Source organism: Diospyros lotus, chromosome 14, assembly GCF_014633365.1.
Source record: "Diospyros lotus cultivar Yz01 chromosome 14, ASM1463336v1, whole genome shotgun sequence".
Lineage (NCBI taxonomy): Eukaryota > Viridiplantae > Streptophyta > Magnoliopsida > Ericales > Ebenaceae > Diospyros > Diospyros lotus.
In genome coordinates this window covers 15795272-16083629 of record NC_068351.1, presented here as the reverse complement: position 1 = coordinate 16083629, position 288358 = coordinate 15795272, and the positions used below count along the sequence as shown (strand labels likewise).

General features: G+C 35.6%; 9 protein-coding genes across 22 annotated transcripts; 5 read left to right on the top strand and 4 right to left on the bottom strand.

The window, feature by feature from the left end:
- The first annotated feature begins 20253 nt into the window (after positions 1-20253).
- LOC127790251 (methyl-CpG-binding domain-containing protein 11-like) lies at positions 20254-29473 on the top strand. 3 transcript variants are annotated; one of them, XM_052319599.1, is made up of 3 exons: positions 20254-20365; positions 20555-20654; positions 28112-29473. In XM_052319599.1, the coding sequence occupies exons 2-3, from the start codon at positions 20562-20564 to the stop codon at positions 29159-29161; spliced, it is 1143 nt and encodes a 380-aa protein (XP_052175559.1). In that variant the 5' UTR covers positions 20254-20365; positions 20555-20561; the 3' UTR covers positions 29162-29473. The 3 variants fall into 3 exon arrangements, with proteins under 3 accessions (XP_052175559.1, XP_052175557.1, XP_052175558.1); XM_052319597.1 differs by having other exon boundaries at positions 20271-20436; XM_052319598.1 differs by having other exon boundaries at positions 20294-20463.
- A 13228-nt stretch (positions 29474-42701) lies between these two features.
- LOC127790382 (protein LURP-one-related 5-like) lies at positions 42702-43806 on the bottom strand. The gene is made up of 2 exons (XM_052319879.1): positions 43447-43806; positions 42702-43327 (listed from the first exon to the last, which is right to left on the bottom strand). The coding sequence occupies exons 1-2, from the start codon at positions 43669-43671 to the stop codon at positions 42890-42892; spliced, it is 663 nt and encodes a 220-aa protein (XP_052175839.1). The 5' UTR covers positions 43672-43806; the 3' UTR covers positions 42702-42889.
- A 9587-nt stretch (positions 43807-53393) lies between these two features.
- On the top strand, positions 53394-55467 carry LOC127790918 (uncharacterized). The gene is made up of 3 exons (XM_052320649.1): positions 53394-53904; positions 54852-55001; positions 55103-55467. The coding sequence occupies exons 1-3, from the start codon at positions 53394-53396 to the stop codon at positions 55465-55467; spliced, it is 1026 nt and encodes a 341-aa protein (XP_052176609.1).
- Positions 55468-93033: 37566 nt separating this feature from the next.
- LOC127790817 (pseudo histidine-containing phosphotransfer protein 6) lies at positions 93034-94562 on the top strand. Its single transcript, XM_052320513.1, has 5 exons — positions 93034-93279; positions 93430-93560; positions 93727-93870; positions 93950-94022; positions 94135-94562. Exons 1-5 carry the CDS (start codon positions 93211-93213, stop codon positions 94186-94188), a joined length of 471 nt encoding a protein of 156 aa, XP_052176473.1. The 5' UTR covers positions 93034-93210; the 3' UTR covers positions 94189-94562.
- A 26511-nt stretch (positions 94563-121073) lies between these two features.
- Positions 121074-124283, top strand: LOC127789581 (protein POST-ILLUMINATION CHLOROPHYLL FLUORESCENCE INCREASE, chloroplastic). Its single transcript, XM_052318514.1, has 8 exons — positions 121074-121290; positions 121835-121973; positions 122364-122448; positions 122537-122615; positions 122835-122948; positions 123039-123151; positions 123544-123654; positions 123981-124283. The coding sequence occupies exons 1-8, from the start codon at positions 121188-121190 to the stop codon at positions 124107-124109; spliced, it is 873 nt and encodes a 290-aa protein (XP_052174474.1). The 5' UTR covers positions 121074-121187; the 3' UTR covers positions 124110-124283.
- A 5998-nt stretch (positions 124284-130281) lies between these two features.
- Positions 130282-137995, bottom strand: LOC127791148 (phosphatidylcholine:diacylglycerol cholinephosphotransferase 1-like). The gene is made up of 3 exons (XM_052320958.1): positions 137470-137995; positions 131355-131492; positions 130282-130678 (listed from the first exon to the last, which is right to left on the bottom strand). The coding sequence occupies exons 1-3, from the start codon at positions 137848-137850 to the stop codon at positions 130352-130354; spliced, it is 846 nt and encodes a 281-aa protein (XP_052176918.1). The 5' UTR covers positions 137851-137995; the 3' UTR covers positions 130282-130351.
- A 29154-nt stretch (positions 137996-167149) lies between these two features.
- Positions 167150-225556, bottom strand: LOC127790290 (topless-related protein 4-like). 7 transcript variants are annotated; one of them, XM_052319710.1, is made up of 31 exons: positions 224821-225556; positions 224617-224694; positions 224148-224306; positions 223898-224034; positions 223678-223798; positions 202028-202103; positions 190895-191043; positions 190606-190785; positions 190365-190478; positions 189896-190054; positions 189630-189783; positions 189422-189530; positions 179995-180044; positions 178365-178533; positions 178095-178204; positions 177918-177987; positions 177601-177674; positions 177410-177499; positions 177235-177330; positions 176593-176720; positions 176282-176516; positions 176024-176188; positions 175833-175949; positions 175512-175655; positions 169252-169362; positions 168988-169170; positions 168736-168864; positions 168556-168651; positions 168054-168242; positions 167668-167831; positions 167150-167583 (listed from the first exon to the last, which is right to left on the bottom strand). In XM_052319710.1, the coding sequence occupies exons 7-31, from the start codon at positions 190972-190974 to the stop codon at positions 167385-167387; spliced, it is 3315 nt and encodes a 1104-aa protein (XP_052175670.1). In that variant the 5' UTR covers positions 190975-191043; positions 202028-202103; positions 223678-223798; positions 223898-224034; positions 224148-224306; positions 224617-224694; positions 224821-225556; the 3' UTR covers positions 167150-167384. The 7 variants fall into 7 exon arrangements, with proteins under 7 accessions (XP_052175670.1, XP_052175663.1, XP_052175669.1 ...); XM_052319703.1 differs by having other exon boundaries at positions 167151-167583; positions 189422-189539; XM_052319709.1 differs by having other exon boundaries at positions 167151-167583; positions 189422-189539; positions 202058-202103.
- Positions 225557-232312: 6756 nt separating this feature from the next.
- LOC127790280 (uncharacterized) lies at positions 232313-269289 on the bottom strand. Of its 6 annotated transcripts, none has more exons than XR_008020748.1 (11): positions 269066-269289; positions 268832-268930; positions 268369-268473; positions 245538-245645; positions 245204-245275; positions 245047-245097; positions 235258-235320; positions 234871-234995; positions 233870-233979; positions 232625-232699; positions 232313-232523 (listed from the first exon to the last, which is right to left on the bottom strand). XR_008020748.1 is itself a non-coding variant. In XM_052319684.1 (10 exons), the coding sequence occupies exons 1-9, from the start codon at positions 269234-269236 to the stop codon at positions 232648-232650; spliced, it is 846 nt and encodes a 281-aa protein (XP_052175644.1). In that variant the 5' UTR covers positions 269237-269289; the 3' UTR covers positions 232313-232523; positions 232625-232647. The 6 variants fall into 6 exon arrangements, 2 of the variants coding, with proteins under 2 accessions (XP_052175644.1, XP_052175645.1); XR_008020751.1 differs by having other exon boundaries at positions 235263-235320; XR_008020750.1 differs by lacking the exon at positions 233870-233979 and having other exon boundaries at positions 235263-235320.
- Positions 269290-281415: 12126 nt separating this feature from the next.
- LOC127789579 (mitochondrial import inner membrane translocase subunit TIM23-2-like) lies at positions 281416-282305 on the top strand. The gene has a single exon (XM_052318511.1). The coding sequence runs from the start codon at positions 281524-281526 to the stop codon at positions 282085-282087; it is 564 nt and encodes a 187-aa protein (XP_052174471.1). The 5' UTR covers positions 281416-281523; the 3' UTR covers positions 282088-282305.
- Positions 282306-288358: the final 6053 nt, after the last annotated feature.

Genomic DNA, 288358 nt, shown 5'->3' with positions numbered 1-288358 from the left:
TCAATACATTCAGATGTATGTGGGCCCATAAATGTGATGGCTCAAGATGGTTATGTATACTTCGTAACTTTTACTGATGATTTATCATAGTATGATTACGTGTACTTAATGAAATACAAGTTTGAAGTCTTTGAAAAGTTCAAAGAGTTCAAGGTGGAAGTAGAAAACCAATTAGAAAAGAGTATTAAGATTCTTCGATCAGATCGAGGAGGTGAATACTTGAGTACTGAGTTTGTTGATTACCTTAAATCTTGTGGTATTGTTTCACAGTTGACACCTCATTATACTCCACAATTGAATGGTGTGGTTGAACATAGAAATAGAACTCTATTGGACATGATTCGGTCTATGTTTAGCTATACAAATTTTCCTATCTCATTGTAGGGTTATGCCATTCTTTCTACTATTGATTTATTAAATCGTGCTTCAACTAAATCTGTCTCAACCATGCCATATGAGATATGGGTTGGGAAACCTTCGAGTCTTAAGCATGTTAGGATTTGAGGTTGTCTTGTTCATGTAAAAATGTTGAGGATAGAGAAGTTGGATCCTAAATTTGAGAAGGCTCATTTTGTGGGGTATCCTAAAGATAGTTTAGGGTATTATATCTATTTTCTAGCTTACTCAAGAGTTGTGGTCACTAGACATATCTTCTTGGAAGAAGAATTCACCCAAGAGGGTGGTACGAGAAAAAAGATAGATTTAGCAGAAGAAAAGTCTTTTGTTCCACAAATGCCGACTCAGATTATTGAGTAAGGTGAACTAAGTCACATTGATGATCCATAGGTTCCTTGTAGGTCTCGTAGAGTATCCTATCATCTGGATCGATAGTATGGTTTATTGATGAAGGAGATGCAATAATTGTTCTTGTATGGGGATAGTGACAAATTAGTTGATCTTACCACCTATGAGAAGGCGATATGCGATATCGATGTCTCGAAGTGGCAAGCAGCTATGAATTCAAAAATGGAGTTCATGTACTCCAACCAAGTCTGGGTCTTGGTAAATTTGCCTGAGAGAATTGTTCCTATCGGGTGCAAATAGATCTTCAATTATCCAAGTTTCCACTTATAAAACTCAGTTGATGGATAAGGGGTATCGTCAGCATCAAGGAATTGACTATGATGATATTTTTTCACTTGTCGCGATGTTGAAATCCATTGGAATGATGTGAGCTATTGTCACGTACTATGACTATGAGATCTGACATATGGACGTTAAGGCGACGTTTCTCAACAAGTTTCTTGAGGAAGAAATCTATATGGAATAGCCATGTGATTTTGAGTCTGCTAATCTACGTTAGGTGTGTTTGTTTAAAAGATCAATTTATGGTTTGAAGCAAGTCTTGAGGAGTTGGAATGTCCATTTTGATCATGAGATCAAAGAGTTTGGTTACATGAGAAATCCGGATGAATATGTCTTTATAAGAAGATTGATGGGAGCAATATTGTGTTTCTAGTCCTATATGTGAATGATATTCTTATTGTGAGTAATAATATAGACATGATGATGTCCACTAAAGCTTGGTTGTCTAAAGTATTCTCTATGAAAGATTTATGAGATGCTACCTATATATTGTGAGATGCTACCTATATATTGAGAATAGTCGTGTGATTTTGAGTCTGCTGATCTACGTTAGGTGTGTTTGTTTAAAATATCGATTTATGGTTTAAAGTAAGTCTCGAGGAGTTGGATTGTCCATTTTGATCATGAGATCAAAGAGTTTGGTTACATGAGAAATCCGGATGAACTATGTCTTTATAAGAAGACTAATGGGAACAATATTGTGTTTCTAGTCCTATATGTGGATGATATTCTTATTGTGGGTAATAATATAGACATTATGATGTCCACTAAAGCTTGGTTGTCTAAATTATTCTCTATGAAGGATTTGTAGATACTACCTATATATTGAGGATTAGACTTTATAGAGATAGAGTCAAAAAATTGATAGGTTTCTCCTAAAGCTTGTACATAAAGAAAATGCTAAGGAGATTTAGCATGCTGAATTTCAAGAAAGGATAGTTGTCTATCCAGACTGGAATTCATCTCTCTAAGGATATGTCCCTTAACATTCTTAAATAAAGAGATTGTACAAGTAAGGTATCTTATGCTTCAACTGGTGGGAGCCTTACATATACGATGATATGTACGAGATATGATATTGCATATGCAGTTAGTGTTGTAAGCCAATATTAGTTCGATCTGATGAGTCACGGGATCACAATGAAGCATATTCTAAAATACTTGAGAATGACTAAAGATATGCTCCTAGATTATGGAAATGGTGATATCCATGTGGATGGGTACACAAATTTGGATTTTTAATCGGATAATAATCACAAATCGATGTCTAGTTTTGTATATCTCTTGAATGGTGGTGGTGTTGTTAGATATGAGCCTTGAAGACCAATTATAGTGACACAAAGGGACTCGATCTTGTAATTCTTTAAATATTATTTAAATGACAAGTTTATGTTTTATTTAAATTGCAATATGGTTTAAATTATAAAACATATATCAATTAGTATAATAAGGAGTGGATACCATTCTTAAGAGTTAAGAATACAAGTTACGGATAATTCACAGTTCATTATACTATAAACATGTTCCTTGTTGTAGAATTCCTAATCTGGATAATAGCAACTTGTAAAGGCTAGCACATCGTCTTCTTCCTTATTCAGTATGAGATACTGAAAGATAAGGTTGGTAAGTCTCATGCCATTCTGTATGAAATATAGAAGAAAGATGAGTGGGTGCTTGTTACAGGAACGAGCTCACTGAACGGAATTGTTAACATTAAATCACAAGGGTTATTTCTCACCGGTCAATGATTTAATGTTAGCTGCGATTGTGCAACTAGTCCTTAGACTTGAGTGACATAGATATCTATTTATTGGTGGATTAGAATATCAGTGATATTATATGATTGTTTTAATCAAGAATAATCATACGTATCTATGTGCCTGATTCAGTGATACATGAGGTATGTGTGCATCAGACATGGAATCTATCATCTCAAGATTTATGAGGAAGATATCCTATGCGATCCAGTAATCACATGACGATAAATCCTTGACCGAGGTAATATTTCGATGGAATTTGTTCTGTAAGGGTTGTGTCATAATTAGTCAAGATTGATTTTGCATTTGGTTATATGACGAGATTAAGATATTCGACCTACTAACTATGATCTCATATCTTGTCGGAATATAGGATGATAGAAGGACCGTATTGCATGATAACGTAGTAAAAGGTTCACAATACCCGCTTCATAATAAATTGGGTAATCATAACATATTACTAGATGTCACTCATGATTTACGAGAATTAATCGTTGATTATTCTTATTGCCAATTTATTTATGAACCCAAAAAGTCCCACCCAAAAGAATCACTTTCAAAGAGAAGATAGATAAATTAGTAATTTCGTAATTACTAATTATAGTGCATTTATTTATTAGATAAATAAGAATAATTAAATAATTACATTATGAATATAATTATTTAATCATTAATTAGATTGGGCCTTTTACTAGTACTTTGGGCTTGGTTCAGTGGCACTATTGGATTCAAATTAACTCCATTGGTATGGGCTTAGCCCAATAGCATTAAATGTATTAGGCTTGAGAAGCCCAACCCATTTAATAAGTAGGGTTAATGAAACCCTATATATAAAAGCTCTCCATCTCTTCATTTTAATCATTTGATGAACTCATGAATCATTTCAGAAGTTGAGAGAGTTTTTGAAGAAGTTGTGTGTATCCAAAGAGGTAAGTTAGAAATTTTTGTAAAAAATTTCCCTACTTATCACTCTCTTTGATACTCTTAGATAGAAGTGGTTTCAGGTGGACCGACTCAGCGTCCTACACTTGGAGGATTTTACGGCGAGAAATCTAATGGTGAAATCAGATTTCATTAAAGAGGTAACCTTTCGTTTTTTGCTTTCAGTTTATTAAACCGTAATTTTAAAAAACGAGATACATGTAAACTAAATTTTAATTCCGCTGCCTATATGATAAGATTTATGTAATCCCAACTGCTATAAGTTGGAAAGTTTTAAGCAGGAAGTCACAGTGGATTCAACCATAGAAGCAGAATATGTGGTGGCATGTAATGCTGTTAAGGAAGCTATTTGGATCCAAAAATTTATTTCCGAGATTAGTGTGGTTTTGACCATTCTATCACTAGTACCTTTGTATTGTGACAATAATGGAGCCATTGCACAGACAAAGAAACCCAAATCTCATCAAAAGTCTAAACACATTGAACTTTAGTTTCACCTTATTCGAGAGATTATAGCACGCGTGGACATGCAATTGCGGAGAATTGATTCAATGGATAATATTGTTGACTCCCTCACCAAGGTTAGGACTCAATCACAAGTGGATTAACATATTGAGAAGATGGATATTCGATACCTATCGATGGTGAAGCACTAGTTATAAATTTGTTATAAATTGGCATTAGTGCAAATGAGAGATTGTTAGTAATATATGCCCTAATACTAGATTTGGATGACATTTATCGAGCTTGTAATTAAAACATTTGTTATATCTTTGTACATAGTTAACAAAAGGCAAGTTTATCATCATTCAACTCTCCAGTTGGTATATGAATGAATCCCTAGATCTCCTGTTTGAGAATCTTATTCTTAAGATGTGACATGAGAATCCTTCTAGTGAACCTGTGGGTGGTTGTTAAGGGACGGTGCATTGAATGCGACACTGATGACTAACCATATGGCATTGTGGATAACAGTCATGTCGTCTAGTTGTGATAGTGTAGCTAGTTCTTAGTCTTAAATCGGCACGGTTGTTTTTGTATCAGTGTGCGAGATTTGCTGATGCGTTGAACCATCCAATTGCAAGGTGGAGGGGTTCATCTATGTGGTTCTGTATTACTAGTATATGGAGACAAGTGTTGGGGAGAGGATCTGTCACCCTCGTTATAATTGATGGGATAAACATCTGTATAATCTACTGTAAATGTGACGAGGCAATTCTTGGCCAAGGTAGATTGATTATCAGGAAATGTGTTTTCTTAAGGTGTCATCTAGTCATATTGACAAGGTCAGTCACATAGTTATTGAGTTTGTGACTTTGTCACTCCATGGCTCTCGCTCAGTTGGATGTTAGGTGATGAAAGGATTATAACACATGATAATCGTCAATTGTAATAGGTTCACTTGAAATGAGACTTCATTGTCACCTATATTATCTTAGATTGTTGCTAGGCGCTATCCAAGACCTCTTGAATCATCGCCTGAAATATGAAAAGATTTCTGTGATGGGTTAAGGTGTTGACCAGTGTAATAATGAGTCTTGGTGCTATCTAATTGCTAGTAGACAGTGGAGCTAAAAAGTCACACACCATAAAGTGTTATATATGGTGTCAACATTGTGCATCTAATGTTTCTTGGTTATGTTATTAAGCGTTAATGACATGGTGGGTCAAAAGTTGACTTGTTAAAGCACCAAGAGTCAACTGTCCTAGGTTTGGGAGTCGACTACCTCAGCAGTTGATTGGCCAATGGGTGGTAGTCGACTCCCAGTGATGCCGCAACCTCTCTTGGTGAGTTAACACGTGGTGCAAAATTGAGGAGTTGGGGTGATGAGGCGATAGATGAATTGAGGACATGAAATTGGAGTAAAAAGTAGGGACTTATTGCTTACTCTCTACACTGTAACTTTTGCTTTTGTCTTTTTCTACTTTTGCTTCTTGAAAAATTGTAGGTGTGTGATTGTCACGTGAGAAATTGAGACACGGGTGCTAGTGATACGCGATCCTCAATGTAGCACGGGAAGAAGTGATCGAAACAGTACCAGATAGTATACTAGGTGTGGATAGATTAGGACCACCACAACGTGAGGTGGATCAGTCTCAATATAGAAACAATTTCTCCCAACCTAACGTCTAACTTCAAGTATTCATTTATTGTGTTTCATGTGATGAAATAACGTGTTGCTTAAGTATCTAACTTGTGTATAGTGTGTGTTTATGACTTTTACAGTATATATCTAATGCATGTAAAATTTTTAATTTTACTTGCACTACCATACTTGTAGTCCTTCAGTTATGTAATATATATTTTATATTATATAATTTTTCTTACATTATAAAAAAATATCAATGTCTTTGAGTATCGCAACATTTCTTAAAATTTTAATATTATTTATTTGTTTGATTCTATTTTATTAAATATTTTTTATAAGTAAAATATGGAGAATAGGTAACTAGTCTTCGATCCTATCATCAATTTAGTCACTATAATTTTAGAAAATTAAATAAATTATTATACTTTTAAATTCGAGACTAATTTGGCAATTATACTTTAAAAGTATCAAATAAGCTAATTTACTTTTAGATTCAATGTCACATTAGTTATTATGATAGGTATTTTTTTAACGTTATTCAACAATAATTCAATTTTATTAATAGTGCAAATTTTTTCTTAATTAAAATTGTTATTGAATGAATCCAATGAAGAATTTTATTTGACTGAAAACATCATCCTCAAGCCGCCTAAATCTGCAAGAAAAAAAAAAAACAATTAGAAGGCGTGCATGAGAGGTCTTCGCACAAACACTCCGATACTTAAGTCAGATACTAATGATTATAAAAATTGTATTGAAACTAGTATTAGAGACATATATTTTTAAGAATGAGTGCATATTTATTGATAGAGAGATATAGAGTAATCTTAAGTAATTTGGGATTAAGATTATTGTAGATAACGTTTATCTTAACTTTTTATAATCATGTTAGAATTATGATTTTTACAGATAACGTTTTTTCTTATTTTTTCTAATTCAGTTGGGATTAAGATTGTTATGGATAATGTCGATTTCTAGTAGATAACATATATCTTGTTCTTTTTTTGGGATTGAATTTCTTATGAATAATTGTTTATCTCAATATTCCAGAATTCTCTTAGAATTAGAATTCTGAATAATTACTTATTCTTTTATTAGAATATTCATAAGGATTTTTGAATGTCCAAGTTATTTAATTTGCGTATTTGTGCAGGATCCCTTGCGTATGTGAAATTTATACCTTTTAACCAAAATAATTATTTTAGGTTTTTGAACTTTTAATGAACTTTTGTCTATAACATAACAAAAATAATCTCGTATATTCTTAAATTTAAATTCAAAGAACTTCATGTTCTCATGATTTTTATTTTTTGAATATATAAAGTCAATTTTATCATAACTTTTAAGGTAAAACAGTCACTTTGCTTATGCATCTAAAATACAACTTTTTTGACACTTCACTCTTATTTTTATTCGTTAAGGAGATTAGTTCTTCATAATTTTGCTAGAAGAAAGAATTATGAATAATTTTATATTTAAATTTCGTGTCAATGTGGAGTTTATTATAATTGTCACTTAGAATTTAAATTTGATTATAATTGTGACACATTTACAATTGAAGATTTATTTTCGTGACTCACTAAAATTTATCTTTCTGTCTCATATTCTAATCAAGATATAGATTTATACATGTTAATCCTTTTTTAGATGAGTGTTAGATTTACAAATAGATATCTAATACCTTAGAATTATTACAACAATATCACTATAGTAGTGGTAATATTATTATAATGATATTTTCTTCTTTTTACTTGTGATTTTTCTCAATTTGGGTTTCTTTGTTTATGTGTTTGATAATTTTATTGTATTTTATTTTCAATTTTAAATTCCTACAAGCAAAAGGCATCATTGATCCATATAAAGTAAATAATGCTCTATATAATATAAATGGTATACATCATTCTTTTGCTACACTTTTTTTTTTTTTTGTCATGTAATATATTTTTTATATTATATAGCTTTTTTTTTTTTTTACATTAGAAAAAACATCAATGTCTTTGAGTACCACATCATTTCTTAAAATTTTAATATCATTTATTTATTTTATTATATTGCATTAAATATTTTTTATAAGTAAAGTATCGAGAATAAGTAACTAGTCTTCGATTTTATTATCAATTTAGTCATTATAATTTTAAAAAATTAAATAAATTATTATACTTTTAAACTCGAGACTAATTTAGAAACTATACTTTAAAAATATCAAATAACCTAATTTACTTTTAGATTCAAGGTCAAATTAGTTATTATGATAGCTATTTTTTTAACATTATTCAACAATACTTTAATTTTGTTAATGCTGCAAATTTTGTTCTTAATTAAAATAATCCCATATAGTCTTAAATTTAAATTCAAAGAACTTCATGTTCTCTTGATTTCTTTTTTTTTTTTTAATATATAAAGTCAATTTTATCCTAACTTTTTTTTTGACACTTCACTCTTATTTTTATTTTATCAAATTAGTTCAAATATTTCATATTGTTTCTGTAAAACAATTAGTTTCAAACGTGTTGGAGTTTCTTATATTCTTTTTAATTTTGAAAAACAGACTCCTACGCTTTGTAATTAAATAGGATTGTTAGTACTGAGAATAACAATAGCTTCTTGATTAATTGTCTAAAATTAAAATAAGTATAAAAATTACGATAAAGACATAAAATTTATTAAAATAAAGAGATAATTAAATAAATAAGTTACATATTGCCATCCTTCATCACTGAACCTGCACCATGCACCACAGTGATACTAAATACCCCTTGAAATTAACGTCATTGAGTTACATCCATAAAAAATATATTTGAATTATAAAAATAATCTTTTATAGTGCGATTGATGTTGCAGATTTCTTCTCTTTTACTCACTACAAAGGTGCAAGACACATAAATGGCTCTCAACTTTGGTAGTTTGGCCATGTGACACTTCTAACTTCGACTTGGACTTGTTGTGCCCTCAATTTCTAATTTTATAACAATTGCACATTTTAATAGCTAAGATACAACTTGTGACTTACACACGATCTAACGTGGCCAAAACCCTAGTTAATTAATTGACCAAAACCCATCTCTCAGTTAAAGCAATCAATGAATCAATGAGGAGTCTGTCGGTGAGTTAGTGAAGAATCAATAAGGAGTCTGTCGGTGAGTAAGTGAAGAGTCCGTTGGTGAGGGGAAGAGAAACCCATTGGTGAGGATAAGAGAAACTGGTTAAAAAACCATCAAATCTCGTTAATGAATCTTGATTGATGTGACAAGAATTGCAATCTAATCGAAGAAGAGAAAATCATGTCGGTGACAAAACATTTTTATTCTTCTTTACCGGTGAAGAGAAAACCAGCACCAGTGAAAAGAAAACTAGGTTGCTCTCTCTTTCTCTCTCTCTGTTTCATGATGTGACGCCCCTAGTTTAACCCCCAGGGTCACCGTAACCCAAGGTTACACCAAAAGGTCCTATTCTGGAGGCTAGTTATGCCTTAATTATAAGGGAATAAAATAATGTGGGCGCCTTGGGTGGGGTCCAGGCTTTGCCGTCTCCTACCATCGAGAACTCGAGATATGGGACTCATAAGTAGCGAAAGAACACTCGAGTCTCACATCTAACCTTATAAACAAATTAATAAGTTGCAATTTAAATATATTTCTAGTTCACACACACAAAGTGTTCATTATTATAAAAACAAGCCCAACCGACAAGCATAAGTTACTGGTAATGCTAACATACACAAATAATGTTCGGCACAACTGTTAAATGTAATCATTACAAACCACTTAACCCACACCCCATCATGGTTTGCCATCCTCATCAATTGGCTGGTCGTCGACACACACCGCCTTTCCTTTACGGGACCCCGAGCCATCTGTGTGGTTGGTGGGAATAAATGGGTGAGTCTTGGAACTTAGTAAAGGTAATATGCAATGCAGTAAATTAATAAGAATGATATCATATATAAATATAAAGTGTAGCGTGCATGCAGACCCATCTACCGTACCTATCTCAGGCTCTTGGTAGCCCCTAATGGTTTCTTCTAAGACCCTATCTCAAGACTCTCATGGTCAGAAATCTACTGCCCTATGCCTAGTCACTCCCTCAACATCTTATGCAAGTGATGACAAAAAATAATTTACACGCAAAGCATATTAACCCTTACCAGATTTACATTTACCTCTTGATCTACTAGAATTACTGACGTCGCATCTCAGTTTTCCTCTAATTAAAATTATAAAATGACATAATTAAGGCGCGAATAATTCTAATCAATACTAGCATCAAAATAATCATAACAATTTATTTTACTAAAGTGTTATTTTCCACGCATATAATCCGACAAAGTTTTTGTAAGTTGCTCCTTACTGCGGTAAAAACTTCAACAGGAGATGCCATAAATAAGGGGGGAGAACTAGCCAAAACGTAGAGAGGTAGCTTGGAAGCTTCACCAGGTGCTGCCACGTGGAAGCCAAAAGAGAGGGACGAGTGATCTCTCTACGTATCTTTCTTTCTGTGTATTTATCTCTCTCTTTCTATTTCATGATCTATTTGTGTATCTATGTGTTTTTCAAAGTAAAAACCAAGTTCTTCTTTGTTCAATGTAGTTTCAGGTTTCTTTTGGGGGTTTTGTTATACATTAGTTTTGATGTTGGTTAGGGTTTATTAATGGTTTTGGGTATTAGTTTATTAGATTTTGTTGATTGTGTTGCTGGTCCTTAATTAAATTTATTTTTGTTTATTGTATTCTTTGAACATTTTGAAGGTGATTGCACATGGCTAAAAGAATTGTGAGGTAAGGGTGGAACCATAGGGTTACTTTTGTAATTGATTTTAGGGAGATGAGGTATGTTGGTGCCTTTCAAAATGTAGACACTGTGGATCTAGATAAACTGTCATTTTTCGGACTGCAAACTTGTGTTATAGAGTTGAGATACACCAACCACTTAGGCATTTATTATGGGTGGGTTATAGGTGGCGATTTCCAACATTACACTTTGATTGAGGGAGATTAAGATTTGATAAAATTTTGTGTTGTAACTATAGATGATGAAATTATGGATGTATTTGTTGAGCATATATAAAATGAGGTTAACCCTTTAATAACTGAGGGTAGTAGGGTGCAAGAATATGGGTTTGAGATGTTGAGGGAAAGCATTGAGAAAAGTAGTGTAGACAATAGTAAGGATAATGTTGAGGAGATAATTGACTCATCAGAAGAAGATAATGGTGGACTAGAAGAAGATGATGTCGAGGGATTGTCATGTTACCAGTGAGGTTGATGATGAATTAAGGATAACAAGAAAATGGTGAGAATTGAGAAATTACAAAAGGAGTACCAGATATGCAAAGGAGGGTCATTTGCATGATATACCACTAGAAGAAGTAGGTATTGATGTGGGGTTCCAAGGGGAACTTTTTGTGAACACTTTATATAGAGATGTAATTGGGGTGGTGAGCTTTATGAGAATAGCTCTGATCTTGATAGCAAAGGGGGTACTGAAAGAGACTTTGAAGATGGGGTTGAGTCTAGGAAAGGAAGGGGATGCATAGGTAGAAATGTTCGTTATGATTCAAACACTAAAATTCCTTACTGGGAGTTAGTTATGATTTTTTAGAGTGTGGATGAGTTCAAAAAGGCTGTGTCTAAGTATATTATTGCAAGGGGGGTTGACCTTACGATTAGACCTAATGAGCCTAAAAATGTCAAGGTTAAGTGCAAGAAATGGTGTCCACGGTTGTTGTTTGCTAGTGTAAAAAGAAAATCAAACAATTTCATTATCAAAACTTAAAATCCTATACACAAGTGTTATAAAACCAAAAAAAAATAAGTTATGTAATTCAAAGTTCATTGCTAGGTATTTTAGGGATGGGATTTTATCTCAACTTGGGATTAAGGTAAGAGAAATTCAAAAACTTTGTAAGGAGTCATTGAATATGTTTGTGGGGAAAATGATGTATAGGAGAGTAAAGAATAAGGTACTTGGAAGTATGACAAGTGATTATAGGATTGAATATGGCAGGTTGCATGACTATGCAGATAAAATTAAGAGATCAAATCCTAGATCTACATGTTTTGCTAAAGTGAAAAAGGTAAAGATAGGCTACAACATTTTAGGAGATTTTATATTTGTTTTGTTGCTATCAAGAAGGGGTTTAAGATTGGGTGTACACAAATTTTGGGGTTTGATGGATGCTTTCACAAGGGTCCATGTAAGGGTCCTCTTTTAATTTGTGTATCAAAGGATGATAATAATCAGATATATCTAATAGCTTAGGGATTGTGTTTATAGAGAATAAAAAAAAATGAAAGTTTATTTATCTTTACTATGAAGATAGACCTTGGGATCACTACAAGTGCTAGTTGGACTGTGAGACCCCCACCTAGATCCTCCAGCCAAGCCGAAGAACCTTAGTAGGTGGCTCTGAGAGGAAAAAGAAGAAAACAAAAGAGATGCAGACTCACCATGCATGCACACTGGGATTCACATATACCTGAAGATAAATCTGATAATAGAAGCATAACCATAATCAAGGAATGCATCTCAAAACACAACTAGCCCACAGGGCTACAGGGTTTACATATATACAAGCTAATTCACACACAACTCAAAAGACACAACAACCCTGTCATACAACATTGCCACATGGTAAGGTCCATAGACTACCCTGTACATCGTCTACTCAGGTAGGTCCGGTACCACTAGACTTACCCACAACTTTAGCCTTGCCCTTACCTAAAATGAAGAGAAGCAAGAGTGAGTCATAAGACTCAGCAAGCATATAAGAAGGAAAGGCTGATAAGAATAAAGAGTTAAAAAATACTCGCACCCAAGTGCCAAAAATTCATGCAAAGCATGTCAACCAATTATATAAGAAATAAATGGTACCAATTGGATAATAAATATATGCACATACCAGATCTCGGGGCCCATATAAAATACACTATCACCCAAGTCCATATTGCAGACTTGCTACTGCCCTGAAGGCAAGCTATATCTGTAATTCGAGTCGAAACTCGCTCAGGTGGGAGCGACCAACACCAGCTGGGGCACGCATAAGCGTCCATAATATAAACTCAGTTTGGAAAACCCGACACCGTACAGCTATAAAATGAGAACCGATGCCAAGAACCATGCAAATGCATACAATAAGGTGGTGGCATGGTAGACCAAAACGTGATATAGAGCCCTCATAAGCCAAGTATCAGTCTAAGTCTCAACCACATAGGAGATCACATGCTGAATGTAATGCTTGTGTCTAACAACATAAATATTTAATTCAATGTCAAGGTGTGACCAAGCACACATTCACATGTAAACCCCTAAATGAATAATCTCGAGTCCCTGCATGCATTTGAAATGACATAATAAGAAAATAAAATAAATGCAAAGACTCTTGGCCACACCTCGACACCTACTGAGAACCTACTCATCGGATCCTAGCTTCATTCCATGAAAGAAAGGGAGAGTGAATAAACCCTCCCGAGCCATTTCGAAGACTATTTATCCTCTAGATTGATCTCCACAAGACATAAAAACCTATTTTTACTTTATTTACCTGTTTATACCTAAAATGATTAAATACTTAACATATAAATGTATATATATATATATACATAAGGTCTCGGCCACACATAGGGTCTCCAACATATCTATTAAATTGCTTTCTTTTGCATCACTCACCCTGTTAATAGCCACTTGTATGTATAACCCAACTTTCTGCCACTTAACCTGAAGCACGCGTAGGCTCTCAACCATATCCATATATATATATATATATATACACATACATGCATGCATAATAGAGAACTAGCCCCAAATTGGCATATACATATCCGCGCATGCATAACAGAAGACCAACCCCAAAATTACGTATATAAGTTTATATATATATATACATATTCGCACATGTATGACTGAGTATAGCCCGATCACTAGCAAAGCTAACTTGGTAAGCCTCAAAGAAGTCAAGAGAAGGGAAAAGGGAGGGAGAGCTTGCCTACACTTCCTTTTTTTTCTTCTTCTCTGCACTTCTTTTTCATTGTTCATGCCTGAGCACCTCTCTGCTTCTGTAAGATAATTAATTCATTCTTTTCTCCACACTCACCAATATATATATATATATATATATGAGAGAGAGAGACATATGGAAGTGGGGGATTATACGTGGCAAGAAAGGAGAAATTCCTGACATTCCTCCTGAAAATCTACTGAAAAGCTACGGTCTGAGTTAAGAAAATGGCTTGGGAACTCGCTGAAAGTGGAGGATATCCAAACATGGAAACAATCATCTGGATGCAAGAAATAAGGCTAGGGCAAGCTGATGTGAGTAATATCCGGATGTAGGAAGGGGCCATCCGGATATGAGAGGCATATAATGAAAAATAGAGATTTTTCGACAAATTCGACATCTTTCCGTATTCTAGACGTAACTCTCTCTTCAGACCTCCAATTGAGATGATTAAAGATGTTATGGAAATACAAGAGAAATATATACAACTTTCATGTTTTGAGGTTTTTGAGATTCAGACTGAATTGAGGTCAAAATCGGGCTATAAGGTGGAAACCGTATTGCTAAAACATTGCCATTCGAATGCAAGAGCTCATATCTGAATATTAAGAAATCATATCTAGATGCTACAATCCCATATTCGGATATTACTCACAAAAACTCAAAGAAACATTTGGATATGCCTCCATCCATTTGGATATCACTCACAAAAATTCAAAGAAACCATCCGGATGAGCTACTGTAGAATTCAGATATCACTCCCATACTCTAGGCTCAATTTCATTTTTGATTTCTTGCATCCGGATGTCTCACCCCACATCTGGATGTTATTCACAAAAAATTAAAAAGACATCCGAACACGCCTTAAACCATCTGGATGCCTCCTGCCTATATCTTGATGCCTTACCACTATATTCGGATATTCCAAGCTCCTATTCGAATATAAATTAAATTCATCTGGATACTCCAAACGTATAAACAACACTTAATTAATAATTACCAAAAATAACATATTACACCTCACGACTAATCCACACAACCTCAAGGCATGATACAACATTAAATAATTGGATTCGGGTTATTACATGGACAATGGTCACAAACATACAAAAGGTATATTGTTTAAACTTATAGTTCAATTAATTGTTTTTTATTTACAAAGTATGCTTCATATGATGTCAATACATGAATTAAAAATTTTCTTGACAAGGTTTGGATTTTGTAATTGTTAACAAGTTACTAAAAGTCAAGCATAGGATGTGTGCTGGGTACATATGGTCAAATTGGGCTAAGAAGTAGAGAGGTGATGAGAGAAGAAAGAATGAAATGAATGAAGTGAATTAAGATGAGAAAGAAATTTTGGGAGGTTGTAAGGGCATCTTTTGAGTAGTTGTTAAAGGAAAAATTGAATGAAATGTATAATATTGGAAATGGGATAATTGATGACCTCTTGTATTATAATCATAATACATGGTGTAGGGTATTGTTTAGAATAGATTGTTAATGTGATGTTGTAGAGAATAACATGAGTGAAACTTTGATTGGTTAGATTCTCAATGCCAAACTAAAGTCCATTATCACTATGTTAGAAGAAATTAGAGTGTAGGTGATGGAAATGATTATAGCCCTAAGATAATTTTCAAGTACATGTGTTGTTGCAAAAAATACAAAAATTAGAATTTGTGTGAAGTGAAAAAAATTGCAATGGAAGATTTTCGTACTGCAAGGAGTCGGCCAGCTAGAGATCAACTAAGGGAGAGGGCCTTTTCTGAAAGAATATTGGCTTCCTAAATAAGTCTTTCTGAAAAGATCTAGGCTTCTTGAAGGAGTCTTTCCAAATGGATCTAAGGAAGGATGGGTCTTGTGTTGGTATTTCTCTCGAAAAGGACAACGATGTGGGCTTTCGGAGAGAGTTTAGGACCTTTCTCGGAAAGAACGGTGATGTGGGCTTTCAGAGAGAACTATGAACATCCAACAAAAGGTCAGAAGACTCCCGGGGGATTTCCACTCGCAAAGACCCTCCGATGCTTAAGTTAGCTACTGAGAGAAAAACGTGTTATCGAAAGAAAACTAAAGCTTTGGAAAGAAAAGTTGTAGTGAAAAATGATTACCAAAAGTTATTTTTTGAGTACTGTAGCTTGACTTTTATAGGGCTCGAATCCTGAGAATCATCATGATAACACATGTTAATGGATCTGGGGGGACACGTGTCGATTGGGCATACTTTGCTTTTGAAAAGAAAATGCTCATTCCCGAAAGAAAGTTATTTCTAAAGGGATTCTTTTGGAAAGAATCATGGACTTTTCGAAAGAACTTTCGAGGCTATTATTTCTCTTTCCGATCTTGGGGGTACAACAACATGGACTTTAGATATTTCACCTTATGCCATGGAGAAGTTGGAGGTAAATAAAATCTTAGCAATGAAGTGTCAACTTTGGTAGAATGGGGACACTAGTTTGAAGGCTTTGGAAGAAGAGTATGGGCATAATGTCGACTTAAAAAACATGACATGTACTTGCAGGAGTTGGAACTTGAAAGGGATACCTTGCCAATATGTTGTATGTGCTTTGTTCCATAAAAAAATCAAATCCTGATGAGTACATTGCAGAATGGTATAGGAATGAGACTTATCTAAAGTCATATAATTTCAATTTGCAACTAGTAAGAGGTATGAAATTGTCGTTAGACTTAGAAAATCCAACTATTCAACCACCTGAACTTAAGAAACAAGCAAACAAACCAAATTTCAAGAGAAAAAAGAACGGAGATCAACCAAATAGAAAAATTAGTAAATATTCTAGGAGAGGTTTAACAATTAGTTGCTTTAAATGCAAGAAATTTGGCCATAATAAGAAAGGTTGTAGGGAAAGTTGAATTAATCATGAGGTGAAGTCTTTATTAACATAACTTGTTGACTTTCCATTACATTTTAATGTCATTTAATTCTTTTTTATATTTTTATGTTTCCTACAGTAAAGAAAGATGAGTCAAGCAAATGAATTCAATACAAGTGTATTTGGGATGGGTCATGGAGTTAATATTGGTAACAATTGCTCATTTAATAGTTACAAGTTGTATTTTTCAAGAAAATTGACATGGTTCAATAGAATTTATATTTTTATGTTTTGAACAATATACCTTGCTGTTAACATCAGTTCAATTCATAAACCCAATCAAGTGGCATGGGTAGGGGCAGAGGAAGAGATTCCACTCAAAATATTCTTTACAGTGAAAGAGGTTCAGGAAGGATTACTAGTCCAAATGCTAGTATTAGTGGTGCTAAAAGGTCTTATGTAGCTCCAACAATGGTAGCTTCTTAGTTTAAAAGACAGACTATAATAAGAGGAATGAGAGTCTTGTACAATTAAGTTATTGGGGTCATGACATATGAGATATACTGTTTACATATATCAAATATTATGTGAAAATTTTCTTAATTTCTCCGATTGATTGAATTTAGTATTTGTTGGTATGTAGTCACTAAATTCCATTTCAAGACTTCTATATGTTCCAAGGTAGATAAAGAGCTCAACAATTGTCACAAATGACCCTAACTTTAAACCACTAGGGATGAAATGGAAAGGGAAGAATGCAATAACTAACCAACTTCAATTGCAGAAGGTTAACCAATTGTGAAGATGATAGGAACAAAGTGGAGCCACCTCAACCTAAGGATCAAGACTCTAGACAACCAATGTGCTTTCTCAGCAAAGTGGCACTAGCCAACCAACATTTTAGGGATATCCTTCAAACATAAGTACTGACCAGTATATACAACTAAATAGTGCAATCAATACTTAATGTTTGTTTTTTTCGATTTAAATTATTAGGTGGAGTCTAATGCGGGATACCTTGTGTTGAATATCTGATTATGAAATGAACTTATGCTTGATACCTTCTGTTGAGTTTGATTCTAAAATTGTTTTGAGTTTAAATTATGGGATAGGGAGTGATTTGCTTGACTAAGGTCCATAATACTGAACTACACTATTTAATCAGTTGACTAACTCTTCATTCCAATACAAGGAAACAAAGGAATGAATTTTTCATTCCAAAATTCAATAAGAACAAGTTCAACTTGAATTTTTCATTACAAAACATAACCAACTTTAAGTTCCATAAATATAATTCTAGGGTTGAGCTCATACATTCCAATAAAGTTAGCTAGCATCAAACAGTAAGAAAAAACATAATGCTAATGTTTTCTTCAAGCTCTTCCTCTTTTTCTCAAAATTTTTCACTCTTTTCATTAGCTCATTTATAGCATATTGGACATGATCAGCCATGGGAGGATCATGCCATTGAAATTTTTTTTATGCTTCACCTCTGTATATCTCAAACTCAAGAAACAAACACAAACATCAGACAATAAGGTATTACATTATTTAATATGGAAAAAATAAATTAATTACCCCATATTGACAATAACCACAAAATCATCTAGCGGCATTCGCTTTCGTGTATGAAATTCTTAGAATTGAGAAAATCCCACACCTACGCTCCAGCGGATTGCATCCTTGACCTTCCATGTCTACTTCAGCATTCGCATGCACATGAAAGTAGCATCGGCCAATGAAGTAACATTGATGTGGAAGTAGCATTGGCGATGAAGTAGCGTTGGAGTGGAAACAACATCGATTAGTTAAGAAGGAAGAAGGAAACAGTGTTGATTGAGGGTAAGGAAGGAGGAAGCAAAGTCAATCAATAGTGGGGAAGGTGAGGAAAGGGGGAATAACATCAGTCGGTGACAAAGAAAAAGGGACCAGTATCGATTGGCGACAAGAATGTGAGAAATGAGGGACTAGCGTTGGTTGGTGGCGAAGAAGGCGAGGAAGAAGGGATCAACGTCTGTTGGTGATGAGGAAAGCGAGGAAGCAGAGAGCAACGTCAGTTGTGGCAAGGAAGGCTAGGAAGGAAGAAGTAGCATTGGTTAACGGCAAGGAATGATGAAGTAGAATATGACTTCATAGTTGAAATTTTTAGCTATTAAAGGATTCAATAGCTAAAAATTATTCTTCACACTTTTCAACCACGTATGAGTTCACACTATATGTGGACTACACCAAGATGTGTGTAATTGTTACAAAATTAGAAGTTGAGGTTTGCAATTGTTACAAAATTAAAAGTTGAGGGGCATAATAGGTCCAAATCGAAGTTAAGGGTGCCAAATGGCTAAATTGCCAAAATTGAGGGGCATTTTTATGCCTTATGTTATGCCCACTGCAAATTCCAACATAATGGAAAAACAATGAAAATTATTTAGGCAAATACATATTTTAGTCCCTATACTTGTGCATTTCTTTTGTCTAGATAACTCACACTTTTTGTTATTTCAATTATACTTATGAATTATGCAATTTCGAGTTAATTGTGCACCTTGCCACAGTTAATCTAGCGTATGCAATGTACGTGCGTTAAAATACCCAAATTACCCTTCACGCATGTGTAAACCAACCATCATTTTCACCACAACTTTTTCCTTTAGTGGCTAGTGACGAGGAAGGTGCAAGCTACTAGAAGGCTGCAGGTGAAGATGTTGACGGTTGGTGTCGAGGATATGTGAAAGTGGCAAACGAAGGTCGTTGTCGGTCAAGAAAGACAGAAGGCGAAGAGGCAAAGTCATTGACAAAGTCACCTCTTCGCCTTCTGCCTTTCTCGACCAATGGCAACCTTTGCCTACCATCAGCGCCTTCGCCTGTCGCCTCTTAATGGCTTACATATGCTTTGTCATCGACCATTGAAAGAAGAAGTTGTGGCAGAAATAGTGTTTAGTTTACACGCGAGTGAAGGGTAATTTGAATATTTTAGCACACATGCAATAGATCAATTATGGCTAGGTGTATAATTAACTTAAAATTACATAGTTTAGTAATATATTTGAAACAATAAAAAGTTCGAGTGTGTAAATGAAAACAAAATATATATAAGTACAAGGGATTAAATATAAATTTGGTCAAAATTATTTTCATTCCGAAATTTTAGTTCATGTTTTAAAAAATGGGAGAAATGATGGATGAAAAGTTAAATTTATACATTAATAAATTAATTTTAATAAGATTAAATTGTATATTTTTACGGTAACAAGTATATTTTTATTACATCCCATTCCATCCAATAAGATAAGCTTATATTTTATAATAATAATAATAAGCATTCATATTAGCTGTTTAATATGTTGTATTTTTTACCACTCAGGACTCACCTAAAGGGTTGGACGGGATAGAAATTGAGCATCACGTGAAGAGGAAGCGCGTGGAGAAGTTTTTAAAATTGGAGGAAATCTTGAAGTTCGTGGGGTGAATAGGAGGCATGGATCAGCTTTAACCGACAGATCGCTCTCCCTGAAACGACGACACTTTTCAGTCACTCAAAACGTCTGTGCCTCTCCGCGTCAGGTTATCACCTCCCCAATTGTGTGGGAGTTTTTTTGGTTCAAACCAACGCCAAATCTGAGAGACTCCACCACAGCTCCGTTTCTAACCAACCAAACAGGAAAAGTTAGGTTTCTTTCTTCAATTACAATTTTAGAGAGAGAGAGAGAGAGAGAGAGAGAGAGATTTAAGATTTATGTAAGTTGAGGGCGCTTAGAAGAGGAGGTTTTGATTTAATGCTTGAAACTTTTCCCTTCATTTGCTGCTCTTGTGTGGTTTTTGAAGCCCCTGTTGTTGTTTCTGTTCCAATTTGCAGGTCAAAGATGGCAAGTACTGTGGATAAGGAGGTTCAAGATGGCCACAACAGCGACGTCGTTTCTATCGAGCTAACAGCCCCTCCTGGTTGGAAGAAATTGGTCTCTCTCTCTCTCTGCATTTTGTTCTTTGTTGCAGCCTCTTCTTCTAAATGCTATTACGCTTTGTTCTTTCTAACTGTGTGTATACGTACATTTCCATTTGATTCTGTCCGTAATTTGGCGCTTAACATAATTTCACCTTTTGGGTTAAAACTTATCTTGTTTATAGCTGTTTTCCTGCGGTAGAAATTGGGGTTATCTATTGGTGGTTAGTTCACGTCTAGAGTTCGAGGATTGTTCAGGAATTTGGTCTTAAATTCTTGTTCAAAAGTTCACCTTCTCGTTCCTCATAGCTCGTGCACTTGGGGTTTCTTTCATTATTGTCGTTTCAGTCTTATGGTTAACATCAAACTTATGGTTAACATCAACTCGTTTGCTTCTGCTTTCTATTTTCACTGCTTCAAGTTTGGATACAAATTTCAAGTCCCTATTCTATTGTGTGTTGTATTTCAGAATCAGGGTTTCTTATGCAGTGGTGTCTTTTATGTTATATTCCTCACCTGCTAACTTTATGACCGAACAGAGCAAACATCTTTTGTACTAGTTATTTTTTCTAGCTCTGAATTTTTTTGATATTTTTAATTTTACTTTTTCTTCGATCTGTTATTGCCTTATTAAGATAACCAGAGCTGAAAGGCGTTTATCTATGGTTTGACAGATTGATTAATCACTTATTATTGTAGTTGGAGTTGGATTTGTAGGGGGGGAAAAAGAAAAGGATACTTGAAATTGAGGGCAAGTTCAATTCCAACTTTTTTTCTTTGTTTTCTTTCTATTTTATTTGGTAATCTCATATTCGTTATCGAAGCCTCTTCTTCTAAATGCTTTTACATTTTGTTCTTTCTAACTTGTGTGGATGTGCATTCCAATTGGTTTTGTTTGTAATTCATTGCTTATCATGATTTCATGTTTTGAGGTTGGCTTCCCTCGTTTGTAGCTGTTTTGCTATGGTAGAAAGTGGGTTCTCCTATTGGTGGTTTGTTCACATCTAGAGTTCAACGATTGTGTGGGAATGCGGTATGATGATGGTGTCTTAAATGCCAGGGCTTTGTTGAACTACCTTTTCTTTCGTCATAGCTCAAGCACTAGGGGTTTTTTCATTCTTTTTGTTTCAGTTTTATCTTATAATGAATATCAACTTTTTTGTTTCTACTTCTCTTTTAACTTCTTGAAAACCTGCTGTTTTATTGTGTGTTCTAGTTTTTATTTTTAGCTTTTTCATGGCAACTCTCCCCTCCCCCTTCTCCCCCAAAGACTTTCAGAATCAGGATTTCTTAATGCAAATGTTGTCTTTCATTGATTTTGTATATTCCTCTCCTGTGAACTTTACCTACAGACGTAGAACTAGGTTTTTGATTAAGATAACTGGAGCTGAAAGGTCTTTATTCTATAGTTTGAAATTGAATAATTTTGTCTGGGTCGGGCAGCTTTTTTGGGGGGTGGTTTGTACTTGTTACTGAGGGCAAGTTCAATTCCAACTTTTTTCTTCTTCATCTATTCTTTTTTCTTTTTGGTAATCTTTTTAAGTCATGGTATGAATTCTGGAATTAAATTCTAATAATTTGAAATTTGAAGTTCAGCAAGTGTTTCTTTTTTCTTTTTTTTGCTAGCAGGTGTTTCACGTCATGTGTTCTTTGATGAATGGATATTCTATTTTATTTTTTTCCTTTATGTTTTTATTTTTCAATAAGTTTTTTCCCATTTCCCATGTTTACCAAAGAGATGGTATTATTTACTAATTAATTTGTCAATTCATAATCTATTTTGTATATTATTATCTACAATGATTTTGTGTTACTGTACCAGATCATTTGATTTTTAATGCCAATCAAATGTCATGTGGTTTTCCAAAAGTAACTGGTGAAACCCACATCCATAATGGATATTAGTCTTAAAAAGATTATCAAATTATCTTGGGAAAATATATCTTGGCAACATTAGAAAACTATCCACAATCACGAAAATAGAACCATATTTTTAGGAGTACCTGAATGATCTAAAACAAAGTCTATGCTTGCATTTTTCCAAGGACAATTAAGGACAAGTGGTAGGACAAAAAGGCCAATGTTTTGTTTTCTGTATTTAGCTATTTGACATGTGCCATGTTGACCATCTGTGATCACATCTCTCTTTAAAATTGGTGAATGAAATTGATGTTCAAGTTCAACCACTTCTGTGATCTTTGGTCACCCAAAGTGTCCTAGGAGACCTCCTTCATATATCTCACATGTTAAAAATTCTCTTACTAGTGCTTATTATAAGCAAAGCTAATTATCCATAAAAAGATATCTATCTTGAAGGTAAAAACCAGCACTGGTGTCAAGTTGCCCTGTTTGTGAAGTAAGAAAATTTTCTTTGAACTTTTAAACTCTATAACCTTAATACACATGGTATTTTTGAAGTTATCCAATTTACTTTCCAAGCCTTCTAATTAGTTAGGGCATTTTTGAACATCTTATTCTCATGTCTTGCTGGAGGGTATAAAACATAGTTACTGGATTCTCTCCTACCCCTTGGAATTGCGATGCAGATCATGTTTCTTTTGCGTCTTGGGATCATGAGGGATGCAATCTAAGTCCCCAAGAATGGGGATCCCAAGTAGTGCATAGAATCAATTAAAACAATTTAAAACTAGGGAAGAAACTTAAAGTTGGAATAATTTTCAAATAAAATTAGAGAAAAGAAAGGTCATTTCCCTCATTTTCTTGTATATTCTATTGCATTTTGAATTATCTTCAAACGTGACTTTGTTTGCATGGGATTCTTCAATGCATAAATTGTACAAAAATATAAAAAGGAATTCAAAACAAGGAAAAACAAAAACAAACCAGCTTCTATAATAGCAAAGTATCAATTAACTAATTTCGATCCGCGTACACCTATAAAATGAACCATAATTTGAAATAATGAACCAATTAAGCCTATCTTAATTGTACCTCAAAATTAGCATACTAATGTACCTTGTACTTGTTCCCGTACCATGACTTGAAATGTACAATTCTTGGTAACTATGGTATAAAATGGTTGATGATGGATGTTTGGGATTGATCACCACAGCTTTGCCTCGGTGTGAGCACTTGCAAGAATGGGCGGGGCTTATTGTCTCGGTATAGCTTCTTATGCTCAAGTTAGTATAATAAATGAGCAATAAATGCATGTGAACTCTTGAGTCTTGTGGTTTACTGTGGGGGTTTCTTGCCTTTATATAGCCAAGGTGGGTTGGGATACTTGGAATTATCATCTCTGAGATTCTCGAGCTTGATTATCTTGAGCTGAAGGTGGATCTCTCAAACCTTTTAGAGATAGGCTCGAATTTTTTGCAGATGAAGTGAGTTGACAGATTTTTATTGAACCAGATGTGATCCAAGAACTTTGGAATTTATCTCCAATACTTTTGTGCTTGGCTAATTCTCAACCTGGATAGAGATAAATGGTCAGATGAGGATCCAAGGGTTAGGTGTTGGTGGTTATCCTTCAAAGTTGAGATGGGCAAGGAGATATGGGATATGTGACGTCTCTCTGTAGCTTATTGATAGTTGATAGAGACAGGTGGCTGACTGAGACTGGTTGATCTCTAGGGGCAGCTTAGTGATTTCTCTGTTTTGGGTATTTCCCCATTAGAGGCCATTTTGTCCCTACGGCCATTTTCACCACTTTATCCCTCAGATTCAAATACTGGGTCCTCTGTTTATCTTATTTGACCCCAATACCTTATTTTGGATCTTAAAATTCTTTGAGTGTCACACTTATGGTTATGGAATTTGAATAGTCATTAATCATAATTTTTATACTACCATAAAAGAGGTCTACTAGGGAATACTATAAGGGTAGTGTGAAGAACTAATTTTAATCCATGGTAGGGCATTATAAGAGACTGCATTTGATTGATTACCGCTATCTATAATGACTTTGTAAAGTTTGTCATTGATTTTGAGATGTCTATGAAATATAGGATCATCAGCTTCCTTAATTTGAGTGAGGGTACACAACACCCTTTGAGGGATGTTAGATATAGACTTGGATGTGTGAATTAGAGTGGATGAGTAATGCAATTTAAGACATTGTCATCGCAATTGTCATCCAGATTATTGAACCATCTGTATTGGGTTTATAGATATGTTCTTCTAGGTGTGTCTGATTGATCACTTTCTTCAATAATTAGGATTTTTGTTGGGCAACTAGTATACAAGTGATCAAAACCATTGCATTTGAAATATTGTACTCATGAGCTATTATTTAAGCTTTTCATCATCTGTCCTTTACCCTTGTTTCTCTTATTGGTACTATAATAGGATATGAGGATGTGGCACATATTTACTGTTTGAAGGAGATGTATGGTCCATAGGAGGGCGATTACTTCGTGGATATTTACTGTTTGTTGGTTAAAGCGTATTATCTGGACTAGATGTCAGGTGAAGACCTCCAGTTGGCTGGGTCCTGTAGCACCTATTGGTGTACAACTAAAGCAAAACTAAATATGATTGGGTAACATTATTCTTGCTTGAATGCATGTAACACATTGCAACTCTGGATATCTGTAATACACCAGAATAAATATGAGATCAAGTAACAACTAAAGCAAATGAAAGCGTTACTATTGGAGAAGAAGTGAATTTAGCATATCCAATACCCAAAAAAGGAAAGAAATAGTGCTGATTCTAAAATAACTATGGGTCAAATGCTAATTACTAACTACCCAATAACTGGTTAAGCTTGCAATTTAAAGTGAGCGCAATATATATTGTATATTTAATCTGTAGAGAATAAGGTAATGAGGTATGTAAACAGATTCCAAAGGTTGAGTTAAACTAAGGATATGTGTAAGGCTAATAAATTGGTAGTTGAAGTGCGAGTGGGGATCTTGTTGATAAATAGTGTGCATATGTTTTTATGGGGAAAAGGAACAGGCCTTTATGAGTTGAAAGGGTCTTGGCCCGCAAAGATAAATCAATACTAAAATAGCAATCAAAGATAAAGGAGAAAGAAATGAATCATTAACCTGTTTGCGAGCAAAGAGTAAACAGTTGACCTTTGGTTTTGTTTTGACTGTTTGCTGCTCTGTTTGGCCTGGGGCTGTTTTTTGCTGGGCTGAAGTGAGGGTCTGGGATGGCTGCAAGCTTCTGGTTTAGATTGATGGTTTTAAGAATAGTTTAGGTTGTTGTATGGGCTTAAATAACTAGAGTATTGGTTTCAAAAAGAAAGAAGTGATGGGTTAGGCTTTAAGGTTTTATGGGTTGGGGCTGTGGGTTGGAGAATTGGGTCAAGTTTTAAGAATTTTGCAACAATTTTGGGTACTCAAATCAAGAGGCTTAAGCAGACTTGCCTCAGCTTCTCTGAGCAGAGGAGAAGAGGACCAGTAAACTATGACTTGATTGGCTTGCGTGATGGTAGTGTGGAACCAAGGGGCGAGATAAAATTGACAAGAGACCAAAAAGAAGAGAGATGTGAGAATAAGAAGAAACAAATGAGATAGAGAAGCAGTGGTATTGATAGAGGAGAGAATCCAAACTGTGTATTCAATATCAATCAAGAGATGAGTATTCATATTAGAAACTGAATATATTATAAAAATCCAAGCATACTGGAAATGGAATAAAAAAATATTTTCATCCAATATTTTAATAACTGGAATTCTACTACAATTAATTTATCAAATATGTAAAAACAATAACTAAATATTTAATCCCACTTTATTTAGGATCCTTGCTATTCTTCTTCTTCTTCTCCTCTTATATAATATCTTCATTCTTGATCTATAATAGTTGCTTTTGGGTGGGGGCGGGGGGCTGTATGTTATTCTATTGAGAAAATATTGTAAAAGTATGCTACTTGACAGAAATATCACTCTTCATTGAACTGAAAGGAGAAAATCTAGGAATGATGCCACATCTACTAGACATGCCATATCTTCTTCAAATTTTTCTTCAAGTGCAAATTTTACATCTCTTCATTGGTCTGGGTTGCGTGTCTTGCTAGTGATTGGGATGAGCCACCTTGACAGACCTCCCCGTTATAGTCACCAAACAACAAACCCCAGTGGTCCCATGCATTGAGAAGGGAGTGGCCTGCTTGGCTCCTGCTCAAATCCAGGGAAATGTTTAGTTTGGGCTTGGGCAATCCTGTGAAAGTTGGGTGGTCCACCAAGATGAAATCCCATGATGTGATTGTGTTGAAGGGTAGAGGTGTGGAGCTGACTTGGCAAAGGTTGCATGGTGAGGATATTTTTTGGGTTCAGGTGATGCGGATATTGAGTTGTCTGCATCTACACTGAACAAAAAGTTAGCTTTATGATGAAGGTGGCAACTCCCAGATAGATTTTCTTGTTATCCAAAAGTTTCCCCATAGCATTTAACTTTTCAAAAGGAAGTATACTCATGGTGGAAGAGCAATTAAACTATCTAATGAATCATAGTCCACTCTGATTGTTATGTATATTTATACTATTTCATAAAGCGTCAATGTTGCTTTGATGTTCTTCTCATTTTTGACTTCTCACTTTTGAAGTTGTCACAGTTCTTTGTGACAATTTTAACCTTATATGATTTCTATATACTATTTCAAACATTTTTATTTTGAGTAATTTCTAAATTGATTGTAGCAAAAAATGAAAATTTCGATTATTAGTTTAGCCAATCATTCCCCATCTAAACATTTTTATTTTGAGTAATTTCTAAATTGATTGTAGCAAAAAATGAAAATTTACAATTATTAGTTTAGCCAATCATTCCCCACCTACTCTAGGTTTTTTAGTTTTTCTTGTGGAGTTTTACAAATTGATGGTGAGAGAAAGAAGAATGAGGGGATGAAGGAAGAATAAGACACAGAAGAAATTGGAGTAGGCACTCATTTAGTTTGTATCGTTGCTTCTAGACCATACATGCGCTCACACACACATATATATGTAAATATCTGTTTATACATTACTTTGTTTGGTGACTGCTTTGGTGCTTGTAACTGTTTGTAATAAGGTATATGTGATTAGTGTCTTATCTATGAACTGAAAGGGGCTTTAAAAGAGATCATCTCATCAAAATATCATGAGATTTGGTATGTAAAATAAATATTGCCTGGGAAATATGAAATGAATGTTCTTAGTGAAGCTTTGTGAACTTTTAAGGTAGCAATGTTAAAAATATGTTCAGTGGCAAGAGTTTTTTAGTTTTTTAATTGTGTTGAGTAAAATATTGGATATGTGCTCAATAAATGACTTAAATATAGGTTTTTAAGTCAGAAGAGCACAACTAGGTAGATGATTTTGTCATGGTTTCTTGCATCTGATACTACAATTGGTTGGCAAGCGGTATTCCAATGTTAATTTTTTGTTGGCTGAGTGCATCTTGATTCTGTTTTAGATCTAAGTGTAAACAAGAATCAAGAAGTTATTTCTATTATTACTTATTTTTCTAGTTTTTCTGAAGAAGTTGTTGCAAGTCTCTGATTCTCCTGTTTGTTTATAGTTCACACCCAAAAAAGGAGGCACACCAAGGCAGAAGAACGAGATAGTATTTGTTGCTCCAACGGGGGAGGAAATCAACAACAGAAAACAGTTGGAGCAGTACCTAAAATCACATTCAGGTAATCCTGCCGTGTCTGAGTTTGACTGGGGTACTGGTGAGACGCCAAGAAGATCAGCAAGGATAAGTGGAAAGGCTAAGGCAACGCCTCCTTCTGAAAGTGACCCACCAAGGAAACGAGGCCGCAAGTCATCAGCTTCTAAGGACAACAAGGAGACAGATACAGCCATCGAGGAAACTGATTGTAAGAAAGAGGTTGAAATGCAGGATGTGGTTGTCATGGAGAATATTGCTGGAGGTGAGAAGGGAGAAGGTGGTCCCAAGGAAAGTCAGGTTGAGAGCGGAGATAATCCAGAAGCCAAAATGGATGAAGCTGGTCCTGAGAAATTCTTGGTGAAGGATGTTGAGATTCAAAACAATGTACAAGAGACCAAGAATGTTGAAATAGATGTTGGAACTGAAAAAGGAGAAGATGGTTCCAAGGAAGATCAGGCTGAGATAGGAGATAACCAAGATGCAAAAATGGATGAAGCTGTTCCAGCAAAATCTGTGGGGAAGGAAGTTGAGGTTCAAAATGATGCCAATGAGACCAAGAACGTTGAATTAGATACAGTGGTAGACAAGGAACAAACCGATGAAACTGCAGATACTGAAGTGACAGGAAAAGTGCCTGAGAATGATGTGGACGGTAATCTGCGGATAGAGAAACACAACAATATGGATGCAAAGCTAAAGTTAAATGGTAATGATGCAACTGATGAGGAACAGAACAAGCTTAAAAACATACCTGCAGAGACACAGAATGGAGCAGAGCATGGGAAGCCCGGCGATCTTGAGCCTTCATCAGGACGAGATGTCGAAGAGAAGCTGGGCTTGCAGGAGAACAATGACAAAGCTAATGTGCAGTTGGAGAATGCCATGGTTAGCCAGCAGCCTGGGCAAGCGGATGCCTCAAAGCAGCAGCATCTAACCCCTTCACCAGTAAGCTGCTAAATTAATACGTGCACCATCTCATCTCTTTTACCACTTTTTTTTTTTTTTTTTTGTAACATCACACTTGGTTCCTCATATCCACATTCACCTTGTGGGGATTAAATTAAATGTTTCATTAGGGTAGATATGATGATCAGAACCTTGTGACCTTGGCGCAGTTGGAGACAGCCGTTACTGTAGTTTCTGTGATGTTATGATGTAGGGAAAAGCTTAGACCGTATTGTGTAGGCATGAACTTCTGTTTTGTTGTGTATCATCACTTAATGCACGCCTTGCGGCTTTTGTTCTGGTGGTGGTGGTGGTGGTTGTGGAGTTTGAATTTCTTGGGCCCTTGTTCTTAGTGTTCCTTTCAAGCGTCTACTCGATAAAGTTTATATTAAGATTTTGTTAATGGTCGGATAAGTATAAAGTATAAAAATTAAACTTTCGAATAATTCTATTTTGGGGGAAAATGATATTTTGATAGTGACACAATTTACCCCTTATGATGACACGTTTAGCAACTGCGTTAACCCACGGGTTTAAACAAAGCAAAATAATCAACCCAAATATAAATATCTTTCCCAATACCTGGGTCTATATTTACTCTGTATTTTAATCAAAGAGGTCCCACTCCCATCACATGGTCCATCCGACCTAATTCTTGATGGCTTTAAATAGTATTCTTGTTAAAATAGAAAATTGGGAAGCACTATTCGACAAGATAATATGAGTTCTTGTCCCAGTCTTAACTTATCATTGGCATAATTTGTTTTTTTTTTTTATTTTAGAAAATTTGTTAAACATTTACTTATGAAATTATTTTCACTAAAATGTTACTGTCTTATTAGTTGAACTTTTGATAATGTTGATTATTTTATATGGCCCAGTATCTAACTAAAATCTTACTTTTCCCCAAATTCACTGTGTATTTGTGTGTGATTTCTAGTAGGAGCATGATATTGCAATGAAAATGGTCTATTGAAATCGTGAATGGAATGGGTAAAATGTCTCATCTTACCATTCTCAAAATAAGGGAAATTTCGAAGCAAAAACAAGATGGAGTTGGGCATGAAGGTTGTCTTTTCAATACCCAATTTTGATTTGTTGTCATCGCTAGTTAAAATTATTTGAATCTGTAATTTTATAAAAATGCCTCCAACTTTGGTCTTTTAGCCATTTGGCCCTCTTCCAAACTTTAAATAGCCTTATTGTGCTCTTGAATCACAAATTTTGAAACAATTACACACTTCATCTGACAACATATTAGCGTGAGTTACACGCGGTCTGACGTGGATCCATTCATTGATTAAGCCAATGAGAAAGCATCACGTGACATGGTAGAATGATTATTGCATGATAGAACCAAGTCTAGACGTTGTAAGAGAGGAGATAGGGTTGGTGTTGGAAGATATGGTAAAGATCGAAGTTGGCAACCCCATGGAAAAAGAAGGTGAAAACAAGGTGGAGGGTCAAAGACCTTGGTAGTTTTTGATGCCATCGATTCACAACTTCGTTTGCTAAATGTTATTGTCGATTAACAAACACAAAGTAGGTTGAATTGTTATCGATTCACTAACATGATTTGTTTTAGCCTCAAATCTACTTGTTGCTGTCGTCAATTCACAAACACAACTAGGTTGAGCCACCGTCATGGTTGATTGGCGACGAGAAATGCGATATGTTGGTTGAAAATGGTGAGGAAGACAAGATGTTATCGATGTGAGAAAAGAATAAGAAGAATATGATGGATGCTAATGAAATTTTTAGCCATTGCATGCTCCTCAACCATGTGTGAGTTTATGCACTATGTTGATTAGATCAAAAAGTGTGTGATTGTTACAAAATAAGAAGTTGAGGGGCATAATTATTATGAAATTGAAAGTTGGGAGGGGCATAATGAGTCCAACTTGAAGTTGAGGGGGCCAAATGACCAAACTACCAAAGTTGAAGGATCTTTTGTCTTTTTTATTTAGTGTTTCTGGTTAAATAAAATGTGCAGGAAATACAAATAGCTAAAACAGAGAACCTTAATAGCTAATTTCCCCCCTTTTGTTTTCTTTTCTCAATTACTTTCAAGCTTAATTATAAAAGCCAAGTAATCAGCAGTCACTCTGCAATAAAATTATGGAAAAATCAAAATGAAAACACATTAATCCAAGATTGTTGAGATTTTAAGTGAGTTCAAAAGAAGTTCTATAAAATCGAATCGCATAAAATTATAAGATTTTATAGAAAATTAAAAATAATTTTTAATTTATTTAAATATATATTTATAATAATATAATTTTATAAAAATAAATTAATTTTGTTTAATAACATGATTATTACAATTTTATTCCTTATTATGAATGAAATACATGTTTATATTTCAAAATAACTTTATCTATCAATTTAAAAAATATTAAATAATATGAAAATTTTAAATATTAAGTTTATTTATCATCATTTATCCATCTATAATGAATTGACTAAAAAATTGTAAAAGAAGAAAACAACATACCTGATGTGGTCTTTAAGCTGAATCGATGGCAATAGCCGCAACACCGAGCAATCAGAGTTGTGACCGTGAATACTAAATTGATTCGTGTTATATGGAACCAAACAACAACACTAAGTAGGTGAGCACTGAAATGCTAATTCGATTAATGTTTGTGAATCGACGATGTCACGGACTCACAATGGCTTAGCCAATAGCTTATGTTTGGGAATCGACAATGGCACCAAGCAATTGGAGTTTTGAATCTATGGTGACACCAAGCATCGAGCAATCATGCGACAAGGGGGAACATTGGTGGAAGGTTGTGATTGACAATTGACGAATGTGTTTGAGACTTGAGAGAGATACGGGTTCGCAGAGGTAAAAGGTAGCTTTCAAATCAAAATCAATATAATGCTAGTTAGTGTTGAGACTCGACAGAAAACTTAGGGTTTTGCTTAAGCAATCACAAAATATTTGATGGTCTGAATGGAAACAAACATTCACAGTGCTGGAATCAAAAATATAAACGCAGAGAAACAAAAAATAAGAACAGAGACACAAGAGTTTTTACCGTGGCTCACCTCAAACTGAGGCTACATCCACGTTGAGCTCAAGAGAGAAGAGCTCACTGCACTATGAGATGAAAATCGGATTACACGCTCATAAACCCTCACAAACAAAGCCCTCTAACAATCAATGGTTCGAGAACACAAAACTGCCGATCAATCACTTAATACAGATTAAAGGCAAACCTATCGAACCACAAAAGCTATATAGACATGTACAGAAAAGAATTAGGGAACAAACCAGAGAGAACCCTAGCCAAAGGCGAGATCCTTCAACCCACAAGAACCAAACCCGATAGAAAACCCCTTTCAGATTTTTCTTTCGTCTTTTCTGCCTCTCTATCGGTTCACATCTCGAGGCAACAATTAAAAGCGATCAAGAGCGGCTGGGATTGCACCTCAAAAAAGTGTGGATTAATGGACCAGATCAAATCGTGCAAGCACGATTATAATCCTAACAGAAAACGGCAGAGGAGCAGGATAGTAGGAGATGATCGGGCAAAGGATGAGGGAGCATGATCAGGCGCCAGCTGAGGGTCAGCTGATGGTTGCCACTTGCAGCCATCCAGCGGCTGCCAAATGGCAGCACGCGGTTGCTGCACGTGGCCATCCAGTCAGCAAAGAGAGACGACACCGTTTGGAGCTTCACAATTAACAATCTCCACCTTGAAGCACCAAACAGAAAAAGTGAAATCCAAACATCATAACAAAAATGCAGCATGCTACAATTCTCTCTTTCATGGCTCTGGTTGATAAGATCAACCAACACCCACATGCAACAGGTCCAAGCAATGCTTGAACTTTGTTGCATTTAGTAACTTTGTACCCATATTAGTAGGGTTATTTTCTGTAGGCACTTTAAGTATAGATATAGTGCCATTAGCAACCAAATCTCTAATATAATGATACCTGACATCCACGTGCTTGGTGCATTCATGATAGACTGGATTTTTGGTCAAGTGAATCGCACTTTGACTGTCTGAGTATACCACAGCCTTACCTTGGAGCAGTTGGATTTCCTGGAGGATACCCTGAAGCCACACTGCCTCTTTAACAGCATCAGTTACTGCTACATATTCAGCCTCAGTGGAAGACAGAACAACCAGAGACTGCAGCTGTGATTTCCAGCTGATGCAATTTCCACCTAAGGTGAAATATAAAGCAGTAGTGGACTTACGAGAGTCTCTATCCCCTGCAAAGTCAGAATCTACATACCCAACAAGATCAAGAGAATTAAATCTTTTCTTGTAACTTAATCCAACATTAACTGATCCATGTATATATCTCAATAAATATTTAAGAGCATCCCAGTGAGGTTTACTCGGGTTGGACATGAATCTGTTGAGGGTTGAAATAGCATAGGCTAAATCAGGCCTTGTGCTAATCATAGCATACATGATGGTTCCAATAGCATTAGCATATGGAACACTTTCCATTTTAATGATTTCAGAGTTGGACGTAGGGCATTGAGATTTAGTTAAAACAAAATGTCCAGCTAATGGGACACTCACTGGCTTGCAATTTTGCATGCCAAACCTTTTCACAGATTTCATTAAGTAGTCATTTTGATGAACCTTTAAGATGAAATTTTTTCTATCCCTTTCTATTGTCATTCCTAGAATTTTCTTAGCTGAACCTAAGTCTTTCATGTCAAAACTTGTGTTGAGCATCTGTTTTAATTTATTTATCTTTGACTTAGACTTGTTAATTAACAGAATGTCATCAACATATAACAATAGATAAATGGGATCATTTGAGAGAATAAAATAGAAACAGTTATCATATTTACTCCTTACAAACCCAATTCCTAAAACAAAATTATCAAACTTTTTATACCATTGTCTTGGGGATTGTTTTAAGCCATAAAGGGATTTCTTTAGTAAACAAACATGCTCAGGTTTGTTTGAGTCAATATATCCAGCAGGTTGTATCATGTAAATTTTCTCCTCTAAATCTCCATGTAAAAAAGCTGTTTTTACATCTAAGTGTTCTAATTCAAGATCAAATTGAACAACCACAGACAGCATCATGCGAATGGTTTTGAATTTTACTACAGGGGAGAAAATTTCAGTGTAGTCTATTCCTTCTCTCTGAGTAAACCCCTTTGCCACTAATCTTGCTTTATACCTAATAGGGTCAGTGAGAGTTATGCCTTCCTTTAGCTTATACAACCATTTACACTTGATTAACTTCTGTTTTTGAGGTCTAGGCACTAACTCCCAGGTGCCATTAATTTTAAGTGAGGCCATTTCCTCATCCATGGCCTGCTGCCACTTAACACTTTCCTTAGAGCTGATGGCCTCCTCATATGTAGAAGGCTCACTGCTCCTTAATTCCAGACCTGCCACAAGGGCACAAAACACTAGATCCGAATAGGCATACCTGACAGGGGGTCTTGTAACCCTCCTGCTTCTATCTCGGGCTAGATGATAATCACTGAGATCTTGGATGGGGCTGAAATGCTCCACCTCAATCTCAGATTCTCTTTTTTGTTCCTCTTGATCATCATCATGATCAGAGGTTTGGTTTTCATGAGGGTTTGGAACATCTTCTAGGTTGGATTCTGTTAGAGCAGCTGGAAGAGAACCTTTTGCTTGCTCCACCTCAATTTGAGACCCTCCTAGAATAATGAAATCATCTGGGTTACTATTATTTTTGGTTTCTTCAGGATTTATGATTTTACAAGGAAAAATGGCTTCATTAAATATGACATCTCTACTGATAATAATTTTTATCCCACCAGATTGTCTTTCCCATAATCTAAAGCCTTTGGTCCCCTCTTGGTAACCAACAAACACACACTTAATGGACCTAGCATCTAACTTACCTTCTGATTTGTGAGCATATGCTTCACAGCCAAACACCCTTAGGTAATCTAGATTTATTTTTCTATTGGTCCATTTTTCTTCAGGACATTTTAGATTTAAGGCAGTGGAAGGGCTTCTATTTACCAAATAGGCTGGTGTAGACAAGGTCTCCCCCCCAAAAAGACTTTGGCATATTAGAGGTGAACAAGAGGCATCTAACTTTTTCAAGAAGAGTTCGGTTCATCCTCTCAGCTACCCCATTTTGTTGGGGTGTATACCTCACAGTCCTATGCCTAAGAATACCTTAGGTATTACAGAATTCATCAAACTCTTTGTTACAGAATTCTAGACCATTGTCTGTCCTTAAGGTTTTAATCTTTCTATCTATTTGATTTTCAATTAAGTTCTTCCAAGTCTTAAACTTCTCTAGGGTCTGGTCTTTAGATTTTAAAAGAAAAACCCAAACCTTCTTGGTGAAATCATCAATAATAGAGAGAAAGTATCTGTTACCACCATGAGTAGGGACCTGAGAAGGCCCCCATAAATCAGCATGTATATACTCTAGGCATACCTTCGTCATGTGGGTTCCCTTATGGAAACCCAGCCTGTGTTACTTGCCCAGGACATATGGCTCACAAAAGTCGAGGGACCCCACTGGCACTGAACCAAGGTAGCCTTGGTTAGACAGTGCCTTAAGACCTTTTAGGCTCATATGGCCAAGTCTCAAGTGCCATAATTCTGTTTTATCAGATTTTACTATGCATGCAGAATTAATAATATCAGAAGGGAAATAACAGCCATCCAACACATATAATCCATTTTTCTTAGCTCCAGTTAGTATTAGATCATCTCCCTTAAACACATGCATGGATCCATTTTTTGCCTTATAGGAGAACCCTAGTTCATCTAATGTGCCAAGAGATATTAGATTCCTTTTTAGATCAAGAACATATCTTACCTCAGTTAATGTTCTAATTTTGTTGTCATGCAATCTGAGAGATATGTTTCCTATACCTCTAATCATACAAGATTGGTTATTACCCATAAACACTGTTCCTGATTCTCTTTTATCAAATTTTTGAAACCAATCAATGTTAGGGCACATATGAAAAGAACAACCGGAATCCATGATCCATTCATTATCAATAGAAACATTTGAAACAGTAAGTACCTCAGCTAAGCAATTTGAATTATTTGGATTAGCATTTATGATTCCCCCTTGCTTTTGTTTCTTAATAAAGTCATAACAGTATTTTTTGATGTGTCCTTCTTTCCCACAGTGATAGCATTTCCATTTTTGCTTACCCCTTTTATCTTTCTTCTTACCCTTTTGCCTTGACCCAATGGTTTGATCATTATTATTTGCAAAGTGTTTTTTCTCATTCTTACTCTTTACAAATAGGTTATTTCTAGATTTCTTAGATGTTCCCAATTCTAGTTCTCTAGCCTTAATGCCTGAAATAACAAGGTCTAATGTAGGTACTATGCCAGTATATCTTAATGCATGTTTAAAAACATCATAATCATCAGGCAATGCATTTAATAAAATCATAGCTTCACTCGAATCTCCTAAAGCTTGATCAGTACCCCTAAGTAGCAATGCAAGTTTAGTGAATTCATCTATATTCTCATCCATTGTCTTAGATGTACTCATTTTATAATTAAATAACATGCCTTTCAGATATACTAAGTTAGGTGCAGTAATGACAGAAAATAAAGCATCTAATTTATTCCATAGCTCTAAGGGAGTAGTCATACCATCCACTTTGCGGATCACGCTGTCACCTAGATGGAGGAAGATCAGATTAAAGGCTTCCTCCCTGATTTCCTCTGTTCTTGCAAGCTGGTCTGCTGACCATTTGCGATCGTCTGTCTCAAGTGCTATAAACACTTTATGATGAGAGCAAGGTTGTTAAAATCGGGATTTTAAGTGGGATCGACAAAGGGTCCATAAAATCGGATCGTAAAATCGAATCGTAAAATCGTAAGATTTTAGAGATAATTAAAAATACCCTTTAATTTTTGTAAATATATGTTTATAATAATATAATTTTGTAGAAAATGAATTAATATTATTTAATAACTTGATTATTCCTTATTATAATTCAAAAAATGATACTTCCCAAATATAGTTCAAAAACTAGCAGGTTGGTATAGGCAATTTAGAGGCAAAATATAGGTAATTTAGAGGTAAAATATAGTTTAAAATTCTTTAGAGGATGCTTTCAATGTCTTCCATTAGATTTAGATTGCAATTTTTTCTTGATTTAACATTGATTAAATCAAGTAATATCCCAATTTGAGGTTGGGTGGTCCATTAATTAATTACTTGTTTGTCTTGATTTACTTATGCAATCAATATTAAATCAAGTAAAAATTATAATTTAAATCAAGTAAATTGGAACTTATGCAATTAATGTTAGATGCTATGTGACATTGGAATTTATGTAATCAATGTTAAATCAAGTTCTAATTTAGAGGCAAAATATAACAATTTATTGTATAGGTTCCAATGTCAGATGCTATGTGACATTAAGACGTTGGAAGCATCCTCTAAATTACAACTTAAATCAATAGAGGTCTTTGAATCGTAAAATCGTTTGGGGATCTATGAAGCGTAAAATCGTAAAATCGTACATGTAAAATCGAGATTTTATAGGATTTTATCCCAAATTAGATTTTACATGGGATTTGAATCATTTGGGTGTCTTCGAATCGTAAAATCGTACGCGTAAAATCGGGATTTTAACAACAATGGATGAGAGAGTAATACTCTCATCTTTTTCTTCCAGCTTCCAAAGTCTCCTTTTCCATCAAATATACCGATCTCAAATCGGGTAGAGTTCATCTTCGTATTGCACGAAGGTAACCTAAAAGGGCTCTATTCACTGAAATGAATCAATACAACAAACACCCGCTGACACGGACTCTATCAGAGAACCCTAGATATTGAAGAACGATTGGCCTTACAGAAAACCCTAGAAGCCGAACTTAAAGTGGCTCTGATACCACTGTTGAGACTCGACAGAAAACTTAGGGTTTTGCTTAAGCAATCACAAAATATTTGATGGTCTGAATGGAAACAAACATTCACAGTGCTGGAATCAAAAGTATAAACGCAGAGAAACAAAAAATAAGAATAGAGACACAAGAGTTTTTACCGTGGTTCACCTCAAACTGAGGCTACATCCACGTTGAGCTCGAGAGAGAAGAGCTCACTGCACTATGAGATGAAAATCGGATTACACGCTCATAAACCCTCACAAACAAAGCCCTCTAACAATCAATGGTTCGAGAACACAAAACTGCTGATCAATCACTTAATACAGATTAAAGGCAAACCTATCGAACCACAAAAGCTATACAGACATGTACAGAAAAGAATTAGGGAACAAACCAGAGAGAACCCTAGCCAAAGGCAAGAGCCTTCAACCCGCAAGAACCAAACTCGATAGAAAACCCCTTTCAGATTTTTCTTTCGTCTTTTCTGCCTCTCTATCGGTTCACATCTCGAGGCAGCAATTAAAAGCGATCAAGAGCGGCTGGGATTGCGCCTCAAAAAAGTGTGGATTAATGGACCAGATCAAATCGTGCAAGCACGATTATAATCCTAACAGAAAACAACAGAGGAGTAGGAGAGTAGAAGATGATCGGGCAAAGGATGAGGGAGCATGATCAGGCGCCAGCTGAGGGTCAGCTGATGGTTGCCACGTGCAGCATCCAGCGGCTGCCAAATGGCAGCACGCGGTTGCTGCACGTGGCCATCCAGTCAGCAGAGAGAGACGACACCGTTTGGAGCTTCACAATTAACAGTTAGAGACATAAATCTTTCCTTCTCTATCATTTCAATGAATCAAAACTAAATTTGCTAAAGTAGTTATGAAATGTGCAATTTAAATGATTTTATCGAGTTGAATCACAATTCATTCTAATTTTATCTCAATTCTAATTTTATATGCATATTGAATCCTTTGAAAGTGCATGACATATAAAATCATAAAATTATACATGTTGAATCATGATTTTATGCATCGTTTGAAGGTGCATGATATATAAAATCATAAAATTATATGTGTTGAATCATGATTTTAACAATAATGCATCAATCAAACATTTCAGATGCTACAACCGAAGTACCCAATACACACAAAAGCATCTAGTTCCCCAATTCACAAGATCCACATGGCTAACTCAACATATAAAAAAAAAAAGGGCATGTCGTACCATTAAGTTTAGAATGATATTTAAGAAAATATAAAAAGTGCCTTCAACGTTTAATATAATGTTATAGTTTCTTTCTAATCATTAATTAACCCAATTAAATATAAAAAATTGACCAAAAAATGATCTTATATTTAAATGCTTTTTCCTATTTTTTATTTATATTTCTCCCCTTTTTTTTTTTTTCAAATTCCTCATTTATTTTGTTTTCTCTTCAAATAGTCAGGAATGACGATGGCAATAAGGACAACTTGAAAGGCGCTCTCTCTCTCTCTCCTTCATCTTCTTCATTTTCATTTTTTTCTAAGTTATTCCTTTTATGCCTTTTCTTTTCAATTTTTTTTCATTTTTATTTTCTTAGGATCCGTTGGAACACTTTTTCTTCTTAGGTTCTCTTTCTCTATATTCTAGATTTGATGAAACCTAGATTTGGGTTTAATTAAACCTTTCTTCTTCTTCTCTTTTTTTTTTATATTTTAGATTTGATAAAACTTAGATCAATCCCATATTTTTCTTTTTCTTCTCCTTCTTTTTATTCTCTCTTTGTTTATCACACGTCTGTAATAAACCTAGTGTGCCATGTAAGGTTGCAATCAAATCGAGTCGAGTTAAGTTTCGCTGAGCTCAAGCTCGGCTCGTGAGCAAATTTTTAGGCTTAACCTTGAGCTCAGCTTGAGCCTTAAAGCTCAATTCGAGCTCGACAAGTATATCAAAAATAACAATGGTAGCAAAATGGGAGAGGTTGTGCAGTGTTGGCATAGGAGGAAAGTGTGCAACAACGGGTGGTAGCGGTAGGCAATGGCCCCACAGCGGCCAGCTTCAGAGAGGGAATGGGGTGTATGATAGTAGTGAGCGGTGGCGGAAAGAGAGGAAGATGTGCAGTGGACGAGTGATGGCGACAGGCGACGACCCCACAATGGTCAGCTTCAAAGAAAGAGGTGTGTGATGGCAGCAGACAATAATAATTGTCAAGATGGAGCTTGGAGGTTATAGCGACGACGACGGTGGGTTTGTTGGTCTCTTTTTTCTTCTTTTCTTCTTTGGTTCTTCATTCTTCAATTCACCTAGGGTTTCATTTTAATTTCTAAGTGAAGTATTTATATGGTGTGTTTGGTTAAACCTAACTTGAAAAAAAATTAAGCAAACTTAATCACACCAATTCTATATTGAGAAACTTAATAATTTGATTAACAATTAATATGTTTCAATTGTACATTAATTAATACAAATTGCAATTTATGATATGTAAAATGTAAAAGTTTTTATTCTTTTGCATATTACTCGACAATGTGTAAAAACTTCCACATCCTTTAAATAATTACTATGTTTTCAAGGCACCATTGTATATATATAATGTTATATATATTGATGTAATACTACATAAAAATTAACAGTAGTTTTAATTACTATTATGAATTATTGTTAATTTTTGATAGAATTATTATGAATTATTATTAATTTTAGATAAAATTAATATAAATTTTGTAGAATCGTGTCAGTTTATAAATTTTACTTGTGAATACAATACTTGAAATGTGTATTTAATACTATCTATAACATCTAATTTTTTTAAATTTAATGCAATATTAGTCAAGTAAATTAAGTATTACTCGAGTGAAATATTTAATTACTCAAGTAAGTCTTTTTGATACTCAAGTAAAATATGACTTTACTTGACCATAATTTTAATTTAGTCAATTAATAATTATTAATTGAGTAAGATTTATATTTACTTGACTAAAAAATGAATTACTTGATTAATATTTTTTTAGTCAATTAATGATACAAGTACAAAGACTTGTCATTTGATTCAAATTTATTACCCGATTAAAGGATATAGTTAGTTGACTAATATATCATTTAGTCGAGTAATGCTATTTAATCATATATTCAAATAAAATAAATATATAACTAATTAATCTCTTGAATTTTTAAGTTTTATTTGATTAAAAGAATAAGTTCGAGTATAACATTTGTTGTTCAACTAATTAAATATTTTCTTACTCGATTACATGATAATTACTCTCTATTAAGATCACACATCAGTTAATTAATCTCAATACATTCTAATTGAGAAAGTGTATTAAAATTTTACTTTTATTTCTAATCATTAAACATTCTCAAAATTAAACTTAATAAAATTCAATGATATTAGTATAATAATTTAAAGTTTGATAATTTTATGTTAAATAATATATTTATAAAATTATGAATAAATTTATTAATGTATTTATAAATGAATCTATTCACGAGCTATTTGTGAACTTTCTAGTCAAGCTTACTTGTGACCCTTTAATCAAATTAGCTCATGAGTTAACGAGCCAAGTTTTATTGAACTCAATTTCGACTCATTTACAAATCGAATTTTAAAATTAGACTCAAATTCGATTCACTTACCTTAACTAAAGAATTCGAATGAGCAATCGAGACAAACATCGAACTGTTCGCAAATGACTTTGACTTATTTGCGACCCTTGTGCGATGAACCCAAATGACTTCACCACACGTTAGACAAAATCCACTAGGTTTTACTTGGTTGATTAATTCTTTTAATTTTAATTTTATTTTTTTATTTTTTAATCAAATAATAAAAGAAATAAAATGAAAAGTAAATTAGCGTGTCTAATGTTTTTTAATAATAAACGTGTGTCAAAAATTTCATACAATTTCATCAAAGTTGGTTCTTTAGGAGGAGGATATATTTGAAATTGAATCTTATCCCGTACATTAGTAGGGTAAAATAGTAATTATGAGAAAGTAAAGAAAAAAAAGAAAAGAAAAGAAAAGAAAAGTAAGTATGATGTGTTATAAGTAAAAGTCCATTAAAATGTCAAGTCTAAACTAACTCTTTTAGACTTTTAATGAGTTTTTGACTATAACATAATAGTATAATTTGACAAAAGGATGAATTTATAACCTCTAGTCTACAAATCAAGTGATTGGACCACAATAAATTAAGATTCATAGCAATAGATCATAAATTCAATTTCTTGTCTTGCGCAGTAAAATAAAATTTTCACATGTGATTGATTTCCTTTATCAAAATTGAGGATACGAGCGACGAAAGACCGCGTAATAGCGATAATCCCGAAAGAGTGAATTTATATCATATTTCTTATGATTTTATAAAAATAACTCTAAGAGGTATTTATAATTCATTTTTTTTTATTTAAGTACTTAATTTAAAGATATTTTTAAATTATTGTGGTCTACAAATATTTTTATTTTTTAACAAATTTTAAAAATAGTGTAAAATTTAATTTATGCATTTAACCACTGCACCCTTTAGAAACGAAACAGCGACAATGAATTCTCATCTGTTTATTCTATAATTATATATAAGTAAACACTTCAAAATATTCGAATAACTTTTTAAAATATATTTTACTTTAAATTAAGAATTAAGTAAATAAAATTTGAATTCATAACTCCTAACATCAAAAATAAAATAAATTTAAAATTCATTTTATCATTACACTTAAAACTTATTTTAATTATATATATATATATATATAAAGGTGGAGCATACATCTAACCGAACATGCATTACCATCATCTTCTACAACCCAACACGCAAAAAGAAAAGAAAAATGAAACGAAAACAGTTCGCCTATCAACAAGCTCCACGTGGCCAACTACCCCCCTCAGAAGAAGGAAAAAAAAGAGGAGGAAATTAGGAGGGCATGTTTGAAATAGGATCGCCAGCATGGGGGCCCAACACCTCGGTCCCAGAAGAATCATCGACAACGAGGTCATCATCTTCATAGTCACCGTTGATCTGATCAAGCACCAGCACCAAGCCCATGGCGAAGGCGGCATCGAAGCCCGGTTTTACACACAGCGAGAAGACGTCCTTCCCAAGCACCACATTCGACGACGCATCCACTTTGCGTCTGATCTCCGCCACCTGTTGCTTCGTCGCCACCTCCGTGATCGTGCAGCATCTCTGCCCGAACGACCCTTCGATCTGGTACTCCTCCCCCCCGCCGTACACCTCGACCGTCACGCTCGACCGTCCGATGATCGACGATCTCCTCACGCTGAACATGGGCTTCTGGCCCTCCACTCTCTCCCCTAAAAAACCCTCCCACCGTTGATGCAGACTCGGCCTCTGCAAATGGGAAGTTAAGAACCGACCGCAGCGCTTAGACACTCCAATCCAATCCAATTCGAGAGATCTCCAACCCACCTTACTACTAAAGTAGAAGCTACATAATTAAATTAGTTTACCTTGCGGCGGACGGTGAGGAGGCAGCGGCCGGAGGCGTCCATGAGGACGAGCTCTGACTTGTCGCGGCCGTCGGGGCCGTAGGAGTCGACACGGAAGACGAGCTGGCCTTTGGAGTCGTAGACGGTGAAGCCGTCGCCGGCGAAGAAGAGAGAGGTCTTGAGGGCGGTGAGATGGGTCTCCTCCTGGAAGATGAAGGCATCGTCGACCAACACGGCGGGCTTCATCGCTTGGACTGGACCGGACTGGACTGGATTAATTGAGTGCAAAATTTGGATCAAAGGGGAGAAAATGTGGTGAGAATGGAAGACAGCATTGGCAAGAGAGGACGTGTGGCGCCTATTAATATTCTCGGAATTCGGGTGGGTGAAGTCAGTCAGAAGAAGTGGATGGACAGATCGAGATGGAGCACACAGTGATGTCGAATCGGTAGCGATGTGAATGTAGTGTGGACCCGGGTTCGGGTCCCCATTCAACCGATGTCACTCAAATATCTCAATACCTCCCCTTCCCTCCCTTCATATCAAATTAATATCATAACTTTATACGCAACGTACGGAACCAAAATTACATGAAATTCACCACCTTTCCTAAATATGTCATATATTAATGTTTTCTTGCTTATAAAATTTATAAATTAACTAAAAAATACCCCCCCCCCCCCCAACCCCAAAAGATAGGGTAGGGTAGGTTGAGTTTGTTGAGGGAAAAAGTCTTGGGAGTTCAAGAAGGTTAAAGAGAATCTTACAGAAAGGGGGCGAAAAAATAAAATTGCTCTCTCAAACTTTGCAAATTTACAAAGCATTGTCCCTACCCTTGCTCTGCTCGCTCCCCTCCCATGACTGCGCCTTCGTTGCCTTCTCTTCTCCGTAGCGCCTCATCACCTCACGACCATCCCCTTGCTGCCGTCGCCTCGTTTCCGTCACCTCGTCTCCGTCACCTCGCTGCCATCGCCACTTATCCTCACCTCGCGTCGCCTTGCCGACCGTCGCAGCATCTTCCAGCAACGGTCGGTGAGGCGAGGAGAGGCGGCAATGGCAACAAGGCGACGAGGGGCCGCGAAAAAGAGAAGGCAGAGGAGTCGCGGCCATGGGAGAGGAGCGAGTAGAGAGTAGGGACAATGTTTTCCAAATTTGCAAAGTTTGAGGGGGCAATATTGTCTTTTTGCCCCCTTTCTGTAAGACGCTCGATAAACGTGTTTGGTTCTATAGTAAAACTCTTGATGGGGTTCCAAAACCTCTTTGTCTATCGCCATAACGAGGTAGGAACCCTCTATATATTCTACTATAAGACAATTAGTCAGCAAAGGTGATTTGATTCATCACTAGGAGGGTGGGTTCACCTTCGAACATTAATATTTCTAAGTTCACGGTCAATTGAACCCACCATTTCAATACAATTCATCTTCTAACCATTAATAATTGTGGAGCGAGGATGACAATGAGGGTTGGCTCTAGGCATAGGTTGTTTAGGCAGCTGCCTAAGGCCCATGCCCATTTGGGGGGCCATCCCTATTTTAATTTTTAAATTTTAAATTAATTAAAAATAATAAATTTAAAAATTAAAGAGACTTTAGGGGGCATACCCATTTCAAGTCATTATAAAATTTTAATTAATCTCAATCTCCCACTTTTATTTTATCAATAATTAATCCCATAAGCATTAGTATAATTTTTAATTAATCTCAATCTCTCACATTTCTTTATTAATAATCAATCATCTTCTCATAGACATAGTAGTGGCACTCATTCCCTCACAACTATTCTATATATTTTTAATTAATCTTAATCTCCCCCTTGTATGATTATATCATAACTATTTCTATGCGACTGACAATAGTCGCAACTCCATCGTCTTCCTTTGTTTCTCTCATTCTTAATTTTTTATCCATCTATTATTATTGGCATCTACCATCAATCTGCGCAGGCGTAGGTCTTCAATCCAACTGATTTCACAACTATGCATTCTCTTCAGCGATTTCATTTTCGTCTTTATTATCCCGTTGTGACTTATCAAGTATATTTTTTGATTTTTTTATTAGTCTTTAAATTATCATTTAATTATATATATATTTCAGTATTTGTGATCTCTCTGTTATTAGTGAATCTACACTAATAGATTAACGATGATGTCTATTAAAAAATATATATTGGAACAAATTAATTATAATAGTTTAATTGTTAATTTTTCATCTAAAAATGCTAAAGGAATACATTTAAAGTGAAATATTATGAATTTTATATAATAACAAATTTTTATTCGTATTAATTTTATTTTTAATATAGTCATAGAAGGCCCCATAAAAATTTTTGCTTAGAGTTCCTAAAATTTCAAGGCTGGCCTTAATGGCAACTGCCTATTATTAGTAGCTACTCATTTATAATTTTTTTTTTTTGTTTCTATTATCGTCTCTCTTTCTCTTCCCTTATCTATCCTGGTTAGTGAAAGGGAGAAATAGAGAAAAACAAATTGTTAAAAATTTAAGGATAAAATGATCTTCTTCCCTAATTATTTTTTTTTTTATCAATAATAAGTATTTATCATATGCCTGATAACTCAAAATTTTTTATATATTTTTGGGCAACCCTAAAATATGGTGAGCTAAATTTACTCTGATTAAAAATGATTGGCTTTTCCTAAAGTTTGAATGAACTTAATGAAGTAAAGATTATTATTGGGCTCCTAATATGACAGTGATTATGATTTTGAATTTGATTGTAATTAGAATTTTGTCAAATTTGATTTTAAGTGAAATTTATCTCATTTAGAGAAATATTCTCGTGAATTATTTTTCAATCAAGATAGAATTTTCTATGTACATTTATAGATAATTTTAGGTCTATAAATAAGTGTCAAATGTTCTAAAATTAGCTGCACCAATATCATATTAGTGATATTTTGAATGTGATAATATCACTTTTATGCTAACAATATTTATTACATGATATTTTATTTTTTTTATTTGTGACTTTTTTTTTATTTGTGTATTTTACGTTAAGTTTTGCAGTTTAATTATGATTTGTATTTAATCTTAGGGTGCGTTTGATAGAATTGGAAAATGAGGGTGAAATTCTAATTTCATGAAATTTCAATTCACATCCCAATTCCTAGGAATTCCAATTCTTTGATTTCAAGGAAAATATTCACTTTTTGAAGTAAAATGAAATTTAAATTTCATGAAATTAAAAAACTGTTTGATAGAATTTTTTGAAATTTAGATAAAAATTAAATTTTATCCTCATTTTCTATATCTATCAAACGCATCTTTATTGTCACCCACGAGGCAAACCCCACAACGGCTCCTCCAAGTCCAACATTTGCGTTGCATCGCATGTTGACAAATTTTGTGAGGTTTTGGTTTTGGTCTTGTTTTAAGCAGCTGATGAGTTGTTTTGAAATGAATAATAATAATAATAATAATAATAATAATTATCAGCTGTTTTGAAATGAATAATAATAATAATAATAATAATAATAATAATAATAATAATAATAATAATAATTTTGAGCATGCGGAAGTGGTGGGTACATACGTGTTCAAAATAATATTATTAAGAGTTCCGAATGAAGGTGGTTTTGGAGTCAAAGAAGGCGAAGCCTCCTCATCCATCTGCATGCCATGCTTGCATATATGATGATGCTGAAGAGAAGACTCACGAGCCTCGGCACCAATCTGCCACTGCCCCAAAGCCAAAGAAAGTCTGTCTGTCTGTCTGTCTTTCTGTCTGTCTGTCCGTCCGTCCACGCATTCAAAATATATCTCTCTCTCTCTATCTATATAGGAGGGAGGAATATATGGTTGGTAATCGTCCGTCCATCTCCTTGGTAAAACTAGTAGAAACTATACATCAAATCAAAAGCCAAAAGAATATCATATTTTATATGTTCATGGCTGCAATTAATGCCTATATTCGTGCCTTTGACAATTAACCTCTGCCCGCCCGCCCGTCCTCTCAAATCAAAGTTGAAAAATGGAATCTACGTATAACACGGTGCCCACTACTTCTAGTAGTTTTGATTAATGAATGGGCATAAATAATCAAAGTATTTCTATAATCTTTTGAATTAATATATATATATATATATATAGATTCTGGTGATGCTCTGGAGACCTCAATTAACTTGCCCCTACGTCTATGGAATAAAATCCCCCCTAAAGTTCGAATAAGGGAACTGGAGAAAGAAAAAGTTGAGAGGCAGCCATCGCTTTGCACGCACAGAGGTATATTAATTAGTTCTCAAGAGCAATGTCTGGACATGCGTTTATATATATAATATATATATATATAGAGAGAGAGAGAGAGAGAGAATATTATAATATATAATATTATTAAGGGGTTGCCCAAAAAGGAAGAGCCGCATCTCGACAGTATATATGATATATATATGAACACGTTTTGTATGATCGTAATGCGTATAAGCAGCTTTTTATTATTATTATTATAGTCAATTGTGGTATGAGGAGGGGTGGGGTTGGATGGGGTCATGAAATGAAATCTTTGGTTGAGCGAGGTTGGATTGGACGGTGGATTTTGGGCCTTTTTCTTTGTTGCTGGGCCTCATCCGGGGCCCAACCTGTTTTACTTCAACGTTGTGGGTCTTCTCTTGCTTTTTAATTACCGAAGAAGAATGGTGGACTGGATAGGGTTATCTATCTGAATCATGTTACATGTACATCATTTTTGTACATCTTGAACTACACAAGGTGTATCAATGACAAAAATACCTTGCGCCTCTCCATGCGCCTCACGCGCCTCTATGCGCCTCAGAGGGATATTTTTGTCATTGATACACCTTTGTGTAGCCCAAGATATACACAAAGGTGTACCAATAGCATTTTCCTATCTATATATTCTATGCGGTTAGCTCACTTTAACACTAATCTTTATCTTATTTTTTATTATGTTATAAATAATTTACTTAAAAAAAATTATACTTCCTCCCACAACACTCATTATTTTTCTCTTTATTTGACTTCTTATTTTATTTATTTATTAATAAATTTTAATTTTATTTATTTTACCTTACATATAATTTTAATTACTATAAAAATTTATTATTTATTTTATACACACTTAATACATAAAATAATTAAATACACGCATACTCTAAATGAATAATTAAGTATTTAAAATAATAAGATACACACATATACATAATTAATAATCAAATACAAACATATACAAAATTAATAATTAAATATATAAATCAATAATTAAATATACAAAATAATTAGATACACATATACAAAATTAATAATCAAATATGCACATACACAAACTCAATAATCAAATACACAAATTAATAAACAAAATACATAAATACACAATATCAATAGGTTCACTGCCGGTCATTCTGTTCGTCGTCGCCAACGACGCTTTCACTTGTCGTTGGATTTGGTGGTCGTCGACTCAATTTAGTCTTTCACTACGACTGCAATTCGTCTTTTTTGCTCGTCTTCTTTAGATCTATTTCTTATCGCCTCTTTATTCTCTATTTTTCGGCCAATTTTGTCTTTGTTGTGGTTGGTCGGTCTCTTTCGACATTGATAGCCATTGTGGGAAGATGAGAGAGATGGGGAGAATGGTTGGGGAAATTTCAATCGCCACATGTGATGAGGATTTTCAATTTTGCCAAACTTTTAACGGAGAAAATTGGTTATGGCAAGATTCATTAGAGTTAAAAATCTGAATTTAACTCTTTTTTTTTTTTGGCTTGGTGAGTAGATTTTGCCATCGTTGAACGCGGGGTTGCACCTTTAAATTCAATGCAATCTTCCCTATAGATTGTGTGCAATACACATGAAATGAATATGATGATGCTCACAAATTATCCTAACGGCTCCCACTACACTCCTACCTTTCCAATCACCTACCTACTACTCAAATTACAATGAATTAGCTTCAACATACACACTATCAAAATTAAAATAAAATTAATTTATAACATACATTCACATATCTATCTATAATTAACATTAAAGAATCCACACATTTAAAAGTTAAAACAATGTTTTTAATGTATTTTGACCTTAAAGGGTATACCATCAAGAAATATTACTTTTTTTTTTTTTTGTATTTTTCATTTTAGAACAAATTTTTATTTTTTTCCAAAAGGATAGATAAATTTCATGCCAAAAAAAAAAAAAAAAAAACCATGAATTAATGAATGGGTTTTTCTAACCTATGCCCCTGGGGACAGGTTTATGTATTAGCCTTGATCTCACTTCAACCACCTCCACTAATTATTTCTCTACTTTGTTTTTAACACACTAACTATACAAATAACACAACCATTTATTAGGACAATACTATACTACTTATATATAACTTTTCATACTCAAAACCCACCACCCATGCATGCAACATCTTTAAATTTTCTAACCAATTAAACACTTATTCTCTGTCACCTTACCGTCCCTTTCTTTCCTATCTGTCTCGTTCTTTTGTGCAAGCTCTAGCATTGAATGAAATTTTTATCTTATCGTACGGACTTGGGATGTGCCTTCCTAATAAAGCAAGAAGGTTACAAGACCTGGTTGGTTTTATTCCAACCACTTCACTTTATAAAGGAGAGTCCAATTGGTCAGATTGATGCTTGATTTCATACTAAAAACCTAAAATCTGCCAGGTTTGGTTGGACTTCATTTTTTGGGTCCTACTTGATGCTTAATTTCAAGACAAATGAATTTAAGGCATGTGATTTATTAACCTAAAGCTCACTGAGTCAAACTGGACTTTATCTTTCGGCCTTGCTAGGTGACCAAATCTATATATATTATGCTTTTAAGAGACCATAAAGAAAATCAAATAAAATTCTCATTCTTTGGAAATGTTGTAATATTATGACTGATGCACTTGCATAGCCTACAAGTCTTCATTTGCTTTCCAAATTCCTTGCCACCTTTCTTTCGTCCTTTGTAATCCTACCACACATTGGGATTCTTCACAGCTCCAACACTTTGATAAGTATTTGACAAGAATTTCAAAACAATCTTTGTGGAGAAACACTTTTAATGTGTGACGAAAAAGAATTTCAATAAATTCAAGGTGTTTGCATCTACAATTGGCCTCCTTGTCGTTCCAAATGACTTTGTGCTTTTGACCAGATCACTCCTTATGGTGTTGCACTATGAACCCTACATTACTTTCTTCACGAACCATATATTGGATCGCTCTCCCAAACTCCACCTGAAATTTCTTGAAAGAAAATAGTGTCAACACACTATATGTGCTTGCTCCTCTATATATGGTAACATGGTTCTCAAGGAAAATCCCCTATAAATCTCCAACATAGTGTCACGAAGCTATGATTGCTTAACATCTTCAATAATAAGATCAATCCACCAATTCAGAATTCAAAATTAGAGAAAATAGATTAGTAGTATAAATAAGGAAATAATATATTAAGACAAACCAATGTGTAGTGTATAAATACCACAGTGATGCCTACAAAAAGGTTTCAATCATACTAATTAATAGCACTTAAAAAATTCCAAGGTGCAAATTTTATATGGTTATTGGAGTGTTAATTATATGAACATAAATAAGTTCTCTATTTACAAAGCATTTCAATTTATAGGTGAATTGACTAGGCATGCAATGAGTGGGAAAAACATAACATGTTTTATAAATTGGCATAAACATGCATTAAAAGATATACATCGCTTGACAAAAGCGTTTATACTTTTAGATCTTCTTGTAGTTGCCAGCAAAGAAGTACACAATAAGATAGGACGATACCTAGAATTGCTTGATTTGGTATATACCAATCACATGCTTTTTTTCATGTAAGCAATACTTTGCAATGACAAGATCAGGCCATTGACGCTCAAACTCTTGAGGATCATCTAACTTGTGTAACTTATAAAAATCAAAACACCAACTAGAATAGTGATCTCTAAGAACAGAAGTAAAAATTTTGTAGTGATGTGCCATATGCAAAAGCTATGTTTTGTGCATAGCATTTCTTTGGCAATGGCTTCACTCATTCATGGATTTTGATCAGTTAATATTGTCTTAGGTGGCTTTTTCATCAACTTTACAAAAATTTGCCAATAAGCTAAAAAAAAAAAAAAAAAAAAAAACTTTACCACAATCTACTAAAAAAGAGATCATGATAATTAAGATTTATGACTGCTAAAATTTAAATTTGAAGGGTGAAAATATATTTACCTTTTAACCATTGAAATGCTTTAGTTGTTTCATTGCGAAGAAGAGCACAACCAAACAATGTATTGTCCTCACATAGTTATCCACACCAACAAAGATCCCAAAAGACATGTTATAAGAGTTTACCTTGTAGGTTGTGTCAAATAATAAACATCTCCATATTTTTGGTACCAAGCAAAACAATAAGATGGAGACCAGATATGTGTTCTAGCTTTCTCTCTTCATCAAGCGTATAAGCGTATTGGAACTTAGAATATTTTTCTTTGGGACTCTTACAATGTGGCAAAAGGTCCATCACATCATTCTCATAATGCACCCTTTGGAACTTGCTAAAAACATTATGGAAGTCTTTACGAAGGAAAGGAAGATAACCACGACTTGCATTCTTCTCAAGCTCTCCATAGCACGTATTATTTGTCCTAGAATTAATTGCATGTGGGTATTTTGAGATTTGATCCTAGAATTGCGTCAGAGCCCAAGTCTTGGTCTGTGATTCATTCATTTTCATTTAAGATAAATATTTTTGCACCAACTTTATTTAAGTTTCTTATTTTGTATGAAAGCTCAATTTTTAATACATGGTGACCAATTACATTATTAATTATTTGGTCCGATCCAACGTTGTATGACAAATTAAATCGATTATAGTTATTGGCAAACATTGATGGCCGCACATTTGAAGGCTCCAGGGCTGGCTCAAGGCATAGGCCAGCCCTGGAAGGCTCATATATAATCTTTTTAAAAAACAAGTGATGAAAATAATAGTAACCACAAAGATCAGTAAGTGTTGTCACAGATCCATCAAGGAGTTGATTATTTAGTTTTTGAAAAGTTTCTCAATGTCACAACTTCAAAAGAACCTTAGGATGTTTTGAAGTTGGCGTATAAAGGAGTTGACAAAAGCCGAAAGTCCAAACTATTTACAATCTGTTGAAAGAGAATCCTACCTTTGTGAGATCTCCAAAACGAAGATAATACAACAATATTTTCACAATTGATAGATTTGGTTAACAAGATACGAGTTTATATATGGTGAAAAGATTGAAAACAGCTCTAGAGCATATGTCAAATGACAGCCAAGTGATATACTGGGATTAGTACCGGTAGGTCACGACTTCGATACTCGGTTTAGCTAAGGGCCAAATTAAGGCTCATTTGTGATTTATTTTCTCTACCAAAATTGAGGGCACGAACGGCAGAGAACTGCGTAAGAGCGGTAATCCCAAGAAAAGATTGAAGCAAAGCTATTGTTCACAAAATTCTTCAAACCATGCCATTATGTGGTGACTTCCATCATGGAGACATGAACAAGATGATGACTCCAGAATTGCAAGTTATTATTGAAAATCACGTAGATAGAATTAATGAAAGAATGAAAAGTTAGTTGAGGAATTAAGTTTTGCAGAGTAAAGGACAAGATGATCAAAATAATGGTGATCCCAATTAAAAGAGGCAATTGAATAATCAAGGTTGAGTCTGGCTATAGAAGACGCAAAAGAAACAACAATTCATGTGATAAATCTGGTTAAACAAAAGGAGGAGGTAACTCTTATTATAATTACAAACAAGATAAAATTGATATTTAGTGTTATAAATGTAGAAAATATGAACAATAAAAACATATTGTTGATCCAAGTGGTCAAATTATCAGGGTAATCAAGCTAATGTTGTAAACATAGTTTGAGACTTTGCTATTGACATGCAACGCTGCCTATACAAAGAAGAGCACATGATTCTTAGATACCAGTTGTAGCAATCACATGTGTGGACAAAAAGATATGCTCTGTATAGTGACAGCGAGAAGTGAAGTTGAGTTGAGAAAGAAGACCATGTTCTTGAAGGAGGCGGAAAGGCTTTTCTTACTCCAGCATGCCAAGTGTTCGTATCTCAAGTATAGTGACAGATGCTCCAAGCTTTTTCATGCAATTGTGAGAAGGAACTCGAAGAGGAATCATATATTGACGATGCTTAGAGAGGATGGGTCCATGACCAATTCCCTTGGCCAAGTTGCTGATGAGTTTGTTCGGTATTTCGAGGGCTTGTTAGGCACTGCCAAGGCTTGTGAGCCTTTCGATTCGAGTGTGCTAAGTGCTGGGCCGAGGATTTCGATGGAGCAGGCTGCCAGTCTCTCTTCCTGCATTTCCAGCCAGGAGATTAAATCTGCCCTCTTTAGCATTGGAGAAGATAAGTCTCCGAGGCCTGATGGCTTCTCCTTCTGTTTCTTTAAGAGGTCTTGGCATATTTTGGGCGACCAGTTTACTGAGGCTGTTCACGATTTCTTTACTTCTGGTATGCTTTTTAAGCAGCTCAACCATACATGCATTGTGTTAATTCTGAAATCCAAGCATGCGTCCTCGGTTGGGGAGTCTAGACCGATTGCTTGCTATAATGTCATATATAAAGTGATTTCCAAGGTCTTGGCAGCTAGATTGGCCCCCCTATTAGGGTTAGAGATGGCAAACGGGCCGGGCTGGCCCGCCACCAAGTGGCCCGCGAGCCGGGCCAAATTGGTCCGCTTAAAAATGGGCCAGCATATTGCTGGCCCTATCCCGACCCTACACGGGCCTGCAGGCCAAACGGGCCGGCCCAAATTTTTTGTTTTTTTGTTTGATACCATTTTTTGCCCAGAGGTAGGTGGCGTGAGCGAGAGAGGGCGAGGGGTGAGACTGAGAGCGAGAGGTGCGGGCGAGCGAGGGCGAGGGCGAGACAGAGGGCGAGAGCGAGGGGCGAAGGCGAGGGTGAGGGCGAGGGCGAAACAGAGGGCGAGCGAGGGGCGCGGGCGAGGGCGAGATAGAGGGCGAGCGAGGGGTGCGGGTGAGGGTGAGGGCGAGACAGAGGGCGAGCGAGGGGCGCGGGCGAGGGCGAGGGCGAGACAGAGGGAAAGTGAGGGCGAGAGTGAGGGGCGCGGGCGAGGGAGAGACGAGGGCAAGAGCGAGGGCGAGACGAGGACGAGGGCGAGGGCGAGACAGAGGGCGAGGGTGAGGGCGAGGGCGAGGGCGAGGAAGAGGGCGAGGGCGAGAGGCGAGGCTGAGGGGGGCGGGAGGGGAGGGGTTTGTGGCCGATTAGCCGGCCAAGCGGGACAGCTCGGCCCGCCGAGCCAAGCGGGCCGGGCCAAATCGGCCCGGCCTTAAATGGGCCAGCAAAATGTTGGCCCTAGCTCGGTCCCGGGCCGGGCCCATTTTGCCATCTCTAATTAGGGTCTATTGTGGACCATGCTCAGTCTACGTTTGTTGAAGGTAGGAGTGTGGCGGAGAATGTGCATCTTGCTCAGGAGCTGCTTCAGAAGTATAGTAAGAAGGGAATTTCTCCGCATTGTCTTATCAAAGTCGACCTTCGTAAAGCCTATGATTCCATCAGCTGGAGTTTTCTAAGGCAGATTCTTGAGGGTCTGGGGTTTCCCTTATGTTCTCTAAATGGGTTATGGAGTATGTCAGTTCTCCATCATATTCCTTCTTGATCAATTGCAATTTGTGTGGCTTTTTCAAAGGCAAGAAGGGGCTCAGGCATGGCAACCCACTCTCCCCGTTCTTGTTTGTGCTGTGCATCAAGTATCTGTCGAGATTCCTCAAAGCTGCTATGGTGAACTCGAAATTTAATTTTCACCCTAAATGTGGCGGGCTTAAAGATTTGAGGAGATGGAATTTAGCTTTGCTTGTGAAAGTGCTCTGGAACATTCACGGGAAAAAAGACTCACTATGGGTCTGCTGGACCCATCACCAATATCTTGTTTCCTCTTCGGTTTGGGAGTGGGCGGCTAGGAAAGACGACTCCCCCCTTATCAAGAAGTTGCTAGCCATCAGGGATGCATTGTGCATAGAGGCGGGGTCCAACTGCAAGTGTTGCGGTTGCTAACCTGTTGTCCAAGGTGATTGCATTGATCTCCCCTCAGCGTATGATTTTTTTCGGCCCAAGGGGCATAAGAAGATATGGGCCTTTGTCGTGTGGAACCCTTGTCTGATTCCCAAACACTCATTCATTTTATGGCTGCGTGCGAAGGATAGGATCCACACTAAGGAGAAGCTCCACTTTTTGGACATTGATCGGAATTGCCCGCTATGCGGAGTGGCTGAGGAGTCCTTGTAGCATATGTTTTTCCAATGCCCGATTAGCTCGGATGTTTGGGGCCATATAAAAGCTTGGCTGGGCATCACCCGATTGATGTCCACTATAGCAAGCACGCTCAAATGGTCAAAGGAGGAGGCTCGCAGTTCATCCTGGCAGAGCAAGGCAAAAAGGATAGCCCTGGGCAGCTCCATTTATCAAATTTGGATTGCTAGAAACCGTTTGATTTTTGAGAGCCTTAGGCCCCCAGCCGCGTGTATCATCAACATGATTAAAAACTTTGTATACAAAGTAAGCTTCACCTTGTATCTTCATGTTTTAGTCCAGTATGAGACTCTAGCTATGGAGCTTTAGTCGTGTATCATTCCATATTTCTTTCTGGGTATGCCAAGTAATTTCTTATACATCCTTTTGATCTATATATTTATCATTGGATAAAAAAAAAAAAAAAAGGCTCTATAACATTCCAAAATATTTTTAGAATATTTAGAAGGTTAAAGGAATAAGTTCGGACTTCATTTAAAAAAAAATTAATAGGCTCAGTGAATGGGTCAAATGACATAAAATTATACATACATGATTGTGCATAATATATGTACATTTATATATAGTTTGCAAGGTGGCTAGCGGGCTGGCAAGTCCTTATGAAAGGTACCCCACGCAATGAGCCACTGGTTCTCGCCGCTTGTAGCAACCATCAATGCTTGCTGCGCACCAGGGGGCTACCTTGGATAGCCCCCTCTAAGCACCCCCATTGATTCCTTTGACTCCCTTCCCCTTTCTTTTTTCTTTCATATACATCAAAAGACATTTCACAAGAAAAGAATGTTTCGAAAGACAAATAAATTAAAATTTTCTTGAGTTAATTGAATTCTTTATGAAAAAAATTAAGGGTGTTATAAATGGGAGATTAAGGGGTGGTCTCCCACTTGAGGGAGTTGAAACGAGTGTAAGAGAGGAGGGAAAATAGAGAAAAAAAAGAGAGAAAACTAAAGAAGAAACTTCTATTAAGGTGATCAATGAGAAGAAGTTGGGAAACTAGGAGGAGAAAACAAAATCTTCTCTAAAGGAACCCAGGTAAAGTTCTCCCCCCTACAAACTCTTAGTTTGTGGCTTTTTATGTGTTGTATGATAAATTAATTTTAAAAATTTATTTTGTTTGGTTTTTCATTTGCATCCATGGTCATGTATGATTATATTATTTTGCTCTACACCACTTAGGTCTAAGGTGATATGGTCGAGGACCATCCAGGAGGTGCTTAGGGTGTCAAGTGAGAAAGCTCTTAGAAGCATGTCAATACTGTCACAAGTGACATCGTGAAGTAGAAGCTTGTATTTTTTTTTTTCATATACACATTTTATATAAATATTTTATTTTTGGAGGTTTTTCACTTAAAAAAATTTATTTTCTAACTTGGATTCATCCCTTAAAATATTCAAACATTCCAAATATGGTAAGCGGTTCAAAAATGAAAGGATGTTCTTGAAGCCTAGGTTTTGAAAGCTTCTTCATTTTTATGGCATGTTATGTTTTGTAAATATTATATGTGTTTTTATATGCTACACTAAAAGTATGTATAAGTTTTATTATAAGGGTTTCTAAAGTTTTTTTTGGCAAGGATGCTCGAAAAGTCTTTCTTTTTCCTTTAAACTTGGTATTTTGAAATGATTCAAATATTTGAACTTTTTAATATGAGTTATGAATTAAACTATATTTGATCCATGAAAATAAGCGCACACACAAAGATCTCATTTTGATGAACTAAATTGAATACAAGAACTTAGCTGGAAATACAAGACTACTAGAGGTAAACACATAGGAGAATAATTTCTAGTGAAGTTAGAAAAAATAAATAATAAAAATAGAAAGTCAATCAAATGAAGATTTTGAAAACAAGATGTAAATTGTAAGAGTTGGAAAAAGGCCTCTACGGGACATGTTTTAAAAAGAAATTATATCATGAAAACACACTCAAGGGTGTTTCATGCTTTATTCCTTAGATAAATCTATCTAAAGGTCTAAGAGTGTACACTCAAGAGGGGAAAGTGAATTGGGTATTTTAAAACTTTTCAAATTTGATATAATTTTTATACAAAATCTATTTCTTGCTTTATAATAGCTTTGAAAATAATATTGTGAATGTAAAATGAAAGTACTTAAAATATGAAAATCAAATGACAGAGAATCAAAACATACAACACATAATTTATAATAGTTCGACATAACCTAGCCTACTCCATTACTTTGCTCACTAAGGATTTTCAAGCACTCACTATCTAGCTTATACTAGGCTCAACTAGAACCTTTTACCAAACTTTTCACAGGCTCAGTTGGAACCTTTTATATAACTTTCATAGGCTCAGTTGAAAACTTCATAGTAGCTTTTATAAGGCTTAGCTACAACTTTTACAAGCCTTTTACATGTGATGAAACAATTAGCTTAAGCGAGGGTGAATTAAGATTTTTTACCCTTAAAAAAAACTTTTAAAGAATAGAAATAAAGTAAGAATGCAACAAAAAAGATTTAGAGTGATTCAACTTTAAAGCCTAATCCACACTATCTTGGTTCCTCATCAAAAATTTTTGGCAAACACAATTTTTTACCTTTATAGCTTTTGAGTAGGCTCAACTACTAACTTTTACAAGTTGGCTTTTAACACTTGGCTCAGCCACAACCAATGTCTTTTACAAGTTTAGGCTTAACCTTTATAAGTTTCACAAATAATGAAAAAAGGATTTCTCAAGAAAAAATATAAAGATGTTACAATAAGAATAGAAATTTCTCTTGAAAGAGAGTTATAGATTATAGAATGTAAATCACTCTCTCTTTAAAAAAAAAAAAGTCAGAAAGATTTGATCGAGAATGCTTGTGAGAAGTTGAGCTCATATTGCTTGTGTGTGGTCTGGTAAACTTTTTTTTTAGGCTCCTTCTCCTATTTATAGGATTCTTGTCTTGAATGCAGCCGACTTTGTATTAAACAAATGGAATGTTTGTTTTGAGTTACAACTATCACTTTTTGTCTCTATAAACCTTAAACAACTGTTAACAATTCATAAAGTATGAATAAGTTGTTTGAAGAGCATTTAATGTACTAAACAATAGAAACTGTCTTCATTAAATGTAGTGTAATGATTATATTTTTTGAAATCTGACAGGTATTACTTAAGTATAAACTAGCATTACTCGACTAAGTTTGATCCTTACTCGATTATAAGTATTATGTAATTGATTAAATTTTATGTTTACTCAAGTATTAAGATTCCATTACTCGATTATTTTTAAACCACAGAAAAATGCATTGTCTACTTGATTACAAAGTTAAGTTTACTCAATTAATTATTTTACTTACTTGAGTGTAAAGATTATTACTCGATTAAATGTTAAGTTTAGAGACTTAACTAATTTTCAACGTATGTTTGCTCGATTAAACAAGATATCTACTCGAGTACACAAAGAACATTACTTGATTACAAAAATACTTCACTCGAGCAAGAAGATGCCTAGAAATTTTAATCGATTATTACTCAATTATTAAAAAAACCTTACTCAATTAATTTGAAGATGACAAAAAGTTATATTAAATACTCAAGTACAATGGTTAGTTAGTCAAGTACTTTTCATCGTCACTCAATTATCCTTATATTTGCAATCGATTATTTTTGAAATACGCTAAGCATTACTTGATTACACAAATAGTATACTTGATTATTTTATACTTGAAAACTTTGCTGATTCTTCACATACTCGATCATTTACTTGATAATTTTAAACATATTACTCAATTAAAATTTTGCTAAACTTAAGAATTTTTTCAATTATTTTTGTCATCATCATTAAACCAAATTTACTAAATTCTTTCTCATTAAATCAAAATACAGTTGTTTAGAGACGAATTTTGAGATGGATTTTTGGTTTGAGACGGATTTTGGTCCATCGCAAAAATGCTCCTCACAAAATTTGAAACGGATTTTGAGACTGATTTGAGACGGATTTTTCTGTCTCAAATTTGAGAAGGATTTTGAGACTACCATTTCCATCTCAAATTTGAGATGGATTTAGAGACGAATTTTTTTCGTCTAAAATTTAAGACGAATTTTTTCGTCTCAAAATTCATCTAAAATTTGAGAGGGATATTGAGACGAATTTTTCATCTCAAATTTGACACGGATTTAGAGATGGATTTTTTCGTCACAAATTTGAGACGAATTTTTCCGTCTCAAAATGCGTCTCAAACTTGAAAGAGATTTTGAGATGAATTTTCCATCTCAAATTTGAGATGTATTTTTCCATCTCGAAATCCATCTCAAATTTGAGAGGGATTTTTAGACAGATTTTTCATCTCAAATTTGAGATGGATTTGTTTTGTCTCAAATTTGAGACGAATTTTTTTGTCTCAAAATCCGTCTCAATTTTGAGAGGGGTTGTGAGATGGATTTTTTCGTCTCAAATTTGAGAGAGATTTTTCCGTCTCTAAATCTATCTGGAATTTAGAGACGAAAAAATCCCTCTCAAATTTGAGATGAATTTTTCCATTTTGTCGATTTTTAAGATGGATTTTGAGATTGATTTTTTCGTCTCTAAATCTAGCTCAAATTTAAATATAATTAAAAAATAATAATTTAATTTTCTTTTAAAAATTTTAAAATTCAACGTGATAAACACATATACGAACTAAAAAAAATCATCCATACCATACAATAAATCCATAGAGTAATACACATTATCCATAAATATTAAAAATACATCATAAAATCTATCATCCATACTAATAACACGTCCATAAATAGTAAAAATACATAATAAATTCTATCATCTATACAAATAACGGATCTTTTTAATGATCCGAAGGATTCAGGGGCGGTGATGATGAAGACGGCGGCAGGGGAGGCAACCTACCTTCAAGGGCTGACAGACGATTATGAAAGGGTTCATTAGCTGTCCTAACAGCTTCTTGAATTTGCTCTGCCAATGAGCTCGACGATGGCGGCGGCGGCGGTAGGTAGTAGGAATCAGGGATGGCATACGCTTCTGACCCCATCCCATAGATGCGACCTTTTTTCTTGTCACCCGCAACCTCTAACCATATTGATCTCTCATCAATAACTGGTTGTGAGAGCTGGATAGCGTCATTATCTTCTGGTTGGCCAAATGCCGATGCCTATGATAATGCCTCTTGTTGTCGCGTTTGGAAGTCAACCTGCAAGCATCATAGATATATGAAATAAGTTTTATTATCAAAAGGTCAGTTAACCATAATAGAATAATATAAAAAAACACAAATAATGTATATAAGTATCCTCGGACCTCCTATCAACAAATCCCAAACTGTCTCTCTTTTTATGTGTTGCGAGAAACAACTCAGCTTGTGTGGGTGGGCGACCAAATTGTTTCGACTACAAAGGAAAAAAATGTGTTCATGCAAAAAATGTTGTTTCTTAAAAAATAATTAAGTTAAATAAAAATAATAAAAAATATCAAATATTATCAGTCTTTTCTTATGCTTCGACATAGGAATGGAACCACAAGTATGCATACTGCCCTCGACATCTGAAGCTCGATTTTTCTTTGCCTTTTAAGACTTGTCTTTGAATTCTGTAGAATTCCAATACTCTTTTAGGGCTTCAAATACAGACGGACACATCCAACCTGGTTTTTTAGTCAAATCTTTATGTGTACGAAATAATATGTCCGTCATACGATCAGAAGTAGTCTTTTCAAAATTAATCTTGATTTGATGTTCCAATTCACTATCCCAGGACCAGTTCTTCTGTAATGTTAAGATAAAATAGAAGTTACAAAAAAAAAAAAAAACAAAATTAAAGCAAGAATATGTGCTAAAAAAAATTAATGTTCCAATTCACTCATATAATACACATGCTAAGAAAAATTCTTGAATAGAATATGTTTCTAAGCACTGACACAGTCAGACATAAAAAAATGGATACAAGAATTAGAAAAAACATAGATACAGATAATAAAAAATATTCAAATATTGCATACTACCAACAGTATGAAGATATACTATTAAATCTATACTACTAATGACAAGAGTGTTGTTTTATTGTGAATATGAATAACTTTTTTACAAGCCATAACCATATCATTCACTTGTTTGCAAACCAAATTAAATTTAGACATTAATAAAGCAAACCATCAATCATAGATATACTAAAGCAACACATTACCTTAAATTCGCCAAACCATATTTCTCTGACCTCAGGGTTTGTCTTTTTCCAACTTGGGTACGACCCCTCAAACTTACTTTGGATGATTCGGAAAATATCTCATTTGCACAAATTGTTAGCAAATCTGTTAAAAGACATGTTTGTGAACTCATGTGCTAAAATGAAAATTTCTTTGTTGAAGTAAAAATTTATTAGTAAAATAAGGAATACTTACGAGGAACCCAATGGACGTATCATGTGACGGTTTTGAGGGGTAGCCGTGGGCATGGAAGAAGGCTCGTCATAGCTGGGGTGGGGTGTCTATGGGCTAGGGGAATCAAATTTCATCTCTGTCGACGGAGATGAATGTCCCCCTGTAAAAAAAAAAAAAAAAAAAAGTGATTGTGAAAAGTTCGACATGCAAAGTAATAAATAAGCTAAAGATAGGGTATAGGATGTACCAATGTGGTCCTCCCCATCACTCTATCTAAACTGGCGACGTCACATAGACTGCCCTCTGTGTGTCATATTCTGTCATACAAGGAAAATAATAGTTAGTAGGCATGTGATAACAACTTTTAAATACTTTCAAAATAAAATATGATTTATCTTGTAGAACAATGGTTTATGTTATATCCATGAACTTGTTTTTAAAATTGTGTTTTTGAATTAATAGATTAAATGTAAGGATAAGATTGCAGTTTTTCACAATCACCTATGTAGCTATTCTGTGTCCTCTGATTGCTCATCGTTATACTTATCTTCCTCTTCGTTTTCATCTTCATCCTCAACTTCGTTCTCATCTTCGACTTCTTCATCTTTTAGTTGTTCATCACCCGCAGCAAGGTTCTGATTGAAGGAGTACTCATCCACCCATTCGAATTCACCAACTTCATCTTTAAGGGTGTCGAGTTGTTCGTCTCCAACTACAATCGGCTACACTAGCATTTCCTCATCTGCCTGATATGCATCCCTTGGTCTCTCGATAGTTGGGGCGTGAACTGTGCTCCTAGCCTTAACTCGAATGACCACCTACCAGTCTACCAAATTTCGTTGTCGGGATGGATACGGAGCATAATATATTTGATGCGCTTGAGAGGCAAGTATAAAAAGATCATACCGATTGTACCTCTTGTTAGCTCGAACCTCAATTATTCCATATTGATGATGTATTCGAGTCCCACGTCTAGGGGTCGGGTCAAACCATGTGTAATTAAACAATACCGCTTGTTTGATTGGTAATCCTGGGTATTCCAATTGGATTACCTCTTGAAGTATACCATAATAGTCATCTTCGGGTTGTCCGTATACTAACCCTCTAGTGCAAACTCCGCTGTTTCTTGTTGACTTGCCTTGACTCCATGAATCTGTGTGAAACTTGTACCCATTAATGATGTACATAGGCCATGTGCGTACCATTCTCAAGGGCCCCCATGACATGTCACGTATTTGTTGATCATTAATCTCATTAGTTGGATCATGCACCTGTGCATATGAAATACATGGCATAATTCTTATATTTACAACGACAATACATTTAGTAATTTAAGATAAACTTACGTATTCCTTGAACCATTTCGGGAAATCAATCTCTATCTTTTTATCTACATCAATTTCAGTCATGTGTGGTGCATCTGCTTTAATAAAATCCACAAATAAACTGCGTTTATAGAGGCCATGTTAATCATACATGCAAATGAGGAACCTAAAGTTTGTAATACCAAGGATATGAGTGATTACTTACTTAATGTATGGCTGGACCTCGTCACAGTTTAGAAGAACATACAATGTGGCATGATCTATTTCTCGATCATCCAATAATCGATCTTTATATGCACCTGATGGTTGACCAGAATGATTGAAGATGGAAAAAATTGAATGATCTAGCGATAGGTCAACACCATAATCATTTCGTGGATCTCGTCTTATCCTTGATTGTACATCAGGTCCAAAATAATGCGAACAAAAAGTGGAGGTTTCTTCTATGATGTATGCCTCGCAAATGGAACCCTCTACACGTGCCTTATTTTTAACTTTATGCTTTAATGTGTGTAAAAACCTATTGGGTAAATAAAAATATATTAATTCAAGTTTATAGGTCACATAAAAAGGATATTGTGTAATGTTTTCATTGTAATTACCTCTCAAATGGATAAATCCAACGATAGTGCACTGGACCGCCAACACGTGCCTCATAAGCTAGATGTATAGGTAAGTGCTCCATTGAGTTAAAGAACTCGGGTGGGAAAATTTGCTCTAGTTTGCAAATGGTTATCTTAATGTTTTCCTCTATTATTTCCACCTTATCGACCCTAACACTTGAAGAACATAATTCCCTAAAGAATTGACTCAACTCTGCTAGAGGCTTCCATATAGGGTCTGGGAGTGCTCTTAGTGTAATTGGGATGAGGCGTTCCATGAAAACATGACAATCATGGCTTTTCATGCCATGCAACTTTGCTTCTCGCATGTCTACACAACGAGCCAAATCAGATGCATACCCATCAGGAAGTTTTAATTGATATACCCATTTGCACACCGCTCTCCTTTGTTCCACGTCAAGAGCATATCTAGCCTTTGGCTTTAAGTACTTGCCATTGCCTTGTGCTACTAACTCAAGTTCCCTACATCGACAATACTCTTTTATGTCCATCCTAGTCTTAATGTTGTCCTTTGTCTTGCCCTTGACATCCATCACGGTATTAAAAACATTATCAAATACGTTCTTCTCAATATGCATTACATCCAAATTGTGGCGAATGAGATTTGTTTTCCAATATGACAACTCCCAAAAAATGTTTTTCCTTGTCTAATTGTGGTATGCCCCATAGCCTTGCATGTGAATTGGACCTGTTTCAATTATTTCTGGCAACGCCCAAACTCAACCCCATATGTCATCACCGCTCAAACGTGGTGGAGGCTCACTCTTCTCAACCTTATTCTTAACAAAAGCATCTCGGTTCCTTCGAAACGACTGATTCATGGGAAAAAACATTCGATGACAATCAAAAAATGATGTCTTCTGACCATGCTTTAACGTGAATGATTTTGGATTCTCCATGCAATACGGGCATGTTAACTTACTTGCAATCATCCAACCTGATAACATGCCATAGGCGGGAAAGTCTTTAATAGTCCACATCAGTGCAACCCTCATATGAAAATTTTGTTTTAGTGAAATATCATATGTTGGCATGCCAATATCCCATAACATTTTTAACTCGTCTATGAGAGGTTGTAAGAACACATCTATTTTTTATTTTGGATTGTGAGGACCAGGATGATTATTGTAAGAAAAAAATACTCTTGTCGCATGCACATCCATGGAGGAAGATTATAAGGAGTGACAATCACGAGCCAACATGAATAGGTTTTTCTAGATTGACCAAAAGGTGTAAAGCCATCAGCACACAACCCAAGCCTGACATTGCGTGGTTCACGAGCAAAATTAGGATGCACATTATTGAAGTGTTTCCATGCTTCTCCATCAGATGGGTAGGACAACACTCCTGGCTCTCGTGGGTTTTCATAGTGCCATCTCATCTCCTTAGCTGTTGTCTTCGACGCGTAAAGCCTCTGAAGCCTGGGTGTTATAGGTAAATACCACATCCGTTTAACTGGAATATCCTTTCGCCTTCCAGGTCCTACCTTACGGCTTGTATATCGTGAGGTATGACAAAACTTGCACTCGATTGCATCAGTATCATCCTTGAAATAGAGCATATACACATATTAACACAACAATTGATCTTTTGGAACCCAAGGCCCAACTTAGAAACCATCTTCCTTGTCCTGTAAAAGTCCTTGGGCATTTGGTTGCCTTCGGGCATCAACTCATTTATTAGTTGCACCCAAGCATTATAGCATTGCTCAGGTAAGTTGAAATCAGCCTTAATGTTAAGCATCCTCATCGCTATAGAAAGTTCGATGTGAGTAGTGTAACCATCATATATATGTGTTTTTGCATTATCCAACATTTCATAGAAGTCTTGCGCATCTACATTGGACTCTTCTTCTTCGTTCTCCAAAATATGGGATCTAACAGAAGAACCTGCAGCATCCATCACCATTGTATCATATGCATTTGGATTATCCTCAAAAACCCCTTGTGCTTCATTATATGCAGCAACCTCCGTTCGCACCTGGGATTCCATGGGGGGCTATTCTTCCCCATGGCATGTCCAGTAATGGTAATGGGCCATGAATTCCTTTTGATAAAGATGCAATGTCACATCATCCACACTTAAGAATTTTTTACATCGACACTTAACACATGGACACCTTAAGGTCTCATTATCTTGCGTGAACTGTGGTCGGGCACATATAATGTATGAAACTCTCAACTTCACATATGAATTCATTTGTTAGCCCTCGACGATTAGGTGCCACTCTGTTATACATCCATGCCCGTTGCTCACGTATATCCATGATCTGCAACAGATTCGCATAAATTCTTAGCCCTCATCAAAACTCTCAACCCCTATGGTTAATGTGGCCAACTTATCTTAGAAGCCAAAATAATTACTTGTGTTGATTTAGTTATTAGTTCAACCAACATTTCCCTTTCTTGCTCTCACGAGCACTCCCTATCTATCTCATTAATTAAACACATCTAATTAACTCTCCTCTCTTTATCTCATTAATTAAATACATCAAATTAATTAAATATTTAAATCATAAAACTAAATAATAATATATTTATAATACATGTTCTCTGTTAATTATTGATTTTTCTCCTTTATTGGCTGTAGTCTTGAGAATTACAACACTTTGGGTTTATAATTCAACTAGTAATGAAGTGAAAAAAATGTTAATTAAAACTTAAAATTTGTTTTTTTCAAATATGTAATTTGTCTGTTTTAAAATAATAGAGTAAAACATAGCATCAAATGATGAAGATTGATCGAATAATTTAATTTATTAAGTTACAAAAATTTAATATCACTAACAGAGAACATGTATTATAAATATATTATTATTTAATTTTATGATTTAAATATTTAATTAATTTAACATGTGTTAGTGGATGTTAGTAGATATTCATTTGTTATTTGAGAGCCAGCATGCATTTAGCCCCAATCAAACCTTTAGTTTATTATTTCTTTTAATTTTATATGGTAATGATCACAAGGTCATGATTCTTTTGTATAGTAATGATCACAAGCTCAATTTTGTATGATAATGATCATAACTCTCAGCCATTCCCTCACTTGCCTTTTTCATTATTTTTTCAATTCTTTTAATATTAAATTATCAATTCTTTTAATGTTATCGTTGTTATTAATATTAAAATATATTAATGCCATGGCCCTGGCGAGAAGATTCTCAGCAATGCCTATTTCCAAATCAAAAGTTGGCTTATTTTAATTAGAGTTAATTATATAAATTTAGTAATATGCCAATATATAAAAAATAAAAATATATAAAGAAATAATGTTTTATTTCTTCAAATTAAATGACTAAATAATATCAATTTTATAAATGCACTCTTGGATCTAGCCACCCCCATCATAACGCCCATATCATCTACATTAAAATTTAATATTTTATTCCACTTTTGTACCCAGCTCGCACGGCTAGCAGATAGACAGGGTCGCTTAATTTAAATTTAATGAAATCAAGTCCAAAAAGTCAAGCTCTAAGGAAGTACTTGCACATCCATGGAGAGAGACAATATGTTTGCCACTGTGAAAAGGTAATGTTCTAAATTTTAATCTAATATGGTCTATCCCAAATTCAGGGGCGAATTGAAGACTTGGACAGAAAGCAGGAGTACAAGAATACAAAGTCTTAATGGATAGTTCACCAATTATTTAGCTCAGAGTAATAATATTTATTAGTTAAATATTAAACTTTATCATCATCAAATAATCGCTGCAGAATATGTACATGACTTGACAACATTAAGATTTTTTTCACAAGCATGATCTAACGCAGAATTTAGAAACTAAAATGTAGACTAATGAAATTAAAGTGAAATTATATAAGCCGTGACTTTCTAAAGCATCAAAATAAAAGCAGATAAATGAGCTTCAATGGTTGGCATAATACACAAGAAAAAAATAAAATTCAACTCCGAATTATCAGAGGCTCAGACATCTAATCTCATAATCTGCTTTAGAACTATTATCAAAGCATCAGATATCTAATCTCATGGCTTCCAAACAATATTAAAATACATAAAAGATAGGGATATAGAAGAGTACCTGAAATTGGTTGACAAAGTTGAAGGAAGAGGAACAAAGGCGGAGGTAGATGGATGAGAGTGAGTTCAGAGAGAAGGAGAAAGATAGGGGGGTAGAAGACTCTGAACTAAATATTCTCTCCCGCCACAACTTAGTTAGATTTTGTTTTATTGCAAAAAGGAATGAGTTTGGGTTTGGCAATGATGTCCTTGTTGCAGTGTCTTTGCCTCCTTTTAATAAAGTCTAATTATTATTTTATTATATTATTATTTTTTATGCCTAGTAAGATGTAAAGGTACACTTAATGTTGGAGCATCCAATGCCATGCCCAAAAGGGAATGAGTGGATGAGGCCAAGTGATTGTGCAATCTTCCATAATAAAAAAAAAATAAAAAATAATAATATAAAAAGTAATTTCAAAAAATTCGTCTCTATACATATATATAATATATAATAATATTAATTAGAAATATTGAAAATAAGTGAGGATGATTCTTTTTATTATTTATATATCACTAATTATAATAATTCTTTTTATTATTTTTTTGTCTCACTAAGTGAGGATGATTCTACACACACACACATATATATATATATATATCAAAAGAGGCCTTGACATATATAATTTAAATTATGATATTTATTAAATAATTTAAATAATAACTTATTGTAATAATTTAAAATGTGATAATAGAATAATTTAAATTATTATATTTCAAATTAACGAGGCAAAACTTGTAAACAGCGAAAGTAAATATATTATATTATTTATATATATTCAATTGATAAATTATTATCAATTAAATAAAAATAATATATTTAAATTTTAGATTGATTAATAACATGACCATATTTAATTTGATAAATTTCTTCTACTTTTTCTCTCCTTCATCCTCGTGTCTTCTCTCCTTCAAGATACTTAATATCAACTAGGATAGAAAAATGCCTAATATCAACTATCTCTCAAAATACTTAAATTGCAACACATTCGTAAGATATGTACTCGCTAATCATTCCGACCATAGATCCAATATTACATATCATATGAGAAAGAAATCATAGAATATTCAAGGGGTACAATATCATTATATAATCCTCAAATCTAATTTACCTTCATAATGCTCAATGCTGATGTCTGCCGAACACAACTGGTCCAAGTTCATCAATATCTCCGGCGATGCTCGAATCCAGTTTTGGAATGGGATTGGTTTCTGGGGGAATTTGATTTTGAACATGTTGAAGGTTTGCATAAAAGTCTACAAACTCCTTCAAAAATTTGATAAATTTGCAGATTGATAACCTAAAAAAATAAAAAAAAATCACATATAATTAGCAAATTAAGTCCAAAACTCAAAAAGATTAAGGATTTAGGGTTCATCATACCTGCTGTTGGAGGATAAGAATTTCAGATACACAGTCGTAAGTCAGATCTTGAATCCTAGCTTGAGCCTCATATATCATTGTGGCAACAGCCTTATTACGGTCTTTTTCCGGAAGATGGCTCAGGAGATTGAAGGCATTTTTGGCATCAAAAACTTTGTGGATAACTTCAAAATCAGTATTTCCTACTTCATTGCAAAAATAAGGGGCAAAGATGTATCATTCGATACATCTTCTTCTCAAGTACTTGCAAGCACAGCATAGAAAACCGATTCTTGACATGATCTTCTAGTTATTTCTAAAGAAAACCAAAAGTAGAGCATTTGGTTGTGCGCAGCAATTTCACGATAGCATCTAGACTCACGCAGCAAATTCCGGAAAGCTGTTTGGAGACGTGCTGAGGAAAATCCGAAAAGTTGTTCGGATATTAAAGAAAATAATATATTTAATATATTTTTTAATTTATAAATTTATATATATATTAGTTTACAAGTATATATACTTTATTTTATATTTTATGCACATGAAATATATTAATTTATGTGTTTAGAATTTAATTTCTATATCTATAAATAAAAAATTTACATTTTATAAATTAATATTTTAATATTTCATATTTTATAAATTAATTTTACTTTTTATAAATTTTAGAGAAAAAAAATTTTCTTTCAAATTTGAGACGAATTGTCTGCCGACCCAATGCAATTGAGTATTGCTATTATCTCCACAAATGAGCAACATGAAGTGGAAACCCACTTTCACACTTTTTTAATATTTTTGTTTTGCATTCCCTCTTCTCTCCCTCTCTCTCTCACTGTTCTCTCTCTCAACTCAATGGAAACCAACTTATATTCTTAATGTTATAAGAAGAAAAAATGTGAAGGCAAAAAGAATAAGAAAAATAAAAAATAATGATGACCAAAGAGAGTAATGATGATTTTGGTCCTAATGATGAGCTGCCTCTTTCTTATTTTTATTTAATAATATTATATTTTATGTTATATATTATATAACATTACATAAATTTTTACATTTTATGTTATAAATAATATTTTATGTCATAATTATGTTATAAATTTTTTACATAACATATATTATATTTTACAAAAAATATTTCACAAAAAAGACACTACAAAATTATTTGTCGAAACCGCCACAAAATTTAATAATAAAAAAAATCAAAATTAAAATTAGCAGCGTTTCTGTCAAAATTGTTGCAAAATTCAATAAAAAAATCAAAAATTAAATTTCAAAAGAAATAATAATTTAAAAATTAAATAATTTAATTTAATATTTTTGTAGTGAGATAAGGGAGGCACCTGAATCTATTATTCTAATAAATAATTTTTTTTTTTATTTCCTTCTTTCTTCTCTACCTTCATCTCTCTCTCTCACTCTCAGACTCCACCAGCATCGCTTTCTAGATTGTTATCAGCATCGCCTTCTAGATCCACCGCCTTCCAGATCTGCACCAACACCACCATCCAAATCCACTAGCACCGCCTTCCAAATCGTGCAGCACCGTTTTCCAGATCTGCATTGCCTTCAAGCTTGCTCGAGCTGCAATTATATTGCTGCCTTCAGATCCACCTTCCAGATCCATCACTGCCTTCAGATTTGTCTCTTTGTCGTCACTGCCTTCCAGATTTGCACCCACCACCGTTGTTGGTGCTACCCAGACCCGTGTCTGCGGCCACCCAGATCCGCACCCGCCACCGACTTCCAGATCCATCGGCTCCATCTTTCAGATCACGATGATTTTCTATATTTTCCTGGTTTTGCAATTATTCGTTGGTATCGCCCAGACCCGTGTCGACAACCACCCAGACTCGCATTTGCCATCGCCTTCCAGATCCACCAACTTCTAGATCCGTACCTGCCACCCATATCCACGTCGGCAGCCACCCAAATCCACGCCCGCCACCCAAATCTGCCTAGTACCTAGATCTAGCTAAATCCACCTAGATCTACCCAAAACCCAGTCATTCAAGAAGAAAATGCGTCGTTTCCTTATTTTTAAGAGATTAGTTTGCAACTTTACCCAGTCAAAACTAGAAGCAGTCAGTGGTCATTCTCAAATGATATTGATGAACTTGGATCCGTTGTGTTCGACAACTATTATTAATACTGAGCATCGACGAAATCTAAAGTTATTAACGTGAGTGAATTAAATTATTGTTTTGTAGATTCTATAATGAAGTTGTACCCCTTGAATATTCTATAATTATTTTCTTACATGTTGTGTAACTTTGGATATGTGGTTAGAAAAGTTAGCATGTAATTCTGACAGATGAGCTGCAATAATTGTTTTTTTATCATTCTAGTTAAATTGAAATAAATATATATTTTTAAAATTTTTGAAATAAATTAATTGATTAAAAAATAAAAAGAAGATTTGTATTTATTTAAACAAAAATTAATAATATTCTATATTTAATATTTATTTTAAAATTTTATATTTATTAATTAATATTTAATATTTATTAAATTAATTAAAAAGTAACATGTGATGGCCACCTTCGTAGATTTGTAAACTTAATTAATATAATAATAACTTAAAATTTTAATATATAAATTGGTTTAATATACAAATTTATTTATTTGCTCACCCTAGCTGTATATAGTTCAGTTAGGACCGTAATATTAATATTAATGTTATTTTAATTCTAAATTTTTATAATAAAAATTAAAAATATTATTTTATTAAAATTTTTAAAAATAATATTTATAATTAAAATTTAAAATTACCAAAAAATAAATATTATTTTATTATTTTTCAATATTTCCAATCAGTATTGACACCAAAAATTTGGCATTAATATTTTATGACAAAATATCTTAATATTAAACAAAAGTCAAATTTTCAAAGTTTTATTCATATTTTATTATTGTAATGAGAAAAAATATTACAAAATTCATTAGCCTCATCTTATAGTTAATTATTATATAACATTTGTAGTGGTTGTTTATTACCAATTGTGTGGGTAATTGTTTAAAAAATTAAATTAAAATTTTAATAATAAAATAAAAAATAATGGAATAAATTAATTGATTAAAAAATAAAAAGAAGAGTTAATATATATATTTTTAATTTTTTAATACATTTTCTAAAATTTTGCCATGGCTAAATTTATTTTTTTATTATTGAATGAATAAATGTTTCGGTAATTTATAAATTTTTATATATATTAGTTTACATGTATATATACTTTATTTTATATTTTATGCACATAAAATATATTAATTTATATGTTTAGAATTTAATTTCTATATCTATAAATAAAAATTTTATATTTTATAAATTAATATTTTAATATTTTACATTTTATAAATTAATTTTATATTTTATAAATTTGAGAGGGATTTTGAGACAGAAAAATATCCGTCACAAATTGAGACGGATTAATTTTTGTCTCCAAAATTCCTCTTAAATTGAGACGGAGTTAGAGATGGAAAAAATCCGTTCCTACATCCGTCTCAAATTGAGACAAATTTTGAGATAAAAAAATTCCGTCTCTAATTTGAGACGAAAACATTTTCATCTCAAATTCCCTCTCAAATTGAGATGGATTTAGAGATGGAAATAAATTCGTCTCTAATTTGAAACGGATTAATTTTCATCTCGAAATCCGTCTCAAATTTGATACGGATTTTAGAGATATAAATTTTTCCTTCTCAAATTAGAGACAAAGACCGATTTTTTTCCGTCTCTTAATCCGTCTCAAAAAATCCGTCTCTAAACTGCTGTTTTCTTGTAGTGTTTGATGATGACGAAACATACTCTTTGCACTTGTAGCACAATAATCTTGGAAAGTATTATAGCTTGATGTGAATTCTGTATTTCTTAATGGTTATCTGAGTGAGAAAATTTATGTTGAGCAACCTTAAGGGTTCATTGTGGAAGGCTAAGAGAACAAAGTTTATTTGCTTAAGAAGACTCTTTATGGTCTGAAACAAGCACTAAGAGCCTGGTATAGCAAAATAGATGCGTACTTGAGCAATTTGAAATTTGATAGGAACAAGAGAGACCATACTCTTTATGTGAAATTGAATGGAATAAATGTTTTGATAGTGTCAATTTATGTTGATGACTTGCTAGTAATTAACTAGAAGTAGTGACAATATGATAAAGGAATTCATGACTAAAATGAATAAGGAGTTTGAGATGATTGATTTGGGTGAGGTGTCTTATTTTCTTGGCATGGAGATTTCATAATCAAATTTAGAAATTTTCATTTGCTAAAGAAAATACGAATAAGAGATTTTGAAAAATTTTGAGATGGAGAGCAACAAGTGTGTTAGCACACCTTTAGCTTAAAATGAAAAACTAAGGAAAGATGATGGTGCTCAAATGGCAGATGAAAAAGTTTTCAAATTCTAGTTAGCTATCTGTTGTACTCGATAGCAACAAGACCTGATCTCATGTTTGTAGCAAGTCTTCTTTCAAGATTTATGTTAAGTCTAAGTGAGTTACATTATAAGGATGCTAAAAGAGTGTAGAGATATTTCAAAGTGTCCAAGGATCTGGGAATTTGGTTCAAAAAAGGTTAGAGATCAAGGCTAATTGGTTACATTGATAGTGATTGGGTTGGTTTTGAAAATGACATGAGAAGCACATTAAGCTATCTGTTTGCAATTGGTTCAATTGTGTTTAGATGGAATTCTAAGAAGCAAAACATTGTGGCTCAATCAACTGCAGAAGTTGAATATGTGGTTACATCAATTGTTGTTAATCAAGCCATTTGGTTGAGAAAGATCATGTTTGATCTCTCATAGCTACAGAAAGGTCCAACATAAATCCTATGTGACAACCAATCAAACCTAGTCTTCCATGGAAAAACAAAGCATATGAAAATCAAGTATCACTTTGTAAGAGGTACTAAAAAAAAAAAAAAAAGGAAGTCAAGCTGATTTATTGCAACTCTAAAAATCATCAGTTGGCTGATACCCTAACTAAGGCTTTTCCCAAGGCAAAGTTTGAAACATTAAGGAGTTTACTTGGTGTTTCTAGCAAAAGTCTCAAAGATGAGTGTTGAAGGTTGAAACTTTTGTTTTTGCTATTGATTGTCATATATAATGATTATTTTTGGCTTGAAGTCTAGCTTAATTTGTGGAAAGTTGCTGGACAATTCTAGAATGATGTGCAATTTGTGGAGGAGTAGAAAATTAGGGGGCTAGGATGTAGATTTTAAGGAAGCATGTTTTGTTCTTTATGACCATGCATATATGTAATTGTTCTTGATGAATGAAAAAAAAAAGTTTTTGCCTACTTTCTTCTTCCTTAGAAAAATGTATTCAACCCAATAAGAATAGAGAAGGAAGATTCAGTGTGAGGAAGGGAAATAAAGATTATGCCTTAAAACCCAAGTCGGTTATGGGTAAGGAGAGTTCAATCAGAGGTTGACATTAGCAAGGGAAAATGGGCGAGATGAAAATCAAACAAGTGCAAGTTGATGTGGAAGGAATAGAAGGAGACCAATGGAGAAAACAAGGAAGAGCAAAAAAATGACATTAACAAAGGTCAATTAGAAAACAACAACAAACTTTCGATTCCCAAGGAACTAGTGTATTTATAGTTAAACCATCTTACAATGGGACCTAAAGAGTTACTAGCTCTATATATGGTTATAATGGGAACATAAAATTGATATAGGATATTTGTATAAGAAGTAAGACTAAGATAATGTCATAATATTATTTATATAAGTATACTTGTTATACTAGATATTTATTTAATTTTATAATCAATTAGCATAAATATTTACATTAGGTAAATATTGAAAACAGACAATTTAGTCAATGGTCATAACAAAATAAGGATTCAAAGGGTTATACATCGAAGGATCTGATAACAAAAAATCACATTATAACAAACAATAATGAAATGCTTTACACAAAATAAAGACAAGTAATAATACCTAAAACTAACAAGCATTGTATAGAACAATCCACTAGCTACATAATATATGAAGTGAGCAATCCAAGACAAAAACTAAAATGTTCCAACAAAACCAATTCAACTTATCCGTTCACTAGCCCTAATGGTCGTGAATGAACCAATGTATACAGCAAGATCAAAGTCCTTGAAAGAGAGCTACTCAAAATAGCTTTAAAAACCCACAACATAAGAGGTTGTTGCACTCTCTATGAGAAGATAATTATATGTAGGTATCAGTGAAGGTTCTCTAGGCTTATTTGTAGGAGTAAGGATATATGAAAGAGAAAGATAATACCTATTAGATCAAAATACTTACTAAAGACAATTGATTCACCCATTAAAGCTATGGATTTGTTGCATACATATTTGAAGAAGTTAGTTATATAGTTTAGAATGAAAGCAATGTTAGGAATGTTCAAACACTTAGTGTATCATGCAAGGGAGTCATCGTGGTTTTCAAAACTTTTTAAAAAACACACACACGTAGTGGAAGAGATACAAAAACAACCCTTGCAAGACTAAGAATAGACAGTCATTTGCTGTGAAGCACGGAAACGGCTCGAAGGCGCTATTTCGACATTTCCGAACTGTTTCTCGTTTCAGAAACGTGAAAAATGGCCCGAAATGTTTTTTGGGTCGTTTGTGTAATTTTTAAAAAGTTTTGGGTCATTTCAAAATTTAAAAAACATAACCGAAAACTCGTTTCCAGCTGCCCAACAAGGTTGCACGCACGCAATAGCTTTCTCCTTCATTTTTCCCTCTTTTCTTCTTCTTCTTCTTCTCCTTCTCCGAACAATTTCTCCTTCTCCTGCTTTTTCTTCTTCTCCTTCCCTTAACAGTGTCTACAACATACATTTCTTAACAGTATATATATATATGTATGTATATACATTTCCTAATAGTATAGATTTCCTAACGATGTCTACAATGAAGATATATTTATATATATATATTTCTAATACATTATAAAATTTATGTTTGTTATTTATGTTTGAATATTTTTTTTATATTAAAAATTATATTTATAAAAAAATCCTTATATTTTTAAAATTTACAGTTTACCCCGCGTTTCCGTTTCCTATTTTTTTTTTTTAAAAATGTCATTTCTGCGTTTCCGTTTCCTATCGAAAACGTCTCTCATTTTCGTTTCCGTGCAACTTAGGTCATATGCAAATATATATACACATCAAAACGAAAAACTAAAGTAATGGTTACCTTACTCCGTTGAGATACTATCGGTTGCGCCTTTGATGCACCTGGACTATAACTCCTTCGGTCATTAGTAGTTCCCACAAACAGCTTCTGCCAAGCAAATCTACTTTGGTATCTGTTTCCTTGGCTAACCAAGCCAACCCCCATAGTCGTAGGAGACCAAGTTGGTCCATACCTAGGCGACAATGGAACCCTTTGTCTCACCCATGTGCTAGATAAGCAAGAATGAATTCCAAGCAATGTTGGTTTCTCCTTGGATTTTTTGATTGTCTCACAATCTTTAAGACCAAAAAATATTAGGGAGCATGCAAAGAGGAAAGAGATGGAGCAGATGAGGAAGATGAGCAATAGAACTTAGGTGAGGCTTCTACTGCGCTAGGGAAATGAAGGAATTACTAAGGCGTGTCTCACACGTTGCTTATTTTGTTATATGGTATTGAAAAATAAATAATTTTCTGTGATTTTGAAAGGACCTCGGGTGGTCCGGGAAGTTCAAGGGTCAATTTCGAGAAATTAATTAATAAAATTGTCGAATCGACGACAGAGAGTGCCTCGGGACATGGATGTCCAAGGAAGAGGGCATGGGATTTGTGAGCGTCTCGAGGTGAGATTAATGATGCTGAAGGAAATCAGACCAGGAATAATTTTCAGAATAATTTCTGTATAAGCCCGAATGGGTGCTAGTACCGAATGGTTATAGAAGACCTTCGGGAAGCTGAAAGGGCCCTAAGGGTGGTCCGATTTTACAAGTGAGGCAACCCTGAGTTTTCTTCAGGTGGAATAAAGATCCCGTGCAGGTACAGGGATGAAATTGGCATTTCCGTGTAGATACCGATTATTAATTTTCTAAAAAAAAATCAAGGAATAGTGAAGCTTGATAGTAAATTAAAGCTTAGAGGGTCTAAGTGTAATTATAAAATCCCCAAGTGCAATTATTAATTCGTCAACTGGGATTATGAGAATTTAGAAGCGGTTAATGTATAATTATATATGTATATATATGTACGGGTGCGTGTAAATTGCTTGGAGGCCAAGGTTGAAACAGTGGCCATTTCTATGATATTTTGAACCAGAGAGTGAGGGAGAGAGAGAGAGAGAGCAAAGCTTGGGAGAGAGCATTGCCGAGAGAGAGGGAGTTGGGTTGAGAGATTGTGAGAGAGAGAGAGATTGAGAGAGAAACGGCGGCAGTGGCTAAAGGCCGAGCAGCCTTGGCCGATGCGTGAAGGAGGCAGCAACGGCAACGATGGCTCACGATGAGGTGCTGCGAAGGAGGCCGATGGCCACAGTAGAGGCCGACGACACAGCAACAGCATGGAGCGTTGGTTCTGGTAGCTGGAAGAAGCTCTAGCGGCGACGTTGGATGCTTTAGCGGCTGGCGATGGCCGCTAGTTGCAGTTGTGGTGAGTCACGTGCAAGCTGGAGGGGCGCGCGGGGATGGCGGTTTGCGGTGAAGCTAGGGCGTCCGTCGGTGTCGTGAGCAGCAGCTGGCGGAGCCAGCAGTGGAAGCAGGCAGCACGCGCAGGCGCTGTGTGCGCGCGAGAAGGAGACGGAGGAAGAAAATGGTGAACAGGAAAAAGAAGAATAAAAGAAAAAAAAAGAAAAAAAAAGAAATTTGGAAGAAAAGGAGAAAAATAAGGGAAAATAGCTAGAAAATTTCAAAAAATTGGGGAATTTTTTTTGAAATTAATTTGAGTCATGAGGAGCATTCTAGAGGCTCGAAAATGGCATTCGGGCCCAAGATAGCAGTCTAAGAGGCGATGCCAATGTGGGCATTTGGCCGATTTTTCCTTCAAATTGATTGAGGTAATTTCATATTTTCTTTTCAAATTAAGTTCATTACGTGAGATAATGTAAAGGATGGTTGGTTTGTGCCTGTGGTTGGGATTGTATGGAAGTTGTTGTCGGGTGATTTTGCGATGTAAGCAAAAGCGAAGGCCCGGGTTTAGTGTCTGATATATGTGGGGTTTCTATGTGATTGTGCCTAGGTTCTATCAAGAAGGCGATAACTCTAGAGGAGTTTGGAGTTCAGCCAGGCGTTCTCGCTTGCATTTGTAAGTGCTTCTTTATGAGTTACATGTAGTGGTAAACATTTGCATAAAATGTGTTCTAGTGTACCTATGGCCATATGGAGGACTAGTGATGGGAAGGGTTGGTCGATGCCTTAACCTATGGAGGTTATGAGGGCATGAAAAACTATCCATTTGCATTGCATTTTGTATTATATGCTTTCTCATACTTCATTCACTTATGCATTGCACATTTACTAAGTCTTTATGACTCATGAGGTTTTATCTCATGTTGTAGATGATGCAAGCTAGGATGGTGCCAAGTGGCTGTTGTGGAAACTAGCGGTATTGCCCGAGTTTTATGTTATGCATTTTTCATGTATGTAATCCTATGATTGAATGTAAGCGTTGGTGAGTACTAGATGTATCTAGTGGTTGTATTCAATATAAAGTGAGAGGTGATTAAGAGATTGCTTGTTGTTTATGGCTTTAGTTGGTGGAATCGGGTTCCGATCAGGTAAGGATTGAAAGAGTATGTTCCCATAAATGCCCAGTACTCAGTGGAAGTTTGATGCGCTAGTTTTGTGCCTGGGTTACCTTTGGCTTGCTGCGAGGCGAGCTGAAGAAAGGTGACGCTTAATCGGGTTTCAGGTCCCGTTCCGTTGTGTTTCCTTGTCTGTGTTTGGGATTGATTTCTCGAGTGGAGCGAAGGGAAAGACGAAGCCTAGTTCCCACCTAGGGTGTTTCCTATTGAAACATAGCCCAACCCCTTCAATGTTTGGTTTGTCAAGTGAGTAATCAATAGATTATTCATCGGTGGCGCCCAAAAGTAGGACCGAGGCGTTACAATTTTCCTTTTATTTTCTTCCCTATCTTTCTTATTGAATGTGTCTGAGAGGCAAGTAATGCTTTCAGTATGCTAACTTTACTGACTGAAATGACGAAAGAAAAGCATGCGAGATCTAATCCTGCTTATTGAAATTCTCAACTATTCAAGACAACGATAATTTCAAACAAATTGTCAACCACTTAAGAACATTGTTGACCTTTCAAGCCTTTCTTTCCAAGTTTCACCAAATAGCATCAAGGCCCTCCATTAACTCTTAATGACACTTCCACTAAATTTTAATGGAACTAAGACCCCCATTAACTCTTAATGACATGCCTCATTAACTTTTAATGGTCTCCCTCTATTAACTCTTAATAGTTTGTCGATCCATTTGTTACCTCCTAACAATACATCCATCATCATCATTAACTCTTAATGATGATTGAGAACACATGACAGTAAGGAATCACTAATATAATGCATTACACAATTTGCGTGTGACGTTCTAGATTTACTATCACGTAGCAATCAGGACATGCCAAACTCTTTGAGAAACTATTTATTTCCTCACAGCACCCCAAAAGGTCTTGAGTGACCTCTAGCAGAATATCAAGATGATCTTGATGGCAATGATGTCAATAATTCAAATGAACCTATTTGGACTTCCGATTACCGTGCATTATAATCCTTCCACTAACTAACATTTCAACTGAGTGAGAACCATTGAATGATTAAACTTACAATACTCGATAACTATGCTAAGATCCAATACAATATGATTGAGATGACACATTGGAACTCCTTCCAATATCAAAACTCTTTTTGATCATGTGCACCTTGGCCTGGGGTATTCCAACTACAACCAATTGTGACCACATAAGATGTTCACCCACATGTTGGAGGTTAATGGATTCCATCAGTGAGCATCAGTCTCCATACACCACTGCACAAAGACCACACATATATAGAGTGTTCCCACCTCTTACACTAGTGCACAAGACAACTTTGTCACCTCTGGTCTAAGGACCAGATATACAATCAAAAACCAACAACAAATCATAAATCCTCTTAGCTATGTGATCTGTCACAAGTATCACATTTAGCAGATGTTCAATCAACTTCCACCCACATGTCTACTAGTATCATCTCATACAATATGGCATGTGACTCACTATAATTTATAGAGCCAGTCTTGGCATTTTAAGGTTCCTAAGCGAAATTTGATTTTAGGGGCCTTAAACGAAATTTTATATGAGATCCTCAACATTTAAAAATAAAATTACATGTAACAAATACGAATAATTTTTCTTATTATATAAAAAAATTCAAAATTGTCACAATAATAGTTTAAAATTCTTAATATTTCACTTTAAATTTACTCTTCTAGCATTTTTAGATGAAAAATTAACAATTAAACTATTATAATCAATTTGTTCCAACATATGTTTTTCAATAGACACCATCACCAATCCATTTAACTTTTCTTGTGACATTGTTAACCGAAGGTAAGATTTTATCAATTTCAACTTTGAGAAAGTTTGTTCTACAGAAACAACTGTAATTGGTATGTTAAGAAGTATTCTATACGCGATCCACACATTCGAAAAACAACAATCCACTGTCTTCATGTAGTCTAACACTTCAATTGCCTTCTTGGTCTCTTTTGGCAAACATTTCACAACTTTCAGCTTAGAGAATAACTCTTGTCCATCAATATCTGAATCCGTCTTGTATCTTAAAAATTCTTCTAACTTATCACACGATCTCTTTAAACAATCATCATCTGTAGAATATAATTTTTTCAAATCAAATAGAAATCCAAAAACATTTTCATATTCTTGAAGTTGTTCAAACCTACACTTAAGCGAAAAAAGAGGTTGATCAACTACATATAAGAAATAATCAACTCTAAAAGATTCTTTAGTTGAATGTGTTATCTTATCATTGGCATTTTCATCAAATTGTTTCTTTCTACGAATAATATGTTTTTCTTGAAAAATAGGTTCAATTTCCATTTGAGTAACAATTTCTTTAGCAATAATCATATTAGATTCAAATCCAGTTTCTCTGTATCTTTCAAAAAAAGAAATAAGTGCTTTCAAGTGACTTATAGCAACATCAATAACCATGTCGTTACTTTGTAACATTTTGCTTACTCTATTAATAGCAGATAATATATTATACCAAATAACCATGACAAACAAGAACTCAAAATCCATAATGTCTTGTAATAGACTTTTAGCATCTTGAAATGCCTTAGGGTCATCACATGTTTCCATCAAATGAGTTAAAATATTTTTTATTTGTGGAGCTTGGAATCTTATTGCTTTAATACTTTCAACTCGGCTTTTCCAAAGAGTTTGTGATAGTTGCTTAAGTGTCAGGCCTTCTACATTATCTTGCAAAACTTTCCATCGCTTTGTAGAAGATGAAAACAATATATATATATATATATAAGCATTGCACAATTCCAAAAAAAGATTTAGTCTTTATGCATGAATTTACCATATCACATACTGCAAGATTAAGACTATGACAACTACACAGAGTGTAAAAAGTCTTTGGATTTACTTCTAATACTTTTTTCTGCACACCTTTATGCTTTCTTTTCATATTAGAACTATTATTATAACCTTAACCTCTTAAATCACCAATATCAACTTCAAGTGTTTGTAGAGCATTTATTAATTCCTCAAACAGTCTTTGCCCTGAAGTATTGTCTACCTTAAGGAATCCTAAAAAAACTCTTATACCTTAACTAGACTTGTTGAGACATTTACACATCGTATGATTAGAGACATTTGTTCTTCATGACTTATATCAGGTGTACAGTCAAGTATCAATAAAAAATATTTTGCTTCTTTAATTGTTTTAATTATTGCACTTTTGATCTCACCTGCCAACATGAGTATGAATTCATTTTGAATTTTGTGACTTAGATAATGATAGTGAATTTGCTTTTCTTGAATATGTCGAACGTGTTATTTCATAATTGGATCAAACTCAGCGATCCTTTCAATCAAACCTAGAAAATTTCCATTATCTTTTTCATATAATTTTTCATTACCTCCACGAAATGCCAAATTATTCTTACAAAGAAAGATAACAATTGAAATTATTCTCGCAGAAATTTCTTTCCAATGTTTTATATCTTTGTTGATTTGATCTTGCAAAGCTTTATCAATTGTTAAATTCTTTTGTAATCGTTTTTCTAATTCAATCCATTTTCTCATGTTATCCATATGCCTATTACTTGTTTCATGGCTTTTCAGTTTAGAACTAAGATTTTTCTAATCACTTGTCCCTTCATTTAGTAATTGAATATTGTTTTGTTCTTGTTTAAATAATTTGTAACAAAAGCAAAATACTTTATCTAATGAAATGGAGTAGATCAATCGTTTTCTATCACTCTTCTCACCATTTGATAAATGACGAGTGTAATATATAGAAGAGAAATGCTTATTTTTTGAATTTTTAGAAAATCAACCGCATGACCTCTTATAGGACCTTTTTCTACCAACAAGTCTATATAATTTTGATCAATATTTTTTCAATTGTTTGGATCAGTTATGTCCAAAGGGTAAGTTGAGCATTATGTATCTAAATCTTTATATTCTTGCTTATTTCTATTTTCAGCATCCCCTAATTCATGTTATTTTTGCATGTCGTTTTCAACCTCTTTATCTATCAAATTATCACACTCTTCATTTACTATTATATTACTAATGTTCCTAGTAACAAACTTATCCAACGCTCTTGCTTGAGATAGAATAAACTCCTGAGTTTTTTTTTTTTTCCTTTTTTCATTTCCAGACAAATATTTTTTAGTGGACATAATAAATCAATTTAAATGCGAAAATTAATATAATATCAAATTCAAATGCAACTGAGCAATTTAAATATGAAAATCAATATGATATCAAATTCAAATGTAATTGAACGAGAAACAATAGAACCTGATTAGATTTGATATTCGAATTGAAATATGCAAAACAAATTAATAGAAAAACACAAGAGAAAGAGTTCAAGAAATAATATGTAAATATTCTTTGCATTAATATATATATATATAATCAAATTATTTTCACTCCACTTTCTGCAAAGTAAATGAGGCGCGGGTGCTTGGTACTGGTAGCTGCTGTGTACTACTGACAAAAGAATAAGAAGAGAGCTGAAACTTGAGAAGGACTACGCAGAGAGACAATAAAAGTCATAGAATAAGAAGAAGATGAGAGGAATGCATGCAGACGAGAGGTAGAGCACTGGAGTCTGAAGTCCAGAAGAAAAGTGAAGTTTTGTTGCAATGCTTGCTTTTACTTTAATTATAGAATATTATATATATATATATATGTACATAGGTAAGCAACCCACTCTCAGACAACCAACTGCCAATTCAATTTTAAATTTCTTTCTCGTGCACTTGTAGCACATTGCTCTATGCGCAGTTCACTGCAATGCATTAATTGCCACTATGCGTAGTTCACTCCAATGTATTAATTGCCACTTTCTCACGCCAAAATAATATTTTGCTGCTAATTTTTTATATTAATTGAATTTGACATTGCAACTTTATCACGCCAAAATAATTTTTTACTATTAATTTTTTATATTAATTGAATTTGAGCTTACTTATTAAATCTGAAAAGGCCCTTAACCATTGGATTTGAAGAAAAGGGCCCTAGGCGGCTGCTGCCTAGGCAGCCTATGCCCAGGACCGACACTAATAATTTATCATTAGTATCTCACACTAATTAAAGGTAGTAGCCCATGTGTTAGTCTGTAATTGATTAATCATAGTCCCCATGTGATAAATATAATAACTAAGAATACTTTTAAGAAATCTTGTGATATAGATCCTTGATTTTAAAGACTAGGAATACCTTTAGGAATACATATATTACTATGTAATAAAATATGTTTTCATATTTTAAGGTCATATCTTCATTCATAGCTCTCCAATCATTATATATGAATGAGTCCCTAAATTTTCCGTTGAATGTCTTATTCTTAAGTGTTAGAAATATGTGACAATTGACCTTTGTAATAAGGATATCTTAATGATAATTCCCTTTCCTTAGACTTCTTAGAAGGGGACTATGATTAGTCAATTATGGACTGGCACATAGAATACTACATTTGATTAGTATGAGATGTTAATGATAAAGGATAGTGAGTTGCATGCCATAATCCATGAGATGGATATAGTATACATGTGTGTAGGTGTTAGTGGAATACTTACTAAATGTAACGCACATGATAAATAACATGGCTAAGAGGATTTATAGTCTATCATAGGTTTCGATTGTGTTACTGGTTCTTAGACTAGAGGTAACACAATTGTCTTGTATGTTGGTACCAATGATTTTCCATTGCTAAGAACCATCTGATTATCGGGTGAGAGATGTAGTCTTTGTGTAATGACATATGGAGGCAAGTGATTGTTAATGGGATCTATCGACCTCTGACGTGAGGTGAACATCCTATGTGATCAGTGGTGGTCTTGATTTTAGAAACCCCTGACCAGGGTACACTTGATTGGAAAGTGTTCCAATGTCGGAAAGAGTTTTGATATGTCATCTTAATCTCACCACACTGATTTTGGCATAGTCATTGAGTTAGTGAGTTTAATTAATCCATAACTCTCACTCAATCGAGATGATAACTGATAGAAGAATTATAATACACGGGAATCGAAAGCGTAAATATATTTTATTCTAAAGTAAGACTTCATTATTGGTAGGATCGCCTTGACATAATGCTAGTTGTCACTCAAGGTCTTTTAGGGTACACCGAGGAGATGGATAGATCCTCGTTGTAGGCCAAAAATGTTTGGTCAATGTCAAAGAGTTTGAAATATCCTGATTGTTACTTAGTAGTGAACCTAGAAGGTCATACGCATATCCGGGTGTGATGGTTGATTGAGTGATTAAGGCTAAAACCGTTATTAAGAGTTAATGATGTTATCGTTAAGAGTTAATGGATTGGGTTAAATAATTAATTAATAAGGAATGATCGTCAAGAGTTAATGTGCATGACTTTAAGAGTTAACGGGGGCCTTGGTGTCATTATGAGATAATAGAAGTGCTATTAAGAGTTAATAGTGGGTTTAGATACAATTTTTGAAAGTACGTATAAAAGGGGGCCAAAATTGTCGACAGCCTTGTGAAACTGTCAACGGCTTTGGCGAAACTATCGACAGTTTTTTCCAAACTGTCGATAGTTTCTGTTGATCTCGCTGGTAGATTGCATGACCGTTAGTCATCTTTTGTAACCAAAAGATGAACGTGTGGTAATAGCAGATGATGAGAGGCTCGAGGGAGGATGACGTGAGTCCTTAGTACAATTTCTTCTCTATCCCTTGTCCTCTCTTGATCCCCTTGTCGAATTTCCCTCTTTTGGGTGTGCCTTAGGGTTTCCAATTTGGGAGATATATATGCTTGTGTTTGTGCTGTGAGAGAAGGACATCCAGAGTGAGTGTTGACTCATTTTCTCTCGACCATTCTTGTTGTTCTTTTCCTTATCCAGAAACCCTAACTCCCATTGCTCTTTCTTGCTTCCCTCATAGCTATTGTATAGCTCATTATTCTTGATAGTGAGACTATCAAGCTTGAGATCATTTGAACCCAATTTATTTCTTAGCCTTGATCTCCCTTACTCTCTTTGTCTAGCACAAAAAGAGAGAAGTGGGATCCACCATCTTGTTGGAGCGTGGACTGACTAGGCCTCCCGTGTTTTCAGGAGTTAGTTTGGTCTAACTGAAATCAGTTCGAGAGTTGTTCGGGAGCAAGGAGTCGCTACCATTGGTGGATTACGACCTCTATATCAGCCTTCAATCGTTGAAATGTATACCCACTAAATCCCCCATGGCATGGTTTAGTTTTGGATAGCATATGAACATCGAAATGAGTCTTGCAATAACATTTTTGGTTTATGTTTCCATTGCCATTTTATTAGTTTTTTGAATTTTTTTTGCAAAATCAGTTAAACCCTTACATTAATACTCCAATAGTTGGCATTTTTCATCAAATATATGCTTATCCCAAGATCCCATGACTGAGCAATCAAATATAAGCCAAATCAAGCCAATAGGTGGTTAGGTTACTAAATATGTGGTGCCAAAATAGAGGGCTTCGATGCAGCTTAGAATGGGTTCTGAGGAGCTTTAAGTTGTGCCATATCAGGCTTAAATAGGATTTGACAAAGCAAACAAGAGGTGTTATATCAAGGTCTATTAAGGGCTTTAGGAGAGGTCCAAATGTTGTTTAGAATAGGTTTCTAGCGAGGCTTACAATGTTCTAGATGGAGTGTGATAGAGGTTTGTAAGAGGGGGGTTGAGAAAAGAGGAAGGAATGATAAGGTATGGAAGTAAAAGAGGTTTTAGAAAAAAAAGGAAGGGCAATCAGAGAGGCTATTAGTAGTAAGGTATAGTAAAAGGAGTTCATGACTAGAGATCCAACCATCAATAAGGGTGGATGATGAAGGGAGTGATTGGTAATGGGTAGACAATCATGGTAGTGACCACCATTATAGTGATGATTATGAGGCATCCTATACTAGAAGAAATCCTAGAGCGGAAGAGTGAGAGGCAATGGATTAGGTGATGCATTCCCTCTAGGAGGAAGACGTTGAGCTCCTCTGAAAATACAACAGTTACCTTTTATACATATTTTTCATAAAATATTCTAAGGCCAAAATGTTAATTTGACCCCTATACTATATGTCAATGTCCCATTTAGTACTTGTCATTTTTTGGGGCTCAGTTTAGTACTTAAAATTTTAAATTTATCTCAATTTAGTACCGTCAGTCAATCTTTACTCGTTGTTAATTGCAATTAGTCAAACTAACAGTCAATTGATGAGAAGTAAGAAATTAACCCTTTTTTTAAAAAAAGTTCAAGCATTAAATATACCTAATTTCTTACTTTATATAAAAATTTGGATTATTAGTTTTTATCTAATTATTTTATTTTACTTTTTTCGCAATTCAGTAATGGGAACATATATAGCACATTTAAATTATAGAGGTACAAAACTAAAGCTAAATCTAAGAGAGTGCAATATTTACAAAGGCAATTTACTTACCTTATGCTTGACAATGGACTAAATGTGAACCCAAATCTAATCTATTTAATCAAGTGTGGTTTTGAATATGGATGCAATTATTAAAACTTGAATTTGAATCCGATTATATATATTATGAATGGTCCAAATATATATAGATAATAGATTCAGTTTATATATATTATAAATATATTTCATATTTAATATTATATATTAAATTAAATATAAAATATATTTTTTAATCTTTAATATGTTTACTATATATTTAATATTATATATTAAATATATTTAATACTATCTATTTAATCTATTATTTATATCTGGATCATTTATGATATATGTAATCGAGACTTAGATTGTTGGTTTGTGTAATTAAATCTCTGTTTAATACTGTTAAATGGATTAGATTTGGGTCCAAATTCAGTTTACTGATAAACCTAAGGTACGTAGATAGTCTCTAGAATTACATACAAATATATTTATGTTTAGTTTGACACATCTGTAATTTAAACGTAACTTAATTGTGAAAAAAAAAGTAAAATAAAAAAATTGATAAGAATTTACTGTTAAATAATTCAAGTGTTTGTATAAGTAAAAAAATTGAATCAAATTAATATTTAAACTTTTAAAAAAATGGTCAATTTCAAAAACATCGCCACTCGACTGCTAGTTTGACTAGCAAGAATTAACTATGGCTAATAGTTGACTAACGATTAGTATTAAGTTGGAATAATTTTAAAATTTTAGGTACTATATTAACCCTAAAGAAAATGATAAGTACTAAACTAAATGTTAGCATATAGTGTAGGGATGAAATTGGCGTTTTCGCCTAAAATAAAATATTTATATTATTTTAATTAAGTGTAAGAAAAATTTCATGCACCACCCTTGAGATTTGACTAAATTACACCGATCATAATATATTTTTAAAAGTTGCATACACCTCTCTTGCCATTAACAAAATAAAAAAAAAAAACTATTTTTCTCCTGTATTTAAAGATATATTCTTCGTTTCTCTCTCATCTCTATCCTTTCTTTCTCTGTTCTTTCCTTACCCTCCAATCTCTTATTTCTCCACTATATCTCAAGTTATTGATAGTTAGAGATAAATTGTAAGTCATCAATGATGGGAATAAACTGAATCATGCGATAGGATTCCAGACTAGAACCATATCATATAATAATGGGGGTCTTCCCATTGTCATTGGTTGGTAGTAGTGTTTTTTCCTCGTTGTCAACCTATGATATAGTTGTGCAATCGTTTTGTAGGGGAGACAAGACAAGAGTAATGTACTAATGGTGGTAATGGTGATAAAGGCAATGTTTGACAATAAGTTTCTCTTTGTATCTCCCTATCTCTCTAAACTTTTAAAGATTTTAGGTTTATCCTCCAATTTTATGTTAATTTGGTTGAGTATGTGATTTTGGGGTTTAATTAGTTGTTTTAGTGGAGTGTTGTGTTGATTCAGTTGATTATATATGTGATTAGGAATTCCATCCTGAGTTTTGATTTTCTTCGATTGATGTCTATGTTTTTTATTGCATTCTCTGTTGCTTTTGATCGTTATTGTTCCCTCCTCTTCCCCCTTCCTCTTCCTCTTCCTCTTCCCCTTCCCTCCACTCTCTCTCTTATCATATCCTTCTTTTACAACCTCATCACCTTAGCAACCCATCTATGACCGGTGAAGAGCAAAACATGTAATTGATTAGCCCAAAAACTTGGATTAATTTGAAAATCTTAATTTTGAATGTAGATCTAAGTTTGAAAAACCCTTTTGAAGTAATCATTTCAAACCCAAAATAGGTTTCAATCACAAAATGGGGTTTGTGGGATTAGGCTGGTGGCAACTAGGCTTCACCAAAAATGGTGGAAGCACTGGCTATATAGTTCTGCAACGGCGAATTTGGTCAAAGAGGATTCAAAAGATGCAGTTGGTAAGGTTCTCTCTCTTTCACTCTTGGAACCCACACCAGCAGATTCTTGGGTTCGTCAATCGGAATCCATTAGCATGGGTTTCAACAGTAATATGTGTTAATTTTGTTTTTATTTTGGAAGAGAGAATAGAGTGGGGAGGGTCTTTTAGGAATTTTAATAAAATAACTATTGTTACTTAGGGTATGAAAGTTAAACTCATTTATAAAATATAGAGATGAACAATCCAATTTAGTAAAATCAGGGATGATATTTCAAATTTACCTTCAATTTGTATGAGAATTATATATACCTGCCATTTATATATTATCCATTCAATTGATATAGTTACTAAAATTTGGATCCTGATTAATACTTGGCAGCATCAGATGAGATGACCCATTAATTAAACAACCATCCTAAGCAGATTCCTATGAGGCAAAAATATATAGAGAGAGTTTTGAGAATGAGGCTATCCTCGAGCAATGAGTCCACGACACTTAATAGAGGCACTTACCCACAACACAAAATGTTTTATATTTCTTTCTTTAGTAACATATCCTTGTAATTAATGAAATTAATTAAGCACTACATATTTTATTTTTTTATTATTGTCTTAAGAGATAAAACTAGCCTTATTCTAAGGGTTTTATTATTTTTCGTATCATGATATTACAAAAAAATAATTAACGAAACCCACCCAGCCTTTTAAAAACTAAAATTTTTCTTCTATTTTATAACTCAAGTACTTAACTTTTCTTTTTTTTGTTTTTCCAAAAAAAAAAAAAAAAAGGAAGAACCAAAGGGAATTACCGAACTAACCCTCCATCTCCTTCCAACACTTTGGAATTTCGATGCAATGAATTAAGCAGAATAACATAACGCCTGTTCTAAGTAAGCACGGGAGTGTGTAAAAAGCATAATCATGAAATCTATGTCACATGTTGGAATATTTAATTATTTGGATAATTATATAATAATAGTAAGAATCATCTTCTATAAAGTACTTGCTTTGTATTTAACACACTTGGGTTCGTTTCCCCAGTGTTTGCTTACGTCAGTTCAAAGCATGCTTCTTCATTTAAAAAAAAAAGAAGCCCATTCTAATGGCGTGCACAATCATTTCATGCTATATATAAATTAGCACTAAGTATACCTCATTTATTTAATAATTAAAAGGATAATCTTATCTAAGGTTTGCATAAAAAAAATCAACAAAATAATATATATATATATGAATACTAACAGTATTTTTAATTATATATGAATTAATCATTCATTCATTCCTTCATTCCTTCATTTGATTTTGTGTGGGTTTTTAGGCATTTTTATGGCTATATATTTGATATTTTCATTACACAGTACAAGTCTAATACTTAACATACAGATATCCATTTTAATTCTATATTTTTGCTTCCTTCCTGATTTTTTTATTCTTGATCTTTAAATGGGAGGAATATTTTGATGCGAGTAAAATGCACATTGGACATTGTTCTTGCTGCATGTGCATGTACTCTCTCCTTCAATTAGCCAAAAAATTAACCAATGATTTCTCCTTTCAGCTGCAAATGAAGATGCAAGAACCAATGCTATAACTTGAATCACAACGACATGCATTGCTGTTCTGAAATACACTTGAGTTAATGACAGAAAGTTAGTGCAGTTTACGATGGTACCTTGCATAGTACAGCTTAACTAATGGTGAGCTGAAGTGAGACTTTTGGTAATTAACCGATAAATACCACTCACAGGTAAAAATACAATGGAAATGCTATTTGTATATTTTATATATACACTTAGTTGCAATTTATTACACATTTGCTAAACCAGGACTCTAACAAAGTTTATAATAAAGGAATGTATAATTCAATATTACATTAAAATTAAGTTTACAATATATTATAATAAAAGAATATGCAATATATTAAAATTGAGTTTACAAGTATTATTTTTGAAAATAGAAAAGCTGAGTGTACAAATTTGGTTAAAGGGTAATAAATATATCATATATCAATATATTTAGATAAGATCTACTTATTATATTTTAATTATTTTCAACCTCTAGACACTTTCTCTTGATTAGCGATAAATACATTACATTTTAAAATATCAAATAATAAAATTATTTTGATAAAACAAGGTACAATTGAAAAGAAGGGTAAGATGCCATTAAAAATGGTTTTTGTTAACAAGTGCATTTAGGGCACAAGTTAAGGAGCATTTATTGTATATTATTATTAGATAAATTATATTTATTTTTTAGATTGAAATGTTTTTTAATGGTTGGTTTTAAAATATGTACATTTAGACGTGGAGTTTCCCACTAGCTAGAGTCTCGTGCCAAATTCCATCTGCTTTAGCTCTCCTTTATTCAAGTCGTGTGTGAACTTCTATCACTATTTATTGAGTTTAAAGGGTGAAAGAATTAAATAAATTCATATTAAAATTTGATATAGATTGTTCGATTCTCCAGGTAGAAATCCCTTAATTTTGAAACTTATCCCCCATAATAAAATACATAAATATATTGTAAAATTTATCTTAAATAATAGACCTTTGATATATGAGTTAATTAATTATTATATATATATGTTGTGAAGAAGAATATTCATTAAAATAGTTGATAATCGCAAAAAACATCATTGGCAGTACATTATTTAATGAACACTTTTTATAAATAAATAAAAGATGGTTTAGAAAAGTATAATATTATATTATATTATATTAATTGCATATAAGTATGGGCTTCTCAAGTCCCGTCCCGCATATGTAGTTAACAAGTAGCTTTTGTGATGGCTGGATTCATTAATTATTAATTAATTAGTTAAAAGGCCACAGCTGAATGGCTTTCGATCCCCAAGGCTTCATAGTTCACTTCACCCCCACTGCCCGCTTTTGAAAGGTCTCATCATCCCATGCTGCCGCCTCAATTCCAAACACAAACAAAATTCCTTTTTCAGTAGCACCCCACGCATCGTCCACCCAAACACACAGAAAACCAAAACAAAGCACCCATTTTGCCACGTGTCCATCCTATACATAGAGTTGTTAAAATAACAAAGCTGTCAGGAGGGGAAGGCCTTGTTTAGCGGGCGCTCAAAAACGCCCCTCTCCCCCCCAAACTTCAAGGCCACCAGCAGCAGCAGCATGGGTTCCTCTGCAAAACAAAACACTCCGTGGAGAGAAAAGAACGAAAAGAAAAGAAAGTGAAAGAAAAGTGACAGTGGAGTGTGCGTTTGGCAGTATGTAGAAAAGGAAAGAAAAAGGAAGCTGGATAAGAAAAGACAAGAAGAAGAAGAAGAAGAAGGCTAGAGAGAGAGAGAGAGAGAGAGAGAGAAGAGACTAGTGCAGGGACTTGTCGGGCGGGTGGGCGGAGGCTAACGCCGCGCCTGCAGCAGAAAAGCAGACAGCACGCGGAGGTGACTGATCAGTACGGCCTACAGCAGCTGCGCCACCGCCACCTCTGCGGCTTGGTCCGGCTGATGCCCCGCATTAGCCTCGATCCGACCCAAACTCCACGCCCCGCCCCCTTTCTTTTACCCTTATATATAGATATGAATGAATTATAGATAGGTAGATAGATCACTCCACCAACCAACTTCGACTTTGATCTTCTAGATATATAATTCTATTCTTAAACCCATTCACCGTTACTACTGACGAACGATCGATTACTCGTCAGCAAAGCCAACGCAGTAACTATATATATAAAAGCTTCTTCCCTTGCATGAGATATATATCACTACTCGTCATTCTTTGATCAATTAAGCTGTGTTTGTTGGGAGTACGTACGTAGCGAAACATTCATTCATTAAGAATAGGCAAGACGGGTCTGCCTCTGTGGATGCTGGGGTTGGGTGCGGACCGGTTGCGAGCCGACATGAATCGTTTGCTCGCTTCTCTCTTTCACCAGGTGATCTGTGCATATATATATTGCTCGTTGCAGCTTGTTTTTTTTTTTGTTCTCTATGTGGTCATTACATTAGATCAATTAATACAAGAAAAGTAGTCTAATTACTTACGTGGGTGCATGCATATATGGTGGTTTAACTACATATACTAGGGAGTACTGGATGAGCAGTTCTTGCAGCTGCAGCAGCTTCAAGACCACAGTTCTCCCAACTTCGTCTCCGAGGTTGTCACAATCTACTTCCACGAGTCCGAGAAGCTACTCAGCAATCTCCGACAACTCCTGTACAAATTCACCCTCCCTGCCTCTCTCTCCCTCTCTGTACATGTGTATCATTAATTCATCGTACGCAATTAATGTCATGTTGAATATATATATATATAAATATATATATGTCGAATGAATTAAGAGATTGATTGATTAATTGTAGTATTGTTGATGATGATGCAGTCTGGATAGGGAGTTCTCGGATTACAAGAAGATGGGAATGCACCTGAATCAGTTGATGGGCAGCAGCTCCAGCATTGGTGCCAAAAGGCTCAGAAACATTTGCGTAGCCTTCCGTGCCGCCACCGAACAGAACAACAGAAATGCGTATGCCCGCCCCCGGCCTTTCCATCTTCATACTTAATTTGTATGATGTAAAATATCAATATTTTCATCCTTTTTTCAGATGCCTGCGGGCTCTTGAGCTGCTGGAGCACGAATACTGCTATCTCAAGAACAAACTGCACGAACTATTCCAAGTAAGAACATATATTAATTAATAATTAATTAAATACTTCTTCCTGCAGCCTTGATCAATGATATATATAGATATAGAATGCTAAATTCATTTCCTTTTGGAGCGTGATACAGATAGAGCAACAGCGAGTACTGGCGGCCGGAGTTAGGTACCCAATGCAGAACTAGTGCTTAAACGCAAGCCATGCATGAAATTAAGAGGTTTTGACTCTTGACGTTGCGACCATTGATATCTACTAATTATTAATGACGAGCCATGCAAGAAGAAGAAGAAAAAGAAGAGAAGGAAAAGGGTTGTTGGCACGCAACGCAGCTTGTACGTGCGTATGGGCTGCATGATGAGTGCATATGTTGTCACCTTTCTCTTAATAATATTGTAGAGTGAGTGAGTGAGTGATATTCTTTTTGGAATGTCTTAGGGGCTTGTTTTTGTTGTAATGCATGTGTGTGTATCTAAAAGGCTCATTTTCTGCATTGGGGGAGATTCTGCTTTCAGCTGCTAATTGGTACTTCCTCTTCATGGAACTGTTGCTGTCTCCCTCCTTCATCACCAGCGCACACACATATCTTCCCCCCAGAATCTGAATCTAGTAACAAGAAAAGTTTTTTTCAGGTCAGGCGTTTCCGAACCAAACCAATGTTATGAAATTTATTTATATATTTTAAAAGTTTTATAAATCTTATGTATATATTATTGTTTAAATAATAATAATAATAATAATAATAATAATAATAATTAATCTGATATTGACTAAATCAATAAGATAGTCATTAATTGAGTCAAAAATCTTATTATTTATTTGTTGTAAGCTAGGTCATTATTATTTATTTGTTGTAAGCAAATCATCTTTAAGTTGAAGTTCATTGCTGATAAATTTTATTTTATTTTTGTTTATTCTTATCCCTTCAACGAGGTGGCGATATTGTTGGCAGCATAAATGCAATGCCAACATTCCAATTTTTCACTATAAATATCCCATCATGGCGAGAGTCTGAGATCACCAATCTACCAACAATTCTCTCATCGTTTTTTTTTTGTTTTTTTTTCAATTTTTCTATTTCCTTTATTTTGAGAAATATTGTTGAGTTTAATTTCCTTATTATTTATATTGTCTTGCTACCATTGCTCTGTAACTTATAGTACAAGAAGAGGTTCTTGTATCTTGGAGATAGTTGTCGTTGATATTATTATTGTATGTGACGAAATCTACCTTTAAAACAATAGAAAAAAGTTTAATTGGGAATCTACTCGTTACATTTTATTAAATTTTAGATATTTATCGGACCAATAACAAAACGACACATCATTAAGTTATGAAGCTTGGTGGGTTCGTGTAATGCCATCCCAATCAATATATGTTTCATGTTTGGGTGTGTGAAGATGTCCGTATCTGGATATATGTGGATGTGTTTAATTTATAGCTGCAATAGTAGTGGAGAGTGTTGTGTGTTAACTGCCAAACACAATAATCATCGGATAATGCTAGACCCACAACTTCCTTGACAATTCATGGCGAAATTATAAATTTACCCTCAACATAAATTCAACCCAAAACCCATCCAAAAGTTTTGAATATCCGCCCAAGCCTCTTCTCTCTCTCTCACCCCTATTCGGATGCCCCATTGTCATCAACGTATTCTCTATATCTCTCTCGTTCTCCCCCATGGCCATCCAGACCTCCATTGCGTAGTGTATGACCTGCCGGCAGTGCATGACTGGCAATTGATTGATCTCGCGTCGGCGCACTCTCTCTCTCTCTCTTTCTCTCTCTTGTTCTCGCCTGTGGTGGTCAATTCAGTCCTCCATCACATAATGTGTGACCCGCAGTTGATCTTACCCTCTTGCTCTCGCCGTCGATCTCTCATTCTCACCATCCGTTCAGTCCTCCATCTCGCTGTCGATATGTCCGTCGAGAGCTTGCCTTCATCTCCTTCTCTTATTTTCTCTTTCTTCTTCCTCCCTCTTTCTTTCTTCTCATTCTCGTCGCCGTTTCAGCCGTCGTCGAAACCTCCATCTCCCCCCCCCCCTCTCTCTCTCTGGCCAACAGTTTCTTCTCTCCATTCGTCGTTCCCTATCGTTTCAGTATATTCTACAAAATATAAATATACACAAACTAAGTATATATATTACATAAAAGATTTATATATATAAATATACACAAATATGTTTTTTAAATATAACTATAAACTAAAAACATATTATACAAAATTACATAGACCAAATTATACCCATTTTGTAACTTTAAAAATTTTGGCTTGTAACATGTTGAAACTTCTAAGAGCATAGTTTGGCTTGCTATTTTTAAAAAAATATTTTGCAGTTTTGTTCTATTTTTTAATTTATAAAATGAAAATCAAACTATAAACTATAATTTTATAATATTTATTTTTAATAAAAAGATATAATCATATATATCAATCACAATACAATTATATTTCTTCTCTTTGTCATTCATACAAAGCATAAAATTTTATGTATTTTGTAATTAGCTTATGTATAAATAATTATATATATTTTTATGTTATTATTTATTTATATTGCTAGAATTAAAAGGTAAACAATTGTATGTAAAGTTATACAAAACCATAATATTATATTTCATGTTATGCAAATAATACAAATAAATAATAAAATAAAAATATACTTTTAACCCGAAATATGTTATTTATTTATATCTCTATTTAGTTTATATTTTTATTTAAAAAATATGTATATTTAACCCAAAGTTATATACAAATACATTTTCAGTAAATATATTATATATTTATATATGTGTTAGTTTAATTTTTTTAAAAATTAGAAGCAAAATGATCAATGTTTTTGGTTGCCAAATAGATGAGAACAGTGTTGATGGCGGTGACTTCAACGGTAATAGAGGCGGATATGACGGTGGTGAACGGCGGCGTGAATGATAGAAGAGAGAAAGAGGGGAAGGAGAAAAAGAGAGGGAGAGAGAATGAGAAGGAGGCGAGCTCTCGACGAACAAATCGACAACGAGATGGAAGACTGGATGAAAGGTGAGAGCGAGAGACCGACGGCGAGAGCAAGAGCACGAGATCGATAGCAGCAATGGGTAGAGAAGACGTCGACGATAGCAATGGATGGAGGAGACGTCGACGATAGCAATGGATGGAGGAGACGTCGATGATAGCAAAAAGGGGCCAATACGAGTAGGTGAGAGAGAGAAAGGGAGCGAGAGGCAGGTGGAGGAGAAGTCAGCGACAGCAATGGGTGGAGGAGAAGCCGACGACAAAGACAATGGAGGAGAGAGAGAGAGAGAGTGAGGAAGAAGGCACGAATATTTAAATTATTGAGTTTTTGAGTTCAACTTATCATAATATTTTAATATCAAAATATCGTAATAAAATAAATTGTCAACAACGTTGTCACAATAAAATTGTTCATGTAGCATTATCCATAATCATCAGCAAACATGCATGTATGAGCCCATCTGTCCATCAGTCCATAGCTACCTGTCTACCTACCTCCCACCCTCAATCCTCAAATGTGTCCGGCCACATTTCCTTAGAGTACGTGGTGGAAGAGTAAGATGAAGGGAGGGTACATATATATGATGATTCGTGGCCATCAACTAATGTTAATAGTCATGATAATGTTGATATAAGCGAACCAAAGCAGAGCAGAGGCCAATTAAGGATGAATAACGTAGATTGAATTGCCCTTGGAGAGTCCAGAATTTCAGAGATATAAGTAACAAATATACTGTTGTGTTGGTTTATTATCTGGAGCAGAGCACCATTCAGATCATTAATTAATTTCACTGGGCTTATCCCATACCATCAAAAATATATTTTATCTTCTCATTTATATCGAATAAGTAAAGAACTCAATTATTTATATTACTAGTTTCACATAAACACCACAAGTTTAGACAATTAAAAATATAAATTTTTCTATCTATACTATGCAAGAGCCAGATTTTGTGGGTTTACAAGGGTGGTTATTCTAATAATAACTATACGGCATGAGCATCGAAGATCTACTGTTTTAAAATATCCAAAAATTCATAGTATAAGTCTAATCTTAAAGCTAATAAGATATGAAAAATATTGCTTACGTTGGTGTCAGAGCTTCTTGCTTGCATTTCTCTGTTAGATCATTTTAATGGTTGTCTTTTTATTATTTTTCAACCATATTTTTTTAGATGGGATGTTTTATATGAAGAACTTTTTTTTCTTTTTTTTTTCTTCATAAAATCACGTTAAATAAAAAAAGTAATATGTATATATAAAAATATACATAATACATATATAAATATACATATATTTTCTTCTTGGAACAGTGGGTTTGGCAGTAAGAGTAACCGTGGTGGCTACAAGTTGCAGATCCGTCAACTTTCGACTTCCCCACTGCAAGTAATCAGTGCCGTCTCTAGACATGGGCCTAAAAATGAGGGGCTCAAAATCACTAATTATTTAAAATTTATTTTTTAATTTTTGAGATACAACCAATTGCTTTTGTGCTATATATAGTCAATAAGATAGCTTGTGGGGCTTAACTATCATATTTAGGACTGACAGGGTTTGTTATGTTACATGCCTCATTAACTGTTTTCTTAATGGCTGAGAGTGTGCAACATAGGGGTGTTCACGGTGTGATTTGGCTGGTCTGAACCATTTTCAACAAGTTAAACCGCTAGTGTAGTTTTCTGATAAAATCATACCGCAGTCTGGTTTGGGTGCGGTCAAACCGCACCAAATCGTACCGCATTTGCGGTCTGATTTGGTGTTGTTTACCGCGGTCTGAAAATAATTATTGACAACATAAAATATATTATAAAAATATTAGAAAGAATAATTATATATTATTATAAACTATTATAATCTGTTGACAATTATAATAGTTATATATTATTATAAACTTGTTATATATTATTATAAAAATATAAGGTGATTTTTATAATAATAAGAGTTGTAGGAGTTGTTGGGGTGATTTTTATAATAATATATTTTTTATATTTTCTTGGGCGGTTTGGTTTTAAACCAAACCGCCAATTATACAAACCGCAAATCGTGCGGTTTGTACAACCACCAAACCGTTTTGGACTGCAAAAAAAAAAAAAAAAATCGATTGGTTCGGTTTGGTTTGGTTTGGTTTGGTTTGATCGGTTTTCGCGGTGCACCGATTTTTTTGAACACCCCTAGTGCAACATGCTACAGCCAACTTGACCAAGTTTTTAGGAGTTTGTTATTAGTTGTTTATTTTAGTCTAACAGTTATGAGAACATTGGCAACGTTGCAGTTTGTTTGTTGAGTTTTTTATGTACTTAAAGTGTTTCACAATTAAATTAAATGTATACGTCTTTGCAGCAACTTTGATTTTCTTTGTGGGTTAGATACTTTTATACCAACAAAGTGGTACGTATCAGAGCACTTCTTCTTAAGGGATTGTGAGAATTTGAGGGTGCACCACACACTCAAAACCAAACCAACCCTATTACACCCATTATGGATTCTGATTCACCTTTCACAGTCGCTGCTCCTCCAGTGTTTGAAGGTGTGAATTATCAGGTATGGGCAGTTAGAATGGAAGCATATCTTGAAGCTTGTGATCTTTGGAAAGCTGTAGAAGAGGACTATGCAGTTCCTCCCTTGCTTAACAACCCAACTCTTGCTCAAATCAAGAATCACAAAGAAAAAAAGCAAAGGAAATCAAAAGCAAAGGCTTGTCTGTTTACAGCTGTATCATCAGCAATCTTTACCAGAATTATGACCTTGAAATCAGCAAAGGAGATTTGGGACTTTCTCAAGAAAGAGTATGAAGGAAATGAGAGAGTTAAAGGGATGCAAGTGCTGAATCTGATAAGGGAGTTCGAAATGCAAAGGATGAAGGAGTCAGATACTGTGTAGGAGTATTCGAACAGACTTCTCAGCATTGTGAATAGAGTAAGATTGCTTGGAACTGAATTTCTTGATTCTAGAATAGTTTAGAAAATTTTTGTTACTGTCCTAGTAAGATTTGAATCAACAATTTCCTCTCTGGAAAATACTAAAGACCTGTCAAGCATTACATTGGCAGAATTATTGAATGCTCTACAGGCTCAAGAGCAAAGAAGACTCATGAGACAAGAAGGTTCCATTGAGGGAACTCTGCAGGCCAAGCTTGAAAATGGTCAAAGTAGCAAAGGGAAGAAAAAGACAGTAAAAGGCAACAACTATGCTCAAACAAAAGGTGCAGACAACAGCAATAACAATGGAGGTTATAATAAACAAAGTTACCCTTCTTGTCAACATTGTGGCAGAAGAAATCATTCTCATTATAAGTGTTGGAGGAGGCCGGATGTAAAATGCCATAAATGCAATTAGCTGGGTCATATTGCAAAGTTTTGCAAAAATAAAAACCAACAGCAACAAGTTGAGGCACATATTACAAGTTAAGAGGAGGAGCAATTATTTGCAGCAACTTGTTTTGCTACCAGCAATTCAAATGAGAGCTGGTTAATTGATAGTGGATGCACTAATCATATGACATACAATGAGGAATTATTCAAGGAGCTTGATAGAACTGCTGCCTCCAAAGTTAAAATTGGTAATGGAGAATTTATTGTTGTCAAAGGAAGAGGGACAGTTGCAATGGAAAGCAGTTCAGGTACTAAAATTATAACTGATGTTCTTTATGTACCTGAAATTACTCAAAACTTGTTGAGTGTTGGGCAGTTGCTTGAAAATGGATATAAAGTTCTGTTTGATGACAGATTATGTCTGATCAAAGATACAGCTGGACAGGACTTGTTCAAAGTGAAAATGAGAGGCAAAAGCTTCTCATTAGACTTGATGGAAGCGAAGCGAGCTGTTTTTCTTAGTTCAAACAACAGTGTAGAGCTTTGGCACAAAAGGTTGGGACACTTCAATCCTAATGCGCTGCTACTAATGAGGAAAATGGATCTTGTGTAAGGCCTACCACCGTTGAATGAATTGTTGTCAAGCTGCAAGGTGTGTCATTATGGCAAGCAAACCAGGCTGCCTTTCTCACAGACAGCTTGGAGAGCAACAAAGAAGTTGTAGTTGATCCACACTGATCTCTGTGGACCTCAGTCAGAACCATCATTAAAAAGAAGTAAATATTACATTGTCTTTATTGATGATCTAACCAGAATGTGTTGGATTTATTTTTTAAGATTCAAATCAGAGGTTGCAGAAGTTTTTTAGAGATTCAAAGCTTGGGTTGAAAATCAAAGTGGCTGCAAAATTCAGATTTTGAGATCTGATAATGGGAAGGAGTATACATCAGCTCAGTTTAATCAGTTTTGTGAAAAAGCTGGAATTAAACACCAACTCACTACCCCTTACACTCCACAGCAAAATGGGGTGAGTGAAAGGAAGAACAGAACAATAGTGGAGATGGTTCGATGTTTGCTACATGAGAAAGAACTTCCAAAAAACTTATAGGCAGAAGCTGCTAATACAGCAGTGTTTCTGCTAAATAGGCTTCCTACAAAAGCTACCAATGGGAAAACTCCATTTGAAGCATGGTATGGTTATAAACCTTCACTACAAAATTTAAAAATTTTTGGTTGTATCTGCTTTACTCATATGCCTCAGGTGAAGAGAGATAAACTTGATAGGAGAGCAGAACCTGGCATTTTTATTGGTTATAGCAACATCTCTAAAGCTTGCAGAATTTATCAACCTCAAACTGGTAAGATTCTAGTCAGCAGAGATGTTCATTTTGTGGAAGAGCAACAATGGTGTTGGGAAGGACGAGAAGAAAAGCAAATTTCTGAGCAAATTATTGACTTTCCATTGGAGCAGAGTGAACAAGTTGATAAACCACCTGTTAGAGGAACCAAGCTGCTCGCTGATGTTTACCAGAGATGCAATGTTGCAGTGTTTGAACCAAAGGGATTTTGTGAAGCAAAAGAAGATCCAAAATGGGTAGCTGCAATGCAAGAGGAGCTGAAAATGATTGAAAAAAATCAGACTTGGAAGCTAGTTGAGAGGCCTCAACACAAAAATGTTATTGGAGTCAAATGGGTATTTAGAACCAAATTGAATGCAGATGGTTCTATCAACAAGCACAAGGCCAGACTTGTAGTGAAGGGGTTTGCTCAAGTGTTTGGAGTTGACTTCTTAGAAACATTCGCTCCTGTTGCATGACTTGATACCATCAGATTGCTCTTAGCATTGGCAGCTCTAAAAAGGTGGAAAGTGTTTCAGCTTGATGTAAAATCTGCCTTTCTTAATGGTTATTTACAAGAGGAGATATATATTGAGCAACCTGAAGGATTTGCAATGCAAGGGGAGGAAGACAAGGTTTATTTACTCAAGAAGGCCTTGTATGGATTAAAACAGGCTCCAAGAGCCTGGTATAGCAGGATTGATGAGCATTTGTTGAGTCTTGGTTTTGCAAAAAGTCTGAGTGAGTCAACTCTTTATGTTAAGCACTCTAATGCTGATACTCTTATTGTTTCTTTGTATGTAGACGATCTCTTGGTAACAGGAAACAATGGTCCACTCGTTGAACAATTCAAGCAGGAGATGATGAAGGCTTTTGAAATGACAGATTTGGGTGAAATGGCCTATTTTCTGGGAATGGAAATTAGACAGGATCAACAAGGGATTTTTATTTTTCAGAAGAAATATACTAAAGAGATCTTAAAGAAGTTCCAAATGGAGGGTTGCAAGCCAATGAGCACTCCTATGAATCAAAAGGAGAAGCTTTGCAATGAGGATGGAGCAGATAAGGTTGATGAAGCTGGTTTCAGAAGTCTCATAGCTTGCCTAATGTATCTCACTGCAACTAGACCAGATATATTACAAGATGTGAATGTATTATCTAGATTTCTACACTGTGCAAGTGAAGAGCACTATAAGGCAACAAAAAGATTACTGAGATATGTTAAAAGAACTCAAGATTTTGGAGTGATGTTTAAACATAAGCATGTTTTTTCCTTCCATGATTTTTCAGACAGTGATTGGGGAGGCTCTTTAGATGACATAAAGAGTACTTTTGGTTTTTGCTTCACACTTAGGTCAGGTATGTTCTCATGGAGTTCAAAGAAGCAAGAGATAGTGGCCCAATCAACTGTTGAGGCAGAGTTCATTGCTGCAACTTCAACTGTCAACCAAGCACTGTGGCTAAGGAAAATCCTGGCAGACTTACATATGGAGCAAGAGGAGAGTACCAAAGTGTTTGTGGATAATCAAGCAGCAATTGCAATCTCAAATAATCCAGTTTTCCATGGTAAAACTAAACACTTCAATATCAAGCTATACTTTCTCAGAGAAGTACAACAAAATGGTGAGGTGAGTCTGCAATATTGCAATACAACTGATCAATTAGCGAATATATTCACAAAGGCGCTCTCTAAAAGCATATTTGAATTTCTAAGAGAAAAGTTGGGAGTGTGCAGCTACTAACGCAGGAGGAGAGTTATGTTACATGCCTCAATAACTGCTTTCTTAATGGCTAAGAGTGTGCAACATGCTACAGCCAACTTGACCAAGTTTTTAGGAGTTTGTTATTAGTTGTTTATTTTAGTCTAACAGTTATGAGAACATGGGCAACGTTGCAGTTTGTTTGTTGAGTTTTTTATGTACTTAAAGTGTTTCACAATTAAATTAAAAGTATGCGTCTTTGCAACAACTTTGATTTTCTTTGTGGGTTAGATACTTTTATGCCAATAGGGTTGTTGTCCAACAGAAACAAGCCATAAACCAATCTACCATAGCTAATCATTTTCCTTGTACTCAAGTCCTGGAAGATACAATAAATTGGAAAAAAAGGTGACTTTGAAGTTTAAATCATGTGTGAGAGAGCTAACAAGCAATAGATTATTTGCAAAATTAGGAACATGGAGCACATAAGAAAGTTTAAGTGAAGTGGTGCAGTTTATGAAGCCCTTTCCATAAATGGGGGAGAGGGTTACATCTACTATTCTTACTTTGTCTCTATCAGAACAAGGAGGATACTTTAGGTATGATTTGGAAGAACTTGTCATGTGTGTTGAGGCTTCAGAGTTTATAATCTAAGGACATTGTTCTAAAGAGGTAGAAACATTAAGTGCTGTAATAGGACTATAAATTGTGACAAATTTACTTGTTTGGGCATAATGAGAGGAAGGTATTGTAGGGAAGGATGATGATGATGAGGCAAGTGATTCCATCTTAATCTTGGTCATCAACTATTGCAAAAATGCCAACTCTTCTCTTGAAACATTGGCAGTCCCAACTTTAGCACGTGATTCAATTTTTTCCTGTGCAGTCTTTGATAAGTGTGCTTGAGGAGGACCTTTATTTTTCTTCTCTCTTCCTCTGTTAGGTCTATCATGGAGAGACCAACATGTCTCTTTGGTATGCCTTGGTTTTCCATAGAAGTCACATCGAAGCAGCTCTTACATTGGAAGCATTTATGTCAATTTAGGATTTTACTACCATAGCTGACTTACTATTTTTAGTGGGTAGGAGCCATGACATTTCTTCCTGCTTCCTCTTGTTGAACATATGAATAAGCTTGTTTTATAGTTGGGAATGGATCTCTACCTAGAATTTATATTCTTACCTAATCAAATTCTACATTGAGTCCAGCAAGGAAATCAAAAATTCTCTTATTGTCAATCATCTTCTAAACTTGAGAGGTATCTATAAGACATTAGCCTACAAATTCTAGCAGTAGTCTAGTTATTTCCATAAGCTGCTCAATTCTACATAGTATTGAGCCACAGTCCACTATCATTGTTTAGTCTCATGGACTTTCTTCCTGATTTTATAAATCTATGCATTATTCCCTATTTGTGAGTAGGCCTGAGAAGTTGCATTCCAGATATTCCATGCAATATCCAATAGTAAGAACCTTTTTGCAATGCTTGGTTGCATCGAATTTATCAGCCAAGATATGATAAGGGAATTCTCTATCTCCCATTTTTCAAACACTAATATCATCAAAAGTAGGCATCTTACCTTTCATTGCAGTGATATAATCTTCCAATCCTTGTGCCTTGATGAACAACTTGCAGAAGTAGGACCATGCCAAGTAGTTGCTTCCATCCAACTTCACCAGGCTTATCAAGAGAAACAGATTATCGACGGCCATTTCAACTTTGACTCCTACATAGAATTCTGAGCTGCTTGTTACACTAAAGATCAAACCTCTTCTTGTGACATTCTGCTCAAATTGTGGCTCTGATACCATGTTAGAATATTAGGCAATTAGGCTAGAATGAAATGGTAAGAGAGACTACCTACCTCATGGATCCTACTTTTATTTGTATAAACTAAAAGATAAAGAATAGGAATCCTAAATCATGAAAGTTATATATTTTACAGCATATATACAGAACATAAAAATTGTCTACCGGAAAGTTGTCTTCCCTAATTCTTGCCCAATAAATCTATTGTCGTAATTTCTTGTCATTTTTTCAACCTTCCCATAATTAGTTCTAGTTGTACTCCAGTGATTCCCCAATACTATCAAATGCCATGCTAAATTGGGTCACATTAGGCAAGATCAAATGAAAAGGCTAGCTAGAGAAGATTTATCAAGTCCAATTGGTAAAGTGAAATTTTCCACTTGTGAAACTTGACTAATTGATAAGTAAATAAGGAAACCCTTTGGAATGGCAAAAAGAAAACATCCACACCTTTAAGTCTAATCCATTTTGAAATATGTGAACCTATGAATGTTACAGCACGGAATGGTAGTTCATATTTTATCATTTTTATCGATAATTATACATGCTATGGAATAGTTTACCTGATCTCCCAAAAGTGCGAAACATTGGATTACTTTAGATGATTTTAAATTTGGTTGAGAATTAGTTGAACTTGAGAGTGAAAGCTCTCCAAACTAATTGTGGGTGCGAATACTTATCACATCAGTTCAAAGATCTTTGTGAAGAAAAAGGAATAGTAAGGAAACTAACTATGCTAAAAACTCTGAAACAGAATAGTGTACCGAATATAAGGAATATGACTTTATTTAAAATGGTTAAGTTAATGATGGTAGAAGCAAATCTCCCAATATCTTATTGGGTGATGTGTTGATAATTGTAGGATACATACTTAACTAGTGCCTACAAAATTGGTCACCACCACTCCCTATAAATTTTGGACAAGAAATAAACCTAATTTAGAACATTTGCGCCCTTGGGGTTTTGTAGCATATGTCCATAATTCTTCCCATAAATATGAGAAATTAGGCCCTAGAGTGAATAAATGTATATATCTTTGTTCATTATTCTAAAAGATCAAAGGGCTATATGTTTATTGGTGAACATGTTGATGATGGATAGATTGAGATAGAATCCAAAGATGTGGATTTCATTTAGGATGATTTCCCCAACAAAGGTGAAATTAATAAGGGCTAATTTGAATTCTATGAGATAGATGAATGTCTAATGAGCACACCAAACTCATTGGATAGTGGGAGCAACCTCACTCAAAGTGAGAATGTGTTACAGTCTAAGTGTGTACTAGATAGTGGGAATGCACCAGACTAGGAAAACACATAAAGGGTTCAGATGGTCATATTTTGCATAGAATTGCATGAGGTATAGTACCTCATTGTCATTTTGAGATTAAAGGGGAAATAATAATATACATTCCATTGGATGATGAAGAGCCCAAGAACTACCAAGCTGCTATTTCATTAGACTTTGTCAATGAATAGATGACTTCCATGAAAGATGAAATGGAATCTATGAGTAAAAACTAAGTTTGGAATTTGGTAGACCTCTCACCAAGAAAAAAAAAAAAAAGCATTGGAAACAAATGGGTTCTCAAGATAAAAAAAAAAAAAAAATGGATCCATAGATAAATATAAGACTTGTTTGGTAGTGAAGGGTTATGCTTGAGTTGAAGTATATCTTACGAGAAAACTTTTTCACCTGTTGTTAGATTTGCCTCAATTTTCTTAATATTAGTTATTGTAGCTCAATTGGACTTAGAACTATATCAAATGGATGCCAATACACCATTTCTCAATGGAGAAATAAGCAAAGATATCTATATAAATCAACTTGAAGATTTCATAGTCAAAGACCAAAAGATAGATAAAGTATGCAAGTTCAAAAGGTCTATTTATGGCTTGAAATAGTCATCCAAACAATAGTATCTTCAATTTCATCGAGCCATTTTTTGAATAGATATATTTAAGATGATTAAAGATCATTATGTATATTCCAAGAGGTCTAGTGGGAGTTTTGTCATAATATTACTATACATAAATGACATGTTATAGGCTAGTTATAATTTGTAAATGCTTGTCGTGGTTAAAAAATGAATTTATTCAATGTTTGAAGTGAAAGATATGAGTAAAGCAAATTTTTTGCTTAGTGTCAAGATCCTAAGGGACGGGTTTAGGAAACTCCTTGGTTTATCCCAAGAAACATATATTAAAAAGATTCTTGAACAAATTTAGATGCACAATAGAAAACCCATGGACACATTAGTAGCAAAGGGTTATAACTTGAGCACACCAAAGACTCCAAAAGAACAAGAGGATATGGCTTGAGTACCTAATGCGAGGGCCATTGGTAGTCTGATGTACACTATGTTGTGTACTTGACCATACATTAGTTTTGTAGTTGGGTTGACAGAAATTTTCAAACTGTGGTTTGGAGCATTAGAAGACAGTAAAGAAAATCTTTTACTACTTTATGAGACCGTAGACTGCATACTCACTTTTAAAGGTTTAGACTCGCATTTGACTAGTTATAATGATATAGATTCTGGACGTGACTTGGATCAACAAAAATCTACCTCAAAATATGTTTCTTGCTAAGGTCTAGTTTCATTACATGGAGCAGTGAGAACTATTCTTGTGTCACATTATGCACTATGGAAGCAAAGTTTGTAGGATGCTCTGTAGCTGCTCAAGAGGCTGTTTGGTTGAAGTGATTCTTCAAGTGGTTGGATTTCTCTGCTATTGAGGCACCTATCATAATTTATTGTGATAGCAAGGCTGCCCTAGGATATGTTAAAGATCCTAAGTACCCTAGCAAGAGCAAACATATAGACATTAAACACAATTATATCTAAGTAGTTGCAAATAAAAAAATTGTTCTGACTCATATTCCTATAGAAATCTTGATGACTAATCCATTTACCAAAACTATTATTTTGATGCCTTTCGGTTAGTTTAAAATTGGTTTGGTTCTATCAGGAAGGAAGTTATAAGAAATTACTACGAGTCTAAAGTGATTGGGATGTCGGAGGCAGCCAACTCTACATGTTGCTAGAGATGAGTTGTGACTGCTCGTTGTTGGAGATTAACGGTCATAATCTGATGGTTAAATGATTTAGCTTGCAACTTGGAACATTCAAGAGTTGAATCATCCTGCTAACCATTTGGGAGATACATTTTATTATTCTTCAACATAAGTTATCATTTATTTCTTTGCTTGAAACTCGTGTGCAGGTTCATCGTGCTACGGATATTTCTAAAGACATTATGGCCAAGTGGAGTTGAGAAATGAACTATGATCATAGCATGGGTGGTCGCATTTGGGTTGACTACAACCCTTCCATTTTGTTAGTGGAGGTGATTCAATCTTCAGATCAATTTATTCATCTCAAATGCTTGTGCCAAAATGACCTAATTTGCTTTTATGCCACCTATATTTATGTGCATTATGATGCAACTGATCATATGAGATTATAGTCTAACTTATGTTCTATTGCGAGGTTAGTGGATAGGAATCGATGGGTGCTCCTTGTTGACTTCAATGTTTATCGTCTTGTGCCAAAAATGAGAGGGGGAAATATGTCATTATCTCAAGGTGTGATTCCCTTTGATGCATTTCTAGCTAGAGCATCTCTCTAGGACCTAGCCTTTAGTGGACTAGTTCTTACTTGGAATAATAAGAGACCGGGGGAGGAATGTATTTACAAAAAGTTGGATCGTGTCCTAGTTAATGATAACTGGTTGTCTCGATTTCTTAATAGTCGGGCGAGCTTCCATCAACCAGGCCTTTCTGATCATAGCCCTGCTATAGTCCTCTTAGATAGGGCTATGAGACATTCTAGAGGCTTGTTTAGATTCGATAATCACCTAACTGACCATCCCCTATTTCTATATATCATCAGTTCAAGGTGGATGACGTAGATTATTGTGAGTCCTATGTTTAAATTAGTTCAGAAGCTGAGGGCGGTCATGAAATATTTAAATCGCTCTCTCAAGGTCATGTCACATTGTGTATGCTTCGCTTTAGGGATCAGCTTGTGACTATTCAGAGTTACCTTGTGGATTTCCTTAATACTCATCTTAGGCTTCAAGAGCAAGAAGTGAGTAGGAGTTATGCTGAGGCTCTTTCCCAAGAAGTAGACTTCTATCGAGTAAGGCCTTGCATAAGATGGGCTGTTGAGGGGATAGTTGTACACGTTTCTTCTTCCAGACTATGAAGGCTCATTAAAACCTTTATCACATTCAGAGCCTCAATCATGCAGATGTATCATTCACAAATACCAAGGAAAAGCTATCAGATTTGATTGTCCAATATTTTCACCAGCTTTTAGGGCCCAAGCAACATAATACTCCTTTGATTGCGGAAGAGGTAGAGATGTATGTGGACCGAGCTCTCTCATGATTAGTGGGAGTCTTCTTACTATGGTCACTACGAAGGGGATTAAGAAGGTTTTGTTCGATATGGGGGATGATAAAGACTAGGGATTGATGGATTTACATTTAAATTCAAGCAGTCATGGGATATTGTTGGTTTTGATATTATATCTACAATTCAAAACTTTTTTAAGATTGGTGAGCTTTTAGGAGCGATCAACACCATTATTAGTCTTATCCCTAAGGTGGCCCACTTAAAGGTGATCAACTAATATCGTCCAATCTCATGTTGTAATGTCATTTACAAGGTTATATCTAAGGTCTTGGCCAATAAAATTAAAACCGTTCTCCTAGGCCTAATAGATGCTTCACATACAACTTTTATCCCTAGTCGCTCTATAGGGGATAATATTCTTCAAGCCCAGGAGCTCTTTTATGTCTATCATCTTCACAAAGGCCCTCCTAGATATGCCTTAAAGGCCAACCTGGTAAAGGCCTATGATTTAGTTGATTAGGATTTTCTAATGTTTGTTCCCCGCTATATGAATATCCCTCCTCAATTCTATGAATTGATTAGGGCTTGTATCACCTCTCCAAAATATTTCGTCAAGATTAATGGTGATCTCCATTGTTTCTTTGCCAGTGGTAGGGGCCTTCGTTAGGGAGACCCTTTATGGCCTTATTTGTTTATTTTATTGATGTAGGTGTTGCAAAGGATCGTGAGGTATCATGCTCGGGTAGCTGATTTTTAGTTTCACTAGCATTATGAGAAGACTCAAACCATCATGCTGATGTTTGCTGATGACCTCTTACTCTTTGCTCATGGAGACAAGGCTTCTGTCTGCAACTTGAAATCTTGTTGGGATTAATTCTCGAGTCTTTCTAGCCTTATAACCCACTCAAACAAAAGTGATTGTTTTGTCTCTTTCCCAAACAAGGCCTTGAGGGCAGAGTCATATTTAGAGACTAGTTTTTGTTATGGTTTCCTTCCTATATGATATTTGGGCATTATGCATTTAATGACGAAGTTATCCTACAGGGATTGTCGGTTTATCCTTGACAAAGCCAATAAGCATGTGCGTGAAAAAGTAGGTTGATATCCTTCGATGGGCACCTCCAACTGGTCATGTCTATTCTCTCAACCATTCATGTTTATTAGGTGTCTTTGTTTATTTTACCTAAGTAGGTGAGTAAAGAAATGGAGCAGATGATCTAAGCTTTTCTATAGAGTGGAGCTGAGCTTAATCTGCACAAAGCTAAAGTGGCCTGGAAAGACATCTGTTGCCCAAAGGAGCAAAGGGGTTTGGGTCTCAAGGACATCTACATCTGGAATCAAGCTTTGGTGGCCAAGCTTATTTGGCGAGTGTTAATGTAGGATGCTCAGGAATCCTTCTAGATTTGGTGGGTGCATTATTTTCAGTTGAGGGTGAAGTGTTTTTAGCTTCTCCATACCCCTTACTCGCATCCTTCACTACAAAAAAACAGGCATTTAGCGGCGATTTTTTTTGCATTTAGCGGCGATTTTCAAAACCGCTGCTAAATCAGCCGTCGCGAAGCATTTAGCGACGGTTTTGACCAACCGCTAGAATAACCGCCGCTAATCATATTTTTTTGCGACGGTTTTAAAATCGCCGCAAAATTAGTGATTTAGCGACGGTTTTCCAACCGTTGCAAAAATTTAAAAAAAATTAAAAATTTTAATTTTAGTGGTGGTTTCTAAAATCGCCGCAAAAATAAAAAAAATCAAAAATTTTAATTTTAGCAGTGGTTTTCTAAAACCGCCGCTAAAATTAAAACAAAATTAAAAATTTTAATTTTAGTGGCGGTTTCTAAAACCGCCGCCAAAATTAAAAATTTTAATTTCTTCCACCCGCTCGCCCGTGCCGCCCAACCACATGGCCGCATGTCCGTGCGCCCCCCTTCCCTAGAGTTTCGATCCCGCAACCTCCACTGTGCACGTGTGTGCGCACGACCGTTTGATCTGCCAAGCCCTCTTGTTATATAACCACATATATAAATTATATACCAAAACAACCACTACTTTCCATAATTATATTTTATATTTTTTAATATAAATTAAAAAACATTAATTAATTTATTATTTTTTAAAAGAGTAGAGGAATAAATTAAAAATAAATTAATTGAATTAAATTAACTAAATTAATTGATTAAAAATAAAAAAAATTATATATTTTTAAAATTATTAAAATTTTGTTTAATTTATTTTTATTTTTATTTTTTAAATTAAATTTTTAATTAACTAGTGGTGAACCCATGTGATATATGGGACAGTTTAATTTAAAAAAATAAATAAATTTATTATTTTAAATAATTTTAACAAAATTGATAATTATAATTTTTTTAATCTTTAATCATATTGAAAAAATTTAAATTTACTTAATTATTCACTATTCAATATACTAATGAAAAAAACTTTTAATTTAATATACTGTCATTCAATTAATGTATTAAAGAATAATTAACATATTAAATAAGTCACTTGAGAAAATACTTATAAATTTTTTTTATTATATTATATTTATTTATAAATAAATATTTTCACTTAAAAACGTTCATTATTTTCTATTTATTATATGATGATTATAAATATAAATTAAAACTCTTAAATATGAGTAAGAATAAGTTTTTTCAATAATAACAAAATTTTAAAAAAATTAATTTTTATTTCTTCCATAATCTTAAAAATATGATACTTTAAATATTAATTAGCATTGAAAAACCATAGCATTTGACAACTTTAAATAATTTTTTATGAATTTGTTAAGATATCACATTTTCAAAACTATAATATAATTATTAAAATAATTAATAATTAATTAATCACTACCTTTGATTTAATGCAAGTTTTTGAGGGAAAAAATTCATCATTGATTGACACTTGGCAAAATACTTTATTTGACTATCATATTTTAATATTATATAAATATACATAGAATAAAGATATAAAAATAATATTTTAAATAAATGAATAATTTTCTATGACTTAATTAATAGTTTAAATTGTCTATTAATATTTTCATAAAACTCATGCAAATTTAATACAAAACAATTAGCATTGAAAAACTCGTATATTTAAAATTTATTATTAATTTTACAATAATTAGTACATATAAATGTAAATTATGTAAATTATTAATGTAATAAGTACTAAATGCAAATCATTAATGCAAGTTTTGGAAGAAAATTTTATTACTACTTATTATTTCAAAGCAATTGAAAATTTTAAATTATTAATGCAAATTACAAAATATAAATTATTAATACAATAAGTATTAATTGCAAATCATTGATTAATGCAAGTTTTGAGATGAAATTTCTTTTTTCAAGACTATCATACTTTTATATATATAAAGATACAAATTACAAAATATAAATTATTAATGCAACAAGTACTAAATGCAAATCATTAATACAAGTTTTGGGGAAAAATTTTATTACTACTTATTACTTCAAAGCAATTGAAAATTTTAAATTATTAATGCAAATTATAAAATGTAAATTATTAATACAATTAGTATTAATTGTAAATCATTAATTAATGCAAGTTTTAGGAAGAAATTTCTTTTTTCAAAACTATCCTACTTTTATATATATAAAGATGCAAATTACAAAATATAAATTATTAATGCAATAAGTACTAAATGCAAATCATTAATGCAAGTTTTGGGAGAAAATTTTATTACTGCTTATTACTTCAAAGTAATTGAAAATTTTAAATTATTAATGCAAATTACAAAATGTAAATTATTAATATAATAAGTATTAATTGCAAATCAATAATTAATACAAGTTTTAGGAGGAAATTTCTTTTTTCAAGACTATCCTACTTTTATATATATAAAGATACAAATTACAAAATATAAATTATTAATGCAATAAATACTAAATGCAAATCATTAATGCAAGTTTTGGGAGAAAATTTTATTACTACTTATTACTTCAAAACAATTGAAAATTTTAAATTATTAATGCAAATTACAAAATATAAATTATTAATACAATAAGTATTAATTGCAAATCATTAATTAATGCAAGTTTTAGGAGGAAATTTCTTTTTTCAAGACTATCCTACTTTTATATATATAAAGATTTGTAATTAATTTAAATTAAATTTTTAATTTCTTTTTAAGATTTTATATTTCTTTTTATTAATTTAATTCAATTTAATTTTAATTTTAATTATTTAATTATTTTTAAATTTAGCGACGATTAAAAACCGCCGCTAAATTAAAATTTTTAATAAATTTTGTGTCGATTTTTAAAAACCACCATTAAATTAAATTATTTAATGAATTTATAAGTTAATTTTAATTTTAAATTATTTAATTATTTTTTAATTTAGTGGCAAATATTAATTTAATTTTAATTATAAATTATTTAATTATTTTTAAATTTAGAAAAACCGCCGCTAAATTTAATTTTTTAATGAATTTTGCTGCGATTTCAAAAACCGTCGCAAATATTAATTTAATTTTAATTATAAATTATTTAATTATTTTTGAATTTATCGACGATTTTTCAAAAACCGCCGCTAAATTAAATTTTTTAATGAATTTTGCAGCGGTTTCGAAAACCGCCGCAAATATTAATTTAATTTTAAATTTTAAATTATTTAATTATTTTAATTTAGCGACTGTTTCTCAAAAATCGCTGCTAAATTTAATTTAATTTTTTAATTATTTAATTATTTTCTAAATTTAGCCCCGCAAAATTGAATGTTTTAATGAATTTTGCCACGATTTTTCAAAACTGCTGCAAAATGTTAAAAAAATCGCCGCTAAAATAGTATTTTGCGGTGGTTTACAAACCGCCGCAAAAAAACTGCCGGTAAAAATCAATTTTTTTGTAGTGCTTAGTATTGGAGAAAACGAATTTCGTTGCACAGTTTGATTTAAAGACATTTTAAATGGAAAATAGGCAATGGGCAAAGGGTTTTTATGTAGCATGATTATTGGCATCTAATGGGTATTTTGGTGGAAAATTTTTCTTGTCAACTTCCTCGATAGTGGAAATGTCAATTGAAGGTTGGGTGTCTGTGATTATTAATAACGGGAGTTGGAAATGTCAATTGAAGGTTGGGTGTCTGTGATTATTAATAACGGGAGTTGGAGCTAGTCGTCTATTATCAATGCCTTCTTATATGTTATTCGAGACTCCATGCCTATGCCGCCTTTGGTGGATTGGCTTGATCTTTTCAATGGCTTCCTGCTAAAAATGGTATATTTTTAGTCCTGGAGGCTTTTAAGGCCTTGTCTCCTTAAAAGGACTTGGTGCGCTCTTTTTGGCATAGCTCGGGGATCCTAACTTTTGCCTTTATTATTTGGATAGCAATTTAGGAGTGATTGTCGACTCTTGATTGCCTTAATATGCACTTGCGTTTTCCAAACCGATATTTCTTATGTCACATAGATGCAAAAAGGCATAGTCACCTACTCTTCGAGTGCCCTTATTCAAAGCGAATCATTGTCTTCTTTCAAAGATGGGCTAAATTTGGATGGCCCAAGCACGATGGGATAGAGGGGTGTGTTGGGCCTCTGGAAGATGGAGTGGTAGGCATCCATGGTAGGTGGGAAACCACCTTATTCTTCAAGGGATGGCCTATTATATATGGCATGAGTACAATAACCGTTGTTCCTACAATCAGGAGCATTTGGTGGACTAGTTGGCTCATCAGATCTAGAACGTTGTTTGGATGCACATGTCTACTCTTCATTTTCTCCGGTCTTTATAGGGGTTGGTCTTAGTCCACTTATGCCGCATTCCTCAAGTTGTCTTAGATAGTCTATAGCTTTCTTGGGGCTCAGCCCTTAGAATCTAAGTGTTCTCCATTAATGTTGTTAGTTTTTCCTATGCTTTTGTTCTTGCTCGGGGTATGCCCCAGCAATGCTTGTGTATAGTTTCTCTTTTTTATTTTATGAATTTCTCAGTAATAGGAAAAAAAAAACTTGAACTAATTAATTAATTGTGTTAATAAAAAGAAAAAAAAACTAATAAGAAAAATTAATGCAAAACGAATTCTTTCTTGGAAAAAGTCAATAAATGAATGCAACTAGGATTTAGATGTTATTTAATCAAGGTTATATAAGTACCTAATCAATCCAATTCAAAACCAAATATACCTTAATTAGGTATATTAAAGTTGTATATTAATTTTATTTGCATATGATAGTGGATTTTCCTAAGCTAATTAATAAGCTTTCTCAAGTAATATTAATCCTTTATTAATACAATTCTATTATCAAATTTCTAAGTGGTTATTAAAAGAAAAAATAAGTATTAAGTTCTTTGAAAATTTCTAATCTCGGAAGATGATTTGACTAACTAAGTTTCCTTGATTTCCACACATGAGTTAATTATCTTTCGATATCATAATATAACATGTTATCTATATTACTTACGGATCTGATTTATAACAATATTTTAGTTAGCCATGTATAAATCATCAAATTATTAAAAGATGACCAATTCCTTTAAACATTAAGCATAATAATAAAATTCCTCATGCAAATAATAATAGAGTTTTGAATTAAATTAAACAAATAATGATATAATCCCAAGATTAAAATTCATTTAAACTAAAAGAACTAAGCTAGACATGTTTAAATTCAAACAAGGCATGAGAATTAAGCAAACAAGCCTGCAAGAAAACATCAAAGAAACTTAAAGAAAAGATCAACAAACACAATCTTGAATTTCTTAAAGTCACCATTGCCAGTCTTGAATAATATAATTCTTGCTTCATGCTCCTTTGTTGGAATTTTTCCTCTCAAAAACCCATTAGAACAGTAACTAATATGAAGAAAAGATCAAGGAAAAAAAACAAAACAGGAAAGACGATAGAAGAGAATTCGGCTTGTAAAGACAAGGAAAAAAAATTGTGTATTCACCCCTTGTTCAAAACCCTAGCTACCCTTATAATGTGTTTATATAGGTCCCAAAATTGACCTAAGTATTCCAAAACTTATTAGAGTTGAAACCCTTGGGATTATTTCCCTTGCACGGTCCTCCGCCGCTCGTGCTCTCGATTTTGATAGATGAGATAAGTCACAGGTGGAGGTTTTGCCTCGCTGCGTAGGCTAAAGAATCGAACCCACGACCTACTAGTGCAAATCTCACCTTATCGCGATCCAACCACTTGACCTATGCCCTGGGACAAAGTTGAAATCCTTGTTAGAGTGAGAGACTGCTTTCTGTCAACTATTATACACATGAATTGTGATTGACTTTTGAGCTAGCTATGTTGAGAGAACTAGGCTAAGATGTCTTCATAATATTTGTAGCCTTGTGTCTTGGATTTCCAACGCGTCAAGAATCGTGTCAATTGGTCATCTAGATAAAAAGTTACACCCAAAATACCAAGATATGTGCGATCAGTCTTTGATCGAATTGAATCCTATTTGGATAGGATTTCAAATTTCTCCTTTTTGGACTCATATATCTAGATTCTAATTTTAGCTCTATCTCATAGTTTTAATTTTCCACAAGTATCACGTCGATATCAAAGCAAGTTTTTAAAACACAAGTTTCTCTTTCTATAATACTATCTAATAGTCGAGCTCTGTGAGGTTTACATTGTGGGTGTTAGTGCTTGTTCTAGTAATAACTATACACCAGGAGTATTGAAAATTTGCTATTTTGGAACCCCCACAACTCATAGTACAAGCTTGATTCTATGGTTATTAAGGTATGTAAATAATATATTTTTCCCCTATACATGTCTTAAATTGTTTACAACCATTAATTTCAAAATACAAGTTTTCAATGCCTCCCAACAGAGGAATAAGACAAAGAGACCTGGCCCCTAGCTATATATAACTATCCCTTCTCCTTTCAATTTTCATCCTAGGGATGGAGGTACTATATATATATATATGTGCATAGGCTAACCATAAACAAATATAAAGAATAAAACTTGCTCATGCTTGTTCTCCCATAAACCCTATGATCTCCTGTTCTCTAAAGCTACTCTACAAATGCTCAACTAGCTATATGTGTTATATTTGTGACATTGTCAAGGGGAGATTATAGCTAGCTACTCAGTTTCTTTGCAATCGATCCATTTGCATTGATCTCTCCTTCTAATTGTCAACAGCTCGAGCTCTAAAAACACCCTAGCTTGTTTCATTCAATCCAAATGGTCGTTACTGAAAAGGAGGTTTGAATTATTTTTATGCTTCCAAATCTTATGAACAACTTCTGTATCTATCATCCCTACTTTTTGATTTTTTTTTTTTTTTGTCGTCATTCTCTATTGTTGCTTCAAATATTTTGTCTTTTTTATTGTACGTGTAATCTTGGTTTTATTTCTATGTATATATATGGGTTGTTCTTTGTCTAAACAATAAAAAATTTTCTAATCTTTGAATTTACTCTTAATTTCCTGTTACAAAATTTATATATATTATGCAAATTTATTAATGGTGTTTTATTTTTTCAAAATTAATTCACTTGTGAATGTGCATATTATTTCAATTTTTGAAGATTTAGTAGTAATGTAAGATGTTGAAATAACCATGAAGGAGAAATTAAGAGTACATAATAAGGATTAAATGTACTGTCTAATAGGGGAGAAATATAAGTATTGAAAAAGAGTATATTTGATTGACATATACCCAGTTGATTATTGTACAAGGGCACAAAAATATTTTTATCTCTAAACTTTTAAGTTTTTTGTTTTGTGAAACTTTAAATTTTTCATAGTTCCAAATGTGGGCTTTGAATTGTGCAAAATTCCTCATTTAAACACCTGAGTAGTAAATGATATGCACGCGTGGTGATGTGTTAATTTTTTTACGTCTCCTTAACTCTCTCTTTCTCTTTTCAATATTTCATCTCTCTAGTGTCTCCTCAACTCTTTTCTCCCTCTTCCTCCAACGTCTACTTCTTTTTTCTCTTTGGCTCCTTAACTCACTCTCTCTCCTTCTAGCTGCATCACCTCAGATCCGACAACTTCTCCGATCTCCCTTTATCTATCCAACTGCATTTTCTTAACTCTCTCTCTCTCTCTCTCCGGCTTCTCCTCAACTGCCTCTTTTTCTTCAGCTAAGTCTCCTTCAATGTTTCCTTTGTCTCCAACATCTCTTGCATCTTTTTCGGCTATGTCTCCTCCCATGTCTCCTTTCTCTCTCTCTCTGGTTACGTCACCTCAAATCCAGTACGATTTCTGGTCTCCCTTTCTCTACCTGACTGTGTCTCCTTAGCTCCATCTCTTTCTTTGCTGTCACTTGATTCTGAGGACGAGGAAGAAGATGATTATTTACAATCAAGCATGTGTAGAGTATGAACAACTCTAGTTTTGGGCTTTGTCTTCTTCTTTTTTTCTTTTCAGAGCCTCCATTTTGCTCTTAATTGTTTCAATTGCTTGAATAAGAGTTTTGTAGCTTTATCGAATAGAGAGATGGAGTTGAGAAGACGTTACTGGAAAGAGAGAGTGAGCTGAGGAGACACCACTGGAGAAAGAGGAAAAAAGCTAAGGAGATGTCGAGAAGTGAGACTCCGGAAGAGATGTTACTAAAGAGAGATATAGAGAGTGTTGAGGAGACGTCGAAGAGATAGAAAAAAGAAAAGAATTGAGAAGATGTTAAAAAATTATCACATTAGCGCATATGCATATTACTTGTTAGTTAAATATTAAAATAAATAATTTTACACAGTTCTAAAATATATTTAAAATCACAAAAATTTAAATTTTCACAAGAGGAAACGTAAAAATTCAAGGACAAAAAATAGGCTTTTGGGGATTGCACACATAGTGCTTCGTCAATACATGCACGTACATATACACAACACATTCATTCATTATATTTTATGCAGACCCCTTGATTTTATTCGAAGAAAGCTGATGTGGCGCCATTTGAGCGAGAATATTATATTTCTAAATAATTTAATTTTATTAGCAAAACGGACATTTTCAAATGAAAAATCATCAGTGTCAAATTACGGATGATAGCTGCAGATAAGGTGTTGTGACTTGTGGAAGTTGATGAAACCTTTGGCGGTGGGAATGGGAATACCCAACGAATCCTCCTTTCGTTTCTGCAAGCAATAGATATTTCAGGGGACAGCGCCACTGTCTACGCAAATTTTGTCTCCATCCTAAATATCATCCCTTAAGATTCTTTTAATTGTAAAGATATTTTTAAAATAATAATAATTTCCTCTATAATAAGAAATAGAAATAAATTGACTCTTTTACCGGTTTCCATACCTCTCTTCACTCTCTCATCTTTCCTCTGGATTTCGTGAAAAATAAAACAAAAGAACACCGATGGGGTTGGCCACCATTGTGTCGTCTAGGTCCGATTTCTTCATATATGTACTTAGATTGACGATTAAGGTATATTTGATAGCATAAAAAATATCACATTCAAGTAATTAAATTCTATCTTTGGTGTTTGACATATTATATTTTTCATGAAATTAAATTTTATGATACAATCATTAAAACATGTTTTTGCCTCTTTTTCATAAAAAATTCTATCTAAGCGGGAGATGGTTTTTGTTTTTCATGCAAATTAAAAAATATTTTTTTTTCTAACTAAATGTATCAAATACACCCTTATATGTTTTAAGACAAATTTTTATGGGTTTGTGGAAAAGAAAAAAATGAAAAGGGTCGGAAAAACAATAGAAATTTGAGGTCGGTTTGTCATAGTAGTTTATTTTTAATGCTTTCTTTGGGTTCCTTAGATGGTTCAAATAAGACAGAATTATAGAATCCAAAATCATCAAACCAAGAATGATTGAACCCAAATTTGGCTTCATGGTTCGAAGAAGATAAACTATCAAATCCTAACCTTTCTTGATCTAGCTAGTTTTGATTTATAAATGTTAAAATTGAAACTAGATTTAAAAATCTTCTAGATTAAAATCACTATATATATAGAGTGTTGAAACAGTAAGAGCAGAGAGAAATAGTTGTTTGGAAAGAATTGACATTACTATGAAACAAGACTGTTATAGTTGTCTTCTTTTCTTGGTCGTGCTACAACCCATCGAAAAAGGATAATTGTCAAAAAAATATTTAATTTCAAATAGCTTTCATGAACAAGAAAGGAAAAGGGAAATGAGAAGAGAGATAAAAAAAATAACGAAAAATACAATAGATTTTCTAGTGATGCGTGACAGTCCGATCGTTATTAGACCAACAATATTCTTTATTGAAAATGATCAAAAAAAAAAAAAAGAAGATTTGAGAAAATTAAAGATAGAAGAGATAATTTAAATATATGGACATATTAGTTAGTTCTCGTACCATATTAATGTCAAAGGAGATCGATGTTTTTAAAAATATAAGAATATGTAACGTAATTTAAGTAAATATTAAGAGTGATGTGTAAAAGTTATTTAAAGTTTTACATGCAATTATCATGAATGAAAATTGTAATGAGATTATTTGTATAAAAATCCCGGGAGACGTCATTTTCTAATTTCAAGGTTTGAACTTTCTGAGGATGCGGTATAGCTTCTCACTGCACCCTCCACAATAATATCTTATCTTCATCTGGCTCTGGCTACAGCTCTCTCTCTCTCTCTCTCTCTCTCTCTCTCTCTCTGTTTATATATATGTGTGTGTATATATAGTTAAACTCTAACTCAATCTCTTTGGGCAGAGGAAGGGAAGAGTAAGATGGCGGCTGCTACGAGTAGTGCGTCGGTCATCACTTCTTCATCCCAAACTCTATTTGCCGCTCCTTCTTCTGTTTCTGCCAACAATCTTTCAACTACATACGGTTTGTCTCTTTAATCTCATCGCCTAATCTTCTCCCTTCATTTCGCAAGTTATCCAGTGGTGTTTGTGTCATCGTTCTAGACAATCTTAGGTCGATAAATTGGGACTGTTTATATATTCATTTCTCGGGTGATTTGGAGGGTGAAATTTGGGATTTCATTGGAACAGAATTTTTGGATTTGTGGCTATAACTGCATATAATCTGCAGTTAGCTTTGCTGTGGAATTTTGTTAAATACTCAATAGATTTTAGTTGTACAGATGTGGGAAAAGCCCAAATGTTAGCATATTATCTTCTTGTACAAAATTCTAGGGTTATATTGAATTTGACTTGTACATAATTGTAGGGATCAGACTAGGCTCGCTTGAATTAGTGCACAATTCTAGGGATTAGATTAGCTAATTGTTCTGTTTAAGTTTCTATGTTTAATTCGTGATAGAGATGGTGAATTCTGACCTTTCTTACTCTTTTAACAAGGAGGGGGAAGAGTAGAAGACACTTTTACAATTTCAATTTTGATAGCAAGTTTATGTACACTGATGCAGCTAATAGTTTCACGGGGGCTCGCTTTCCTGGTTATCTTCCAAAGAAGAGGAGATCCATCAAGATTGATGGAAAGATTACTGCTGCTGCCGCTACTAGTACTGTTCCTGTTGCAGCAAATCCTGCCAAGGAATTCAAAGAGTATGCCACTCCACTCACTAATGAACTAGCATCTATGAACTCACTATTCAAATATATATACAAGAAGAAGGTTTACTGGAAATTTTATCCAAGTTTTTGACTCAGATTCCAACCTTAAAACTGGACGAGTTTTTTTTTTTTTTCCTATCTGAGTTCGCTAAGACTGGAGCAAAGGCATCCCGATGCCATTCCTATATATTTTAAATTTCGAGAGTTGAGTACCTCTTTCATTACTTGGTACAATTGATATGGGCAAATTGAGACACCATTATTATATCTATGAGGACTATAAGAATGCTGAAATTTACTTGCAAGTTGAGTATAATTCACCACAAATCTTGTTCCTGTTTCATAAATTCAAACTATAATAAAGTGTTAATCCAAATCTAGGTTTTCACTTCCTACTTGGGCCGAATTTGATCTTGGAAGAGCCCCTGTTTACTGGAAAACTATGAATGGGCTTCCTCCAAGTTCTGTAAGTTTCACTCTGCCAACTACAGCTTGTTAAAACTAAAGCAATTTATTTCTTAATTGATCTTTGCAATTGTCATTCCTTTTGTCAGGGGGAGAGGCTGAGGATTTTCTACAATCCAGCTGCAAGCAAACTTGTTCCAAATGAAGATTTTGGAATTGCTTTTAACGGTATTTTCACCTGCATTTCTAGCTAGTTAATTCCATAGGAACTCTTGAAATCTTTTTTTTTTGGAAAAAGAATCATCCGAAATTTGCAACAAGGTTGAACAAGCACACTCTTTATGTTATTGCATAATAAAATCTGGCCAAACTTGGCCTGGTGTGCCAAATGTCCACCTGTAAAACTAATTTCAGCTGCTGACTTATCTAAGTTTGTACGCCCTGCAGGAGGCTTCAACCAGCCCATAATGTGTGGAGGCGAACCAAGGGCTATGGTCAGGAAAAATAGGGGCAAAGCCGACCCCCCAATATACACAATTCAGATATGCATTCCCAAGCACGGTTGCTACACTTCCCTCAAATTTTAAGTTCATGCTGATCACAAAGCTCTTGCTTATCTTTTCCTAATTAGGCTCCATCATTGTCTTGCAGCTGTAAATCTGATCTTCTCCTTCACGAATGGAGCTGAGTGGGATGGTCCCTACAGGCTACAGGTTCAAGTTCACAAGCCTTGGCTAAATAGGCCAATTGGCTTCTTTAATGAGGTATCGACCACATTGCTTTGATGCGGTACATATAGCTGCAGTTTTAGAGCAGTATATGTGTAGTTAAAAGAAATAAGGGACTCAAAACAATGAACTATGTATTGCTTTGAGTGAATTTTATGACTGTCAGATAAAGCTACTTGTAGAGAGCTATACAGACGATAAACTTACATAATAGATAAAGATAAAGATAAAACCATGGGGTAACAATAAGTCTTATCATATAATCAATAGTTGAACTCAAGATTCTGAAAACCTAATGGTAAATTCAATTCAAAAATGCTTTGATTTTACTCTTACACATATAGTTTCAATTCCCTACCTGATTGATGCTCAATCCATGCAAATTTCTCAAAATTAATTGGTTAGTTCAATTTTTCTTATCAACACAGGGTCTTGCAGAAGAGTTGGGTAAGGAAGGTGCGTGTGACCAGGCAATATTTCCAGACACAAACATTGTCATCACCAGATGTGCTATGATCGGAAATTTGACTGTGGAAGGAGTAAGCGACACTTCTCTTCTATGGTTGCTTCGTCAGTCTTATTAATACAGTTGCTGAAATTTTGTTGGTTTCAAAATTAAACAAGCTGGAGCGTTTGTTCTTATCCTAGTTTCATAACCAATTTTTAGAAAATTTCTTTAGGGTTTAGGGAAAGCTATTTTGTTGTTCTTTGTCCAAAAGAACAATATCATCTTGTGTGGGACGCGACCAACTTTTAATGGCACCATGTCACTTTGCTTGTGATTTTTTTTTTTTTTTTAATTTTTTGTCACGAGGAGAACAGTGAGTTTGAAGCTAATGTGTGGAATTAATATTTGATGATGCAGGGTGATCGCTGCAATCTTGATCTGGTACCAGGATGCACGGATCCGAGCTCTCCATTCTTTGACCCGCTTGCTACTGTAGATGATGGGTCATGCCCAATTGACTCAGATTCAGAGGAATTAGCTTATTAATCCGGGAGAGTTAAGAGTTAGATCATTAAAGATGCAGATATCTCATTCATTGTTGTTACCCTGTCTCCAGTCATATACCGTCTATACATTAGCATGCACATATATATATGTATATACAGGGAGGGTGAAGAATCCCAATTTAATATAATTTAATTATGAAAATTAACTCTTGAATGTTTTGAATTTTTGATGAGGTTGTCCTTCCATTATCCTTTGGATAAATTGCATATATAGGGTTGTTAAGGAAAGTCAACAAAATTTGCATACAGCTCATGGGCTTGGTCTAATTAATGGTCTGCATACCATCTCGGCCGTGGATTCCAAAACTTAGATTTGGACGATGGGTTGTCGTCCAATCTAGGTGTTAGAAAAGGAGAGAGAGTAGGGGGAAGATGAAAAAGAAGATGAAGAAGCGGGAGGAAGAATCAAAGTTTACCTTTTTCCTTCCAGAAATGGGATTCAAAGGGTTGCACTCGCTGTTATTGCTTCTTCTTCCTCATCGTTGTCTTCTTCTTCTTCTTCATTGACGATAAAGATACAGTGGATAGTCAATGATTCTCTTTCTGCCGATTCTTCTTCTTCTTCCCTTCCTCCCAAGCCCAGATTTGAGTCATGGGAATCCATGGTCGGGTGGAACCCATCACCGTCAATGGGTTTTGTTTGTGTTGTTTTAATTCAACTTAATTATTATTTTGTTAAGCTTAATAAAAGATTAAGTAATGAAAGTAGTAATAAAAGGGGTGTCTGGGCAAAATATTAAACCACAGAGACTTTCAGATCCACCTAGGATTTGCGTACAATTTATTCTAATAAATAAATATTAATTAATTATATTATTTTATATAAAAGAATTATATATATTGTATTATTTAAAGATGATATTGTGTACGAAGCTGCTTCTTGTTATTTTTCAAAAATGTTTTTTCTATATTATTTTGCTAAAAAAACATGAACTTATTGTTGGGTTTCTATGAAGAACGTAACATAAATTTTAAATTTTTCTGATCAATCAAACTCTTTAGACAATTATGAAACCCAATATAATTGGATTTAGTTTGCAAATATATAATATTTTTAAAAATAAAGAATAAAAACGAAAAACTATAACATTTTAGTTATTCTGGTGTGCAAAAGGCTATATCTTTATGCCGCGAGATATCACCCACCTTCAGGTGATTCACACCAAAAACAAGCTTAATGAATATCAATGAGCATGCCTCTTTGATTTTCTTGCACCAACACAAGATCCAACCCAATCTTTCATAAAAATTGGATATTTTTCTCTAACTTTTTTCAAAAGTAAATTTTTTACTTAAGAGGCAAAGGCTATAGGAGCCTTTTTATAGGGGAGAGGCCAAACCCTAGTCTAACTAGGGTTATTAAAAGATCCCAGCATGTTCTGGACGTGTTGGGGTCGTGGCTACGCGCTTGGTTGCAAGCAGGCCTGCGCGCGCGACTATTCTGGGTTGCGTGCAAGTAGGCCCCAAGCCATGCCAAATGTAGCCCATTGCCATTTTTCTCTCTATTTCTCGTTTTTGCTCAACTTTTGACATCCCTTTTCGTGAGTGCTAGCTCACCCCAAAAATCCATTAATTTATCTGGGCTCAAAACACTTTTTAGTCTCACTGAATTTGCTATAAAACTTCTTTTTGTTTGTGTATGACCTTATAGGTTTACTATGAAAATGGAAAATGACAATTTAAAGAATCCTACTTCTAATCTAACTCTTTGATTATGATTCGTAATTTATGTCATCACAAAATAGAAATTATCATTTTGCCCTTGGACCAAGATTGACATCAAGCAACGTATCATGGCCCCCATATCATAATGAAATGCAAACGGCACTTGAAATTAACATTTCGTCAACGAGTTCTAGTGTTGTTCGATCCCTCTATTATAATGCCTCGGTGTGGTCTAGAAGTATGGTGAAATGTCAAATCTCTAATAACCAACACTATGCGTACGAATGTTAAGTCCACAATTCCTATAGTTGAAGTAATAACTCTTATTAATTCTCAACTATTCGCGTTGGCCAATGACTTCTTGAGTTGTGACTTCATCATTCACATAAAGCATATACTTTTTAAGATTCTTACTAAGGTCAAAAGATTTCATCTTGCGTACTTACCTACATTCATATGATTCGAATTATATCCAATAACCACCCTATTAGAGACTCATCTTATTAGACCCCATACAGTAGCATCAAAACACGACGCTCTTCATACAAGATGATTGTGATACCTTAAGAATATAGATTACTAGCACCTATCGCCACAGAGAACTCTTAATTGACATTTAGTAAGAGTTACTATTTGAGTGTTATCGGGTTAGGTTATTCAGTATACTCATTTACCAATGAACACACACACTTACATTAGTGTCACCACACAAGTAATCAATGAAATCAACTACCCTTCTTACGAGTATGTATAGTGTGTATCGGTCTTGACGATACTATAAAGACCCCACTCTATAGTCCTACAACTAAGAATAGTTTAAAAATAAAGTATTAGTCATTCAGTCTCATTAGTATAATTTTATCATAACTCGATTGATATCGCTACACTCTTTGAGCTTCATCTAAATAGGAAAACATAAAGATGAACATATTGCTAAGTATTAAAAAGGAAAAATACGAAATTTTTCTCATCTCTAATTTTAGAGATGGAAAATATTTTCATCTCTAATTGTAGAGACAGAAAAAATTCAATCTCTAAAAGAAAATTTTGACCTATTTTTTCACCAATTTTGTCAAAATTTAGAGATTGATTTTTTTTTTTTTTTTAGATAGAATTTTTTTTCTTTAATTAGAGACGGAATAAAAATTTTGTATCTAATTGTTTACCGATAGGACTTTTAGAGACAGACAAAATCCATCTCTAATTGTTTAATGATGGGGCTTTTAGAGATAAAATTGTAAAGAGTTTAGAGATAGATTTTTTTCCTCTCTAAACTTGACTTTTTTTGTAATGAAAATGGAATAAAACTCTACTATTAATTATGGATATGAGGGAGTGTTGAGAACAGTGAAAATAGTCCATCCCATATCATTTATCCATTTGTGAAGATAACGTGACACGATAAAGGTCACTCTAGTCAAAAGAAATCCTCATGAAAGAATGTGAGGATACAGTTATTTTTGTATTTCATTTCTAAAGGTTGTAGATGAAGTTGGAGGTGCAGGATGATCGTGGCGACGTTTGGTCTGGGTTTCAGAGATGGAAGGAACATTTGAAGGATTTTCATTGGGAGCCATGTAGTCACATGATAGAGAAATTTTCAAGCATAAATCGAAGTCTGTGTGAGATTGAAGTGAAAATGTAGAAATCTAATATAGATTGATGATTAGAATGCCTCACTTGAAGATTTCAAGATTAGATCGATTGAGGATTTGGAGGTTTTAGCTTTGAATGGCTGGTTCCCATAAGAAGTTGTCGACTCACTAGAGTATTGTGCAAAAATGAGATTTAGGGTTTCTGAAGCGATTTTATATAGGCAGTCTAATGTTACTCGAGTAATACGTTGTTGTTATTAGAGTAATGAAACCCTTGTGATTAAGAGATTTTTGTAAGAGATTTGCTATACTTGAGTAATTCAAATTGTTACTTGTGTAATATGCACAAAGTGTTTGTTACTTGAGTAATGTACATTCAGCTCCCTTTTTGCTTATAATGTTATTCGAGTACAAAGTTTTGGTATTTGAGTAAGGTAAAACTTCAAAGACTATAGTCATTAAGTCCTAACTTTTCATACCTGACTACTATTGAGTGTTAATCGAGTAATTTTTGATAGCCTGCAATATCTTAATTAGTTACTCGACTAACATGGAGTCATACTCAAGTAATTTTTGATTGCTTGCAATTCCTCATTAGTTACTTAATTTAAGTAAGGCGATACTCGAGTAACGATCACTATTACTTGAGTCATAATTCATGTTACTTGATTAATAGTGCCTCATATGTAAGTATTCGTTTTTTTTCTTCATATATACTTGAGTATTAATACTCAATTAATTCTTACCTAAACATAGCAAGTTAGAGAATTTACTAAATTATTTCACATATAACCCAAGTAATATTCATCAAAGTTCAATTAACCTTAATTCAATTCTTATGTTGAAAAATTGATTTGTTTCTAAGGGTTTAGTGAACATAGTTTCCAATTGTTCCTTAGAATTAACAAATTCAAGTGTTATATCTCCTTTTAACACATGATTCCTAACGAAGTGGTGTCTGGTTGAGTAATTCTCAAGATATTTACTTTCATTCGTGGGCAAATAGCCGACATCAAAAGGACGGTGGAGTAATGGTGCTAGTCATGAATGGAGGAGGAGAAAGTCGAGGCGATAGGGGTGGCACACAGGGAAATAGAGTAGAAAAAAGGCACAGGAAGCAATGCATGGGTGGTTCATGGTGGCTTGCATATCAAAAAGAGAAGAAGAACAAAGGAGATGGTGGTGTTCGATGACAGTTACCCAGATAGGAGGGAGGAGATCGGAGGCAGTGCAACAGAGATTGTGTGTGTGAGTCGCAGTTTTGTGTGTTTTAATTTAGATAGAGGAGATGGTGTTTTTGATGTATTTTGGATTTGGGAATTAGGTTTTCTAACATGTGATCAAATAGTTTCATATCAACATGTAAGATATATGTGTCATTAAAATGTTTTTGAATTTCACTCCCGGTCGGCCCAAGAGTAAAGCCATATATGTGGTGGTATAAGACTCCTCAAATTTAAAAGGTCCCTAATTTTAAAATTTTATATTTTATATTTTTTTATGTTTTTAATAATAAATATTTAATTAAAAAATTAAATATAAAACATTATAAATCTTTTTAATTTCTCTTCTCTATTTTTCAATTTTTTTTTACCGTTGTTGCATGTTGTTTCCAAATCCCATAATTTCAATATCCCATAAAACTCACTTTTCCTTCCCAATTTTTCCCTCTTCCCCCCCGCCCATCTCTCTCTCATGCACGCGCGCACCCACACACACTCACTGCACTGCACACAGCACACAGCACAACTTCGTGGATGGCTTCAATGCCGCTGTCCGCTTAAAGAGCTGCTACAGAAAGATTGAATGGATTAAGTATATTATCTATTAAGCATGATTTATTAGATAAATTTGATTATGAAAATTTAATTAATAATTTTGCATCTCAAAAGGTAAGAAAAACTAATTTTACATAAAGGTGAATATATTTCAACACATATTTGTAGAATGAAAAGTTACTCATTATTAGTGAATTTTATCTTTTTAATGCTATCAGTTTAATGTTTTGTTTTATTTTTTACTATAAAAGAATCAACAATGTATAGTTTTTTACTCACACTGGCATTCTTAGAGTTTAAAGAAAAATTAATTTTATTTTTCTTTGTTTATTGTAGTAAGTTGTTTGACTTTTTTTTGTATCTCTAAAACATTATATTTTAGTTAAAAAATTATTATCGTTAAGAGGTTATTATATTTTGTAATTAATTGAATTTTAATTTTTCTTAATGAAATGATAAAATGTTTATCTAAAAAGATGTATTATTTATTTTTTTATAAAAAAATAATATTATTAAAAAGGTCTCGACAAATCTTTTCACTTGCCACTCCAACATAGTTAGACTGACCTTGATTTCACTTAATCCCATTGGCCTTGCACCACCGTGATAAGCGATCAAATAGATGAGACACCAAAGGTTGGGGTAACACTAACAAATAATAAAATTGAGAAATCAACTAGGTAAGGGTTAAATAGTACAAGGACCCCAAAAGATTTTGACTATAAATCTAGTTAAATGTAGTCTGATAAATTTTTTAAACTATATATAGAGTTAATAATTTATGTAATTTTTGTTGATATATTTAATCCTACTTAATATCTATACTAATAAAATAATATGTATATATAATAATAATAATAAAATGATGTCTTTTCTTTTCCTGTCTGTCACTTCTAATAAGAGTCGTAAATCTTATATATTTTGTGATATTTTCTAGATTTCTATATAGAAGGTTGATATTCATGACTTGTTGTTATGTAACCTTTTAATTATGTTAAATATATTTTTATTCTATTATTTACTACAAAATTTTTACGTAACAGTCCCCCAGACTTTCTGATTGAAACAAAATTAAACTCCATATAATAATTCAATTTTAGCAACTAAGAAATAGTTAATTAAAATAAATTGAAATAAGTCATAATTTACAATTTAGTCAATATATATATGAAATTACAAGAACATCATTTGGCTTTGGCATTAGTAAAAAGCGTCTTGGAAATCTTTTCAGCCCGTCTGATGATCTTGCTTTCTTCATACTTTCCGGCCAAAGAATCGAACAGAACTCCGGCGCCGAGGCCGACGGCCAAGTCGATGGTGTAGTGGCCCCTCGTGCTGAGAAGCCTCACCATTTGCAAGGCATTGAGGGCGTCGAAAGTTCGTGCCATTTCCCACCTCAGCATTCTTCTCATGTCCAGCGACGCGATCACCGATGCGGCGACGTGGCCGGAATAGAACAAGAAAAACGATACATTCCCCACCGGGAAGTCCACGCCGGAGCTCAGGAACCCCTGCAACTCAGCTCAGTAAAGTAAAACATTTGCCCCTTCTTTATATACCGCTAGAGGAAACGTATCCATCAAAAAATAAAAATTTATTACGTGTGCTTCATAGTTCCAGTTCCACCATGCATAATTTTTGTTTTTTTATTTTTAGACAGTAGTTTAAATAAGATGAAATTTAATATAATGATAAATAAAATAATTTCTATTACTATTAAATAAAATTATTATAAATTTATTTATAAATATATCATCTTCCAACACCAAACCATTAAAAGTCGGTGCATTTATGGACCAGAACGAATTCCTTATCCAACACGATGTGAATACGCTTGATGTGGTAGGACACCTGTCACCAGTAAATTAATACAAAATAGTCACGCTCAAGCTTCTTGTCGCTTGTCGGCAGCTTCAGCGTCCAACTCTACACTTTGGGTCACAACTCATAGGCCAACCCCCAATCACAAAATTACCAATACTATAAATATTAAAGTAAAATAAATGTATTAATTATATATTCTTTAATCATAATAATACTGAGTTATGTACAATTGATAACTAGCAAAAATCAAGTAAAAATCAATAAGATAAGTTGACAAAAGATAAGCAAAAGACAAAAAAAAAAGGCAAAAGATTGAGGATAGAGAGTAAGTTGAAAAGCAGGAAAAAGGCTGCAGCATTTTACCTGAGGCAAAGGAAGCTGGGTGGAGTAGCCAAGAATCCCTCTGAAAGTGAACATGAAGAGCGCAGATATCGTCGCCCTCGGCCGCCCCTCCACCAACCACGTCCACAGTATGTAACTCGTTTGCATCCCCACAAATACCTACAATCCATCCTATTATTAGGGTTTGCATTTCAATTAAGAGATTTCTAATTTTAAATTATTGGATTTAGAATAACAAGCATTCCATCCATTAGGTGTTCAAATTGATATGAATATCCAAACATTTTCTACGGAAATGTATTACTCTTAACAATGAATTTGAATTAGGTGCATCCGACACGTACGGTGTTGAGGCCGGCGAGAAGGCTGTTCACGGCGGGCTTGGCGGCGAGGAGACGGTGGAGGGGTCGGGTGGCCACGAAACCCAGATCGAACGGCGGAGAAGACGGCGGGATCATGCGTAGCGTGTACTCCACGCCCATGAAGAACAGCAGCCCGGCCGCGAATACGCACGGTATCGGATGGTGCCGCGCCACACCCAACACGTCCCTAGATCTCCACTTCACGAACGACGCCGTCTCCAGCATCGACCCGTACCCCATCGGCATCGGCTTCCGCCCGCCGTCCGCCTCCTTCCTCGTACGATCTCCGCCGTCGCAACGGCCGTTAGGCTTCCGGAGCGGCCTCTGCTTCAGAGGTTTTGTTGTCAGAGTTTCTTCGTCTATATTAATGGCGACGGAGATCCGCTTGGAATCACGAGATCCGTGCGTCAAATCATTATCGTAATATATATATATATTGTTGGGACCAAACCAAAATGGCGGAGTTTCCAAGGAGGGTTCTTGAAGTCGTCTCTGTAGTTTGTAGATCTGAGCATTACTATATTGTATAATATATATAATAATTTCTATATAATGTTTTTTATATTATATATTAAATCTTTTTATTATATAAAATATAATACGTGCTCACGAACATAGCGAAGTGATAAATTTCTCAAATTGCTTTGAGAGTGACAGAGTTTGACTTTTATTGGAGACAGAAATATTTTATTTGATAAAAATTGATCGCGTGTTTAATTAGGAGTGTATAAATTTGCGACTATATTCGATTTATCCAGAAATCAAACTAGGGAAAGGTCGATCTTCTTCAAAATTAAGTGAGAGAAGCTCAGACATCTGGGTCATCAAAAAAAAATATAAGATGTATTTATTATGTTTTATTTAAATATTTTATTAATTAAATAAATAATTTATATAATTTTAATTTTGTAAACAATCTTGCTAAGTAATATTGATGTGATAATTCAAATATAATGATTATATGAAACTCACTTATTTAATTTTTTTCACACAACAATTTAATAAAATGAGTCCCACATCATTATATTTAAGTTGACATATTAATATTATTTAATATAAACTAAATAACATTATTTAAGAGATTAAAATTAATAATTTATAATATGATATATTTATTATTAATTAATAAAATTTATTTTTGATATTTAAACAAGAAATAATAAATTTATCTTATCTAAAAATAAGGTAAAAATTAGTTTTACTTAATTAAAAAAAATAATAATTAACATTACCCATAAAAAACATGCTAACAGGTAGTAGCGTTACACTTTTTGATTAATAAAATATTTTAAAATATGATATAATTATTATCAATTAATAAATATATTTAAATATAAAAAATAAAATATATTAAATAAACTATAACGAGTGAGTGTATATTAACAAAAATGAAAAGAAATATGAGTGCTCTTAATAAAATAAAATTTTTCTGAACTTTCATTTTCTCTTAGAATTATCGTTCTTGTACGATTTTACGACTTTCGTGCTTTCATAAACTTTTAGTCTCTCAAACCAATATATACTGTTGATAAGAAATATATAAATCTAAGATGAAATTACATTATGCATCTGGTACTTAGTAGATTTCCTTAGATTTCATTTTATCCTACGTTTGAATACCAACACTTATTTGCTATCAATAACCATAAGGGATAGTGTAATATCCCGAGAGCTCAGAAAATTTAGTATATATCGAGAATAGTGTAAGAAAAAAAACAACAACAGCTGGATACCTTTTGGACTGAATGTTGGTAAGGAACTCCCAAGTTAAACGTGCTTAACCTGGGGTAATCTAAGGATGGGTGATCCCCTGAAAAATTCGTGTAGATCCATCAAGATAAGTTGTTCCGATCCTTCCTATCGTTCGATGCAAGATATTACAGTTAGTATTGATTTGCTATCAATGAATTCCCATACCCATTTAAATGGTACTATTATTACTATTTCCTTATATTTCCATGGATTCTGCATACCCACTCTAAATCTTAGTATTTGACTTCCCAAACTTTGCCCTTGTCATATTGAGCTCATAAATATGTCAATTTTAAACATTTTGGTAGTTTTGCTCGATACTGACCAATTGGTACCAAACATCTTCTTGATGTTGGAATGAAAAAGGCATAAACACGTTCAATTTGATAAAACAAGAAGAAAATTACACGTACAAAATACATTTATGTAAGAATGCATATAATAAAATAAAAAATTAAGTAAACTACTAAATTAGCTATTATGCTTTAGAAGGGTCAAATAAACGACCCAGTGCCTAAAATACCTTCTCTCTTTTTTTTTATAAATTTATTTGCATTCTACCACCTTATCTGTCACTCACGCACAAAATTGAACAAGGATTTTTTGTTATCTAATTATAATAATTAAATTTATTTATATTAGAAAACAGCTCAAACAAGGTTCAAGCCAAAACTTAGAGTCCGAGACACCATAAGAGGGTCAATAGGTGTTGGTCTCGATTCACTATCTGACAGAGTTAAGAGGATGAAGAGAGTGTCCAGATGGCTTCTAGGAGTCTCTGGGGTTCTTGCTCCTCGAAAAGGTGGCATCGGAAGGGTATGCAAAATAGAAACAATTAGAAGGCACACGTAAATCTTTTTTATGCAGACCTTCCGATACCTAAGTCAAATAATGATGTCATGAAATAGAAGCATGAATATATGTATGCATGTATGTTATATGTTTCGGATGAGAGTCTCCTAATGGATTGTCTCTCGAAAGGTTCTGTGTAGTTTAGAGTCTAAGTCTTCAGATCATGTATCTATGTAGGAGAGAAAGAGATTCAAAAAAAGAGTCAATTTGTCATGAAATGGGTGAGTATTTATAGATATTTGGTGGTGGAGTCTACGTGACACGTGGTATGCTAATATGAATCTCTTTACTCTTCGAAAAAATGCATCGGATGAGGTCGGAGGGCCTAGAAGTATTTTCCAGATAAAAGTTCCCCGACGAGAATCCTTTGATGGGTCTAAAAACTCTTCGGAGTCATCAGACAGCTTGGGCCCAGGAGACTCTGAATGAGTCTTGGGCCTTGGGGATACTAAGGCCTAGATTATCCTGAAGACTTTTCTGGAGACTTTGGGAGACTTTTGTCCCAAAAGACTCTTTAGAATCATAATCTTTGCTCTACTCGGAATATCTCTATGAATTTTGAGATTTTGGATTTGATTTTTCTAAGGCACCCCATAATAAGATCTAACATACCAACAACACACAAAAAAGTTACTAAGGTAGCATTTGTTAAAATGAGTAAAATAAGTTTGTATCAAAACAAAGTTAAAATATTTTTTGAATTAAAATATAAAATGATCAAGATAAGTTTGAAAAGTATTTTAAGATTTTCTCACCCAAAATCAGGTGGAGATTGGCCCGTGGGCCAAACTATTCTTGGGCCTTTTGAATTGAGTTAGACTTGAGTTGGGCTAGTGCAGTTCAGGTGGGGTAATGCCTAAGCAAAAAATAAAATTGAGATACCCACTGGATAAGAGTTAATAAATGCAAGGACCACAAAGGATAAGAGTTAATAAATACAAGGACCACAAAAGATTTGGCCATAAATCTAGTTACGTGTTCTAGTTTGATAACATTTTTAAACTATATATAGAGTTAATCATTAATGTAATTTTTGTTGATATATTTTATCTTACTTAATATCTATACTAATAAAATAATATGTATTTATAATAATAATAATAATAATAATAATAATAATAATAATAATAAAATGATGTCTTTTTTTCCTATCACTTCTAATAAGCGGCATAAATCTTATATATTTTGTGACATTTTCTAGATTTCTATATAAAAGGTTGATATTCATGTGTTGTTGTTATTATGTAACCTTTTAATTATGTTAAATATATTTTTATTCTATTATTTACTACAAAATATTTATATAACATATATACTACGTGATCCGGAGTCCCCCAGACAGGTTGAAATTAACCAAATTAAACTCCATATAATAATTCAATTTTAGCAACTAAAAATAAATTGAAATAAGTCATAATTTACAATTTAGTCAATATATATATGAAATTACAAGAACATCATTTGGCTTTGGCATTAGTAAAAAGCGTCTTGGAAATCTTTTCAGCCCGTCTGATGATCTTGCTTTCTTCATACTTTCCGGCCAAAGAATCAAACAGAACTCCGGCGCCGAGGCCGACGGCCAAGTCGATGGTGTAGTGGCCCCTCGTGCTGAGAAGCCTCACCATTTGCAAGGCATTGAGGGCGTCGAAAGTTCGTGCCATTTCCCACCTCTGCATTCTTCTCATGTCCAGCGACGCGATCACCGATGCGGCGACGTGGCCGGAATAGAACAAGAAAAACGATACGTTCCCCACCGGGAAGTCCACGCCGGAGCTCAAGAACCCCTGCAACTCAGCTCAGTAAAGTAAAATTTATTCGTACCCCTATTTATTTTTAGACAGTAGTTTAAATAAGATAAAATTTGATATAATGATAAATAAAATAATTATTATTAAATATCATAGGTTATAAAGTATGACAAGGGAGATGTTATTGGTCAGGTACGAACAAATCTAGTCTAATAGATAATTTAGTACAAATTCTTCATTATTGTTTTGTGAATAAGGGTGATGTGGTGGTAGGACACCAGTCCCCAGTAAATTAATATAAAATAGTCATGCTCATGCTTCCTGTCCCTTGTCGGCACCCTCAGTATACAGCTCGACACTTTGGGTCACATCTCATAGGCCAACCCCTAATCACAAAATTACAATCTTGCCAATAATATAAAAATTTTCACTTTCTCAATGATACTAATAAGATGCACCTACACAAAAGAATAATCATAATATATAGGATATATAAATAAGAAGTTCTATAAAATAACAAATTTATATTTTTACGAATAATTGTTTTATATTTATATATATAATATATTTTAACAAATATATATTTATTTTCATATTAATTTTAAATATTTTTATAAAATAAATTTATTAATTATATATATATTCTTTAACCATAATACTGAGTGAGTTATGTACAATTGATAATGGAAAGTAAAAAAAGAAATTAATTAAACTTATTATACAGTTTGATTGAAAAGAATATAAAAATAATAATTCTAACTGAATTTTAGTTTTATATTTAAATTATCAATCATTATAACTTTTATATTATATATAATATTCATAATTAATTTTATATCTTTTTTAACTTTTACTATTTTAACTTATCTCAACTCAAATATTGATCAAATTAATACTAATTTTTAAAACTCATCCCAACTCAACTAATTTATCAAATACTATTTTATGATCAAAGTCACCTCACCCTAACACAATAAACTCAAACTCACCCGCAAAAATTGAGTAAAAATCAATAAGATAAGCAAAAGACAAAAAAAAAAGGCAAAAGATTGAGGATAGAGAGTAAGTTGAAAAGCAGGAAAAAGGCTGCAGCATTTTACCTGAGGCAAAGGAAGCTGGGTGGAGTAGCCAAGAATCCCTCTGAAAGTGAACATGAAGAGCGCAGATATCGTCGCCCTCGGCCGCCCCTCCACCAACCACGTCCACAGTATGTAACTCGTTTGCATCCCCACAAATACCTACAATCCATCCTATTATTAGGGTTTGCATTTCAATTAAGAGATTTCTAATTTTAAATTATTGGATTTAGAATAACAAGCATTCCATCCATTAGGTGTTCAAATTGATATGAATATCCAAACATTTTCTACAGAAATGTATTATTCAAACAATGAATTTGAATTTGGTGCATACGACACGTACAGTGTTGAGGCCGGCGAGAAGGCTGTTCACGGCGGGCTTGGCGGCGAGGAGCCGGTGGAGGGGTCGGGTGGCCACGAAACCCAGATCGAACGGCGGAGAAGACGGCGGGATCATGCGGAGCGTGTACTCCACGCCCATGAAGAACAGCAGCCCGGCCGCGAATACGCACGGTATCGGATGGTGCCGCGCCACACCCAACACGTCCCTAGATCTCCACTTCACGAACGACGCCGTCTCCAGCATCGACCCGTACCCCATCGGCATCGGCTTCCGCCCGCCGTCCGCCTCCTTCCTCGTACGATCTCCGCCGTCGAAAAGACCGTTAGGCTTCCGGAGCCGCCTCTGCTTCAGAGGTTTTGTTGTCAGAGTTTCTTCGTCCATATTAATGGCGACGGAGATCCGCTTGGAATCACGAGATCTGTGCGTCAAATCATCATCGTAATATATATATATATTGTTGGGACCAAACCAAAATGGCGGAGTTTCCAAGGAGGGTTCTTGAAGTCGTCTCTGTAGTTTGTAGATCTGAGCATTACTATATTGTATAATATATATAATTTCCATATGACGCTTTTATATATTATATATTAAATTTTTATATTATATAAAATGTAAGATGTATTTATTATCTTATATTTAAATATTTTAATAATTTAATTAATTAATTAATTAATTTATAAAATTTTAATTTTTCAAAAAACGTTACTTAATTTGTAATAATTTAACAACTCAAATATAATAATTATATAAAATTTACCTATTTAATTTATTCAACACAATAATTTAATAAGGTGACATCTATATCATTATATTTAAATTATCATATCAGCATTATTTATTATAAACTAAACAACGTTATTTAAGAGGTCAAAATTCATAGTTTATAATATAATATATTTATTATTAATTAATAAAATTTATATTTGATATTAAGACAAGAAGTAATAAAATTTTCTTATCTAAAAAAATAAAAATTATTTTTACTTAATTAATAAAATAATAATTAACATTACCCTTAAAAAACATGCTAACAGGTGGTAGCGTTACCCTTAAAAGGTTTTGATTAATAAAATATTCTAAAATATGATATAGTTATTACCAATTAATAAATATATTTAAATATTAAAAATAAAACATATTAAAAATACCAACACTTATTTGCTATCAACAACTATAAGGGTTAGTATTTATTTGCCATCAATGAATTTCCATACCCATTTAAATGGTACTATTTTTACTATTTCCTTAGATTTCAATGGATTCTGCAGACCCACTTTAATCATCCCTTGTCATATTGAGCTCATAAATATGTCAATTTTAATCATTTTGGTCAATATTGATTGTTACCAATTGGTACCAAACATATTCTCGATGTTGGAATGAAAAAGGCATAAACACGTTCAATTTGATTAAACAAGAAGAAAAATTACACGTACAAAATACATTCTTAAAAGAATGCATATAATAAAATAAAAAATTAAGTAAACTACTAAATTAACTATTATGCTTTAGAAGGGTCAAATAAACGACCCAGTGCCTAAAATACCTTTTTTTTTATATAAATTTATTTGCATTCTACCACCTTCTCTGTTATTCATGTGAAAAATTGGATTAAAGATCTGCTATTGTTTAATTATAATAATTAAATTTATTTATATTAAAAAATGACTAAAACTCAATGTTCGAAACACCATAGGAGGGTCAATAGGTGTTGGGCTCTATCCACTATATAGGAGAACTAAGAGGAAGAGGATGCAAAGAGTGTCAGGATAGCTTCTAGGAGTCTTTAAAGGCCTTGCTCTCTGGAGAGTCTTTGAATAACTAGTCTTCCACAAAGTCTCAATGGTCTTTGGAAGGGTGACACCGAAAGGGTCTGCAACACAAAAACAATTAGAAGGCACGCGGGTCCTCTGATTCCTAAGTCAAATAATGATGTCCTAAGGTAAATTATGAATGTATGTGTGCGAGTATGCTATATGTTTTGGATAAGAGTCTCCCAATGAGTTGTCTCCCAAAGGGTTCTGTGTAGTCTAGAGTCTAAGTCTTCGGATCCTGAGTTTGTGTTAATAGTGGGGTTCTTGTGACATGTAGCATGCTAATGTGAGTCTCTCAACTCTTCAAAAAAAATGCATCGAAAGAGGTTGGAAGGCCTAAAGGTATCTTGGGGGTAAAAGTCCCTTGACGTGTATCCTCCGAATGGGCCCAAAGACTTTTCGGAGTCATCAGATGACTTGAGCCCAAGAGACTCTAGATGAGTCTTGGCCCTTGGGGATACTAAGGCCTAGATTGTCCCAGAGAATCTGGGAGACTTTTGTCCTGGACGATTTTTCAAGGTCTTCCACCTACTCGGAATATCTCTATGAATTTTGAGATTTTGGCTTTGATTTTTTTAGGGCACCCCACAACAAGATTTAACGTGCCAACAACACACAATAAAGATACTAAGATAGCATTTGTTAAAATGAACAAGATAAATTTATATTCAAATAAGATTGAATTTTTTTTGTTGAATTAAGATATGGAATGGTCAAAATAAGCTTGAGAAATATTCTAAAATTTTTATCAAAATATTTATTAAATTTTTTGAAATGTATTGGGGAGATATAGGTCATTTTTTATTATCTGTAAGGTACAAAATAAATTTATCTAGAAGGGGAAGGGATAAATTTATCTGAAAAAACTTAGATAAGAAGTCATGTAACTTTTTTTACAATGATTACTAGATAAATTCAATACATACAATAAAAAATATTTTTATCTAAAATAATTTTTATATCTAACTTTTTAACATATATTTTAGTTAACAAACACTGTGTAAATAAATTAGAAGAACTAAAACCACTATTGGCACACATTGGCAGTAGCAGTTTAGTCCAATTTTGTTAATTGCATAAGTGTGCAATCCCATGGGCAATATCAACAAAGATTTTTTTTTATTTGGTCTTAAAAGAGAGACTTTCAAGCATCACAAGAAGACGGTAAAAAGCTAACTAGATTCGGAAACCACCCCCTCCCACCTACCACTACTTACTTCCCCATATTATCATATATAGTGATTAGGACTACCTCTTATGACTTATCACCAAATCCGCGTCCTTAAACCCATTATAACTAACAACCCCTCTTAGAAGATGAAAGTGTTTTGTTAAGCTTCTTTTGTGTCTTTTTTCTCTTTTGTTGACAAATTGAATTGGCTAAAGAGAAAATAAGGAGAACTGCTACTGCTAGTAGCGGTTTTAAAGGATAACTACTACTGCTAGTAGTGGTTTTAATTCACCCTAATTTATGATCTCTTTTCTCGAGTTCTTGTGCGAGAAAAATTGAAAAGTTTTGGAACACATAAAATCGCTACGAACTACTCTTGCTTTTAATGATTTTATTATGTGGTAATATCACGCTAAATATTAGTTAACGTCGTGTGCGAGCGATGAAAAAATGGTAAGATGAGAATAAGGTCAGAAATGTGATAAAATGAGAATAAGTTCGTAAAAAAAAGATGGTATTTTAGGCATTAATTCCGAATAATCCATTATACTTTCATATATAAGGCCACAATACTCATTATGATAGTCATTGTTGGATAACAATCCCAAATTAGCCACTGTATTCTGGTTCAAAAGTCAAATTAATAATTATATTATAAAAAAGATTAAATAAACCAAAATACTTTCAAATTTGAGATCACATTAATTAGCTATTATAATAAATGTTATATATTGACGCCATATTAAACGATAAATCGTATGAGTAACCTAACTTTTAAATTGAGCTAAGCATAGCGTGACTTGATGCCTGAAATTACAATAATTTATTTGGCTATTTTTAGAGTACAATAGCTAATTTGACTCCAGACTTTACCAATTCCTCCAAAAAGTATCTATGTTTTTTATTCATTTTTTTCTAAGTAAAAATGATCCTTTTTTTTTTTTTTTTTAATGCTCTATCCTTTTCTTTTATTTTCTCCAGAAAAAAAGGAAAAAGGACTAATTAGCCTATAAACTTTTAAATTTTAGTCATTATTGTATGATTTTTTTTTTTCAAATTCACTATTAAACTTTTTGAATGATTTAATTCGGTTGTAAATTTGAATAAAAAAAACCTAGAAGTTTAGGGATAAAGTTAATAAAAAAAACTAGTACTTTAGAGGCAATTTAAATTAAATTAAGTAACCAAAACAGAAAAGTTGAGAGGCCAATTTAATTTTATTTTCCAAAAAATAAACAACCCTGAACAACTTTGATGAATCCAAAACAAATTAAAATTTTGAGGGTGAGGCTTCCTCTCAAAATTATAGTAACCTTCAAAACCATTTCTACCATTAAAAAAAACCCAAAAATTGTAGTAACCTTTGTGATTATTCATTCAACATTTGGACGTTCTTTCATGTTCTTTGTGAACATTAGAATTAAGAGATTAAAATTAAAATTAAAAAAATTGTCCTAATCAGAGTAAGTAATATAGTTAATTCCAAGTTAGGAGGGGGCAGTGGTGGTTGCCATTGATGTTGAATCCCTTACATTACGTGTTGACGTGAAAAACTATTTTTATTTTATTTAGAAATTATTTTTATGAAAATTTAAAATCAAATGCCAAAAGACAGGGGTGCAAGTTGAAGTTGGTCTAACCAGATACCAACTGACCATATACCACTTTTAATTAGAGGTGTACAAACTTATTAAACTGATTAAATTAAATTATGGAACAAAATCGAACTGAACCGATTATAATAAAATCAACTTTTATATAAGTTTTGTTTTAAAAATATATAAAATCTAAACTACTACGATCAGTTATTACTAAATAAATTTTTATTTAAAATATTTTATTTTTTACTTATACATATGTATAGCACAGACCACACCTTTACAATAACAAAGTGGAGGTTGCTTATCTAAATATGCAACTGGGTTTTATTTTTTTTCTTTAATAACGTAATTGGTTTTGATTAATCTCTCAGTTCATTAGGGTCTGAATTAATCTTTCTTCTGATCATCTTGTTTTCTTCTTTTCTTAATTCAAATCTAATCTCTAATTACAAGGTTAGAGTGGTTTCTAATAACAGGGCCTTCATCTGTCTTCTGCAATTGGGTTTGATCTTATTATTATTATTATTATTATTATTATTATTATTATAAATACTGCCAATTGGGTTTGATTAATCTCTCAGTGGATTAGTGACTCAATTAATCTTTCTTCTGATCACTTCTGTTTTCTTCCTGTCCTAATTCCCACCTAATCTCTAATCACAAGGTTGGAGGAAACTTTACGGAGACAGGCAATTAGTGCAAGAAATTGGTCAATTCCCCATGTTGGTGGTCACTAGAAGAAGACTACTTAGTGGTGTCACACTTTTATTACTTTTATTATTAATGATCATTCACATGATTTTGACCACTTTGATTGATGATCATACCACCGCAATTTTACAAAGCTTGTACCTCAGATATTGAAAGCTAACTTTCATGAAATTTTAAATTAGTGTTAGAAGACAAACAGGAAAAAAGTTAAAAAGTGTGCATCAAAGACTAATAACAGGAAGAACACTCTTTTTATCTTTTGATAATGACTCCAGACCTCATGGCATTTGGCTTTGTTAGGGTACCCTTCAAATTTCAACGCATTCACATTTAAATTTTTGTCCATAAACAAATACCCCTAATTCTACTATATGGGTCACAAGGGCCATGATGAGAGAGCAAGAGTGTGCTAAAGTGAGCTCTCACCATTGGTGGAGCCATGCAAGGGCCAAGGAGCTAGAGAGAGCAACGGTGGGAGAGTAAACCTTAATTTGGATCGGAATTGGTCATAATTTATATATACATGCAAGACCATACACATTAGTGGGTTATCACATAATCACTAAATCATGAACATCCACATTAAAGACAAAAGACATTAAAATTTTTGCATATTTTATATTTCTTTTATTTTCTGATCCTGAGCGACATAAAACGTTATGTCACCCAACATGGTTGGGAAGAGTACTCTATCTAAAACCCTTTAACTAATTAAATGGTTGAAGAGATTGAGATGTTTTCAATGGCATGCAGAGCTACCAACATCTTTAACAGCCGTGCACATAATTAATAGACCTTCCCAAATTAATTGATCTTCATTCAAAGTATGGGCATGGCAAGGAAGGAACAAGACAGAGAGAGAGAGTCAAAGACCAGATCATGTGCATGCAAAGGTTTTGTCACGAGCTACTAATGCATTGACATCAACAATTCTCCATAACATAAATAAGTACTGGCACATTATTTATTCTACCATTAAGCTATTAACGATACATCACAGGACAGCAGCAAGTATGAGAACCAAAGGAGAAATAAGGAATCCCAAAAATCTTGGAGTGATAAGGTTGTGAGTTCTCAAAATAATTTCAAAATCAGTGGAGAGAGTTTGAGTGGTCAAGAAGATTTGGAGTCAGCAAATTCAAACCAAAAGATAGTTCAACAAGATAAGAAGATACCGCATGGATCAATAACACAATTGGTTGAATCAAATTCAAAATCAGATTGAAGCAGTCCAACAAGATGAGCAGATATTGCACAATTCAAAATCAACTTATAGCAGTTAAATAAGATAGGTTTTATTGACTTATTCAAAACTGTTAATCAAATGAGATAGCTTCTGTTGTTAGCTATCTTCTGCTGGTAGTTGTTATTTGATAAGTTATAGTTGTTTAGTTTGCCAGTCTATAAATTAGTATCAATGTATAGCAAGTGCTCACGGTGATTGAGGTAGTTTTCTGTTACAGAAATACAGAACTCTTTATTTTATTCTTTTACTTGCTCAATTTTTCTCTTGGTATCAGAGACATCTGTGAGCACTCAAATCATTTCAATTTATTCACCATGACATCTCTCTCTCTGAATGTGGGAAATTTCATTACCCTCAAACTCACTCAAATCAACTATCCTTTATGGCGTGAACAAGCTTTGGCTTTAGCAGAAAGTCAAGATCTAGTTGAGCATCTCACCACAGCAGATTCAGCTCCTGCCAAATATACCACTCCAACTTCAAACACAGGTGCAGAAAATTTTGTGCCAACGTTGACAGATTCATTCAAAGCTTGGCGCAAATCTGATCGTCTTCTTCGTGGATGGATCATTGGTACACTCTCAGAAGAAGCTCTTGGACTTGTTGTTGGCTTAGAAACATCATACTCAGTATGGGAAGCTCTAAAAAATTCATATGCACAAGATTCACAAGAGCGAGAATTTACACTGCGACAACAGGTGACATATCTTCGTAAAGATGAAGATAAAACCATTGCTGAACATATTCGCACATTCAAAAGTTTGTGCGACAATCTTGCAGCCATAGGAAAACCTGTTTCTGATAAAGAAAAGGTATTCTACCTTCTTACTAGTCTCGGTCCTCAGTATGAGACTTTTACTGTTGCAATGATGAAGCCTCCTATGCCAACTTACATTGAGTTAGTGTCTCAACTGCAAAGTTTGGACCAACGACAAAGCTGGTTTTCTGGTAACACAGATATCACAACTAGGCATTTCTCTCCTCAACTAGCATTCTATAGCCAACATCAGCGCCATCAACAACAGTCATCCACAGGGTATCGCGGTAACTCACAACAGTTCACATCAACTGGGCGTAGCTTTCAAGCTCAACAACCCAGAAATAAAAACAGAGACTACTCGGATGGTTTAGTATCCAACACAAAGCAACGTCGTCCTCCACCTCCTGGTGAACGTCGTATGACCCCTGCTGAAAGAGATTTGTATCGTGAAGAAAGGTGTCAATATTGTGGTATAATGGGTCATATTGCAAAAATTTGCTGGTGGTTACCCAAGAAGTCTACTCAAAATGAAGAAATCCCTCAAGCTCTTGCAGCTCTTACCCTGGACAATACTATTTCGGATACAGAGTGGACATCTGACACTGGGGCCTCTAATCACATGACAGGTAATCCAGGTATGTTGTTTAATATTCACAAATATTTGGGATCTGATTCAGTACTTATTGGAGATGGATCTTCTTTGCCTATTGCTGGAATTGGTGACACAAATATAAAACAAAATGAAACCAATTTATCTCTTCAAAATGTGATGTTAGTTCCAGCCTTAACTAAGAATTTGTTGTCTGTGAGCCAATTAACTTCTCAATTTCCAGTAAATTGTGAATTTTCTGATGTTGATTTCTGTGTTAAGGAACGGGGAACAGGACAAACAGTGATAAAAGGGAGACGCAAGGGTGATCTCTATGTTCTCTCCAACTCACCGGAATTGCATTTTTCTTATCGCTTCAAATCTGGTTCAGCAGAAGTTTGGCATCAACGTTTAGGACATCCACAATTTTCGGCTTTACAATTATTAAAAAATAAGGGATTAATTGAAGTTGTAGGAGCTACTAAACTTGAGCATGTTTGTGATAGTTGTCAGTTAGGAAAGCTCAGTAGATTACCTTTCTCTTGTTCTGAACATTCAAGTACTGCTATTTTTGACAAAATTCATTGTGATTTGTGGGGTCCTGCTCCAGTTTTATCTATTGGAAAATTCAGATATTATGCTTGTTTAGTAGATGATTTTTCTAAATATACTTGGATTATTCCTCTACAACATAAATCTGACTTTGTTGATGCATATTTGATTTTTGAAAAATACGTGGCAAGGCAGTTCAACAAGCAAATCAAAATTTTTCATTCAGATGGTGGAGGTGAGTTTCTTAACTCTAGATTAACATCTCATTTTTTGAAAAATGGCATAGTTCATCAAATATCATGTCCGCATACTCCTGAGCAGACAGGTATGGTTGAACGACGTCATAGAATTATTAGAGAACTAGGAATAACCATGCTTTTTCATTGTGGTGCTCCCTTGTTTCTATGGGTAGAAGCCTTCACTACAGCAGTATATCTTATCAATCGTCTGCCATCTTCAGCAATTAATTTTGAAACTCCATATTTTTTGTTGCATGGAAGTCATCCTATATATTCTTCACTTAGAGTCTTTGGTTCTAAATGTTTTCCTTACACATGGGACACACGTCGTCATAAATTTGATCCTAAACTGTCTCATGTGTTTTTGTAGGCTACAGTGACAAATATAAAGGTTATAAGTGTTTTCATCCTTCAAGCAAAAAATTTTTTATTTCTCGACATGTGGTTTTTGATGAATTGATTTTTCCATACAAGGAATCCCATTCCAAAACAATTCCTCATGATTCAACCCATGTTATTAGTATTTTTGATACTTGGCTTGAACAAACTAACTTTGATTCTTCTACAGGGACTACTTCATCTACTCCACCATGCTTGAGTCCTTTACCTTCAACTATATTTTTCCCTCTAGATATACAACATGGTGAAAGTTCTGATTTGCCCAATGTCTCATCTTTGGTTCAATCTTCTTTAATACCACCACCTGAAGATATCACCACATCACTACCTTCTACAAATGAGTCTACAATTCAGTCCTTATCTAATGATTTTTCCTTACAAGTCATAGGGTCAATGCAGCATAATGCAGCTGGACAACCTTCTCATTCTATGGTTACCCGGTCTCGACTTGGTGTAGTTAAACCAAATCCGAAATATGCTATGATGACAACGACCTTTGTTGTTCCTCGAGAACCTAGCAATGTCAGGTCAGCATTAGCTCATTCAGGTTGGAGAGCTGCTATGGAAGAGGAACTTGCAGCTTTACATCAAAATCAAACATGGCAACTGGTTCCACGTTCCGAGTCTATGCATGTCATTGGCTCACATTGGGTGTTCAAGACAAAGCTTAAACCTGATGGCTCCCTAGATCGTCTCAAAGCCCGTTTAGTTGCACAAGGGAACCATCAAATTGATGGAGTTGACTACACAGAAACATTTTCTCCAGTCATCAAACCGGGTACCATAAGAATGATCCTGACTATAGCTCTTGTTCAACAATGGCCCATTCGACAGCTTGACGTAAAAAATGCTTTTCTACATGGTTTGATCTCTGAAGATATATACATGCATCAACCGCCAGGAATGTCTGATCCAAAATATCCAACCTATGTTTGTAAACTTCAACGTGCTCTCTATGGCCTAAAACAGGCACCTCGTGCTTGGTTTGATCGATTTAGTGTCTTTCTTCTTAAATATGGTTTTTTTTGCAGTTTAGCTGATCCGTCGTTGTTTGTTTTTCATTCTGATCATGGTTCACTAATTTTGCTTCTCTATGTGGATGATATTCTTCTTACAGGTTCTACTATTGAGCTTGTTAGCTCTTTCATTCAGCTTCTCAGCTGCGAGTTTGCAATGAAAGACTTGGGGACAATTTATCATTTTCTTGGGATCAAAGTTTCTCAAACACCTGCTGGACTTCACCTCTCACAGTCACATTATGCTCTTAGCATACTTGAGAAAACAAACATGGTTGATTGTAAGCCTATGAGTACACCTCTAGAAACAAAAACAAAATATTGTCTTAATGCTAGACCTTTGGAGGATCCAAGTCATTTTAGAGGAATTGTTGGAGCTTTACAATATCTCACTCTTACACGTCCAGACCTTTCCTTTAGTGTTAATTATATATCTCAATTTATGCATGCTCCTACTGAAGTCCATTTAAAAATGGTTAGACGTATTCTTCGATACATTAAGGGAACCATTCATTTGGGCTTAAATTTTACTTCAAATACTACACTTGATCTTTGTGCTTTTTCTGACGCAGATTGGGCAGGTTGTCCTACCACTAGACGCTCCACCACAGGCTATTGTACTTTCCTTGGGAAAAATCTCATCTCGTGGTGTGCAAAGAAACAACATACTATATCTCGTTCAAGTACCGAAGCTGAGTATCGAGCCATGGCAAATACTGCAGCTGAATTGACATGGTTGACCTTTATTTTGAAAGATCTCCGAATTCCAATGTCATCTCCTCCGATTTTATACTGTGACAATCTCAGTGCTTTGCATATGACTGTCAATCCTGTTTTTCATGCTCGTAGTAAGCACATCGAATTGGACTATCATTTTGTGCGAGAACGAGTTGCTCTAGGTCAACTTATCACTCAATATATCTCTACTAGTAATCAAGTTGCTGATCTCTTCACCAAACCCATGTCCAAAGCTTCTCTCACTTATTTTCGGCCCAAACTGTGCCTTCAACCCCAGCCCAGTTTGAGGGGGGATATTAACGATACATCACAGGACAGCAGCAAGTATGAGAACCAAAGGAGAAATAAGGAATCCCAAAAATCTTGGAGTGATAAGGTTGTGAGTTCTCAAAATAATTTCAAAATCAGTGGAGAGAGTTTGAGTGGTCAAGAAGATTTGGAGTCAGCAAATTCAAACCAAAAGATAGTTCAACAAGATAAGAAGATACCGCATGGATCAATAACACAATTGGTTGAATCAAATTCAAAATCAGATTGAAGCAGTCCAACAAGATGAGCAGATATTGCACAATTCAAAATCAACTTATAGCAGTTAAATAAGATAGGTTTTATTGACTTATTCAAAACTGTTAATCAAATGAGATAGCTTCTGTTGTTAGCTATCTTCTGCTGGTAGTTGTTATTTGATAAGTTATAGTTGTTTAGTTTGCCAGTCTATAAATTAGTATCAATGTATAGCAAGTGCTCACGGTGATTGAGGTAGTTTTCTGTTACAGAAATACAGAACTCTTTATTTTATTCTTTTACTTGCTCAATTTTTCTCTTAAGCATCATAACAACTAATTGCAACAGCTGCAACAGGAGTAATGGTAAGCCCCGCACCATTCTCGGGGTTGGAGAAGTACCCCATTTTCCTTCAGTTTCTGTTGGAGTTGGACGCCCAGCCCATTAAACACTAAAATAATAATAAAATAGAGGAGGAAGAAAGGCGGTGCATGAATGCGGTGATCCTTAGGGGAGGGTAAACCGCACACACACTCATATATATATATATGCATGGTTTGCAAAAAACAGTGGCTGAGCAGTGGTGCGGCGCAGTAGGAAAAGCTAAAAAAGAGTAGCTTGTGCACGACGCAAAGCCGGAACACAGCAGCAGCAAATTCAGTTGAAGCAAAAAAATCAAAGTACAAGATTGAAGCTATTTGGAGTGAATTTTTCTCTAGTTTTGGATTACAACTACGGAAAGTTGTAAGGATTTACTGGGGAAGTAGTTTTCTGTATTCTTCATTATTGGTAATCTTGAGTTTGAATATTAAATTTGTGATATGATTTTACTTGATTTTTTGATAATGAATTTGATTCAGAGTTTGGCCCGTAGTTTTTTCCCTTTACACTAGTGGATTTTCCACATAAAATGTTGTGTCCATATTTGTGTTTGTTTATTATTAGTGTTTGGTATTTGTAAGTGATTAATATTTAATTTGCACAATTAATTTTTGTTTGTAGCCCAACAAGTGGTATCAAGTTTGACTTGATTTGGACATAAACTAATTGTGTGATTTGGAAGTTGAAGATAGAAGATCTTCTTTATTGCAGCGATTTATTTGACTCAGTCAAATTTGGTTCTACCAAACTTGCTGGAAAATCAAATGATGATTGAGAAAAAATGCATAGGAAGGTAGTGGGGACTATGAGGCAATGGGTCGAGACCAGTGCTTTCCACTATGTCAATATAGAATTAGATGCTTATTAATTGTGAAAAAAAATTAGAGAAGCTTTGTGAGAGAAAAACATGTCAAAACAAAACTTTTGGAATTAGCAAGTTTGTGAATTTAAAGTACGGGGATGGGCTATCTATTTCAAAACACTTGAGAGTGAGTTTCAAGATTTGGTGAATCAGTTGACCACTATGTAAGTAACGATGGATGATCAAATGCAAACATTGTTTCTTTTAAGCTCATTGATAGTTGGGAAACTTTGGTGACATCTTTTAGTAATTTGGCTTCGAATAGGATACCGACTATATCTATGGTTAAAGATAGTTTGCTCAACGAAAAAATTAGACAAAAGGTTATGGGTACAAATGAGTCACATGCTCTTGTCATAGAACAGAGGTAGAAGCAAAAGCAGATCGAGGTCCTAAGGGGAGTGATAAATCCAGAGAAAAGTCATAGTCAAAAGGAAAGGTCGCTATCACTAGGGGTGTTCGTAGTGCGATTTTGCCGGTCTAAGCCATTTTTAATATGCCAAATCATATGTGCGATTTTTTTTTATTACTCCAAACAACGAGGTCTAATTTGGTCTCCATAAATTGCAGCAGAGCGCAACGCAAAATATAGTGTTGTTCAGTGTAGTTTTCGAGGTATGTCTGAGTGGGCTAGATCAAGAGTTGGAAAGGTCCCAATATGGATCAACACTTACTACTCATTCATTGTCTATCTCGTTTAACTTAGAGGAATAAATATTTGGGAAGAAGGAATGAAAGGTTTAGATCAAGAGAGGAGGATGAGAGGTAGAAAGTGTCGGTGGGAAGGAATGAAATATTTGGGGTTTTAGTGAAAGAGTTAAAAGGCGAGGATGAGAGGTAGAGAGTGTCGGTGGGGGCTAGGGTAGAAAAAATTATTTAGGCTTTAGGGTTTTATTTTTTTAATTTTCATATTTGTTAGACTCTTAATAATCAAGCGGTTCGGTTAAAAACCAAAATTATTTTTATTAAATCGCAAACCACACGGTTTATAGATTTCTCAAACCATCTCAACCCGTTCCCCTAAAAAAATTGTGTGGTGCGGTGCAGTCGGTTTTCATGGTTTAAGGGGTTTTTTGAACACCCCTAGCTATCACTATCAAAAAAGGGTTCATATAAAAAGAAACTACAAGGCTTGGAAAAAGGAACAACAGAATGAGAAAAATAAAAAGAAGTCAAAAAAAGATATTGTTGTTGGTGTGACAGATGTGGAGGAAAAATTGATGGTTACTTCTTGTGAAGAAGAGCACTGCGATAATGTGTCAGATCCTTATGTTGAGTGGGTTCTTAACTCAACAACATCCAACCACTCTACTCCTAGAAAAGACCTTTTTGTTGAGTGCATAGTAGGAAATTTTGGTATTATAAATATGGCTAATTGTGGTACAACTTCTACTATAGAAATTGGTGTTATTCGCTTACAAATTGATGTTGGTTGCACATTAACTTTGAATAATGTGAGTCATGTACCAAATTTACGCCTTAATTTACTTTCTTGTTGATGTCTTGATAACAAAGGTTATCACGATGTTTTTGGTGATGGAAAATGGAATCTCACTAAGGGTTCTATAATGGTTGCTAGAGGTATTATTTCCCATACACTGTACAAAACTCAAATGATAAAGTTACTTGATGGTGAATTAAATGCAGTTGAAGATGGTGTTTCACTAGACATGTGGCATCAATAGCTAGCTCATATTAATAAGAAAAGGTTGCGAATTTTGACAAAGAAGTCTTCCATTCCTTTTGCCAAATGTATTACTTTAAACCCTTGTGATCATTGTTTGTTGGCCAAATAGACTACTATATTCTAAACTTATGGTCAATTTTCAATTTTATCTAGTTTTGACCTTTGTTTCAATTTGGTTATCAAACTTTAACTTTTGTTTTAATTTTATCCTTGATTGAGTAAGCGTGTGTCCCAACTTACATGGTGGCTGATGTGTCCAATAACGGACATGTCAGTAAAAACAACGCCATTTCTAAGTAATGGGTGACAATGAATAGATCTGAAATTGGGCTGACAAATCTAAAGTGGGTCTAGAGCGGGTTAATGGGTTAAACCAAATCTGGGTTGAGATCTAGGTGAGCTAAAATTGAGAAGCTTGGCTGCTTCAATGGCTAACCGTTAATGGAGGCTAGAAGGCTCGCCGACGGTAGCAACGACAGATTGTAAGGAAACTGAGTGCATTGGTGGCAAAAGGAGAAGAAGCCCAGCAAAGGCAGATCGATGGCGAGGCAGACGAAGGCAGTGGTTATCAGCGAAGGCGATCGCTGTAACAGTTTCAATCGAAGAAGAAGACCAAAGCAAGTCGATGGTGGGTGCCACGATCATCACCGCTGCGAGTCACTGTCGGCTAACCCCGATCCATTTTCTACTGTCGTTCATGCTTTCTTCTTCCTATTTGTGGCTGACCCACAGCCGCTGACTATAACCTTGCCATTGTCATCGATTGAGTAGGCTTTCTCGATTTGCCTTCGCCGACAACGACCATGATCATTATTCTTCAACGGATATCACAAACCATTGAGTTGCTCTGGTCGTCTTCTTCGATCAATACTGTTAACAACAAGCTTCAGCCAAGATCCAAGATCTAGGTTGACCCAACTCGCCATATTTTGTGATTTTGGGTTTGTGTATTTGGTTATTAATTTTGGGTTTATGATTTTGGTTATTGATTTGTATATTTGATTATTGATTATATATATGTGTGTATTTAATTATTGATTTTGTGTGTGTATTTGATTATTTTGTGTAATTGATTATTAATTTATGTATTTAGTTTTTAATTTTGTGTATCTGATTATTGATTATTGGGTTTGTGTATTTGATTATTAATTTTAACAAAATGACGTCGTTTTGCTAGTATGTCCATTATTGGACACAACAACACGCTATATTATTGGACACAATAACACGTCATATCAGCCGCCATATAAGCTGGGGCACACGCCTGACCAATTAAGGATAAAATTGAAACAAAAGTTAAAATTCGCTGACCAAATTTAAGTAAATGTCAAAACTGAATAAAATTAAAAATTGACTCAAAGTTCAGGATATATTAGTCTATTTGGCCTTGTTTGTTTGGCAAGAAGCATAGAGTTTCTTTTAGTAGCGCTTCTAAAAGAAAAGAATATACTTGATTTAGTCTACTCTGATGTATTTTGTCCCATTGAGGTGGAAATTATTGGTGGTTGTAAGTTTTTTGTTACTTTTATTGATGATGCTTCACCAAAGGTGTGGGTGTATGCTTTAAAAATAAAAGACCAAGTACTTCAATATTTTAAGAAGTTTCATTCTGTGGTAGAAAGAGAGACAAACAAGTCTTTGAAGTGTCTTCATATTGATAACAGAAGTGAATACACATCAAACTAGTTTGAGAATTACTATTCAAAACACAACATCAGACATGAGAAGACAATTCCTAGTACCCCATAGCATAATGGCATGGTTGAAATAACCAACAAAACTTTCCTGGAGAAAGTTAGATGCATGTGCAGTTTGGTTAATTTGCCTAAACCATTTTGGGGAAAAGTAATCTGCACTCCCTGCTACCTCATTAATCGATCTCCATCAACTCTTTTGGATTTTGATATTCTTGAAAAAGTATGGACTAGGAAAGATGTGTCTTATTCTCATTTGAAAGTCTTTGGGTGCAAATTCTTTATTCATGTGCCTAAGAAACAAAGACAGAAGCTCAATGATAAGGCTACTTCGTGTATATTTCTGGGATATGAAGATGTAGAATTTGGTTATAGGTTATGGAATCTAGTGAAAAAGAAGATTATCACATCAAGAGATGTAGTGTTCCATGAACATGAAACATTGTTAGATTTAAAGACATCAGAGAAAACTAAAACTAATGGTGGTGTTCTTGATCTCACACCAATTCCTCCTCCAATAGAAAATGCCACAAATGGGGGAGAGTTGCATGAAGAACATGAGATTGAAATTGAGGCAGCACAAAATGATGGTTATGATGTAGATATAAAGGGTGTTAAGCAGAGGAGCAGCCCCTTCCATCTCAAATTAAAGAGTTGTAGCTTAAAAGATCTATTAGACAGCATCAACCATCTAAGAGATATCCCAATTCAGAGTATGTTATGCTCACAAAATGAGGAGGAGCCATAAAGCTTCCAAGAAGTTCAAACTCATAAGGCGAAAGTTAAATAGATGCAAGTGATGAAGGAAGAGATGAATTTCTTGAAGAAGAATGATATTTATGAGCTTGTTGAACTTTCAGAAGGTAAAAAGGTCTTAAAGAATAAATGAGTGTTCAAGCTGAAGAATGATTGTGACAAGATGGTAGAGTACAAAGCTCATTTGGTAGTGAAGGGCTTTAATCAAAAGAAAGGTGTAGATTTCAATGAGATTTTTTCTCTTGTTGTAAAGATGAGTTCCATTCGAGTAATACTGGGATTGACAGTAAGCTTGGATCTTAAGTTTGAGCAATTAGATGTGAAAATTGTATTCCTTCATGGTGATTTAGAGAAAGAGATCTACATGGATTAGGCAGAGGGATTTGAAGTGCAAAGGAAAGAGCACATGGTTTTCAAGTTGAAAAAGGCCTTGTATGACTTGAAACAGGCTCCAAGGCAAAGGTACAAGAGATTTGATTCATTCATGGTGGCTCATAGTTATATTAGAATAGATACAGATCATTGTGTGTATTCTAGGTTGCTACTCAGTGGTGAGTTTATTATCCTTCTGTTCTTTGTAGATGATATGTTAATTACAAGGCAAGATTATAGAGTTACTAGTGATTTGAAAAGAGATTTGTTTGAAATTTTTGACATGAAAGATCTAGGGCCAACTAGACAAATTTTTGGTAAGCAAATTTTTCGTGACAAAAAAGCTAAGAAGTTGTGGTTGCTACAAGAAAAATATGTTGAGTGGGTTCTAAAAAGATTTAATATGAAGAGTGCTAAGCCTATTAGCACGCCTCTTGCAAATCACTTCAAACTTAACAGGAAATCTTGTCTTTTTACTCAAAAAGAAAAGATGATATGGCAGTTGTTCCTTACTCCTCTACAATTGGAAGTTTAATGTGTGGTTTGCACATGGCCTAATATTGCTCGTGTAATTGGTCTAGTTAGAAAGTTTCTCTCCAATTTAGGTAGAGGTAATTGGGAAGTTGTGAAATGAATCTTCAGATATTTGAATGGTACCTCTAATATGTGTTTGTGTTTTGAAAGTTCAAAACCAATTCTAGAGGGATATATAGATGCAGATATGACAGGTGATCTTTGTAATACCCGAGAAATTTTTGAGGTTGTAAATGGCATTTTACGAAGGGTATAAGTGAAATTTTTGAAAGAATGAGGCTATAGGGTACATTATCACAGTTTTAGATGACCGAATCGACTGAATGAAATACCCCACACCCTAGATAGTTAAGGAAAATAGAATAGTATTGACGAGTGACTCTAGGCATGATTTTAGGTGTCAAAAGAAATTGAATCGGGAACAATTTTTTGTATAGTTGTGGATCAAGCTAAAAAATTGAATCGACGTAGGAAACTTTCGAAAAGTCAACGAAGTATTTTGAGGACCAATATCTTATATGTAGAACAACCCTTGAGCGATTTCAAGTTGAAATGAAAAGACTTAGGGTCAAATCGATCAACCAAGCCAAAATGTAATTTACTAATTTTGGCTAAGGGAGGTCAAAAGGATAATTTTTCAGAAATTTCAAGCATAAAATGAATAGTACAAAATTTGTGGGCCTTAATGGTATTGTTAGAAAGATCAGGGGCCTCAAGGAAAGGGATAAACTGATGTTGGAAATTAGTTAGGGGGCCATAGTGTAATAAATAAAAAATTAGGTGTGAACACAACAAAGAAATCGGCTTCCGCACTGCCACCGCACGTGGAGCCATTTTTCGGCGATGGGACAGCTAAGAGAGGGTTGGGGAAGGCTGTATATGGCGTTAGAAAGTCTGGGGGCCAAGCCTTGGCTGGTGATTGGCAGATGGATGGCTGATTTTTAGCTATAAAAGGGGGCCAAAAGTTTCAAAATTTTTGCATAAAATTGGTCGAGTTTAAGGGAGAATCGAGGGAAACCAATAGAGGGTTTTTGCTCCTTAGTGTGTGGGCATCGTTTTTGGAGCATTTGGGAGCGTTTGGTGTTCGTTTGAAGGTGTTTTGAGCTTCGTCAGAAAGCACGAGGCGGACTTCAAAGCTGGATATGCAACTGGCCTTAAGGGGGTGTGCTCAGATCTAGCATCAGAGGAGTCGCCAGCAGCCGAAAGGGAGGAAGAAGATCGGTGCGTGGGCTGTACACGCTGGGCGCTTGAGGGCGTGTGGGACAAGGATATTATTTGAATTTTATTTTAATATTTTTCTAAAATTATTTTAGAAATTATCATGTTGAAAACTTTGGAAAAATGTTTGAGGAGATAATTATTTTAGAATTATCAAGGTGAAAATTAGGAGAAAAATAGAGAAAAATATGAAAAAATAAAGAAAAATGGATTTTGATGCTCCTTTAAATAAATATGGTGTTTAGGGAGTGTTGTGACTCGAGGTTGAGTATAAGTACGGGTGTTTGGAGGTGGCATGCAAATCGAGGTCATGCACGAGGATTGAGGGGATCTGTATACTTTCAAGGTGAGTGTTTGCCCCCAAAACTTGTTTTGTTATGAGTAATTCTACCCTAAAAACTTTGTATTTGTGCTACCTAAATGTGTTATGATTTCATGCAAAATGGTTTTGTTATATGCGAACGGTAACCGGTAATGATATGTTTCATGTGGGAGGTTCGTCCCAAAACATTTTATACACGTGCATTGTGTTTTATGCAATAAATGATGTTCACAAAATGTTGTTTATATGATGCATTGAGTTATAATATATGACATTGCCATGTGTTTTGTGTTGTTCATATGGATGTCAACCTGGAATGTTGTCTGGATAGTGTAGTCATAATTTCTCAAGGGTGTAGCCGGAATAATGTATAGGGGTATCTTGTGCTGGTGTGCATGCCGAGATAACCGCCTAAGTTTCCATGCCAGGTCGTATGGCTAGGGAAGTTGCGCTAGGACGACTGGTGGTCCACATGGGATATGAGTTGGGATTGGATAATAGTTTTTGAATGCTTTTAAATCAGAACATAATCCCTGACGTAATTGTGGTGAGCCGAGTTTCTGTGTTGATGTGCCCTCCTAGTATAATATCCAAAATTTTTTAAAGGGATCAAGAGTAATTTTAACTTGGGCTATAAGTGAAATTATTAAAAGATTAGAGGTTTAAGTGTAATTTTTTACAGTTATAAGTACCGAATCGACTGTTGGGAATGTTCTGAAGTGTAAATGTCTAAAGAAAATGATATGATCTCGATGAGCATTCCGAAATAGGATTTATAGTATTAAAAGAAATTGAAATTGAAACAGTTTTCGGTGCAGCTTTGATTTAGGATGAAAAATTGAATCATCGCAGGGGAGTCTGGGGAAATCAACGGGACATTGAGGGGGCTCCGGTTATTCATAAGGATCAACCTTAAAGTGGTTTCTGGATGAAACAAGAGTCTGGTGAGGGCGCAGGGATGAAATTGTCCTTATCGAGTAAGTTATGAATTATTAATTTTGGATTTTCGATATCGTAATGCAAATTAATTTGACGTTTGAGAATGTAAATGCAATTAGAGAATTATCTAAGTAAAATAGAGATGAATCTTGGAATTTAAATGTTTAATTTTTCTATTATTATGGGGGTAATATAAAGTGATATACATAAATATATATATACAACTGTGCGCGCGCGTGTGTGTGAGGCAGCTGAGATTTGCACAATAATTGAAGGAAAGTTGCTACAAGTTGGAAAGCAATTGGCAGGCAAGATTGAGAAAATTCAACAAGAAAATCCGGAGTGATTTGAGGAAGAAAGATTAGTGTATAATATATATATATATATAGAGAGAGAGAGAGGAAATGAAGAAGAAGAGTGAAGAAACAAAGAGCTCTTGAGAGCAGGGAGTTGAGAGATCGAAAAGCAAAGGCCAAGAATGAGAGATTAAGAGAGAGATCGAGAGAATAAGAAGCAAGAGAAAGATTGAGAATGTGAGAGTGGGTAGTGGCCATGGCCGCGAGCAGCAAGTTCGATCAGCCATGGCAGTCGCTTGAAAAGGACGCGATGAAGGTGAAGTAGCCGCGATGAAGCCGGGGCAACTGCGATGGGAGGCGACCGACGATGAGGATGGGGTCATCGGGGGTGAGCTGTTGGCGGGCAGCAGCAAAAGCCAGAGGTAGTGGAGGCTGATCTGCCATGGCCGCGCGCAGTGCTGCTTGTCGAGGCGGTTCGCGGTGTCGGCGGCAGGCCAGTGGCCACGCTGTGCGATCGGTGGTGCTGGCGATGGCAAAGCCGACAGCAGCGGTGGTCGGTAGAGCCAGGTAGCATTGCAAGTCGAGCATGGTGGCTATGCGCAGAAGCAGGGGAGGAAAGAAGAAGAAGGAGAAGAAGAAAGAAAAAGAAGAAAAAAAGAAAAGAAGAAAAGGAAAAATAAAGAAATAAGGAAAAAGAAAAATAGGAAAAATGAAGAAAAATTTTAGGAATTAATTTGGGGCTTGAAGAGTATGCCCAGAGCTAGAAAATTGATCGGATACGCGTTTCGAGGTCAAGACACTCATACTGAAGAAGCCTGAGAGACTAAGTCAAGTTGAGTAAAATTTCTTAGAAAATTTCAAAAATTCAAGAATGTTATTTTATGAATTGTTATAGTAAAATATTTGAGAAATATTTAGTTTGAATTTATTGCGAAAAAATATGAAGAAATAGGGAGAAAAATAAAGAAAATGCAAGAAATTATTAAAAAATAGATTTTAATACTTATTTAAATAAATATGATGATTATGATGCGTTGAGGCTTAAGTTGAAGTGACTTGTGCGAATTTTGAGGTTGTCACGTAAATCGAGAAGATGCACATAGTTCGAGATAAGGCACGAATATCGAGGTAGCCCCATAAACTTGAAAAGGTAAGTAATTCGACCCAAAAACCCTATTGTGTAAATGATTTTTATCATATTGTCATGTCTTGATGTGAATATGTCTATGTAGATTGCATTTACATGCTATAATGAAATGTGCATACATTCACGATGATATTACGGTCATACGTTGCATGGGTTTGGGATTAGGGACTGGCGCATTTGCTTTACCAAAGGTGTACCCATACACCTCGATTTGGTAGGGAGACTGTAAAAACGATGGGTAATAGTAAGGTGCGGTCGACTCAAACATAAGAGTAATGATGTTATGTGCATTGCATTCATACACATGCATTAAATGTTTTGTTTCCTTACTTAGATGATTCATCATCTAACTTGGGATTTGCCTTTGAAATATTTAAACGTTTCAGATTGAGATTGTAGCAGAAACGAGGATGAATGAGGCATGATATAACACTTAGCAAAGTGCATGATGCATTGAAAGTATCTTATGTAGTCTATGTATTTAAGTTCTGCTACTTCAAATTCTGAACATTTTGAGAAATGGTGATGTATAACCTTATTTATGGTTAATGAGGATGTAAGAATTGATTTATGATTAATGTTAAGATGTTAGGTTTGATTCTAGCTTCCGCATTTGATGTTATGATGATTCTCTTTCGAGATAAATGTATGAAAATTTTGGGATAGATATGAGAAATGATATGATTTAGTATTAGGTTGAAAAAAAAAATTATTATCCCAAAATTGTCATAAATTATAACACGCCTGAGAAAGTAGGGTGTCACACCTAAGTCGAGAGTGGTAACGATTATTCTCGAGGTGTTGGGGAGATGCGTTGATCTTGCCCCTTTTAAGCTAGGACCATGTTGTGTCAATGTGGTGATGTTGCCTTTATAGAGATTGCTCTTTCCCCGTAGTTGGGTTAAGCGCTGTGTGGGATTCTCTTAGACTAGGGCTTGTCAGGTTGTGTCGGTTTGTTCATGTCTTGCAAACATTCATGAAAGCGTGTTTTGAACCCTCACTTAGATGATTCATCATCTAATATGGACTTTGTCCCTGGAATATTCAAACGTTCTAGGTGAAAGCAGCTGTGCAAAAGGGAAAGGGATTACCGAGGAGTGACGACGATTAGTAGATAGTTTATAATATGTCGTTTTCAATTATGTTGTTTGTTTTGATGACATCATGTAAAACGATGGTTTGACTTTAAAGTTATGAATAAGATGGTTTCGGTTGTATACCATTTGAGGTTTCGATCTAACTTCCGCATTTGAGATGATTTACCTATCTTAGTCTATTAATGATTCCAAGTTGATATACTGAGAAGGTGTAACGAGATCTTCGGAGAACAATTTATATGTGAAGTTTCTGTTGGAAAAAAAATATATCCCCGAAATCTTACGTTATCTAACACCTTGGGAAAAGTGGGGTGTTACAATCTTGATGGTAGAAAGTTGATTTCATGATACTTATTTATTTTTGTGGGGGGAGCTTTTTCTTAGCAATTAAAACTGCAAAAGCGAGTTGTTTTTATCTATAATTGAAGCTAAGTATATTACAACAACTAAAGCTGGTAAAGAAATACTCTGGATGAAAAGATTTCTTCAAGAGTTGGGTTTGAAATAAGTTGAGAATATTATTTATTGTGATAATCAGAGTACTTTAGATTTAAGAAAGAATGTTACATACCATAGTTGCACCAAGCATATTGATGTGAATTATCATTGAATTCGAGAGACTATGTGTCACGGTGACAATGAGCTAACCAGGGCTCGGTGGTTTAGAAAGGAAATGAAAGTAGGGAGTCGAGTAAGAAGGTAGAAAGAACAGAGGTTTAGAGAGAATTGGAGAACGAGAGAGAGATAGAGAGAAACAAAGTAATTTTGTATTCAATCTTTTCATAGCATCTCCCGTGAAATGGGAGTAATACATATAGGCGCACCGGGTGGGAATAGATGCAGCGGATCCTTCCCTCCCCAGCGGTTGCAACAAAATGTTTTGTCTTTTCCTAGGGCCTTTACATGTGGCCTCCTATAGCTAACAGAATCTGTTAGCTAGAATATGACTATTAACTGGAATATAAATGCAATAAAGGAAATACAGCAAAACAAACAGAAATGAAAATGCAAAATGGACCATAGCCGTGACAATTTTCCCCCCCTTGGAACATTTCTTGTCCTCAAGAAATGCTGAGTAGGCTTGCCAATCTTGGAAAACGCTGGAGCAAGCCTGGTAGATATTCCCATAAGTTGTCTTTGTTACTCCCTTGGTTCCACTTCACCAATACTTCAATTAGAGGGGCCCCTTGGTTGTGGATCACCCTTCTATCTATAATAGCTTCTGGTTCCATAGGACCTTCTTTTTCCCTACACAGTGCTGGTAAGACCGTGTCTGCCAATTCTGCCTCGATTGATCGCTTCAGCAAGAATACATGGAAGACAGGGTGTAAGTGGGAGACTTCGGGTAGTTGGAGTCTGTAAGCCACCTTACCTATTTTCTCTGTTACAGTGAATGGTCCAAAGTACCTAGGGCTCAACTTGGTTACTGCCTCTTGATTGAGGGCCTTTAGGTGAGGGTATTTTAGCTTGAGATACACCCTTTCTCCTACTTTAAATTCCCGGTCACTTCTCCTTTTGTTAGCGTACTGTTTCATCCTATTCCGAGCCGATGCCAATTCTTGCTTTATTTGCTGCAAGACCATCCTTCTTTGTTGTAGGTATTCTTCCACCGATATCTCTGTTGCATGCCCTCCAGTGGCCGGCAATAGCGGCGGTGGACATCCATACAGTGCCTCATAGGGGGACATTTTTAAGGATGTATGGTGGGTGGTATTATACCACCATTGTGCCAATGCTATCCATCTATGCCAGTGTTTGGGTTGTTGTATACATATGCACCTTAGGTAGGTTTTCAGCACTTGGTTGACCCTTTCAGTCTGCCCATCTGATCGGGGATGATATGCTATTGACATATTAAGCCTAATCCCTATAGATCCCATCAATTCTTGCTAGAAGTGACTTGTGAACACCCTGTCGCAGTCTGATATGATGGTGCTTGACACTCCATGCTATGATACTACTCTGTCCATAAACATTCTAGCCACTTCCTTGGCTGTGTAAGTGTGAGCCAACCCTATAAACTGTGCGAACTTCGTGAACCGATCCACTACAACCAAAATACTATCCTTCCCTTCTGATTTAGGTAGCCCCTCGATGAAATCCATGGAGATACTAACCCAAGCTCGACCTGGTACTAGTAGAGGTTGTAAGAGGCCCGGATAGGCCACGTTCTCTAGTTTACATCTCTTGCATATATCGTAGGCCAACACCAAGTTTTTAACGTCCGCCTTCATCTTGGGCCAATAAAACAACTGCCTAACTCGGAGGTAGGTACTTTGGATCCCCGAATGCCCCCTTACGGGTGAGTCATGCAATGACTGTAAAATGTTTTGCTTAAGGTTCCCCTTGCTCCCTATGACCAGCCTACCTTTAAACCTCAACATCCCGTCCTGTAGAGTATAGTTTCCAGCCCCATTAGGTTCCATCGCCAACCTATCCATGAGCTCCCCAATCTGCTCATCGTTGGCATAGCTGTCAACCACCTCCTGAAACCATTCGGGAATTATTGTAGTAATAGTTTCCAAGCTGCCTTCCTCTTGACACCTTAATAGTGCATCTGCAGCTATATTTTCCTTACCTTGCCTGAACTGTATGGAATAGCCGAGCCCCATTAGCTTGGCCATGCCTTTCTTTTGTAGTTGAGCTTGTAACTTCTGCTGTAGTAAAAATTTTAAGCTCTCATGATCTGTTTTGATGATGAATCTACTCCCTTCTAAGTAGTGTCTCCACCTTTCCACTGCCATCAAGACTGCTAGGAATTCCTTCTCATATATGCTCAGTCCCAAGTGCCTGGCGCTCAAAGCCTGACTTAAGAATGCTAGAGGCCTACCCTTTTGCATTAGGACTGCCCCTACACCGGCTCCACAAGCATTTGTCTCCAATACAAAGGGTTCATTTAAATCTGGTAATCTTAAAGCCGACACTGAGCTCACCGCCTCCTTAAGCTTCTCGAAGGCTGCTCCAGCCTCCTCTCCCCATTTGAAATTCCCCTTCTTTAGCAACTTAGTTAGGGGGAGGCTGATGATGCCATACCCTTTAACAAACCGTCTATAATATCCCGTGAGGCCGAGGAACCCTCTTAGAGCCTTCAAGTTCGCGGGTTTGGGCTAGTTGATCATGGCCTCCACCTTCATTGGGTCTGTTCTCACTCCCTCCCCCGATATTATATGGCCCAAGTATTCCACCTGATCTTGGCCGAAGCAACACTTAGTCCTTTTTATGAAAAGTTTGTTGGATTTGAGGACTTCCAGGGTAGTTCTGAGATGGGATAGGTGTTGTTTGAGGTTTGGGCTGTAAACGAGGATGTCATCAAAGAAAACTAATACAAATTTTCTCAAATAAGGTTCAAATATTCAGTTCATGAGGGATTGAAAGGTAGCTGGTGCATTGGTGAGCCCAAAAGGCATCACCCGAAATTCAAAATGTCCATAGTGAGTTCTAAATGCAGTTTTGTGGATATCCTCATCTTTCATTCTGATTTGGTGATAGCCCGATCTAAGGTTGAGCTTGGAGAAAATGGTAGCATTATGCAGTTCATCCATTAGGTCTTCTATCAAGGGTATAGAGAACTTGTCTTTTATGGTGAGGGCATTCAATTGTCGGTAGTCTACACAAAAACGCCAAGTGCCGTCCTTCTTCTTGACTAGAAGGATCGGTGAGGCAAAGGGGCTATGGCTAGGCCTTATAAAGGATTGGTTTAACATTTCTTTTACCATCCTCTCGATCTCTGTTTTCTAAATGGGTGAATACCGGTAAGCCCTGATATTGATTGGTTCGAAGTCTGATTTGAGGTGTATGGAGTGGTCTAGGTCTCAGTTGGGTGGTAAGGAATTAGGCTCAACAAATAAGTCCCCAAATTTTACCAACAGTTCATTAATAAGGTGGCTAGAGTGTACCTGACCAACTCATCCCTACTGGCTGCTGATGGATAAGATGAGCGCCCCAGTCCTCATTGTCTCCTGCCCCTCCTCCATCACTACAATTGAGAACGACTGAATTAGTTTGCCCCAGTTGTGCCGAAGGATTCATTATAGGCTCCTTCCTATCATCATCTTGCAGGCTCCAATTTCGCGCCCTCCCTAGAGTGTCATCTTTTCCCCTTCTTTTTCAAAAGACACTTCCATACTGTTAAAGTCGAAATTGATGGGGCTGACTTCCTTCATCCAGTCAACCCCTAAAACCACATCACAGCCCCCTAGTTGCAACAGCCTAAGGTCAACTTCGAACTCTTCCCCTTGCATTTCCCAAATGAACTTTGGGCAAGCCGAGTTGCTAATCACTCTACCCCCATTAGCCACTGTCACACTAAGGGGCGGAGTATCCGAGAGCGGGCTTCTCAATCTCCTCGCGGTACCCTCATCAAGGAAGCTATGGGTGCTTCCACTATCTATCAAGATCATCAGATTCTTATCCTTCACCTTTCCCTCAACCTTAATTATCTTGTTGTTGGTCACTCCTTTTAACACATGGAGTGATATTTCTCCATTGTCTTCCTCTCCCAACTCTTCACTCTCAGCAACATCTTCTACCTCTTCCATTGTCTTTCCTGGATCTCCTTCCAACAGGAGAATCTGTCTCCTACATTGGTGCCCTGGGAAGTACTTATCCCCATACTTGAAACACAAACCTGGTTGCCTCATTTGTTCATTAAACCTCCTCATGGCTTGGGGTACACCTGACGGTTTAGCTCCCAGATTACTAACTGCCCACTCTTTGTTATATCCTCTGCCTCCCTGATGAGAAGTCCTTGCCGTCATGGCCTTACTCTGCTGCCTCTGCTTCTTCATCAAGGCCTCCACCACCATCTCCTGCAGCCTCGCACACTCCACCGCTTACTCCACTATTCGGGGTCTGATCATTTTGACCATATGCCGGAGGTCCTCACTTAGTCCGCTCAAGAAACTGGACACAAAGTAGGCCTCCAAGAGATGTGGGTCATGACCGCTCATAATAGATCAAAGCTCCCCAAACCTTTTCAAATAAGCGTTCAACTCCCCAACTTGTCTGAGTTTGTTGAATTCTTCAACAATATCAGACAAACTTCTTTCCTCAAATCTCTCACATAATTTCTCAGTTAATTCAGCCCATGTCAGAAGGTGCCTTACACTAATCCACTCCTGATACCATGCATCTACTACATCATTAAAGTAAGCGGCATCTAAGGTCACCCTCCTACCCTCCAGAATGTCATACCATTCGAACATTCTCTCGCATTTTCTCACCCACCAACGCGGGTTATCCCCTTCAAATATGGGTATCTCCATTCGGGGCATGGGAAATCCCGGCTGTGGTCGAGGTGCCTGCTCCATGCGACCCCTGTGCAGCATCGTCGCCCCCTCTTCATCTTGTTCCCTTCCTATATCGGGAGTCTCTAGTCGGTGCGCTGTTCCATCGTTCCTTAAGAGGGGTTCGGTTCTATCTCTAGGAGGGAATTCCAGGGCCATGCTCACTGAATTTTGGCGAGTGAACATCAGCATGAATTGCTGTAGTTGCGTCCCGAGTTCCTCTTGCATCTGTGCCATTTCTTCTCGCATCTAGACTATCATTCCATCCAGCCTTCTCTCCAAGCCGTCTATCGCTCCTTCCAGCTTGCAGTCCATTGCTATGATCGCCTCATGGTTGCGACCATTTCCCAGCTCCAGCTGGTCAATGCGTCTCTTGACCTCGGTCATGGACGAGTTAGCTTGTTGCAACTGTGATTCCATATTCTTCATGCGAGTACCGTCCGCCATAAGCTTCTACAAGTTTCGCCCAAAATCGATACTCTGATACCAAATTGTCACGGTCCTAGGTCACAGTAACAATGAGCTAACTAGGGCTCGATCGTTTAGAAAGGAAATGAAAGTAGGGAGTCGAGTAAGAAGGTAGAAAGAACAGAGGTTTAGAGAGAATTGGAGAACACGAGAGAGATAGAGAGAAACAAAGTAATTTCGTATTCAATCTTTTCATAGCATCTCCCGTGAAATGGGAGTAGTACATATAGGCGTACTGGGTGGGAATAGATGCAGCGGATCCTTCCCTCCCCAGCGGTTGCAACAGAATGTTTTGTCTTTTCCTAGGGCCTTTACACACGGTCTCCTATAGCTAACATAATCTATTAGCTAGAATATGACTATTAATTAGAATATAAATGCAATAAAGGAAATACAGCAAAACAAATAGAAATGAAAATGAAAAATGGACCATAGTCGTGACACTATGAAGAGTCATGAATTATGTTTGAAGAAAATTCATATAAATGACAATCCAATTCACATATTGACAAAAGTGATAACCCATGATAAGGTTCAATTCTCCGCTAAATTGGCGGGATTGAACACCAAGTGAGCAATTGAAATATGTACATTCTCCCAATGGGTTGGAAGGAGAGACTGCAGGAGTTGGACATCCAACCCATTAAACACTAAAATAATAATAATAAAATAAAGGAAGAAGAAAGGTGGTTCATGAAGGTAGTCAGTCCTTGCTCCGTCTAGTTGGTGTAGTGCTGTAAAAATAAAATATACTTTTGCTACAAATTTATTTAATAATATTAATTTTATTTTTATTTTTAATCCAAACAATTTTTTGAATTTTGCTCCAACTATGGCGGCTCCCAATTTTGCTCCAACCGATTTGTTGAATTTTTGCAAGATTCTCGACGCTCGATTTTTCAATTTGATGTCGGGTTTCAACTATATATATAACCACCCTTAATGTGTCTTTTAGGTGTGCTAGTTCTTCTGTTCTTGTCCGAACGACCAAAAAGTAAAAATAATATATCCACGTTTGAATTCTGACAGATCCAACTGTTCGTGGTTGTAGTTCAATTAGAGCAATTATTATATCCTATTAAGACAGTTGTTGCAATTTGCTCGTAACTTGTGTAAGGGCAAAATCTGTCTTCAACACAACACTCTGACATGCCTCAATCGTTGCTTCGTCACTCTTGCTATTCATCTTCATTGCTTACTACCAACATCTTGGTTTGCTATTGTTTATTGCAGTATTAGATTATTTCTATTGTATTGTATTTCCTGCAGTATTGGTTTAGTCTTGCTATATATTTCAATATTCCTTCCATATATATATATATAGATCTCCGACAGCATTCACATGAACATTTCACATGAATAAGTGCCACATTAATTGTGCAACCGGAAAGCAAAGGACCATAACAAGTACTAGACGCGACAGCTCGCATCAGCTTCCAAGTTCATAGACAATTCCATCCATATACCTCCATCTCCTCTTCCAAAAGAAATTATTGAATGGTACCAGGCAACTGAAGTTACTTGGATGGCTGGTCTGAAGCAGCTGCAACAGGAGCAGTGGAAGGCCCTGCACCATTCTCAGGGGGTGGAGAAGTACCCCATTTCCCAACAGTTTTCAGGGGCTCAAGAACATGAACTCCACCATCAGTAAGTCCCAAGGCAAATTGATTAGGTAAAGAGGGGTGAGCCGCAATAACAAGGGGGTATGCCCTCGGGCTGTTACACAAAATCAACAGGCAAAATTAGAGAGGGAAAAAGAACAACAAATTTTAATTGCTTGCCAGGTTCAATAATACATACCAGGGACTTGAAGGTAAGTAAGCATTCGGGTCAATTCGACACTTCAGCTTGAGTGTTGCAGTTAGGACATTTATGCTTCCATCTTCAAAGCCTACATATACTGATCGACTATCACATGAATATGCAGCATCTGTGATTGAACCACTCCGCTCACCGGGTACCCACTGCCATAAACCACGAGTTTGATAATTCATCCCAGAAAACTAAAAAGCCAATCTAGATATTGGAACTCAATCCTAATCAACAAAAAAACAGGACATTAATTTAGAAAAACTATGGTTCCTCCCAAACAAAATGAAGGGAATTTATGTGCATAATAACATTGTAAGCCCATCAACTATAAAAGAGGAGATATTGTCACATTGTTTAGAAGAAATGTCACGAACCTTCTTAAGACATTCGAGCTTTACTGCCTCGTATATTGCTAAATGAGTTTTATGGGCAACCAAAACGTGAACCTGATTTTGATGAAATTGGACACGAGTCTGTGCAACAGGAGCTGGCATCCTTTCAGACGGTATTTGCAAGAATTTACAAGCCTGTTTCTTCCATCCATCCAAGTTCCAAACACATAGCTGTAAGCAAAAGCTCAAGAGTCAGAAAATCGTGAAATTTGGGAGACACCTACCATATATTACTAGAATCACGTCAAAAAATATGCAGTGCTTTCAGTTAGTATCAGTTTCCCCTTGCATACATAAAATCATTATCTTTGCCCCTTGTGACTGACCCCTCCATGTCGCATTAAATAAGAGAGGTCGTAACATGAACATAACACCATGCCCACGTGTGTCCATGCGCAAGCTTAGAGAGAGAGAGAGAGAGAGAGAGAGAGGGTCCTGCATTTTGTAGTATCTATCCAATTCTCAAAATTTATGCAGAACACACCTGAGCATCTGCGCCAGATGATACAAGAATGTTTAGAACCGTTGAGAAGGCCAGACCAGTTACCATCCTGTGATGTCCTCTGAGCTTTCTTTTAACCTGTAGCACACTATCAGTGACAGAAAACCAGAAGTCTTACCTACATGACTAGCAAAAGTAGTTAGGCTTTAGTTTTGGCCAAACCTCATAAGTCCGAATATTGTAGATTTGTATAGAGGAGTCCTCCATGCCAATCACAATAATGTTATTGTCCTGTGGATGGAAGGCGATGAATGTTGCAGCAGGTGGAGGTGGCAAGAATGATGTCACCACCTACATAATAGTAAAAAAAAATAATAAATAAAAAAAACTTATATACACAAAAGAAATAACACCAGCAACCAGAGCATATGACCAACAGAAAAGCTTCTATAAGCATGTATAAATGTCATTTACCTCAAACAACATCACAACATTAAACAGGGAAATTTTCCCTCCTGATGTAGATACAACGTAAGAATCATTCTTCGAAAGTGCAAAGCATGGAACGGCATCTTCAAGGTTGGTATCACTTATATCATTTGTCATTGATATTGTACTAGAAGGTTGCCATAAATGTGGTAGCACACTGGTAGTTGCCTAGATGAGGTAACGCACATGTAAAGAAACCTCATTGAGGAAAACAAAGTCGTAAAATTGATGACAACGGACAATCAATACCTTCCGTGTCGGGGTCTGTCCATTCTTCGTCCATTTCCAGAATTTGTGGACAGCATTGTAACATAATGCCAATATGGCTTGTCCTGAATTTGTATAGATCAGCCTAGCAACCTGATTGAGAATTCAAAAAGATTACAACTTATACAACATATCAAAAACCTTAATCCCACTACGTGAGATCGGCTACACGAATTCTAGCTCACCAATCATAAAAAACTAGAATTTATAGGTTCAATAAAATAACATAATGGCAATACGGCTCGTCCTGAATTTGTGCATAGATCAGCCTAGCAACCTGATTGAGAATACAAAAAGATTAAAACTTATACAACATATCAAAAGCCTTAATCCCACTATGTGAGATCGGATACACATTCTAGCTCTCCAATCATAAAAAACTAGAATTTATAGGTTCAATAAAATACTTTCAATTTAATTTGCAAAAAACTTATACCAAATAAGCTTCAAGGATGGTTTTTGACGAGGTTCGTGTGTCTAATGCGGAGGAACAAGCACTTGCATACTTGGAACGTTACGACAATCGGTGTTCGAAGAAATGGGCGTAGCTTTCGCATACGGTGTCTGTTTTGGACCCATGACCCCATTCTGGAAAGTTCGCGACGAGACGCATCTAACTCACACTTCGCCGTGATGTATGATGGATTTTGGCCATTTAAGATCGTTTGCAGTGTCAAAACTGCAGTTTTGTGTTTTTAGTTCATTATTTTAAACGTTTCTTTATTCTATTTTGTAAGCCTAGCCTGTTAAGGGGACTGCTGGCCTAGTAGGTTTTCTATTTTCTCCTATTTAAGACATTTATTCGCATTGTAGGATTCTTGGTTACTTATGAAATAAGAAAGATGTTCGTTTTCTTAGTGCAATCCGTATTCGAGTGTGTATGTTTACTGTGAGTTGTAGGTGAGCCTACATCATTTGGTATTAGAGCATGGTTTGCGGAAGAGGACGTGCTGGTCATGGTGGTCGTGGCAGCCGAGATGACGAAGTTGCATATTTGCAGAATCATATCGAGGCGTTGACAACTCGGTTTGATTAGTTTATGATGTGGGCGACGGAGGTTGTGCAAAACGGAGCCCTTCCCGTTCCACTACACCGTGGCCCGCGGTCAATGGGGATAACACGAGTGGTTATGGTTCAGAGGAGCAGTCGAACAAGGAGACCTTGTCAGAGTTACGGGGCGGTCATGTGTCACAGCCTCGGGAACAAGTAGGCAGACAACAATCGACGGTGCAGTAGGACACTTTTCAGCGTTGAGAGGTCAGAATTAAGGTGGATATCCTCGAGTTTCATGATAGGATTGAGGTTGACGAATTTCTTGATTGGCTATCGGCAATAGAGGAGATTTTGGATTACAAGGAGGTGCCCGATGACAAAAGAGTACCCTTGGTGGCTATGAGGGTGTGTGGTCAGCCATTCACTTGGTGGCAGCAAGTTAAGAAAAACCGGAGCTGTCAGGGCAAGGCGAAAATTCAGTCATGGGAGAGGATGAAGAAACAGTTGAAGGTAGCGTTTCTTCCCTTCAATTTCATGAGGACCTTGTACCAGCGTTTGCAGAATTTAAGGCAAGGAAATCGTTCTGTAGATGCTTATTTCACAGAATTCTACCAATTAATAGCACGTAACGATTTGGGGGAATCAAAGGATCAATTGGTGGCGTGCTACATTGGCAGACTGAGGATGAATTTGCAGGATATTCTCAATATGTTTTCGCCAGTGTCCATGTCTGAGGCTCATCAACGTGCACTCTAGGCTAAAAGCCAACAGTTGCGGCAATCAGGAGTCAATAGTTCTGGTGGTCCATCCAGAGGTGGGGGTCGACAAGTTGCCTCGAATCCCACATCTAGTCTGTCCCAACCTCCATAGGGTGTTGATCGGAACACTCGCCCTATAGCTCCTACAGTCGTGACTCCAGGTGGTTGGGCTCCTCTTGGTGGGTGGGGGCGTGGTGGTCTGTGTTTCAGTTGTGGTGGTTTTGGTCATTTGAGGAGGGACTATCCATCCCAAGGGTAGTCACATCCAGGTTTGTTGGTAGGAGAGGCGAGCCAAACCAATGTCGTCAATATTGCCCATGATGGAGGAGAAGCAGAAGAAGCTGAGGAGGTGCTTACAGGTGACATAGGGCCTCTCTTGGTAGTGCGGCGAGCGCGCCTTAAGCCTAAGGGGCCGTCTGAGAATTTGCAGCAAAACCATATTTTCCCGTCCACGTGCACCATTGAGGGGAAGGTGTGCAGGTTTATCATCGACTTGAGCAGCCGTGAAAACGTGATGTCAGAGGCCGTTGTTCAAAAGTTGAGTTTAGCTACAGAACCCCTTCCTGCTCCTTACAGTTTGGCATGGCTAAAGCGAGGTAATGAAATTTCCATCACCAAACGTGTATTGGTGTCTTTCTCTAATGGAAATGTGTATCATGATAGTGTGTGGTGCGATGTGGTGCCTATGGACGCGTGTCATCTGTTGTTGGGTCGTCCATGGTAGTTTGATCGGGGTGTGTCATGACGGACGGTGTAACGCATATAGTTTCACCTTTTCGGGAAAAAAGATTGTACTACTACCTTCCAAGGACACTCATTGTGTCTCTTTGGCAGGGGATAGTAGTAATCTACTTTCCCGTTCCTTGTTTGTGCGTGAGATGTTGGTTGAGGGTGTTGTGCTGTTGTTAGTGGGAATTGAGGCCACGGGAGTGTCGGCAGTACATGTGGTAGCCGAGGGGGCGAGTCTTCACCCTAAAGCTGCCGTCTTGGTGTCTAAATTTCACGACGTGTTTCCAGAGGATCTGCCGCAGGGTCTTCCTCCATTGCGGGATATTCAGCACCAGATTGATTTGATTCTTGGTGAATCGCTGCCTAACCGTCCCCATTATCGAATGAGCCCAGCTGAACATGAGGAGTTGAGAAGGCAAGTGAAGGAGTTAGTATAGAAGGGTCATATCCGGGAGAGCCTTAGCCCGTGCACAGTACCCGCGCTTCTAGTACCAAAAAAAGATAAGAGTTATCGAATGTGTGTAGATAGCAGAGCCATCAACAAAATAACAGTTCGTTATCGCTTTCCAATACTGAGGCTTAATGATTTACTTAACCAGTTGGTAGGAGCAACAGTCTTCACTAAGCTTGATTTGAAAAGTGGTTACCAGTAGATCAGAGTTCGTCCTGGTGATGAGTGGAAGACAACGTTTAAGACGAGGGAGGGCTTGTTTGAATGGCTGGTTATGCCCTTCAGGTTATCCAACGCCCCGAACACTTTCATGCGGGTGATGAATCAAGCTCTACGACTATTCATTGGTAACTGTATCATTGTATACTTTGATGATATTTTGGTGTATAGCGCGTTTGAGGAATCTCATTACGCTCATTTATAGGTTGTTCTGGCCATTTTGCGTAAGGAGAAGTTCTTTGCAGCCCCAAGTAAATGTGCTTTCTTCATCGAACGAGTTTTGTATTTGGGGTATGTTGTTTCAGCCAGTGGGGTGACAGTCGATTCTGCTAAGGTTGATGCGATTCAACAGTGGCCGTGACCAAAAACACTTTCCAATGTGCAGAGTTTTCATGGATTAGCATCGTTTTATCGATGGTTTATTCAGCATTTCAGCACCATTATGTCTCCCATTACGGATTGTATGAAGGCGAGTAAATTTGAGTGGACACCCGAGGCCGAGAACGCATTTGAGCATATTAAGCAGTGCTTGACTTCAGCCCCAGTGCTCTCGTTACCTGATTTCTCTAAACCTTTTGCCTTGCATTGTGATGCCTCGAAGTTGGGCATTGGAGTAGTCCTTAGCCAAGAGGGCAAACCGGTGGCATATTTTAGTCAGAAGTTGGCTGGGGCTTAGGGGAGATATAGCACGTACGATACCGAATTTTATGCTGTTGTTCAGGCTATACGCCATTGGTGCCATTATCTTTTTCAGCAAGAGTTTATCTTATACAGTGATCATAAGGCTCTTAAGCATTTATCCCGCCAAGAATCAGTGTCAGCCTGTCATGCATCTTGGATTGCCTTCTTGCAACAGTTTAACTTTGTCATTAAGCATCAAGCAGGTTCTTCTAACCAAGTGGCCAATATGCTCAGTCGTCAGCATGGGTTATTAGCTTGGCTACAGGTCGTTATTCCTGGTTTCAAGACCTTTGTGTCTCTTTATGTGGATGACTCTTACTTTGGCCCCATTTATGCTAGTTTGTTGCAGGGACCTCACCCACCCTTTCTCCTAGAAGACGATTATGCGTTTAAGGGTGCTCAATTATGTGTGTCGAACTATAATCTTCAGCTAAAATTGATTGAGGAGTATCACAGCGAGGGCAATGTCGGGCGGGATCAAACTTTGGCTCTCATTAGTGCTTCCTTCTTTTAGCCGTCTCTGCGTCGTGAAGTGGCACGGTATGTGACACAATGTCGGGTGTGTTACTTGGCAAAGGGGAAAGCCACGAATGCTGGTCTCCACCGGTCCTTACTGGTTCCTTCCGCACCTTGGACTGACATCAGTATGGACTTTGTCTTGCGCTTGTCGCGTACACAGTGCTGTAATGACTCCATCTTTGTGGTTGTTGATTGTTTTTCTAAAATGGTGCATTTCATCCCTTGTAAGCGGACAGCAGATGCCTTGAATGTTGCCCAGCTCTTTTTTCGAGAGGTATATCGTTTGCATGGTTTACCTACGTCTATTGTGTGTCGGACAAAGACACACGGTTTATTAGTCATTTATGGAGGAGTTTGTGGAAATCGGTTAACACCTCGCTCAATTTTAGCAGTGCTTATCATCCCCAAACGGATGGTCAAACAAAGATGGTCAATCGCTCTTTGGGGGATCTGTTACGATGCTTAGTGGGAGATAATCTTCGCTTGTGGGATCAGCGGCTTAGTCAAGCCGAGTTTGCTTACAACCATACTCGTAACAGGAGCACAAGTTTTAGTCTGTTTCAAGTGATGTATAGTATTCTGCCCCGCAGTCCAGTTGATTTGTTGACACTACCCTCTAAGACTCGATTGCATGGGAAGGCTGTCAACTTTGTTCGTAGCTTGCAACAGGTTCATAAGGAGGCGGCTGACCATCATCGTCATTCTGTTGATTTTGAAGTGGGTGATTATGTTTGGGCTGTCCTCACTAAAGATCAAGTGTCGTCTCATGAATATTCTAAGTTGTTGGCTCTTACCATTGGTCTTGTGGAGATCATTGAAAAGATTAATCCCAATGCCTATCGTGTGCGGCTTCCTTCTCATATCCGTACTTCTGATGTGTTTAATGTGAAGCACCTTTTGCCATACTAGGGGGACGACGTGGAGGATGGTGATAGCGGTTCAAATTCGAGGGCGAATCCCAGTGACCCCGGGGAGAATGATGAGGTTCGTGTGTCTAATGCAGAGGAACAAGCACTTGCATACTTAGAACGTTACAACGATCGGTGTTCGAAGAAATGGGTGTAACTTTCGCATACGGTGTCCGTTTTGGGCCCATGATCCCATTTCGAAAAGCTCATGACAGGATGCATCTAGCTCATGCTTCGCTGTGACATATGATGGATTTTTTCCATTTGAGATAGTTTATAGTGTCAAAAATGCAGTTTTGTGTTTTTAGTTCATTATTTTAAACGTTTATTTATTCTATTTTGTAAGCCCAGCCCGTTAAGCGACTATTGGCCCAGTAGGTTTTCTGTTTTCGCCTATTTAAGACATTTATTCGCATTGTAGGGTTCTTGGTTGCTTATGAAATAGGAAAGATGTTCGTTTTCTTAGTGCAATCCGTATTCGAGTGTGTGTTTACTGTGAGTTGTAGGTGAGCCTACATCAGGTTTCACAAATTCTTAACTACACAGCTGCTCCATATAATATGAGCACCAAAAAAGACTTCACATGCACGGCCACTTGTACACACTAAGGCATTTATTGTAGAGCTTGTGGGGGACATTCAGGATGTACTTCTTGCCCATATAAGTGGAAAGGTTTTCACTCTTTTCCTAGCCCAAACTCATATAGTACCAACTAATTCGTAAAGAACAGGAAATTCAAAATAAGCAGATACATCATAGAAGTTGGCAGTACATTACACAACCAGTAACACATTTACTGAATTAAAAAGGAAAATATCCATTTCTTCACCCTAAATCTTTCTTGGGGTGACACAGGAACATATCATAACAGGAGAGAGAGAGAGAGAGAGAGAGAGAGAATGATTACGAAGTAATTTAAGAAAGTAAAATAAATCAGGCAGGGTATTTTAGCTTCTATTAGAATGTAACACTGTGTATACCTACCCTTACTGACTGCAAATTATCAGGAAGCCTCAAAGAATGAAGCTCAGATGGTTCAGCAATTTCAGAGAGCTTCCAAATCTTGGATTGTTCTAGCTCATTCACAGTTCTTGGCTTCATACCTGGAAAAGGTCGGTTTTCCCCATTCTACAAAAAAATTAACAATGCTAGTTAATAAAGTATACTACATTCTAGTCCGTATAACAATCACTGTACATACTCCAACTCAACTGTGAGAATATTGGCACTTGTCATCATCATTCTATCATCTATACCAAATTAAAATAAAAAACCACACAACATTAGTGAAAGGAGAGTTCACACAATCAGGATTTCCTTGCTTACAGGTACCATCATAGCCATAGCCTGAGCATTTCTATCTGCAACACCAACATTTGCGGCAGCTGAACTGGAAGTAGCATATGTGCCAATTATGGGTGTCTGCATGATATTAAGCATGTTAAAAGGGTATCTAAAAACCAACATTTTCTCAGAAATTACAATCAAAGGCTTGCCTTTGCAGCTGTCTTAGCAGTAATTCTTGAAGGATCAAATGCATGACTTCCAATGGGATGAAAACGCCTAACAGCTTCAGCATTTGCAAGAATCTTGAAACCATTCTCACTTGTTGAGACAGCCAATAGTTTTCCTTCTTTATTAAACCGAAGGCACGGTGAAGCCTGAGAGATGTTTGGCACAAGGATTATTATTTTATACAAAGGCTTTTCCACCCAGAAGATGGGAAGTAAATCAAGAGATGTTATTCATGATACCGGCAATCCACCCTCTGCATTGGAAGTTGTCAACAGGTTAACGTCATCCATGTCCCAGAATTTGATTACAAATTCATCACCAGCGGCCAAAAATTTATTTCTTGCTGTATCAAATTGCACAATCCCAACAGACTTCTTTGCAAGACCATGATATGTACGCTTGACAATCCCTTCACTTTCATTCCATTCTGCAATGTATGATTCTCCTTCTTTACTAGTTCCACATGAAAACAATCTACAGAGTTTCCAACAAAAAGAAAGATTAAGGACATGAAATTGCAGATCTTAGAGTGAATTAACAATGTATATACCTCATGCCATCAGAACTGTAAGCCATTGTTGTGCAAGTATGCCCTGGAGCATCATAATCAACTCTGGAACCAAAATTATCATACAGCCATGCCTTAATCTTCCCATCAGTGCCCGTTGAAAGTATGAACTAACAGAGGAGAAAATATCATTATACAAGTAAAACGTAAGGAAGTTCTATAAGTCTCTAGATCACACTGGATGAGGCTTTAAGTTTAAAATTCCTCATATAGTCCAATTGGTAAAAGAACAAAATGGAATAACATTGTAAGTGGAAAAACTTGAAAAGAAAGTTCAAATTAGAACAAATTCACAAATCATTAGTAATTCATGAAACCCAGAGTCACTGATGGAACTTCTTTTTAGCATTTAGATAAGAAACTACATATTGGAAATTTTGCGTTGCCTCCTCCAAACTTTAAGAAGAAACCCCAACCCCACCTAAACAAAACTTCTCAGTTCTTCCACTGCACATAGTGTAACAATAGGAAAAATAATCATTTGGTATCAAAATGCAATCAAAAAGATGGTGGCTCACAGAAGCAAAAAGAAAAAAAAAAAGGGAATTCAATACCACTTAAAACTCCCTGGTTCATGATTTATTGCATGGCAAGATAAAAAGTTATCCCAGATCAAAAAAGTACCTGAATGTTTTCTCTGTTATGTGGACACACAGAATAAACGGGAAACAGATGACCTTCCATAGTATACTTTTTATAACCAGTGGCAGCATCCCACACCTGCGCAGACATGATAATTAATTAGTGCAGGTTGTATTTTAACCAGTCCGTCAAAGAGAAATGTTTAACAAACAGAAACCTTAATAGTCTTGTCCTCCCCACAAGTTATGATGCACTTCTTTGGCTGAGAGAAAGCGAGATCATTAACATTACCGGTATGAGCATCAATCTGGAAAAATCCATGTAAGCAACCCAGTTGTCATTCTCATGTTATTGACTGAAAACAGATGGGGGTACCCAAGGTACAAAGGCAGATAGCCATAGGTTTACCTCCAGGTGATTCCGTATGTCATCACTGCCATGAAATGTATATAAATGCACAATGTGCTTGGAGTATGCAACACCTGGATCAGGGGTGAAACAATCATAAATGAAAAACCTTAAACAATCCAAACGAATATTTTAACAATTTTATCCGGTTTCCCTGTCTTCCATGGAAGCAAAATGCAGCATCCAAATCTCCAAAATATAATTTATAGGGAGCAATAAAATTCATTTAATGCTAGAACAACTTTATGCTAAAGTGCACAAATCCTCTTATGCTCAGGAGTAGTGAGAAAATGCACAAATAATAAATTTTATAATACCAAAAAGGTTGCCATCAGGACTCCACATTACTCTGTTCACTGATGCTGTATGCTCATTGGCCAAAGCAGCCTATAAAGAAGAAGAAGCAAACAAAGATTTTTTATGGTTGAAAACTGCAAACAAAACAAAAGGAACAAGGGACCATAGGAAAATTTTCTGAAGACATTAATGCATACCTGCAAAACCACTGAACATTTCGCAATGTCCCAAACCCTGAAATTTCTAAGAACAAGCCTCTCCCTGCTACCAACCTCCCATAGTGCAATATCACCAATTTCTGTTCCAACTGAAATGAGAAAGGGGATAACAACAAAGATGCATTCAGCAACTCTTCCTAGTTTCCTTTTTTCTTGTTGTGGCCAGATGTTAAATTGTTTATTTAAAATCCAAACTTGACTAGAAGAAACAGAAATGAAAGTTGATTTTTTATGGCAGTAATTACTAACCAAGAAGCAAATTGTGTTCCACTGGATGGAAATCCATGCTCTTGATAACAGAACCTTGATTTAAATTCGCAACCACCATCTTGGGCAAGTCATCAGTAGAATACATGGTATGAGCAGGACTCTGGGTAGGATATCTGACGGGTAAAACATTAATAGGGCGGTTGTGAACCTGCACAATTTCATCCACAAGCCAAAGTTTAATCTGTAGATCAAAACAAATAAACCACAAATCCAGCCTCTCATCCAAAAAAAAGAAAAAAAAAATCATATCAAGCCTTTATCCCAATATGTGGAGTTGTAGATAAAAGCAAACGGATATTGGGAGTTGTAGATAAAAGCAAACGGTTATTGGGAGTTGTAGATAAAAGCAAACGGTGTGTAACGGATATTGGGAGTTGTAGATAAAAGCAAACGGTTATTGGGAGTTGTAGATAAAAGCAAAGCAAACGGTTATTGGGAGTTGTAGATAAAAGGGGTGTGTGTGTGTGTGTGTAACAAAAATAATGAAAACATAAACAAAAATCGGAAGGATAATGACAACAACAAATTACTAAGAGAATCATAATTCCAACAGAAACATCAGATTCCATCAGAAAAACATCCAACTTATGGTGTGTGTGTGTGTGACTTATGGTGTGTGTGTGTGTGTGTGGCAACAAAAATAATGAAAACATAAACAAAAATCGGAAGGATAATGACAACAACAAATTACTAAGAGAATCATAATTCCAACAGAAACATCAGATTCCATCAGAAAAACATCCAACTTATGGTGTGTGTGTGTGTGTGTGTGTGTGTTATGGTGTGTGTGTGTGTGACTTATGGTGTGTGTGTGTGTGTGGCAACAAAAATAATGAAAACATAAACAAAAATCGGAAGGATAATGACAACAACAAATTACTAAGAGAATCATAATTCCAACAGAAACATCAGATTCCATCAGAAAAACATCCAACTTATGGTGTGTGTGTGTGTGTGTGTGTGTGTGTGTGTACAGAAACATCAGATTCCATCAGAAAAACATCCAACTTATGGTGTGTGTGTGTGTGTGTGTGTAAGGATAATGACAACAACAAATTACTAAGAGAATCATAATTCCAACAAAAACATCAGATTCCATCAGAAAAACATCCAACTTATGGTGTGTGTGTGTGTGTGTGTGTGTGTACAGAAACATGTGTGTGTACAGAAACATCAGATTCCATCAGAAAAACATCCAACTTATGGGATGTGTGTGTGTGTGTGTGTGTGTGTGGGATACATGAAGCATAAGGGCAACAAAACATGAAGCATAAGGGCAACAAAAATAATGAAAACATAAACAAAAATCGGAAGGATAATGACAACAACAAATTACTAAGAGAATCATAATTCCAACAGAAACATCAGATTCCATCAGAAAAACATCCAACTTATGGTGTAAGTCTTGATGTGGACCTCACCAAGATCAAAAATGAAATTCAAAATTTCCAAAACACCATGTATTGAATAATTTTGAGATGAGGACAAGAATATTGACAATAGGATGTAATCTCCAAAATGACTCAAATAACATCAAAAGCGGACATGTTGCAAAATTAAAAGCTAGAGATTAAAAGAAAAGTAATAATTGAAATAGTACACACAATACCTCATCTGATGTTCCAAAAGGTCTTGATCTTGTCAGCACATTTTCAGGATCTGCAGTTTGATGGTCCATTACCGGATTGTTGTTAGTAGATGTTGTAGGACACTTTAGCATAGATGCTATAACAACATATATGTAACACCAGAAATTTGGAAAGGAAAAAAAAATTGGAAGGAAATAGGATTTCTAAAGTCATCATAGATTAGGATAATGTAATCACAGTTTCAAAGAAATTGAGATTTAGTTCAAATTCTAATTGGGGATTGAGATAAGAGAGATTGTCATAGTTGTAGAGGGATTTAGATTGGCCTGGAAGTTTGAACTGAGGATAAACTTGATTTTAGAAATTGCTGGACAAATTGGAATAAATTAGAATGAGATACACATGGAAGAGAATTTGAGAAGGATTGGCATTTATTAAAGAATTGGAAACAAACCACTTCCTTGTTAAAGAAGAATTGTTTATCCAAAATTTGCAAGCAGGCCCTTCCTTGTCAAGCAAAACCTGTGAATTATCTAATTAGGATTTGATAAGGATTATGATTAATTGGAAAACTGGAAACAAAAGGGAAAAATTGAATTCAAAACCAAAGAGGAATTGGATGAACCCTTAAGAGGCATATACAGAAATGGTTAGAGGAGGGTTTAATCATAAAACTTTGAGCTAGGAGAATTGATGAGAAGCAAAGTCACTGGATATTTGTGGATTTTCTCTACAAAGGGGTTAGGTGAGTGGTTATTTCTGCAATAGTATATGCTTTGAAACCTATTCCCATGCATGGTTGAAAAATTATTTTGATATTATATAAATTCTCAATCCTATTACTTGACATACATACATACATACATACATACATACATGAATTGTTGATTTGAAAACAAATTGAGAGGGTGGAATGGTGAAATTGTTTTGAGAAACATGAAAGGATTTTTGTGATGGTTTTGAGAAACATGTTATAAAGATTTTGTGAATGGTTATACAATGTTGTATCTTGTGCATTGGTAGACTCCAGGAACTATGCGTACGGGCTAGATTCGAGAAGATTACTGGCACCATGTATAAATGTTGGGACTCCAGGAGCTAGGGGTACCGGCTAGTTATTGATTAGAACCAAGAAGAGAACTGAATTTAGGCTTTATTTCCATGAAAATTTATGATTGAGATGATTACTTATTTACACTATGGAAATTTGACAGATACATTGTGTGATGCTACATGAATTTAATCTTTTATTGATGCATGTTCATGCGTGGGGAATGCTGGTGAAACTTTGAAACTAAATTTTGTTTAATTATATATATGAAATCCTTTATTTTTGGATATTGATGTATTTTTGGATATATATGGAGCTAGACATGGACTCAAATTGAGGGATTATCAATGAACTCAGTTTTGGATAGTTTAATTTTGAGTTATTTTTATAATAAATTGGATGAATCTTCAGGTTTCGTGAATTTTAAGTTTTAGTTTAAGGTTCATGACTAGTTACACAACTAGTAAAGGGGGCCTGTGATAATATAGGTACAAAAGAATCAAAAGACCTGGATGGAAGGGGGAAAGGAATCCTTCCAACTCAAGGTGCCGAGAAAGGACATTAATCAAATTGTTTTATTGAAATGATCATAGTGAAGCTTGTAGCTAGAGGATGAACAATTAACATGGCTACAAGAAATGTAATTATCGTGCACATTACCCACAATCTATCCAAGTCACTTTTCAAAAAAATAAATAAATAAATAACCCCTATAGTCGTAGATACACATGAGCTCTCATTTCAAATGAAAGCAATGAAAGAAATAGATTGAATAAGATGCAATCATATATCTAAGCATATTATGATTGATAAATATAGACCAAAATAAACAAAAAACTGAGTAGGGAAAGAGTAATAGTAAAGAACAAAAAGGAAGTTAGGACTCACTCTCTTTCCAACATTATTTATGTGGTGTCATGTATATGCATCCTATTTGACTTACCTTAGTGTACCAGTATGTCTGTGATCTACCATGTCTCATAGATTGACCTGGGTTTCAAAGCCAAGGTACATCCTTGGTTTGTGATGACATGAAAAGTCTTTACTTCATTGAGTAGGACCTGCTCAATCTCCTCCATTGAAGTGCCCCCTTTATCTATTGGTTACTAATTTCTGTTTCCAACCAAGCTTACTCATAATTGATAAGAGTAATTTAATTCCAAGGATGATTCCAAAACATCAATTTATATCACATATACAACCAAGTACAACGGCATTTAAGTTGGAAAAAAACATTCTACCAAAAGTACATACATAATGGCTTGCATATTTCCTCTAATCCTCTAACCCCTGGTTGACTGATCTCCCATCCGTAGCATGGTCTGGAATGTTAAAATGCAATGCATGATGATAGAATTTGAAGTAAGGCATGTCATGGAAATGCAATCACACATTCATGATATCATCTGCACTTTTCATGATGGCGGCCCTTAATCATAACATTCTCCCATTCACCCATCTGCTCCCTCTCCTGTGTTCAAGCCCTCCCATTATCCTTGGGCATCATTCACACGACCTAAGAGCTCCACCGTTGGCCAAACATTAACAACAATCGTTACAAAACATTTATGGCTTGAACCTTCATTAACTATACATGCTTAATTCATACCCACATTATGCACACATATCATGAACACAACATGTTTAGGCATTAGGCTGCCATAAAATCATTTCATGCAAAATACCAACATAGAATAACCATAGGCATGCACTTATCTCAAGTTAAGCCCTAGTTTCTTCAAGATTCCTTTAGCTTTCTAGCCTGCCTTTCTTATTTCTCAGCTCCTTCCTCCCTTCCAGGAGAACTTTCTTACTTTAACTTTCTCACTCTAGCACTCTTTCTTATGGAGATCTTCTCACTCTCATTTCAGTTGTCTCTTGAAATGAAGGTGGTCTTGACTATATATAGGCCATGGAAGAATCCTACTTCTCTGCTGAAGAAGCTGAGTGCATGACAACCCCAGTGGCTTCCCCTTGGCTCTTGTTTGGTGGCATTTTCCTGCAAAGACAGCCAGCTATCTGCTTAAACTGAAGCAGGTGTTGCCCTTTTGTCTTTCTTGTCTCACCATCCATGCAAGCCTTTCTTGTAGGAAGACACCTCACCTGTATGCTTCAGCAATTCAGCCACCTCACCATGTTTCCAAAATCTTCTGCAGATTCCCTATAGCTGGAACTTCACTAATTCTTGCTTAATTAACCATAATCCCCTTAATTAAGTCCTTAATCGAACTTCCTCAATTCTTAACAAAAATTACTAATTTCCATATCATTGGAATCCTCTTTTATGCCTAATAACATATTAAAAATGCAGATATTATCTCTTAATTTAGTTCCCAAAAACTGATTTTAAATTCAACTGCTTACCTGAGGTTTTCCATCTGCTTGGCTGCCACCTTACATATTTTGTTTCAGCAACTGTCTAATAATAGCTCCTCACCTTTTGAAGTGTTAAGTTGGAACCCTCTTCCTATGTTTATTAATAAATTTATGGGTGTCACAATTTACGCATCTAATGAGCAAATAAATTGATGCATGAGATAAGATATAATTCTGATTTAGATGAAGTAAGGGAGATGAGATATAATTGTCTACCATTTTAATCTTGACTTGATTATGAATAAAAATGAGATTTTATTAGCAAAAAGATATGTACTACCTAGAATCCTAAACTAGCTCATAGTCAAAAACCAAGTTTGGAGATTTGATTTGAATGTCATAATTCAAACATACTCCAAATGATGAAATGATTTCTCTTAACCATTGCAGTAATTAACTCTACGCTGCATGGATATAATAAGGGTAATTTGTTGCAACCATTAGTGATAAAAATATATGGTGTTATTTGATTGATGGGCTGCTGGGCCGTGTGTGCTGATTGTGATGGAGCTGCTCGTTATCTGCTGCTAGTTTATCTTTATGATTTATCTTGCTGTTGTATTTTATCTTCTTAGTTAGTTTTTTTATTAAATTTGTTTGTATTTAAGTTTGTTGTAACCTAGTCCTACAAAGTAGGAATATAATCTCTAAAATCTAGGATAATTCTTAGGATCCATTGTGTATATATTTTTGGATATCATTCGAGATTGATTAAGTAAAAATCAACCAGCAAGAGGTTCTTTTCTACAATTAGAATAGTTCATTGTGTGTGGGGACCATAATGAACTAGATGGAGAGCAGGAACATGTTACTTCTGTAAGTCTTAATGTAGATTTTAAAACTATCTGAGCCCAACAAAATTCTAAACCTTAAATGGGTAAAGCACTAGCCATTTTATCTCTAACTGACTAGAAGTGAGACTTCTGTAATGGATAGTACTTCAATATCTTGAGTACTCATGACTGGAAGGTTAGGAAGTACTAATTTCAAAAGCCATTCTCTTAATATAATGTTGGGAAAAAGGAACCAGCATTCCTTATATTTTATTGATGTCAATAATAATAGAATTTATACAAGAAGGTTCCTAAGAATTCTCCTATATTTTAGGACTAAATTACATTCCTACTTTATAGGACTAGGTTACCTATCTTCTATCTAGGACTAGATTACATCAATTTAAATATAATAAGAAGATAAAACACAAAAATAGATACAAAAGATAAAAGAATAAAAACAACTTATCTCTGTATTGATCTCAGCCATAGCTTCTTATCTATCATGTGATCTTGAAGCCTCCTTGCTATTTATCCATTATTCTCGGATACTTTAACACTCCCCCTCAAGCTGGTAAGTGGATGTCTTTCATTCCTAGCTTGCTTACTAGTTCCTCAAATTTCCTAATAGGCAATCCTTTAGTGAGAAGATTTGTCACCTGTTGATTAGTTGAAACATAGGAGATTTGCAGTAGCCTGGATTCCAGTTTTTCTTTAATGAAATGCTTGTCAATTTCAATGTGCTTGGTTCGGTCATGTTGTACTGGATTATGAGCAATATTGATTGCTGATTGATTGTCGGATAGAAGCTCAAGAGGATATTGTACTTGAATCTTCAAATCTTTTAGGATAATTTTCAGCCACAAGAGTTCACACACACCAAGAGCCATAGCTCTGAATTCAGCCTCAGCACTTGACCGTGCTACTACTCCTTGTTTCTTACTCCTCCAAGATACCAAATTTCCTCTTAGAAACATGTAGTACCCAGTTGTGGAACATCTATCAACTAAAGAGCCTCCATAATCAACATTCGTGTACCCTTAAACTTTTAGAATAGCTCCCGATGCAAAAAGAATGCCTTTGCCCGATGTAGCTTTTAAATAATGAAGAATTTTCCTTACTGCTTGCATGTGTTCCTCATTAGGGCTATGCATGAATTGACTTACTAGGCTTACTCCAAACGCTATGTCCGGCCTAGTATGTGAGAGATATATTAGCTTTCCTACCAACCTTTGGAACTGCCCTTTATCCATTGCTTCCCCAGAGTAATTTTCTCATAGCTTGATGTTTGGATCTACTAGAACCTGAGCTCCCTTTTCTCCTAGCAATCCAGTCTCAGTCAATGAGTCAAGAGTATACTTACGCTAAGATAGGTAGATTCCCTTTTGAGAATAGGCCACCTCAATGCCTAAGAAATACTTTAACCTTCCAAGGTCTTTAATCTCAAATTCCTTAGCAAGATTTTGTTTTAGGCCTTCTTGCTCAGCTTCATCATTTCCGATCACAACAATGTCATCAACATAAACTAATAGAGGAGTTACCTTATCTTTTGTGTGTTTAATGAAGAGGGTGTGGTCCCCTCGGCTTTGTTGGTATCCCATATTATGCATTGCTGTAGAAAATCGCCCAAACCATGCCCGTGGAGACTGTTTAAGTCCATATAATGCCTTTTTCAATCTACACACTTGCCCTTCTTCCTCTAAATCCCCATGCAAGAATGCATTTTTAACATCTAGTTATTGTAGTTTCCATCCCAAATTTGCTGCTAATGATATGAGAACTCGAACTGTTGTCATCTTTGCTACTGGGGAAAAAGTCTCAATGAACAAAACATACACATCCAAAAACTTTAAGAGGCAAGGGAGAATGCAGTTTCATGTCTGGGAAGAACTTGGTTAGGCTTTGGAAAGGGCTTTGATTGTTAAGAATCTTGGATGGGACCCTATTAATGACATAAGTAGCTGTCAAGACTACCTCCCCCTATAGATATTTAGGAATATTATGATAATGAAGAAGGGTTTGAATGACATTAAGAAGATGCCTCATCTTCCTCTCAGCCACTCCATTTGTTATGGAGTGTCAATGCATGAAGATTCATGGACAATTCCTTCGTTTTGAAAGAAGAGATGTAAGTGAGCATTGAAATAATCCCTTGCATTATCTGTTCTAAATTTTTGAATTTGAGTTCCAAATTGTGTGTGAATCATTTTGCAAAAATAGGGGAGAACAGTCCCAATACTAGCCTTATCCTTTAATAAGAAAACCCAACACATTCTAATGCAATCATCTATGAATGAGATGAACCACTTGGCCCCCGACTGATTTGAAATTCTTGAAGGACCCCAAACATCTAAATGGATCAAAGCAAAAGGTCTAGATGATAGTTTATTGCTAATTGAATAAGAGGTTCTATGATGTTTGGCCATAACACACACATCACACTGAAAAATACTAGGATCAAGAGTTTTAAACAAAGTAGGAAACATTTCCCTCACTAAACTAAAAGGAGGATGACCTAGGCGAAGATGATGAAGCCAAATGGCAGCTTGGTCAGAGGTTATTTTCTAGGTTGAGTAGGCTGCCTGCAGTTGATCTTTAGGCTTAGTGCTCCTCCCTTGTAAGATACACAGCCCATGGTGCTCTTTAGCCACACCAATCGTCCTCCCCATGTCCATGTCCTGAAATTTACACACATATGGAGAGAAAACAACATTGCAATTGAGGTCTTGAGTGAGTTGTTTTATGGAGATAAGGCTGAGGGTTAAATCTGGTACATTAAGTACCGGATTTATTGACAAATTTGGACCAAAGCTAACTTTACCTTTTCCTTTAATGGGAATTGTGGTCCCATTGGCAATAGTGATTTGTTTGGATGATGTAAAAGGCTCATAAGTATCAAAAAACTGAAAATTGGGTGTCATATGGTTAGTAGCCCCAGAATCCAAGATCCATGTGTTATTCCTACCAATTTTGGAGGCTAAAAAAGGAGTAAAACATATTTCTTTACCTTGTTGAGCCATAGAGCAGGATGCTCCTCCATCTTGAATGGTCTTTAGGAACTCATTTAGCTTATTAATCTCCTCTTTATTGAGTTGGTTGAAATCCATTCTAGCACCAGTACCAGTTCCAACACTCGGCCTTTCTTCCTTTTCTGCTTCTCCCTCTTGTTCTTTGTTTGAAATGTAGCTTTGAGGGTAATTTTGTGGAGGACCTTGATTCCTTATATTCTTGAATCCACCAAGTCGGTTGAGGACTACTTCCTTCCCATGCAGCTTGAAGCAGGTCTCCTTAGTGTGCCTCAGCTTATTACAGAAGGTGCACCACTGCCCTTCTCGTTTGAACTTGTTCCGATTTGTTGACTGTTTCCATGGTTCGTTGCTGGAAAGGAGTGCTAATCCTTCCATATTGGATCCACCAAGCATGGCTCCTCTCCTATTTTCTTCACTTCTAACAATAGCAAACACCTCATTTAGGCTAGGTAATTTATCCTTACCGAGAATTTGAACCCGTACCTAATCAAACTCGGGATTTAGGCCTGCTAGGAACTCTACTATGTGGTCTCTTTCAAGGATCTGATTAAGGGTAGCAGCATCCGCTTGGCACACCATCTTTATAGCTTGGTATTGATCAAGCTCTAACCATAGGCCTAGCATCAGATTATAGTACTTTGTGACTGTTAATTGGCCTTGCTTTGAACCATTGATCTTTGTTCTGACATCAAAGATTACGAATGCATCCTTAGCCTTTGAGTAAGTCTGATAAATAGTCTCCCAAACTTCTAGGGCAATACTAAGGAACATAAAGTTCTTGCTGATATCTGGTTGTATTGTGCTCCATAGCCACGACATGATGCGGGAGTCTTCCACATCCCATGTACTGAAGCCTGGGTTAGTTTTTGGTGCAGGGTTCCCAGTTAGGTGAGTGCTCTTTCCTCGACCCTTAAGAAGGGTTTTGATCAACTGCGACCATTGAAGAAAATTCCTACCATTTAGCCGATAGGATTGGTGAACACTTGGTAGTTTGCCGGCAGGAGAAGGTTGATCCACTGGAACTGTTTCTCTAGTGATGATAGTTGGTGAAGAAGACGAATTTGCTGATGTTTTTGACATGGTTATGAAGGAAGAACAGAAGGATGAATGGTTTAAACGGCTAGAACCCAAAAAACGGGTGTTATGAAGGCACGAGCAATGAAGGCACGAAGAAACAAGGATTGTGCAATGAAGGCACTGGTTACTAGAAGAAAAGGCTTGGATCGGCAAACTCTGATACCATGTTGGGAAAAAGGAACCGATATTCCTTATATTTTATTGATGTCAATAATAGAATTTATACAAGAAAGTTCCTACGAATTCTCCTATATTTTAGAACTAGATTACATTCCTACTTTATAGGACTAGATTACCTACCTTCTATCTAGGACTAGATTACATCAATTTAAATACAATAAGAAGATAAAACACAAAAATAGATACAAAAGATAAAAGAATAAAAACAAGCTATCTCTATCTTGATCTCGGCCATAGCTTCTTATCTATCATGCGATCTTGAAGCCTCCTTGCTGTTTATCCATTATTCTCGGATACTTTAACATATAATGAAGGCATCTTCTTGATACAAGCAATTAAGTTATCATATCCTATTCTACGATACAAGTGTTTCAGTAAAGCATTCACTAAATTACATTTCGACATTAATTCGTTGTTTGTAAAAAAGAATTCTTGAAATTTTTTTCTAATCAATCATTCAAATGTGGACCCAAGTAGTTGAGGTTTGGGTATAAATAAAAATGGGTTGACTATTTAATGCATGAATATTACTGATATTTACCTAGCAAAAAAAAAAAAAAATTATTTTGTTGGTAAAGATTAATGTAAAAGGGCCTAATAATAGTTCACAAGTGCAATTAGTATCATTTAGTAATGTTGATTGATGTTGCAAATCTCTTATTCATCAAGGAATTACTGTGCTAATAAGAAGAATTACATGCAGATTGAATTAGGAAATCCTAGAGAGCAAGGCACTTAAATTGCATTAGCTCATGTTAGTCCAAACACCATACTGATTTGGAATTGGACTCAAATGTATACAAGTAATAGAGGGACTGGCATGTGTAGGAAATGATGCCATTATTGTTTTGGCTTTCTCTTAAACATGTTGAAGGAATATAGCCTAGGTCTAACCTAACCTGTCAAACACCGGCAGTAGATGAAAAGGTAAACAAGAAAAATAAAATAACCATCACATTACCTGCATTATTTAGAGTAGATGTGCCCACAGGCCCTGCAGAAACATCCTGGTGCAGGAAAGAAGCATTGGCCATCCATCCTCCAAGATATGCTGTAAGAGCTGATGTTCCCTGAAATTTCTGGGAAAAAAAATTAACATCACATATGATGTCGAAGTCCAAAATACAGAAACATTGAATCATAATTATTTCTTTATCTTATTGACTTACACCATGAGCACCTAGTGGTGCGAAACTGGCTATTTCAGGCATGGAATTCATTAGAGGAGAAACAGTTGGTTCTGGACAGGAATGATCCATGAAAAGGGTTTTTATGTCCGGGTTGGGCTTGGGATGCTTGCAAAGTTCATGCTGCCAATTTAAGCTGAAATCCCGAAGTTAAGAGTAACAACAACAGAAATTTTACTCAGCAACAAAAATTCAAAATCCATAGTGGAGAACAAAACGGAAAATACGTAAACATCTCTTTGACAAACCTTTGATTGATCAAAGTTCTTAGCCTTGAGTTATTGAGTCTGGGGAACTGAAGCTTATCATGAAGCAGGGGATTGGCCTCAATTAATTTTGTCACTTCAGTGAGCATTGCAGCCCTAGCTGACTTGGCATCTCCATATGCAGAGAGTTGCCTGTTCTCCCTGAAACCAAGAATTTTTTGAAATATAGAAAAATGAAAGCGAGAGCATGGTAATAGAAGACAGTGCATCTCAGATCACTATTGAAATTTTAGCTCCCTGGTAAGACTAGTTTGAAATAAAAGGGCTGATCTTAATTTCCTTCAACCAACAAAATGAAGTAAATTAGACCTGTCCACTTTCTAATCCCTCTGACCCCTGTCTTGAAAGCTATAACATGTTATGACTACTACATTTCCAAACTTGATACCTATTACTTCACCAGAGCATTGATCAGACAACTTAGTAATAGTGTATATAGGATTCAGTGTACCTAAAATTTCCCAAAGCCAGAAGTAGAGTCATGTCCTTAAACAGGTCTTCATTGAAAGTGGAGAAAGGCTTCAAGTCCTTCAAAAGAATCTCCGCAGCCTTAGCAAGATCATGCCTGCCAGAAAGAAATAACAAAGACATCATATGCAAGCTATTAGTATCACTAGACTAGAAGACTTAAGAGCAAGTCAACATCAAACATACACACGTGTGTATTCAAATCACATGAAACCAGTACTTACCTATCCAAAGTTTCAAGGTATTTCTGCTTGCTAATCTCGAAGAAAATTTTCATGGAGTACCTATTATCATTCATCTTCGTGAATGCTGATAAGTATTTCTCCACCTCGTCCCAGTCACCGTTATTCACAGAGTCCTCGAAGTACTTCACATTGAAGAAAATCCCTGACTCTTTCTCCAAACTTTGTTGACAAAAAATCAGAAACCAACCAGAAAAAAAACCCCAAAACACAGTTAGAAGGAATCAATGCCGATAGAAATCAAGGAAACAAGAATTTAGAAATCCCTCACTTGTGAGCCGTCTCCTTGTAGTTTTCCTCATCTAAGAACTGAAGTATCAAAAAAATCAGTTCTTGGCTAAGAGAAGACATCTCTATGTCCAATTGAGGCCACACCAGCAATCAAAACCTCACAGATCAACCAAATTGAGTAATCAACCACTTCAAAGCACAATTGAACCAGGTTAGGATTTTGGAAACCGATCAACCAAGAAATCGACAGAAATTCAACAAAAACAAGCATCTATTTACATATATACTGACACGCATCCATAAAAATTGAAGCGAACAAGTAAGAGTTTCAAAGGAAGAGAACCTTTCAATGTGAGCACTGTTTTGATTGAGGCGCAGAGAGAGAGCAAAGAGAGATAAATAAGGATCAAAGGGGATGAAGATTTGCAGAAGATGTGAACAATGAGGGAAGCGGTGGGGCTGGTTCTTGTTGAGTGAAAATGGTTAGGAAGTAAAGGGCAAAATGCCAAATACAGAGTGGAAACGCTTTGAAAGCAAATTTATTATAATCCCACGCGCCATTAAGAGAGTCAACAACAACCAACTTGCTAAGTTTTGGGTCCCTTTTCTCTCAATTTTAAAAAAGGACAATGATATGGCTGCCCTGTTCACGCGCCATTAAGAGCGTCAACAATAACCAACTTGTTATGTTTTGGGTCCCTTTTCTCTCAATTTTTGAAAAGGACAATGATATTGCTGCCGAACAGGGCAGCCAAAATTGGGAAGCAAATGGTCAAAATTACCAAAGTACCCATGCATTGATTTTAACAATCATTGCAATAAATATCCAAATCAATCCATGGGGTATTGGTAATTTTGCTTGCTTGATTCCCCATTTCCAGTTCAGCAGCAATATCATTATTCTCTTAAAAATATTTTTTGACTTTAAACTAAAAATTATATTTGACAACTTATATGTGATTTGTGAAATTTTTATAAAGAATAAGGCAACTATAAATTAAGAAGAAAATCATAAAATATCACAATAAGGTAAAAGTGACTCCTATTTTCAAAGTGAGATATTTAAGATAAAATTAAGATGATTTGCCTATGTGAGAAAAAGATCAACAAAGGCTCGTGTTAAGAGAATGGATTAAATATAACAAGTATATCTAAAAGAGATAAAGGAAGACGGGAAAAACTTGGTGGAAGATATTTAAATATTACTACTATCCCATTTGTGCAATGCACGAATGGTATTTAAAGACATGTTTGATACAAACCAAAAAGATTAGGATAAATTACACTATATACCCCTAAAGTTCAGCAAAAAGACAATGAGACCCCTAATATTTGAGAAATGATAGTGACCTCCCTGACTTTACAACTCTAGCTACACTCCCCTTGAAAATGTGACGGTCTTTTCGTCATATTAAAATTTTAACATTTTCAGGGGTATCTCTAGAATCACTATCATAATCAAATAACAGTTGTAGACTATGAGATAAAATTTCAAAACCATAGATAGAATTAATGCAGGATATGATATAAAATTTCAAGACCATAACAATGTAAGCAATTAGAAAGGTAGATGTGTAAGACTTATTTCTAGAATCTTACTACCAATTTAAGAAATTAATTTGCTAGACCACCTCTAATCTTAGGCAGCACATGATTTGATACCAAATCCTAATAAGAATTACCAACATAATCAAGCCACAATAGACAGAATTAGTGCAATATCTCTTTGAAATCCAACTAAGCCAAACTGAATATTTTTGCCCAAAATAAAACAATGGCATTCTCCCAACAATAATTATAACGGCTAATACCATCTGAAAGAATTATGTAGGGGAAATTAATTCTTTCACCCATATGCAATTTCATTAACTTGGGAAACTTATATACAAACAATTCCTAAAAAATCTCCTACAATATCTCCTACTTTACAACAATAGATAACACTAAATATCAACTTATCTAATTTACAATTCTGGATCAATATGACTTGGATTTCCTTAGCTAAATCTGAGATTACTCTATCCTTTTCCTTCTCCATCTAGGAGATTAACTTGTTGTTATCCTTTCATACATATGCATCATCTTCTTTATCCTTTTTATCTTTCAACACTCCCCCTCAAGCTAGTGAATAGATGTCCATCATTCTCGGCTTGCCTCTAATCACTTCAAATCCCTGTTTTTGCATTGTTTTGGTCAAGATGTCCGGTTCTTGATCTTCAATAGGAACATGAGTCAAGCTTATGTCTCCTTTTTTCTATCTCTTCTTTGACAAAATGCCTGTCAATCCTAACATATTTCATCCGGTCATGTTGAACCGAATTATTTACTATGCTTATAGCTGACTTGCTGTCACTATAAAGTATTTTAGGTGAGGATATAGGCATAGACAAATCTTGCATCAATCTTTCTACCCAAATTACCTCACAAATGCACTATGTAATGGCTCGGTATTCAGCCTTTGCACTACTACGTGAGACAACTTGTTGTTTCTTGCTTCTCCATGTGAATAAATTCCCCCACATCTTTGTGCAATACCCTGATGTGGATTTGTTGTCCTCAATGGATCCAGCCCAATTTGCATCTGCATAGCTCTTTATTCCTCTTTCTTTGTTTTTTCTGAATAGTAATACTTAGAAATTAGACACAGAAAATTTCTTGATTCATACCAATGAATGTGTACAACATCCTCCTTTAAGGAGAGGATTATTAGCAAAAGAGGAAGGAGATAATTGACAACATCCTACAATTTTTATCTTTCTATATTTACATAAAACACTGATCCTAGAATATTCTAGGATCAAGGTTAGATCAGCATAATTCCAGCACTCCCCATCAAGCTAGTTTGTAGATGTCTTCTATAGCTAACTTTTCAATAAGTTTATCAAACTGCTTCTTGTGTAGACCCTTAATTAGAACATCAGCAATTTGTTCGATTGTTGGAAGGTATGGCATGCATATTATTCCAACATCGGTCTTCTCCTTGATGAAATATTTGTCCACCTCTATATGTTCTGTACAGTCATGCAATACTAGATTATGAGCTATAGAAATGGCAACCTTGTTGTCATAATAGACTTTTATAGGTGCTGTTGGAAATCCGAGATAACAAGCTAACTTATGATAAAGATAGCTTATGGAAGAGACTCGGCCACATGGAGCTAGCTGAAGATAAGGATAGAGAAGATTGAAGAGATTGAAGTCCCAAGAGATTAAGGAAGAGCTCCTAGATAATAGGAGAAATTATAGGAGCTAATATTATAAGAGATAATATGCAAAATAATAAAGATAATGTACTCTAGTTAGCCTATCTTTAAATAGTTGTATATCTGTACAATAATTCAGTTTAGTTAGGACTCTATCTCTTGTACAATAGGGTTAGCAACATAGAGTAAATCTATATAAATAGGCAATCTCGCATGAATACAAATTAATTGAGTTTGGTTGTTTTCTTCCAACTCGGTTCTTCTAGAAGCTGCAGGGTTGGTTAGGGTTTGTTCATGGTATCAGAGCTTGATTGATCCAAGCCTGAAACTTCCGCAATCATGAGTGACTTGAATAAGGAGAGTGCAGTCCACACAACCGCCGAGTCTTCCAACCCACGAACAGCTATCCTTCCAGGCGCTTTCTTATCCACCGAGAGCCACACCTTGCAAATTACACAGCACCGGTTAAATGGCAGGAACTTCCGAGAGTGGTTCCAATCGGTTACTTTGGTAATCAAGGGCAAAGGTAAGTATGGACATCTATCAAGAGAAGTTACTGCACCATCCAAAGATGTTGCCGACTATCAAAGATGGGAGGCTGAGGACTCCATCATCATGGCGTGGCTAATCAATTCCATGGAGCAAAAGATTGGCTGAACCTACCTCTTCTACAAGACTGCAAAGGAAGTGTGGGATGCAGTCCAAGAAATATATTCGGATCTCGAAAACACAGCTCAGTGTTTTGAGATTAGATCGGCTATTCGAAACACTAAATAAGGTAATTCTAGTGTGACCGAATACTATAATACATTGCTTGAACTATGGCAGGAGATGGATCTATTTTATGATCCAAATTGGGAGTGCAAAGCAGATAGCTTGAAATACAGCAAAATGTTGGAAAAAGAAAGGGTTTTTGACTTTCTTCACGGCCTCAATTCAGACCTTGATGAAGTTCGTGGTCGTTTTCTTGGCACAAAACCCCTTCCTTCACTCCGAGAGGTCTTTGCGGAAGTAAGAAGAGAAGAAAGCAAAAAAAGGGTAATGCTCACAGCCACTGATTCTCATACAAGCTCAGCCCTCGCAGCAACAAAAAGGGAAGATTCTTCTAAGAGCCCAGCAACAACAAAAAGGGAAGAATTTTCAAGGGATAAACCATGGTGTGAGCATTGCAACAAGCCTTTTAACACCAAAGATACTTGCTGGAAGCTACATGGGAAACCAGCAAATTGGAAGCCAAGGGGTAAGAGAGAAAAAGAGAGGTCAGCCTACACAACTTCAGTTGCAACAACACATCCACTCGAGAAAGGTCTGCAGCTGAACCTATCTACTGAACAAGTGTTGTTCCTGCAAAGATTATTGCAGGATACTCACCTTGGGAAAGAAACCGACAATACAGCCACTACGACTACAACATTCCCCGTCCAAAGAGGTAATCTAATATACTCCCTAACCTCTAGAAGACCTAGTAGAAAGTGCTGGATTATAGATACGGGTGCCTCTAACCATATGACAGGATCAGCTGAAATTTTTTAGCAATTTCGGTCTCATTGGCAGCCAAGGGGCAAGGAGTTAACAGTGTTATTAGCTGATGGTAACACCTCAGTTGTTATGGGGGAAGGAGATATAAGTATTGGTGGTTTAAAACTGAAAACAGTTTTATATGTTCCAAATTTGAAATGCAACCTGTTATCTGTTAGCAAGCTTACTCAAGATATGGACTGCATTGTAACCTTTCTACCCTCTCATTGTATTTTTCAGGACCAGTCCTCGGAGAAGATGATTGGCAGTGCTGAGGAAAAGGATGGGCTCTATTGGCTTTCAGAAAATAAGGCTTCCCTTGATCAGTCCACTCATAGTCTCTTTCTTTCGGTTACTTCTAATTCTGATATCTTGTTATGGCATAGAAGGCTTGGCCACCCCAGTTTTTCATATTTGAAACGTTTGTACCCCGATTTATGTTTCAATAAAGAGAGTTTAGTTCTTCAATGTGATAAATGCATCTTTGCCAAGCAAACACACAGCACTTATCAATCTCATCCATATACTCCTTCTAAACCATTTTACCTAATTCATAGTGATATTTGGGGCCCAGCAAGAATTTCAAACTTGACTAGTGCCCGATGGTTTGTCACTTTCATCGACGATCATACAAGGGTGTGCTTGGTGTATCTTATGAAAGAAAAATCTGAAGTCAATACCATTTTTCAAAGTTTCCATAAACTGATTCAAAATATGTTTCAATCCTCCATTTGCATTCTTCGATCTGATAATGGCCGGAAATATTTCTCTCACCCCTTCACCCAATACCTTACCACTCATGGGATTTTTCATCAAAACACTTGCCCCTATACTCCTCAACAAAATAGGGTAGCTGAAAGGAAAAATCGCCATTTACTTGAAGTGGCTAGATCTCTAATGTTTACTAGTTCTACTCCAAATAGGTATTGGGGAGAGGCAGTCCTCACAACCTCTTATTTGATCAATAGGCTGCCATCCAAGGTCCTAAACTACCAAACCCCCTTGAATCATCTAGTATCCTTCTACCCTCATGTCCGTATCATAAACTCTCTTCCACCCAAAGTCTTTGGTTGCACTGTGTATGTCTATCAAAACACTCCTCGCCATCACAAACTTGACCCAAAAGCCCTTAAATGCATATTCATTGGTTATTCCCCTACCCAAAAAAGCTACAAATGTTATTGTCCCCTATCACAAAAATCCTTTGTTTCTTATGATGTGACATTTGTTGAGAATGAGATCTACTATTCCAGTGACTTGGTACAAAGAGAGGAAACTCATTGGGATCCCACAATCTCACATCTCTTCCCTCATTTGTATTAGAATCCTAACCTTGATGCCACTCATCACCCAAAATCTATTCCTATTGAATCAGCCAATATTGAATCTTCCAGTATGCCTACCCATCAACAAGCTGAGTCAATGGTGACTGATTCATGAGGGGAAGTCAGACTAGAAAAGTCCATAGAAGAAAAAGGCATAAAAGTTTATATAAGAAGACCAAAAAATCCCGATCCTCAACTCGGCCAATCATTAGAACTAAAGGAAGGTCCAACAATTGAGGGGAATGCCACAAGTCATAATGATCTAGATATTCCCATTGCTATCCGGAAAGGGGTAAGGTCATGTGTAAAGTACCACATCTCAAACTACATGTCATACTCCAAATTATCCTCACAATTCAAGGCATTCACCACGACTGTTGATGAGGTGACGGTACCTCGAAATATTTATGAGGCCTTGAAAAACCCAAAGTAGAAGGAAGCTATTAAAGAAGAAATGAAAGCCCTAGTTGAAAATCATACATGGGATTTGGTTGAAATTCCCAAAGATAAGAAGGTTGTAGGCTGCAAATGGGTGTTCACTATCAAATACAAATCAGATGGAAGCATAGACAGGTATAAGGCGAGGTAAGGCAAGGTTAGTGGCCCAAGGATACTCTCAAACCTATAGGATAGACTATGAAGAAACATTTGCCCCTGTAGCTAAATTAAATTCCATAAGAGTATTACTATCTATTGCTGTAAATCTTGATTGGGAATTGTTTCAGCTTGATATAAAAAATGCTTTTCTCAATGGGGAATTAGAAGAAGAGGTATACATGAGGATTCCACCTGGGTTTGAAGAAGGGAAAGTTGGCAAGGTATGTAAGTTACAAAAATCTCTCTATGGACTAAAGCAATCTCCAAGGGCATGGTTCAAGAAATTCAGCACTACACTCACTGGGTTTGGGTATACTCAAGGAGAAGCAGATCATACTCTCTTTACTAAGTGTTCAAATGGAAAGAGGTGCATCCTCATTGTATATGTAGATGATATCATCATTACAAGTGACAACACTCAGGAAATTGCAGCACTCAAACGGAGGTTAAAGGAGGAATTTGAAGTTAAAGATCTTGAAACTATGAAATATTTCTTGGGAATGGAAGTGGCCAGAAGCAAGGAAGGTATCCTGATTTGACAAAGAAAGTACACCTTGGATCTCCTTAAGGATACAGGTATGCTGGGTTGCAAACCAAGGTACACACCTCTAAAAAGAAATTGGAAGTATTTTGTAAAAGATGATGATCCTACAGTTGATAAAGAAAGGTATCAAAGGCTAGTAGGAAGACTAATTTATCTCTCTCTCACTCGTCCTAATATTGCCTATGCAGTGAGCATCATGAGCCAGTTTATGCACTCACCAACTCAAAACATTTAGATGCAACGTATCATATTTTGAGATACCTGAAGGGGACACCAGGAAAAGGGTTACTGTTCAAGAAGGGCAATGAATGAGGGGCTGAATGCTTTGCTAATACAGATTGGGTAGGATCTGTTATTGGTAGCAGATCAACCTCAAGTTTTTGTACCAAGCTATGGGGAAATCTGGTAACATGGAGGAGTAAGAAACAGACAGTGGTGGCAAGAAGCAGCACAGAGGCAGAGTTTAGGGCAATTGCCCAGGGTATTTGTGAGCTTATATGGCTGGTGAGACTAATGGAAGACATGAGAATGCCCCTAAAATTTCCAGCATACCTTTACAGTGATAGCAAATCAGCCATAAGTATCATCAATAATCCTATACAGCATGACAGGATGAAATATGTTCGGATCGATAGGAGCTTCATACAGAAGGAAATTGAAGAGAGAGGAATTAAATTAATCTACATTCCTACAAAAACTCAAAAAGCAAATATCCTTACAAAGGCAATGTTAAGACCAAGGTTTGAGATACTGATTAGCAAGCTGGGAATGAGAGATATCCATTCACCAGCTTGAGGGAGGGTGTTGGAAATCCGAGATAACAAGCTAACTTATGATAAAGATAACCTATGGAAGAGACTCGACCACATGGAGCTAGCTAAAGATAAGGATAAAGAAGATTGAAGAGATTGAAGTCCCAAGAGATTAAGGAAGAGATCCTAGATAATAGGAGAAATTATAGGAGCTAATATTATAAGAGATAATATGCAAAATAATAAAGATAATGTACTCTAGTTAGCCTATCTTTAAATAGTTGTATGTTTGTACAATAATTCAGTTTAGTTAGGACTCTATCTCTTGTATAATAGGGTTAGCAACATAGAGTAAATCTATATAAATAGGCAATCTCGCATGAATACAAATTAATTGAGTTTGGTTGTTTTCTTCCAACTCGGTTCTTCTAGAAGCTGCAAGATTGGTTAGGGTTTGTTCAGGTACTAAGTGAGAAAACTTCAACTCTTCAAGTATTCGTTTGATTCACATTCCCTCACAAATTCCATGGGCAACATCTAAACTTTGTTTCTGCACTACTTCTAGCCACCACATTTTGTTTTTTGTTTCGCCAGGTGACTAGATTTCTCCCAACAAAAGAACAGTAACTTGAAGTAGATCTCCTATCATCAATACTTCATGCCCAATCTGTATCAGTGTAGATCTCAACTTGCAGGTGACCATGTTTCTTAAACATTAACCCCTTATCAGGTGTCCCTTTTAAATATCTTAGAATTCTGTAGACCACCTCGAAATGCTCTGGCCCTAATGAGTGCATAAATTGACTTGCCATACTAACTACAAAAGCAATATCAAGCCGCGTATGAGACAAGTAGATTAATCTGCCCACAAGTCTCTGATATTGTTCCCTTTTCTTCACTTCTTTAGCTTTAGCAACCTATAGTTTCACATTAGGTTGGGAGTCTCTGACACCCTGCAACCGAGTAAACCTGTTTCTCCAAGAAGATCAAGTACATATTTTCTCTTATTAACAAAAATACCTTCTTTGGATCTTGCAAACTCCATTCCAAGAAAGTATTTTAGAATTCTCAGGTCCTTAATTTGGAACTCCTTCGCAAGTTTCTTCTTGAGGGCTACTAACTCTGTCTCATCATCACTAGTTAAAATAATGTCGAAAACATAAACAATCAAAATTGCAACTTTACCATCTTTTGAGTGTTTATAAAATATAGTGTGATCTGCCTGACTCTGAAGGAAGCCATAATTGGTAACTGCCTTTCCAAAGCGTTCAAACCATGCTCTCGGTGACTGTTTGAGACCGTACAGGGATTTCTTCAGTCTACATACTTTGTCACTCTCAAATTTCTTTTCGAATCCCGGAGGCAAACTCATGAAGACCTCATCTTCAAGATCACCATTAAGAAACGCATTTTTGACATCAAGCTAGTGTAGAGGCCAATCTGAATTTATTGTAAGAGACAACATAACTCTGATAGAATTTATTTTAACAACAAGAGCAACCGTCTCCTGATAGTCAATCCCATAAGTCTGGGTGAAGCATTTAGCCACCAGTCTGGCTTTTATCTATCAACGCTCCCATTAACCTTACACTTTATTGTAAACACCCACTTACACCCTACTATTTTCTTACCTTTGGGCAAGTAGACTATCTCCCAAGTGCCTCTTCACCTTAGAGCATTCATCTCCTCTGTGACTGCTAATTTCTAATTTGAATCATTCAAAGCTTCTTGTATATTCCTTAGAACAAACAAGTGTGAAATCCTAGATGTGAAAGCTTTATGATTTTTTGATAGTCTGTGATAAGAGAGATATTTAGCAATAGGATGTTTAGTGCAACTTCTGACACATTTCCTAATTGCTATAGGAACATCAAGATCAGGAATAGTAGTAGAACAATTGTTAATAGTTGAAGAATCAATTGGGGAAATACTGGGTACAGTTGAAGGAAGCAAACTAGACGTTGAAGTGGGATTTCTTGAACTTATAGTGCCATTGCTCGGATTTTCAGACTGGTTTTGTGCAAAGTTGACATTTAGGTCTTTGTTCCTTTGATGAAATCTCTTCCCAGTATAAACCTGAAGCTCAGAATTCAGATCGTGATTATCAGTTTGTAGTACTTCTCCCCCTGCACAAGAAACCCCTTCACTTGGCACCAAAGAACCAAAATCTCCTAAGTGACCATTATCAAAAACATGTGGTTCTTGAGTAAGACAGATTGCATTTGAAAGTGGGACAGAAACATCCCAAAAATTATCGTCAACTTCATGTGTCTCCCCCTGAAGAGAATTTTGGGTAAAATATGGTTGTTTTTCAAAAAACGAAACATCCATACTGATATGGATTTTTTTTTTTTTTGTGAGAATCATAACACTTATAGCCTTTTTTATGTGAGGCATAACCCAAAAAAATACATTTGATAGCCCTAGGGTCAAGTTTGGAACGAAATTGATTAGGGATATGAACATACACAGTACATCCAAAAACTTTGATAGGAAAATCCAAATGTAACCGTGTGTTGGGAAAAACTTCTTTCAGGCACTCAAGAGGTGTTTTGTACTTTAACACTTTAGTGGGCATCCTGTTTATCAAATAAGATGCCGTTAAAATAGCTTCACCCCATAAATATTTTGGAATATGTATAGAAAACAGTACGGCACGTGTGACTTCAAGTAAATGCCTATTTTTACATTCAACAATGCCATTCTATTGAGGAGTATTCCGACAAGTAGATGTATGGTGAATACCTTTTGCTTTCAAAAAATCCCCCAAGTGCTCATTAAAATACTCGGTGTTATTATCAGAGTGTAAAATACCAATTTTGTTTTGAAATTGATTTTCAACCATAGTGTAAATTTTTTTGAATAAGTATTCCACTTCAAATTTTTTGTGCATCAAATAAATCCAACACAGACGTATATGATCATCAATAAAGGTAACATACCACCGTTTCCCAGAGAGAGTAGAAATTATAGATGGACCCCAAACATCACTATGAATTATATAAAAAGGTTTGGATGCTTGGTAGGGTTTTGGTAAATATGTAGAACGATGATTTTTTGCCAAGATGCAACTATCACATTGAAAAAGTGAATAATCCATTTCTTCAAACAATTCAGGAAATAAGCATTTCAAATAGGCAAAACTAGGATGGCCTAGTCTAAGATGCCATAGCATAATTGTATCTGGAACAAGAATTGAACTAGTACTACTAAAGCCTTGAGCTTTTTTATTACCAACAAAGATATCATCAAAGTAGTAAAGACCTTCAATCATCCGAGCACGCCCAATCATCGTCCCCAAAGTCTGGTCCTGAAATTCACAATGAGAGTAAAAGAAAATAGCACGATAGTTAGAATCTTTGCATAGTTTACTAACCGACAAAAGATTGCAGGCTAAGTTAGGAACATGAAGGACAGAAGTGAGATGAATATTCTCAGTCAGTTTAATAAGTCCTTTGCCGGCAATAGGTGAAAAACTATCATCGGTGATTCTAATTTTTTCACTTCCAGAGCAAGCAGTGTAGGTATTAAAGAAATGAGAACTAGTCATATGATCAGAAGCTCTGGAATCTATAACCCATGGAGAGAAATGAAGACAAGAAAAGACGTTAGGTTTTCTACCTTTGTGTGCCAAGGAAACACTAGAAATACTAGATAAGGAATTGGATTTTAATAGTTACAAAAGTTTATCAATTTGCTCTTTGTTAAAGGGACTAGTATCAACCTCATTGGCAGTAGGGACCCCACACTGGCTCTTTTCTCCTTGCTTATTGCTCTTCCAATTAGCAGGTTTGCCATGAATTTTCCAACAAGTCTCACAAGTATGGCATGACTTGTTGCAATGGTTACACCAGACCCGAGGTCGCTCATCGCTTTTACACTAGTAATTTGCAGCCTTGTAGGCAGCAACAATAGTAATTAGGGCAGAGTTTTCAAGTGACTCACCGGTGGTCCTTTTTCCTAGCATGACACTCATTTGGCTTTCTTCTCTTCTAACTTTGGAAAATACGTCACCAATAGGCAGAAGAGGACACTGGCCAATAATCCTTCCTCGCACTTCATCAAACTCGATATTAAGACCAGCAAGAAACTTGTAAATACGGCTATCTTCAACTAGTTTCCTGTGGTGGTTGCAATCATCTGTAGATTTTCACTCATATGTGTTGAAGAGATCAAGATCTTGCCACAATCGCTTTAAAGAATGGAAGTACTTAGTGACAGAATCATCTCCTTGTCAAACCTCTCCCAATTTCAGAGTTAATTCAAAAACCTGAGATTGGTTCCCCAGATTAGAGTACATCTAATTTATATTGTCCCACAATTCCTTTGCAGTAGGATAGCACATATAATTGGAACTGATATCTTCATCCATGGAATTGACCAGCCATGTCATTACCATGGAGTTTTCAACATCCCAAATGGAATGGGATGGGTTATCTGCTGCAAGTTCCTTCTTGTCCCCAATAAGATAGCCAATTTTCCCTTGCCTTGAGACCAACGAAGAAAATTATCACCATTTAAGCGGATAGTGGTGATTTGGACAGAATGGGTTGGCTGGGTTGTCGGGATTTTTGTTGGGACAACAACGGCAGAGATTTCAGAGGTAACTTCGAACATGGCTAAGGAAGAAGAAACTAGTTGACAAGATCAGGGAAGAAGTTGCCAGTGTAAGGGCGGCAGTGACACTGGGAGGTGGCAGCAGCAGCGCTGGGAGGTGGCGATGCCAAGATCGCTAGGGGTCGGCAGCGTTTGGGAATGCGGTCGGCCGCATCAACGTTGTTTTGGGATAGCGCCAGTGGATCTGTGATCGGCGGCAACTGAGGATTGTCGATGGAGAGGAGCTGGCAGCTTGGTGATTCCAGATGAATGATAGGGCAACCTAGGGTTTTTCACAAAGGTGCCAACAGTGATTCAGTTTGGCTCTGATACCAACTTAGAAATCAGACCCAGAAAATGTCTTGATTCATACCAATGAATGTGTACAACATCCTCTTTTAAGGAGAGGATTATTAGCAAAAGAGAAAGGAGATAATTAATAGCATCTTACAATTATTATCTTTCTATATTTACATAAAACACTGATCCTAAAATATTCGAGGATCAACATTAGATCAACATAATTCCAACAGTAATCCTTTCCCAAGTGCGCCTTTAAGATACCTTAGGACATGATAAGCAACTTCAAGGTGTCTTTTGGTTGGACGATGCATAAATTGGCTGATTATACTTACTGCATATGCAATGTCCCCCCGTGCATGTGATATATAAATTAGTTTTCCCACTAGGCGTTGGAATCTTCCTCTATCAACTTGATGCTCTTCATTGTCTTCTTCTCTATTCTTCCAATTAGGCTTTAAAGGAGTACTTGCAGGCTTGCATCTGAGTTTGCCTGTTTCTTTTAATAGGTCTAGAGTGTATTTTCTCTATGAAATGAAAATACCCTCACTGCTTCTTGCAACTTCCAAGCCTAAAAAATATCTCAACTCTCCCAAATCCTTTACTTCACATGCTTCCCTTAGTTGATGCTTCAACCTTTCAATCTCTTGAGTATTATCTCCAGTGATGATTATATCATCTACATAGACTATTAGAATAGTCTTCTTACCATCAAAATCTGTCTTGGTAAAAGGGATGCGATCAATTTGCCCTTGTTTGTATCCAACCTAGTTTAGTGTATCACTAAACCTCTTAAACCATGCCCTAAGCGATTGCTTAAGGCCATATAACGATTTTTTCAACATGCATACTTTCCCTCTTGTGTCTTCTCTTTTAAAACCAGGGGGTATCCTCATGTAGATTTCTTCCTCTAGCTCACTATTCAATAAAGCATTCTTTATATCTAATTGATGAAGTTTCTAGTCCAAGTTTACTGCTAATGACAATATCACCCAAATAGAGTTAAGTTTGGCCACAGGTGCAAATGTTTCCTCATAGTCAAGGCCTTGAGTTTGAGTAAAACCTTGAGCTACAAGTCTTGCCTTGTATCTATCAATCTTTCCATCTGATTTGTACTTTACTGTAAACACCCATTTGCTACCTATTGTATTATTTCCATTCAGAAGTCTCACTATCTCCCAAGTGTCATTCTTTTCCAGGGCTTGCATCTCTTCCATGACTGCTATTCACCACTTCTCCTGTAATGCATGGTAGATGTCCTTAGGAATAATCATATCATCAACACTAGTTGTGAATGCTCTGAATTGAGGAGACAGTTTTGAGTATCCCAAAAAATTAGAAATAGGGTGCTTAGTGCAGGATCTAACTCCTTTCATTAGCAATAGGAATATCCAGATCATACTCTTGCTTCCTTCCTATGTCATCTTCTCTATTAACAACCTTAGCATCAATCGTTCTTTTTGGACTTATCCTTGGTTCAAATAGTATGGTTGGCTGAGGGTCACAAGGTCTTCTTGAGTAAACCATCAATGGTGGTTTACTTTGAACCTGATCATCCTCCTAATTTTGGTATTCCTTATTCTCTCCCACTTAATGGTTTTGGGCAGGAGAAATAGGAGCTTGACAAGATTCAGATATAAGTTGGGACGATTCACCATCAAGAATAGGTATAGGTAAGGAAGTAGAACAATTTTAAGTAGGCATCATTGGATCCCAATGGTTTGCTGTTTTGGTGGGGTTTTCTTGCTGAGAATGATCATGAAAGAATGGTTGATTCTCAAAGAACATCACAAGAAACAAAGAACTTTCAAGTATTAGGATTGTAACATTTATACCCTTACTGAGTAGGAGAGTAACCCACAAAGATGCACTTGAGAGCTTTAGGATCTAATTTGGACATAATGGGTTGATTTTTGTGAACAAAAACAATGTAACCAATCACTCGAGGAGTAAGTGAGTTTAGGACTCAAGTATGATAGGAAAGGCTTCAAGAAGAACATCTAAAGGAGTCCTAAACCTTAGAATTTTTGAAGGAAGTCTATTAATAAGATAAGCAGCTGTCAATATAGCTTCTCCCCAATAAGAATTTGGGACTGAATGAGTGAACATTAGGGTTCTTGTTGTCTCAAGTAGATGGCGATTCTTTTTTTCAGTTATCCCATTTTGTTGGGGGTTGTAAGGACATGAGCTTTGGTCAATGATACCATGCTCGATTAAGTACTTGTTGAATTCTGTAGAAATATTTTATTGGTAGAGAATATGCTAAGCATATTCTTCTTTCTTTTTACTATTATTATTTCCTTTCATATTGTACTCTTCCTCTATAAATACAAGAGAGGAATCCATGTATCTTTGTAGAAATGGGGACAATGGATCCATTATTTATGGGATCCCACAAATTGAGGAAACATGTATCCATGTTTCATGGATTACATGTTTCCATGTTTTATGAGTTTTACTTTTCTATTTTTTTGTGTGTATATATGATGTTGTGTGTAGATTAGATGGTGTGTGGAGAAATCATTGTATTCCATATAGTTTTGGTTTGTTATATGGTATCAGAGCCACCCGCAGCCGTTGTTGATCTGCCACCATTCTAGCAGACGAATCCGCCGTTGTTGTCAAGTGCCAAGAGCAGAGAAGACAAAGGGTCTCCTATCGCAGTTGTGCTCACCGTCGTTCTGTTGGGGCTTCACGGCAAGATCAGCTACCTCCCCGTAGCCCAGCCGCCTTTCAACCCCGTGTGATGTCAAGATCTGAGGTCGCAATGGTCCAACATAACTCATCAGATCCAACTACACCCAGTAGCTCGTCAGTCGAAGAATTCTCAAATCTGCAAGCCACAGCAACTTGTAGATCTAGCGACAGCACCAGATTAACTTGGGTGAAGTGCGACCATCTCCTGTCCGTCGCGGTGCAAACCTCAAGCGTCTGCAGTCGCCGACCAAACCACACAGCAGCCAGGCATCCAGATCTTGCTTGTTGCTGCCCTGATTACTCCTTGAATCGGCCAAAACCCAGTCATGCCACCACCACCATTACCGTCACCAACCTTAGCTCGGCCAAACCCAAGGAGCCCAGCCATCAATGAGCTCCCACGTGTCACCACACGTCGCCCTTCAGATCTGTTCACCTTTTTGCTCTGATCTCCCTCTCCGGTGCTCCAATCGCGACATCGTCACCATCATTGGACTCGCCTCTCTCAGCCCATCCAAATCTCGATGGTTTCGTCGTTGCCTCCGGCCACCGCCCGTCGTCGCCAACCACTACTTGTCGCCTTGGTCAGTTCTCCAATGACTTCTCCATTGTTGTTGGCCAGCTTTTAAACAAATCTAGATTTGGGTCAAATCTGACCTGCCCAGTTACGATCCGCTTCAGATTTGATCAACGAGTGTTGACTCATTAGGCCAGATCCAACTATTTGATCCACCAGACAGATCCAACAAACCCAACCAACTCAGATTAAAAGGCGAAGAATGACTGGATCTACAATGTGCAGTCACTTACTAGTCAACAGATCATCGGTCCCTACCACCGCCATGTCGGACGTTCCCTCCACATCTGGTTCTGTTGGAAGAAACCGAGTTATAAGTCACGAACTAAACTCCTAGATGAAGAAGGAGTTTAGATGAGGTAGCAGTCCTAGATGGGAAAGGAGTTTAAAGAGATAAATAGTAGCTAATATCAGCAGTTTTATAGATATATCTAATGTGTATTTATAAAATTAAATATAGGTTATCTATAGCTATAAAGTAGGAGTATTTTTAGGAGTTTTTTCAGGTTTCTCTTTGTATAAATATCCTCCTAAAGCTATTGAATGATTACGGGTGAATGATTGATTTCCCCTAGATATTCTTTCATGGTATCAGAGCCAAATTCTTGTTGGCCTGATTTTTCTTAAAATCGTCCCAAGTAGACGGATTGAGTCTCCAAGATGGTCGATGATTCCAGCAGTGAGGTAACAACCTCTAATCCTCCTCCGGCAAGGACTCTTCCTACAGCTTCATCTCTCACGACAGCCTTGGAAAGTCCTTCTCTTCATATTACACAACATAAACTGAATGGAACCAATTTCCGTGAGTGGTTCCAATCAGTCCTGTTGGTAGTTAGAGGTAAGGGCAAGGAAGGCTATTTAACTGGTGATATGGTGAGGCCAAGTACAGAGTTTGCTGGTTCAAGTATATGGGAAGCCGAGAATGCCATTGTTATGGCTTGGTTAGTAAATTCAATGGAGCCCAAAATCGGTAGAACATATCTTTTCTACAAGACAGCTTGTGAGATATGGAAGGCTGTCCAAGAAATATATTCTGATCTAGAGAATTCTGCCCAATGTTTTCAAGTTAGATCTCTTATTCGAACCACAAAACAATGTACAAACTCGGTCACTAAATATTTCAATACTTTTAACAGCTTTGTGGCAAGAGATGGATCTCTTTTATGAGATCAAATGGGAGTGCACAACAGATAGTAGAAAGTATGGTAAGATGATGGAGAAGGGGAGAGTTTTTGATTTCCTTCATGGCTTAAACTCAGAGTTAGATGAAGTTAGGGGTCGGTTGCTAGGGTTGAAACCTTTTCCAACCATCAGGGAAGCGTTTGCTGAAGTAAGGAGGGAAGAAAGTAGGAAGAAAGTTATGCTCACAAAGTCCGGACATCCTATCAATGAAATCTATCCCTCTGCATCAGCCTTAAACACTTTTAAGGGTAAAACTCCTTTATCCTTTAAAGGAGAGGCTGCAAGAGAAAAACAATAGTGTGATCATTGTAATCGACCTTATCATACTCGAGAAACTTGTTGGAAAATCCATGGAAAACCAGCAAATTGGAAGCCTAGAAATCAAAGAAAAGGAGGACATAACACAGGTCAATTAGCCTATATGGTAGAAGCTGAGAAGGGGAATTCAACATCTGTTACTCTTACTGCAAATCAGCTGGAAGTTTTGCAACAATTAATCAGCCAATCCCAGGTGTTCAAAACTGAGAATGCAAATAATTCTACTCATGTGGCTTCCTTAGTCACAAAAGGTAATATTGCACACTCTCTTGTATCTCAAAGAATTCCTACCAACAGTTGGATCATAGATACGGGTGCCTCAGACCATATGACAGGTTCTCTATATTTGTTGTCCAATTTTAAATTATGTGATACACCTATGAATGTTTCTATGGCTGATGGTACTATATCCTTGGTAAAGGGAAAAGGAACAGCTGTGATAGGAGGTTTAATGCTTCAATCAGTTCTCTATGTCCCAAACTTACAGTGTAACTTAATTTCAGTAAGCAGATTGACTAATGACAGGGATTGTTGTGTAATATTCTCCAAATCTTCTTGTGTTTTTCAGGATCTAACCTCGGGAAAGATGATTGGCAATGCTGAGATGAGAGGAGGGCTTTATCAAACATCAAGGCATGATCATTCTACTGCATCTAGGTCTCAGTTTTTATATTCTTTAGCTCTTGTTTCAAATTCAAACATTATGTTATAGCATCAGCGGTTAGGACATCCAAGTTTTGAATATCTTAAATTCTTGTATCCCTCTTTATATAGTAATAAAACTCACAATTTGTCTTGTGAGCAGTGTATTCTTGCAAAACAGACCAGAAAATTTCATCCTAATCATGTTTATACTCCCTCCACACCTTTTCACTTAGTCCATAGTGATATTTGGGGGCCATCTCACACCTCAAATCTCACTAATACACGATGGTTCATCACTTTTATTGATGACCATACAAGGGTGTGCTGGGTATTTTTAATGAAAGAAAAATCTGAAGCATTTTCGATATTCAAAAAGTTTCATCACATGGTCAAGAATGTGTTTCAAACCTCCATCCATGTCTTGAGAACCGATAATGGAAGAGAATACTTCTCCAATGAGTTTAATTCATATTTAATTGAGCATGGTATCATTCACCAAAGCTCATGTCCTTATAACCCCCAACAAAATGGAATTGCTGAAAGAAAAAACCGTCACCTACTTGAAACAGCAAGAGCCATGATGTTTACTACTTATGTTCCAAGTTCATATTGGGGGGAAGCCATATTAACCTCAGCCTATCTCATCAATCGCCTACCCTCTAAAGTCTTAAAGTTTAGGACTCCTTTGGCTGTCCTTCTTGATGTTTTCCCTCACCATAATAGAGTCCTAAACTCCCTTACCCCTCGAGTGTTTTTGATGTTTTTGTTGTCTCCTATGATGTATCTTTCCTTGAAACTCAGCCGTTTTTTCAGCCAACTTCTCATCCAGACAAAGTTAACCATTGGATTCCTCTGGTTCTAGACTCTTCTTCTTTGATCCCTCTCGCTAGTTCTAATCCAATAATTCCATCACATGTGTCTGAATTTGATCAAGGGGGAGAGAATGAAAGAGACCAAATCCAAAAGAGTGATCAAATTCAAACTAAACCACCACTATTGGTGTATTCAAGGAAGCCTCGTGACACTCAGCAACAGTCCATATCATCTGAACCGAGGGTAAGTCCAGAAAAATTACAGAAACAGGAGATTTTTTAGGCTGCTATTCAAGAAAATAAAGAAGAAGGGCAACAGCAATGTGAGCAAGAGTATGATCTAGATGTTCCCATTGCTTGGAGGAAAGGAATCAGAACTTGCACGAAGCATCCTATTTCTAAATTTCTGGGATATTCAAAACTGTCTTCTAAATTCAAGGCATTTACAGAGAGCATCGATGATGAGGCTATCCCTAAGGATATTTACTGTGCACTACAAGAGGAAAAATGGAGGAAAGCAATTACGGAAGAAATGCTAGCCCTCGAAAAGAATGGCACCTGGGAAATAGTGGATCTTCTATATGGACAGCACACAGTTGATAGCAAATAGGTTTTTACTATAAAGTACAACTCAGATGGAAAAGTGGATAGATACAAAGCAAGACTTGTAGCCCAAGGTTCTACACAAACACAAGGCCTTGACTATGAGGAAACATTTGCACCGGTGGCCAAACTTAACTTTATCCGGGTGTTATTGTCATTAGCAGTGAATTTGGACTGGAAACTCTATCAACTAGACATAAAAAATGCTTTCTTGAATGGTGAGCTGGAAGAAGAGATCTACATGAGAATTCTCCCTGGTTTTGAAAGAAAAGACACAAGAGGAAAGGTATGTAAATTGAAAAAATCCTTGTATGGTCTAAAACAATCTCCTAGGACATGGTTCAAAAGGTTTAGTGACACACTAAACCACCTAGGATATAAGCAAGGACAAGCAGATCACACTCTCTTTACAAAAGTTGATTGCGAAGGTAAGAAAACTATCCTAATAGTCTATGTAGATGATATAATCATCACAGGAGAGAATTCTCAAGAAATAGAAAGGTTGAAACAGCAACTGAAGGAAGTTTTTGAAGTAAAAGACTTGGGAGAGATGAGATATTTTTTGGGAATTAAAGTAGCAAGAAGCAACAAAGGTATTTTTCTGTCTCAAAGAAAATACGTTTTAGATCTTCTAAAAGAGACAGGAAAGCTTGGTTGTAAACCTGTAAGCACTCCATTAGAGCCTAACTGGAAAAACAAAAGAGAGAAAAATGAGGAACTGGTAGATGTTGGAAGATTTCAACGTTTGGTGGGAAAATTAATTTATCTATCTCACACACGACCAGATATTATTAATTTATCTATCTCACACACGACCAGATATTGCGTATGCAGTGAGCATCATCAGTCAATTCATGCATTCCCCAACCAAAAGACACTTAGAAGCTGCATATCATATTCTTAGATATTTGAAAGGGACTCCCGGGAAAGGAATGTTGTTCAAGAAAAGCGAGGAAAGAGGAATAAGGAGTTATGCGAATGCAGATTGGGCCGGATCCATTGAAGATAGTAAATCTACATCAGGGTATTGCACTAAGCTTTGGGGAAATTTTGTCGCATGGAGGAGCAAAAAACAACAAGTTGTGTCTAGAAGCAATGCTAAGGCTGAGTATAGGGCTATTGCACAGAGTATTTGTGAGGTAATTTGGGTGGAAAGACTCATGGAGGATTTATCTATTCCTATAGTTGGACCTAAAGTTCTCTACAGTGACAGCAAATCAGCTATAAGCATAGTAAATAATCCAGGACAACATGACCGGATGAAACATGTTCAAATAGACAGGCATTTCGTTAAGGGGGAGCTAGAAAGTGGAGATATAAAACTGACGTATATTCCAACAAAAGATCAAAAGGCAGACATCTTGACTAAAGCAATGCAAAAGCAGGATTTTGAAGAAATAAGAAACAAGCTAGGAATTATTGACATCTATTCACCAGCTTGAGGGGGAGTGTTGGAAGAAACCGAGATATAAGTCACGAACTAAACTCCTAGATGAAGAAGGAGTTTAGATGAGGTAGCAGTCCTAGATGGGAAAGGAGTTTAAAGAGATAAATAGTAGCTAATATCAGCAGTTTTATAGATATGTCTAATGTGTATTTATAAAATTAAATATAGGTTATCTATAGCTATAAAGTAGGAGTATTTTTAGGAGTTTTTTCAGGTTTCTCTTTGTATAAATATCCTCCTAAAGCTATTGAATGATTACGGGTGAATGATTGATTTCCCCTAGATATTCTTTCAGGTTCCTTCAACAAAGAGCAATTCAATTAACTCTTGACATTGTTACTGTCCAATTCGTTACCTGGTACAACTAATGGTTCTTTGGTACATTCAGGTAGAACTACTTTAACCCTGTCAAGTTCCTTTAAATCTACTCCATGGATCATTGATTCAGGGGCATCTAATCACATGACCAGCTTGCTCAATCTTTTCAATTCATATACTCCTTGTTCAAATAGTGAGAAAGTAAGGATAGCAGACGGCAATTTTTCTTCTATTGCTGGCAAAGGCCTCATTAAAATCTCTAAAAGTATTGATCTTCAATCAGTACTTCATGTTCCTAAACTTACTTGTAATCTTTTGTCTATCAGTAAACTCTCGAAAGATTCTAACTGCCGCATTACCTTCTTTAATTCTTATTGCCTATTTCAAGACCAGAACTCAAGGAAGACAATTAGCAGTGCTAGAGAGATAAACGGACTTTACTACTTCAATGAGGATTTCTTCGGTAATAGAAAAGCTCACGGATTAAATGGTAATAGTTCAATCTCTATTTCTGATCCAATAATGCAATGGCATCTCAGGTTAGGCCATCATAGTTTTCCTTATTTAAAACACTTATTTCCTAAATTGTTTAAAGGAGTGGTGTGAGAAGTTAGAGGTAGAACTCCAACCTGAAAAGCTAGCTTAACAGGTGGAGGGATCCTCCTCCTTATATATAGCCCAGATCTCCCTTGTGGAGGCGATGTGGGATTCTCAACACTCCCCCCCACGCCGACGCTTCTCCAGTAACTGATACATACCCAGGTGATCGGGCAGGGTACTGGTCCATAACCACGACCGAGGATAGTTCCCCAGCCAAGGGTTGGCTCTGATACCATGTGAGAAGTTAGAGGTAGAACTCCAACCTGAAAAGCTAGCTTAACAGGTGGAGGGATCCTCCTCCTTATATATAGCCCAGGTCTCTCTTGTGGAGGCGATGTGAGATTCTCAACAAATGAATTGTTCTAAGTTTCAATGAGAAAATTATCATTTGTCTAAAGATCATCGTGTTAATTTTATTCCCAAACCTTACGATCCTTCAAAACCATTTTATTTGATTCATAGCGATGTTTGGGGACCCTCAAAAGTTACCACTTTATCTAGTAAAAGATGATTTATAACTTTTGTCGATGATCATACTAGACTATGTTGGGTTTACTTGCTTAATAAGAAATCCGACGTAGCAAGTGTTTTTAAAAATTTCTTTTACATGATCGAAGTCCAATTTCAAACAAAAATTTGTATTCTTCGGTCTGATAATGGAACAGAATACTTCAATGAATGTTTAGGGGGTTTTTTTTAAAGAAAAAGGTATTTTACATCAATCAACATGTCATTAAACTCCTCAACAGAATGGCATAGCTGAACGAAAAAATAAACATTTACTTGAGGTAACTAGGGTTATTATGTTTTCTATGAATATCCCAAAATACCTTTGGGGAGATGATGTTTTAACTACTTGCTATCTAATCAATAGGATGCTCACTCGAGTCTTAAACTTTGAGAGACCTTTAAATTCTTTAAAAAAGACTTTTCCCATGTGTCAGTTGTCCTCTGAGCTACCTTTAAAAATGTTTTGGATGCACTTGTTTTGTTTACATTTCACAAATTTTTTTATCCAAATTAGATCCAACGGCTGAAAATTGTGTTTTTGTTGGTTATGCTCCCAGAAAAAAAGGGTACAAATGCTTTAATCCTTTGACAAAAAAAACTTACATAAGCATGGATGTGTCTTTTATAGAGAATCAACCCTATTTTACCAAAAATCATCTTCAGGGGGAGAATATTGTAGAGGAAGAAAACTTTTCTAAACCTGTAGAAGAAGATAATTTTTTGAAAATTTCTGAATCTCTGCCAAATATGTTTGATATGATTGACACTCCACTCCACTCTGATAAACGATCCAAGGAAACTAGTGCTCAAAACAATAAAGAAGATGATGTGTTTAGTTCACAAGTGCCAAGCATAATGGAATCGGAACCAGGGGGAGAATTACTAGAAATGGATCAAAGTAATCCGAAACTTGAGCTTTAGTCTTATATCAAAAGAAAATCTCAGAGAAATGCTATTGATCCGAATATCCTTCCAGTAACTGAGCAGTTGGCATCTTCGAATGATGGTCCTTCTTCCACTCAGGGTAATTCTAAACTTACTCCTTTAGATTCTTCCTCAGTTGATTTGTCTGATCTTGATGTCCCCATTGCCACTAGAAAAGAAGTAAGATCTTGTACTAAACATCCTATTGCCAAATATTTGTCTTATCAAAAACTATCCAATAGCCACAAGGCATTTCTTTCAAATATTTCTAACTTGCATGTACCAAGAACAATTCATGATGCTCTAGGTGATCCAAATTGGAAGCTAGCTGTAAATGAGGAGATGAATGCTCTTAAAAAGAACGGGACTTGGGAGATTGTGGAGCTACCAAGAGGCAAGACAATTGTAGGCTATAAATAGGTCTTCACTGTAAAATGTGAAGCAGATGGAAGCGTAGAGAGGTATAAGGCAAGATTTGTTGCAAGGGGTTCACCCAAACATATGGCATTGACTATCAAGAGACCCTTTGCTCCAGTGGCAAAGATAAATTCTATTTGAGTCCTCCTCTCTCTCGCAGTGGCCCAACATTGGCCTCTACACCAACTCAATGTAAAGAATGCCTTCCTAAATGGCGATTTGGAGGAATAAGTGTATATGGACCTCCCACTTGGATTTGAGAAGAGCCTTGGTACCAACAAGGTATGCAGTTTAAAAAAATCCTTGTATAGTCTAAAACAGTCTCCAAGAGTATGGTTTGAAAGGTCTAGAAAGGCGGTAAAAAACTATGGTTATAGTCAGAACCAAGCAGACCACACAATGTTCTTCAAGCACTCTGGTGATAGTAAGAAAGCTATCTTAATTGTCTATGTGGATGATATAATAATGACTGGTGATGACAGGGGAGAGATTAAAGAACTTAAAAGGAAACTAACATATGAGTTTGAGACCAAGGACTTGGGACCCCTAAAATACTTCCTTGGGATAGAGTTTGTAAGATCTGAGGAGGGATTTTTTGTCAACCAACATAAGTATGTCTTGGATTTACTCATTGAAACAGAAATGCTCAAGTGTAAGATAGCTGAAACTCCCATCGAACCTAATTTGAAGCTTCAACCTGTCGAACCCAAAGATGTAGTAGAAAGGGAGAAATATCAAAGGCTTGTGGGTAAACTCATCTATCTATCCCACACTCGACTCGATATATCATTTGCAGTAAGTGTAGTAAGTCAATTTATGCACTCACCAGGTTCACAACATTTTGAAGTTGTCTACAAAATTCTAAGGTACCTAAAGAGAACTCCTGGAAAAGGTTTGCTCTTCAGAAAACATGGACATCTTCACATAGAGGCTTATACAGATGCAGACTAGGCAGGCAGTGTTACTGATAGGATCTACATCGGGATATTGCACCTTTGTGGGAGGTAATCTCGTCACTTAGAGGAGCAAGAAACAAAATGTGGTGGCTAGAAATAGTGTTGAAGCAGAATTTCGTTCAGTTACCCATGGGATTTGTGAGGTCATGTGGATAAAGAGACTTCTAGAGGACTTAAGGGTCTCCACTCCCTTACCAGCTAAGGTTTACTATGATAATAAAGCTGTGATTTCCATTGTCCATAATCTAGTACTCCATGACAAGATAGAGCATGTAGAGGGGGATAAGCACTTTATTAAGGAGAAAATTGATAATGGGGGTTAATTTGTATGCCCTACATTCCAACAGTTGATCAAGTTGTCGATGTTCTTACAAGGGGACCACACAAAAATCAATTTGAAAGATTAGTGAGCAAACTTGCTATGAAAGATATCTTTAAGCTAGCTTGAGGGGGAGTGTAGAAATGGGGACAATGGATCCATTGTTTATGGGATCCCACAAATTGAGGAAACATGTATCCATGTTTCATGGGTTACATATTTCCATGTTTTATGAGTTTTACTTTTCTATCTTTTTGTGTGTATATATGATGTTGTATGTAGATTAGATGGTGTGTGGAGAAATCATTGTATTCCATATAGTTTTGGTTTGTTATAGATTTCAACTCCCCATTCTCTACCTTCTCATGAACAAAGTGCACATTTATCTCAATGTGCTTGGTACGAGAATGAAACACTGGATTTTCTGTTATACTTTTGGCTGCTAAGTTATCACACCATAGAATAGGAACATGACCACAAGAATATCCTATTTCAGCAAACAAAGACTTGAGCCACAATATTTCAATCACTACTTGTGCCATTGCTCGATACTCAGCCTCTCCAACCGATTTGGCCACTACAAATTGCTTTCTTGAGCTCCAAACCAATAAATTCTGACTAAGAAATACACATAACCACTAGTATAGTAGACTGCCTAGTAACTTTGCAACCAGCATGGTCAACATCCGTATAAACTGTTAAGGATAAATCTCTAGAAGTAGGAGTAAATAGCAATCCCAAACTGATAGTTCCCTTAAGATACCGTAGCAACTGTTTGCAAGCTAGCCAATGTTGCAATTTGGGAGAAGGTAGAACTAACTTAACTTGTTCACCACAAAGGCTATATTTGGCCGAGTATATGTCAAATATTGTAGAGAACCAATGATTGTACAATAAAGAGAAGGATTAGAAAATGAATCACCCTTATCAGTCAAGGATACTCCTAAGTTCATAGGGGTAGTAGCGAGTTTACAATCTTGCATGGCTGCCTTTTTCAATAGATCTAAGGTATACTTTGATTGAGTGAGATATACACCATTAACATCTCTAAATGCCTCAAAATCTAGAAAGTAGTTGACTGATCCTAAGGTTTTGAGTGCAAAATGTTTGTCCAAATCTTGAATGCAAGCTCAAAGAGTGATAGGGTCAGAACCTGTAACAAGTATATCATCAACATACACCAATATGAAGAGAACATGCTTAACAGTCCTTTTAATAAATAGAGATGCATCAAAAATAGGCATTATAAAACCCCGATTTTGCAATGTTGCCCTCAACTTTGTGTACCAAGCTCGAGGGACTTGTTTAAGACCATATAAGGACTTTTTCAATTTACACACAAGAGAAGGAAATTGAGAATTTTCAAAGCCCTCTCGCTATGACATATAAACTTCTTCAACCAAGTCTCCATTAAGAAAAGCATTGTTAACATCTACTTGTTGAATATCCCAACCAAAAGTAACGGCCAAAGAGAATAAAACTCGAATGGTTGGAGCTTTAATAACTGGACTAAACATCTCAGCATAGTCTATCCCAAGAGTTTGGAGAAAACCTTTTGCTACCAATTGGGCCTTGTACTTAAGAATCGACCCATTAGAATTATATTTGATTATGAACACCCACTTGCAGCCAATGATATTCATATCAGAAGAAAAAAGGACAAGATCCCATGTGTGATTTCGTTGTAGTGCAGAAAATTCTTCTGCCATGGCCTTATGCCAATGAGTATCTAAGAGACCTTCATGGACTAAACTAGGTTCTAGGGTACTCACTAAGGCATGAGGAGAGGTAACAGTAAGTTGTATTGCTTTGGAACGAGTGACCATAGGATGAATTGAAAGAGCTAGAGCAACCCTAGATATAGGCAAAGTTTGTTGATCCAAATTAGGTTCAAAGGAACAATTAGAAGAAGAAGAAGTAGGACCAGCAGCTATAGAAGAAGACAGGATAGGAGCAGAGGACTGTGCTACTTCAAGAGATAAAGAATTAGAAGAAATAGTAGGAAGAGAATGAAGAAAAGTAGTAGAAGGACTAGAAAAAACCAATTGACTTTTAGAGGAAGAACAAGAAGAAGATGAAAACAGAGCCGAATAGGGATATTCACCTGGATTGAATTGAACATGCCTAGAGACATAGATTCTTCCCAAGGGATGCAAACATTTATACCCTGATTACACATGGCTATAACCAATGAACACACATTTAGTGGAATGGAAATCAAATTTATGCTTGTTATAAGGTCCAAGAAAGGGAAAACAAGCACATCCAAAAGGTTGTAGCTACATATAGTTAGGTTGTTTGCGCTAAAGAAGTTCAAATGGAGAAAGAAATTGTAAAGGAAAAGAAGGCAAAAGGTTAATGGTATAAACAGTAGTTTGGAAGGCTTCTACCCAAAATTTTAATGGCATATGAACATGAGCTAATAATGTGAATCCCATCTCAGTTATATGTCAGTGTTTTCTTTTAGCAACACTATTTTATTGGTGTGTATGAGGACATGTAAATCAAGGTTGAATACCATGACTTTGACGGTAAGGCAAAAAGGTTTTAAATTCTCCACCATTATCAATTTGGAGAGCTTTAAGTTTGGAGTTATATTGTAACTCAGTAAATTTATGAAAGGTTACAAAAGTGGCAAAGGCATCAGATTTGAGTTCCAATGGGTATAGCCACGTGTATCTAGTGTGAGCATCAACAAAGATTATGTAATATCTGTACCCTTCTATGGAAACAATAGGAGAAGGACCCCACAAATCAAAGTAGACCAATTCCAAAGGTTTCTTAGATGTAATTGAACAAATAACCAAGGGAAGCTGATGTAATTTTCCAGCTTTACAAGCATCACAAAAGGAAACATCAGATTTTGAACAAGAAACATGAATTTTATTCAGAATGGACTGTAATACAAAGGATGATGGATGCCCTAACTTGGCATGCCACTGCTGCCATACATTGTTTGTGTGGGCTGCATTTACACTGGAGGATAGATCTGAAGAAAGTAGATTCTGTCTTTTACATTTATTAGAAGAAACAGAAACAATTTTGTAGGTTGTTTGGACTTGACAGCATGAGCAAATGCTGGCATCAACTGATAAAGTCCATCTTTAAGAGTTCCTCGAAGTAGCACCAGTCCAAAGTTCTTGTCTTTAACCAAACAGGAATCAGAATTAAACTCAGCAACAACATTATTATCTTTAGTGAGTTGAGAGACACTAAGTAGACTCTTCTTCATATTACGAACATGAAGAATATTAGGTAAGGAAATGAAAGAATTTGGACTAGTTTGTGTGGATAATTGACTAATACCAACATTAGAAATAAACAATCTCTTACCATTACCAATGGCAACTTTATCAACACCAGTGTATGGGGAGTGAAGTGACAGATTATTAAGATTGGTTGTGATGTGGTTGGTTGCTCCAGAATCAACAAACCAAGGAGAGTTACCAGAATAGGAAATCTAAGATTAAGAATCAGGAGACTGAGGCAAAAGACGACAGTAAGTACCTGACATAGACCCTACTTCAGCCATAAAAGCTTCATTAGACTCATTTGGACCAGCAAGATATACTTGTGGATCAAACTGCACAAATGAACCACCAACTCTACCAAAATTCTGACTAGGAACTTGTTAAAAATTCCTATCAAATCGATGATAACATTTGTCCACAAAATGTCTGGATTTTCCACAAAGTTGACAATATATTCTTCTACCACCAGACCTACCATGACTTCTTCCTCCTCTATTTTGGTAATTACCTCCTCGAGGCATAAATGCTCCTCTATTATTACCAAATCCATTACCATTTCTAGACCAATATGAAGCTACATTGACATTCATAGAAGAAGAAGCAACAGAATCAAAATTGGCTGATGAAACAGATAAATTTTTTGCTGCTAAACATTGCTCATGCATTAATAGCGAATACTGAACCTTCTCCAAATTTATATCATCCATCTGATATGTAATGAGGCTAACCACAGTCCCATAATCATGATCAAGTCCATTCAGAATAGCTAGCAATAAATCTTTGTCACTCAATGGTTCACCAATAGCAGCTAGGGCATGACCTATGGTTTTGATTTTCAGAATATACTCATTAATAGAAACAGAATCCTTCTTAATCAATATTAATTGTTGCTTCAACTGAAAGGACTTGGCTACCGTTTGCTGTGAGTAAAGATTCTCAAGTGAAAGCCATATCTCCGCAAATGATTCACAATGAATCACCTGTTCGAGTACCTCCTTATCCATGGTGGAGAAGAGTCATCATAACAGCAATTGATCTGATCGGATCCAATTGGTGTAGGCAGGATTAACTGTTGGAGAATCAGATCCATCACATGCAGGATCTGGAATATATTTCACTGATGGTGGAGACTTGTTGATAAACGACATCAAATCGAACACCCTAATTGTCGCCAAGATTTGCACCTTCCAGAAAAGATAATTGCTGGTATCCAGCTTAATTGGAACAAAGTTAAAGGCCTTTGCAATCAAGGAGAAATCAGATTGTGATTCCAATGACAGAGAGGAGGAAGGACGAGGCAAGGAAGAAGAATTGGATTCATGATTAGTAGCCATGGACGTCGGTCAATGGCTCTGATACTATGTAAATCTAGGGTTTCAAGATGTAAAACAGAAAGAGAAGAGAGATGTGAAAAGAAGAAGTCGTAAATGAACTTCGGTAGACCTGAATTGATTGAATGAATAAGAAATAAGGCATAGCTGGATATATATATACCAGCTATCCTTACTAACAAACTATTACAAATTACAGCAACTATATTAACAGCTTAACTAACACAGTCTTCTAAATACACAGCAACAAACTAATTACAGCTGTAAACCAAACTACTCAACATTAATCTCTCTACATGCTTCCGTAATTTTTGAGGTAAAAACCAAGATAAACACTATGAAACAAGGTCAGTTATCAATTACTGAATATTTCAATAAGATGAAAGGGTTATGGTTAGAACTTGATCATTATCAAGCAATAAAGCTGGTGTGTAGTGAAGATGCAGACACCATCAATCAGATTTTCGAAAGGGATCGAGTTGTTGAATTTTTGGCTGGATTAAACACCGAGTTTGATCAAGTTAGGATCCAAGTCTTGGGTAAGGACAAACTTCCTAGTCTTGGGTAAGGATCCAAGTCTTTGCGATATTAGAAGTGAGGAGAATAGGCGACATGCAACGCTGTCAGATCATAGCACTGAGTTATCAGCACTTATGACCAGCAATAAAGAAGGAGGAATCAAATCAGGGACTGGGAAACCAGCTGCTGCTGGAAAAACAGCTTCTATTGCAAACCAAGGGTATAATCGTGAGGGGCAATGGTGCACCTTTTGCAATAAGCCACGACATACTAGGGAAACATGCTTCAAATTGCATGGAAAAGAGGCTGTCTTGGGCCAAATTGGAGGGGTTTAAAAATATAAAGCATCAGAGTTATATCTCCAATAAAGAACCAGAAGAAGCTACTGGAAAAAGGGGCATAACAAAGGCTGATTCCACTCACTTAAATTCAGTAGATCTTAGCAAGCTAACGGAGGAATTAAGCAAGCTGGAGGCATTCTTGCAGACTTTCCAGGATGGAGCATCTTGCTCTCTGGTTCAGCAAGGTAAACAACTAACTTATGGGACTTTTTTGGCTTCTAAATCTGAAAGGAATAGCATGTGGATCCTTGATTCAGGAGCCACTAACCATATGACCCCTCATCCACATGTTTTTGACACCTATGAACCTTTTAAAACTACTAGACACATTACCATTGCAAATGGAACATCTGTTCCTATTTCTGGAAAAGGCCAAGTTTCCTTTAATCCCTGTCAACCCCTTGATCAAGTCCTTCGTGTTCCAAAATTGACAGCCAGTTTTGTTTCTGTTCATAAACTAACTAAAGACCTTAATTTTTTGGCTATTTTTTCTCCTCATATGTGTAAGTTTCAGGCCAAGGACACGGGGAGGACGATTGGTGTGGCTAAGGAGCAAAATGGGCTTTATATCTTGCAGGGACAGAATTCTGGTACTAAAAGGGAACAGCTTAGGAAGGCTCGTTTTTCTCTATCTGCTTCTGACATCTCTTCTATTTGGTTGCATCATTTTAAATTAGGTCATCCCCCATTTGTTTTGTTAAGACAAATGTTCCCTACTTTGTTCAACTCTCTAGATCCAAGCAATTTTCAATGTGATGAATGTATTGTGGCTAAACATCATCGGGTTCCTTATCCAATCAGCAATAAATTCTCTTCTCAGCCATTTAATCTTATTCATTCTGATGTTGGGGACCCTCCAAAGTATTAAACTGTTCTGGGGCAAAATCGTTTATATCCTTTATTGATAATTGTACTCATATGTGTTGGGTGTTCCTTTTAAAAGACAAGGATGCCATTGGGACTGTTTTACCATCCTTTTGCAAAATGATTAACACCCAATTTGGCAAGTCTATTAAGAAGTTTAGGACTGATAATGCGAGAGATTACTTTAATACTCATATGCATCTGTACTTCCAACAAGAAGGTATTATTCATGAATCCTCTTGTGTTGATACTCCTCAACAAAATGGAGTCGCTGAAAGAAAAATGCGACATCTTCTTAATGTCACCCGAACTCTCCTTCATCATCATCATGTTCCAAAAACCTTTTGGGGAGAAGCTGTGTTGACGGCCACATACGTTATAAACCGGGTCCCTTCTAGGAGACTTCACAGCAAAAGTCCTTTTCAGCTTTTAGGATCTTTTTTCCCAGATCATAATCTTCATACTCCCTTACCTCTTAAAGTGTTTGGGTGTATTTGTTTTGTCCACAGACCCAAAGTCAACAGAGATAAGCTGGATCCTAGGGCTCTTCAATGTGTTTTTCTTGGATATTCACCTACACAAAAGGGCTATAAATGTTATCATCCTACCACTAAAAAATTCTATGTCTCAAAGGATGTAACTTTTCTGGAAAATAAAGCCTTTTTTGGCCCTCCTTCATCTGGACAGCAAGCAGCAGCCCTCAGAAATGCTGATTTGGATCTTGATCCTTTGTTTCCCTCTCTTGACACATCATCAAACCAGCCTCCTGCCCCTATTCCCTCCTCTCCTCATTTGCATTCTGATGATTCTAGCAGTGAACAAGCCATATCTAAGCTGATTACCCCTATTAGATACAAGGGTTCCCCCTTTGTGTACAAGAGAAGGGAGCACATTGATGAGCCGATGCCACCACCAGTCTCTGCCACCACTCCTCCTGGTTTGGAAACAACACTTTCAGAGGATTCTCCTAGCACCTCTCATTCCCCACTGCCTCAACCTGAATGGGAACAGTACATAAAGTACCTCATCCAATGTTCCAAAAGGTCTTAATCTCCTCCGTACATTTTCAGAATCTGCAGAGTGATAGTCCATTGATGGATTGTTGTTAGTAGGTGTCCTAGGGCACTTTAGCATAGATTCTATTACAACATATAGGTTCAGAAGAATCAGAAAACCTGGATGGGAGGGGGAAAGGAACCCTTCCAACTCAAGGTACTGAAGGAAATTAAGCCATTATTATTTTTGGTTTTCTCATAAACATATTGAAGAGCAGTATGGTCTAGGTTTAACCTGTCAAACAAGGCTGTAGATAGAAAGGTAAGCCATAAAAGAAAATAGTTAATAGCCATCACATCACCTGCACTATTCAGAGCAAATAAGCCGATAGGCCCTACAGAAGCAATGTGGTGCAAGATAAAAGGATTGGCCATCCATCCTCTTACAGATGCCGTAACAGGTGCTGGTGCAGCCTGAAATTGCTGGATAAGAAACAAAAATAAAGTAACATCACATATGATGTCAATGTCCAAAATACAGAAACATTGAATCATAATGTATTTCTTATCTTATTGACTTACACCATGAGCTACTTTAGGCATAGAATTCATTAGGGGACTACAAACATTTGGTTGTCCACAAGAATGATTAACAAAAAGGGGTTTTAATGTCAGGGTTAGGCTTGGGGTGCTTGCAAAGTTCGTGCTGACAATTTAAGCTGCAATCCCAAAATTAAGGGTAACATCAAAAGAAATATTTACTCAGCAACAAAAACTCAAAATAAATAGTGGTGAACAAAACTGAAATTCATAAGCATCTCTCTTGACAAACCTCGGATTAATGAAAGTGCTGACCCTCAAGTTCTTTAGTGTGGGAAACTGAAGCTTATCACAAAAAAGGGGATTCACATCAATTACTTTCTTGAACTCAGCAAGCATTACAGCCCTAGCTGACTTGGCATCTCCATATCTAGAAAGTTGTTCGTTCTCCCTGAAACAAAGAATTTTCTGAAATATAGAAAAATGAAAGCTAGAGCCTGGTAATAAAAGACAGTACATCTCAGATCATTATTGAAATTTTAGCTCCCTGGTAAGACAAGTGTAATAAAAGGGCTGATCGTAATTTTCTTCAACTCAACTAAATGAAGTAAATCAGACCTGTCCACCTTCCAACCCCTATAATCCCGTCTTAGAAGCTATAACATGCAATGACTTCTTCATTTCCAAATTTTATATGTATTAGTTCACTAGAACATTAATCAGACGAGTTAGTAATAGTAGGTATCTAGCAATCAGTGTACCTAAAATTTCTCAGAGTCAGTAAGTAGGGTTATCTCCTTAAACAGGTCTTCATTGGAAGTGGAGAAAGGTCCCAAGTCCTTCACAAGAATATCCACAGCCTTAGCATGATCGTGGTTGCCAGAAAGAAATAAAAAAGAGATCATAAGCAAGCTATTAGTATCCCTAGATTAGAAGTCTTAAGAGCAAGTCAACATCAAACATACATGTATATGCCATATTCAAATGACATGAAGCCAGCACGCACATGTCCAACATTTCAAGGTATTTCTGCTTCCGGATCTCGAAGAAAATTTTCGCGGAGTACTTATTATCATCCATCCTGGTGAACGCGGATAAGTAATTGTCCACCTCGTCCCAGTTGCCGTCAGTCAGAGAGTCCTCGAAGTACTTCATGTTGAAGAAAAACCCCGACTCTTTCTCCAACCTTCGTTAACACAAAACCAGAAACCAACAACCACCCCCCCGGGCGAAGCCCTGTTAGAAGGAATCAATGCCGATAAAACCCAAGGAAAGAAGAATTCGGAAATCCCTCACTTGCGAGCCATCTCCTTGTATTTCTCTTTATCTAAGAACTGAAGTAATCAGAAAACTCAGTTCTCGGCTCAGAGAAGACATCTCTGTCTCCAATTGAGGCCACACCAGCGATCAAAACCTCACAGATTAACCGAATTGAGCAATCGACCACTTCAAAGCACAACTGAACAAAGTTTGGGTTCCCGAAACCGATCAGCCAAGAAATGGACTCCATCCAACAGAAACAAGCATACATTTAGATGTACACATACATGCATGCATACAAATTGAAGTGAACAAGCAAGAGTTCGGAAGGAAGAGAACGTCTCGATTAAGCCGCAGAGAGAGAGAGAGATAAAGGATCGAAGGGCAAGAAGACTTGCAGAACCCAGGAACGAGGGAAGCGCGGTGGGATGGGTTCTTGATTGAAAATGGCTAGGAATGCCAAGTACAGTGTGGAAACACTTTCAAATCAATTTTATTATTATAATCCCACGCGCCATTATCAGCGTCAACTACAACCCCAACCAACATTCAGATTAAGAATAAATTTCAAAAATATTATAAATTGGCGCCTTATTTATGTGAGAAAAATCAACAAAAACTATTATTATAAGTAAAGTAAATGAAATATAAAAGGTATTTAATATAATAAATAAATAATAAGGACAAAATTTAGTGAAATACATTTAAGTATTATATGATTTATGAGAATCATATAAAAGATAAATTGATAAATAAAAATATATAATAAATTAGAATTTAAGATTATTTACATTTAAACTCTCTTATTTAAGTTATTTATACAAAAAAAAATTATAATTAAAAAATATTTTTAGATGTCTTTTATGTTTTAATTTTTTTACTTGAAGGGAAAGTTTTTTAACTTTTATACTAATAAATATGTGAGAAAAAAAATAAAGTAAATTATAAGAGTTTTTAAACATAGTATTAATTCATAAAAAAATCTATAATTAAATAATTCAAATCATACGTAATCTAGTTAAATAATTTATATAAAAAATCTTTAATTAAATTGCTCAAACTATAAATAATATTGGATTATTTGCGCGGAGACTAGAGTTGGCAATAGTTCGGTTTGATTTTAATTTTTATCAAAATCATAAATAAATTAAATTTAAACTACTAAAACCAAAATCAAACCATTACCCATTGATTTTAAAAATTAAAAACCATAACCAAACCATTTGGTTTCTGTTTGATTTCGATTTTAACCATGATTTTTTTAGTTTTATTCATACCAATAAACAAAGACAAACTCTTGCAAATAGCATTCATACAAATTTTTGATAACTCCACAACAAACAAAAATAAACTCTAATAAAATTACATTTTTATTGCATAAAGTTACAAATTAACTTCAAACTTATTGAATATAATTATTTGATTGATAAAAATAAAATAATTTAAAATTAAATTTTATTTTTATTTGTTAATTATTTTATAAATATTAATTATTTTATATATTTGTAATGCATTAGTTAAAATATTTGTAAAAAAATACATTAGTCAATATATATATTAAATAAATAAATAAATATCTATCATATATATGTATATTCGATTTTGTTTGGTTCGGTTACCCACACATTTGGTTCGGGTTTTATTTTGAATTTAGTGAAAACCATAATCAAACCATACTCATTGAAACAGTATTCGATTTTTTTCCAAACCAAACCATTACCCAGTCAAACGATTTTTAACCACATTGACCGGTTCAGTTTCGCTTCGATTGCACGATTTCGGTTGCAATTGTCATCCCTAGTGGGGACCCTCTCATGCCCACTAACTATTTCTTTTCTTATAGATTTAGGTGGTCAAATGACGACGTTTCTCGTCAAATAAATTTATAATCATGCTACATGTACATCATTTTTGTACATTTTGGACTACACAATGGATATTATAACCAAAATACCATGCGTCTCTCCATACACCTGACGCGCCTCATGAGGGATATTTTTATCATTGGTATATCTTTGTGTAGTCTAAAATGTACATAAAAATGTACCAATAACATTATTCATAAATTTATTATTCTATCTCGACAATAATAATATCATAATCGTAATCGTAAGTGTTTTTCATAATTATTTTGGTAATATAAGCTAAAATGACATCAACTTTAAAAAAAAAAAAAAAATTGCTTTTCAGCAAAGATAAGCGGGAGATGAATGAGTGCAGCAACAAAAAGCACCACGCGCAGGGATTACGTGGGAAATGCAAGTGCACCCTAGTGCTTCGTGTCATCGATATGCTTTAGAGCCGCATGAAGAAGCGCGTGGGTCATACAACCGCAGAATGTTTGTGGGGTCTACATGAAAATAGATGATGATAAGATAGTCCAAGTTGATGATGTATTCTCGATATTTGGTTGATAAGTGCATTGGCTTATCTCTATCGAGATTTCGAAAATCTCACGCAATCTTACATCTTTCAAAATAATAAATCTATTTAAATAGAATCTCTTCAGATAAAATTATCTTTTTTACTCATTTTAATTATTAATGTTAGAATAATTATATTATTTATGATTTTATTTACTAACAATATTTTTTTTAGTCATAACTTAATTTTTTTTATAAAATTCAATTTGTCTTTCTATTTTGTTAAATATTATAAAATAATATAAAATAAACATTAAATGACTTTCTATCCGGATAGATTCTAACCATTTAGTAAAATCCCTTTCAAAAATAGATAATTGCAGAGTCGTGCTTTTTATAATTGTAAAGAGAGAGGCTCGTGGCCAATGATAAGTTTCCTAATGCATTAAAAGATAATGTGTTAGATAGAATTGGAACTTTCATTATAAATAGGGTGTTCATCATGAGAAATGTATATTTTGAAATTTTGGATTTTATAACATAAAAAAGTTATTTTGTCATTAATGTAAATTTGTAAGATTTTTTTTTTAATTATAGTACTTTTCATTTAAACTTTTTAAGTAACGCTCAAACTAACACAATTTAAAGATCTAAATTAAAAGACAATATATATATATATATATAAATTCATATGTTGGTTGTAATGGAGTATAAAGAAAAAGATCTTATCTCAGGACAGGGTTATTTTCCTTTTTTTTTTTTCTTTTTTTTTTTTCTTTTTTTTTGTAATATGTAAATATATTTTTTTTTACTCTCCTTCAAAGTATCTTATTTCTCTTGAATGTTAAAAGCACAATTTCGTATCTTTTTTAGTAATGGTAAAAAAAATTATATATATGTAATTATATATATATATATTAATGTTATCAAGGGTATTTTGTTTTAAAACTCACTTGTTTGAACCATCATGACTCAAACAAACCCTATTAATCTAATAGATATAAGAAAATTTATATCACTATTTTTTTTCTCTAAGACATGATAGTAACAATTTGAGTTTAAACCTAAACGAAGGGTTTGACATTCAGATTCATTTGAATTCGTCAAAGCCAAATGTGTATGGCTTCTAAGAACATAGAGAAGGCAACACATGGAAGAAACCAATATGGAACCAAACTACCCCTAAAGATTACCTTTAGTGGTTGTAATCTTGAAGCTGTGGGTAAACGATGGGTGCCCTTTTTCAACTAAATTTGATCTTCTTTTTCATGTAGTTTTTATAATCACCAACAATTTGTTAACAATAGTATATTATTTTTATATATCTTGAGCTACGTAAAGGGATATTATGACCAAAATATCTCTCATCTTTATGTGCCTTAGAGGGATTTTTTTTGTCATTGACACACTTTTGTGTAGTTTAAAATATACACAAAGGTATACCAATAACATTTTTCTTTACGACAGTAAAAAATTTTTGGTCACGTTGAAGGCAATTTTATTGAACCACCGCAGAGAAACAAAAAGGTCCAAAATGGCCGATTCTCTTCTTTCCCTCACTTTTTTTCGCTCAATTTTTAGTCCATTTTTGTTTACTTAATTATCTCCTATTCAGCTCCGACAGTCCTAGATCCCAACCTTCATCAACCTTAGCGATGGCAATTCGTGTTAGCGGGTCATAATCATGTCGTGTCATGTCGAGATACATGTATAACACGTATCAGGTTAACCCGAACACGACCCATTTAATAATCGTATCAAATTTCTTAAACCCGAACACGACACGTTTATTAAACGTGTAACACGACACGACCCGTTTAACTAAACGTGTCGTGTCGTGTCACCTGTTAACCTGTTTAACCCGTTTAATTTAAACAGGTTGTGTTGTGCCAGCTGTTAAACGTGTTATTTAGTTTTAAACGTATTATTTCATGTATAATCGAATTAACGTGTTCAGATCAACCTACTAACCCTTTTAATTAAACGTGTCATTTCGTATATAATCGTGTTAACGTGTTCGGGTCAACCCGTTAACCCGTTTAATTAAACATGTCATTTCGTGTCAAAACAGGTTAGACGGGATGACCCGCCTAAGACACAAAAATAATCGTGTCATAAACGAGTTGACCTATTTATGACCCGAACCCAATTAATCCCAACCCTAATTTACTTAACTTCGTGTCATGTCGTGTCGTGTAATCGGGTCGTGTCCAAAATTGCCAGCCCTATCAACCTCCAATGAAAAAGCCTCTAGTGTGTGGTAAGAGTGAGCAAAAATTCAACTGAACCAAATCAATTGAAATTCAATTCATTTTTGTAGAACAATTTAATTCGGTTAAGATTTCAAACTTGTTCGATTTGATTCAGTTACTCTGTCAAAAAAATTTAAATAACCGAATAAACTAAAATTTTTAAAAATACTGTCATTGTAACTGAATTAACCGAATATCAACATTGAACCAAAATTAAAACTGAACCAATTAGTTGCTACTGACCCAGACCCAGTGAGACCCACATACACCAACACCACCCACCAAATGGCCTCTGTCCCTCTCTACATTATCCTCCCCCTATCTGCCTTCGGATAATGACACTCGATTTCTTCTTCGTTTTACGTTTTCTTCCACTCTTCGTCTTTTTTTTTTTGTCCCTTTGGTCTGTGACTCACTATTGGCATCCATTGTCTTTCCCACTCTTGCAACATTCATAAAAATAATTATGACAATATTATTTGCTCAGCTTCATCTTTCCTACCATATACTAATTTGGAATACTGTTCATGTTTACAACTACTTTTTCTTTGCACAGTTGCACCATGCCATGCCAAGATTGTGTTGCCTAATAGAAAATCATCTTGAGCTGTGAAAGGGATTTGTTTTATTATGTTCTCCTTTCATTATTTTTTTTTCTCTCTATTTTCTTTAGCTATAGCAAAGTAAAGTGTATGAATAATGATTATGTTATATTTCTCAATCAATACATCCTGTACATAATAATTGTGACACTAACCCTCAATCTCCATACTTCTCCCCCTAATTTATCAAGGGTTGGAGATTAATTGTCTCTAAAATATAAGTCGAGTGGTCGAATAAATGATATGTCGATGTCATTCCGGTGAATCATGAGTTCGATTCTCGTCCTATGTAATGAAATAAAATCTCACACCTATGATTTACCTCCTCTGACATAATTAAGAGTACGAACACTAAAGACTACGTAAGGACAATCATTTTGAGGGTCAGAGATTAACTATTCAAATCTCTCTTAATTATTCCAAAAAAAAAATAGTATTAATATTGATTTTTACTAGTAGCTTCCCAACACAATCTAATCTCGTAGAACCTAAAATTATTGGGAAAAGAATAATGTTATTGGTACATCTTTGTGTACACTTTGAGCTACATAAAGGTGTATCAATGACAAAAATATTTTTTATGAAGAAAATGTACCAATGACAAAAATATCTCTTATGAGGAACATGGAGACAAGGGATATTTTGGTTATAATATCTTTTTATGTAGATCAAGATGTACAAAAATGATGTACATCTAACATGATTCTTGAGAAAAAACTTTCCCCTTGTAATGCTAAACGACGGCAATGAAAGGAGATTGGTAGGTTGGTGATGACTAGCCGTGAAGGGAGCTTCGCAATGATGAAAAGAGAAATGCTGACTACCTATGGTAGTGAAGAGAGGATTATCCTAGAGAGGAAAGTGAAAGGAGAGTTTAAGGAGAGGGAGAAGGTGGTTTTATGTTATAAGAGAATTTTGGTCATTTTTTAATGTTGAACTAGGGTTATAATTGGTGAAAAATTGTAACATTGAATTAAACTTCTATTTTCTCAAACGTCATACAATTATATTATATATATATAATATTTTTTTTTTTAACTTATCATCCACGACAAAAATTAATCATGCTCATGTCATATTATTTGATGACACAATTAAGTGAAGCATTACAATATCGATTGTCGTATCCGCTGTCATGCAATGATTTATTGTTAGTTTGTCGTTGAGTTGTAGTGATTTACTTAACGTTTGCTAGTAATTAAAGTTCTATCACTACTTGTCATTACAATTGTAAAGATTAAATAGACTTCTCAACTAAATTCGATCATTATATTGCTATCGAAGGGCTTTCCAATCTCTGTTTCTTTCTCTCTCCCTCTCTTTGACATGTTTCATTGTTCATGCCAAAGCCCTATCTTGTTGGGGTTTAATCCCAGAGCCCCATGATTGCTTGGGTTCTGTTATCGTCGGGAGTTTGACCACTACCAATGGTGTTGGACGCCTCCAGTGTTTTTATTATTTATTTACATTTTTAATTTTTATTGAAATGAATGGGAGAGAAAGAGAAGGCATTTTCATCTATGTACTTTATTTTTTAACATCCAATAAATTACTACTACTTCTGAAACATTATAGATGTCTTTCCAATTAAAACAAACTTTAGAGTGCTCCTTACGATTTACTCTTAAAATCACAGATACTATACTTATCAAGACATAATTAATATTTGTTTTAATTTTTTAACAAAGCTGATTAACACGAAATAAATGTTCTCACAAATCACTGAATATAAAATCTAATTAATATCATGTTCCTCTCACAGATCCTGCTTGTAATTTTAACAAATTTTAAACTTAACTCCACAGAAAAAGAGAGGTTCCAATCATCAAGCAAGTTTTTATTAACAGTCTCAATGTACAATATCCTTAAAATTCCCAGTATCCGTTTATTCCATTATCACCACTTCTTATTCTTCACAGAGGCACCGACGTCGTTTTGACTGAAAAGTAGGAGACAAGACGACAGCAGAAAGAAATAATAAACATAGAAAAACCATTCTTGCAATTTTTGTTTTGACACAAAAAGTATCATATTACAATTAGACATCACTTTTAAAACGTATTTTCTTTCCACAAAAGGAATGCTCAAAACCAGTGCCTTGACTTAAAAAGAAAGGTTGACGTAGTAGCGTAAGAGATTATAATGATTTCCCCTACGACCCGTCTTGATAGGGTTTAGCGGACCATTCAACCTGGCAGGCAAACAGAGTTTTTATGGAACTGCTGCTCCATCCACTATGGCAATAAACAACAAAAAATCAAAATTTTGAGGCTCCAAAATGAGTTGTCATACCCAGTTTGTCAAAGAATCAAAAATCATTGAAGAACTCCGTTTCCAACTTGGCCGAAAGCAGCTCGTATCCATAGTCTATCAGTAAAATAATTAATGGTCAAATGGCACTCAAATAGATAAGTTAGATCCTTAAAAGCAGCAGCTTTGATGAATAGAAAGTTGATAGAATGAGTGGCGTGAATCAGATGCAAGTTTTAAGATTGTCAGAGAGGCTGAGTTTGCCAATTTTTATCTTTTAGAACATCAAAACTATCTTGAGAGAAACTGATAAGAAGTTCTTGGCAAAAATGAGTTGAGGAAGATCAAGAAAAACTTAGTAGGAAACTCTTAGATATAATATAGATAGAGATGATGGGTAACCTAGGGTCCATGTAATCAACTCCACCTAGTAAGCGTAATCTTTTGACTAGTCTATTGTTGTTGCAGTCAACATTATCTTTAGCTGTACTTTTCTTTTAACGATTATAACTGTAAAATTAAATTACTATAAAATATGTGTCGTCAAGAAACCTCATATCACAGCAAATCACAATGTGATATGCAAGTTTTATGACATGGAATACTTTCATTTCAAAGAACAACTGAACAACAAATGTAGCAATCCCAACCATCCCACTAAATGTTTATATTTATTCTTCTAAATGTCACACCTATTGGGATTAAGGCTTGGTGGGCATTGTTGTTTCTTATTCTTCTAAAAGAACACGCATAACAAAAAAGATCTATGCACAATAAGGTTTTCTATTAAAAATATATTCTTGTATAATTAATTAACAAAAAAATTAAATTGTTCAAGAAGCACAAACATATGACCAAGGGCAATTTAGAGGTACCACACAACATATGGATAATGCAGATGGACAGTGTGTGACATAAATTGTACATGTATACGGTATGCTCTCTTTATGCTAGGAAAACATTGGCCCTGAAAAAGGGCATTTGTTCAACACATTTGCATTCTAATGCAAATTTGGAAACCTCTTCTAGAGGTGATAATAAAATAGCAAAATAGTATTGAAAACCTCCTTCTCTTTTCATCTTTCCCATCCCTTTAATTCTTCTTTCCCTCTTCTTTTTGCTTCAGCTTGTTTTACCATTTTTCATGGGATGTGATCGTTTTCTGAATGGCATGTTTGACATCTAACATATGAAAATTGTCTTCCTCAATTTTAATTAGTATTATATTGCATTTTCATTATCTTTATTTCTATGGCATATATATTGCATTTCACCAACATGTTGTACCTGCAATTTTTTTGGAAATTGACATATCTGCATGTTCCTGCCATGTCATGTCATATTCATACTGCGTGTCTATATCCGTGCTTTGCAAATTGTGTTAATCCATTGGACATCTGTATGTTAAAAAGATGATAGTTGTAAAGTATTTTGGATTCTAATAATAATACATAGAGATCTACACCTATCACACCACATTTCAAAACTTAAGAAAGAAGAAAAGGAGAAAGCATTAACATATTTTAGAATATGTTTTATGTTTTATACGTCATTCCTCATCTAGTAAAATGATCCATGTTTCTGGAAACATAGGCTCAGATTCCATGCTTTTGGGTGGAGAAAATTTCATCCTCCTATTTACCTCTGTTGGTCCATTAGGCAACACCTACCACAACCTCTTGCTACCAGAGGGTCAGATTTTAGTTTCATCCCATCTACTCTAGAAAGGGCCCCATGGAACTAAAATCCTGATTATATTGTGGTTCATGCACTGGATCATAAGATACACAGATCCCAATTTAGATTAATATTATCAAAGAAATTAAAGAAAAAATTCTAGGGTGTTGAAACCTCAAATTAGGGAACTGGAATAGTCACTAGGGAAAACTTAAAACTCACCAATTTGTTGCTCACAATTTAATTAACCATCAGAATTAAATTTGTGTGTATATATATATATATATATGGCCCACTTCAAAATCAAACCAACACCCCAAATAACGCTCTAACTAAATCTAAAGTCTAAACCTCATACCATGTACGGAATAAATTGTCACATTGGGTGCCTATACTCATACAGCATACCATAGCAAATTGTGGACTATACCCATACTGCATACAATAACGAACTATGAATTAGGAACACTGCTCTAGAATTTTTATCAACTTCCTAGTGGAAGCACAAAATTTTAAAGCTAGATAACTAAATGAGGATTGCAGGAAAGGGAAAACATTTGAAGCGAAAAGTAAATTTGAAAATTGACATAATGGTTTAAAGCTGAACCTACCTAGACATGGTTACGTTCTGAGATCGATTCTGAATTTTCCTGCTGTATATCTCCATATTTATGATGCTGAAGCCAACACTTGCAAACAAGGCTGATAAAAAATCTTCCGAGAAGAAATAAGCACACTGAAATGCAGGACTCAAACTGTTAAAAACTGATAATACAAAATACAGTGTCCCTTTCACTAAATCTGGAACTAGGATTTAAGGAAGGGAAGGAAAAAAAAAAACTATTTTCATGTGCATGTGAGCATATAAATAAATTATTTTCTTTTCTTTTCAATTTTGTTTATGCAAAAAATTTCTTTATTTTCCTTTCCATTGCAAAATTCTAGTTCCAAATAGAGGGTTAAATAACAACAATGAGCCAGGGCCAAGGAACACTTACAGTACCATCTCCTCTAACATAGAAGTTCTCACTGATCAATTGATTCCTCTTTTGCAGCTCCATCTAATATTTAAGCCAGCAGATTTACATAACAAGAGAACAAGGAAAGCCAATTCATCATAACTCAATCAATAAATATATTAAAGGAAAACAGGAAAAAGAAATATGAGAAATAAGAAAAGGAAATAATGCCTTAAGAAATTAATGGTTCTGTACCATATATAGGAGTTTTACTCTGGAATGTGAGGTAACTTTGTCTGACAAATATTCATTAGCATACCTCTTGAACGATAGGAATGATTTGACAATGCCATCCAAAATACCTTATTTTATCTTCCAAGACCATAAGCAAGGAAAAAATAAATTATCAGCAGTAACAAGCATGGTGAAGATGCATTGTTATATTAAGTGATATTAACCTTGATTTAGTCCAGCAAAAAGAAAAGGATCACCATTCATTTGAGAGTAGCTGCAACGTGCAGCTAAAAAGTGTAAAGGAGTAGTTTCATAGGGGGAAAAAAACTGAGACATTCAATAAATAAGACCACTTGAAATTCAGTCTCTTTAGATGCCAAAATTGTTTCAGAAAAATTTCTGAACTTGAATAGAAGGGAAGTGAGTCTGAAAGCTTGTGGAAAACATAAATCTAGAACTTGAATAATCTCAATTCAGTTCTTTTGATGTCAAAATAATCTCAATTAAATTTCAGAACTTGAATAGAAGGGCGTGGCTCCAGGGGAAATGTTCAATTAAATTTAATTGACATGATTAGCCATTACTATGACTGTGAGTTAGTTTTTCCAGTCCCGTTCATTAAGCAGAGAAATATATAATATAATATAACAAAGTAATTGAACAAACTTAGATGTTTTAGGATAAGTAGCAAAGGGGTGAACGGAACAAACTCAATCCCACTTTGCATTAGATAGTATGATGCACATATATACAGAAAACCTCTATCAGCTATCTCCTAAAATCTAGGAATTCAAAAACAAATTTGAAATTACAATACAACAGATAAGATAGGATTTTAAACTCGAAAGTTAGTTTATCTCTTATCTTTATGGAATAGCTGTAACTTCTTATCTCCTTTTGAATTCATCCTCTTCTTCTTATCACCTTATCTCTTATTCAAACTTTCAGCTCTTATCCACTGTTCTTATCATCCCTTTCAATTCGGAATTTTACTTCTTTATTGGAATTTCTTCTTCAGCACTCCCCCTCAAGCTGATGAATAAATATCTCTCATTTCTACCTTGCCTCTAATTAGCTCAAACCCCTGTTTGTTCATTGCTTTAGTGAAGATATCAGCTTCTTGTAAATCTGTAGGGATATATATAAGACTGATTCCACCATCTTCAATTTCCTTCTTAATAAAATGTTTATCGATTCCCACATGTTCCATCCGGTCATGTAGGACCGGATTGTTCACTATACTGATGGCCGATTTGCTGTCACATTATAGCCTTGTAGGGGTAGTATTTGGCACCTGCAGATCTTCCATAAGCTTCCCAAGCTATATCTCCTCACATATACCTTGAGCTATAGCTCGGTATTCTGCCTCAGCATTGGTTCTAGCCACCACACTTTGTTTCTTGCTTCTCCATATCACGATATTCCCCCATACCTTAGTACAATATTCGAAAGTAGACTTACTATCTTTTAAAGATCCATCCCATTCAACATCCACAAATCCTTGTATTCCTCGGTCTTCATTCTTCCTGAATATCTGCCCCTTTCCAAGAGTTCCTTTTAAGGTATCTTAGGATATGATAAGTAGTATTAAGATTTGCTAGTGGGTGAATGCATAAATTGACTCACTACACTCACTGCATATATAATATCAGGTCGTGTAAGAGATAAATAGATTAACTTTCCTACTAACCTTTGGTATCTACTTTTTTCTACTGTTGTTTCTGTCCCATCCTCTTTAGCCTCCCAATTGGGTTCCAATGGTGTGCTGGCTAGCAACCAAGCTTACATGTCTCCTTTAGTAGATCCAATGTATACTTTCTCTGGGAAATAAAGATTCCCACCTTACTCCTTGCTACTTCCATTCCTAGGAAATACCTTAGTTGTCCTGGGTCTTTGACTTCAAACACCTGTTGTAACTGACCTTTAAGTGCCTTTATTTCTTGCATATTGTCATCAATAATGATAACATCATCCACGTAAACTATTAAGATAGTTTTTTGACCATTAGTAGCATGTTTAGTAAATAAAGTATGATCAAACTACCCCTGTTGATACTCTAGCCGACTTAAAGTTGTACTAAATCTTTTAAACCATGCCTTAGGGGATTGTTTCAATCCATATAAGGACTTTTTTAGCCTACAAACTTTTCCTTCCCACCCTTCCATCTCAAATCCAAGAGAAATTCTCATATACATCTCTCTTCTTCTAGGTCCCCATTGAGAAATGCATTTTTGATGTCTAGTTGGTGTAGTTTCTAATCCAAATTAGTTGCAAGAGATAATAACACATGTATAGAATTGAGCTTTGCAACTCGTACAAAAGTCTCTTCATAATCTAAATCATGTGTTTGGATGAAGCCTTGGGACACTAACCTGGCCTTGTATCTCTCAATACTTCCATCAGATTTATGCTTCACAATAAACACCCATTTGCTACCTATCACTTTCTTGTCTTGCGGTAGTCTTACCACTTCCCATGTGCCATTCTTTTCCAATGCATTCGTTTCCTTCATTACAACCTTTCTCCAGTGTGGTATTTGTAAAGCCTTATAGATATTCTAGGAATTTTCACTTCATCAATCTTGGTAGTAAATGCCATGAATTTTGAAGACAACCAAAAATATGCCAAATGATTAGAAATTAGATATTTAGTACATGATCTCACCCCTTTTCTCCATGCTATTGGAATATCCAAATCATAGGGTTCTGGTTCTGCATTTTCTACATTTTTTGTCCTTTGATCCTCCTCAATAGGCACTGTTATTTCAGCTCTTTCATCCTCTTCAGGTACCAGACTTGCTTCTGGGGTTAATGAACAGCCTTGATTTGGTTCATAAGTCCTCTTTCAAGAGTACACCAGAGGTGGTGGTTTAGGAACTTGAACTAACTGTTCTCCCCCTTGATTAGTTACGTAGGTTCTAGTGGATGTAGGGAAAGTAGTGGAGGCTTCACTAGTTGGTGAGGAACTAGCCATCTTGGAGCAGCTTGTGTGAAGGAAAGAACTAGGTATGCAGTCACCGGACTGGTGGCTCTAATACCATGAACAAACTTAAATGTTTTAGAAAGAAACACTCTAAGTAACAAAGGGGTGAATGACACAAACTCAATCCCACATTGCATTAGATAGTATGATGCATATTGTTGAAATATCTGAGATAACCAAAGATAACAACCAGCCAAGATAAGTGATAGATTGTTTGATTGTTTAGATTTGTTTAGATTATTGTTTCAGTTTTTACTTTTATATTTATCTTTGTGTTTTTATCTTCTTGTTGTATTTAAATTAATGTAATCTAGTTCTAGATAGAAGGAATGTAATCTAGTCCTAAAATATAGGAGAATTCTTAGGAACTTCTTGTATAAATTTTATCATTGACATCAATAAAATCATAAGGAATACCGGTTCATTTTCTCAACATGGTATCAGAGCTTGCTGATCCAAGCCTATTCTTCTCATAATCAGTGCTTGCCGATCCAAGCCAATCCTGTTTTTCAGTGCTTGTCGATCCAAGCCTGCTCTTCTAGTAATCAGTGCCTTCATTGCTTGTGCCCTAATAGCACCCCTTTTTTCTTGAGTTCCAACCATCTACACCTTTCATCCTTCTGTTCTTCCTTCACAAACATGTCAGAAACATCAGCAAATCCATCGTCTTCACCAACTATCATCACTGGAGAAACAACTGCGGTGGATCAACCTTCTCTTACTGGCGAACTACCAAATATTCACCAATCCTACCGGCTAGATGGTAAGAATTTTCTTCAATGGTCGCAGCTAATCAAAATCCTTCTTAAAGGCCGAGGAAAGAGCACCCACCTAACTGGGAATCCTCCACCAGAAACTGATCCAAGCTTCAGCGCATGGGATGTGGAAGACTCCCGCATCATGTCGTGGCTATGGAGCACAATACAACCAAATATCAGCAGGAACTTTATGTTCCTTAGTACTGCCAGAGCAATTTGGGAGACTGTTTATCAGACTTACTCAAAGGCTAAGGATGCATCTGTGATCTTTGATGTCAAAACAAAAATCAATGGTTCAAAGCAAGGCCAGCTAACAATCACAGAGAATTATCATCTGATGCTAGGCCTATGGTTAGAGCTTGATCAATACCAAGCTATAAAGATGGTGTGCCAAGCGGATACTGCTACTCTCAATCAAATTCTTGAAAGAGACCGGATAGTAGAGTTCCTAGCCGGCTTAAATCCCGAGTTCGATCAGGTACGGGTTCAAATTCTTGGTAAGGATAAATTACCTAGCCTAAATGAGGTATTTGCTATTGTTAGAAGTGAAGAAAATAGGAGAGCAGCCATGCTTGGTGGATCCAATATGGAAGGATCAGCACTCCTTTCCAGCAACAAATCATGGAAGCAGTCAACAAACCGAAATAAGTCCGGACGAGAAGGGCAGTGGTGCACCTTTTGTAATAAGCCGAGGCATACTAGGGAGACCTGCTTCAAGTTGCATGGAAAGGAAGCAGTCCTCAATAAACTTGGTGGATTCAAGAATATAAGGACTCAAAGTCCTCCACAAAACTACCCTCAAAGCTACCTTTCAAACAAAGAACAAGAGGGAGAAGCAGAAAAAAAAGAGAGGCAGGGTGTTGGAACTAGTATGGATTTCAATCAGCTCAATAAAGAAGAAATTCATAAGCTGAAGGAATTTCTAAGAACCATTCAAGATGGAGGAGCATCCTGCTCTATGGCTCAACAAGGTAAACAAATCTGTTTTACTCCTTTTTTAGCCTCCAAAACTGGTAGGAATAACACATGGATCTTGGATTCAGAGGCTACTAACCATATGACACCCAATTTCCAGTTTTTGATACTTATGAGCCTTTTACATCATCCAAACAGATCACTATTGCCGATGGAACCACAATTCCCATTAAAGGAAAAGGAAAAGTTATCTTTGGTCCAAATTTATCAATAAATCCAGTACTTTATGTACTAGATTTAACTCTTAGCCTTATTTCCATAAAACAACTCACTCAAGACCTCAATTGCAATGTTGTTTTCTCTCCATATGTGTGTAAATTTCAGGACATGGACACGGGGAGGACGATTGGTGTGGCTAAAGAACAACATGGGTTGTATATCTTGCAAGGGAGGAGCACTAAGCCTAAAGATCAGTTGCAGGCAGCCTACTCAATCCAAAAAACAGCCTCTGACCGAACTGCTATTTGGCTTCATCATCTTCGACTAGGTCATCCTCCTTTTAGTTTAGTGAAGGAAATGTTTCCTACTTTGTTTAAAACTCTTAATCCTAGTAATTTTCAGTGTGATGTGTGTGTTATAGCCAAACATCATAGAACCTCTTATTCAATTAGCAATAAACTATCATCTAGACCTTTTGCTTTGATTCATTCAGATGTTTGGGGTCTTTCAAGAATTTTAAATCAGTCGGGGGCAAGTGGTTCATCTCATTCATAGATGATTGTACTAGAATGTGTTGGGTTTTCCTATTAAAGGATAAAGCTAGTATTGGGACTGTTCTCCCTTACTTTTGCAAAATGGTTCACACACAATTTGGAACTCAAATTAAAAAATTTAGGACAGATAATGCAAGAGATTATTTCAATGCTCATTTACATCTCTTCTTCCAAAATGAAGGAATTGTCCATGAATCTTCATGCATCCACACTCCACAACAAAATGGAGTGGCCGAGAGGAAGATGAGGCATCTTTTGAATGTCACTCGAGCCCTTCTTCATTATCATAATATTCCTAAATATCTATGGGGGGAGGCAGTCTTGACAGCCACTTATGTCATTAATAGGGTCCCATCTAAGATTCTTGACAATCAAAGTCCTTTCCAAAGTCTAACCAAATTCTTCCCAGATCTGAAACTGCATTCTCCATTGCCTCTCAAAGTTTTTGGATGTGTATATTTTGTTCACATACCTAAGGTCCACTGAGACAAGTTAGATCCTAGAGCAAAAAGATGTGTCTTCATAGGGTATTCTCCAACCCAAAAAAGGATACAAGTGTTATGATCCTATCTCCTGAAAAGTCTATATTTCTAAGGATGTCACCTTCATTGAGTCCCAATCCTTTTTTGATTCTCAGCCTAAGGGGGAGTATACTCAACCAGAAAATATGGATAATTTCTTTCCAGATTTTCTTCCAGAACCCCCTACTTCAACCAATGATTCTGTCCCTAAGTCTTTCCCATCAAATAACACTGAATCAACAAACCAGCAGCTGACTTCTACCAACAGATACAAAGGCTCACCCTATGTGTACAAGAGACGATAGCCTAATCATGATCTTCAGCCCACACCAGGTGCAACCCCTAATCCAAGACTGGCAGAGCACATATCTGAAGAACAAAACATCATCCAAACAGAATCAGAATTCCCTGATCTAGACCTTCCTATTGCCCTCCGAAAAGGAGTCCGAACATGCACCAAACATCCCGTAGCAAATTTTCTATCCTACCATCGCCTTTCTCCTATCTACAGAAGCTTCCTAACAACCCTAGATGCTAGTGTTATTCCAAAATCAGTGGAGGAGGCACTAAAGGATCCACATTGGAAAGAAGCCATGTTAGAAGAAATGAGGGCCTTGCACAAGAATCAAACTTGGGAGGAGGTGACTCAACCCAAGGGAATTAAACCAGTGAGCTGCAGATGGGTCTTTAATTTAAAATACAAAGCTGATGATACTCTTGAGAGATACAAGGCAAGGCTAGTGGCCAAGGGTTATACACAATCCTATGGGATTGATTATCTTGAGACCTTTGCCCTAGTAGCAAAAATGACAACAGTTCGAGTTCTCATCTCATTAGCAGCAAATTTGGGGTGGAAACTACAACAATTAGATGTTAAAAATGCATTCTTGCATGGGGATTTAGAAGAAGAAGTATTTATGGAATTACCTCCTGGATTTTCTCATAACAAAGAAGGGCAAGTGTGTAGATTGAAGAAAGCATTATATGGACTTAAACAGTCTCCACGAGCATGGTTTGGGCGATTTTCTACAGCAATGCATAAAATGGGATACCGGCAAAGCCGAGGGGACCACACCCTCTTCCTCAAACACACGAAAGATAAGGTAACTGCTCTATTAGTTTATGCTGATGACATTGTTGTGACAGGAAATGATGAAGCTGAGCAAGAAGGCCTAAAACGAGATCTTGCTAAGGAATTTGAGATTAAAGACCTTGGAAGGCTAAAGTATTTCTTAGGCATTGAGGTGGCCTATTCTCAAAAAGGAATCTACCTATCTCAGCGTAAGTACACTCTTGACTTATTGACTGAGACTGGATTGCTAGGAGGAAAGGGAGCTCAGGTTCCAGTAGACCCAAACATCAAGCTACGAGAAAATTACTCTGGAGAAGCAATAGATAAAGGGCAGTTCCAAAGGTTGGTAGGGAAACTGATATATCTCTCACATACTAGGCCGGACATAGCATTTGGAGTAAGCCTAGTAAGTCAATTCATGCACAGCCCCAATGAGGAACACATGAACGCAGTGAAGAAAATTCTTCATTATTTAAAAGCTACACCAGGCAAAGGCATTCTTTTTGCACCGGGAGTTGGTCTAAAAATTCAAGGGTACACGGACGCTGATTATGGAGGTTCTTTGGTTGATAGACGGTCCACAACTGGGTACTGCATGTTCCTAGGAGGAAATTTGGTAGGGGTGTTCACGGTTCGGTTTGGTCGATTTTTGACATTTTTAATACGCCAAACCGCTTGTGCGGTTTTTTATCAAACCAAACCGCGCGGTCTGGTTTGGTGAGCAAAAACCGCACCGAACCGCACCGTATTTGCGGTGCGATTCGGTGCGGTTTCCGCGGTTTGTTCAAAATATTCAAAATATTAATCCACTCATTTTTGTAGTGCGATTTTCATGGTTTAATAAATTATTTCATCAACTATTTAATTCATAAATTAAAATAAATAAAATAATCTTTTATTTATACAATTTGTAAACAGATTGTTTTTACAAACTATTTGTATAAAGAATCTGTTTGTAAACAGATTGAATAAGATTGTTTTTACAAACTGTATAAGATTGTTTGTAAAAACAAACTGTATAACAAACAGTTTGTAAAACAGAACAAATTGTTTACAATCTGTTTACCAGATCTATTTTTCTGGTTTGAGAGTAAATTGTTTTATAAATTATTTTATAAATTTTTTATTATTACATTATATTCGGGCGGTTCGGTTTTAAACCGAACCGAGAAATCCTCAAACTGAAAACTGCATGGTTTGAGGATTTCTCAAACCGTGTCGGACCGCTCATCTTAAAAAACCACGCGGTGCGGTGCGGTTCGGTTCGGTCGGTTTCCACGGTTTGTCGGTTTTTTTGAACACCCCTAAAATTTGGTGTCTTGGAGGAGTAAGAAACAAGGAGTAGTAGCACGGTCAAGTACTAAGGCAGAATTCAGAGCTATGGCTCTTGGTGTGTGTGAACTCTTGTGGCTGAAAATTATCCTAGAAGATTTAAAGATTCAAATACCATATCCGCTTGAGCTTCTATCCGACAATCAATCAGCAATCAATATTGCTCATAATCCAATACAACACGACCGAACCAAGCACATTGAGATTGACAAGCATTTCATTAAAGAAAAACTAGAATCCAGGTTACTACAAATTTCCTATGTTTCAACTAATCAACAGGTGGCAAATCTTCTTACTAAAGGATTGCCTATTAGGAAATTTGAGGAACTAGTAAGCAAGCTGGGAATGGAAGACATCCACTCACCAGCTTGAGGGGGAGTGTTGAAATATCCGAGATAACCGAAGATAACAACCAGCCGAGATAAGTGATAGATTGTTTGATTGTTTAGATTTGTTTAGATTATTGTTTCAGTTTTTACTTTTATATTTATCTTCTTGTTGTATTTAAATTAATGTAATCTAGTCCTAGATAGAAGGAATGTAATCTAGTCCTAAAATATAGGATAATTCTTAGGAACCTCTTGTATAAATTTTATCATTGACATCAATAAAATCATAAGGAATACCGGTTCCTTTTCTCAACACATATATATACAAAAAACTTCTATCAGCTATCTCCTAAAATCTAGTAATTCAAAAACAAATTTGAAATTACAATACAACATCAGATAAGATGGGATTTTAAACTTGAAAGTTAGTTTATCTCCTATCTTTATGGAATAGCTGTAACTTGTTTTCTCCTTTTGAATTCATCCTCTTCTTCTTATCACCTTATCTCTTATTCAAACTTTCAGCTCTTATCCACTGTTATTATCATCCCTTTCAATTCGGAATTTTACTTCTTTATCAGAATATCTTCCTCAACAGTAATGAAAATGAACCAGCTCATCAGCAGTAACAATTGCCACTATCTAGTGTCTATAATAAGAATGCAAATAAGGCCTAAAAAGGGCATCTCCAATGCATGAGGATCCACGCTTTGCCAGAGTTGGGGGAGAGTTGTATTTCTACAGTCTTCCCCTTGTTTTTTTTTTTTTCGGCAAAAGACGACGTTTCCACAGCTCAAACCCGTGACATTTGGTCACAGAGGAGCAACCTTATTGTTGCTATCAAAGATTGCCCTAAAATACAAATAAGGCATAAGGATACTAAAAGATTTGTACTTGAATCAGGAGACTTACTTGAGCATAATCTCCTATTGCATAATCACGTACGAGAATATAACCCTCAGGCTGCACGGTGAGGTAATCATAATAAGTCAAACCAAAAATATAAAATAGTGCAAATACATGAATGACCAAAAAATAGCCATCTCAACCAACACAATGTCAGAGCTACCTTTAATACTTTCCTGATATTCTGCAATATCATATGCATCTTTTTTGGACAAACTGCAGACAACATAAAAATCTGCTTAACATGTTAGGCGCTTTATATAAGCAGTGATGGTGTACTTTAGAACCATAATGGAAATAAAACTCATCCGACTACTGGGAAAACTCAAACCATCATTAAGATAACAACAATAAACGTAAATAAGATATACTGCTCTGTTTGCTTCCCACTTTCTTTTCTTTATTTTATTTTATTTATTTATTTTTTTCATGTGTGCCTGGGAGTGGGGGTGTTGGGGAGTTGTACCATAAATTAATTTATTCAACAGCATCCATACCAAGGTTGCAACATCAACAGAAGAAGGCATCACTTTGTCACAAAGATCATCCTCCACTACATCACAAACAAATGCATTTACTTGTTCTTCATTGAAATCCACGTGTGACTGCATTCAGTTGAACAATGGTAGTTAATTATATTCTGCCAGTCTATTCCTTTAACAAGGATAAACAATAGAAAATACCACCATGAATTGAAAATTAAAATGAGTAAGCACAAAGATATGCTGCAAGAGATTGTTGGAATTTCTTATAATTAGAAGTATTGATTAAATAAATTCAGGAACAGGAATAAAGGAGTGCCTATCACCACCCCAATGGGCTGACTGGGGGTATGCTTGTAATTGGCTTAAACCAGCCAATAAAGGGCAGTAGTACTCAAGTAGTTAGCACTGTAACCACTTGTACATTCTCGGTTATAACCGAAAGACTGCCTATAAAAGAGGCTGACGTATGAGGATGGGAATTATGAAATGTGATAAGACAAAATTCTTTCCCTCCAAATTTTTTTCCCCTCCTTTTCTCTCTCTCAATTCTCCCTCCTACTTTCAAATTCTCCCTCCCCTTCAATTCAAATCCCTATGGCTACAATTCTTTCCAGAATTGTATAAGTCTCAAATCCGAGACTTAACATTTAGGTATCAGAGCCGGTCACCCTCAGCAACAAAGGCGGTGATCAGATCAAGCAATTGAGGTGATCTAGCAGTATAGAAGCCATGGCAGAAGGTACTTGTCTAAAGCAGTTGGAGACACAGATGGAGGCGCTAGAGTTTAGAATGAATCAGACACACGAGGAGGTCACTCAAGGAAGAGAGGATCAAATCGCTTCACAGGGAGGGATGCAATGTGAATTGGAGAAATATCAAGAAACAATTGAGCAGTAAGGGCAGAGGATCAATAGGATGTTCAACATGTTGTCCTCTCTACCTCAATTCAGGCTGCTGCCTGAATTTTCACCCTTATCATTCACAGATCCTAGACATTTCCGCCACGGAATCCTACCGCGGCCCCCAGGTATGGAGGATCCAAATGAGCCATCAGAAGAGGACACCGAAGTTTAGGTAAGAGGAATTACTTCCCACGCTAATAGTCATACCCCGATGCCATAATTAGAGATTCCCCTATTTGATGGATCCAAGCCTAGGTGGTGGATTCGTAGGTGTGAATGATTTTTTCAACTATACAATGTCATGGAAAGGCAGAAGGTAACCATGGCAGCAGCCTATCTCAATGATACGGTTGATTCTTGGTAACAAGGGTGGACCAAGGCTAAGGAGATGGAGGCAAGGTGGAATGAGTTTGCAGAGGAGTTATGTGAAAGATTCAGGGAAATGAACATGTCTGATGTGATTGAAGAATTCAAAATGTTGAAACAAGTGGGAACGATGACTAAGTACTTAGATAAGTTTGAAGAATTGAGAGCATTGATGTGGAATACTCAGCCATCCTTAACTGAGCAGTATTTTGTGTCAAACTTTGTGAGTGGCCTAAGGGGTGAGCTCAAGTCGATGGTAAAGATGATGATGCCTACTATGATAAGGCAGGCTGCAAAGAAAGCCAGATTGTAGAAGTTAACATTAGAGGCCATATTTGAGAAGAATAAACCGTAGCCTAAGTCAAATTCCAATCCTCAATAAACTATGGGAGTGAATTTGAAAGGGACAAGAACAGGGGTTCGTTTGGGCCTCCTAAGATCAATACTAATGTGGCTAAGGGAACCACAATGGAGCAAAGAAGGCAGTTGGGACTCCGCTATAGATGTGGTGATCATTACAGCCTAGGTCATCAATGTAAGAGACAATTGTTGAAGATGGAAGGAATGGAAGAAGAGAAAGAAGAGGAGGTTGCTAGGGAAGTAACTAATCCAATAGAGGAAGCAGAGGTTGAAGATGAGGGAGGAGAGATCTTTTTCCATGCATTGTGTTGGAAGAATCCGAGGCATGAAAGGTGGCATACATGGCATGGATTAAACTCCTAGATTAAGAAGGAGTTCTTGAAGATAATGCTAGCTAAAATCTAGGAATGTTTTAGATATTTATCATGTATATTTTTAGTTTAAATATATATTATCTACTGCTGTAAAGTAGGAGAGATTTTAGGAGATATCTTAGAGAGATTGAAGGAGATTTTTTAGGACTTTTGCTGTATAAATTCTCCCTAAAGCTTATGTATTATTCACGGGTAAAAGATTTATTTTTACCCTAGCTATTTCTTCATGGTATCGGAGCCATCTCCTGTGGCACCTGATTTTCCCCATTAATCCATCTCAAGAAGTCGGGTTATTACTCCGAGATGGAAAACGACTCCAACAGTGAGATAACCACCTCTAATCCTCCTCCAGTGAGGACTTTTCCTTTGGTTCCACCTCTCTCAACAGCCTTAGACAGTTCGTCTCTCCAAATTACACAACACAAACGGAATGGAACTAATTTCCAAGAATGGTTCCAATTAGTCTTGTTGGTTGTTAGAGGCAAAGGCAAGGAAGGCTACCTAACTAGAGATACAACAAGGCCAAGTTCAGAATCTGCTGCTTCAAGCGTTTGGGAGGCCAAGAATGCCATTATTATGGCTTGGTTAATTAATTCAACGAAGCCTAAAATCGGTAGAACATATCTCTTCTACAAAACAGCTTGTGAGATATGGCAGGCTGTCCAAGAGATATATTCTGACTTGGAAAACACTACTCAATGTTTTCAAGTTTGATCTCTCATTCGAAACACAAAACAAGGTACAAGCTCGGTCACTAAATATTTTAATATTCTAACAGCTTTGTGGCAAGAGATGGATCTCTTCTATGAGATTAAATGGGCATGCATAGCAGATGATAAAAAATATGGAAAGATGATGGAGAAAGAGAGAGTATTTGATTTCCTTAATGGATTAAACTCAAATTTAGATGAAGTTAGGGGTCGGCTGCTAGGGATGAAACCTTTTCCAACCATCAGGGAAGTATTTGTTGAAGTTAGGAGGGAAGAAAGCAGGAAGAAAGTCATGTTCTCAAAGTTGGGACACTCGTCTAATGAAGTCTATTCCACTGCATCATCCTTAAATACTTTTAGGGGAAAGACTCCTCTATCTTCTAGAGGGGAAACTGCAAGAGAAAAACAATGGTGTGACCATTATAACTGGCCCTATCACACACCAGAGAAATGCTGGAAAATCCATGGAAAACTAGCTAACTAGAAGCCTAAGAATTAAAGAAGAGGAGGACAAGCTGGAGGCCAATCAGTCTATATAGTGGAAGCTAAGAAAGGGAATCCAACACCTCTTACCATCACAACAAATCAACTGGAATTATTACAACAACTTCTCAGCCAAACAAAGGTGACTAAATCAAAGAATGCAGAAAATCCTACTCTTATGGTTTCTTTGGACAAAAGGTAATATTGCCTATTCATTTATATCTCAAAGAATACCTATCAGCAGTTGGATCATAGACACTGGTCCCTCAGATCACATGACAAGTTCTTTAAATGTATTGTCCAATTTTGAATCATGTGATAAACCTATAAGTGTAACTATAGCTGATGGTACAATATCCTTTGCAAAGGGAAAAGGAACAGCTGTGGTAGGAGGATTAATACTAAAATCAATCCTTTATGTCCCAAACATGCAGTGTAATTTAATATCAGTAAGCATATTTACAATTGATAGGGTCTGCAATGTGATATTCTCCAAAGAATTTTGTGTTTTTCAGGATCTATCCTCGGAGAAGATGATTGGGAGTGCTAAGATAAAAGGAGGGCTCTATCAAACACCAAGGCATGATCATTCTGCTGCTTCTAGGACTCGATTTTTATATTCTTTAGCTCTTGTTTCAGATTCAGACATTATATTATGGCATAAGTGGTTAGGACACCCAAGTTTTGAATATCTTAAACACTTGTATCCTTCTTTATCATGCAATAAAATTCACAATTATTCTTGTAAACAGTATATTCTTGCAAAACGGACCAGGATACCTCATCCTAATCATGTTTATACTTCTTCCACACCTTTTCACTTAGTTCATAGTGATATTTGGGGGCCTTCTCGAACTACAACCCTCACTAATACACGATGGTTTATCACCTTTATTGATGACCATACAAGGGTTTGTTGGGTTTTTTTGATGAAAGAGAAATCTGAAGCCTTTTCTATATTCAAAAGGTTTCATCATATGGTGCAGAATGTGTTTCAATCCTCAATTCATGTTTTGAGAACTGATAATGGTGGAGAATACTTTTCTAATGAATTCAACACATACTTAATTGAGAATGGTATAATTCACCAAAGCTCATATCCTTATAACCCTCAACAAAATGAAATTGCCGAAAGGAAGAATTGTCATCTGCTTGAAACAGCTAAAGCAATGATGTTTACTACTTCCATTCCAAATTCATTTTGGGGGGAAGCTGTTTTGACCTCTGCCTATCTTATTCTTCGCTTACCTTCCAAAATCCTAAAGTTTAGGACCCCTTTGGCTGTTCTCCTTGATGTTTTTCCTCATCATGCTAGAATTCTAAACTCTCTCACTCCTCGTGTGTTTGGATGTACTGTTTTTGTTCACCAAAATCCATCCACTCCATCCAAACTCGATCCTAAGGCCATCAAATGCATTTTTGTGGGCTACTCTCCAACACAACAAGGATACAAATGCTACAATCCTAGTACCCACAAATTTGTTGTTTCCTATGATGTTTCTTTTCTTGAAAACCAGCCTTTCTTTCAGCCTCAATCTCAACCAGCCCATGTTTTAGAAATAGCCACCAGTTGGAATTCTCTATTTTTGGATACAGCTTCTTCTCCTTCTCTTCCTACTGCTTATCCTAATCTTGTGCCTGAATTTGATCAAGGTCACATAAGAGAGACCGAGCCCAGAAGAGTGATCAAATTCAAGCTGAACCACCCTTATTGGTATATTCAAGAAGGCCATGTGACCCTCAACATTAGCAGCAGCACATGTCATCTGAACTGAGGGTAAGTCCAGAAAAGGCAAAGGAAAAGGAGGCTGAAATTACTAACAGGGAGAATAGAGGTGAAGTACAGCAGGAGCATGAGCTAGAATATGATCTAGATGTTCCCATTGCTTGGAGAAAAGGAGTCAGATCATGCACCAAGTGTCCTAAGTATTCTATTTCAGAATTTTTGGGATATTCAAAGTTGTCTCCTAAATTCAAGGCATTCACAAAAAATGTTGATGATGAGGTGATTCCTAAAGATATCTACAGTGCACTACAAGAGAAAAAATGGAGGAAATCAGTTATGGAAGAAATGCTAGCCCTGGAAAAGAATAGTACTTGGGAAATAATGGATCTTCCATATGGAAAACACACAGTTGACAGCAAATGGGTGTTCACCATAAAGTACAACTCAGATGGGAAAGTAAATAGATACAAAACAAGGCTTGTAGCTCAAGGTTTTACCCAAACATAAGGCCTTGACTATGAGGAAACATTTGCACCGGTGGCCAAACTTAATTCTATCCGTGTATTATTGTCATTGGCAGTCAATTTGGACTGGAGACTCCATCAACTAGACATAAAAAATGTCGTCTTGAATGGTGAGTTGGAAGAATAAGTCTACATGAGAATTCCCCCTGGTTTTGAAAAAAAAGACACAAGAAGAAAGGTATGTAGATTGAAAAAATCATTGTACGATCTAAAGCAATCTCCTAGGGCATGGTTCAAGAGGTTTAGTGACACACTAAACCACCTAGGATACAAACAAGGGCAAGCGGATCACACTCTCTTCACAAAAGTTGATTGCAAGGGTAAGATTGCAAGGGTAAGAGAACAATCCTAATAGTCTATGTAGATGATATAATCATCACCAGAGATAATGATCAAGAGATAGAAAGATTGAAGCAACAACTAAAAAAGGCATTTGAGGTAAAAGACTTGGGAGAGATGAAGCTTGGGTGTAAGCCTACAGGCACTCCATTAGAACCCAACTGGAAAAACAAAAAAGAAGATAATGAGGAAAAACCAGTGGAGATTGGAAGGTATCAATGTTTGGTGGGGAAATTGATTTATCTTTCACATACACATCCAGATATTGCATATGCAGTGAGTATAATTAGTCAATTCATGCATTCCTCAACCAAAAGACACTTAGAAGCTGCCTACCATATCCTAAGGCATTTAAACGGGACTCCCGGGAAGGGAATGCTATTTAACAAAAGCAAGGATAGAGGAATAAGAAACTTTGCAGATGCAGATTGGGCTGGATCAATTGAGGATAACAAGTCTACATCAAGGTATTGCACTAAGCTTTGGGGGAATTTGGTCATATGGAGAAGTAAGAAACAACAAGTTGTCTCTCGTAGCAGTGCTGAAGCCGAATACAGAGCCATTGCACAATGTATTTGTGAGGTAATTTGGGTGGAAAGGTTCATGGAAGACTTATCTATTCTTATAACTAGACCTAAAGTACTTTATAGCGATAGTAAATCAGCTATAAGTATAGTAAATAATCCAGTTCAGCATAATCGGATGAAACATGTTCGAATTGATAGGGCATTTTGTCGAGGGGGAGCTGGAAAATGGAGACATAAACTTAACTTATGTTCCCACCAAAGATCAAGAAGCAGACATCTTGACCAAAGCAATGCAAAAGCAAGGTTTTGAAGTGATTAGAAGCAAGCTGAGAATGATTGACATCTATTCACCAACTTAAGAGGGAGTGTTGGAAGAATCCAAGGCATGAAAGGTGGCATACATGGCATGGATTAAACTCCTAGATTAAGAAGGAGTTCTGGAAGATAATGTTAGCTAAAATCTAGGAATGTTTTAGATATTTATCATGTATATTTTTAGTTTAAATATATATTATCTATTGTTGTAAAGTATGAGAGATTTTAGGAGATATCTTAGAGAGATTTTAGGAGATTTTTTTAGGACTTTTGCTATATAAATTCTCCCTAAAGCTGATGTATTATTCACGGGTGAAAGATTTATTTTTACCCTAGCTATTTCTTCACATTGAAAGGAGGGCTTGTGGGAAAAATCATCAAGGTAAAAGGGCAATCAGGAAGGAGGAGGTTGATGGTTTTAATAGATAGTGGCAGCACCCATAGCTTCTTGAATGAAGCCACTGTCACTAATCTAAAGTGTAAATTGACAGCCACAACGCCCCTATCAGTTACATTGGCAAATGGAAATCGCATGTACAGCCATTACAAATGTGTTGATTTCAAATGGCTCATGCAAGGGCAAGAATTTTCAATGGACCTAAGGGTCTTGGAGCTGGGGGGATGTGACATTGTGTTGTGGGGTTGATTGGATGAGGACAATTAGCCCTCTAACATTTGATTTTAATAAATTGGAGGACACAATTGATATTGCAGGGAAGAAGCTAACATTGGTGGGAAGCCTAGAGACAAGGGAATGTAAGCTGATCTCGGGGAAAAAGTTACAAAAAATGTTGAAGAAAAGGAAAGTATAGATCTCCCAACTATTCTCCATCCAAGCTATGGAGGTGGAAGAAGAAAAGTGCACAGCAGGGGGAGATGTAGGGAATGAGGAGGCAGAAGCAAAATTGCCCCACGATGAGGTAACCAATTTGGACACCCTCAACTCACTCTTGATTGAATTTAAGGATTTGTTTGTTGAGCCTACCTCATTACCTCCTACCCGAGCCTTGGATCACTCCATTCCCCTCAAACCTAACTCTGAACCAGTGAATATCCAACCCTACTCATATCCACCAATACAAAAGTTTGAAATTGAAAGACAAGTCAAACAAATGCTAGCCTCTTCTATTATACAACCCAGCCAAAGTCCCTTTACCTCTCCAATTCTTTTGGTCAAGAAAAATGATGATACCTGGAGGTTCTGTATAGACTACTGCTAGTTAAAAACCCTAACCATCGAAGACAAATTTCCAATTTCTTTGATAGAAGATCTGATGGATGAACTACACAGAACCACTATCTTTTCCAAACTAGACTTGAGATTAGAGTACCATCAGATTAGAATGCACCCTAATGACATTCCTAAAATTTCATTTCATACCCATTAGCGCCTATATGAATTCCTTGCCATGCCTTTTGGGCTTACTAATGCCCCTGCCACTTTTCAAGCCCTAATGAACCAATTTTTGCACCCTACCTAAGAAAGTTCATCCTAGTATTTTTTGATGCCATACTCATCTATAGCCTAAACCTAAAACTACACCTAACCCACCTGAGGATAGCTTTTGAGATCCTTAAATTCAATCAATTGTATATCAAAATGTCCAAGTGCCTATTTGCTAAGAAGAAAGTGAAGTATTTGGGCACGTGATATCTGGAGAGGGGGGAGCACCATTATTGTTAAAATCTCAATTCAACGTATACGATTTTACCCATTAAAATCTCTATTTTATGCGATTTTACCCCAATTCCGATTTTGCATGCAATTTGAGTCGGAAGAACTACACGGAGCCATTATCTTTTCCAAACTAGACTTGAGATCAAGGTAACATCATATTAGAATGCACCCTAATGACATTCCAAAAATAGCTTTTCGTACCCATCAGGGCCTATATGAATTCCTTCCCATGCCTTTTGGGCTTACTAATGCCCTTGCCACTTTTCAAGCCTTGATGAACCAATTTTTGCACCCTACCTAAGAAAGTTCATCCTAGTATTTTTTAATGATATACTCATCTATAGCCCGAACCTGAAACTACACCTAACCCACCTGGGGATAGCTTTTGAGATCCTTAAATTCAATCAATTGTATATCAAAATGTCCAAGTGCCTATTTGCTAAGAAAGAAGTGGAGAGTATTTGGGACACGTGATATCTGGAGAGTGGGGAGCACCATTGTTAAAATCCCGATTCAATGCATACGATTTTACACATTAGAGACCCCCAAACGATTCAAATTGCATGCAAAATCGGAATTGGGGTAAAATTGCATAAAATTGAATAAATTATGCAAACTAACATTTGATTTGTGATAACTTTAACCATATTTTGATTATGGATGGATGAATGATGATAAATGGACTTAATATTTAAAAATTTCATATTATTTAGTATTTTTGAAATTGATAAATAAAGTAATTTTGAATAGGTACATGCATTTCATTTATAATAAGGAATAATTAGGTTATTAAATAATATTAATTCATTTTTATAAAATTATGTTATTATAAACATATATTTACAAAAATTAAAAGGTTTTTTTAATTGTCTCTAAAATTTTACAATTTTACAATTCGATTTTACGATTTGATTTTATAGACTCTTTTTCGATCCCACGTAAAATTCCGATTTTAACTACCTTGGTTAGCACATATCCAAAGAAAATCTTAGCCATGACAGAATAGCCAAGACCCACAACAGTGAGGGAGTTAAGGGGCTTTCTTGGATTGACCGGGTATTATAGAAGATTTCTCCCCTATTACATAATTATTAGCAAACCTCTGACAGGGCTGTTGAAGAAGGATAAATTCCAATGGAATTCAGAAGCAGAAGTTGCCTTTACAAAGGAGGCCATGAGACGAACCCCGGTCCTTGCCCTACCAGACTTCTCAAAGACAATTGTAGTGGAAGTTGATGCTTGTGAAGTGGGTGTAGGTGCAATGCTCATGCAGGAAGGGAGACCACTAGCATACATTAGCCAGGCCTTAGCCCATAGACACTTGGGACTGAGTGCACTTGAGGTATTTGTTACAACAAAGAGTGCACACCCAATTACAGAAAAAAGGGGTATCCAAACTACTTGGATTAGACTACACAATCCATTACAGACAAGGAAAGGAGAATAAAGTGGCTGGTGCACTTTCTAGAAGAGAAAGGGAGGTTTATTGTAGTGCAATCACAGTTATAGTACCAGATTGGGTGAAGGAGATTACAAAAAGTTATGGGCAGACAGAATGGGTCAAGGAATTACAAGGGCAATTGGATATAGAGCCAACTGGAAACCGAGGGTATTCACTCTCCAATAGTTTGATACATTACAAAGGCAGGATAGTGGTGGGCAATGACTAGAGGTTAAAGGAGAGAATTTTGCAATCCCTCCATGACTCCCCATTGGGGGGACATTCGGGAATTAAGGCTACTTACTATAAGGTGAGTCAACTTTTCTTCTGGCCGAGGCTAAAGAAAGAGGTGATGTCTTTGGTGTTGGCTTGTCTTACTTGCCAGAGATGCAAACATGAGCATGTGGCACTCCTGGGGTTACTCCAACCCCTTGCCATCTTTGAGCAAGCTTGGGAAGGGATATCGATGGATCTTATAGAGGGGCTTCCTAAATCAGAGGGCAAGGACGTGATTTTGATGATTGTGGACTGCTTAACCCAATTTGCCCACTTTGTAAGTCTTACTCATCCCTACACAGCTCAGGAGATTGCTAGACAATTCATGGATTCAACAACCAAGATAAATAGGGTCCCAAAATTGATAGTGTTTGATACAAATAAGATTTTCACCAATAATTTATGGCAGGAACTGTTTGAAGGATTGAGAGTGGGTTTACATATGTCTACAACCTATCATCCTCAAATGAATGGGCAAACGGAGAGGGTAAACCAATGTTTAGGGGCTTACTTACAATGTATGTGCTTTGTCAAACCTAAGAGTTGGAACAAGTGGCTATCTATGGCACAGTGGTTGTACACTACAAGCTACCACAGTGCTCTCAAGAAGTCCCCTTTCAAGGCACTATTCAGGTATAAAGCCCATGTCTTACCAACTCTGATGAATACCCCCACCACAGTAGATGCAGTGGAGGACTATCTACAACAACGCTAGAAGATGTTACAATTGCTGAAGAAAGAGTTGACTAAGCCCATAACAGAATGAAGTAGGTGGCTAATAGGAAAAGGAGTGAAAGAGACTTCAATGTGGGTGATAAGGTATACCTCAAAGTCAAGAGGTTCCTCAAGCACTCCTTTTCAGCCACTTCAGCCTCTAAGTTGAGCCCTAAGTACTTTGGGTCGTTCCCTATACTTGCTAAGGTGGGCAAGGTAGCCTACAAGCTACAATTGCCAGAGGGAATACCTACTCACCCGGTGTTCCATGTGTCTTTGTTAAAGAGAGCAGTAGAACCCAAGGCCATTGTTAGCCCACATCTCCTTACAGTAGACGAAGACATTGAAGTAACAGTGGAACCCAAAGCCATTGTAGACCGAACAGTTATCTCCAAGGAGACACTGCCACTCACTGAAGTGTTGGTCCAATGGAGTCACCTACATCCAGACCATGTGTCATGATCCTAGGGCTTAACCTAGGATCAGTTTGGGAATCGGAAGAATCCGATTCAGCTATGGCCAAAAATAGAAGGAAATTAAGGAAGAAATTGGAAGAATGAGGGAGAGATTAGAAGACATGTTAGGGGGATTAGAAGAACAAAAAAGAGGGAGATGAAGATCAAGAAAGGGGAGAGAATTTGGAAGAGGAGAAAAACAAATTTCAATTCATTGATTTTTTGGATGACAAAACAAACCATTACAACAACCTTTTATAGGCATATTTGCCTTCTAACAGCCTAGCACATGCTCCCATGTGCTTCTAACCACTTGTTAAAATATCCTTAACAAACTATTTTATCCTATTACAATAATACCCTTTTATTGCTCATATGGTCATAGCAATTCCCCCCTCTTTAAGAGAGTTCTTGTCCCCAAGAACTTGTCGGGAGTAGCCATTGCTCTTCATCCAATTCCAACCTTCTCTATACAGATCATCCTCCTTTCTTTCTTTCTACCTCTAGGTCTCTTCCTCTTCATTCTTAGGTTTCCAAGATTAATTCCAAGTATAAATTGGCCCAGAATTTCATTAGGAAAACTTCATTACCATCCACTACAAGTAAGGAGAGCAGATCTACAACCATAGTTGCTGTTATTGTACCCCCATTCAACCCACAGCCATGCTCTGCTGCAAAAATATCAACAACAGCCTCGAAATGCAGCAATGGGGACTTGTAGACTTGCCTTGAATGCTCATACCAAGGCTGTTTGTGAGCATTAACATTAGGAGCTACTGCAATCTCAATTCCAGCCAACGATTTCTCAATGATTGACACTTGGCCGAGTGTCCCAGCACTAGTAAGAGTGCTTGAGAGGTTGTCAATTAATTGAGTGCCTTCCTCCAATTCCTTTTCCTCACTTTTTTCTTCCTCCTCCTCTTCTTCCTCTTCCCCTTCTTCCTTAAAGTTGGACTGCTCTTGTTGCAGAATCCCAAAAACATCACCATCGAGAACTTCTTTTCCCTTTTGTTGGCTGCAATTCCCCTCTATTTGGACTTCTTTTTCAGCAATATCAAATGATCCCTCTGCATTGGCTGCCCTATCAATCTGTTCATTACAGGTTCCCTTTGAAGGATGTAATCCATCACCAATATCCTCTCTGATGCTGCCAACATCCTTCTTGATATTGCTGCCCAATTCAAAATACCCAAGCACATTCTTGGAAGTTAATGATGAATCAGTTTCCCACCTTCTTGTCTTCTCCTTCGACTTCTCCATTTTAAGAAACTCATCTTTGTTAAAACTTCCATAATAGTCATCAAAATATTCGGCTGGAAAACTGTAATGATATTTCTTAGATAGTATCATTGCAAACTCCTGCAACTTTTCACGTATCATTTGGCTGAATTCTTTGCTCGTATCATGTACCCCACTGCTTGCTCTCTTGTCCCATTGGTTGATCTCATTCTCAAACTTCTTTTCCATTGCTCTTCAATAGTCAAATCTGAATCAGGCGCAAGAGAAGTCGACTGACACAGAACAAGCAAAATCTTCTTTGGAATTGGCTTCTATGAGTTGGCGGAATCACAGCCAAGAAGCCTAGGCCAATGGACTGCAGTGCCTGAAACTAGATTAGCTCCAATTTTGCTTTCAATACTCGCCTAATCCAGCTGCTCCATTGTGCCTCCAAAATCCGAGCCTGACCATTAAGAAATTATTAGAATCGCAATCAGAATCACCAGACCTTCTTCGCCTTCAAAATTTGTACAAGAGCTCACTGCTGAGATCGCTCGGCTCGTCTTGTTCGGAAATAGTCGGAATTCACCGATGATCTACTGTGACCTATCGCGATGATCACAATCGCTATCTGATTTCCAACCCAATCGATCTGTCCTGCTGAAATTGCCGCAACGCCTCTGATAGCGATTCTATACCCCACCTTCGACAACCCAATTTGGCCTCCGAGATTCACTCGCCTCGCCTTCTAGTTCGACTACAGCAACTCGGACAACAACAACAAATCACCCTGTTATTCCACCTTCAATGTCGCTCCGCTTCCGATCCCATACTTGCTGCTCCACTCTGATCCTATGGTCACCCTCTTGAGTCGCACGCTCCCGACTGGAATCACCTTGCTTCCAGAATCAATTTTTTAGGGTCACCCGTAGCGACTGTGGATCAGACGCTAAGAATTTCCAAACTCTAGCAAACTGAACAGCTAAGCAACGGATCCGATCGGAACTGTTTGGTCTTGCTTGCCCACAACACCAAGTCACTTGCACCCCCAAATCCATTCGTGGACCTCGTTTAATGCCAAGAACCTGCTGGCCTTGCTCGTCTCACCGTGCTGGACCCAATTGCGATTGCCCAATTCTTGGTTAGAGGAATTCGGCTCTCCGAACGAATCCTCTTACAGTTTCAAGTCGAAACTGAGGCTCACATTTGATCAAAATTTAGCAGCCTAAGAATCGTTACACTCGCACCAATCAAGACTTACACTGCCGCGACCCACACCCAATCACCGTCCAATGGCCGAATGACCCTGGCTCGGCTTCGGAATGGAAACGACTCTACCTGGATTGAACGTTGTAACCACCGTCGGCAATCGATCCGCTGAGAACGTTGTAACCACCGTCGGCAATCGATCCGCTGAGAATCAACTTCCTGGGATTCCCTCGGTCCTTCAAAGTCGTCTTCAGCAACCGAACTCACCTTCGACTTTGATACTAGGAGTGGCGAATTGCAAGTGTTGTTCCTCTTCAAGCCGAACCTGCTGCCACAATTTCCTTCTCAGGCCACAGAATCAAATTCCGAGATTTAGCCAAAAATCGCCTAGAATCAAATCACCGTAGGAACTCGCCGATAATCACCGTCAGAACTCGAATCAACACCACAGCCAAGGATGGACTACTCTGATACCATTTGTCATGATCCTAGGGCTTAACCTATGATCAGTTTGGGAATCGGAAGAATCCGATTCAGCTACGGCCAAAAACAGAAGGAAATTAAGGAGGAAATTGGAAGAATGAGGGAGAGATTAGAAGAAGTGTTAGGGGGATTAGAGGAACAGAAAAGAGGGAGATGAAGATCAAGAAAGGGGAGAGAATTTGGAAGAGGAAAAAAACATATTTCAATTCATTAATTTCTTGGATGACAAAACAAACCATTACAGCAACCTTTTATAGGCATATTTGCCTTCTAACAGCCTAGCACATGCTCCCATGTGCTTCTAACCACTTGCTAAAATATCCCTAACAAACTATTCTATTCTATTACAATAATACCCTTTTATTGCTCATAGGATCATGACACCATGCTACCTGAGAGTACCTACCGAACCTATTGAGGCAATTTCCACAGGAAGCTCGTCTCTTGTCCTTTCTTGGGGACAAGAAAGATTTTAAGAGGAGGGGAAATGTCACGACCCCAATGGGGTGATAGGGGGGTATGCTTGTTGTTGGAGAGTCCTAAGTGAAATAGGAGTGTTACAAAGAGATAAAGAAGACTGCAAAAGTGTTGGAAAGATAAGCAGAAAGTTTGAAGATTGAAACTCCTAGAAATCAGGAGAAATAATAGGAGTAGATTTGATTGTTATATTTTATTGTTTATTGCTTAAGTTCTGTTATAGTTTATCTTATTGTTGTATATTATCTCCTTAATATTAGGACTAGATAGCTTAGAACTTGTATAAATAGATGTCTATTCATTGAATCAATTAACAAGTTTGAGTTCTACAAACTTAGTTGAAGTTCTCGGGTGTTATACCCTTAGAACAAAATCTGTTCATGGTATCAGAGCTCAGCTCTATCTAGCCTCACGATCCAAGACAAATGGATCTACAAGGCCGTGGGAATACAACTCCAATTGCAGCGGAGTCATCTGATAGTTTGGCTCTTCAACAATCCTCAATTCCAGCGACTATGGTGTTTCACAACACCCTGTCATTGGACAGCAATACCTTGAAAATCATCCAACATAGGTTAAACGGGAGAAACTTTAGAGAATGGTTTCAATCCGTAACCTTGGTGATAAAAGGCAAGGGAAAATATGGCTACCTAACCGGGGCAATTCCAGCACCACCAGAAGATTCAGGAGATTATCAAAGATGGGAGGTAGAAAATTCAATCTTGATGGCTTGGATCATCAACTCTATGGAGCCAAAGATAGGTCGACCCTATCTTTTCTATAAAACGGTGAAGGAAATTTGGGAGGTTGTTCAAAAAATCTATTCCGATCTTGAAAATACAGCCCAATGTTTCGAGGTTAGAACTGCAATTCGGACTACCAAGCAAGGCAGCCTCGGCGTGACAGAATACTATAACAACCTAATGGAGTTATGGCAAGAAATGGATCTATTTTATGATCCTAACTAGAAGTGTGCAGAAGACAGCCAAAAGCATAGCAAGATGCTGGAAAAGGAGAGAATTTTTTATTTCCTCCAAGGGCTCAATCTAGATTTGGATGAGGTAAGAGGAAGACTTCTAGGCACTAAACCATTACCATCCCTTCGAGAAGTGTTTGCAGAGGTAAGACAAGAGGAGAGCAGAAAAAGAGTAATGCTGCCATCTATAACGAAACATAACTCAGGATCAGCCCTTACTACTACAAAGAAGGAAGATAATTCTAAGGAGAAGCAATGGTGTGAGCACTGCGACCGACCCTATCACACCAAAAGTACCTGCTGGAAGTTGCATGGAAAGCCCCCAAACTGGAAACCTAGGCCTAAGAAGGAGAAAGAGAGATCAGCCTATGCAACAACAAGTGCTCCTACTAGTGAAAACAGAACAGGTATGAGTCTAACTCATGATCAGGTTGAGTTTCTACAGAAGTTGTTACAAAACTCTCATATTACAAGGGAATTGGAGGATGTTGCACTAGGTCACTCAGCATCTATGGCACAAAAAGGTAATCAGCCTTTGTCTTTGACCACTAGAAAGATAAATAAGGATTGTTGGGTGGTAGATACCGGAGCATCCGATCATATGACCGGATTTACTGCCACACTTGATATCTTTCAGATTGAAGAAAATGGGCTAAATATTTTGATGGCTGATGGAACACAATCATTGGTAAAAGGAAAGGGAAGTGTTTATGTGGCTTATTTATTGCTCAAATCAGTGTTATATGTGCCAAACTTAGAATATAGTCTGTTATCAGTGAGCAAATTAACAAAAGACTTGGATTGCATTGTGACATTTTTTCCTTCATATTGTGTTTTTCAGGACCGACTCTCGGGAAAGACAATTGGCAGTGCTGAGGAGAGGGATGGACTTTATTGGCTTTCCAATAACAAGAATTCTCCTAGTCAAGTTCCACATAGGTTTTCTCTTACAGCTAGCTTAGATTCTAAAATTTTATTATGGCATAGACGTCTTGGTCATCCTAGTTTTCCATATTTGAAACGCTTGTACCCCAATTTATTTATCAATAAAGAAAAGTTGGTACTCAAGTGTGATCATTGCATTCTTCCCAAACAAACTCATAGCACTTGTCAACCAAATCCATATACTCCATCAAAACCATTCCATTTGATTCATAGTGATATATGGGGCCCAGCTAGAATTCCAAACTTAAATGGTGCAAGATGGTTCATAACATTCATTGATGACCATACAAGATTATGCTGGGTATACCTAATGAAAGAAAAATCTGAGGCATGTGCTATTTTTCAGATTTTCCATAAACTCATTTTGAATGTTTTTTCAGTCCTCTATTTGCATTCTTAGGACTGACAATGGCCGAGAATTCTTTTCTTATCCATTCACCCAAAATCTAACTACCAATGGGATCTTTCACCAAAGTACTTGTCCTTACACCCCTCAACAAAATAGAATAGCTGAAAGAAAAAATCGACCCCTACTTGAAATGGCTAGATCTCTTATGTTCACAAGTTCCGTTCCAAATAGATATTGGGAGGAGGCAATCTTAATAGCAGCTTATCTCATCAATAGGCTGCCTTCCAAAGTCCTAAAATACCAAACCCCCTTGCACAACCTTACATCTATTTTTCCTCACATTCGGATTCTAAACAATCTTCCTCCCAAAGTATTTGGATGTGTAGTATATGTCTACCAAACCAGTCCAAATCATCATAAACTTGAACCAAGAGCCTTAAAGTGTATATTCATTGGGTATCCTCCTACTCAAAAGGGTTATAAGTGCTTTTGTCCAACATCACAAAAAATTATTATCTCATGTGATGTAACCTTTGTGGAGAATGAGTTATACTACTCAAATACCACACCTCAAATGAAGGACAACCATTGGGATCCTACTATTCCTATGCCCATTTTATTTCCAGTCCTTCAACCCATTCCTAATAATGATTCAAATCCAACAACAACTGCTAATTGTCCTTAGCCAGCCTCGTTGGAGCCTCACTGTCCGAGACTTCCTCCCTCTCATGAATCTCTAAACCCAGCTGGACCTATGGAAATTGATATAGCAGAAGACTTGAACATGGAAAAACCAATAAAAGTCTATTCAAGGCGAGGTAAAAGTTCAGCTCCTCAACTCAGCCAACTGTTAGAACCGAGGGAAGGTCCAACAACTGAGGGAGAAAATAATGCTGCTAACAGTGAGTTAGATCTTCCTATTGCTATAAGAAAGGGCATCAGATCATGTGTGAAACATCCAATCTCCAATTACTTGACAAATTCCAGGTTATCTCCTAAATTCAGGACCTTCATTACTACTTTGGATGGAGTGAGTATACCTCGAAACATCCAAGAAGCCCTAGCTGATTCTAAATGGAAGAAGGCAGTGATGGAATAAATAAGGGCACTCAAAGGCAATCACACATGGGAAGTGGTTGATAGTTCGAAAAATAAGAAGATCATTAGCTGCAAATGGGTTTTTACAGTTAAATACAACTCAGATGGAAGTGTGGACAGATATAAGGCGAGGCTTGTTGCCCAAGGTTACTCTCAAACCTATGGAATAGATTATGAAGAAACCTTTGCTCCAGTTGCTAAATTAAACTCCATTAGAATATTATTGTCTATTGCTGTGAATTTAGATTGGAAGCTATTTCAATTTGATATCAAGAATGCATTTCTAAATGGAGAATTAGAAGAAGAAGTGTATATGAAAATTCCACCCGGGTTTGAGAAAGAAGAGAGGATTGGCAAGGTATGTAAGCTTCATAAATCTCTTTATGGTTTAAAGCAATCTCCTAGAGCATGATTTAAGAAATTCAGCTCTACTTTGACTCAATTCCGTTACCCACAAGGGAAGGCTGACCACACTTTATTTATTAAACATACCAATGGAAAAAGATGCATTTTGATTGTGTATGTAGATGATATAATTGTTACAGGAGATGATGTTCAAGAAATTGCAGCCCTAAAACAGAAGCTAAAGGCAGAATTTGTGCTAAAAGACTTGGGAACAATGAAGTATTTTTTGGGGATGGAAATTGCAAGGAGTAAAGAAGGTATGATAATATCTCAAAGAAAATATACTCTTGATCTTCTAAGAGATACAGGAATGATGGATGCAAACCAAGATACACTCCCCTAGAAAGAAATTGGAAATATGTGAAAAAAGATAATGATCCTCAAGTGGATAAGGAAAGGTATCAAAGACTAGTTGGAAGACTAATCTATTTGTCTTTAACTCATCCAGACATAGCTTATTCTGTGAGCATCATAAGCCAATTTATGCATGTTCCAACACAACAACATATGGCAGCTGTATACCACATTTTGAGGTACTTGAAAGGAACACCAGGTAAGGGATTATTGTTTCAAAAGAGTAATGAAAGGGGGGCTGAAGGATATTTTGATGCAGATTAGGCAGGATCAGTGATGGACAGCTAGTCTACATCAGGTTTTTGCACAAAATTGTGGGGCAACCTAGTCACATGGAGAAGCAAAAAACAATCTGTAGTGGCAAGAAGCAGTGCTGAGGCAGAATTCAGGGCCATTGTCCAAGGAATTTGTGAGCTAATTTGGTTAGTAAGATTAATGGAGGATCTACAACTACCTCTAACAAAGCCAACAAAGCTTTACAATGATAGTAAATTAGCTATATGTATTGTTAACAATCCAGTACAACATGATAGAATGAAACATGTCAGGATTGACCGAAGTTTCATCCAATGGGAAATTGAAGAAGGAGACATCAAATTGACATATATTCCTACAGCAGAACAGGAAGCGGATGTGCTCACCAAATCCATGACAAGATCAAGTTTTGAGACTCTCATTAACAAGCTAGGAATGAGAGATATCTATTCCTTAGCTTGAGGGGGGGTGTTGGAGAGTCCTAAGTGAAATAGGAGTGTTACAAAGAGATAAAGAAGACTGCAAAAGTGCTGGAAAGATAAGCAGAAAGTTTGAAGATTGAAACTCCTAGAAATAATAGGAGTAGATTTGATTGGTATCTTTTATTGTTTATTGCTTAAGTTCTGTTATAGTTTATCTTATTGTTGTATATTATCTCCTAAATATTAGGACTAGATAGCTTAGAACTTGTATAAATAGATGTCTATTCATTGAATCAATTAACAAGTTTGAGTTCTATAAACTTAGTTGAAGTTCTCGGGTGTTATACCCTTAGAACAAAATCTGTTCACTTGTAATTAGCTTAAACCAACCAATAAAGGGCAATAGTACTCAAGTAGCTAGCACTGTAACCACTTGTACATTCTTGGTTATAACCAAAAGACTACCTATAAAAGAGGCTGATGTATGAGGATGGGAATTATGAAATGTGATAAGACATAATTATTTCCCTCCTTTTCTCTCTCTCAATTCTCCCTCCTGCTTTCAAATTCTCTCTCCCCTTCAATTCAAATCCCTACGGCTACAATTCTTTCCAGAATTGTAAAAGTCTTAGATCCGAGACTTAACAGTGCCAAAAGCAACAAGAACAAAGATCTAAAGCATTTAATGGGAGAAATAGATTTAGTAGCATAAAGGCTCTGCAACTTAATGGTAGTTTAAGCAAAATTAGTATTGTTGAGAAGAAAGGAACAAGGGTAGACAAATGACTCATTTGAGAACACAATACATAAATAGTTGTGGCCCATGTACTTTAAAGAAATACAATGCAGTCAATTTTCATGTTCATGAATTATAAAATTTTGCCTTTAGTTCACAAATCAACAACTCTAAAGTATAACCAAGAGATCTAAAAATGAAAAAGAAAACCACCAAGGCAATGGAACAGTGTCCCTAAGAAATCCAATATCAATTCCATTTCTCACAAAATTTTGATCCAGGACACCACCCAATCCTTCAGCCCATGCACTAGCCACCAGGGGTAACGTGTTGGCCTTGACTTCCTCCGTCACTTCATCAAATACTCCCCCACTTTCCTCTTCTAGCCTTTCAGTAGTTGCATCTTAAGGTATTATTTCTTCTTCTAACTTCTCAATCACTGTAGCAGAATTTCTCTCCAATTCCAGAAATTCCTTGTTGCCTCCTGTAATTCTTGTCCTCTGATTGACTGCATCAATCATCTCTTGTTTTGGACTTCCGTGATTATCATTTAGAACATCCTCATCACGAAATTCTTTTCCAAAGGAATCAAGGAATTCCTTTATTTCTCCTTTTGCTCAAACATCCTAGATCAAACCTTCGAAATTACTATTGTTGCTGCCAACACTGTCGTTACAGTCACCCTCCTCGTCAATTCTGCCTAAATCATAATACTTCTTCTACTCAAAATCGGAGGTCAGCAGTGAATCAATTTTTTGCCATCTTAACTTCTCATTCGACTGCTCCATTTTAAGGAACTCCTCTTGGTTAGAACTTCCGCACTAATCATCTAAAACATTTCTTCTTGATTTATCGAAGAATTCAGCGGGAATGCTGACCTGATACCTCTTAGACAACATCATCCAAAAATTCTGTATCTCCTCGCGTATAACACTGCCTATCTCCTCGTGCATTCTGTTGATCTGATTATCTAATTTCTTTTCCCATGTCTGATGCTTTTGGCCAAATTCCTCATGATTTATGTTGTATCCAACTGAAAATACAGCATTCATCTACTGCAATCAAGACTCCACTTGTTTCATGTGTGCACTACTCCCCATGGTCGACATCTCACAAACAAGACACTTCGAAGACCAAGGAGTAAGAGTTCTATGCGTATTGAATCCACACCCTTCCATGAGCTAATCGGCTCTAAATTAGAATCGCCTCAATGCAATTCAATAGCCAAGGATCACCCGCTCTTCTTCGCCTTTCCAATTTGACCAAAGTTAACTAAAATTCAAAGCCGAAATTAACCTTCGTTTCCCCTTACTCGTAGCCTAGAATTCAATTAGAATCAGCTTCTGTGGAATTCTCTTCACTGATTTGCTACAAGGCCAAGCATCGCATCAACCCTGCTCGCCTAAAAAAAAAAGAAAATCAAACAACATTTCCAAATCACAAGCTGAGAGTCGCCTGTAGCTGAGCTTACCCAATCGCTTCTTGCAACTCGACCAGCTCTGAGAACCACTCGCTCTGTGCCGCCTGCAAGTTGAAACGAGATGTGATCGTCAGGCCTTGCGCCTTCTTCGATCGGTTCTATTACTGTCCTTCAAAGTCGCCTCAATCAGTTATAAGGAACACCTCACTTGGTGACGATCTGTCCTTAATTCCTTATGAATCGGATTGAAAATGTTGGCCCATCGGTTCTGTTGAAGCTTCTTGATAGTTCACTTGTATCATCGAAATTTAACAACTAAGGACTGATCAACTCTGTTTGTTGAATCAATGTATCTGCCTCAATTCACATCTAGAATCAATTGAAATCATAGCCGAGGATTGACGGCTTTGATATCAAATTGTCATGTACCTAGGGTTTAGCCTAGGAGTTTGGATTGGAACTCGGAAGAATCCGAGGGGATTAGGATCAAGAACAAAATGATTGGAGAGGGGAATTGAATAGAAATAAGGGAAGATAATAGATAGAAATGAGGGAGAGTTGCGGATCAGAATAGAGAAAGGGGAGAAATTAGAGAGAGAGCAGAGGGAAACGGGAGGGAGATTGAGAGATAATTCAAGAGGGGGAAATGAGAGAATTCATTCATCAATTCAAACATAATCCTCCCATCCTCAGCTATGGCTTATATATAGCCTAATAGCCTCCCACATGCACCCATGTGCAGAACAACAATAAGCATAACTTCCTATAACTAAGGACAAAGACCTATAACAGAAAAGGGAAAGAAAATTACAATTATTGTATAATGCAAGTAAGTTAACTACTACTATATTTACTAATCTATCCTTGGGAATCCTTGGGATTGTGACAGTAGATTTCTTAACTTAGAGGTTGGAACTCTTAATATGAATGATGCAATGAAATGTGGGCACATTACCCTTCGGAATGATGGGATATCAATTAATGAACTCTATGAACATTTCCAATATAATTATGTTTACTCATTCTCATGAATGCGAATGGATGAATTACTATAAAGGATGGTAGGCCTACTATTCCCTAGTGAGGCTTAGAGTCCCATTAAGGAATAGGACTGGCTACAATCCCCTAATTTGGGTCGTGACAGGATGAGTGTAAATTAACCTACTTCTAGATTTAAAAAGAAAATGAAGAATAACATATGAAAAGGAACATTTTTCTTTTGATGTAAAGCAATACGAAACATAATTTACAGAAAAAATAAACTCTAATAGAGAACCAACAGCATACAAGAGCGAGAGACACGAACCGTAAGAAGTTTGATAGCATGGGTCGAGAAGTCACAGGCATGAACAAAAAGTTTAGGATATCTGGCAACGAGGGGAAAAATAGTATTTCCGGCTCCACAACCAACCTGTCACTAAAAATGTGGCATTGGTTTTGTGCAGTGATTAGCAATTGATCTGAGAACTACTTTTGAAGAGGAAGAATATGAAGCGTGATCGCGAGATTCAATCAAGACGCTGAACTTACTTAAATAATCAATCCACTGAAAACTAATCACTTCCATTAGCTAAATGGACCTGTTTCTCCAATTGGCTCCATCCAAAGCCATGTTAATCCCCATGGACACAGCATATAGTCGATTGGAACAAATGCCCAATAATTAAAGAAGACAATTTCACTTAGGATTGCTCAGCACCACCAGAACTGTTATTCAATTGCAGTTTTGATAATGAGGTCAATACACAACAGCAAAGCAGAAAACGAACCTCCAAAACGACCTTCCCGTGCGGTAATGTAGTATTCTCATCATCGCAGCGGAAGTATTGTCCCCAGTCCTTTTCCAAGTAATGGCGGTCCTTGAAGAACTGCACCGAACACAAAAACCAATTAGGCAGAAAGAGTCACGAAGATCTAAGGATAGGCATTATCTTAAGGAACATTTAGGAGAAAGAAGAATTGAAGCATCTGTTACAGGTAATGAGGCGATAATTAAGGGGGACCTTATTTTGGTGGTGTTTGTAGAACTTGTCCCAGTACTTGCTGCCATTGTCAATCCCCAGGCGTCGAGATCGCACGGCCGCCGGAACAGCGCTATGTCGCCGGCAAACAGGGACGAACGATAACTCTGGAATGGCGGCTAGGCGCAGTCCTCCCCACATCTCTCTCGCCATGTCCCGCTGAAATAGATTTGTGGCTCGGTTTCGTCCAAGCTTCGAAATTTACAGCGTTCGGAATGAATGGAAATTAAAATTTAGAGTTGACATGAGAAATGAAAAATTCAGAGTTAAATAATGAACGGCTAATTATTAAAAAAAAATCCACTTTAATGGTATTTTTAATTTAGACTAAATTTGTAATTTCGTAATAGTGTTATCTACTTTTATTTAGTTAAAATTAGTAAATTATAAACCACCATTTGATCAAATTATGTGTTATTATTAAAATATGATGTGGCAAGTCCTTGATTGGGTGACTATAGTGGTTGCATGGGCTTTGCCCAAGACCATCTCCAAATGTGGTGAATTTAGCTAGCCAAAATTTAAGGAGCAAAATAAAGAATCGAAGCTCCATCGATCCTTATTATTGTCAATTTCCCTCACTAAAAATTTGGCAACTTGGAAAATCCTCGTGCACTGTTAGCGATGGAAATCTCCTTGCCATATTTCCCTCACCCCCAACAATCATCAATTCAATAAGAGAAAGATCCATTGCAAGCAAAGGTGAAATTGGTTATAGAGTTGCAGACATTAGATCCAACGATAGTAGCGACCAACAGAGGCGACGGTGACGATGAGCAACAGCGACGATTACGAGCAAAACGACGATAAAGAGTGAGAGGTCGAAGTTGGATGACGAGAATGATGATCCAGGGAATGGTGAAATTGATGAGGATGATTAGCCCTATAAGATGTTGATGAGGATGAAGAGAGCGATGCAAATGAAGAGGAGACTGAGATTTGCATAGGGGTCAATGGAGACCGAGATTTTCAAAGAATGAGTTTGTGAGATTTTGATATTTTTTATTATTTTTGTATTGGATAATTGATATTGCATATTTAGTTATTAATTTGTATATTTAATTATTAATTTTGTTTATGCGCGTATATGATTATTTTGTATATTTGATTATTGATTTCGTATATGTATGAAAATTATAAATAAGATAAAATAAATAGAATTGAAGTTTATTAAAATAAATAAATAAAATCAATAGGAGACTAGGGAGTCTTGTTTGAGTCTACACAGTTTTTTAGTCAAAATCAGAATAACGAGTGAATTGTTTATAATATAATATAGAGTGGGATAGGGAGACGCATTGGAGATGGCCTAAGTTTAGTTATGCCTTTCAAATTTTGTGAGTTTTTTTAATAACATTTTTTCTTTTAAGTGTTTGTTAAGATGAGTAAGATAAAATTATAGGGTAAATCACACCAAAGATTACTAAACTTTAGTATGTTTTTTATTTTGGTTACTAAACCTTATTTTTTTTCAATGTGATTACAAAAGTTTAAAAAATTTTGCAATGTGGTCGCATATAAGATTTTCTGGCTAATATGGTAAATAATAAAAATTATTATGCAATAACAACCAATCAGAATGTGTTACGTGTCAATATAATAATATTATGTTAAAATATTATTGCATAATATTTTTATTGTTTGCCACATCAGCGCCACGTCACCCGCTCCGACTATAAAATAACTGAAAAATTTTATATGTGACCACATTGTAAAACTTTTTAAATTTTTGTGATCACATTGAAAATAGTTAAAGTTTAGTGACTAAAATGAAAAACACACTAAAATTTAGTGATATTTGATGTGATTTACCCTAAAATTATACCAAAATAAAATTAGAATACTTTCTAAACCAATATACAGAGTAGTTAAGATAAAACTCATAAATATTTTAAGATTTTTATTAGACTCTTTGTTAAATTTTTTGAAATGCATTATGAAACATATATGTTATTTTTTTTATTTGTAAGATTCAATATAAATTTATGTAGAGGGAGAAGAAATAAATTTATCTGAATAATTTCAAATAAAAAATTAAGTAACTTATTTTCAGTGGCTTACCAAATAATTTTAACAAACATAATGGAGCTTCTTTTTTTTTTTTTCTTAAACACTTTATATGTCTCATTTTTTAAAAAATATATTTTAATTAATAAATACTATTTAAGTGTGTTTATAGACTGAGATACTTTGAATTTGACATGAACCTAAAATTAAATTGATTTACATCAAGTACTGTGAATTAAAAATTGAATATATCCCCATACAAAACCAACTCAACCAAATAAAAATTGATTTGATTGGACCCAATTCTCAAGCTTAATCATTTACAATAATTTATCAATTTCAAATTTTTGTTATAAACATTTAAAAAAAATAATATCTATGCTCAGCAAATAATTTAGACTTATAGTAATTAACAATTTACTTTAAACAGTGACAAATAACTCACAACAAACAACTAATAAATTGACAAAATATGTCAAATAACATTGAATATTTATATTAATATTATATATTTTTAATTTATTTATATATATAAATCAGTTTGGATTAAATTCACGTGCTCATGATTTTGATCAAATCTAATTTTTAAACTTAAGATAGAACTAATATACTAAAATATTGAACCAAATTAACCAAACCAATCAGATTAATGAAGACTAATATGTTACTCGCATCAGGCAAAAATATGTTACTTGATGCGGGACTGTAGAGAGGTCGTTGGGTCCCATGCTTCCCTGATTATGTAAATTAATACGTTACCCAATACGAGCAATAAATCAATTTATCTAAATTAATTCTATTTGATTTTTAAGTCTATTGGATGATAAACATTGCTAATTTTTTCTTATTGCAACTCTTAGCATTTTTCCCTTGCCATTCTCTACTTCTATTATTTGCTCTCTAATAATAGTGGAAATTGCAAAAAATAACCCTTCCACAAATAGAAAATTCGTTTTTAACCCCTTTTTGACAAAAAAATGTTTTTACCCCCCTACAAACAAATAGTTACAAAAAATAGCCACTTTACCACTTTTTACCTCAATCTTTGACTTTTCAACTCCCCACTTTAATTAAAAATTAAGAATAAAAATAAAGACAATATATTACCAAACTACCCTCAATACAAAACAAACAGAAGGGTTGAATTTCTATTTTACCCCACAGGGAAGCCCGAGAAACCCCTCATAATTATAATAATAAATTTTTAATTATTAAAATATTATTATTATTTCTCAACATGAATTCTTATTTTTTAATAATTTAATAATTGGGTGGATTTTGAACCTACGGTGAGTCCCCATCTCTTTTTTATTATTAAATATATATGTATTGTTACATACAAATAAAATTAATTAAATAATAATAATTGAAAATTTTAAATATATATGTATTATTAAATAAATAACTGAAAAATTGTTATTCAATGATTCTTATATTATTTTTCAATTATAATAATAATTACAAATCTTAATTATAATAATAAATTTTCAACTATTAAATTATTAATATTTTCAAATAAATACTATTGTTTTTAATAATAATTATTTTTAAAAAAATTTAATAACTAGTTGAGTCTCGAACCCACGCTCAGTTCCCTCCCTTCATTTTTTTATTATTAAATATATGTAATAATATTACATATACAATAAATAAAATGGATTAAATAAAAATAATTGAAAAATTGAAAAAATATGTGTTGGGCCAAAGAAATTGGGGGCAAGAAATTGAGCAAATAAGTTGCGCAAAGAACGCGGGCTCGCGGCAGTGTGCCGCAAGATCGCTGCACATTGCCGCAAGCCACTCCCCGTCCGTTTGCTAGCGGCAAATGCCGCAATCCCGCGGGCTCGCGGTAGTGTATCATGCCGCGAGCTCGACCGCTTAAGCTCGCGGCAATTGCCGCAAGCCTGTCGCAAAATGAGCAGGGGCTCGCAGCACAAATCCAAGTGTGCCGCGAGCCCAACCTCCTACACTGTCGCAAGCCCCCAAGCTTGCGGCAGTGTGCGTCTCCCGAAAAGCCAAGAGCCCCACTCGGCAAGTGCCACGTGTCGATACCAGCCACCCTTGAAAATCGCGCCCTATAAATATCCAGCTAGAAGACAATGAACATGACTTCTGACTTTGGTAAAATCCAGACATCTTGAATACACTAGGACTATTCTCTTTTTGAGCAATTTCATTAGAGTTTGGGACTGACTTTGGCATCGGAGGGTCTTCGCGGGGAAGATTCCCGCGAGCCTTCTAACCCATTTTTTCAGCATTAATAGGGTCGAAGCCTCGTGGCAAAGCTAGCGGCGAAGCCTAACAGCGAAGCCTTGTGGCAAAGCTTGTGGCAGAGATAGTGGCGAAGCTTGTGGCGAAGCCTTATGGCAGAGCTTGTGGCGAAGCCTTGTGATAGAGCTAGGGGCGAACCTTGTGGCAAACCTTGTGGCAGAGTTAGGGGCGAACCTTGTGGCGAGCCTTGTGGCAAAGCTTGTGGCAGAGCTAGGGGCGAACCTTGTGGCGAAGCTTGTGGCGGATCCTTGTGACGGAAGCTCATGACGAAACCTTATGGCGAAGCCCTACGGCGAGCATCCAAGCGGCAATTTCCTTTAAGGCGACATCTCTTACGGCAATCCAACTTCACTCGACACCAAGCTCGAGTGGACCCCACTTCATAAATTTTAATTGTTGTATTTTGGCAACAACAATGTGTATTATCAAAAAATTAAAAAAATGTGATTCAATTATTCTTAAAATAATTTTTTTGATCTTTTTTTTTCTTTTCTTGGCCATGGGATTTTTTAAAGTTATCCAATAGTCCAAAAAATAAATTATTGTTTAAAAATTATACTTGTATTTTTTGATAAATTTTATAATCATTATATCAATTTAATTCAATGTTATTAGTGGTTAGAACACTTAATCATGTATTGGTTGTGTTTTATTATCATTCCATTGTTGTTTATTGTGAATTATAAATCCAATTAAGCCAAAAAATGTAAAAATACATAATTTTTTATTGGGTAACTATGAAAAATCTCGTGGACCAAAAAAAAAAAGATCAAAAAATCAATTTTCATTAAAAGAATTAGGTTTTGTAGCCCCACAAAACTCGGTCAGGCTTTGTGGCCTCACAAAGCCTAATTTCTTTTATTAAAATAGTTTTTTATCTATTTTTTTCTGTTTTTGGCTATGGGATTTTTTGAAGTTATGCAACAGTCCCAAAAATAAATTAATGTTTAAAAATTATGCTTATATTTTTTGATAAATTTTATAATAATCACATCAATTTAATCCAATGTTGTTAGTAGTTAGAACACTTAAACATGTAGTGGTTGTGTGTGTTTTATTATCATTCCATTATTATTTATTGTGAATTATAAATTCAATCAAGCCAAAAAATGTAAAAAAAACATCATTTTTTATTGGGTAACTTTAAAAAATCACATGGCCAAAAAAAAAAATGATCAAAAAATCCATTTTTATTAAAAATTCAGCTTTTATAGCCCCACAAAGCGTGATTTCTTTTATTAAAATGGATTTTTTGATACTTTTTTTTTCTTTTCTTGGCCATGAGATTTTTCCAAGTTATCCAATAGTCACAAAAATAAATTATTCTTTAAAATTTATATTTGTATTTTTAGATAAATTTTATAATCATTACATCAATTTAATCCGATGTTGTTAGTAGTTAGAACACTTAATCATGTATAGGTTGTATTTTATTATCATTCCATTGTTATTTCTTGTAAATTATAAATTTAATAAAGTCAAAAAAAGGTAAAAATACATTATTTTTTATTGGGTAACTTTGAAAAATCTCATGCCCCCAAAAAAGATCAAAAAATCTATTTTTATTAAAAAAATCAGGTTTTATGGCCCCAAAAAACCCGGGCCCACAAAACTTGGGCCGGGTTTTGTGGCCCCAGAAACCCTGATTTTTTTTTATTAAAATTGTTTTTTTTATCCTTTTTTTTTCTTTTCTTGGCCATGGGATTTTTCCAAATTATTCAATAGTCCCGAAAAAAAATTATTGTTTAAAAATTATACTTTATTTTTGGATAAATTTTATAATAATTACATCAATTTAATCCGATGTTGTTAGTAGTTAGAACACTTAATCATGTATAGGTTGTGTTTTATTATTATTCTATTGTTATTTCTTGTGAATTATAAATTTAATCAAGTCAAAAAAGGTAAAAATACATTATTTTTTATCGGGTAAGTTTGAAAAATCCCATGGCCCAAAAAAAAAAAAGATCAAAAAATTCATTTTTATTAAAAAATCAGGTTTCATGGCCCCACAAAACCCAGGCCGGGTTTTGTGGCCCCACAAAGCCAGATTTTTTTATTAAAATGGTTATTTTTATCCTTTTTTTTTTCTTTTCTTGGCCATGGAATTTTTTCAAGTTATTCAATAGTCCCAAAAATAAATTATTATTTAAAAATTATACTTTTATTTTTAGATAAATTTTATAATCATTACATCAATTTAATCCAATATTGTTAGTAGTTAGAACATTTAATCACGTATTGGTTGTGTTTTATTATCATTCCATTGTTATTTCTTGTGAATTATAAATTTAATCAAGTCAAAAAAGGTAAAATATATTACTTTCTATTGGGTAACTTTGAAAAATCCCATAGCCCCAAAAACAAAAAACAAAAAGATCAAAATTTTATTTTTATTAAAAAATCAAGTTTCATGGCCCGACAAAACCAGGGTTTTGTAGCCCCACAAAGCCCGATTTTTTTTATTAAAATGGTTATTTTTATTCTTTTTTTTTTCTTGGCCATGGAATTTTTCAAATTTATTCAATAGTCCCAAAAATAAATTATTGTTTAAAAATTATACTTTTATTTTTAGATAAATTTTATAATCATTATATTAATTTAATCCAATGTTGTTAGTAGTTAGAACACTTAATCATATATCGATTATGTTTTATTATCATTCCATTGTTATTTCTTGTGAATTATAAATTTAATCAAGTCAAAAAAGGTAAAAATACATTATTTTTTAGTGGGTAATTTTAAAATATGCCATGGCCAAAAAAAAAAATCAAAAAATACATTTTTATTAAAAAAATCAAGTTTCATGGCCCCACAAAACCTGGGTTGGTTTATGGCCCTACAAAGCCTGATTTTTTTTATTAAAATTGTTATTTTTATCCTTTTTTTTCTTTTTTTACCCATGGGATTTTTCCAAGTTATTCAATAGTCCCAAAAAGAAATTATTGTTTAAAAATTATACTTTTATTTTTGGATAAATTTTATAATCATTACATCAATTTAATCTAATATTGTTAATAGTTAGAACACTTAATCATGTATTGGTTGTGTTTTATTATCATTCCATTGTTATTTCTTGTGAATTATAAATTTAATCAAGTCAAAAAAGATAAAAATACATTATTTTTTATTGGGTAACTTTGAAATATGCCATGGCCAAAAAAAAAAAAAAAAAAATACATTTTTATTAAAAAAATTAGGTTTTATGGCCCTACAAATCCTGATTTTTTTTTATTAAAATTGTTTTTTTATCCTTTTTTTTCTTTTCTTAGCCTTGAGATTTTTCCAAGTTATTCAATAGTCCCAAAAATAAATTATTGTTTAAAAATTATACTTTTATTTTTGGATAAATTTTATAATCATTACATCAATTTAATCCAATATTGTTAGTAGTTAGAACACTTAATCATGTATTGGTTGTGTTTTATTATTATTCCATTGTTATTTCTTGTGAATTATAAATTTAATCAAGTCAAAAAATATAAAAATACATTATTTTTTATTGGGTAACTTTGAAAAATCCCATGCCCCCCAAAAAAAGATCTAAAGATCTATTTTTATTAAAAAATCAGGTTTCATGGCCCCACAAAACCCGGGCTGGGTTTTGTGGCCCCCATAAAACCCGATTTTTTTTTATTAAAATGGTTATTCTTATCCTTTTTCTTTTCTTTTCTTGGTCATGGGATTTTTCCAAGTTATTCAATAGTCCCAAAAATAAATTATTGTTTAAAAATTATACTTTTATTTTTGAATAAATTTTATAATCATTATATCAATTTAATCCGATATTGTTAGTAGTTAGAACACTTAGAGTGTGTTTGATTACATATATTTTCCATAAAAAATTATGGAAAACAATCAAACACTCTTAATTTTTTCATGAAAAAATATGTATGGTACAATCATTTAAAACTTCTTTTCATGGAATTCATTTTCTAAGGGGGTGAGATGGTTTTTGTTTTTTAGGCAATATTATCTAGAATTAAATTCTAGGTAATGCAATCAAACACACCCTTAATCATGTATAGGTTATGTTTTATTATCATTCCATTGTTATTTCTTGCGAATTATAAATTTAATCAAGTCAAAAAAGGTAAAAATACATTATTTTTTATTGGGTAAGTTTGAAAAATCCCATGGCCCCCCCCAAAAAAAAGATCAAAAAATCTATTTTTATTAAAAAATCAGGTTTCATGGCCCCACAAAACCCGGGACGGGTTTTGTGGCCCCACAAAGCCCGATTTTTTTTATTAAAATGATTATTTTTATCCTTTTTTTTCATTTCTTGGCCATGGGATTTTGCCAAATTATTCAATAATCCCCAAAATAAATTATTGTTTATTATAGTTTTATTTTTAGATAAATTTTATAATCATTACATCAATTTAATCCAATATTGTTAATAGTTAAAACATTTAATCATGTATTGATTGTGTTTTATTATCATTCCATTGTTATTTCTTGTGAATTATAAATTTAATCAAGTCAAAAAATGTAAAATACATTACTCTTTATTGGGTAACTTTGAAAAATCCCATGGCCCCCCCCCCAAAAAAAAGATCAAAAAATTTATTTTTATTAAAAAATCAGATTTCATGGCCCGACAAAACCCGGGCCGGGTTTTGTGGCCCATAAAGCTCGATTTTTTTTATTAAAATTGTTATTTTTATCCTTTTTTTTTCTTGGCCATGGAATTTTTCAAATTTATTCAATAGTCCCAAAAATAAATTATTGTTTAAAAATTATACTTTTATTTTTGGATAAATTTTATAATCATTATATCAATTTAATCTAATGTTGTTAGTAGTTAGAACACTTAATCATGTATTGATTATGTTTTATTATCATTCCATTGTTATTTTTTGTGAATTATAAATTTAATCAAGTAAAAAAAAGGTAAAAATACATTATTTTTTAGTGGATAACTTTGAAATATGCCATGGCCAAAAAAAAAAAATGATCAAAAAATCCATTTTTATTCAAAAAATCAGGTTTCATGGTCCCACAAAACCCGGGCTGGGTTTTATGGCCCTATAAAGCCCGATTTGTTTTTATTAAAATTGTTATTTTTATCCTTTTTTTTCTTTTCTTCGCCATTGGATTTTTCCAAGTTATTCAATAGTCCCAAAAATAAATTATTGTTTAAAAATTATACTTTTATTTTTGGATAAATTTTATAATCATTATATCAATTTAATCCGATGTTGTTAGTAGTTAGAACACTTAATCATGTATTGGTTATGTTTTATTATCATTCCATTGTTATTTCTTGTGAATTATAAATTTAATCAAGTCAAAATAGGTAAAAATACATTATTTTTTATTGGGTAACTTTGTAATATCCCATGGCCAAAAAAAAAAATATCAAAAAATGATTTTTATTAAAAAATCAGGTTTCATGGCCCCACAAAGCTCGATTTTTTTTATTAAAATGGTTATTTTTATCCTTTTTTTTTTCTTTTCTTGGCCATGGGATTTTTCCAAGTTATTCAATAGTCCCAAAAATAAATTATTGTTTAAAAATTATGCTTTTATTTTTGGATAAATTTTATAATTATTACATTAATTTAATCCGATGTTGTTAGTAGTTAGAACACTTAATCATGTATTGGTTGTGTTTTATTATCATTTCATTGTTATTTCTTGTGAATTATAAATTTAATCAAGTCAAAAAAGATAAAAATACATTATTTTTTATTGGATAACTTTGTAATATTCCATGGCCAAAAAAAAAAATCAAAAAATGATTTTTATTAAAAAATCAGGTTTCATGGCCCCACAAAGCCCGATTTTTTTTATTAAAATGGTTATTTTTATCCTTTTTTTTCTTTTCTTGGCCATAGGATTTTTTCAAGTTATTCAATACTCCCAAAAATAAATTATTGTTTAAAAATTATACTTTTATTTTTAGATAAATTTTATAATCATTACATCAATTTAATCCGATATTGTTAGTAGTTAGAACACTTAATCATGTATTGGTTGTGTTTTATTATCATTCCATTGTTATTTCTTGTGAATTATAAATTTAATCAAGTTAAAAAAGGTAAAAAATACATTATTTTTTATTGGGTAACTTTGTAATATCCCATGCCAAAAAAAAAAAAATCAAAAAATAATTTTTATTAAAAAATCAGGTTTCATGGCCCCACAAAACCCGGGCCCACAAAGCCCGATTTTCTTTATTAAAATAGTTATTTTGATATTTTTTTTCTTTTCTTGGCCATGGTATTTTTTCAAGTTATCCAATAGTACCAAAAATAAATTATTGTTTAAAAATTATACTTGTATTTTTGGGTAAATTTTATAATCATTATATCAATTTAATCAAATATTATTAATAGTTAGAACACTTAATCATGTATTGATCGTGTTTTATTATTATCATCCCATTGTTATTTATTGTGAATTATAAATTCAATTAAGTTATAAAATATAAAAATACATCATTTTTTATTGGGTAACTTTGAAATATCCCATGGCAAAAAAAAAAAAAAGATCAAAAAATGATTTTTATTAAAAAATTAGGTTTTGTGGCCCCACAAAACCAGAGCCCATAAAACCCGGGCCGGGTTTTGTGACCCCACAAAGCCCGATTTTTTTTTATTAAAATGGTTATTTTTATCATTTTTTTCTTTTCTTGGCCACGGGAGTTTTCCAAGTTATTCAATAGTCCCAAAAATAAATTATTGTTTAAAAATTATACTTTTATTTTTGGATAAATTTCATAATCATTACATCAATTTAATCCAATGTTGTTAGTAGTTAGAACACTTAATTATGTATTGGTTGTGTTTTATTATCATTCCATTGTTATTTCTTGTGAATTATAAATTTAATCAAGTCAAAAAATGTAAAAATACATTATTTTTTATTAGGCAACATTGAAAATTCCCATTGCCAAAAAAAAAAAAAAACCATTTTTATTAAAAAATCAGGTTTCATGGCCCCACAAAACCCGATGACGTTGTGCAGTTTTGAAAAATTATTTTTTCATGAAAATCATTATAGATCTGGAATAATATCTATCATAATTTGTTTTTTTACAACCATAAACATACTACACAGCCTTTATAAGCAATGTGATCACAAAACAAAACAAATAGAAATGAAATCAATCCTTAGAGATTCAGTCAGTGAAATTGTTTGTTAGAGAGAAAGAATCTTGTTTAATGAGATTTCAATGAGATCGCTGCGATTGATGAAGATTGTTAAATGACCCAACAAGCAAAAAAATTGAATGTATAATGAATAACTGAGTTTGGATGGTTTGATAATGGAGAGAAAGAGATTACCGTAAACGTTGGAAGATGAGAGAGAAGAGAAAGACAATATGAAAGAGACAACAATATTTTAGTAAATGAAGATAAGGACAACGTGGGCTTTCTAATTTAAAATCTCATTAAGGGTATTTTAGGCATTTCATATAAAAGTGGGTATAGAGTGCAATTAGTTTGTTTGATTTGTCAAAAACCTTTTTTTATTAGAAAGTGGTTAGAAACAATTTTTTAAATTTCTTTTCGGTAATTTATGAATCTCTCTCCTAATCATACTGTCAAAACTTGCCTTCACCAATTTTACTAAAATATCAACTGGCTGCATCATATTTTAATTATCTAAATAAATGTTGGATATTACTATTAGAAAAAGAAAAAAAATTGAATTAAAATTAAAAACACAGTTAAAATTGAGTAATTTCTATAACTAACCCAATAATAAATTATGATCTATTATATATTTAACTCACTTTAAATTATTTTTGGTAGCTACATTAAATTGAATCAAATCAAAATATAAAATTACAATTTCGTTATTTTAAACAACAGTTTTGGATAATTTTTAAATTTTTTAATTCAAATTATATAATAAATAATAACACACACACAAATGAAATATTAAAAAAAACAACAATACAACGTTCATGTCATTGCATAAAAATTTAGAACAGACATCATAGAATAGATAAAAAAAATAAGTGATAATTTTATAATAAAGATTTTAAAAAATACTTTATAATTTTATTTAATTAATGAGAAAGCCTCCCCAGTCTCCAGCCCCCTCTTCCAAGTATTCTCTCTCTCTTCCCCAGCGGGCAGGGCACTACGCTAGGCAGCAGCCAAGCAAACCCTATTATTCCCGATTCTGGAAGAAGAGTGGGGAAGATGGCGTACGAGCCGAAAAGGCCTTCGAACCAGAGCGAAGACAACAATCGCCGATTATACAACCCTTACCAGGACCTTAATGTCCCCATACAAACCCTCTACAAGCTCCCTACCTCGCCGGAGTTCCTCTTCCAGGAAGAGTCCGTCGCCCAGCGCCGCTCCTGGGGCGAGAACCTCACCTTTTACACCGGCATCAGCTATCTCTCCGGTGCTTCCGTCGGTGCTTCCAAGGGTCTAGTAGATGGCGTTAAGGCCTCCGAGCCAGGCGACACGCTCAAACTCCGTCTGAATCGCGTCCTGAATGCGTCGGGTCAGACGGGGCGGAGTTTAGGAAACCGAGCCGGCGTGATCGGATTGTTGTTCGCCGGGATGGAGAGCGGCATGGTGGCCGTGAGGGATACGGACGATGTGTTGAACAGCGTGGTAGCGGGGCTGGGAACCGGGGCGCTTTACAAGGCGGCGTCCGGGCCGAGGTCGGCGGCGGTGGCTGGTGCAATTGGCGGCGTGGTGGTTGGGCTAGTGGTGACGGGAAAGCAGTTTTTGAAGAGATACGTGCCGATCTGAGCCTGCTTTTTCTTTGGTTGCTCGAACTCTACGCTTAAGTTTAGTTAATGCAAAATTTTGATAGAGTGCCATCATTGGTCATGTACTAGGCATAGAGGTTCCATGAACTATGGGGTCTGTAGATTTTCCTTAATCGTACTTTTATTAACAATGCAGTGCTGAATAATCTGAAGGGTTTTGATATGGAAAATTTGTGTTATACCTAATTCCTTTTTTAATTGATATATGCTGATTTTCTTAGGAAAATTCCTTAATCTTCATCTTGCCATGATGGGAAATTCATGTGAATTTCGTCTTGTATTCTGTGTGGAACTGTGACTTTATGCATCATTATGCTATTATGCTCTTCATATTCTGTTCTTTTTTTCTTGGATAGCTAATACGTGAACTACTTGTTGAAATTCTGGTATCTGTGCATTGGACACATTCCCTGAAGATGATACTGGTACGTGTTAGGTTCCTGGTTCATCCTTGGAAAAATTTTCTCCCTTGGCTTACTGCAGATACACTGCTTGTTAGTTTGGCTATACATATACGTGTTACATACTTAGTCAAATTCCTTTCCTCCGATGATGACTACTTTCTTCTTTGTCATTCTAATAGTAGATTCTCGTGGATTTTACCTTCAGCAATTTGTGATGAGCTTGTTTTGATGTTATCTTTCTTTAATGCGATCAATGATTTCCCAAGCAAGCCTTGTTTGCCTATTCCTATGAATACAATGCATTAGCAGCTCTCAAGTGAGGCGAGTCTTTTTTCTTTTCTTTTCTTTTCTTCTCTTTTCCCTTTCAATGCAGGAAAATTTGGAGGCACTAGCATATGCACATATAATGACACCCCACCATCCCCAGAAAAAATCAATTTACATGCGAATTGATTTGGAACTATGATTTGGAACTATAATAGCGGTGAGGGCAACCTCAATATGCTGGAGTTCGTGCCCTTTTGTTAGGGTCCAAAGAACCATATGAAATCAAAGCTAGATTGTTTATATGAATTGTCTTTCAATATGCTAACCAAACAAAATAAGATTGGGAGATTGTTTAATTCCATTGTAGGTAGTACTTGATTTCTCAGGAGACATTAAATGTTACATAATTTGGCACCTCAGTATTGGTAAAATACCCAGTTGCATATTTGCTAACATGTAGTCTGAGTCATTTCAATGTCTTACTCATTTCTATTCACCGTTTATTTTCTTCTCTTGTCTTGTATGGCAAAATGCTGAAATGGACTATGTTTGAGATTTCTGCAACACCAACGGACCTATAAAGAAATTTTTGAGGATTATTCCATAAAGGACACTTAAAATTTTGTGTACATCTCTGGGTAGAAGAGGTTCTAAGGGGTTTACTGTGTGAGTTGGATGTAGAGATCTCAGAATTGCTATCCAGCCCTTTTCAAGCTCCCGCATTTGGTTTCTTGTCAGCACCATCCAGTATTTATAGTTGCATAAATATGATTGCTCATTCAGTTGTAAGTTTGGGTTTTTGAATAGGGTTCTACTTAAGGTTTAAACTTTAAACCACAAAAACTTATTTAGAAAAATGATTTTCAAATCATGCAGGCTGCATCTCTAATGGAATGAAGTAGGTTTGAGGAGAGTGAAACTGATAAACTTGAGATAGGAAAAGCTTGAAGCATCGTGATGGATGATGCTGTTAGTTACAGCATAATAGCAACGGAGAGCTAGCCGGCTGGAAAATTAACAAGTGCTTTCAAGTTCGAATAGAAGTGAAGAAGTTGAACTGTTCTTTCAGTACTGCCTATATTTTAAGTTGCAAGTTATTACATAAAAATGCTGAAGAACATGCATGTGTGCAGTAATGCGGACAGAAGTATGGTAGAGTTGATAACGTCTCTCATATATGTATAAGACCTCACATGTAGTATAAATGCTTGGTATGTTATTGTTGTCTCTCACATGCATAATGTCCCATGCTATTTCCATGGTAAAACAGCAAGATGTAATACCTGTATTTGTAAAAAATAAATAGTGGGATATAAGGTGCTAGAAAGATTTGGGTGGAATATAATGTTCATTCATTTGTGTGGTTTTTGAAGTATACTTTTCTTGGATTTGAGAATGTGGTTGATTTGAGATGATGATCACAGAAATGGTGTATCTTCTGCTGGGAATATTTGGTGGATTCGAGTCTATCCCTAGTCTTCATCATCTGTTAAGCCGTCAAATTGTATTGTTTCATAGTTTTCTGAATTGAGTACTTGTTTTAGTGTGCTGACATACATTTAGGAATTGCGATTGTGGTGAGATTTTTAAAAGGGGCGTTGCTCCACATTTGCTTGTGCGGGAGGTTAAATTATAGCCAAGTGCTTTAATTCTGCTAGTTCTGAATTCTTTTTTGATTAAAATGTAAATATGTATAGATAAAAAATGTACAGAAACCGGGCAACCCTGGAAACCAGCAAGACAAGCCCATTGACCTCCAACTAGGGCCTCGTAATAGACTAAAACATAAGGACACAATGAAAATACAACTTTGTATACAAATGTTTTAATCCTTTTGATAACACAATCTGCACTAGACTTCTGATGCTGGGACATGAAGCTTAAGGCAACAGGTTAATCCGTAGCTGTTGCTGCACTTGCAGGTTGCAGCTTCTATGAGATCAGTTTGTTTTTTCAGTTTTATCTTATTTTACGGCTGGTACTGTACAAATGTGCCCAATTATGGGAGTTCGATTTTGTTCACCCCCGTTAAAGGGGGTGAACAAAATTGCACTCCAATTATGGAAACAGAGCCTGAATCCCGCCTTCAGTTCAGGGGACTGTATATTGGAACTTGATCTCGACTAGCTGTTATGTAATCTAAGATTGTAAATTCTTTGCAATAAATGATGAAATCACAAAAAAAATCTGTAGGAGTTTTTATCTTTTCCAGATTTCCTTAATGCTTTATCTATCCGGGACTGGGAGACGGATTTGGGATAAGGGAGGTAACAAAAAATAAGTCATAATGAAAATGAACGAAATGAGAATAAAAGGTAATGTTTATCTGGGGGGGGGCTGCCTCGTTTTCGGCCACCCCCGAGTGACCCCACTCGGGGGTTCTTGGGGTGGCCCTCGAGGCGGCCACGTGGGGGCCCTGCTGAGGTCTCCGCACGGGGGCCCCTGCTTAGCGGGCGCTTGGCTTGTGGCACGCGGCGTGCGGATGGCACAGGGGGCCGAGAGGCCTTCACCCGAGCACACCCCCGAGTGACCCTTACTCGGGGGTGCCTGACTGACCTCCTCGGCCCCCATGCGATCCATGCTTGGCCACTTCTCGGCCACCATGCGGTTTCGAGCTACACGTGCACGGCCACTTCTCAGGCGCGCGATGGCTGCGTGCTTGGGGGGCGTACCCTCAAGTGACACTCACTTGGGGGTTACGCGCAGTTCTTGCCCGAGCACATCCCCGAGTGACCCTCACTCGGGGGTGCTTGCTTGCCCCCTCTTTGACCCCTCAGGGCTTGGCCCATGGTGGCCCACTCTAGCCCCATTTGGCCTACTTCACCTGATTTTCCACTGTTAAGTTTATTTTGTCAGTAACAATAATAAATAATGTTTAAAGGGACATTGCTTATATAATTTGATATTAATGAAATACTCTTTGAGTGAAAATAACATTTCCCCAACTTGACATCCTAAGTACATTTGATTTCTGCTACATCTAAGTTTTCTTAGGATTTTTCTCAAGTTGTTTGATATATATTTTGAGTGTATTATTGTACTTTAATGCTTTGTCCTTGAAATTGATTTACTTTGGAATAAACATTGTACTCATAAAAGAAGTCTTTGACACTTGGGGGATATCAATGCATATTTTAGGAAGGTAACACTTACGACGATTATAAGAATATTTAAAATTTTATCCATAAAAACTTTTATCCTTTTTTAAAAAACAAGTGTATTATAAAAATGTGAAGAACAACACTTACGACGATTGGTTGACAAGAAGAAGGATGCATCTTCAATTTATTATAAACAACGATGACTTTTTTTACTATTCACAAATTGTATAAATTAACTATTTTATCATTGTTTTTTTAAGTCTCTCTCTCTCTCTCTCTCAATCTATATATATATATATCTAAATAATTTTTTAATTATAGGAATTATGTTTTTAATTACAAAAATATATTGTAATTTCAAAAAGTTCTAAATACTTTTTGACAAAAGTGCTAAATAAGCTATTATAATTTGAAATTCAGTGCAAAAATTAGTTAGTGTAATTTAAAAACGATCATATAAGTCACTTTAATTTTAGACTCTGTTTGATGTTAATTTCTGTTGTTGTGAGAACTAATTTAGTGAAAAACACTTTTATACTAATTACTTTTATAAAAAGTAGTTTAGCATTCGGCTAAATCAATTGAAAATACTATTAAAATTGTTATATATAATGAAAAAAGTACTTTGATGACCAAATTGTCATTAAGGACATTGAAATAAGTGATTTTATAATTAATACTATTTAAATAAAAATAATTTCATTATTTTAAATTTTTACGATTAAATATTACTTTTAAACCATAAATAATTTATTAGATTTTTATTAAAATTATATTTTATATATATATTGTTCTTTCCAACCTAAAGGGATGGTCGGATGTGGGCTTACAGCGGCAAGGAATAGGCTTCGGCTATCAGTTCGTCGAGGAGTGACTGACACATGCAAGTACTTCGATGCTCAAGTAAGTAAGAGAGTAAATTGATAGAGTATCGATAGGGTAGAAAAGAACATACATTGTCTCTTGATAGAGTTAATTTATATAAAAGGATGAGAGGTCTTCTTGCATATATGCTTGCATTGGGCATTGTAGGATGATGTGACTGGATATTGTTAATAGCTTAATATATGCCCTACAACTTAAGATTTAAGTTGTACTTAGTGATATATTTATTGATAATATATCTAATTGTTTCATGTTCATGTTATTTATTGGCAAGATTTATCTTTTGTATTTATTTGTTTATTTATTGATTACTTAAATACAAGATGCCTAAAGACAAAGTCCCTAGGTTTACTCTGTGTAAAAGGAATTGAGGTATGACTTCAATTGTAAGGTCCTTGATACACCTAAGAAATTGAGTGTCATCGAGACAGGACATCAATGACACAAAGAGACTGGTGTGTGCTATGCTGTTACCTTTAGGAAATGTAGTAGTTGATCTTACAAACTACAAGTATGTGATACCTAAGCTAGTACATGGGTGCTTGTTGTTGAGTACAAGTACACTAGACGGTGACCTGGCTAAAAGGATTCCTTATGGATCTTGCAAGAGTGTCTAAGGAAACTTCTGTTGAAAATGTATGCCCTAAAGACACGTTTTGTTTAATTTATGGTAATGATGTTTCTTTTAGTCAGTTTATGGCACATATATTATTTGCATTTAATTGTTGGAAAAGTGTCCATGCTATTAAGTAAGTGATTCATGTGATGGGTCGTTCTTCACAGTTAGGCATGAATCATGGGTACTTAATAAGCAAGAAAATATTACTCTTGATCTTTTGATAGAACTGGGCATTCTATCATGATAAGATCATTGTGCAATAGATCCTAATGGAGGATGGCTTGCCTTAGCCAGTAAACAGTCCGTTTACTCTAATTGTACAAGCGCATTTGGAATGCGTAGAGTGGACCTGTGATAGAAGCTAATGACAAAGTACTAATTATCATAGAGCTAGTCTATCACTGCTACTACGTGGACGAGTACTCTAATACTTGAGTATTAGTTGGTGGTCTAGTGAACCTAGAGCTATATTCTTAGATTCACTGTAGGTGAGGTCTATCAAAGATCAATAACCTTTTGAGTTGGGAGTATGGTTTCTAATTAGCTAAGACAGACTAATACAAGATAGTTTCTGTGATTCACCCCCTTGTGATTGTCCAAGAATAATCAAATAATCTAGGGCCCTGGGAACGTGACTTAAGAGTGTGTGCTTCTGGGTAGCTCCAAGTGATAAGCAAGTACATTCGAGTAGTCACGGATTATTGGACTAGTGATCTAAGGATGGTAGAAATCATTTAGAGAGGTGTTAGTACATTATTCCTTTCTAAATGATGGGTGTTACGCAGAGGGGTATTTTCGTCATTACACTAGTAGGTCAAAGACATTGCATATGCAAAATTATTCGTGGGGTCAGTGTTACCATATGGTAATGGTTGGAACACTTAGAATGACAAAATATAGCTACTAGGTAGCAGGGATATTTTGGTCATTTTAGTAGCCGTGAATAATTTGTCTTTTGGTCCCCGGGGTAGCTCG

Coding starts and splice junctions, on each gene's coding strand:
- LOC127790251 (XM_052319597.1), top strand. Junction 20,655..28,111: donor CTCCTGGTTGGAAGAAATTG/GTCTCTCTCTCT, acceptor GTTTGTTTATAG/TTCACACCCAAAAAAGGAGG.
- LOC127790382 (XM_052319879.1), bottom strand. CDS start 43,671: ATGAAGCCCGCCGTGTTGGTCGACGATGCCTTCATCTTCCAGGAGGAG. Junction 43,328..43,446: donor TCCTCACCGTCCGCCGCAAG/GTAAACTAATTT, acceptor TCCCATTTGCAG/AGGCCGAGTCTGCATCAACG.
- LOC127790918 (XM_052320649.1), top strand. CDS start 53,394: ATGCTCTGTATAGTGACAGCGAGAAGTGAAGTTGAGTTGAGAAAGAAG. Junction 53,905..54,851: donor TCACGATTTCTTTACTTCTG/GTATGCTTTTTA, acceptor CGTTTGTTGAAG/GTAGGAGTGTGGCGGAGAAT. Junction 55,002..55,102: donor TCTAAGGCAGATTCTTGAGG/GTCTGGGGTTTC, acceptor GCTTTTTCAAAG/GCAAGAAGGGGCTCAGGCAT.
- LOC127790817 (XM_052320513.1), top strand. CDS start 93,211: ATGCTGGGGTTGGGTGCGGACCGGTTGCGAGCCGACATGAATCGTTTG. Junction 93,561..93,726: donor AGCAATCTCCGACAACTCCT/GTACAAATTCAC, acceptor ATGATGATGCAG/TCTGGATAGGGAGTTCTCGG. Junction 94,023..94,134: donor AACTGCACGAACTATTCCAA/GTAAGAACATAT, acceptor AGCGTGATACAG/ATAGAGCAACAGCGAGTACT.
- LOC127789581 (XM_052318514.1), top strand. CDS start 121,188: ATGGCGGCTGCTACGAGTAGTGCGTCGGTCATCACTTCTTCATCCCAA. Junction 122,949..123,038: donor GATATGCATTCCCAAGCACG/GTTGCTACACTT, acceptor ATTGTCTTGCAG/CTGTAAATCTGATCTTCTCC. Junction 123,655..123,980: donor GAAATTTGACTGTGGAAGGA/GTAAGCGACACT, acceptor TTGATGATGCAG/GGTGATCGCTGCAATCTTGA.
- LOC127791148 (XM_052320958.1), bottom strand. CDS start 137,850: ATGGACGAAGAAACTCTGACAACAAAACCTCTGAAGCAGAGGCGGCTC. Junction 131,493..137,469: donor TTCTCGCCGGCCTCAACACT/GTACGTGTCGTA, acceptor GATGGATTGTAG/GTATTTGTGGGGATGCAAAC. Junction 130,679..131,354: donor CCCAGCTTCCTTTGCCTCAG/GTAAAATGCTGC, acceptor GCTGAGTTGCAG/GGGTTCCTGAGCTCCGGCGT.
- LOC127790290 (XM_052319703.1), bottom strand. CDS start 190,974: ATGTCTTCTCTTAGCCAAGAACTGATTTTTTTGATACTTCAGTTCTTA. Junction 190,479..190,605: donor TACCTTGAAACTTTGGATAG/GTAAGTACTGGT, acceptor TCTTTCTGGCAG/GCATGATCTTGCTAAGGCTG. Junction 169,363..175,511: donor ATAATTTGCAGTCAGTAAGG/GTAGGTATACAC, acceptor ATTCTCAATCAG/GTTGCTAGGCTGATCTATAC.
- LOC127790280 (XM_052319684.1), bottom strand. CDS start 269,236: ATGGCGAGAGAGATGTGGGGAGGACTGCGCCTAGCCGCCATTCCAGAG. Junction 245,276..245,537: donor CTGTTGATGTTGCAACCTTG/GTATGGATGCTG, acceptor CATGTTAAGCAG/ATTTTTATGTTGTCTGCAGT. Junction 235,321..245,046: donor CAATAGGAGATTATGCTCAA/GTAAGTCTCCTG, acceptor CTTAAATATTAG/ATGGAGCTGCAAAAGAGGAA.
- LOC127789579 (XM_052318511.1), top strand. CDS start 281,524: ATGGCGTACGAGCCGAAAAGGCCTTCGAACCAGAGCGAAGACAACAAT.